Source organism: Pantherophis guttatus, chromosome 3, assembly GCF_059756535.1.
Source record: "Pantherophis guttatus breed Tessera chromosome 3, ASM5975653v1, whole genome shotgun sequence".
Classification (NCBI taxonomy): domain Eukaryota; kingdom Metazoa; phylum Chordata; class Lepidosauria; order Squamata; family Colubridae; genus Pantherophis; species Pantherophis guttatus.
In genome coordinates this window covers 59,347,598-59,635,955 of record NC_142065.1, presented here as the reverse complement: position 1 = coordinate 59,635,955, position 288,358 = coordinate 59,347,598, and the positions used below count along the sequence as shown (strand labels likewise).

The window sequence follows — 288,358 nt, the reverse complement described above, 5'->3', positions numbered from 1 at the left end:
TATTTGGAACACAACAGTTGCATTTTTTCTTTTTTTTTAAAAAAAAAAATCAGATTGTTTTCTGAAATTGGGCTTTTAACAACTCAGAAAGTGAATTTGAAACAACACTACACACAAACAGCCATTCTTCGTATCTTTAATAAGAGGACACTTCTGAGTTGCAAAACTCAATGCAGGGTTTAAAACAGGTAAATCAGGAGATAGTCCTTTATCCTAAGGCCATGATGGCGAACCTACGGCACATGTGCCACAGGTGGCACGTGGAACCATATCAGTGGGCTTGCGAGGTCAGCTCCGGCGCACATGTGTGCACCGGCCAGCTGATTTTCAGGCCTTCTGGGCCCACTGGAAGTCAGCAAACAGGCTGTTTCTGGCCTCCGGAGGGCCTCCAGGGGAGGTGGGGAAGGCTGTTTTCACCCTCCCCAGGCTCCTAGAAAGGCTCTGGAACCTGTGGAGGGCGAAAAATGGGCCTACCCGGCCCACCGTGCCATCACGTGCCAAAAGTGAGGGAAGCGTGGGGGGGTCACGCACGCATGCGTGGGGTGGGGTGGATAGAATTATGGGTGTGACCCGCACACGCACAACCCTCCAGCAGTCCCCTGCTTTTGGCACGCGATGGCAAAAAGGTTAGCCATCACTGTCCTAAGGGATATCCAATCCTGCTACTCCTCTGTAATTAACTGTATGGCATTTCTATCCAAATACAACAATTGTTTTCATATATGCTAATGTATAAATAGACAAAAAGTACAGATAGTCCTTGACTTCATTTAGTGACCGTTCAAAGTTAACAGTACTGAAAAAAGTGACTTGTAACTGTTTTTCACAGTCACAACCTTTGCAGCATTCCCATAATCATGTGATCAAAATTCAGATACATGACAACTGGTACTCTCTTCTTTTGGTAATGCCCTCCTTTCTAGAGATGCCTAACTGTCCATCTTACCTTAGTCAGATAGCATAATATCCACTTTTTCCATACAAAATATGGAAAATATGAAGTAGATCCCTCTAAAGTTACAGGAGAAAGGGATCTACTCAGGTTTTCATCCTCATAAACTATCAGCAGAACAGTATTTTAAAAAAACTAGCATTGGCTATTACTCTCTACCAATTTCAAAGCACTACCTCCACCATCTGGGCTCACTGATGTGCTCTAAGAAAGTAGAGAGCATCATTCTTCCGAATTGCTGGAATGACCAAGCCTTCACTCAAGTCCTACAAAAGATAAAGTTTCATCCCCTGGTTGGATTTAAGACTCAAACACCTATGCAAAGAAAATTTATTCTAGTGCCAGGCAGAAAAACATTTCCTGGATTTTCTCTTTCTACCAGTTTTTATTCAACTCACGGAAAGAAAATTTAGCTTTTAATTTTTTTCCCCCCAAAGAAGAGGATTTTGGAAAAAGTTTAATAGTGGGAAGTATGTTGTTCATGCATTTATTTTGATATAAACCCAGATGTGACAGTATTGTGTCTTTTACTCCACTTGGTTTCCCACAATTCCACTAAATGTCAAGCAAAAATATCACAAAGGAACTCCTGCCAATGAGCTTTTTCAGTAATGATGCTCCAGTTACTATGCAGGAAGAGTCCCCCATGGGAGAAATTGCTAATTTTCTTCTTTTCTTAGCGCGCCCACTATTTTGATGGATAATTTCAAACAAGTCTGATTTGCACGCAACTCTGAGTAGTAGCAAGTATGAGCTCTTTTTCTCTAAACCTGGCCAACCTTGCAACCTATACCAATTTTATTTAAGCAGGGAATGTTTAGACTGGAAGCCGTGTCAATCTATATAAAAAAATAATGTAATTCAAGTGCTATCTATTTTTTCCCCCATAGGTATCAAACTCATTCAGGAAGGCTTTTCTTCCCTTCCAAAAAAATCCAAATCAAACGAGATCCATAGTTCTAGATAGTCTCTTTTTATTTACAGCTCATTTGAAGTTTGGCAGCAATATTTAGAACAGTAACAGCATGATTTGTATTTCATATCAGAAACTCAAGTTTGCCTCTGAGTCCATTTTTTCTCTTTCTCTTTCTCTCTTTCTTTCTCTCTCTCTCTCTCTCTCTCTCTCTTTCTTTCTTTCATTCTTTCTTTCTCTCTCTCTCTCTCTCCCTCTCTCTCTCTTTAAAAAAACCTCAAACTGTATTTTCTGGGTATGTGAAATCAAATGACTGAAGTGGTCAAATAATACTTGCTAGTCTGCTGCCATCTAGCTGAGCTTTCTGTATATGAATGAGAAAAAAATAGAATGGCTCTGTGTTTATCCCTGAAATGTTTATTTGTTTAATCTTTGGTTGCATGCATATAGACCAAGGGTGGGTTCTATTTACCTTTACTATCGGTTTGCAATGGGATCGTGCGTGTGTGATCACTTCGCTTGCGCGTGTGCCTTGCTTCTGTGCATGCACCTTGCTTCTGCACATGCGCAGATCACCGATGATGACATCCGGGGTGGTGGGTGGGGCTTCCCACTGGTTTTACTACCGGTTCTTGCAAACCAGTCCGAACTGGGGGCAACCCATCACTGATATAGACACTGTGAGAATGGAATAAATATGCAAGCACATGGCACTCATATAGCAGTGTTTCTCAACCTTGGCAACTTGAAGATGTGTGGACGTCAATTTTCAGAATTCCCCAGCTAGAATTTCCAGGATCCCCTACCCATCCGCTGGCGAGGGAATTCTGGGAGTTGAAGTCCACGTATCTTCAGGATGTCAAGATTGAGAATAATAATTCAGTGACAACTTCTGAAAGAGCTCTGAGAAGCACAGGTTCTCAGAGCTCTTTCAGAAGTTGTCACTGAATTATTTGTGAGGTGTCAGAAAGAGGAAAAGATAAATATGTAGGATACAGATATGCTGATTGTTCTTACGCTGCTGATCTTCACTGGTCTTGAACTAGCTAAGCAGGGTAAGAAATGAATAGTACTATGCTATCCATCCAGCTATTGAAATACTTTGCATTGTTTGGGTATACATGAAAAGTATTTGAAAACCAATCTTCACCCTCACCTTTATTGTGGAGAATCTTCTTCCTCTTCCTCTTCCTCTTCCTCTTCCTCTTCCTCTTCCTCTTCCTCTTCCTCTTCCTCTTCTCCTCCTCCTCCTCCTCCTCCTCCTCCGCATCTCAATCAGCCTTCCATTTTAAAGTCCTAAATTAGATTCTCCTTTTCACTTGTGCTTGTTCTGCCCCAGCTACGGACCCCAAAGAACGCAGCACACACAAAGTCTGTACAAACCTTAGTTTACTAAATTAAATCAGATTTTTTTTTCAAACAAAGGTTGTTAATTAACTTTCTTAACAGCCTACAAGAATCCGAAGAATAAATAATCTTAATCTTACTACGGTTGACAGAAAGGCCAGAAGCAATTTGCAAGAACTAAGATCAAGGCACGAAGGAGAGTGAACGAAGTTGTTCCCTGCAAATTGCTTCAGTCGGCGTTCCTCCTTAAATAGGCTAAGGGAGTGGCCAATTAGCCCCAAGCCTTACTCTCGAGGTGACCTCCTTCTGAGGAGCCACTCCTGTCTTTTGGCACCTCTGCGTGCCCATGCATCGCAAAGAGGTTCCTCCTCTTCGTCCTCTTCACTTAAGGGAGCTTCTGGAGGTTCTGAAGGCCCTGGCTGAATCCCCGCCTCTGGAACCACATCTTCTCCAGCCTCATTGTCCGATTCGAGTGCCAGCTGCATAGGCTGCTGGTGCAGTACCACACCAGCCTCCTCGCTGTCCAAATCAGCCACCAGCCACACAGGTCGCGTATGGGCCACAACAGTGCTTTATTAGTATATACAAAATATACTTCAACCCCAAAGAGAATGAGTCTATTTGCTCTGGTTTTAAGGCAAGGGATGAACCAGCCTCCCTTGGGTTTGTGGGATAATCAACTTCAGCATCAATAAGTTTTTCCGAAAGTAAATGACATGTATGTAAATGTTCTACAATAAATTGTCTCCACCCATCTCTTGTATTCTTTGGAGGGGAGAGATTGGGGTAAACACAGAGCAGTGATGCTGCACAACACATTTCTGCTGATGAATGCAGCCAATAATAGCATAGTTTTATGTATCATTAATTCTTTTAGCATCCAAAACAATAAGTTTTTCTGAGTACACATAATGCAGTAATCACTCACAATTGCCAATAGAATTATCGGCATTCAGCTGTGTAAAACAATAGCTAGAATATGAGTTTTTAGCCTTTAAAAGGCAGCAAAAGGAAATAAATTCCCCCTCCTCTTTTAACACACACATTAAATGCAAAGCTGCATCAAAGCCTAATCTCATGTGTGGCCTCCAAACATTGGATAGTGTAGCAAGCCACAGTTCAAATCACTTTGATGCAAAATAGCAGAGCTTGTATATTTTTGAACTGCTGCCCCTTGTTTTCTACTAAAAAGGAATTCTTTGAGATTGACAAGCAATATAGTGTAGCTTTCTCCATTTTGGTGCCATCTAATGGTGGATTTCAACTCTCACCATGTCAATCAATATAAACTACACGTATCACTTTCATTGACTTCTATACCCTAGATGAACAGATACCTGGTACTAATCTCAAAATAGAGCAAAAGGCAAGTCAGCGTTGCTATCCAAGCTTTTCAGCTACAGTACTTCAGTTTAGATCAATATGACAATATGATGCCTCTTGCACTTGACCAAATCTGCATTCTGATTCAAAGATAATGGGCTTTGCTGCAGTAAGACTACTATAATGTGCATAAAGAGAGTGTCTTTGCCCCAGGAAAGATCTAGATTGAGCAAGTCCTTCATGATGTTCAACCCAAATTATTTATAGGGGAAAACAGCCTTGCTAACAATAGGGCCACCAATCAATGTGTCTTAAAGAGTTGTAGGGGTAGAAAATCTTCTCCAGGAGCCAATAGATTTCAGTGAATGAATAATAAATTTGATTTCTGAAACTAACACCGGAGACCATGTCTAGTTTAATGAAAAGATAGCAATGTTCCAATATCTCAGGGGCTGCCACAAGAAGAGGGAGTCAAGCTATTCTCCAAAGCACCTGAGGGCAGGACAAAAAGCAATGGGTAGAAGCTAATCAAGGAGAGAAGCAACCTGGAACTAAGGATAAATTTCTTGATAATTAATCAGTGGAATAACTTGTCTCCAGAATGCTCCAACACTGGAAGTTTTTCAGAAGAGATTGGATAACCATCTGCCTACCTGCCTGCCTGACCAAGGAGAAAGGTTTTCAAAGGTTTATCAGTAATTTGCTTACGTGAGAGGCCCTGATTAGGAACAGTAAATAAAACAGGAGGCTCTGGTTAGGAATAGTGCATAAAAATCCTCCCAAACTGGAATGGAAATTAGAATTTATGTTACTTCAATGGACCTGATGAAATATTCCAAAAGGAAATTGAATTTGTCTTTTTTGCTGAAAATTCCAGATCTGGCCATATTTTGCCCATGAAAGAAGCTTCTTCAGAGGCTATCAATTTCTTGTAATCACATGTAATTTTTAACATTTTAGCATAGTTTTTTTTTTTTTAATGGTAGGGCTCTCTAGGGCTAGTGCATTGCTGTAAACAGAATAACCTCAAGTTGAACTTATTTGCTGTCAGTTTCTAGTAGAAAGTTTATCTGTTAAATTTTTTCTCAGTGAAATTCACACATATCTATATAATGAGTTAGAATTTTATTCAGACCTTGGATACAGAAGGAAATTGAGTTTCTCCAAGTCTGAGTCTGTTCAGTGTTCAGAAAGATTGATGTTGCGTTAGTGTCTTCTTTGGCCCAATTGAGCCTTTTATACTGCCTGACTTTGAGATTAGCTAATAGTCTTTAAGATGAGATGCAGATAAACTAGTATCAGATCTGGTTTGGAAATGGACTATGGTTTATGATTTGTATCTCCCTCACATGTACTTAGATATCTGAAGACAGCCCAATCTTGTTTCATGTAAACACATATAATCTAAAACCATGAATGATATGTAAAGGGGTATATAAAACCAGGTTCTTTGCCTCCTAAAATATGGAGTTACATTTATAGATCAAGGACACCAGTTCTCAATCTGCTGTATTTCATTTGGGGTCTCTAGAAAACCAGGGCAGATCGTTTATAAAATAATCCGCAGGAATAACACCCAGTTGTACAAAATTGTGTAAGAGGGCCCACACCTTGACACTTAAATCTCCTGCTAGAATTACATAGTTTTAGGATGATTTGACTTTATCTTTAACACTGCCTTTTCTGTGAAGGTGTAGGTTCCCCTCGCACATATGCGCTAGTCATTCCCAACTCTAGGGGGCGGTGCTCATCTCCGTTTCAAAACCGAAGAGCCAGTGCTCTCCGAAGGCGTCTGCGTGGTCATGTGGCCGGCATGACTAAATGCCAAAGGCGCACAGAACACTGTTACCTTCCCACCAAAGGTGGTCCCTAGTTTTCTACTTGCATTTTTTACGTGCTTTCAAACTGCTAGGTTGGCAGAAGCTGGGACAAGTAACGGGAGCTCACCCCATTACGCGGCACTAGGGATTCGAACCACTGAACTGAGCCTTTCAATCGTCAAGTTCAGTGTCTTAGCTGCTAAGCGACCGCATCACCTACCTTTTCTAGATTCACCCAAATATTAGGAAAACAGTGAGGAGGCACATGGGGTGGCGGATATATTCAGTAGAAATATTTCAGAGGATTTATATAAAATTTTTATTCTAAATAATTGGGAAAGTTATCTACAAGAACTAATTCCAGTCCTTGCTAAACCCAACTCTGTCTTGGCAAGTGTAGTCAGTCCTCCTGATATCCATTCTATAACCTTGCAGGAATACACCAGGATCAAAATTAATCGTTTCCTTATTTGTAGTCCTGGAAGTGCTATGATGTCAAGATTAAAGAAGAACTTCACCAGTCTCCATCTGATACTTTGTTCTTCCAGCCAGCAATATTCCAAGTCAATAACTGGATTGAACCCTTGCACTTAATATTAGTGAGGGTGATTGGTAGTGTATTGGAATTGGAACATGAGTTTTTCAGTCATTCAGTAGAAGTGATATTACCCCAAATTTAAAACCTCCAAAATGCTACTGAATTCCTGGAAGCCTGCCATTCAGCCAAATCAGCCATCAATGGACACAAAGTGATAAACCAATTTTACATACCATTCAAAAAACTAATAAGGAAACAAAAAGACCAGAATACATCCTTTCTAGCAGCTTACCCCCAAATAAGCAAGGATTAACACCTCACAAACAATCAAGGAGAAAACAATACCCTAATCAAAGAACTACCAGAGAGAAAACCATACTCCACCAACACTAGGAGGAAAAGCTACTCTACACTGCATAACAGGAGGCAGATCTCACATTCACTATCACTGATGATGTTACCTAGTCAGGTAATGAAATGTCTGGAAGCAAACAACCAAGAGAACACCAGGTTTTCCACAAATAACAACACATACTGTAGCAGTGTTGAACCTTGTGCTTGTACAACTAACTGAGAGAAGATCCCCTCTATTGGTCAGAAGAAAAAAATTATTGAAGTGAAACCTTCTGAACTCATATAGTCTCCCTCTCTAACTTAGGACCATTGACTGTCTGGGTTCTCAATTATTTAAGGAGCCTACACAAATCAAGCAAAGACTTCTAACCAATGTACAATTTGATCTTGGTATACTTTATATTGCAAGGAAAGTCTTCTAATTTCACTATTTTTTCTATGCAGTGCAAATGAAGGATGGGAATATGGTAGAAGACAGAAAGCATGAATGTCCACCCAGCCATCTCCCATAAAGGTGAATGAGTAGAAAGAGAAATGCCTCAATTGGGCAAATAAAGTACAAAAAAAGAGGACCAGTGTTTTACAACAATTTGCAGTGGTGGATAATTCATACAAAAGGTGACCCCTTTGACAGAACAATGAATATTCTGGGATCAAACTTGTGTCAGAGATTCCTTGATATTCTATCATTTTTATAAGTCCAGATGCATTCTTGATCTGCCAAATTGCTTATCAGGTTCAGATGACTTTCTTATGCTGTTCTTTGTTGGACAGCATCTCGACTTCTTTCATGAACCGAAGACATAATTCCTCCTGCCATGGTAAAGCTACACATTGAACTGCCACAGGAAGCCCAACAGCACCTTCTACTGCCTGAAAGAGATAGTGAAATAAGCAAAAACATTCAGATAGCTCAGGTCCAAAGGTCCAAACATTTTTGAATGTTGCAAAGTGGTCTTGAGCAAGTATCCTTGAAATATGTTTCTTGTTTCAGGTAAGTTTTCAAAGGACTGCAACCTTTATTTCTCAGAGTCCTAATTGAGACTATTAATAAAACTATTTGCACCATGTGATTCTTTCTCTTGTATGCCTTCATACAACTGCTGTCTTGGAAGCCAATCATCCCAAAGATGTAAAATATAAGAGATAAAAGACTTAAGTGCCTTCACAGAAAAGTGAAAATTTACACTCACTCTTAACCTTAAGCAACCATCTTTAGTTTAATAACCAGGATAGGTAAACTGTTAACCAAATATTTGCTGCCCCCCGCCACCCCCTCAAATTCATTAGATCTATTTAAAACGGATGCAATTCATTTTTTGCCAAGATTTAATCCTGGCCTTGGGAGAAATATAGAAAAATATCCTTCCCTAAAACATAATGGTTATAATCCTGGATTCTTAGATTAAGCCTTTCTTTCCTTCCAATTCTCAACTTGCTTGATTTTTTTTCCCTCTCTTAAAAACAAGATAACAATTTTCAATCCATATATTCTATAGCTGAAAACAGATTTGCTCCAAAAAAAGTCTCTTTGTAGCTTTCCTCTGAATTTTTTCACAATAATTGTTCTTTATCTAGATCAGGGGTGTCAAACTTATGTTGTCACGGCAGCATCACATGATATATTGGGATTATTTTCTCCTTTGCAAAATCGCGTGTGGGCGTGGCCAGCGCATGACTCATCCGGTCTGCAGGCCGGGAGTTTGACAGCCCTGATCTAGATTGATGACATTTTTGCAACTCAGGATCAATACTGTATGCCAGGGGTGTCAAACTCGATTTCATTGAGGGTCGCGTCAGGGTTGTGTTTGACCTCGGAGGGCCGGGCTGGTGGTAGTCATGGTGGGCGTGGCTGGGGTGGGCCTGGCCATAGTAGGCATTTGACATAAGCTCAAGATGCATTGTTTTCTCTTCTTTCTTTCCACAATTCTTTACTATAACCATTTTCCTATCTCTTCTACCAAATATTACTGGCAAACATTTATTACTTATTCTTCATACTCCACTAAACTTTTTATTTCTAAATTTATACCCCATTGTTTAATAGTAAATTACTTTTCCAGGCAGAAAAGCTATTTATATTATTGTATTTTTATTATTCAACTAATAATAAAAATACAATAGCATAAATAATATGATAATGCAATATCTAACAGCAGAGGCCATATGCAGTTCCCCCATGAACTGTTTTGGCTGGCAGAGGCACTGCAGGCTGATTCTTTGATATTTCCAGGCCAGCCCCCAGGCCAGTTTTGATCCCCGGGGGCTGGGTCCAGCCCACGAGCCTTGAGTTTGACACCCCTGCTTTTTGCCAATATTTTTCAGCAATATTAAGTCAATGTCTGATAATATGCTCAAATTATTGTTTTTGCCAAACTCCAGTAAGAGAAGGTCTACTTCTACTTTAGAAGCAATATAGTTCATCTACTTGTGCAAGAAAAATATCTACAATCATCACAAATGTTTAGTGGTTGACAAGCGCTGGGAAAATCAGGAAATCCAGGCAGTTCGAATGAATATAAAAGCTTATTGCACGTTTAAGTTGTCTACAAGAATCTGAACTACTAACAGTCAAAGCAAATTGGTGGCAGATAAAAGTCAATGGAACTCAAGATGGGCTGGACTCTTGAGGGAATGAAGGGATTCAAGACTGATGGTGCGTTTGACCCACCCCCACTTTGGGGTAAGGCATCTTCTACAGTTGTACTATATGGTATTATATCTTTTCATGCCATAGTGTCCTCATGTATATTATTCTAGATAGTCATCTCCTTTTGGGAAGATTACTTATAAAAGAAGTACTAAATAAGATGATATTAGATCATACATATCCTTAATTTAAACTCTATTGTTAGCAGTTTTGGGTAGTAATACATTAATTCATTAGAATTTAGGAAAGGTTAGTTAACCTTATTTATCTATCCAATAGTAGCAGATTATTTTCAAAAACTAATATTAATTCTTTTGTGAAATCAAAAGATCTCAAATATTATTGATCCACAGACATTTCTGTAACAGCTCTCCTGAGTTCATACAAACCTTTTTCAGGGTCCTATCCCAGGAATCGCCATAGATTCCCTGGTGTTGTGCCATCTCTTTTTCATCTGCTTCTGTAACTGTGGTGACTGGTACAACTCCAGCAGGGAAGTTCAAAGCATTGTACAGCATGGTATTAGAGATAGCACCTAGCAAGGTAAACACACAGAATAAAGAGTTAGATGAAAATAGAAACCTTCTCCCCTCCCCTTGGAGCCCCCTTCTCAAACCCTACTACTGGCATAATTCAGTTATGTATGGTAGAATTGACCAACTTTCTAAAATTGGACTCTGTTCCATTTTTCTTGGTTTTGAAAGTGTACAGTGGACAATGTGGTCAGCTATACTAGTCATCTCATGGTTCCCATGGAACCAGATTTCAATCTCTCTGTGAGAATTATATGTAAGCTACCCTGTTTGCCCCAAAATAAGACATCCCAATAATAAGCCCAATCAAGCTTTTGAGCTCATGGCAATAAGGCCAAGTGCTTATTTCAGGGTTAAAAAAAATATAAGACAGGGTCTTATTTTTGGGGAAACACGGTAGTATATTCCCATATAAGAATTGGGAAAATTTCTAGATCATTCTGATCATTAATATTATTCTGCTAAGAGAATGGCAAAACCACTCTTTTTGGAAGCAACCCTAGTTAATCTACCTGTGCTTAATTATTGTTGGTTCCTGAAACTTGATATTTTTTAATGTGATGAAAAGGTATACATTATGCCACAGTAAGGCTTACCAAGTATTTTTGAAGGATATCCAAGAAAGAAGGCAGGACCCAGAACTGGACACAGGACAACATCAATCTTGTTTTTTCTCCAATGCTCAATAAACTTTTTCTGATAGACCTGAGCCGAAACAGCAATAGTTGTTAATATCCAACAAAATCTAGGCTTGATAAAGTATAGCTGAGTAGTTTAAAATGTGTTGAAAGCTAGCAAAGGTTATTGCCAGATAGGTAAAATACAATCAACATGATCTATCTTATCGGAAGGACAGAATAAGATTTGATTTTTAAATTTTATTATTACAACAAATGCTTTTACCATCAATTCATTATGGATCTCCCATAGGTCCTTCGCATTCCTGAAAGACAGAATATGTAACATGTAAGCCGAACCTTCTTAAAATATAACAGATTGCAATTCTGCTGAATAATCAAGATGATCATGTGTGTGCCTGAAACAAGTCTAATCTGGGGCCATATGGATCATCATTTTGAAGAAGCAGGATAAGAAGAATATTGATGCTTTTGAGCTCTGATGTTGGAGAAAACTCTTAAGGATACTGTGCACAGCCCAAAAAACCCAAACCAATGGATTATCAAACTAATCAATCTAGAGTTCTCATTAGAGGTACAAATAACCAGGCTCAGATTATCCTATTTCAGACATGTTATGAGAAACCTGGCAAAGGCTATAATGCTGGGAAAAGTGGAAGGAAAAAAAGAAGAGGATAACTAGATGAATGGACTCAGTTACAATGACAAAGAGCCTTGTAGTACAGTGGTCTAAAGCACCCTGTTATTAAGACCAGCTGCCTGCAATTACTGCAGGTTCGAATCTCATCAAGGCTCAAGGTTGACTCAGCCTTCCATCCTCTCTAAGGTAGGTAAATTGAGGACCCAGTTGTGGGGGCAATAAGCTGACTTTGTATAAATATACAAAAGGATGAAGGCTATTGCTTAGCACATTGTAAGCCGCCCTAAGTCTTCGGAGAAGGGCAGCATATAAATCAAATTAAAAAAAAAATCTGTGCAATGTTGGAACTGCTGAAAGACCAAGTTAGGGACAGATTGTTATGGAGAAAGTCTAGCTGCATGGTTACTAGGAATTGAAACTGACTTGATGGCACACAACCAATGAGATAATCACATATTTTATCAATTATGTCATAGTTGGTGGAACATCAAAATCTTATCTAATAAAATAGCTAAGTTGCCATTATCAAATGGCACATCACAATGCAAAAAGTACCTGATTTTTTTAAAAAAATTAATAATTGGGCACAGTGCATAAGTAATGAACTTAATCATAGGTAAAGGTAAAGGTTCCCCTTGCACACATGTGCTAGTCATTCCCGACTTTAAGGGGTGGTGCTCATCTCTGTTTCAAAGCTGAAGAGCCAGCGCTGTCTGAAGACGTCTCCGTGGTCATGTGGCCGGCATGACTAAATGCCAAAGGCACATGGAACACTGTTACCTCCCCACCAAAGGTGGTTCCTATTTTTCTACTTGCATTTTTTATGTGCTTTCAAACTGCTAGGTTGGCAGAAGCTGGGACAAATAACGGGAGCTCACCCCGTTACGTGGCACTAGGGATTCGAACCACTGAACTGCTGACCTTTCGATCGACAAGCTCAGCGTCTTAGCCACTGAGCCACCACGTCCCTCAAATTTAATCATATTAATCCTAAAAACCGCACTGCTGAACTGCTTTTTTTGTCTAGTGCAAACTCTAAAAATCAATCCCAGTAAGAGATTGAAGGGGCCAAATAGAAAGTTTTTATAGTGTATCAGCTAAAAGTCTCATTTTGGCACATGTGTAGGAATATAATTCTGCCATTACCTCACTCCGCACAATGCATTCAGCTGCCCAGCCATTCGGGGAAACTTGAAAGAAAACAGCATTGAGTGAAAATCCCAGATTCATTAGTACTACTGCATTTGGTTTAAAAATTATACAGAATTTCAAAAAACTGTATCTCTGTTCTGTAAGGTCAGGTGAAGATACACAATGTTATGTCTGTACAGTTGCAATTTCATCTCTAATTTAAAGAGACTATTATGTGCAAGTCCTGAGGAACAGGTAGTCCAACCAGACAGACCTGCTGGCTATCAGAGCACTAATCAAACTACTGGTAGGGATACAGGCAAACAAGAGGCAATATAACTGTAGGGTTTTTGCAACAATTCAGAAACAACCCAGGACCTCTTCAGCCTCACTATTTCTTCATTTGGGCAGATAAATTGATAATGGCATTTTTTCCCCTTAATACTGCAGCTCTGCAGGGAGTATGTATAGGCTATTTCCCATTCATGAGAATTTATGTCTCCCTTCTGGTGTCTTACTTCTGTGTCAAGCTGTAGCTCCCCGCATACATGCCCATCATCCTTGTATCCCAGTCCAACCGTCTCCCATTCACCTGCCCACCCCTTACTAGTATGTAAGGGGGCAATAAAAATATGCTTTCTTTTCCTTGAACAATTAATCAGTGGAACGACTTGCCTCCAGAAGTTGTGGGTGCTCCAACACTGGAGGTTTTTAAGAAGAGATTGGACAATGATTTGTTTGAAATGGTATAAGGCAGTGATGGCTAACCTTTTTGCCATCGTGTGCCAAAAGTGGGGAGAGTGAGGGGTGGTTGTATGCATGCGTGCCCACACCCATAATTCTATGTGCCCTGCCCCCCAATGCATGTGCATGCAACCACCCTGTCCTCCCCCACTTTTGGCATGTGATGGCACGGTGGGCCCAGTAGGCCCATTTTTTGCCCTCCCCAGGCTCCAGAGGCTTTCTAGGAGCCTGGGGAGGGCGAAAACAGCCTCTCCCCCCAGGAGGCCCTCCAGAGGCTGGAAACAGCCCATTTGCTGCCCGAAAATCAGCTGGCCAGCACGTGCATGCGTGCTGGAGCTCAGGTAGGGCAACGCTCGCATGCCCACCAATATGGCTTCACGTGCCACCTTGGCACGCGTGCCATAGGTTCACCATCACGGGTATAAGGGTTTTCTGCTTCAGCAGGGGGTAAGACTAGAAGTCCTCCAAAGTCCCTTCCAACCCTGTTATTCTGTACGGAGTGGAGATTTTCATCATTCTGGGACAGGATACTGCCTGCCTGATATTCTTTGCACTCTGTTTCTCAAATGAATAGGTTCTCTGCATGCTCTCATCATTTCGAGGCTTGAGATGGTATAGACAATCATAAGCAGCTTCAAAATGTTTTGAGATAAAGTGGAATGGAACTGATAATACAGAGATCCTGTGAAGGGTCTATAGCAGGGGAGTCAAACTGGCGGTCAACGGGCCAGATGCATTCCGCACAGGCCAAGCACACCCCAGCTCTGAAAATGGGGAAAACGTCACGAAATGTCACGTGACGGCAATGTGATGTGGCAAGTTTGACACCCATGGCCTATAGGGAAATGCCTAAAATAAAGAGTAAATGCTGATGTCCTGAAGTATACAGATCTTTTGCCAGAACTCTTCAATTAACTATACCTAACTCCTACTCCAGGGGATGTCAAACTCACATTGTCACAGCAGCATCACATGACGTATCTGGACTTTTTCCCCCTTTGCTAAACCGGGTGTGGGCATGGCCAGCGAGTGACACATCTGGCCCGCAAGTTAGGAGTAACACTAACAGACTTGGAAGGGACCTTGGAGATCATCTAGTCCAGTGATGGTGAACCTATGGCATGCATGCCACAGGTGGCACACGGAGCCATATCTGTGGGCACGCGAGTGTTGCCCTAGCTCAGTTCCAGCGCACATGCATGTGCCGGCCAGCTGATTTTCAGGCCTTCCAGGCCCACTGGAAGTTGGGAAATGGGCCGTTTCTGGCCCCCGGAGGGCCTCCGGAGGAGTGGGGAAGGCCGTTTTTGCCCTCCCCAGGCTCCTAGAAAGCCGCTGGAGCCTGGGGAGGGCGAAAAACGGGCCTACCTGGCCCACCGTGCCATTGTGTACCAAAAGCAGGGGGAGCGCGGGGGGGTCGTGCACGCATGCACATGGGCAGGGCACATAGAATTATGGGTGTGGGCACACGCACGTGCGACCCCCCCCATGCTCCCACGCTTTTGGCATTCGATGGCAAAAAGGTTAGCCATCATTGATCTAGTCCAACCCACTGCTCATGCAGGAGACCTGTACTAGGGATTTGAACCGCCGACCTTTCTGATCGACAAGCTCAGTGTCTTAGCCACTGAGCCACCTAGTCAAGCTAAGGTTTGATAACCCGGTTCTACTCTAGTCCAAAATTGCAGTTTGACTACGCAAACTATACTCCACCTTAATTGCTTGGGGAAACTTCAAGATCTTCCTTCCAGAAGATCTACTAGTTTGAGAGATGGCTATCCTCATACTATCTACTTTGCACCTGCTCTTTTAGTCATTTATCAATAAAATTCATTTTTATGTCTGCCCAACTCACGAACTTGGTTTCGAGCAGCTAATAGCATGTTAAAATAACAACTTTTTTAAAAAAATTCATTACCAAAGGATAAAAACCCAACAATGGTCACTGAGAATAAACCCAGACAAAACAATCTATCTTTCCTTTCCCTGATTTAGGATGATAAAAATTGGCAGACCTGCCATTTACATAGGCAACCAATTCAAATCATTTTAATTACCAAAAGGAACTTCATGAATGCCTTAGGGAAATGATCAGTGGAACATTTTCTTCAGAATATATTCAATTTAAAGTTTATGTTTCCCATGGTTAATGGTGTTCACTGGAGTACTGAGGCATTGCTTCATATTGCCCCTTTGGGGCACGTGATGTCACAATGAACACAGAAGGGGTGTGGGGTTTGCATTGTAATTTCTCAATTCCATCAGTCTGATCCCTTTGCCTTCCACCCCCCACCCCACCCCCCACCCAATGCTGCTGCTCACAATGCAAATATGTTTAAAGACACTTTTATTTCAGTTTTTATGACCCAAAATACAATAATTCTGTCACAAATTTGACCCCATACACAGCTAAAGATATCTAAGACTCACGCAGATCTTGACGAACTTGGCCATAACTTTCTTCACCAACTTTGGGATTTTAAGTATTTTCACCTGGTCTTTCAAAGCTGGATCCACTATATCTTTTTGACTGACAGGCAATAGAGAAGGAAAGCAAGATTGGAAATCCTCTCTCTTTGTATATAAATGTATTTACCACAATTATTTACTCTAACCAGAAGTGAAGTTGACCACTTTTACAGAGGAAATTGGACACTAAAGTTATCAAGGGCTATTCTAGAACAGAAAAGCAGATCAGCAATCTTTGCCCTTCTCCCCCAACATTTGCTTAAAACATATGGAGTTGGCACACTATGTGGAAATTGCAGTCTCATGCAAGTAGCGATATAAGGTAAAGATTCCCCCCGCACATATGTGCTAGTCATTCCCAACTCTAGAAGGCAGTGCTCATCTCCGTTTCAAAGCTGAAGAGCCAGCGCTGTCCAAAGACATCTCTGTGGTCATGTGGCTGGCATGACTAAATGCCAAAGGCGCACAGAACGCTGTTACCTCCCCACCAAAGATGGTCCCTATTTCTCTACTTGCATTTTTTACGTGCTTTCGAACTGCTAGGTTGGCAGAAGCTGGGACAAGTAATAGGAGCTCACCCCGTTACGCAGCACTAGGGATTCGAAACGCTGAACTACCGACCTTTTGATCGACAAGCTCAGCATCTTAGCTACTGAGCCAAAGTAGCGATGTACTTTCCCCTTAATAAGAAAAGGTTAATTCAATGATATAATAAAGCAAATGGTAATGATGATACTACTACCATCATCTTCTGGAAAACAATGACCTTACTTTAAATTGTGGTTGAATGAGAACACAGTGATATTGAGTAGTGCCCTTTGCTATTTGCTCTTTAAATGTTCTTTAGCATTGTCAACAAACTACTTACAACAAGGCCGAAAGACTTGAGCCTCCATCTGCAAAAATACCTTTCAGATAAATTTCATCGATAACATAATCCACAGAAGGTGGGTTGAAAGGAACTAGCTGCAAATAACAAAGGGGGTTTTCAGTTAAACCTCGAAAGTGCCAAGTAAATACAAGTCTAGATTAACCATTTTTCTGCATGCTATTTGTCCACTCAATATGGCTTTCTCTATACAAGCATACACACACAAAGGGCTCCTCCCTGTGGTTGTTAGTGCTATTCACCAGATCTTCAGCTGACAAGAAAGTGCCAGCTGGCTGATCTGTCTTCCTAGCCTGCCATTGGAAGGATGCCACCAAATGCTGATGTTCAATTAAGAGCAAATTAAGGAAACGGATTGGTGGTTTCTCTCTGTCAACAAGTCAACAGCTGGCGAAAAAGCATCCACCAGTTACTCTTCATAACCGACTTGGATTTGGACCAGAGAAAAGCAAAGTATTTTTGAAAAATAAACCAGAGGATGCAATCAAGTGTTAGAAGTGGCTCCAGGATTTCCCCAAACTTCTGGCAACTAATTGCAAGGCTGTGAGAAGAGGAGGAGGAGAAACTGAGACCACAATCAGCCTGGAAAATATCTCTTGGGTGAGGCGAGAGAATAGAAAATGACAACTGTGTTCTTACTAGAGCTACAGTCCCAGAGAGAGTATTCCCAAAACAGTCAGAACTGGAAAGGGTGGCAGATCATATCTCCCTTCCTTTCTCACCCCATTCAGTTGGGATGAGGAGAGATGGCTCTTTCCCCATCAGGTTTCTTAGCCCCTGAATCTTCTATCCTGAGAGCTGATTCTGCAGGTCTCAAGGGCTTGACGGGGAGGGCAGGAGCTATAGGGCACCTAAACCACCAGCATCTATCTGAAAATCAGCTGAGTGGCTGTAGAGGGAACATTACACAATGACATGCAGGATATCCCATGTTCCATGGGCAGCTATTTTTTTTCTTTATTTTTAAATATGGGCTTTTGATGTTTTAGATGCTTTTGAACATGGTTGTTCTGCTAATTCAGAAGGGCACCAAGCCTATGTTTAAAAGCAACCCGTTAAGAGCAGATAGGTGTGGATTTGCTTGCTCCTATGGGAAAGTTCCTTCCCCAATCACTTTGCAACTGCCCCCTTCCCACATGAACATTCAGCTGTAACATCAAGCTTTTCTAAAACAAGGTGCTCTTATGAAACAGCAACCCCTGGTCAACATCAGCCTGCACAACTTCACCATGAAAGCCTACCCAGGCCCACTGCTCAATTGCTATTCATAGTTAATCAGTAAGAGGCCAATTTTGGCCCAACCAAATGAATGGTCAGGAAAGCACACCATTCTGCACCACAGCTAAAATGTGTAGTTTCTTGGCTGCTTAAGGGGCCAGTTTAAGTTGAATATGACATTACTGTGCCTCAGGTGATAAAATGAAGACAGCATCATCAGGATACAGCAGAAAATGGTGGCCACTGGGTCATGTTTATGCTGTAGCCAGGTCAGGGGTGAAATGCTACCGGTTCAGGCTGGTTCGCCTGAACTGGTAGTAAAAAAAATGCTTTAAAAGTTTTTTTAAAAAGTTCCGATGATCGCGCATCGCTCAGCTGATCTTCGGAACTTTTTTTTTTTTTTACTTTTTAAAGCATTTTTAACTACTGATTCTCAAGAACTATTTGTTAAAAATGCTTTAAAAAGAAAAAAAAAAGCAGGAAATCCAAAAGTATGTGTTTGGTGCGGACTGTGCATGGGTGTGCGTGCAGCATGTGTCTGGGATGCACTGCGCATGTGCATGCATGGTGCACATCTGGCACGCACCTTGCATGCACAGGCAGTGAACCGATGGCGATCAGTGGAGAATTTCACCACTGAGCCAGGTGCATTTAACATCCCATGCCACATTGTCTTCCAGTTTATTCCCCTTCAATATTTTCTTTTTTCTCTATTTATCAAACATCACGAAGGAGCAAAAGACATATGCCTTTCACTTAGCCATGCCAAAAGCCATCCCTTCTTATAGAAGCCTTGGTAGTACAGTGGTTTAATGCACCCTGTTATTAACACAGCTGCCTGCAATTTCTGCTGGTTCGAATCTTACCAGGCTCAAGGTTGACTCAGCCTTCCATCCTTTCTAAGGTAGGTTAAATGAGGACCCAGTTTGTGGGGGCAATAAGCTGACTTTGTATAAATATACAAAAGTATGAAGGCTATTGCTTAACGCATTGTAAGCCGCCCTGAGTCTCCGGAGAAGGGCGGCATATAAATCAAATTAAAAAAAAAAAAAGCTCTCTGACTATTCTGTATCAGACTATTTTACATGCAAATAAATTGTACAGTAAACAGTAGCAGCAAAGATACACACTGTATGGCCAGCTTCTTCCAGAAGCTTCCTGGTTTTATGCACAGCCCTTCTCATGCACGATGGGAGCAAGAAATAGCCATCTGTGTCATAATACCCAATCCGTAAAGGTGTAGAGCTTGAATAAATCTAGAAGGAAAAAAAAAAACCTCTTGGTTACTAACATTAATGGATTAAGAGCTATAGCATGAACTCTGTGATGGCACTTTTGATGAACAAATTGTTGTGATTGTCACACTATTAGTGGAACTTGGCATGCAGAGGCTCACAGAGTTGCATGAGCTCTGGTTTGGGTGGGTGGGGGTACTTAGAAGAATGGACGAGACTTTTAAATATGTTTCAGCAAATTAACAGGAATTAACCATGGCGATAATTCTCAGGTGGCACTACATTCTTCTTAAATTAGGAAATTTATGTGAAGTAATTTTAATCTAATTAAATATAATGTAATTTTAATGTAATTTTAATATGTGATTTTTCTGGAAGGTGTTGACAGGGTGGTAAGCAAGTTGGCGCATATTGCTAGCTTTGATGACAGTGCTCAATTAGCTGTAGTTTGGACTGAAACTTTCTGAGGAAATTTGAAAAATCTCACAATCTGTGAGTTAACTTTTTTGTAATGTAGGTAAGTAGATGCAGTATTAAGAAATTGATCTAATGTCTTTTATTAGTTGCCAGCTTTTTACTGTGAAATGTTTAAAAAATCAAGCACATCTTTGACCAAATTAGTGACATTCCTAATGGAAGAAATGGGTCTGGTTGAAGAAGCTTTGAAAAGCACAACAAAGGAGGATATATTTTCTCAAACTGCTATTTATTAGCTATATTAATAATGTTTTTTCCAAGAGAAATTAAATAGACTCATCCTTCACTCACATGTATGTGTGTAGATATATAATCCCAAAATTGTTCTTTTTTATTTGTCAAGAATGTATTAGGTAATATATATAAGTATAAGCATGGATTGGATACATAAAATAGATACAAATAGAGGAAACATTAGGACAGGGATGGTAGGCACACTGGTGCGTGCGTGTGTGTGTGTGTGTGTGTGTGTGTGTGTGTGTGTGTCTCACCTGGCAGCAAGAACTTGCTGGCTGCCAGAAAGAAAAAAGCCCAGAATCGAGTGGATATGATTCTACTGAGCTAGGGCTACAGAAGAACCTTGGTTACATAGGAAAAACCTGGCTAGAGGAAACACACACACACACACACACACACACACACACACACACACACATGCATATATATAAAGGCATCTTTTTTATTTGGGGCATTCTTTGAAAGAAATCTCATATCTGTCAAAATCATCAACTATGGGTTCAGCAAAGGTCCTATATATATCCTTTTTTAAAAAAATTACCTCTTCATTGAATGGCATAGGTGGCACAGTGGGATCCAGCTGGAACATGTAATCACATAAGAGAGCCTTCATGCATAGAGCAAGACTATCCACATCCTTTGCCATTGGTCCAATTGTTGCTAAAACTTGAGAAGATGAATATGTGTATCAAGTAATAGCAGATTTGGATTTATTGATCAAAAGCAAAATACGTGCCAAATTAAGATCACAACATGGGTTTGTTTAAATTGCTCTACATTCATTCTTTCTGAAAAATCATGTTATATTTCCACATTTCTTGTTAATATTTATATTTCAATTACTATCTACCCAATATCCATTGTTCTTCAGCTCAGACAGTCACTTTTTACATTCATTCAAAACTGATCTCTCAACCTTTTCCCACTTTCCACAAAAAAGATATTTACTTAACATAAGATGAAAAGGCTCCTTTACTCCAGAAACACTGTAAAACAGAGAAAAATAAAATGCAGACAATACACGTCATAACATACATTCACACATAGCTTTTTGGAGGACATTATCAACTGAATCATCACTCAGTGAGAAATGTCAGTGGGTGTTCTTGTACAAGACACTTTTGCTTATATCTGTTTATATCAGTGTATGATCTTTGTTTAGAGCAATGTTTCTCAAACTTGGTAAATTTAAGATCTGTGGATTTCAACACTCAGAATTCCCAACCATATGTTAATATCCACACATCTTGAAGTCGCCAAGTTTCAGAAACACCATTTATAGAAATATAAATGGAAGGAGAAAGGAAGGAAGGATTCATTACATATTTGAATTACATGTTACAATGTTTATAGGTAGTTCTAGGGCAAAAACACTATTTTTCTGCAACTAAGTTTAGTGTTTGGTTTCCTTAGAATGAAAGCATTCGCTAGAGAAATGTTATCTCACATTTACACTGGATGTTCCTAGCACCCTAAGGCAGGAGTGAAATCCAAAATTTTTCTCTATCGGTTCTGTGGGCGTGGCTTGGTGGGTGTGGCAGGGGAAGGATATTGCAAAATCTCCATTCCCACTCCACTCCAGGGGAAGGATATTGCAAAATCTCTATTCCGACCCCACTCTGGGGCCAGCCAGAGGTGGTATTTGTCAGTTCTCCGAACTACTCAAAATTTCTGCTATCAGTTCTCCAGAACCTGTTAGAACCTGCTGGATTTCACCCCTGCCCTAAGGAGTGTTCCTTTCCTAGGGGAAAGTCTAAATCAGAGTACATGATATCATTACTAAAATTTGTGAACGTTGATCAAGCTATTTCATAATTTCTCCAAGATCATCAATATCTCCAACAGGTTTTTCAACATAAATTAAATGGCTGGTGTTTTTTTTAGAGATTTTGTAAACACAGCATTTCAACACCAGCAGATTATTCTGTTAGATGATTTTTGAGGTCTTTTCCAACTCTACAATTCTACATCTTATCAAAGTGTGATAATCAGCTGCATAGTCTATGATAGCTTTAGTACTTACCTCAATCTACCTGCAGTTGGCTTCAGCCCACAAAGACCACAGAAGCTGGAGGGTAGACGGATACTTCCCCCCAAATCTGATCCAAATCCTAAAATGGAACCTCCTCCAGCAATTAGAGCCCCTTCCCCTCCAGAGGAGCCCCCAGGAGTTCTCTTATGATCCAAAGGATTCACAGTCTGCCCAAAAGCTACATTGCTGCAGTCATAGCTGAAAGGTGATAGAAATACATCAGATTGTGGGAACACAATATTTAAAATATAGGAAATCTATCATCTTGTTTCTTCTGAAGATACAGTTTTTAACTCACCTACAAAAATTAAAAAGTATTCCTCTCAGTGGAACTTCTCTTACAGCATCGTGAGTCTCAGGTCCCTAATTCTGATATTCTAAACAATGTTTTACTCTAAAGTAGTCATATATCAAAAAGATTTAGCTGATTTTTCAGATTAACCAGATTATAATATATTTGAAGCAGAAAGCAAGAACCCTAAGCGTATCTGAGTAACTAAGGAGAGAGAAAAGCCCGAAACACCCCCTCCCCATTTCTACCAAAAGACAGCTCTTACCCATTTCTACCAAAAGACTCTCTCTTAAAAGGGAGCATTCCTTCAACATGTTCTGACAGCTGAACATGGCTAAATATAAAGGCTTCTGGGTTCTGGCTGCTTATTCTTTAAATAGATACATAGTAATGATGGGTACATCTCTTAGGATCACTGTGATTCTGGAAATTTTCTTGATCTACTAAGCAAAAGGTAGGAATACGACAGAAATTTTCAGCCTGGGTTTCTTTTTCTTCATCAAGTTTTGAAGAAAAAGAATACAGTACGTATGACAACCGGCCATAGACATTTGGTACTTGAGAGTTCCTTAAAAGCTTTTCTCCACTGGAGTGGGGTGCTTTTCTCCTGTATTCAAGATGAGAGGAGGACACCCTGCCTTGAGAAACACCTGTTCCTACAGGTTCTTGCTGTGCCTCCAAAATGAGTTCAACAGAGTTACCATCAACACCTGATTATATGGACCCCTTTTAGTTAAGACTTAGATCTAGGCCAGGGACTGAGACATCATCCATAAATGCAATCATTACCAATTATTCAAATATAGCAAGCCATGACTAATACAAGCCAAGAAAAATTGTGAACAAATAACAAACAGGTGTATGTTTTTACAATTGCACAATAAGGAGATAAAGTTTATCAATACACAGCAGTGATCAGTAAAAACTATTGGCATGAAAACTTACTTTAATAAAGATTGTGGCACATTGGTGAATACAAATGGATTTGCTCCCTGTTTCTTTAATACCTTGACCAACACACTGTCGTCTTCTTCCAAATCAAGAAAATGAGAAAAGCCACATGTTGTCAAATGGTCCTAAAGGTAAAGGAAATATTAAGGAAACAGGTAGATCAGCTATTTATCTTAACACCTAATAATAACACCTGTCTTTCCTCCTTTCCTCTCCTCCTTTTTCTCTTCTGCTAGGATTTTTAAAAATTTCCACTTTTTAAAAAACAACCACTTGAGGTTTCTGTTTCAGTAAATAAATAAAATATTCAAGGTAGTTTAAGCTTTCAACTAATTAAAGCTGAAGGTTTGGGCTTTCAACTATTTAAAAAGAGTGAAAAAATTGTACCACTTAACAATCAGCAATCAGATGTGGCAATACAATCTGGATGGAGGTTGCAAAAATAGGACTATCGGGCTTGTTTTTCCAGTAGGCCACGGTTTCCCATCCCTTATCAATATAAAAGGGCTATTCCATAAGCAAATACATATCCTAGAAAGGTTTCTAGTGGTCTTCCCTTAAAAGCTGCTTCTTGTCCACCATTTCTAGAAAACCAATGTATCACAGCAATGGAATCACCTTGTATGCAATGTGGTCTTTGATGCTGACAGGTACCCCATACAATAAACCTTTTTCCTTCTGGTTTTTCAGTTGCTGAAGAAATGCCTCACATTCTGGAATAAAATGGCGCACACAATTCACCTCCCTGGTGACCGCTAAAGCCTTTTTAGGAAAACAGTAGACAGACAAGTCAGGGAAAATAATTAGAAGTGGAACAATGTGTTTGCCTCTGTTAATTACTCCCTATTCCTGATCCATGATTCCCAGAAAAAAAAAATCTACCAAGTCTGCTGTTTCACTTTCAGTATCTTCTATTGCTTTACTAAGATCAGTCTTGCCCCCAAACTATTCTTATAGTAAAAGACAAACCACGCATTCCAATCAACATTATTGTAGGGTTTATTAAAAAATGACGCAAGTATTTCCTCTCCACCCTCACAGGAAGATAGAGAAGGAACAAATGCTATGACAACACGATCCCACTAGGTGGTGCAGACTGACCTCCAAACACATTTTAGAAAAAATATCATTTTACTGGTTTTTTTTTTCCCCTAAATTTTTTGGGTTGTTTATATTCTGTAGAAAAAATATTCAATAAGTAATTTTTTAAAAATATTACCTCCAAGACATAAACATATACATGCATGTATGCATACATACATACACACACACACACACATTCATTTTTTAACAGAAGGATTAATGTTCTGGCAAAACTATGCTTTATTAAGAAAATATTGTAAATTATCAAGAGATTAAAGAGGCTATACTTTGAGATATAATACTAAGATAACTTTTATTGTCACTTTTTTCTATGAACAGACGTGCATTTGGCATACATAAAAGAAAATTCTGATGCCCACTTTCAAAAGAAAATAAATATATAACTATACACATATGTGCACTGCACATGCATATAGATATGCAATATGTAATTATGGAAATTATGTACACAAAATAAAAGAAAAACTGGAGCAATATTTGACTAATTCTAGTACAATGTGGGAAAGGGACGCGGTGGCTCAGTGGCTAAGACGCTGAGTTTACCGATCGAAAGGTCGGCAGTTCAGCGGTTCAAATCCCTAGTGCCGCGTAACAGAGTGAGCTCCCATTACTTGTCCCAGATTCTGCCAACACAGCATTTCGAAAGCATGTAAAAATGCAAGTAGAAAAATAGGGACTACCTCAGCGTCTTAGCCACTGAGCCATCGTGTCCCATAACCCTAATCCTAACCCATGCCACCTTGAGTGATCTGCAATTAGGAAGTTTTATAAACTGAATAGGTAGTAAATTGCAAATGAATATGGGAGATTGATCTGTTATATCAACTTTCAGCTTTTCCTTCATTTTCATTATTTCAAATTATTTTGATTAAAAAATAAATAAAGACAGGATAGAAAGACTGAAGGGTAGCTAAATGCTGCTGGGCAGACTTTTCTTTTTCTTTATTTATCTCAGGAGCATCTTCAAATCGTAGACATACAATGCTCAACACTGAGCAGGTAAAATAAGTATAAAATAGGCCAGAAAGAAATAGCCCACATAAAAAGTATGTAAAATAAATAGCATTAAACCTAAATGACATTTGCCAGTATTGGGCAACATAGACAGTGTTTTCTCTCGCCAGCATGAGGTTCTTCCTCTGTCATGTTGAAGTGACGTTTTATGCACTGTAGCCAGTGGTGGGATTCAGCCAGTTCGCACCACTTCGGGAGAACCGGTTGTTAACTTTCTGAGCAGTTTGATGAACTGCTATAAAGGGCCTGGTGGCTCAGCAGACTGATAGCATTGTGATTAACACCAGCTGTCTGCAATTACTGTAAGTTCGAATCTCACCAAGGCTCAAGGTTGACTCAGCCTTCCATCCTTTCTAAGGTAGGTAAATTGAGGACCCAGTTTGTGGGGGCAATAAGCTGACTTTGTATAAATATACAAAAGTATGAAGGCTATTGCTTAACACATTGTAAGCATTGTAAGCCGCCCTGAGTCTCCGGAGAAGGGCGGCATATAAATCAAATTTTAAAAAAACCAAAAACTGCTTGTTGGAAGAAATAATTAGGGCATAGAACCGGTTATTAAATTATTTGAATCCTACCACTGACTGTAGCATATATGAAATGGGCATACTCAGGGGTGAAATTCAGCAGGTTCTGACAGGTTCTGGAGAACCGGTAGCGGAAATTTTGAGTAGTTCGGAGAACTGGTAAATACCACCTCTGGCTGGCCCCAGAATGGGGTGTGAAGGGAGATTTTGCAATATCCTTCCCCCAGGAGTGAGGAGTGAATGGGGATTTTGTAGTCTCCTTCCCCTGGACTGGGGTGGGAATGGGGATTTTGCAGTACCCTTCCCCTGGAGTGGGGTGGGAATGGGGATTTTGCAGTATCCTTCTTACCACGCCCACCAAGCCACACCCACAGAACCAGTAGTAAAAAAAAATTGAATTTTACCGCTGGGCATACTGATGTACTGTATGTAAACAATATTTCTGTATCTATTTTTTTTATTATTTATTTATTTTATTTTATTTTTTTAATTTGATTTATATGCCGCCCTTCTCCGGAGACTCAGGGCGGCTTCCAATGCGTTAAGCAATAGCCTTCATTCTTTTGTATATTTTATACAAAGTCAGCTTATTGCCCCCACAAACTGGGTCCTCATTTCACCTACCTTAGAAAGGATGGAAGGCTGAGTCAACCTTGAGCCTTGGAGAGATTCGAACCAGCAGAAATTGCAGGCAGCTGTGTTAATAACAGGGTGCACTAAACCCCTGTACTATCAAGGCTCTATGTTTTGTGTTTCCAAGTATGTTCACCTTTTCCATGTAGGTGTAGAGGACAACATCTGGAGACAAAGTGTCTTCTTTCAGCTTCTTAACCAGTTCTACCAGAGGTAGAGAAAGGATGTCATCACTTGGTAACCCAGGGTTCTGTAATGAGAGGGCACAGTATAACGCTTCCCATAGATTTGATAGAGCAAGTCTGAGAGGTGGCAGAGAGATTAATTGGCTGTTGTTGGCAAGCCAGCAGCCATAAAAATAACAGGTCAGATCAGGACACTGAAAAACTGAGGAAGCCACTTCACTTTGCAAAAGGATGAGAAGAAAAAAAAGCCCAAGACAGTCCAGTTGTCTTTTGGAAAAGTACATTTGGTACTTTGGGACAACAATGACCTGCATGATTGAGAATCTCTATAGACATCAGGGCTAATTACCTAATTTCACTGATATTGCATTAAAATTATTACAAGGTAGATGCTTATTTTACAGACATGCATTTTCCTGCTTTTATCCCTTTACAGTTACGGTACAGTTACATTGCATGTAATTTTTGTTCCAAGGTTTTCATGGGTCTTGTCTGACCTTTAAAGATCCAGGTTCTGCACCTCTGCTATAGAATGTAGTTGCTGCAAATCATCTGAGACTTTTTTGTGTTCTGCTTGACCCAAACTTTCATTTTGTGTCTACTAAGATGATAAACTGTAAGTTGTGACAGTAGAAAACCACAGATGGATCTCACCCTTAATGTGGATAGCAAAGGTGCCACTTAATTCAATAGCAATCCTTTTGGTTAAAGTTGTATTTAAAAGTAAAGTTTATCCCATGAAAATTTTCAGATGTCCTTCTCACCCTTGTGTAGTCATGAAATAGCCTTCAGTTTTACTTAAAAGAGAGATAGTGACCAAACCCAACCTTAATAACAAGAGCCAAACAACAGGGAAATAGCAGAAATCAGAATTTGGATGTAGTAAATATTCATCTGTAATTATTTACTAAAATTCTATCGTATCCATTAGCCCTATTATTCCAACTCCCTGTAAACTCGTGAAATCTGCAGGAAAAATTATCATATCTAAATACATTTAAATACACACGTACATAAACATTATATATAATAAGTAACTGTAATAAGTCCTTATACAAGTACAAGTAATACAAGTAATAAGTACTTATACTATACAAGAAATAGTTAGGAAACATGTACCTGGCTTTTAAATGTCTGCACTGATTTTTCCATCTCTATCAAGCCATGATCCCTTTGCCTTCTTGTTTCTTCTATTTGTTTTTTAATCTTTTTCTGGCCTAAACATTTCAGTACCAAATAAGCTGCAGTTGAACCACAGGTCAGAACCACGGCAGTATGAAGATAGATTTTATCCTGAGGCCAGGATTGCTCCAACCATTTTTGGAGTGTAGTTGAAGCTTCTTGCAGCATTCTGGAACCAAATCTATGGACAATTTTTGGAGACTCTGAAATGCAGAGGAAAGCTCATAAAAAGTCTATCTTGAGTCCATTACAACAAGATATACAGCCTTGGCTTCTTCAAGTCCTAGCATGTTATAAGAAATGTCCTGTTCATGTTCGATTACAATCTCCCCATCCTTGCAACATGCCAAAGTATTTCAGAAGGATGCAAAACATCTCTCCACTTTGTTGAGGAGATGCCTCTGGACAAAAGGTGTACTTTTATTGCATATGTGTAATTTTGAGTTTACCCTGGAGCTAACACAACCTCTGTGAATAACAATAATTAACAAAAATACCAAGAACAATATGGGTGAACTTTGGTCAGGAAAGCAGAGATGTTCAAAAGTAACCACAAAGAACTTAAAAGTCTTCAGATAGCATGACAGGATAAGAAGTATCAATGTGGATAAATGTAGAGAAAAGAGCTTCAAACTTTATTAGGACAGGGAAACACTAATAGCTGAAAGGAAACAACCAGAAATTTAATCTAAAACTGAAATATATCAACCAACTGCTTATTTGGGGGGGGGGGAGTCAAAAGAGAGACCCCAAAGATAACCTCATCTAACCCTGATATGAAAAGATGGTTACAGCTTTTTGGTAAACAACAATGTTTATGGAGACCATCAGATTTCTGAGATAACATTCTGTGACCACTGAGCAGACCTTGTTTGGCTGCTGGTATCATCCCTTCTAAGAAGATAAAAAATTCTCAAACATGTCATACTAAGGAAGTTGCTTACCTGGATGTTATCAGTCCCTTGCTTTCTGCCCCCTGTTTTCACTGAGTTTGTGAGCTCACCACTTCTTTTGCATTGATCACCTTAAAAGAGCAGAATAGATTGTATGGTTAGGGAGTAGTTAGGGATAAACATGCTCGGGAGTCTTAATTAGGTCAAGAGTTTTGTCACCGTATGTGATAAAAATCGTAAGATGAATTCAACTAAAATCTGAACTTCAAAAACTCACTTCAGATTTGAATTTCTAAATAAGCAATATTACTGAGAGGACACACCTATGCAGGTCAGCATGTTGAGCTTCCAATTCTACAACTTATCCTTTTACAGTATTGATTGGAATTATACATACAATTCTAAACACAGCCACACATAGACCTTCTCATTCTTTGTTAAATAATAACTAGCGTGGGATTTAACTTCTTCAAAAATTTGAATAAAAAAGTAGATAGGCAAGCATGTTTTTTGGGTTTTACTATATATCTAAAGGTCTATTTTGGGGAAGGAAATCCCTGTAATATTTTTTGCTCCTTCAGTTTCATAAATTCATGATATTGAAAAAAAAATAGCAGTTGATCAATAGGGGTTTGGATTACTATTGTTTTAGAAAAGTCAATAAATGAGCCTGGTTTAGCTCAACAGACAGAAGCACTGTAATTTAACACCACGTGTCTGCAATTACTGTAAATTCGAATCTCGCCAGGCTCAAGGTTGACTCAGCCTTCCATCCTTTCTAAGGTAGGTGAAATGAGGACCCAGATTGTGGGGGCAATAAGCTGACTTTGTATAAATATACAAAAAGTATGAAGGCTATTGCTTAACGCACTGTAAGCCGCCCTGAGTCTCTGGAGAAGGGCGGCATATAAATCAAATTTTAAAAAAATTACATGCTGAAGGCTTTTGCCTCCTTATTTCTAGCACATTCCTGTGCATGAAAAAACTAGTATTCCTAATGCTGGGGAAAGTAAGCATTTAGGCTTAATTATATTGAAGCTATGAATATCTTCATCCCGTTGCCAACCTTTTACTTCTTGCTTTTTGTTCAATATCAAAAGCATTGTTCTTCCATATCAGTGATTTCCATAATATGGTCAATAACTGTAAAAGTATAGGTGACCATCTATCCTAATGGTGTTTGATCCCTAAATAATATTTCATAAGAGATGTTCTACATTCCTCCACTGGGGAAAACCTGAATAGCAGTCAGAATAGTAAGTACAGCATAGTGACCATGTAATATAGAAGCACAACATAATTTTTAAATTTTCTCCAATGTTGTGTTCATGAGTTCAGTCCAGAAATCCAGTGGGTTATATGAAATATGTAGTTGTCTATGAATTTTTAATGAATCACAAACTGAGCCGTAACATTTGAAACAAAGGCACAGCTCTTATTTCTGGTCAATGCCTAGAATACCCTAAATCTACAAAAGATTTCCTGATGTAATTTCTGCAACAATAAATCATTTTTTTATTATTATCGGACTTATATGCCACCCTTTCTCCACAAGGACTCAGGACGGCTCACAGCAATAAACAATAAACAACAACAAGTCCAATTAAAATTCAACAATAAAAACTAAAATTCCCATTAAAACCCCATTCAGTCCAGGCCAGCTTGGCGAAACAGCCATGTTTTAAGGTCATGGCGGAAGGAGCGAAGGTCGGGGGCTACCTGGAGCTCCAAGGGGAGCTGATTCCAGAGGCTAGGTGCAGAGAAGGCTAACTCCCTAGGGGCCGTCAGCCGACATTGAGACATTAAGAGCCCTGGTATCGCAGCAGACTAAAGCACTGTTATTAACATCAGCTGCCTGCAATTACTGTAAGTTCGAATCTCACCAGTCTCAAGGTTGATTCAACCTTCCATCCTTTCTAAGGTAAGTAAAATGAGGACCCAGATTGTGGGGGCAATAAGCTGACTTTGTATAAAATATACAAAAGTATGAAGGCTATTGCTTAACGCATTGTAAGACACCCTGAGTCTTCGGAGAAGGGCGGCATATAAATCAAATTTTTAAAAAAATTGTTTGGCCGACGGGACCCCAAGTAGGCCCTCTCTATGTGAGTGCACGGGGCGATGGGGAGCAGTTGCTGGCCGCAGGTGATCCGTCAAATACCTCGGGCCTAAGCTATGGTGATACATTGGTGATACATTCACCAATACATTCATTGGTGATACATTCACCAAACCCGAAAATCCATTGACTATACCCAAAAATAACTGATATCTTCAGATGCTTGTCAATATGATCCAAATATACCACAATTCATGGTTCCATTAACCTATGTCCTTGTAAATATTGAGAATATGGCATTATTCAAATGCTGCAGTGTCAGCCCTACTAGATAGACCAGGCCAGGAAATCAACTCTACAGGGATACTAAAATTGCTTTTACTGAGTCCCAAAGGTGCTTTTTCAAGAGGCAACTGGACTTTCTGGTTTTTCTTTGAAGACATCCAAGAAGCTTCTTTAGCTCTCTTCAGCTTCAGCTTTCAGAGCTGAAGAAGTGTCTTGGATGAGAAGTGAAATGTCTTCAAAGAAAAGTCAGAAAGTCCAGTTGCCTCTTAAAAAAAGCACCTTTGGGACAACCGTGACTTGGATGACTGAGAATTTCCATAGATACTTTTATTGAGATTGGCTATAGTAACAGAATAAGGAACACAGTGGCTCAGTGGTTAAGGTGCTGAGCTTGTCGATCGAAAGGTCAGCAGTTCAGCAGTTCGAATCCCTAGTGAGCTCCCGTTACTTGTCCCAGCTTCTGCCAACCTAGCAGTTCGAAAGCACATAAAAAATGCAAGTAGAAAACTAGAGACCATCTTTGATGGGAAGGTAACAGCGTTCCGTGTGCCTTTGGCGTTTAGTCATGCCAGCCACATGACCACAGTGACATCTTTGGACAGCGCTGGCTCTTCGGCTTTGAAACGGAGATGAGCACCGCCCCTTAGAGTCGGGAACAACTAGCACATATGTGTGAGGGGAACCTTTACCTTTAGAGTAACAGAATCTTGCAAGTCTGATTGTACTGTGTTTCCTCCCCTTATTACTCCAGGGAACTGGAGAGTGTCTATTAGAGTCACTTCTGAATATAATCTCATTACTCCGAACTTAAACAATATTTCGTTCTTTTTGTCTAAGCAAGTGTTATTGCATGTTTTCATCAGGGTCATATTTACTATTCTTAACATGCAAACAAAAGATTCAATTTTGCACTATTCACCTTCTCCAAGAGATTTCTTCTCTCTTCTCCAGAAAGCCAGATTAGCGTAGTGGTTAAGGTATCAGGCTAGAAACTGGCAGACCATGAGTTCTAGCATTCATTAGGAACCCAAAGCCAGATGGGGGACCCTGGACCAGTCACTCTCTCTCAGCCTTAGGAACAAGACAATGCCAAACAACATATGGAATCTTGCCAAGAGAATTGCAGGGATTTGACTCCTGATGACTTCTTGTACCACACTGACTCAAAGACACCAAAACAACAACAACAACAACAACAACAACAACAACAACAATAATAATAATAATAATAATAATAATAATAATAATAATAATAATAATAATAATGTGGTCAGCAAAGAATACACACAAAGGGTCAGGAAACTTCTAAAAAGCAAACTGAATGGCGGTAACACCATCAAGGCTATAAATACTTGGGCCATACCCGTCATCAGATATACTGCTGGGATCGTGAACTGGACACAGGCAGAGCTGGACAGCCTGGATAGGAAAACAAGAAAACTGATGACCATACACTATGCACCCACATAGTGATGTTGACAGGCTATATTTGCCCAGAAAAGCAGGAGGCAGAGGACTTTTGCAAGTGAAGCAGACAGTTGAAGAAGAGAAGCATGCTCTGGCAGATTATGTGAAAGACAGTGTTGAACCAGCTTTGATGGAGGTCAACAAAAGGAAGCTGCTCAAAGTGCAGCAAACCAAGAATCAATATAGGAAAACAGTGATGCAAACTCGGGCTGACAGCTGGTGTAATAAAGCACTGCATGGACAGTTCCTTGAAAAGATCCAAGGAAAAGTAGATAAGGAAAAGACCTGGTTATGGCTGACCAACGGAACATTGAAGAAAGAGACAGAAGGCCTGATACTTGCAGCCCAAGAACAAGCCATCAGAACAAATGTAATCAAAGCCAGAATAGAAAAATCTGCTGATGACCCCAAATGCAGACTCTGCAAAGAAGCGAATGAAACCATTGACCACATACTGAGCTGTTGCAAGACAATAGCTCAGACTGACTACAAACAACGTCACAACACAGTCGCTCAGATGGTTCACTGGAACTTGTGTCATAACTACCATCTGCCTGTAGCAAAGAACTGGTGGGATCATAAGCCTGAAAAAGTGGTCGAAAATGAGCATGCAAAACTGCTGTGGGACTTCTGAATACAGACTGACAAAGTTTTAGAACACAATACCCCGGATATCACAATTGTGGAGAAGAAAAAAGTGTGGATCGTCAACATTGCCATATCTGGTGACAGCAGAATCGACGAGAAACAACTTGAAAAAGTCCCCAGATATCAGGATTTGAGAATAGAACTGCAGAGACTCTGGCATAAACCAGTGCAGGTGGTCCCAATGGTACTCGGCACACTGGGTGCTGTGCCTAAAGACCTAGGCAAACACTTAAAAACAATTGGCACTGACAAGATCACCATTGGTCAGCTGTAGAAGGCCACCTTACTTGGATCTGCTCGCATAATCTGCCGATACATCACACAGTCCTAAACGCTTGGGAAGTGTTCGACTAGTGATTTGTGATACGAAACCCAGCATGGTTATCTCGTTTGCTGTGTATACTGTCATTTTTGTTTTAATCATCATCATCATCATCATCATCATCATCATCATCATCATCATCATCATCATCATCATCATCTCACTCTTCTCCAAATTTGTTCCTTAAATTATCTAAGCCCACTTCAAGAATTTCCAGAATTCCTGGATAGACTTCATTTATAACACTTAAGAAACCTCTGTAATGCGGTTGTAAAAGACCTGCTTTCCCAAATATTTTGTTGTATCTGAGCAAGTGTAAACCCAGATTGTACCATGGTGATTCCTGCCAGATTAAATCTTCTCTGAACAAGAGCAACCTATTTACATATAGTTGAATGCCATAGTTTTCAAAGAAAATATTGGGGCTGTGGCCGTATGTATCTCTATAAAGTCCCAAAGCCTATCAAATTTCCTCTTATTGTCATGGACCCTCATCTTTGAACAGGGCCAAAAACCTTAAGAAATTTAGTGAACTCACCATGACCTAAATACATTCCTACAATAGCTTGGATACTTTGTAGGTTTGCTCTAAAAGATCACCCTTAAATGGGTCTTTCTTTTCAACAATCTTTGAGCGTCTGCAGAGATGATTTCTATGATGGGGTGAATAGTTATCCTTTCTTGCAATGAAGTAGCCTAGTGAAAGGTTCTATTTGTATTTCTATTTATTAGTTTCTCAAACATGTACAAGATAGCAGGTATAAATATAAACATGGATATGAACTAAAGAAATGAATACAAATAAATGGGGATAGTAGGACAGGGACGTTAGGCACGCCGGTGCGCTTATGCACGCCCCCTTTACGGACCTCTTAGAAATGGGGTGAGGTCCATGGTAGACAGTTTAAGGTTGAATCTGTGGGGGTTAGAGAATGTAACAACGGACTCAGATAGAACATTCCAGGCATTGACCATTCTGTTGCTGAAGTTGTATTTTCTGCAATTGAGTTTGGAGCAGTTTACCTTGAGTTTGTACAACTATGTACAACTCTTCTTTCTAATGGTTTGTGTGAAAGAAAATTAAGGAATTAGAGTATTAGTAAATGTTTTATCCTGGAGCTCTTACACATAGCTGGAGAATAAATTGTAGTAGCAAATATTTTTCTAGGAGGAAGCAGTTTCTTTATTGTACTAAACTTTTAAAGTTAGATGCAAGAAGAAAAGGGCTCAACCATTAGAGCATGGAGAACGCTTTGTAGTTACATAGTGCAAAGCTGACTCACTTATATTTGTCTTTGGGTTTTTCTCTGTAATCAGTCAAATACTTATATGCATTTCCTTTTTATTGTTCAATTATAAATACAGCCTATTTTCTTTGTATCAGGGCCTTGCCCATGGGATTTGACTAAATATGTCCATGTGAGCTTGACCTGGCTATGCAAATTCATAGTAAAATGTTTGGAGACTAAATTATTCTTACGTTTTGCTTGCAAAGGCAAAATGAACCTAATCTTGAGAACAGAGAGAAAACTTTTAAGCTGAGATTTTTCTTCAATTGTAACAGGGATCCATCACTGCAAGCCTGATTGCAGCAAGAAAACTCAAATCTTTCATGGCTGTTATCATAAGAGAGAAACCAAGAGAGAGTTTTAACTAATCAACCTGTTATTGATGCATCTGCTTCCTTACTGTATTACAATCATAATTGCTTTTAGTTCATTTCCTCATTAGAGGTAGTCCTCACTAGATCTCACTTACTGACCGCAATTGGGACCAGAAACTTTGTTATTAAAAAAAATCAAATCAAATCAAATCAAACCTTTATTGTCAATGCACAACATGTGTACCAGTGATGGGGTTCAAAATTTGTTACTACTGGTTCTGTGGGTGTGGCTTGGTGGGTGTGGCATGGCTTGGTGGGTGTGGCTTGGTGGGCATGGCAGGGGAAGGATACTGTAAAATCTCCATTCCCACTCCACTCCAAGGGAAGGTTACTGCAAAATCCCTATTTCCTCCTGATCAGCTGGGACTCAGGAAGCACAGAATAGATGGGGCGGGGCCAGTCAGAGGTGGTATTTACTGGTTCTCCGAACTACTCAAAATTTCCGCTATTGGTTCTCCAGAACTGATCAGAACCTGCTGAAACCCACCTCTGATTGTGTACAATGAGATTGAATGAGCCTCCCTTGATGCAGCCCCCCTGAAACACAGATTACATCTCAATAACTCAAAATAAAAGAAAAGGAAATCCCTAAACCCAAATAAGTAATAACTAACACACATTCCCATATACATACAGTATATGGTTATAAAGTGAAAACTCACTTGACTGACAACTTAGGACATCAGTTCTGGTTGCAGTCATTAAGCAAATGACCCATGGTCATTAAGCACAAGATAACTTGAACATGACTTGCAATTACCTGCTGGATTCCCATTGACTTTTTTTGAGGAAAGTGAAGGTTGCAAATGGTGATCATATGACTATGGGATGCTGCAACCATTGTAAATGTGTGCCAGTTGCCAATGACCCGAATTGCTGTCACTGAGCACAGAAACACTGCAATGGCTACAACTTTGAGTACCGGTCATAAATCTCTTTTTAAAATGCCATGGTATCTTTGAACAAAGGTTGAACAAGTAGTCAACATGCAGGCACTAGTTGTGGCCTTCAAAATTTTCCTGATCTTTCCTAGTTTGGTCTGTAAAACACTATTCTATTTCCCAATCTTTAAACTGACAACATAATAAAGTTTTTTTTTTTTTTACAAAATCCTACTTATCTTTTTAGGATCAGAAAGAGGTTTACATAAGCATAATTGGAAAAAAAATCTCTTCTAATATACCGGTAATTGAGATGTCAGGCACAAATTTGATTTAAGAAAACAGTAAGCAGGCAAGTTTCTTTAAAATTGCAAATTTATCCTAACTCTAAAACACCAATCTCAATCTCTTTATACTTCAACTGATTTAATATCAGCCCTAATGTTAACTGACCCGAACTGGGTTTGTTTATATCCCTAGATTTGGCTACAAATGGTCTAATTCAAGCTCTTGTTTTTGCCTTTCTGATAGCCTTTATGTACACCTATTTAATATGCCAGGTTTATTTTGTACTACTCAAGGTAAGGATACAGAATGCTCCTGTCATGTTTCCCACAAGAACAATGCTATGGGGTTATAAGATGCTGTGCAGAATGTAAAACCAGCTTTCAAACAAGTCAAAAGAATTGTGATCTTTGCTACAGGTTTGAAGAACAGTATTCCTTTAAGTCAAGGAAGGATCTGCCAAATACTTGACAATTTATAGCCCCATTTTTTTTTCAAAGGTTCAAACAAATGTTATTATCTTAGCTTGAGAATACAGGAGGGAGACTGATCCCTTAGTACTGAAAACTGTTGCTAAGAATCCTCAGCTCTAAGGGTATGTAGCTTACCTAAAAATAAAATTTAAAAAAATCACTGAAGATTTCCCCAACTTTGGCAACTTTAAAATGTTTGACTTCAACTCCCAAACTGACAAACACTGGTTTAGTGTATTAAGTGTGTTAAATTAATTTGTAATGTAAAATAATCACAAACAGTTCTTAGAATAAATTATCCAAAACTCTTACAGCCAGCTACATTCTAAGAAGGAGGCCAAAGGAACTTGCTGTCAGTTCCAATACTAAGGGAGGCAAAGAGGGGGTGGAAAGCAAAAATGATGCTTTAAATTTTTTCAAAAATAAGTTTCTTAGATTTTCTACTAACATGGTTCTTCTGCAAACAATACAAGTTTTTCTTGTAGTCCTATATTCTAACACATATTTCAACACCGAATCATGGAGACCATATCAAAAACAAAAACAATACCTTTTTACACTAGATCACTTCCCCATCATCATATTCTCCAAGTATCAACTCTTTCCTTCTCTGGAGCTGCAAGGTTACTTTTCAAGATATTCTGTATCTAAACTGCTTATTTTCCCACGGTCCTAAATCACTCAGTGCATTGTAGTGAATTACCAATTACCTGGCGCCGCTGACTGTGCAAAGTGGTGCTCAATGATCCAAAAATGGACATTGTGCACCTGCGGGAATACGAGGAGAAGAAGGAGGAGGAGAAGGAGAAGGAGAAGAAGATTGTAGCAATTACCACACCTCTTAAGTTCAAAACTCATAATGTCCACATTTGTCCTTTGTTCAGGTTCCTCAATGCCATTGGGAGCTTTCTACTGGATTCCAACAGGTTTCAGAAGGTTTCAAGATCATTTCACCTTCTAGTGTTCAATCCTTCATTCTGTAATCCTTCTAGTTCTACCCTTTAGGATATCTGATCTTTGTCAAAAATAGATTGCACGTAAGAGAATATTAACACAGTCTGCCAGTTCAACCAACTCAAGGACAGGGTTTCAACAATAGCAGCCTCTCCTGCAACCCCTCAGTTCAGACAAAGAAACATTTGATCCTGTGAGGACCAGGCTGTATTTCTCAACTTTGGCAACTTTGAGTTGTTGGCTGGGGATTTCTGGAAGTTGAAGTCCACCCATCTTAAAGTTGCCAGGTTTAAGGAACTCTGCTCTGATGCCTTCTTCCTACCAAGCACTGATTCTTTGGATTGCCTGTTGTGCAAGACAACCAAGCTACCCTCAGTTGAGTTATCATTATCAGGAAGGCAATAAAAAAATCACTGCAGACAGTAACAAGGCAGGCGTTCAGCCTAGGAAATCAACACAGTCCAGGAATTATATTAGAAGACATTTTGTGTCCAAGACTGAGGAAGGCAGCAGAATTAGTTGTTGAGACTACATATTTCAGGCTGGAAAAGGCATGTTTGGCCTTTAGAGCACTTTTTGTATCTTTTCTAAAAATGTTTCCTTTCAAATGCATTTATTCCCTGTGTAAAATGGTGATCATCTAGCTCTTCAATATAGAATAACAGAGTTGGAAGGGACCTTGGAGGTCTTCTAGTCCAACCCCCTGCTTAGATAGGAAACCCTACACCACTTCAGACAAATGGTAATCCAACATCTTCTAAAAAACTTCCAGTGTTGGAGCATTCACAACTTCTGGAGGCAAGTTGTTCCACTGATTAATTGTTCTAACTGTCAGGAAATTTCTCCTTAGTTCTTCTCTCCTTGATTAGTTTTCACCCATTGCTTCTTGTTCTACCCTCAGGTGCTTTGGAGAATAGCTTGACTCCCTCTTCTTTGCGGCAACCCCTGAGATATTGGAACACTGCTATCATGTCTCCCCTAGTCCTTCTTTTCATTAAACTAGACATACCCAATTCCTGCAACCGTTCTTCATATGTTTTAGCCTCCAGTCCCCTAATCATCTTTGTTGCTCTTCTCTGCACTCTTTCTAGAGTCTTAACATCTTTTTTACATCGTAGCGACCAAAACTGAATGCAGTTCTGTTTTGTTGCACATTATGTTTCCACCATTTATACCCATTGTAGAATTAGGAATCCTTTTTATGTAAAACCAGTGCAAAGTCAGTGAACAGCATCTAACAATAGCTGGAGGCTGCTGATAGATTTTAAAATCTTTACCTTACTCAATAATAAGTATATCAATCATTCAGATCATTTGTAAAAATAAAAATAAAAAAATCTTCTCGTCAGGATGCCAAGGGAAAAAAGGGCATGAAAATTAGACTTTTCTTCTCTCCAACTCTCTTTATATGGATTATCTCTACTTTTTACTTTAGTGGTTATTCAGCTAGTAATCTGGTCTTTAAGATGCTCTTTGTTGTGATTGTAGAATGATAGTAGGGAATACAAGCACAGCATAAGCAAAATTCTCTGACACTTTATATCTTGTCTTGGAATGTCTAATTTTCTGTATTTATTTAAAATAGCCGCCCATCTTACATCAAACTTTGGGTGGCTTCCAACCAACAGTTAAAACAGTATCATTGTACAATTAATATAGACATATAACTATTAAAACCACAAATAGTAAAAACTTGGCACCCTAATTTTTTATTTAAATTAATATTTTATTGTGTTTGGGTTTGCACAATAATTATTCATACATTTCAGATTTCTTTTCATAACTTTTCATCCCTTTAGGATGTTTGGCTGTCCACTTTTCCTACAGCACAGGACTAGTCTCTCGGCTGTAAGAAGCATTCAGAAAATACATTAGCATTGCTATGGAACCTGCATTATAAAAGCTAACCAATCCTACTAAGCTTCTAAGCCTAGACAAATCTGACCAGGTTTAGCACCTGTTGAGGTCAACCTAAAATCAACAAAAAGTAATATATATATATATATATATCTGTGTTAATTCCCAACTATTTCAATCCTTGCCTTCTCAAAACCTCTAAATGCTACCCCAACTTTCAAAATGTAGTTCAGTCCTGTGGTAGAAGCTCACATGATGACAGCACCCACACATAACACAAGGAGGAACAAAAACCACACATTTCAGCTACCTTTTGTAAACCTTAACACTAGCAAGAGTCTTAGATATATCTTTCTTTTTTGAGGTTACCTTTCAGTAGAAGAGTTCAGCTAAGAAGAACAGAATGCATTGCATTTGCTGGCTAACGTAACTGTTGGGTGGAACCAATCAATTTTAATAATTCAACCACACCCAGTTCTCTAAAAGGAGCCTATTGAACCAAGCTTGATAAGATTATAACTACCAGTTATTCTGCTATCAGTATCTTGCTACATATAACAACACAGGTGCGTGCATGTGGGGGTGGTGGGAGTGGTAATCTTTGCAATACTGTGAATAGATCAGGGGTGGGTTCTAAAATGTTTTACTACTGGTTCTGTGGGCGTGGCTTATTTTGTGGGCGTGGCTTGGGTAATGTGACTGGGTGGGCATGGCCAACTTTTTTTTTTTTTTACTTTTAAAAGCATTATTTCTACAACCTTAAGAGGTTGCAGAAAAAAATGCTTTTAGAAGCCTCTGACGATCAGACAAGTCATCTGGGATTGCCAGAGGCTTTTAAAGGAATTTTTTTTTCCTACAACCTCTTCGGCTGAAGAGGTTGCAGAAAAATGTTTTCAGAAGCCTCTGAAGATCCCAGCTGAGCCGCACGATCATCAGAGGCTTTTTTTTTTAACTTTTAAAAGCATTTTTTTCAGCCGAAGAGGTTATAGAAAAAATGCTTTTAAAAGTTAAAAAAAAAAGCCTCTGATGTGGTGGGCGGGGTAAGCAAGCAGCGACCGGGCTGAGGACTGGTTCGGGGGTGTGGCCAGCCAATGTTATTACTGGTTCTCCGAACTACTAAAATCTTTTACTACCAGTTCTTGTGAACTGGTGTGAACCGGGAGCAACCCACCACTGGAATAGAGTAGGAAAGCAAGGGAACCATGCTTTATCCAGCCTGGGCAGAACTCAAAAGAATACTCAAAGAGAAATGTAAGGCTTAATTGGAACATGAGCTTTAGGGTTGAAGATAGTTCATTGATTTCACAGACTAGCAGCTGCAAATTATAATTTTAACTGTTAGCCAGCAGAAAATATAGTTGCCTGGAAGCTAGGAAAATCTGATAGTCTTATCAAACCATTGGGGGGAGGAGAGGAGAGGAGGAGTCATGCCAGACACGGTATCCTAGTGTTTCTCAACCTTGACATCTTTAAGATGTGTGGACATTGACTCCCAGAATTTCTCCGCCAGCAAGCTCTGAGAGACACTGTTGAGGTTGAGAAATACTGGGGTAGCCAATCAGAACTGAGGCTTCTACTAGAAGGACATGAAATGCTGGACACTGTCTACAGAACCCTAAAGAGCTTAAGGCAAGTCAAGTTGGAGGCCAGCAGTTTTGAATCAACGTTGGGGTGTGCATTTACAATGGGCTAGAAATGGGAGGAAGACTAGGTCATCTGTTCTGCTCTCAAGAAACAGGGAGTTGCCCGTACTGACAATGAGCCAAGCAGAGTGTGTGAATCTGTGCTAAGGCTAAAGTTGGGTTAAACATTTATGGGAAAGTCTTTTATAGATACCTGATTTGAGCACTTATCAGTGCTGCAGGCACGGGCGCCAAACCCATTTGTTTGTACCAAAAATCTGTTAAGGACAAGCATAAGGTGGTTCTTTTATTGTCCCCTGTCCCCTTTTGATTGCAAAAAGTAGGGAAGGATAATTACACACTTACTTTTTTTATGCTCCTTTTCTCCGTTTCTCTTTAGCTTGCTCAGACCAGCCTTTCTCTTGTGTGCATTAAGAAATCAACCAGGATCCTTAATTACCACTATCTAGTTGGGAAATGTGGCATTATTTCACAACATCAGAAAAATATTGGAGGTGGAGAAAAATATTTCTAGGCGTTGGTTTTCCCAATGTTAAGGCAGTGCTGGTGAAGGAATGCTGAAATGAAAATGAATCAGCATACTCCACAAAAGCTGATTGTCTCTCCTTTCAAAGGAACTGTGTTTAATTTTGAGCTTCCAAATGGCAGGGAGAGAAACATTTAAGAGAAACAAATCGGGCGGGTGGGGGGCAGCGGGACACTTCACACCATTTAGGCTTTTTAGTTTCAAAACCCTCAGAAGTAGTTTGGCAGTGATCCACATTTGCAATGTGTTATTGAAAAAGAGAAAAATTACAAGTCAGTGACTGGTGGTTCCATCTCCTGCAACAATAAGAATCTCCATTCAAGTGAAAGAAAGAAAAGGAAAAAGGAAAAGGAAGGACAAACGTGTGCGTTGCACCCAGCTGACCCCTTACCGAAGGACAGTAGGAAACTGATGAAATCTTGGCTACTGAGGAGGATCTGCCAAGCCACAAAACCATCATTCCCTTTAGAAGAACAGAAACTCAGAAGCCAAGTGGAAGCAGGAGCTCTGCAGAATTCCAGCCTCTAAAATGAACAACTGCACTCAGCTCTCCAACACTACTGGATGTTATTGCTCTCAGAGACATGCAGAGCTGCATTCAAACTAGCCAAGAATCCTTGAGAGAGTGTGATAAATTAGGACACTGATATGCATGACATCTAATTCTGAAGACTTTCGTGTGTATCATTACCCGAATCTTTGGAAAGGATGACTAACGCTCCTTTCTTCCTTTCTGTTTCCCTCTGGGTTTGTTTGTTTGTTGCCATCTTTGTTCTTTAGTCTTTGCAGTTGTGTGGTTTTTTTTGTCTTTAGCGCCGTTTCATGTTTTTCCAATTGTTTTTTGTCTTTAAATGTTTTAACATTTGGGAGTCAGGCAGCATGTAAATGTAATAAATTAGTACTCATTATTATTATATGCTTTAACTAAGTTAACAAAATGTCCAATAAACTTCCTCATATTCATACATTTCATAGTGACTCGCTAAAGAGCAAAAAATATGGTCTGCGTATTCCATGATCATCATAAAGCCAAATTGCATTTCCCAAAATGTGTCTATTGTCACCTCTGATCCTCTTTCAATCACAATCCAGGGACACTTAAACGAACCCCCTATAATTTTTGCTTTCAGTCTTACTATCAGTATTAGAGAACAATAATGGCACTCTTCCGATTGTCAGGCATGTGTGTGTCTTTATACACACATTAAACAAGTTGTGGCATATACATTTATTAAATAAATTAAACAAGTTGAACAGCCATAAAGGATTAGAGTTAGCAAACTACTACTATATTTAAGCATATACAGAGTTACCCTTGCAATCTTACCTTTAAAAAAAACCCATTTTCACAGCATTTATGATTTGCTTTTCACCATATTTTTCTTGAATACTAATTCTAGTACTATTTGTTTCAATTCCATTCTTTGACACACCACTATTTTCCAAATGCTCCTTCAAGCATTTTTAATTCCACTTATTTTTCTGTAGTCCACTTCACCCACTTCCAAAGTAATATTTTAATTCCAGCTTGGTTTGAGAATCAATCTGCATTTCTCTATCTACCACTGTAATTTTAACCATGCCTCATTCTCTTTGACTTATATTTTTTGGAACTGTATTTTCTCTATATGCACATGAATCTATCTTTTATATTCATTTTAATATCATTATATTCTTTTTTCCATCCTTCTACAACCTTTTTTTTATTTCACCACTTCACCAAATATCCTTTTCCAAGCTTCCTTTAGTATACGTCCATAAATGTTTGTGACATCCTGTATTATAATTCTTTTTACCATGATTCAGGCAACTTCCAGATGATCTTTCCTTCTGTGTACTTTCCATTCATTCTTTTGGAAGATTAATCTATCTTGCAATGTTTTTTTTCATATAGAACTAACACATTCATTTCAATTTTGCAAATAATTTTTGGGATTCAAAGGACTGGGTGGTATCAGTTACCACAGTGACATCCTAGATCACTGGACTGATTTTAAATTGTCCCAGATTCATCTGTTCAGGTTTACCGAACAGGTTTTTATTGCACAATCAAATTATCTCAATCACAGAATTTTACAGTACAGAATTTGCTGACACCAGCATTTCCCATTTACAGCTTTCTCAAAAGTGCCAATAGTTGATGAAGGAGTGACAGAATAATTGTATCATACCTTTGAAGTGATAGCATAATTCAAAGGGGTCTGTCTGAAAGATCTTGTTGTCCATATGCTTTTATTTAGCCCTAATTACAAAACATTACCAAAAATTCTCTACTTTCTAAACCATATCTTCTAATCTCTCTATATCTTATCTTGCTGAACATTGGTGAAAATATAACTGAGCTAACCCTGCATAAATCAATATAAAGTTTATTTAGAAAGGTCAACGTTCCTTGCAGCCTTCTTTCTGACAGTCATATTTTTCTCTTTCCCCATCTCTCACGGGAAACTCTCTCCACTTCTTTCATGAACCGAAGACACAATTCTTCTTGCCATGGCAAGGCCACGCACTGTACTGCTACGGGGAGTCCCACAGCATCTTTCACAGCCTATAGGAGAAACACAAACAGTAAGACTTTACTCAAAGTATTCATCAGTCTTCTTGACTGCAAATCAGTCCTTGAATTCAATGTGACTTGAAATTTAGCAGAAAGTAAGCAGAAGTACCTTCTTTTGTCTAATGGGAGTCACTGATCCAACACCCATCCATAACCACTGCAGAAGTGGGTTTCAGCAGGTTCTGACCAGTTCTGGAGAACCAGTAGCAGAAATTTTGAGTAGTTCGGAGAACTGGTAGTAAAAATTCTGACTGGGCCTGTCCCCATCTATTCTCTGCCTCCCAAGTCCCAGCTGATCTGGAGGAAATGGGGATTTTGCAGTAACCTTCCCTTGGAGTGGGGTGGGAATGGAGATTTTACAGTATCCTTCCCCTGCCACGCCCACCATGCCACACCCATCAAGCCATGTCACACCCACCAAGCCATGCCCACAGAACTGGTAGTAAAAAAAAATTTGAAACCCACCACTAAACCATTGGCACCCACCACTGAACCATGAATGCATGCTTACAAGGGCTAGACTATTAGGGATTTTGAGGTGTACAACATAGGGCTGCCCATAAAATATAGATCCCAATGCTAAAGAATTCTTTAACCTAGATATTGCAGCAAGATCAAGACTATATAGCCAGCTACTAGTCACTCTTGGCTGACCATAAAAAAGGCAGAATTAGTATCTATAGTATCTACCACCAGAAACTCTTAGAAAGTAACAACAACAACAGCAACAACAACAAACTAGGCAATGGAAGTGGCTGACTGATTATTGCTGCCAAGAATGAATGGATCGATGGATTGATTCAGGGGTGAAATCCAGCAGGTTCTGACAGGTTCTGGAGAACCAGTAGCGGAAATTTTGAGCAGTTCAGAGAACCGGTAGCGGAAATTTTGAGTAGTTTGGAGAACCGGCAAATACCACCTCTGGCTGGCCCCAGAGTGGGGTGGGAATGGAGATTTTGCAATATCCTTCCCCTGCCATGCCCACCAAGTCACACCCACCAAGCCACACCACGTCCACCAAGCAGGGCCGGATTTAGATGAAAAGAGGCCCTAGGCTATTCCACTTATGAGGCCCTTTCACCTATAGTGAAAGTGTAATTTTAATTTTGCTAACAATTTGAATGTAGGCCCCTCTTGATCTTGAGGCCCCCTCTTGATCTTGAGGCCCTAGGCTGAAGCCTAGTTAGCCTATAGGAAAATCCGGCCCTGCCACCAAGCCACGCCCACAGAACCGGTAGTAAAAAAATTTGAATTTCACCACTGGATTGATTGATGCATCTTTGTTGCAATCATCAATCAGAAAAATAGAAGAAAAAAATGTGAATATGGAAACAATTATTCTTTTAAATAAAGTTTAGCAACCTTTACATAATTACATCATTTGAATCTGATAATAAAGTTGTACAGGCCTGAGCTAGAGGTATACCATAAAGGCATAACTTCTCCTCCAATGAGCATTTTCCATAGCAAAAAGGGCTCAAATGCAAATACAGTCTGACAATATTACTGCCAACAATATTGTCATGTCAATGAAGTCACCAGAATTCCCAGCCTATTCAAAGCTATATTTTTGGCAGATTCACATCTTATAGGATCATGCTAAGTTATAGCTCAAAGTCCCTTAAAGGAGATAAAAGTCCTTTATAACTCAGTAGGACCTATTTCAATTAAATAGACTCATGCTCAAATCAGAAAAAAATATTCTTAAAGTACAGTTTTCTTTAGTAATAACAGGGATCCAACTCAACCTCAATGCAGCCAATGAACGAAGTGGGTCTATGACAATTCACCACAATTCGCCAACCTGCCATGGCCAACTCGCCATGGCCAACTTGCTGTGGGACTACTCGCTGCAAGATAAGTGTTACACTAATATCAAAAAAAAGATAGAATAGAATCTTGAAAGAAAGGATGGAAAAGGAGATCGAGAATGAAGTGCATGACAAAAATTTAAATATTTTTATTTATTTTAAATAATTGAATTGCTAAATTGTCGCATGGCAAGTTGTCCCATGGCGAGTTGGCTGCAGGGAGTTGGTCATGGTGAGTCGGCCCATTCTGGAACGAAGCAACTTTGAATTTTTGTCAAGATACTGTTCCTCAAATTTCTCCAAAGGAAACCCGTCACCAAATTTCACCAGTTTCAGGGGAGCAGCCACGAAGGATCCATTCTGCTAAAGTTTTGTACCACAAAGGGAAGATTTCGGCAATACCTTGACTCCCATATATGGCAATTGCATTTCTTGCTGTTAACTAACCTCCTTCATTCTCGTATCCCAGAAGTCTCCATAGAGCCCTTTGTAATTCTTCAGTGCCTCTTCATCTGCTTGTGTAACTGTTGTGACTGGTACAACTCCAGCAGGAAAATTCAAGACATTATATAGATGGGTATAAGTAGTAGCCACTAGAAAAGATGCCATATACAAGTTATTTATTTCTCAACAGGATCAGGCCATTGTGTTGTGATTGTAACATATTAATAGCGTAACAGTACAATCCATTCTGCAGCCCACAGATGCTACTCAGTTCCATCCTCCACAAGCCATATGGGGTGGATGCCAACAGCGCCAACATAATATGCTGGCAGTGATGCATTTGCCCGAGGAGTGGGAGGCTTTGGCTTTTATGAGAAAACCAGCAAATAAAATATGTTGAATATGTGTTCAAGAGTTGCCAGCATCATTTGTAGCTTGTTCTGAACGAGGGAGGATGAAAACATAACGTTTTCAGAACCATTTTCTTTCTTATCAGAGTTGAGATCCACAACTGCTATATAACTACACGAATACAGTAACAAAGAGAGCTATGTTTCAGGGTAATAGCTTTCTGGTGAGCAAATTGGAGCAATTTACAAGTGTGGGAAAAGATCTGGTGCTTGCGGAGAAAATTTTTTTTTGAGGAATAAGGAAATGAGCCTGAAATGTCAGGGCTGCCAGATCAGTGGTGGGATTCTGCCGGTTCTAGGTGGTTCGGCCGAATCGTTTGTTAAATTGCTGGCTTGCCCCGCCCCTTGCCCCGCCCCTCCACACCACTATTTATTGCCAATAAATAGTGGTGGGCAAGGGGTCAGCGAGCCAGCAATTTAACAAACGGTTCGGTGTTTTTTTGTAATTTTATTGGCCTCACAGCTTCCGCGGGGCTTCAAGGGGCCGCCCTACAGCTGATCAGTGTTAAAAGAAAACAAATGAGTAGACCGATGCCTGCAAAAATAAATGGGTAGACCCACTGGTGGGATTCTACTTCGGTAGAACCGGTTGTTAAGTAGTTAAGCTGGTGGTTGCCAAAGTGGGCGGTATCATGCCTTGCGGGGGGTGGTAAGAGGCAAGGGGGGCGGCAGGGGGGCACTAGAGGCAAAAGGGGGTTACAGGGGGGGCTAAGTGGCAAGGAGGGTGGCCCACACCCTTTGGCCTGTGCCTCGCAGCAGTTACCTCCTTGCAAGCAAACAGCAAGAAAAAACAGCCCCTTTCAGCTTCAGCATAGGTTAATTAGCACAAGTTGATTAGATCGGCCTCCCGACTCTCAGCTGATTTGCTCTCAACTGTTTTGCACAGGGCTCTGTTGCTAACTGCAAAGAGTACTGGAGCAGTTTTTTTTTCCCCTAGCTATGCTGGAAAAACTAATTTGATTTGTAAGAAATTGGATTGCATGGAAATAATTGGAATATTCATGTTCATATTGATTAATATACAAAAAAGATAGTTATACAACTAATTGATTTATATTAAAATGTTGAATTTGTATTAAACAACTGTAATATTACATAATTAACCAATGTGAGGATGGATATAAAAATAGATGACAATGGGAAGGGGTATAATATAGAATAGAAGGGAAAAATTGAATTTGATTAAGATTAGAGATGAGGATGAAGGGTAATATTGGTTCTTTAAAAAAATAGATGAGGAATAAATATGGCAAAAAGGAAATATAGAAATTGTAAATTTAATTGAAATGACTAAACACTGTTTAAATTTGTGAACCGGCCAAGTACTCTGTTCAAAGAAAATACATTGTATGTTTGTATGTGTGTTTCTAATTATTGCTATTTTTTCATATTTGTTCTCTTTTATTCTTTAAAATTTAACAATTCATTCTTTATCTTAATATCTTTATATTTGTTTAGGGTTGGCTTTCTTTCCTTTCATCCTTTTTATTGTACAGCAATCTTTCTCCTCAAACCTACCACTTCTCTCTTTTCTTTCCTTCTTACTTTCTCTTCCCCCCCTCTTCTTCTCCTCCCTACTTCCTCTTCCTTTCTCCTTCTCCTCCTCTCTTCCTCCCTCTCTTACCCTCACTCCTATTCTAATTTCCCTTCCCTTCCTTCCTCCCTTCTCTTCCTTCCCTCTCTCTCCTTCCTTCTTCCCTCTCTATTGCTGTATCCTTTTGTGCATATGGACTACTCAGAGGGCTGAAAAAGTTATTTTTGACCAGTCCTCGCACTTTTGACCAGTCCTCGAACTTATGACTGTCCTCACATTTTACGTTTTGCGCCCTATCTTGTCACCGTGGTGAAGACAAGTAGTGGTGAAATGGTTGTTAAGAATACCGTAACGGGCATAAATGTGAGGATGGTCATAAGTGCGAGACCGGTCATAAGTGCGAGGACCAGTCAGAAATGACTTTTTTCAGCCCTCTGAGTAGTCCCTATGCACATACCCACACCCACCCAGTCACATGACCAGCTAACCACGCCCACCCAGTCACATGACCAGCTAGCCACGCCCACCCAGTCACATGACCACAAGCCACACTCCCAACTAAGCCATGCCCACAGAACCGGTTATTAAAAAAATTGAATCCCACCACTGTGCCAGATGCTTGACTTGCATTATTTTATCATATAACTCTAAGAACAGTTTCAAACTGTTTTGAATTTGATTTGACTGAAATTCGGTTTACTGGCATCTGGGGCCTCATCTGACAGTGCCCTCCTCCCAATCAATTCAGGAGCTGGAGTGATCAAAAGAATGATGTCAGAGTTCAAAAAGAAGGGGCAGTCCACCTTGCAGGGATGTTTTTTTTCATACCCCTAGTATCTAACCCTTCTTAGGACAGGCAAAAGAACAAGGTACATAGAGAAAGTGAAAATGGAAGTATGGTTTGATACCAAATAGTTTGCCAGCATATCCTAGATTAAAGGCTGGGCCCAAGGCAGGACAAAGCACGACATCCAGCTTCAACTTTCTCCATTCTGCAATGAATTCATCACGGTAAGCCTGGAAAGAAAGAAAATAAAACGGGTGGTGTATAAGAGCATAATGCTAGTAGCAGCAAAAAGTGATCAAGGTGTTCAATTTCAGCCTCCTTTATCCCATCTAGCTCCTATAGCTTCTAGGCCAATGTTTCTCAACCTTGGTAATTTGAAGATGAGTGGACTTCAACTCCCAGAATTCCCCAGCCAGCTATGCTATGCTGGCTGGGGAATTCTGGGAGTTGAAGTCCATTCATCTTCAAGTTGCCAAGGTTGAGAAACACTGTTCTAGGCACTAGATCAAGACTTCCATGGAAATGCCAGAAAAATGCATGTGATGCATCCGGCCCGTGGGTCGTAAGTTTGACACCCCTGATGTAGGTATTAAATAATAGGGGCAGCTACTCATAACTTGGGCACAAATAAATAGTTGCTGGATCAATCTCTTTTGTCAGACTTCGATGCTATCGCAAAATAAATGAATTTCCAAACTGCCAATCTTTAAGGAAATCTTCTCTTTATTCGAGTATAGCAACCGGATCATGACTCGTGCGGACAAGACTGACCTTTTGCCCCGCAATCCCTCCCTTTCCGATCCCCAATTCTCTGCTTCTCATTGGCTATCTTCCAAGTCATTCTCCTGACTTCTTGTCTCGTCATTTCACAGGAATGTCCCCCCCCCTTCATTTCCACGGAGACCGAGCTTCAAAGGGATTTAGCAGGCAAAAGTCCAGGGCTTATCTTCCTTTCTATGTCAGCGGTGAGACGCTGACATCTTTTTCCTTCCTACAATTGACTGGAAATGTCCACTCAGGAAAAAGAACCCCTGCAAAATAATACTTCTAATTCCAAACTTCACAGGCAGTTCAGAAGGGTTACCATGGTTGATGATCTTGAAATCTGTCAGGTGTTGATTGTCCCTAGGAGTACAGTCATTTCAATACCCATCTACCAACACAACTGAGGCAGTTTCCTCCTATGGCCAACAACTAATGGAAAGGAAATCAGATAACCCATTGGGTAGGGCAGGGGACTGCAACCTTAAATACTTAAACACTGGACCTGTTTCCCACAGAAAAGAAAACACCGGGAGCCACAAAACCCTTCCCATGTCTGACTATTTCCTGAGCGGCCACAAAACTAGCATATGTAGTTGAAGTAAACGTTCTGTTTTCTTTTGAAACTTTTCTTTTCTTGGATTTATCCATGGTTGACCTACCGGGGGTTGAAAAGCTCAATAAATTGTGTGCCAGCGGGTGTTGAATATTGGCAGTTGTGACGTACATTTTGAGTGACAGAGAGCTGTAGCAAAGAGGTGAAAGAGCCACATGCGGCTCCAGAGCTGCAGGTTGCTGACCCCTGGGTTAGTGCATTCTCTAGGTGATTTGCATCCCTCTTCTCAACAACTTCTCCCACAAGGGGAGATTGGGATCAGGGCAATAATTGTTCAGGGTGCCTGAATCCAAAGAATGTATCTTAAGGATGGGAACAAACCAGAGCTTCCTTCAAGATTGCAGACAATGTTCTCTCCCATAAAGATAGAGAAGCATTGGCTTCCCTGTAGGATTCTTGCAAGTTAGAGTAGAATGTTAAAAAAGAAAAGCACTGAAGTTTCTAGCTCTCAAAACTAAGGATAAAAATTTGTTGAGTGCTAAAGAAAGCTTCGGACTTAAGCATGTGCCACAAGCAGCAGTTAGAGACTTCAAGCACAGAGACACTGAAAGGTCCTTGAGACTATCTCTTTAATTTCTTTTCCCCGAGATTTACCTATCTCTGTTTTATCCAGCTAATACCTTACATCAGTTCGCTTTGGGATAAAATATCTTTTCTTCCCATCAAATCAGGCCTTACACTCTAACTTCTCAAAAAAACAAAATTAAATATGTAGTCTCTCAAGACTGTTTGCAGGATCATTTCAAGATTTCAAATGTGAACTCTAGTTTAATTAACAAAGGAAAAATGGCCCTAATTCCAAAATAGGCACAAGGTCATAGCGTAAATATTATGTTATCTCATAACTATTATCTGAGATAATAATAATCTCAGATAATAACTACCAGCAAATGCTGTGAATGTTTAACAAGCATCTTTTATCCAACTGCATGTTATCTGACACTCCCAGTATCAGAGGGTACTGCCAAATGCATTTTTAAAAGAGTTGGCGGTCATACCAACCCTTGATCTGAACAAATAAATCTCAGCAGCTCAACCAAACCTAAACTTTGTGCAGATTAATTTTGCGGTAATGCTAAAGAAGCCTACCCCACTCTTCTACCCCTTTCAGAAGCATATAGCATATCTATTGTCTAGGATCAGGGCCAACTTAAGAGCATAATGGGCCCAGGGCAAAGCAGTGTACTGGAGCCCCTATGACAACTACTCAGAGAAATAAAAATGTAAATGGTCGATAAAATTAAACATATTTGCATGTTAGTATTAACTTTAAAAATGCAGTAAAATGTAATAAATATATTGCTGTATTTATATGATACAAGGTGCATTAAAGAGGTAACATACACAGATTAGTATGGGGCCCCTCGGCTCGTGAGGCCCATGGGCAACTGCCCATCAGGCATTAAGGCAGCCCTGTTTTTCTCAGAGTTAATCTAGGATCTTGTCCTTAGAATTGAAATAAACCTGATCAGAGAAAGAGGACTCTTCACAGTCAAAGGAATGGATCCTGATCTCTTTGGGTATTCAAATATAGGTTTTGCCCTATCTGATGAATAATCAGAAAGCTTACTGATAAAAAGACAATGTATTTTTATGAAGTTCCCTTCCCCCACCCACCCACCCACCCACATGTGCAAATTTGGCAATTTTTCTGTTATAGATACCTGATGTACATCATATTGATAAAAAAAGTAGAAGGCTTGGTTAAGTCCTGAGCTTCAACTTGTCCTACTATATAGTACAATTGATGTCCCACAGGACATATGTGGCTACTGCCAATTAAATTGGATTCTGGAAGTCCTAATGCCATGATGGTGAACCTATGGCACGTGTGAGCATGTGAGCGTTGTCCCAGCTCAGCTCCAGCATGCATGTGTGCACCAGCCAGCTGATTTTTGGGCCTTCCGGGCCTACCGGAAGTCGGGAAATGGGCTGTTTCCAGCCTCCGGAGGGCCTCCAGGGGGGTGGAGAAGGCCGTTTTCGCCCTCTCCAGGCTCCTAGAAAGCCTCTGGACCTGGGGAGAGCGAAAAATGAGCCAACCAGGCCCACCATGCCATTGCATGCCAAAAGGGGGGACTGCGAGGAGGTTGCGCACGCATGCAGAGGGTTGGGTGGGGCACGGGGGGCATTGAATTATGGGTGTGGGCACGCGCGTGCACGACCCCCCCATGCTCCCCCTGCTTTTGGTATGGGACGGCAAAAAGGTTAGCCATCATTGTCCTAGTGCATAAGAAGAAATGCAGGACTTTGTGTCTCTGTCTTCTCATTTTTGTACATTAAGAATAAAACCCACCTATTCACTAATTCTATTTACTTTAGCCATGAAACTGTTGCTTTGCAAGCAAGCTCAGGAAAGACTGGAAAAGAAGTTGAGAAACTTCATATAGTGTTTCTCCATTTCACCATCCAAGCCAATCAGGTCATCATGTTTGACCACTTTAAAGCTATCTGGTGACATGTGTTACAGGAAATAACAACAGTCTCAACTGCATACTGATGTGCCATACAAAAACCATTAAGGAGTTTGCTTCAGCTATAACTCTAGAATCCATAATATACGGGGTAACCCTATAGGAAGATTGTGTAGTGTAAGGGGCTTTGCTAACTATTCTTTTCTATTCTTTCTGCACAGTATTGAAAAGTACAAAAATAAACCCAGGGCTGCATTCATTTAAAAAGAAACAGCTCTTTTGTTTGTTCTGGTTGGGAAATATTTACAGAATTAGAATCTTTGGCCAAGTGACTAGCTGACTCACCATCCGATCCACATTGTTCTTCCAGTGGTTTTTGACTGATCTAGAATTTGCAGAAATCATGAAAATCAACATTAGCATACTAAAAAAGATCAACAAAATAGTTATGCCATAGAATCATAAAACTGTGTAATTGGAAGAGACCATAAACAGAATAGAATAGAAGAATAGAATAGAATAGAATAGAATAGAATAGAATAGAATAGAATAGAATAGAATAGAATAGAATAGAATAGAATAGAATAGAATAGAATAGAATAGAATAGAATTTTTTATTGACCAAGTGTGATTGGACACACAAGGAATTTGTCTTGGTGCATATGCTCTCATTCATATAATCTCATTCAACTCTACAATATATAAAAAAAACCAACCAAATTATCTTGTCCAGCTTACTCAGACTGCTATTCTTCTTCTATTTCTTCTATTTAGGAATTATTTTCTTATATTGAAATGAAATCTAGATAGCTGTAATTTATACCTATCATTTCTGGTCCTAGTCTCCTTGGCAGTGACCATTTTCCCAACAATATATTTCTGTGTACCTGAGCAGTGAGATCCTATCTACCTCAGTCTCCTCTTCTTCAAATTAAGTTTCCCCATTGTCCTTGCATAGTAGATTATGTCTTGAAATCCCTGCATCTTTGCCACCCTCCTCTGAACTTGTGCACCAACCGTTCAACAAATTGTTGCTTTGTGAGTAAGCAGGTGATCAATTCTCACTGGAAGGGATTTTAATGGTTTGTCCCATCCCCTAATTCAGCAGCCCTCACCCTATTGGGCACCAGGGATTGGTTCCATGGAGAGTGGTTTTTCTGTGGACTGGAGGGGGTGTGGTTTCGTGTACTGCCTGCATCCCACTTCGTTTGTTTGTGTGGCCCAGTTTCTGGCATGCCGTGAACCAGTGCTGGTCCATGGACTGGAGGTTGGGGACCCCTGCCCTAAATCACACCACAATTAAATACAAAATTGACAGACCTATAGGTAACTAGCATTTTCATGGTCTTAATGCACAGAAGAAGTTGTATTCAGCTTACAATAACAAGTGGGACTGGAAATTCCATGTGATTGTTAAATGATTCACCGCTCGATTTTATGACCTTTTTTGCAATGGCCATTAAACAAATTATTTTGCAGTTGTTAAGCAAATCCAGCTTCCCTATTTGACTTTGCTTGTTGGAAGCCCCCTGGGATGGTCATAAGTGACCACGGGGTGCTGGAATCATTGTAAAATGCCTGCATTGTAAAGTGCCCAAATTTTGATCATGTGACCACAAGGATGTGGTTCTGTAATGCACAGAATGTAAACATGCCTATCTCAACAGTGTCTTGAAGTCTAAATAAATCTGAAGAAAATAAGGACAGCACAAGATCATTTTAACTGATTTTGGAATTGCTAGGAAAGATTGTTTGAAGGTTGCTGTCCCAACCCATTTGAAAGGCATTCATGATGCAGTCAGGATTTAACTCAGTGCTGAAATGTAAAATTCATTACTACCGGTTCTGTGGGAGTGTCGTGGTGGGGGGTAATGTGACTGAATGGGTGTGACCAACTTTTTTTTTTTTTTTTACTTTTAAAACCATTTTTCTACAACCTCTTCAGCCAAAGAGGTTGTAAAAAATGCTTTTAAAAGCCTCTGACGATCCTAGTTGAGTTGCCTGATCATCAGAGGCTTTTTTTTCTTTTAAAAACATTTTTTCTACAACCTCTCCGGCCAAAGAGGTTGTAGAAAAAATGTTTTTAAAAGCCTCTGATGATCCCAGAGGATCGTCAGAGGCTTTTTTTTTTACTTTTAAAAGCATTTTTTCGGCCAAAGAGGTTGTAGAAAAAATGCTTTTAAAAATTAAGAAAAAAAGCCTCTGATGATTGCGCGGCTCAGCTGGACATGGGGGGGGCAGGGATTTTTGCTCCAAACCACCCGCCACTATCGCTATTGGATCGGGCAATCTGGTCCGAACCGGGAGCATTTCACCCCTGATTTAACTGCATTTCATATCCTTGTTTGCTTCTCCACAATAAATATACAAATGACATTGAAACTCCTTCAGGCCACTGAAACAAGTTCTTGAACCCAGCCCCTAGGAATTCTGGAACATGTCTCTTTCAGTTTCAGCATGTCAGTTATTGTCATATGTAAATCCAAAGATTATTCCAAATCATTCAAATTAAAATATTTTCCTATGTCCAACTTCTGTGAAATGCAGTACGGTGGCCAATGTAATGCTGTCCTCTGCTGGAGAGAATGTAGCATGACTACTTTTCAAAGTTTAAATGTTTATATTAATAACCCAAAGATAACTTTTTTAGAGCAGGGGTGTCAAACTCGGTTTCATTGAGGGCCGCATCATGGTTGTGTTTGATCTTGGGGTGGGGGGGGCAGGGGTGTGTGTGGCCAGGATAGGCATGGCCATCTTGACGTCACTCAAGTCTGTGGTGCCTGTGGGGGCCCGAGCGCTCTGCCAGCGAAAACGGGCTCCCAAGCTCCATTTCTGGCTGCAATGGCCCCCTGCAACCCTCTGCTAGTGAAAATGGAGCTCATGAGGGCTGCCCACAGCCCTCACAAGCTCTGTTTTTTCTGTCAGAGGCACCGCAGGCTGGTCCTTTGCTGTTTCCAGGGCGGACCCGCAGGCCAGATCCAAGCACTCTGAGGGCCCCATCTGGCCCCTGAGTTTGACACCCCTGTCTTAGAGCAAGGCACCCTGTCCCAGATTTATTATGCTGTTCCTGCCCTATGCATGTCCCTGCTGTAAACCAGTTTAAGCAAATCTCAACTAAACTGATGCTTTGGCAGCAGTTTGGAAAATATTGAGTCTAGATCTGCTATACTGCTATTCTTTCTCAAGTTTTCATTTCAGGAAGGCATTACTTTCTTTTCTCTGGGAGAGTCCTAATGGACATACATATTCACACATACCCATCAGTGGTGGGTTGCCCCCAGTTCGCACTGGTTCTATAGAACCGGTAGTAAAACCGGCAGGAGGCTCCGCCCACCGACCCTGATGTCATCAAAACGCTTCTGCACATGTGCAGAAGCTTCTGCGTGAGCGAAGCGAGCACACGTGTGTGGCCCTGCTGCGAACCAGTAGTAAAGGTAAGTAGAACCCACCCCTGAAACCCATATATGTAAAACTGCAGTTATATGAAATATAGTATAGCTAAATGAAAAGGTATAAAATATGCACATATGCAGGGACAACAACCAGCTTTAAAAATAAAAATTTCCTTTCTTATATTACTTCTACTTTTCCTGAATAACTTCTACTATAAATACTGTTATAAAAGGTCTTTCCTACTAGCATAACAGTACCCTACTGCATAGGTTGGTATTGCATCCTGGAGAAACCTAAGCGTGTGGTTGTTAAGAGGTGAGACTGATTGATGGCACACAGTAAAATCCAAAGGCTGATATTGCGGGAACAACACCCATTTAAGGAAGAAAACACCATAAGAAGTTGATGAAGTTGGCTGAAATGGCAAAATTGACTATTTTGATTAAAGAAAAGAATACAAGTACTTTCATTTTCACATGGAGACCGCTTCTCAACTTTGTGCTTGAAGTGGAAAAGAATGAAACTTTGATCTTGGGTTTTACCGATTAGATTGATAGAGCTTGTTCATATTATTATGAAAAAACAAAAAGTTGTGATTTGATGTTAATGCCTTATTTTACTGCAACAGAGAGAGCTGGAAGTCAATGTTTCTTTTTCTCTTATCCTTCTCTTCCCCCTCTTCCTCCCCCCGCCTCGTTTTCTTATTTACTTTCATATTTTGTATCTTATTTTATCTTATAACCCAATATAAATGTTAAAGTAAAAAAAGGAGGGGGGAAGAAAACACCATAAAATTATCTTACCCTACTCCAAGGAGGGCACGCAGATGTCGGGAGATTCGTGGGAACTAAAATAAAAACACTGCATTAGAAAACCACATATAGCAAAAGGTTATTATACAGTATTAAACAAACCTACTGTCCTTTGAAGTTTACTAATTGTTTGGCAATTCTATGGCTCCTTCTCCTTATTCTGTATCTTCCTGGTCTATTCTCTGGTTGCTGGCTTGGAGGGAGGATACCAATCTATCTTAGTCAGTCATCTTTTCCCAAAAGGCCAGAAGCCATTGGTCTCAGATCAGTGTTTCTCAGCCTTGACAATTTGAAGATGGGTGGACTTCAACTCCCAGAATTCTCTAGCCAACAAGCTGGCTGGAGAATTCCGGGAGTTAAAGTCCAGCCATCTTCAAGTTGCCAAGGTTGAAAAAGACTGCTTAAAATCTTCCACTCATAACTGTGTTCTAGTCTTCCATGGAACCAATTAGCATGCCTTCTAACTGTCTAGAACAGGGGTCTGCTCAAACAGCCATTTGGACCCGTTTCCCACAGAAAAGAAAACACCATGAGCAGGGGTGGGTTCCACTTACCTTTTACTACCGGTTCACAACGGGAGCGCGAGCACGCTTGCTTCACTCACTCGCACTTCTGCACATGCACAGAAGCTTCTGTGCATGCGCAGATCACCCATGATGATGTCATGGCGGGTGACCGGAGCTTCTCGCTGGTTTTACTACCGGTTCTATAGAACCGGACCAAACCGGGAGCAACCCACCACTAACCGTGAGCCACAAAACCCTTCCCATGTCTGACTGTTTCTTGAGTGGCCACAAAACTAGCATATGTAGTTGAATTAAACGTTCTGTTTTCTTCTGAAACTTTTCTTTTCTTGGATTTACCCATGGTTGGCCTACTGGGGGTTGAAAGGCTCAATAAATCGCGTGCCGGCGGGTGTCGTGCATTGGCAATTGTGACACATATTTTTGTGAGCCGTAGCAGAGGTTGTGAGCCGTAGCAGAGGGGTGAAAGAGCCACATGCGGCTCCAGAGCCACAGGTTGCTGACCCCTGGTTTAGAAGATGGAGACAAACTAAGGTTACAATCAGATTGTCTGCTCCTGCTCTGATTCACTGCTGTGCTCATATTTAATGTGATGGAAAAAAAGAGGGATGGTTTTTGAGCAGCTAATGATGATGGAGGGACACTGGCAAGACACCCCATTGCTTAGGCCAGAGGAGGAACTAGGGAAACATCCCAGGAAATTAGAATGCAAGATAAGAGAGATGTTTCTGCCAATGGGTAGCCATCTGTTCCTCAGCTCCAGTGGAAATGCTGCCATTGGTTGTTAAAATGCTCCACCCCTATTGTACAAATTACTCATCCCTTTCATCTGATTTGCCCATATCTCGTGACATTAGGCAGTCACTTGAAACAGCTGTGCAAAAAGCGGTATGTCCTTTCTGGAAGAAGAGGTACAGGTAGTCCTTAAGCTATGACCGCAGTTGGGAACCAGAATTTATGGTTGTTAAGTGAGTCATGGCTGATTTTATGACCTTTTTTTTGCCATAGTTGTTAAGCCAATCATTGCAGTTAAAGGAACCATTGCAACTATTAAGTGAATCTTGCTTTCCCCGTTGACTTTGTTGGAAGCTGGCTGTTCTGACCTAGGCTTCCTGATACAGTAAAAGGACACAATGAGTCCCCAAAACCTTCTTTTTATTTCAACAGTTGTGAATTCTGCTCATTCAGAGCCTGTTCATTCACACAACCAAATAGTCTGCCACAGTTCTTCGGGATAAGGCTGATAAGCACCCACCTTTATCTCCCTTGACACGCTGCCAAGACCTAATTGGAAATTAGCTTTGCAAGGCCACACAGAGCACAGAGTCAAAACAGAGCTGCAGTATTGAAACCAGCCAACACAAACAACAGTTGCTTCCTGCAAAGGCCCATGTGCCTTTGCTCCTCCTTTATGTCTTATGGGAGGGGGCAATCATCTCCAAGCTCTACTCCCAAGTCGTCCCTTTTGTTTTTAACTGTTCTTGCCTTCTGTGCGCACTGTGCCTTCTGTGCGCACTGTGCGCACTGTGCCTTCTGTGCGCACTGGGAACAGGCTCCCCCTGTTCCTCTGCCTCACTGATGTCTGACTCTGGAGGCTCCGGAGGCAGCACATAACTCCCAGATGGCCCTGGCCCCATCTCTGCCTCTGACGCAGAGCCCTCGTCTGAGCCTTCCCCAGACTCCAGGATTGGCCCATGTTCCTCCCCAGCCTCCTACAGGCTGCCGGCGGACCACAACACTGGCTAGGAAAGTTGCAAATGGTGATCCCATGACTCTGGGATGCTGCAACTATCAAAAAATACATGCCAGTCACCAAATCTCTGAATTATGATAATTTGAAAGTAGGGATGCTGCGACAGTCATAGGTGCAAGGACCAGTCGTAAATCACTTTTTTCAGGCCTGTTATAACTTGGAATGGTCACTAAATGAGTGGTTCTAAGTCAAGGATTGCCTGTACATTCCCCCAGTAAAATCAGTGGGGTTTCAAAAAGTGTTAATTATAGGTGACGGATGCCTGTCATTTTTCACTGTTAGTTGAAGATTTTTCTCATAGTGGCGTGTCAGGCTGGAACTAATATGTTCTATAACTGAGGGATGGAATAGAGGAGGGTGAATTCAGGATGAGTTAGAACTGCAGAAATTTTTTTGCAGAAAACGATTAAGATTTATAGGCATCCTATTTTCTCTGAGCTCCATTCTGCTTTCTACCCCATCATTTCGTAGGGAATTGAATCATCAAAAAGCAACATGTGAAAACCTGAGCGTGGCTGCATCAGAGTCATTATTCTTAGATTACGATTTTCACCTGGGTTATTCCACTTTATAAAGAAGAGAGCTAGAGCTTGATTTCTGTTAACAAGATTGACTGAGGCGACCAAGCTCAAAATGGAAGTCATTTTGAGCTAGTCTGTGAAGGAGGCAATCCAATATACATGTTTCTATTGCAATTCAGCTTTGACTTCAAAACAGAAAAGAAACATTATTTTCTCTAAAGATCCAGCATCATTTCCCTGATTTAAATACAACAATAGCAAATCAATGGAAATGAGGAGAAAGATGCTCATAAAAGCATTACAAGCGAAAGAAGCAATCACATTTTCAGTTGCATATCAAGGGCTCTATTTCCAAGGACTTGAGCAGCCTTGCAGAATTATTCCCGGCAACGAGAAACATCTAAACCTTACGTAGTTTTGAAACACTGACCAGAATATTAAAACAGTGTCTTTTTTTTGTATCAGATCATAAAGAGTCTCATTTAACACTCTCATCTTCCTGACTTTCCTACAAGACAATCAATTTATTTTTCTCATGAATAAGCACCATGATGCTCAAAAGAACTAACCCTCAAATTAGAACCATTCTTCAGGGGTTGCTTCTTCCAGCTGTATTGATACTATAATTCCCAGAATTCCCAATCAACTTGAATTCTAATCCCAACTCAACAGGAAGATGAGAAAGGCTAGTATATACAGTAAGTTTCACTTCTTTGGCTTTCACTTCCTTTGGCTTGTCAGATACTTTACTTCTTCTTCATTTGTTAATCTTTTTTAATTGAAGTTTAGGAATCACCTTATTCTAGCAGAGAAGATATCAATACATAATCCTTTGGCTGCTTTATAGGCTTATCACATTTAGCCTAGTTAAGAGAACCTAAGCTTTACTTTCCTCGGTCTTGCTAGAAGTCTCTGGGAATTGAAGTCAAATGTATCTAAAGGACATCAATTTGGAAAAAGCTATTTCAGTGTTTGCATTCCCTTCAGGCTATTATTTCCTGTCCGCATCTATCTGATAGCCTTTGACATTTCCCTAGATTTTACAGGCTATACATCACAGCAACTGATCTATCAACAGCAGCACCAGGAATTTCTGAATTGCATTTCGAGGGATTAGCCTACAAACTTGGGTAATGAGGAGTGGAATCAATTTTTTACCGATCTACTTCAGTAGAACCTGGCTGGCATTGCTATAGTGTTTATCTTTAATCTAAATAGGATGATGCTGACCCAAAGTAATGGAAAAAAACCCCTGAAATGTCACTCAGGAGTTTTTAGACACAGAAAAATCCCAGTGACAAGTTAAAGCAGTTTGCCACTCATATGGAAGAACCAGAAAAAATCCTATAAATTCTTACTAGCCTATTGTATATTCCACCTCCATCGTTTTTGCTTATGGATAAAATGAGACTCATTCTGAAAATTAGTATTGTGTATTTGCGCAGACAGGGGTAAAAAAATGTGAGAACTCACCACAGGCATTAAAAGGAGCGCCAAGAGTCTCTTCAGCAGGTCCGGCATTCTGTAACAACGAATCTGGTTTGTCCAAGTGGAATCCACAAATTCACCATCACTGAAATAGTACAAAGGGAAAGAAAGAGAGAGCATAAGGAAGTAACAGACCCTTTTTCTTGTACAAGGACACAAATTAGAAGATGGGAAGTTGGGAGGAAAAGAACTATTCATCTATTAGTTCAGGATCCCACATAGGTAGAGTGTTGCACTCATGTCAGAAGCACCAAGATGCCTCTAGGTTGAAAAGATTAGCTGGTGACATAACTATTGTCTGGGGGATGCCCAGTTGGAGGCTCTTTTCATGTCCCTGGCAGGAGCTGAAGCAAAGGACGAGAGCTCACCCCACCCCGCAGCAGCACTTGGGTCTCAAATTCAAATCAGGGCTTGCTAACCTCCAACCCAATGTCCTAGCCATTATGGTCATCTCACAGGTAGATAGATAAGATTCTAGTTTAAGAGAAGTTGTGTTGAGTAACCTTTGCTGCCACCTGTCGCATGATTCTATGAAAAGTCAAATAGGAAAAGGGGAGAAACAAAAGATTCAGGCACTTTCTTTCCAGCAATCAGGTTACCAAATATTCATGCTATTGGAAATCATAAGCTTTATTTAGTCTGTTCCTTGATGGCAGGATTTATAAATTTATATGCTATTTGATTTATAGGAAGGAAACTGTTAGGATATGGTTTGAGCCTAACAAGTTGTCCAGGCAATATATGTGTTCTGTGACTTTAATATGAATATGTATTGTGTGACTTTAAAGTTTTCCTGCTGATTCATTGTAATGCTGAGTCATGCTGTAATTAGTTGTGAACGTATTTAAGAAAGGTACTGTAACATATTCAGTTGATGATAAGCTACTATTGTGTGGAGTGCTATCCATTGTGCTATCATCATTGGATGAATTTGCTACCATCATGGTTTGTGAACCAGAGTGAGTTTGTTATTCTAACCAAATACTGTTTGTGTGGTAAGAAGATTTTGTATCACTGGACTGATTTAACTGGCAAAGACTTGGATTGATTTAAAGACTATGAGATTGTTTTTTCACTATAAAGTAAACTTTTGATAAACCAGTTTGCACATCTCGTATTCATTGCTCTCAGCAACGTTTCTTTGTGCTCTACACTCTGCTAGTTGATAACACAACAACAATATCCTTAACAGAAACAATAATAAAAAGACTGATTCTTTCTATCAAATTTTAGTGTTTAATCACTCACATTTTTTTCAATAATGTAGAACTTAATCACTCACAATTTTTCCAATAATGTGGAACTTCCATCAGCATAGAGGCCTTTGGTAAAGAGTTCATCCACCAAAAAATCAATGCGAGGTGGTGTGAATGGTATCAGCTGAGAGAGGAAAGAAAAACAAAATCCATAGTTAACGGCACACAATAAACTTAAACAAAGAGTTACTCTGCTTTTAAAAGTTGAGCAAACATGAATCTGTTTATGGCTTGCAATTACTTCTTCCCCCAAATCTGCCAGAAGCCATGTGTTCAACCATAGAATGAATGAAGCCAATTACATATAGGAACACAGCACAGATGCACAGCCTAAGAGTCACATCCTAAAACTACCAGATTGAGCTGTAAAAATGTGGGTGATTAAGTGGGGAGCAAAAAAGCAAGAATTCTCTTTATATCTCCACTGGCATTTAATAGTCATTTGGACTTTTGCAACCCAAATATAGTGAGCCTCCAAAAGGTACAGTTGTCATTTTTAATATAACTGAAGAGAAAAATGATTGAATATAAAGAAACCATCACACTAGTCAAGTTTGTTTCTAAATGAATCTAAATACAAATGAAACCAAAACAAATTAGGCCACCTAAGTGTAGTACACAAAATTGTCTGCTACAACGTCCTACCTGTCAACAACTACTTCAGCTTCAACCGCAATAATACACAGGCAAACAATAGATACAAACTTAAGGTAAACCGCTCCGAACTCGATCGCAGAAAATACGACTTCAGCAACAGAGTGGTCAATGTCTGGAATGCACTACCTGGCTCTGTTGTTACATCCTCAAACCCCCAAAACTTTAACCTTAAACTATCTACCGTGGACCTCACCCCATTCCTAAGAGATCTGTAAGGGGGTGTGCATAAGTGCACCAGTGTGCCTACCATCCCTGCCCTATTGTCCCCATTTATTCGTACTCATTTCCTGTGTTCATGTCCATGTTTATACTTATACCTGTTTTCTCGTACATGTTTGACAAACTAAATAAATAAAATAAATAAAATGAGACAATTGCCTTCCATCAGTTTCTTTTGGAATGCCACTGGCAACATGCCATTCAAATGCCAAGGCTATTGCTGCCACTTTCTCCACCCAAAAAGATCTTTAATCCTAGTGTAAAGCTTACGGTATGCCCTGCCTCCTGTAGCAGTTTTTTGGTTTCCTGCACAGCTCGTCTCATGCTGGGAGAGGGCTGGAAATAACCATCTCCATCGTAGAATCCAATCCTAAGGGGGCAGGTATTCGAGTAAATCTGAAAAGACACAAGTCTTCATTTAGTCCAGTCACTACGACAAGAAGAAAGCTAGGTATGTTTTTAAAGGCCTAATAATGTTTCAAATCCAAGTATATAAGGAGCCTCTCTAAGATCTAACAAGCATTCAGAAAGTGCCAATCAGACTTTATAGATAGTCCTTGGATTACAATGGCAATTGGGACAGGAATGTCCATCGCTAAGCAATGTGGTCATAAAGCATGACATACATAGCTTAGTGATAGCAATCCCAGCAATCCCCATTGCCATTGTTAAGTAAGGATCATGTTGATCATTCAGTGAGAACCTCATGCAAATTTGACACGAGAGTAGGCAAGAATCCAGAGTAGGCGAGAATCTGCTTATGCAGAGAGTAGGCGAGAATCTGCTTATGCAGAGGAAACTGCAATCCAGGAAAGCAGGTGAGGCTATAGATAGGCAGTTTGGTGCTGTGGCATATGAGCAGATAGACACTATGGAGTGCAAGATCGGATGCTGCCCAGGGGCTCCTCGGGAGAAAAAGCATCAGAAGCAGGAGCAACTTGAAGCCTCCTGCTGGCTTCCCCATTGACTTTGCTTGTGGGAACCCAGTATGATCATGTGACCATGGGATGCTATAATCATTGTAATTATGAGCTGGTTGCCTAGTGCCTGAATCTTGATCATATGGTTGGTGAGGACTACCTGTGCATAGGCAGAGGCCTGTACCTGTACCTATACCTGTACATAGAAGTCAATTTTCTTTGTCTCCATGGAAGGAATGGGAGCAGGTGTCCCTGCAGTAGCCTGAAGTGGCCAATAGGTCTTAGCCAAATCCCATCCTTTGATCCAACATTGATGAAGCAACCACAAACATTGATAGCAATAGCATTTGGACTTATACTGGTATGACCCTTCACAGTGCTTTACAGCCCTCTCTAAGCAGTTTACAGAGTCAGCATATTGCCCCCAACAATCTGGGTCCTCATTTTACCGACCTCAGAAGGATGGAAAACTGAGTCAACCTTGAGCCTGGTGAGATTTGAACTGCCAAACTGCAGACAGCTGGCAGTCAGCAGAAGTACCCTGCAGTACTGCATTCTAACCACTGCGCCACCATGGTGCTCATGGCAAAATTGTAGGGAGAAGACTATTTTAAATTTGGAAAACTACAGATAACCCTGTCTTAGTTGTAGACTAGGAGAAAGACAAAGGCATAAAAAGAGCATATCATATAACAGCTACCAGGAAATATTTGTGTTATGATTAGTGGGATGTTGGGGGAAATCCTTAACATCCCTGCTACTTCTACAAGTAATATCAAAGCTAATTAAAAACGCATAGGAGAAGGAATTGTTAGTATGAGTACCAGTATGCCTCCATGGGGAGGGTATTCTATAAGTCCATCTTCACAACCAAATACTGTAGCTTAAATTCTTCTGGTGGGAAACTTAGAAGAGGACCTCAAATGATTGAAGTGGCTATGCAGTTAAAAATGGGAAAGGAGATCCTTGAACAAATCTGGCCAAAACCTACTAAGAATTATGACCACCACTATCTCCCACACACATATCCAGTTTGATTACCTTGTCATTAAAGGGAAGTGGGGGCACAGATGGATCCAGACAAAACATCTCATCACAGAGTAGGGCTTTCATGCACAAGACCAGACTATCCACATCTCTTGCCATTGGTCCTGTCACAGAGATGACTGGAACAAAGAGAGAAAGGTCTCTGGTCTTGATAAAGGAAGACAGAGCATAGCTTTGAAGTAAAGTAAAGCTAAATAGGTCCCCTGAGAACTGGCTTTCTAATAATTAGAGGATTTTGAAGTTATACAATAGTTTACTTAAGTAGCTTGATTTATCTAGCAGTTTTTGACAAGGAAAATACACTATTTTTTACTCCTTTAGTTTTCTTGTGTTGCCATCCCATCCAACTACACTTTAAAATTGCAAATTACTACATCCTTCTGAAATATATCTATAAATGTAAATGAACCTGAGATCTTATTGCACAACAATAAATAAATCCCAAATCAGTAGGGAAACAGACAAACCAACACAAAAAGACATTGCAGTGTGACTAAGCAGTGATGGGATAGTGGTCCCAGACAGTCCAAAGGCCACAGGATGAGGATTATGATACAGTAATGTCATCTAATGTCTTCCTTTTTCCCCTACTAAATCCTTTTAAAATGTATTTGTTTACCATGAAACAAATTAGAAGTGGCCAAAAAGTTTTTAATAGCTAGGCTCTTCAGGAAAGGACATGAAAGATTTTTGAGGAGAAGGAAGGAGAAAGCTTGAGTGCAATTTTGGATGGTTGATGGATTAGCAGACCTACATATATATTCATCAGGGAGCTTTGGCTTTTTCTCCATGAGCTGAGTAACAAATACTTTATCAACCATAGATTTGCTCACCTGAGTTCATTCCAGCTACAGGAGTGGTAACACCTTTGACACTACACAACAGCAAATGAGAAAAGCAAATTAACAATAGGCAAAGCCAAATGAAAAAGAGAGCCTGTTATGAAATGCATTGTTAAAGGATAATAATGATACTGGCAACTGTTGGAAAGAATGTTTTCAAGATTATTCTTTTCCCTTAAAAAAGTAATAAAATCATAGGCACCTTTCATTATCCCTACAACATTGTACTTTGGCCAGGTAAAACTGTCCCAGAGTACACCATCTGGTATATATATTTACTAAACCACACCTTGATTGTTTCATTATGCTGCTTGAATATATTTTGAATTCAAGCAACTTGACTTTCCTTTTTAGGAATTTGGACTAGAACTAACAACACTACCCAAACAGATTTAAGCTTTAAAAGAAAATGGACTTTAGACCTTCCCTATTTGTAATATTATCAGAGGCAGTCCTTTTTCTTTTAATCCAGGAATGGGATACTATTACAATTATCTTCTTCTCAATCCTGACCTAACCACCACCACCCCAAATCTTTTTTCAAATCCCCAGGAAATTGATATATCTCTATTCAGATAAAGTAGCACTCCATTCTGAATAGTTTTTATCCCAGAGCTATAATTGCACTCAACAATGAACTAAAGGGCCACCATCAATGAGCTGTTGGTCTGTTGTGTGGATGTTTGGGTGGTTTAGGGGTGGGGAATTTGTGGTGGGTGAGGGTGTTTGGGGATTGTTATGTGTGTTGGACCTGGTCTTCGGGTGTTAAGTGAATTTTGTTGTATGGGTATACTGTGTATACACGTACAATGACAATAAAGTTGTTGTTATTATTATTGTTGTTTTGTTGTTGTTGTTGTTGTTGTTGTTAGGATAGAATTACCTTCTAACCATTTTGCTTCCAGACAAAGAAAGGATGAGGACCATTTGTGATATAAGGTTTAAATTTTATATTGAGTCAGGGCTCAGAAGAGTTTACATTCAGTAAGAAAAAATGTATTTAAATTCATTAATGCTATGCAAGATAATATAAGGGTCATTGATTGGAATCCTTTCCTTAAGGAGACTTCCTGGGAGCCCTCAGTATCCCAAATAGAGCTAATGCATCCTGAGCCATTTTTCCTATCCCTACCATCAATAAAATGGCAAAAAAAATTGCCTGGCAAAAAAGATTGCCCACTCAAGAACTGAGAAATGAGAATGAAGAAGTAAAAGAGTTGGTGACATCATTATGTAGGAGACAGTTTATCCTTTTCTTGTGGGTTAAATGCCTACTATGCAAAGCAGCCAAAGAAACGCGCTCATTCTTCCCAGTAAGAAAATACCATGTATTGCATTAAAAAAAAAATAGGGAAACCTCACACTTCAGCTATCCCCAATCTGGGCCATTCCAAATAGCTGGGCTTTCAAAATTCCCAGCCAATATGACCATTCACTGCCATCCACACCGTCTGAATACTATATACCTTGGTAGTACAGGGGTTTAAGGCACCCTGTTATTAAGCTGGTTATTAAGTCCAGCTGCCTGCAATTACTGCAGGGTTTGAATCTCGCCAAGGCTCAAGGTTGACTCAGCCTTCCATCCTTTCTAAGGTAGGTAAATTGAGGACCCAGTTGTGGGGGCAATAAGCTGACTTTGTATAAAATATACAAAAGGATGAAGGCTATTGCTGAGCACATTGTAAGCCACCCTGAGTCTTCGGAGAAGGGACAAATACCCATCTGGGGAAAAATGTGAGGAAAAAATTCTTGACAAGAGTTGGAATGAAACAAAATGAAGAGTGAGGGAAGAAAATTAAATATCAAGACTAACTAAGCAAGAGTGAATGGCGAAATATACCATTGTACCTAAGCTCTTCTACATATGTTCTATGGTCAGTTTTGCCTTTTAACACATAAATATTGGAGAAGTAATATAAATGTTTGGGATACCTATTTTGGGAGAGTTGAGGGGCTATAAAACTGCAGTATTGTTTAATCTCAATTCCGATTTCTCTGAACTTCCTAGCCTGGCTATTCAACTTAGCAGTGGTGAATATCTCCTCAGGCTGAATCAATTCTCCTGGTGATTTCCTGCTCCAGCGTAAACAAGTCACTAACATTAACTGGTTTGGAATACATATTTGTTGAGTTTGTAATAGTTGGCTATATCCTGATCGAGGCAACATTTTCCCCCTGAAGTTTTTCAAGTGTTTAGAGCATAAAAAGGGACTCATTCTATTGCTGTTCTGTGAATGAGGGCAAAAAAGGGCCATGACTGGAATATGAATGAGCAGGATGAATGCTTGTGTAGATGAGATGATGGTACATGAAAGAATAAAAGAGAACATGAAGGAATAAATAAAAGGGATAGACAGAGACAGAAGGCTATGTTTTACTTTTGACTAGATTCATGACCAGTTTATCTGAAGAAACATGGCCTCATCCTTTCTTTTAGCAACTCTTAATTCCTAACAAATGCCTTCCTATCTAGTGAGGGTTATATTTATAATCTAGGCTGCTAGTTTCCTACTGGTTTCTGAAATGACAGTCACAACAGAGAACTTATTTTGAACATGTACTGCATACATGCATGCCATTCACCCTTGACTTGGTTGACAATACATCAGGGGTGGGTTCTACTTACCTTTACTACCGGTTTGCAATGGGAGTGCATGTGTGCGCTTCTGCGCATACGCAGATCGTCAATTATGACGTCCAAGCAGGTGGGCTCCTGCCGCTTTTACTACCGGTTCTAAAGAACCAGACAGAACTGGGAGCAACCCACCACTGCAATACATGATATATTATCAACTACTTGTGAAAGTTGTGAAGAGAGCCAGTTTGGTCTAGTGCAGTGATTCCCAACGTGGGGCTCAGGCCCCACAGAGGGGCAATTTGATTTTTAATGGGGGCAATTTGAACCTTGTTTAAACCAAGTTTATGCCCTTTTAGGCTTCCTCTGCATGAGTAGAGTTCACTATTTGAGTAAAGTAAGAATTATATGTCATGGGGGGGCGGGGGCGAGCATCCGGATTTTAGAGATGCTTAGGTGGGGCATGGCCAAAAAAAGGTTGGGAACCACTGGTCTAGCGGTTAAGGCACTAGGCTAGAAATCAGAAGACTGTGAGTTCTAGACACACCTTAGCCATGAAAGCTGCACTCTCTCTCAGCCTGACCCATCTCACAAGGTTGTTGTTGTGGGGAAAATAGGAGGAGAAATTATGTATGTACCTTTCCTTGAGTTATTTATAAAAATAAAAATCCAATAAATAAAAATAAAACTTACCTCACCCTATAGCCAGTTGGTTTGAATCCACAGATCCCACAAAAGCCGCATGGCACCCGAATACTTGCAGCCACATCTGTCCCAATGCCAAGCATGGATCCTCCTCCTCCAATAAGAGCTGCTTCTCCTCCACTGGAGCCTCCAGAACTTTTCTTGTGGTTGAAAGGGTTCAAGGTTTGTCCAAAAACTGTATTGCCACAGTCAATGCTGCATAGGAGGGGAAAGGACCCATAAGCAAATCGAAGGCATGCAGAAGGAATTGATTTTGCATATGGTGGAGCTAAGATAAGAAATCCATGTGGCTCCCACTCTTGTGGAAGGCACTGAAGACATAATCACTTTACTAGGCCTTAGGGTAGAATGGAACTAAACATCTGTAAGATTTGGTTTCGTCTGACCTGATTTCTATTTCTTTGAATGCATCTCCCTTTGTCCTTTGCTTCCCTTGTTCTAGCTTTTTATGGTATAAAGTGCCCAGGAATCAGGCTTTTGTTTTAAAAGACCTATGGATAAATCTCATACTCAACATCATACTAAATAAATAAATATAGTACTCAACATCAAATTGAGGAAAGCTTTTCTAACAGCTGAGCCATACATATCTGGAGTGAAACCCAGGGCTTTCTGATAATTAAGTGACCAATTTCATTGACTAAGAAAAATGTTGCCACTATAGTGGAAAACAGCCGTATGGATTGGGCTAGAGTCTAGATGCTATAAATGCTAATTTAAAGAAGCAGTCTAGTCTATATGGGATTTTGCTGTCATATCACTCATGAAAGGCAGCCTCCTCTTCATGTAGTCACCTCCCGGTTGGACTACTGTAATGCTCTCTACATGGGGCTCCCCTTGAAGAGCATTCGGAGGCTCCAACTGGTCCAGAATGCGGCCGCGCGGGTGGTTATGGGTGCAACTCGTTGCGCCCACGTGACACCCCTCCTGCGCGAGCTGCACTGGCTCCCAGTGGTCTTCCGGGTGCGATTCAAGGTGTTGGTTACCACCTTCAAAGCGCTCCATGGCATAGGACCCGGGTACCTTCGAGACCGACTTCTGCCACCAATAGCCTCCCACCGACCAGTCCACTCCCACAGAGAGGGTCTCCTCAGGGTGCCATCGGCCAAGTTATGTCGGCTGGCGACACCCAGGGGGAGGGCCTTCTCTGTGGGAGCCCCAGCCCTGTGGAATGAACTGCCCCCGGAAATACGTAAGATCTCCAACCTCCGGGTGTTTCGCTGCGCTCTGAAGACCCTGTTGTTCCGCCAGGCCGGGCTATTAACATAACGTTTTAAATTGGGGTATTTTTAAATTCCTGGGATTTTAATTGGAGCCTAATTATTTAATGATTTTAAATTTTAACTGTTGTTTTTGTTTTTGTGTTTTTAAATAGGCTGTACACCGCCCTGAGTCCTTCGGGAGAAGGGCGGTATAGAAATAGAAATAATAATAATAATAATAATGTACTTTCATGCTGAGTGCCATTTCTGAGAGCTGCTATTTAATACATGGTGAAGGGCACCAGATTGGAGACAAATGAATTAAAACATGATTTCTCCTTCTTCAGGAAGCCAAAAACTGTTTTAATGATATCCAATGGAATATAGCTAAAATTTAGCAATCTTTTTTTTTTTCTGGCAAAAAGGTTATGCTCTTCAGAAAAGGCTACTTTTTAGATTTGATTATAGGATATTATTTGAGATAGAAGAACCACCAAAATGATGAGCCTATTTTAACAGATTAGAGTCAGTTCCTGCTTTTAAGAACTATACCTCCCCCAAAATTCAGCAAATGCTTACTTTAAAATGGCTTGTGATGTGTTGGTCTTTACAAATGGAATGGCCCCTTGTTTCTTAAGAACTTTGACTATTACAGAGTCGTCATGCTCGGGAGAGTCCAGAAATTTCACTAAGCCAAGTGAATTTGGGTATCCCTTAAAAAAGAGAAATAAAAGCAAATGATGAGGTTTAGAATGAACAACGGGAGCAAAAAAAATGTGAAGAATAGCATATTCCAAATCAATAGGAAATGCTATCAAATGTCAGTTTGATAAAAGTCTATCATATCTGGGCTGGATGACCACTAGATGGAAACAGTAAGTTAGAATTTTATGTTCCTGATTGATGTGATCTCGTTATCTTCTAAACTTTGGACCCTAGACATACCGTGGTAGCTTTAGAATTCTTCTTTACTTACCTCTAAGCACAGCATGAACATACCCTAATAACTGTTTTTTCCCTCTGTCATATTCCCATGATACTATCTTTTGTTCAGATCCAAAACAGCTTTAAAACATCCTTAGCTGTTCAAGTTTTTTCTGCTTTCTTCCAATACTTTTTTTTTTTTTTTTGCTATGGATATTATCTGGCATGCTTTGTTGACTATTAAGAAGGTAACTTGGTCAGGAGTATGTAGTTCCCATGAGGCTTTTCATGAAAAAGCATTTAAAGGCCATCTTTTAGACATGGATTTAGTGCTATTTGAAAAGAGTGCTAGTCCTGTGTTCCACCGAAAATCAATTTAACTAGGAAAGGTAGCAGGTTCTGCCACCTTTGGCATTTATTTTCCTACTAGCAGGTGATACTTGGTGGGAAGGGAAATAAAGCCTGGAGAATCTACCTAGGAGATGCTCCCTCAGGGGTAATATCTCCCCATTAAAAACAATACCAGAAGTGGCTAAGAGTCCATTATTATGGAATCAATCTGAAATCTGAGAGATGGAAATCAGAATCTGGTGGATGGATTGCAAGCAAAATTGACAAGCTCACCATGGTATTATCCTTCCCAAGGACCATTAAAAGCAGAGCTGTATTCAAGTATTTCACTTGACATGAGCAGAACTATATCAGGCTGGCCTGTTAAATCTCTGGCTAAATATTCTGATTTTCAGCATGAAAATTTATAGTAGATTTTTAAAGTGTATTGGTCCAAATGTATGTTTTACAAGACTCCGGGATCAGGAATATTGATCAGACCAGTGTTTCTCAATCTTGACAACTTGAAGCTATGGGAATTTCAAATTCCAGAGTTTCACAGTCAGCCTTGCTGGCTGCAGTATCCTGGGAGTTGAAGCCTACCCATCTTCAAGTTGCCAAAGCTGAGAAATACAAACTTTCCTGATCATAGGACTTCTACAAGCACATGTAGTCTAAGGTGCTTACAGAGCCTCTGCCACTTTTTGTGCTGAATGCATCAAGATGGAGACAGTAGCGAGGTATGATGAGATGTTGAGGGGTGGGTTTAATTTGCTAATTTTCCCCAGCCCTATTTTGCCAATCTCATCTGAAGGCATAGAATTTAATCTCCTAAAGCTTCGCCCTCCCCTAACCAATTGTTGAAGAATAATTTCCAAAAGTACCTTGCAAGCAACATTTTCCTTGATGCTGACAGGGACCCCATAGAGTAACCCTTTCTCTCTCTTTTTAATTTCTCGGAGCTGTTCTTCACACTCTGGGAGGAAGTCTGTCACACAGTTGATCTCCCGGGTTACTGCTAAAGCCTTGGTGCAAAAAAGAAGAAAAGCAGAAGGAGGAGGTGAACAAAGAACCACTGTGAATTTTTTAGTTGTTCAGAAAAGGAATTCTATGGAAAATGTGCCTTTTTTTCTCCCTGGCTGTACTTTGGTACAAGGCATGCAAATTAAGTAAGGAATGGACAACATACAGTTGGCAAGCTGTACAATACATATAACTCGCCTTCATAATCCTGTCTTTTTTTGACAGACATCAAAAACTGAACTACATTATTTGGACTGTAAACATAGAAAATGGTGGCATGAAAATAATTGCATATATTTTATTTTATGTTTAATGCAACACCCCTGCTAAAAAGGCCCCTCGGAAGTCCTGCCTTAATACCTGTGTTTTTCCGAAAATAAGATTGGGTCTTGTTTTCTTTTGAGCCTCAAAATAAGCACTAGGTCTTATTTTCAGGGGGTATCTTAATTTTTTCCCCATGTATGGGAGGCCCACTTCTTCTGCTTGCTTGCAGTGGGGCAGGAGGCCGCGCACTGCACCAGTGCCACTGCTGCAAGGTGGAGGATGGAGCTGCTCCACGCGGCCCACACTGGCTTGGCTCAGGGCCCTCACAGCCAGGCCACCCATGCTGTGACACTTGCCTCAACTCACAGCAGCAGCTCCAGCAGCCCCGTCCAGCAGGACCCTGCATGGCTGCCAGCCCATTTCTGCTTGCTCATGGCCACGACGGAGCAGGAGGCCAAGCAATGCACTGGTGCCCTGGCCATGAGGCAAGGTGCGGGGTGGAACTGCCCCATACACCCCAGACCAGCTTACCTCAAGGGCCCCTCAGCCAAGTCATCCATGTCCCAATACCTGCCTCACCTTGTGGCTGCGACACCAGCACTTTGCTTGGCCTCCTGCTCCATTGTGGCCACGAGCAAGTAGAAGAAGTGGGCCGGCAGCCTGCAGCCATGTGCATCAGTGAGCCTGATGCACATGGCTGCTGGTGCTGCTGTTGCAAGGCAGGTGTCAGGGCATAGATGGCCTGGCTGCAAGGGCCCTGAGGTAGCTGCACAGGCTCTTAAGTAGGGCTTATTTAGTGGGTGGGGTAGAGCTTATGTTAGGCACACACGTAAAAATATGCTAGGGCTTGTTTTCAGGATAGGTCTTATTTTTGGGGGAAACAGGGTATATGTTTTGGAGCTTCCCACTCTATGACTTTCCCCCAATCAGATTTTTGCTGGTGCTTTCCTTCCTGGAAAGGAAGAAGGAAAGAGGTTCAGCAGGCCAAGAAAAGGATGCAAGATCCACCACTTGGTTGGTTTTTGGAGGGCAAGCAGAGGCATAGACAAAATAAGGCAGAGGAAAAAATCCGACACTGTTGAAAAAAAGAAAAGATGCCGCAACCAGAATATAACAATAGCTAAAGCAGTGTTTCTCAATTTCAGCAGCTTTTAAGATATGTGCACTTCAACTCCCAGAATTCCCCAGACAGCCATTTTTGTCTAACATAGACTAACCTGGCTCTCCTGCAAAGTTTAGTTTTGGGTGCTGCACATTTTTAATTTTTTCTTTCTGTTTCCATCTCAACTTTTTATATACCGTTTTTATCATAGATGTATCATTTTATATCCTATGTTTATAATGTCTTTGTGCACTGTCCAGAATAATCAATATGCTAGGTAATATAAATACAGTAAATAAATTCCCAACATCCAATACATTCAAGTGTCTTTCTGGTGCACTTATATCCGTATCTTCCACCTGCCAAGCAGACAACTGCATTCATTCAGTCCTTGATCATCTCTCTCTACATGTCTCAAAGTCACACTGTTCCAAAAATGGAATTCCCTTGTAACTTAGCTGTTGGGAGTTGTAATAAATCTTCCACAGCTGAAAATAACTCTATGGATCACATAAATCAAAGATTCAGGGAGCTAAGAAAAGGATGAAAGTTCCTCTTAACTCTTGAATTGCTGAATGAAATTTGCTTAATTGTGTGCAGGTTGCACAACTGGGGAGGGATTTGAAGCTGGATTGGGTTGAGCTTCATTTATAATGTCTAGGTATGAGTGTGGACAAACAAATGCATATGTAAACAGTATCATGTTCTCTTGACTGCTTCAGTTTCAGGGTCCCAATGCTTTTGAGAATTCTGTTTCCATGGAAAGTCATCTCTGGAGATTGATGCTATTTTGGTGATAGAAGGCTTTACAAAATATGCACAAAGGTTGAGGCTCAGGTATGGGTTTACAAAAGTCAAGAGCACCAGGCTTCCTGTTCCTCAACAGTTTTCTTGAGGAACTGATGATGCCATGTGTTTTTCTGCAAAGGGCAAAGTAACCCCTCTGTTTCCTAATCTGTTTCCAGATTAACTCCCAGCATAGATTGACTAAAAGACTTTGCTTGGCTAAACTCCTCACTTTCTCCTAGTGAGATAAAAGAAGAGATAATCTTCTGTCCATCATTTATGCCTTCTGGATCCATTAAAGCATCATTACAGCAATCAGCTGTCCTTTGTCAGATCTTTAGACTGATTGCTTCTAGCTATCACCCACTAGTTCAGATTACAGAATCAGGGAAAGGTACAGAGATAGAAGGGATTTAAAAATTTTAATTTATGTCCAAATCAGTAACAATATTTATGATGTGAGATGTCAATGGTTTGTATTATCCAAAGGATTTTGATGTTTGCAAGATAGGAAAGCAGGTTTTGTATAAACAATGCATCTCCATGTTGGAATTTAACATTCAAAGTCAACCTTACCTTTTCCATATAGGTGTATAGAACAGTTTCTGGAGACAAGGAACCATCTTTTAACTTTGCAGTTAGTTCCACAAGAGAAAGGGATAGGATTGGAGCAGCCTTTATTCCTGGGTTCTGCAGCAAGGGACAAACATACTGCTGACATATTATTGCAAAATGGATATATGTTAGACCAGTGATTCTTAAATTACATTCTGTGGATTATTGATGATGCATGGAGGTTCACCAACTGGCCCATTACCCATATTCCCTAGCCATAATCTCTACATTCCCCACCCATAACCCCCACAATCACTGCCATCAACTGGCCAGAGCTCCTCAATCTTCTGGATGCACTGCTAGTTAACTGGCCTGCAAAAATGGTTGAAAACTGGTTTGTTGAAGCATAAAAGTAACAAAGTAAATGCTAAAAATTTAAAAATGTACAAGAGTCAGCAGCATGGAGTATATTAAAAATGGAAGCAGTAAATAAATACTTAATTTTGATTTTTCCTACAAAAAATGCATTTTAAAAATCTTTTAAAATGGAGGAAATGGGAAGGCAAACAATAAGATAATGATTATCTTATTTGCTGAAAAATGTGAACTCTCACCCTCTTAAAAATAAAAATGGAGAAGGAGAATGTTTAATTGGATGGTCCACATATTTCCTAAATGTCTATTTTGTGATCCTCAATAGTAGAGAGTTGAAGAAACACTTTGTTCAATCATTTGTTTGTTTATTCAATCAATCTATTTTGAGACTAACTACAGCAACATTGGGCAGCTTAAAATTAAAAAAAATTAGCTTCAAACAAATAGATCAGGATATGCCACCATGGATTAATGTGTAAATTTGTACCATTTAGCTGAAAACCCCTATAGCCCTACCAAAGGAACACTATGTTGCTTTTATTTATTTAAGAACAGCTTTAAATCCAATTCTTCATGAGATACTATGGAGGAAATTAGCTACGACATCCATTGATCCACATCTTCTCTGGTTCATAATTCTAATACATCAAAACAGATAGAGGCTGTTGCGATGGTGATTTAACCATCTCCTTCCTTATCTTCAGATGAGTCAAACAGAGCTATATTCTTAAAAAGAGCCTTGGTGGTGCAGCAGACTAAAGTGCTGTTAAGTAGCACCAGCTGCCTTCAATTACTGCGAGTTCAATTCTCACCAGACTCAAGGTTGACTCAGCCTTCCACGAGGTAGGTAAAATGAGGACCCGGATTGTGGGGGCAATAAGCTGACTGTATAAAAAAGAACAGCGCTTAGGAGCAGCCAAAAGCCCTACTAAGCAGGTATATACAAAAGTATGAAGGCTATTGCTGAGTCTCCGGAGAAGGGCGGCATATAAATCGAACCAATCAATCAATCAATAAAAATTCTTGCCCCCTTATTGTTCAACTTCTATATAAATGATGTTGTTTATATAGGAATAAATAACTGTTTGATCTAGTGCATTTAACCTTTTTTTAAAAAAAAAATTAGATCCTTAATGGTGGGTTTTATGACAGGGGAAGATAAAAATCTTCATTTTGATATTCCAGTTTATGACTTTTTTACAAAACTTCAGTTAAGTTTTTTTCCCCTCTCCTTTCGTTCAATTATGTTCAATTCTCAGAGATTCTTATCGGCACGGTTTTGCAGAAGTGGTTTGCCAGTGCCTGCTTCTCAGACTGAGAGAAAGGGACTGGCCAAGGTCACCCAGCTGGCTTTGTGCCTAAGGTGGGAATAGAACTCATGGTTTCTAGTCTGATGCCTTAACTGCTACACCTATCTAGCTGTCCTCAATTAAGATTGTATTTCAATACATCAATGAATTACATACACACACTGTCATAAAGAAGAGTTTTTAAATGGCTTTGTTTCATAACTAATTATTCATCTTGACACAGCAAGCCAAAGATCCAGTTTTGCCTCCATTAAATATCTGATTTCAGCACTTTACCTCTCCTGCCAAAAGAAATGAGGTCAAGGGAAGGTAGGTTGGGAAATGTATTTATATATTACGTGCGATTGCTGTTCCCAGTCTGTTTAAAAGACAGCCCCAATCAGTTTGCCTTTTTCATTTCTCATACAGTGTATAGCTCCTCTACTCAACCATTTATTTTATTTTATGATAATACATACAATACTGTCAGTACTTTTGTCCCACTGTTATTATCAGCGTTAAGGCTTTGGACTGAATTCATGTTGAGTATAGACAGATGGGAAGGATGCTGGGAGCTAGGAACAGGGTCCCTGGGAAGGAGCCAAGATAAGAGATAATCTCACAAGTTGAAAGTTATTGTTCTTTCACCTAAAGAGGGCAGGTAAGCAAATGATCTGTTCACAAGAAAGTGTGTTTTCAACTTCTTATATTCAGTAGTTCCCCAATTGTAATGGTATGTTGGAATGACCTCGGGAGACAGAAGAAGGGATTTGTCCAAGTTTCTTGAATTGTAATGGCAATTTGTTCCAATGTGCAATGTGCTGTGCAATGAAAATGTGTTCCAACAATGGAGATTTTAAAGAAGAGATTGGATAATCATTTGTCTGACATGGTATAGAGTTTCCTGCTTGAGCAGGGGGTTGGACTAAAAAACCTCTAGGGCAGTGGTGAAATCCTGCCGGTTCTGTCTGGCTCGTGCGAGCCGGTAGTGCTGGCAGTGCGTGGTTTGGTGAACTGGTAGCAGCAGCAGCGCAAGGCTCCGCCCACCCACCCGGACATCACTACTTCCTGGTTTTAACCCTCTGTGCATGCGCAAAACCTTCTGTGCATGCGCAGAGGGTCAAAAATCAGATGTGACGATGGCATATGCGCACTTCCAAATCGGTAGGGAAGGTAAGTAGATTTCACCCCTGCTCTAAGGTCTCTGTTATTTTCAGACTTGCAAGATTGTTTTCAGCCTTATGAGGTAGTCCAAGCATGAAGCACACCTAGAAGTACCAGCTCCAAGTGTATTATAAGGTTATATTAACACAATCTTGCAAGCATACTTGCAAATGTAAAAGTATGTTCCTTCCCCCTTGCTTTACGATTCAAGAAACTATTGTCTAGTTTGCGACTCTTCCTTCCATCTCCCAAGGCTATTCTCACATACCATTACACCAACTGGGATTCATTGGCAATACATAGCATTGGAATCCACAATGCTGCACCAAACCTTATTTTCTGTAATCAATGAAGATGCATCCCCCATAATCTCATGTTTATTAAAATAAAAAACGTCTTGTCTCTCATTGTTAGTCTTTCATTTTATGTTAGTCTATCCATGCTGCTCGTAATCTTATCAAGTTCCTATTTCAGAGCCTCCAGTTAGGATTTTGCCCCCAACAACCAGCAGTAGCTCTGCACGATATAAATATCTTGATATAAAAGAATTCCTGTTTATACTGAAACATAATGAAGGGAGCAAGAGTTCTTTCCAAACAAGAGATAGTTCTTCTTGAGTTCTATATCGTATTGCAGAGTGAAGGCTGCACAAAGAGCATTGATAGTCCCAACTCAGCATGCTATTCTCCCTCCCTCCCTCTCTCCCTCTCTTTCTCTCACTCACACACACACACACACTTTTGTGCAAGAAGAAAGACAAGAGGTTTGCTCTTTGTATCTAGGCATACTGACCTCAGCATAATCCTGACATGTGTCAACAGTCACTAGGCGAATGTTAAGCTCAAATATCCACTGGTTTTATGGTGGATGATTTGTTACCATCCTGCTAAAAAAAGTGGGCAGAGACAGCTGCGTTAAGAAGGCAACTTAAATGCCAGAAGAGAAGGCAAAAGAAATCTTATGCCTTCTCCCATCTCCCTCAGGACACAAAGTATGTGTGAACATTAAGAGGCTCCTAATGTTAAATAGGAAACACAGAGCAATAGGAACCTTAGCCAAAAAGATATGGAAAATAAATTAACTATAGCACTGTACAAAATTTGCAGCAAACCATTACTTTCAAATATGAAAATAACTACCTTAAATATGAAATAGATCTTGGCAAGCAAGGTACCATATCATCACTATGTAGTATAAAATGCATGTTCGTATTTGCTTAAGCAAGACAGAAACCATAATGCAGAGATCATGAGCCAGTGAAATATTTTTGCATGTAAATCTGTCTCAGTCATTTTCTAAAATTAGGAAAAAGAAGGACATCTGTTTTTTTTAAAAAAAAAAAATCAAATGCCATAATACCTGCTGTTTAAACTGCTTTGCTGCCTTCTCCATTCGCTGAAACCCACGTTCTCGCTTGGTCTTGAATTCATCAAGTTTCTTCTGGACCCTTATCTGGTTCATCCATTTGAACATCAGAATGGCAGCAGCTGAGCCACAAAGCAAGCCTGAGACAAGGCGCCTGTCAACCTCAGTCTCTGGAAAGAGCTCCTTAACCTTCTCTAGAGCCATAGTGTGAGGTTTTTCTTTCTCACCGTTCAGAGTCAGAAAAAGCTGCTAAGACTGTGTTCCCTGGAGCTAATGGAAAAGACAGAAGAAGGAAGTGGGTGGTGATTCTTAAACCCACCCAGATGCTGTCAAGTCCAAGCAACTGACAGATAGAAGCGTGTCTAATAAGGAATGAAGAACTTCCAGAAAAATATCCCTGTAGAAGAATCTTTCAAGTGACAATTGTTGACTTAGCCATCACAACATTCCGATGTACTATACAACGTGTCACTTTAGCAATATAAGATGATCCACCTGTTCCATTCTATATTCCACCAAATGTTACTGCATCTATCTATCCAGAGAGAATAGAAAGGAAAAAAAAAAACCCCACCCAGATGCTATGAAATTTGGTTTTCTTTTGTGATCTGGTCTAGTGTTGTGGCCTGTACGCAGCCTGTGCAGCTAGTAGCTGATTCAGATAGTGAGGAGGCTGGTGTGGTGCTGGCACTCGAGTCTGACAATGAGGAGCCTGGAGAAGATGTGGTGCCAGAGGTGGGGATTCAGCCAGGGCCTTCAGAACCTCCAGAAGCTCACTTAAGAGAAGAGGATAAAAAGGAGGAGCGTCTTCTTGATGCATGGGCGCGTAAAAATGCCAAAAGGCAGAAGTGGCTCCTCAGGAGGAGGTCTCCTCGAGAGTAAGGCTTGGGGCTAATTGGCCACTCCCTTAGCCTATTTAAGGAGGAACGCCGACTGAAGCAATTTGCATGGAACAACTTAGTTCACATACCTTCGTGTCTTGTCTTGCTTATCTTATCAGCTTCCTGCAAATTGCTTCTGGGCATTCTGCAAACCATAATAAGCTTTCAGTTATTATTCTTTGAATTCTTAGCGGCTGTTAATGCAATTAATTAACAGCCATTGTTGTAAAAGACTGGCTTATTTAGTAAACTAAGGTTTGAACGGACTTTGTGTGTGCTGCATTCTTTGGGGTCTGTAGCTGGGACAGAACATCTAGGTATGTTTTCAAAGACTAGATATTGCTGATGACAAAGGAAAGACCTATGCAGCAGACCCAACAATAAAAAAATCCTACCATGAACTTTAGGCCTCTTTCATTTCTAAGATATAACTGTGATATTATTTCTGATTAATAGACTTGCTTCTCTGTGCTCAAATCTATAGTAACTATTCCACTGCATACACACTGTTATCTTCCAAGGGATGGCATGCCAATATTTCAAATCTGAATGTATAAAAAGAATCTTAAAAAATCCAAGGTCATATTGGCTGTTTGAGGGTCACACACACACACACACACACAATGTGAACATCTATGCAGTCCTCAGGATGATCGGGCAACTAGAATTTTTTTTAGTCCCATTGTTGCAAATGCTTATGTTCTTTCTTCAGTTTGCCTTTCTGGGCATCTAACTTGCCTCTGCAAGAACTTGGAAACAGCCAGTGTACTTGTGGCTGTTAATCTCAATCCACTTCATGCAAATCCAGTTTAAATTTTATTTTCGCGACCCCTCATTCCAATCACCAATTGTCATGTTTCCAGCTTTGTTTGATGATTTCACCCACCACTTGTTCTATCACTCGAAAAAGGAAACATTTATTTCTTTTAAATCTTAGACCTTCTTAGGTTCCTTAGACCTCCATGTATCAGGTTGCAATGCCGTTCTTTAAAAAAAAGAAAAGCATTATTACTTGCTAGAAATAATTCCAATTAAAGTTAGTAGGACATCCAAATAGGCATATGAAGGATTGTACCACCAGTTTCATACCAGCCTTGCTTTTTCCTTTCTTTTCTTTTTTTTAAAGAAAGGCAAATGAAGAATATGGCTGAGAAAGCTGGAATTAAGATCCAAATTTATTTCTTTTTAAGGAGAAATAAAAAAGATAGTTCTATCTTTCTTTTTGTTGCATACTGAGTCTACTTTGAGGCCATTACAGCAAAAGTGTGCACAAGGGAGAGTATTTAAAAAATCCTCCAAATGATAGTCACATCCATATCATCAAAGCCCCACTTCTTTTGTACATGTGTCATGCATAGGACATTCTGAGGGGGCACATGACTTTTTTGATCTGTCCTGCATGCCCCACATTACAGCAAATGTGCAGTCTCATGAAATGTCAGCAGTAATACATCAAATGTAAACCCTTCTGAATATGCATAGCTTTTTTCCACAAGAGATCCATAGTTTAGATTTACAGATCTGTAATACTGGGAACCGTTCCATTTACTGGATGTGGATTTTTTTTTTACTGGATTTTTTTCCCCTGAAGCTGTGCAAGGCTGCACATTTTTTAAGTAGATAGTTATCTGCGTTAAAAGAAGACCCCATAACTCACTTGCCGGATTACAATCTGTTAAATAAACCAGAACAAAATTCTTGGCTACAGAGCCAGCTTTCCTCAAGTCAAACTAGTTTAACAGGCTACATTTTTGCTGACCAATGAATATTCCTACATTTGTTCATCCTATAAATGCTAGCAAGGATACAATGAAAAAAATATTGAAGAAATGCCACAAAACAGATCTGGAAGGATTTGTATAAAGATTTAAGTAATTTTTCTGTGAGTAGACATTTCTTACTTTTTGTGTTTTGGCAAATGAATCCTAAAGTAAATGAAAATGCCTAAGAAGTCTTTGCTAATTTTATTAATACTAATTCTGTAGCATTTACATTTAAAAACAAAAAGATGCCAGTATTTTTACTTTTCTCTCCATGTGGTTTTAGAAAATGGGTGCCCTATTGGAAGACCTAAAAAATCAGGTTAAAGACAAATCATTATGAAGAAAATATGTTCTATGTGATTCCAAAGAGTTGACACTGACTCTTACTTCCTTAGGGTTTTTTTTTTTTTTTTGCTGTTTGTTATGGATTTATGATGATTTTCCCAGGAAGGGGGGGGGCGGAAAAACTCTATAAGAAGGCTCATTATTTCCTGTGGTTCTGCATTGTAGCGTGTGCTAGTGATTACACTGAAGATAAAATTTGTCCAGTACTTTTCGGTATTCAAAAGCCTGCCTCATGCATTTTTTCTTCTGATCTCACTTTTGAACATTTCAATTTTAAGGGTTTTTTTTTTCACAACAGAAGAGGAAGACTGGAGGAATATTCAGTATCTCTGATTCCAGAAATAAACAAAAGAATCTATTTAAGAAATGTGACATGGATAAATAAAGGTTGAAATTGCTGCTGTATCCCTTGGCAACCATATTTTGTGTTGTGGATTCATTAATTTTCCAGTGAGGAAGAATACCACCAGTTGCCTACATTCCTTTCTCCACCCTAGAACTGAGGTTACATTTCATAAGCTATTTTCCATCTTCCTACTCTTGTTGCTTTCAGTCTCCCACTCCTAAATTCTTTTCTCTCCATTAATTAAATGCCACACCCCATTTCACTTATTCTCAGACTTCAAATGAAATTTAATTCATTTCCATATCTGCAAGTTTGAGGGATACTGCAGGTTGCAAAATAGATAAAACTCTTTCCCATGTTAAAAGAGTTCCTTGACTACCCATGTCTTGGGAACTTTGAAAATGTACTGTGACTATCAACCAAAGGAGCATAAATATAGAACCCCCACCCAGGGGTGAAATCTAAAATTTGTTACTACTGGTTCTGTGGGCGTGGCTTGGTGGGGGGGTTAATGTGACTGGGTGGGCATGGCCAATTTTTTTTTTTTTTTACTTTTAAAACCATTTTTTCTACAACCTCTTCGGGGAAGAGGTTGTAAAAAAAATGCTTTTAAAAGGCTCTGACGATCCCAGCTGAGTTGCCTGATCGGCAGAGACTTTTTCTTTTAAATGCCTCTGCCGATCAGGCAACTCAGCTTGGATCGTCAGAGGCATTTAAAAGAAAAAAAGGGTTTTTTTTCTTTTAAAAGCTTTTGATGATTCCAGCTGAGCTGCGCGATCATCAGAGGCTTTTTTTTTTTACTTTTAAAAGCATTTTTTCGGCCGAAGACGTTGTAGAAAAAATGCTTTTAAAAGTAAAAAAAAAAAGGCCTCTGATGATTGTGCAGTTCAGCTGGGCATGGGGGGGGAGGGGGGCAGGGATTTTTGCTACTGGTTCTCTGAACCACCCGCCACCATCAGTACCCGATCGGGCAATCCGGTCCGAACCAGGAGCATTTCACCCCTACCCCCACCCACCCCAAAAAACCCTATAAAAATAATATGAAAAAGCAGAATTTTCAGAATGTCAAATAAAATCCTCCAATTGTCATGAAGAGTTAAAGATGTCTCTTGCAAACCTGTGATGCTTTTTGTTTATTCTGGATAAAATGCTGTTTAAAGATTGATATCCTGTTCCTGGAGAAAGCATTCCCCCTCTAAGGAGTTGTTATTATTATACCTACTGATTTTGGACATTTTTCAACATGGGCTAATCTTCTGTAGCAGTAAGAATACTTGACATTAAAAAAAATGAATGTATACATATTTGACTTTGTGCTTCACTTCATGTTCCATGCAAAACATTCCTTCAAAATGCTGTGAAACAGTGGCATGACTGCATTACTTAGCTGGGGGAGATGGAGCTCTGTGTTGGTTTTTTTAAAATCCTAAATTGAATTACTGTTATTAGCACTGGTTGCAATCCTTCTATAGATGCCATCTCTCCAATTTTGCCACCTCCTAAGCATGTTAAAAGTGCAATTCCCACAATTCTCAGGTTGTGATCCCAATATATCTGGAGGATGCCAGATTGGGCAAACTTGTACATAATACAAGGGCCAGAATGGGACAACTCACCATGGACAATGCTATGGGACAATTGAACAATTCAATTTAGTTATTTAAAATAATTAAAGCATTATTTTAATTTTTGCCATTCACATTTCATTTCACCCCTTCTCTGGCATCCTTTCTTTGATGATTCTATTCCACTCTTTCTTTGATATTAGTGTAACTCTTGTCCTGCAGCGAGTTGGCGTGTCAAGTTGTCCCATGGCGAGTGAGCTGTGATGAGTTGATCGCAAGAAGTTGGCTGTGGCAGGTTGTTGTAGACAAGGGCTACACATTCTAGTTTATTATAATTTTGTTTCTGAGTTACTGAGTAAAAGCCAGGATCTAAATACTAAAACTGCAAAGGTGGAGGAAAGATGATCTGATACTGTAAAGAAGACCTCTGCCTTATTTCTCTAGAACTACTTATAGGAAGCCCAACACACTAACTACCAATACCAATTTTGCTTATTTTCAATCTTTCATTCCAAAAATACCGTATAACACAGTTGGAAGAAACCTTGCAGGTCTTCTAGTCCAACCCCCTGCTCAAGCAGTAGATTCTATACCCGTGATGGCGAACCTATGGCACACATGCCACAGGTGGCACGCAGAGCCATATCTGTGGGCACGCGAATGTTGCCCTAGCTCAGCTCCAGCACGCATCGGCCAGCTGATTTTAGGCCTTATGGACCCAACGGAAGTTGGGAAACGGGCCGTTTCCGGCCTCTGGAGGGCCTTGGGGAGGAGGCTGTTTTCACCCTCCCCAGGCTCCAAGAAAGACTCTGGAGCCTGGGGAGGGTGAAAAACGGGCCTACCAGGCCCACTGGTAACCTTTTTGCCGTCACATGCCAAAAGCGGGGGGAATACGGGGGGTCGCGCGCGCATGCGCAAGGGGGTGGGGTGGGGGTGCATTGAATCATGGGTGTGGGCACGCGTGTGCATGACTCCCCCCAAGTTCCCACGCTTTTGGCACACGATGGCAAAAAGGTTAGCCATCACTGTTCTATACCATTCTGGGCAAATGGCTGTCCAGTCTCTTCTTAAAAACTTCCAATGATGGAGCATCCACAACTTCTGGAGGCAAGCCATTCCACTGATTAATTGGTCTCTGTCAGATGTAAATGCCTTATTCTCCAATGTGTAAATAATGTATATATGGAACATCAGAGGTTAACTTATTCTTTGGACTTTAATGTATTCATAACTTACCACTCCCATTCCTAGCTCCACCCCTTGTATATATAAGGAGCCACCCTCACCATTCTCGTCGCTTCTACCTTGAATATTCAGTGAATATAGAATGCCTATCATAATTAAAAAGAAATATATTTAAAGCTCTAACTCCTATTATCTTTATTGAGTCTGATCCTGAAAATATTGCAACAAGCTGGTAGCAGAGGATGGTTAATTGACTCAATAAGTAATTAAAAATGTCCAAGAAAGATAGGCCCAACACCAGGGCCTACAGCAAAGAAATAGAAACTGATCAAGAGATGATCAACGAATCCACCAATGCGATTTCGAGAGAATCCGAAGAATACACCACTGAAGAAGAAGAACTAATGAGTGAAAATAATGACCAGAAAGAAATCGAAATAGAAAATAACGAACTCAGGTCAGAGATATTAAAGATACTAAAAAGCCAAAAGAATGATGAAAGTCTCATCGCGGACCTCCAGGAGATGCTGAAGAACAGCGGAGCAGCGAGAGAGAAAAACGTCATTAAAGAAAAACCCAAAGATCAAAAAACCGTAAGTGAGATGACTACTGAGAAAATAGTTGTTAAAAAGAAAAGATGTGATCCCGCGCGAAATTTTGAATGGCAGCCATCTTGGTTTCAACGAACTTCAAAAGAGAATGGAGCAGAGCCAATCAAAACGCTCAGTTCAAAATTTCTGGCGCGAAAAACACTATCAGACGAAGAAAGTGAGAAAGAAGTCTCAAACTCTTCAGATGATCCAAAATCAGAAAGTGAAGACGATTTAACAAAATCTCAAGTAAAATCAGCAATGAAAACGCTTTTTGCTGCTTTTGGGCCAAGACTGAAAATTACCAAGACATCTACGAAGAAGCAAGAAATCAAACCGGCGACTCAAGACCTGCACGCTCCCATCCTGACTTCGAAAGCGACGACGCCCGAGCCCAGAGAGCCATGCCGATTTCGCCCTACACCACAGACAAAATCGAATACCAACGCACACAAAAAGAAGAAAAGAACCGTCGCCACCACCAGAACCCCAAAAACCGAGCCAGAGACCGACTCATCTGAGGAGGAGCGGATCGAGAGAGCTGAAAGGGAGAGAACCTTCCACGACGCCACCAAAGAAGAAATGAGCAACGCGCATGTGCGAAACTACGTAGACGACCCAGAAGGACTTGAACTGGCCAGAGAACCGCGCAGACTCATTGCAAGCATCCCAATGCCGTTCTGTAATTTCCTGCACTTGAGAGATCACGGACTGCCCCAGGTTGTAAGTAATGGACAGAATAATGTAGGTAACTTACCCAGTGACTTCCCAAAACTTAGAATTGATGGCATTAATTTACAAGAGTGGTATCAACAGCTTCAGGTTATTTTCATGAAAGAAAATTTACTATTCTTTATAACTAGCCCTCCAAGAAGACCTTGGACTTTAAAAATAGATTGTTTACATCATAGAGCATTTTTCATAATAATATCTAGCGTGTCTCCTGCAATGTATCATAGCATCAAACCAAACCTAACTGTATCAGAAATAATTCAATGCATGTTTAATCTATTTCACAGCGATAGCGTAGCTACAACCACAAGAATGTCTAAGGATTTCTTTTCCTCTAGAGTAAAACCAGGGGTTTCTATAAGTGAGCATTTGATAAATCTAAACAAAATAAGAGCTGAGATACAATTGAGGGGGGAAGTGATTTCAGATCAAACAATGAAAAGTGTTATTATCAATTCACTTGATCCATCATGGGATAGCTTTATGTCACACTTAGATACCATTAATTTGGGATATTTATCCATAGAAAGTCTATCTAACAAATTGATAGCAGAAGACAATTCAAGAAAAAATCGATCCAGTAACCAAACAGACCACAAACCTTTTAGGAAAGTAGTCTTTCAAGATAAACATAATGAGGCCTTTAGATGCTACAATTGTGGATCCAGGGAACATAGTAGAAGAGACTGCCCCAAAGTCTCAAGAGAGAGACATAGACCAGAATATAGGAGCAAATATAATTACAGACAATCTTCCACAGATAGACACAAATATAGAAGTCCACCAAATTACAAAGAAGGTAGAAGGGGTAGAGAAAATTCAAAAGAGAGGAAATCTGGGTCACTGAATGGGCTAAATAAACAAGACAGCACCAGAACACAGCAGGATGAGAATAACAATTGGCTTATTGATTCTGGTGCAACAAATCACACCACCAACAACAAAAGTATATTATCTTCATTTATAGAAGATAAGTTTGTGATAAAGGTAGCTAATCAAGAAAAGGTTCAAGTACTAGGCAAAGGAAATGTGACCTTGCCTGGTCTAGGGAAAATAGAGGGGGTATTATTAATCCCAGAAATACCTCACAACATACTAAGTGCCATAAAATTAAGCAGAGAATCTGATATCAATATAGTTTTCTCAAAGGGGAAAGCAACTATAGAAAAGAACAAAACAAATGTAGGTACTGTAATGATAAAAGGAGGTCTACCCTATCTGATAACTAAAGAAAGATGTTTACATAACATTGATTCAAATATGGAAGATTGTATTGAAGCAGATGATGAAAATGTCAGTAACAGTGACAATGATGAGTGTAGAATAACTCATGATCACAAAAATACATACAAGGAAAAGAAACCAAAAATAGGTAAACCAATTCATGATGAGTGTGCTCACATCTTACACAGGAAGTTAGGACATGCAAGCTTTCCTGTAGTACAAAAAATGACTGAACACGCAGAAGGTGTCAAAATAAAAAATTGTGAAAATTATTTGGAATGCTCAGTATGTAAGTCCACCAAACTAAAAACCAGTCCCAGACCAAAAAAATCTAACAGATCAACTAACAATATTTTTGATTTGGTACATATGGACTTAGTTGGTCCATTAAGTCCCTCAATTACCTATAGAAAACGTTACTTCCTAACAATAGTGGATGACTACAGCCGATATGGTTTTGTTTACACATTAAAGCACAAGGATGAAACATTTCAGAAATTTAAGGAATTCTACAAACGTATAGAAACACAACATAATATCAGAATAAAGCAAATTATGACAGATAGGGGATGTGAGTTCATGTCTAAAGAATTCTCCCAATGGTTAAAGGATAGAGGAATGTTACATTTCACGTCCAATCCTTTTTCTGCATTTCAAAATGGAGTTGCAGAGAGGAAAAATTCCACACTACAAACCATGATTAGGTGCACATTAGAGGATGCTGGTTTAGGCAAACAATTTTGGTCAGAGGCATTACATTATTCGAATTACACTCAAAATAGAACCTGGTCCAGTATTGTGAATAAGACACCATATGAGGTGATGTACAATAGAAAACCCAAATTATCACACATGCACATATTTGGAGTCACTGCAGACGTACACATACCTAAACAATTGAGGAGAAAGGGAGAAAACATATCCAGGAGATTAAGATTCATGGGATACGAAACTGGAACCAAAGGGTACAGATTTATTGATAGTAATAACAAATTTATAGTATCCAGAACAGCTGTGTTCCATGAACAGGCCAATTGGTCAAAATTGCACCTTAATGAAATATTTCCTAATAAATGTAAAGATACGATATCTTGCGAGGAAGGAACAACAGAAAATCAAAATATTAACAAAAGTAAGAACAAAACCAAAACTTGGACTAATAGTCAGCATAAAATAAAGACAGACACATTAACAAAAAAGGAAGCTAGATATTTGCATGATAACCATAGCAAGCCTGAAAGAACTATTAGAAACAATAGAAACCAAATACCAAATAAATACAAAGATTACATAATGCATATGAATGGAGAACAAATAACACCTAATACATATGAAGAAGTATTGAAACTTCCACATGAAGAAAGAGAAAAATGGGAACTAGCTATGGAAAAAGAGATGGAAAGTTTACAAGGATTAAATGTATTCACACCTGCGATCGCACCTAAGGATAAAACAATTATAGGTACCAGGTGGATTTATAAAATTAAGAACTTAGAAGGAGGCAATACCTTATACAAGGCTAGACTAGTTGCACAAGGCTATGCACAAAAATATCCAGAAGACTATACTGATACATATTCACCCACAGTGAGAACAGAGAGTGTCAAAACAGCCCTTGTAGTAGCATCTGCACTCAATCTGGACGTATTCCAATATGACATACAGACCGCATACTTACATGCAAAATTAGATAAGGAAATATATGTAAGAGCACCACACAGTCAATACACTAATAAGAACGAAATTTGGTTATTAAATAAGAGTCTGTACGGATTAAAGCAATCCGGCAAAAGATGGTACGATTGCTTGGTAAAAGTACTTAAGACCATGGATTTCAACGCCACCACTGCTGATAACTGTTTCTTTGTAAAAAAGAGTAATGATCATATTGAATTTGTATTAATTTACGTGGACGATATTTTATACATTGGAAAGCATAAAGAGAGCAGGGAAATCTTTGTAAATAAGTTAAATGAACACTTCTCACTGAAATCTCTGGGTAAAGTGAATAAATACCTTGGTGTGCAAATTAACAAAACTAAAAGGGGATTCAAACTTACACAGAAAGATAAAATCATCGAACTCCTAAACAAATGTAACTTAAATAATGCTAAAACCTGTGACACCCCTATGCAAACTGATTTTCTTAGAAACACTGATGAATCTTCCCCTGAGTTTAAAGACAACACATTTTACAGATCAGTTATAGGTTCACTCCTTTATATATCTAATTGGACTAGGCCAGATATTGCATTACCTCTCAATCTATTGTCAAGATATGTTAGTAAACCAACCTTGTATCATTGGGAAGCTGTCAAAAGAATTCTAAGATATCTGAAGGGTACATTAGATTTTTGTTTAATGTTGGAACCCAATAATGACAGAGAACCAAAAATTACTTGTTATGCTGATGCAGATTGGGCTGGTGATACATCATGCAGAAAGAGTACTTCTGGTTATGTTTTTCTATTGAATGATTGTCCAGTTTACTGGTATACTGGTAAACAAGAACTAGTAGCCACTTCTACTACAGAAGCGGAATATGTTTGTTTGTCCAAGGCTGCAAATAACCTTGTATGGTTCAATGATCTGATCACTGATGTTTGGAGGAAACCCACCTTACCATTTATTATGCATGAAGACAATAAAGCGGCCATTGAAATATCCAGATCCGATGCAATTGGACAAAGGTCCAGGCATATTGATATAAAGTTTAAGCATGTGAGACAACTGTCTCAAGACGGATTCATTAAAGCAATACATTGCGATACTTCTGAACAATTAGCTGACATATTAACAAAACCCTTACCTTCTAAACAACACAAATATTTAACTTCTAAATTATATGTATTATATTGTCCTGAATCAGAATGTAATTGGTGTTGTGTAACGAACCGGCATTTAGAGGGGGATTTGTCAGATGTAAATGCCTTATTCTCCAATGTGTAAATAATGTATATATGGAACATCAGAGGTTAACTTATTCTTTGGACTTTAATGTATTCATAACTTACCACTCCCATTCCTAGCTCCACCCCTTGTATATATAAGGAGCCACCCTCACCATTCTCGTCGCTTCTACCTTGAATATTCAGTGAATATAGAATGCCTATCATAATTAAAAAGAAATATATTTAAAGCTCTAACTCCTATTATCTTTATTGAGTCTGATCCTGAAAATATTGCAACAGTCTCATTACCAGAAAATTTCTCCTTAGTTCTAGGTTCAATCTCTCTTTGAAAATGTTCTATCCATTACTTCTTGTCCTGCCCTCAGGTGCTTTGGAGAATAGGTTGTTCCTCCTTCTCTGTAATAGCTCCTTAAATATTGAAATACTGCTATCATGTCATCCCTAGGTCTTCTCTTTATTAGACTACATTGTGGTCCAGCTATTTAAAACACTCCTTAGAAATAAGGATAGGTCAGAAGTACATTTATTTTGGAAAAATATACAAAGTGACTGATGAATCCATTCCAACCTTGGTTAATCTTTAAAAAGCCTTGTGCGCTTACAGCAGTACTGGTTTTTCTACAGAGACAGAGAGACATTTCTCTTCTTCAGAACTTTCTGGAAGGACCACATAATTATAAAACTTTACATGATCATATCAGCCTTATTCAGTTAATATACTGTATGTGGTATATAAAATTTGACATAAAAGTGAGCAGTCTGTCCCCTCAGAAATTCTGATAATTAGAGTGAACAGTCAGTTCTCCTGAGATACAACATAATTGTATTTAATGGGGAGCTTTCAAATTCATATCTCCGCATGAGGTGGAACCTAGCAGCTGGAGAATTCTACCTTGCATCATGTGAGATATCTGTGTTATCTGTAGCATTTTTTGCCTCAGTTTTCACATACAATGTACAATATAGAGAACTTGCCCATTTTGATCCACAATTTCAAATTAAAGACGAGGGTGCTTGTGTACCAATACTTCTCCCTGCCACAATCAAAACAATCTCTGTGCATAGAAACTTGGTCGAAGATAGTACAATTCTAGTCTACCCTTTGCTCAAACGTGAAAGTTTTTTTCCTGGTGATTTCAAAAGCCAAACAAATGGGCATCCAAACAATTATTAAAAATAGTATCATTTGGATACAGATTTGTCATCTAACTTGCTGCTTAGGAGAACTAAGCCCTACTGATAAATAGGCTTCCTTTGATATATGCTCCTTTTGAATTCTCCAGATGAATTATATTTTTAAAATAATAAAGTCGAGCTCATTTCCTGGTGACTTTGTGAATGCATGTAATTTTCTTGCAGTATTATGGAAATGATTTGTCATTGCCCTCTGCCAGAAAATAGCTCACTTATAATATCTCATCCAAATATTAACCAGGCTTTGCTCCACTTAGCTTCAAAGTCTAAATAAGGTCAACCAATTTCTGCCATGTGCTAAAGTAAGGTATACTTGACCATAGTTGACAAAGAATTTATAACATTTCCAGTTCTGATTGTGCCATGTTTAATTGTTTATTATTTTTCATTTTTTTGCATGAGGCTATCCAATCTGAAGAGAAACCATGAGCCTGGGCAACTTATTATGCTTTCAGTCTGTTCTTGCAGGTGAGGGTCTCCACTTCCTTCATGAACCGAAGGCACAGCTCCTCCTGCCAAGCCAAAGCGACACACTGGACAGCTACAGGGAGACCCACAGCATCCGTGACAGCCTGAAGATAGAGGGACGGTCAGAACAGGAAGAAGCAACTATATAATGAACTTTCAGAAAGACAGCTTGTTTCTTTCTGCTACCATACAGACCTCTTTCAGCCGTTTATCCCACGGGTCAGCATAATGACCTTCATATTGTTTCAGCTCCTCTTCATCAGCCTGGCTGGCAATTGTGACTGGCACAACCCCAGCAGGGAAGTTCAGGACATTGTATAAATTGGTATATGAAGTAGCAGCTATAAAGAACAGAACAAAAGTTAATCAATCAAAGTTCTACAGATCATCCAGGAAAGATTCTTGTGGCCATGGACAAGACCTCGTGGGGTCCCCTTTAACATTCTTATTCTCCAGTCATTGAAACAGAACCAGATGTTGCTAGGCGTTAGTCTGGATTTCTATTTTCCATTTGAAAACTAGATCTTTTTCCCTCCAGGCAGACTAGTCCACAGTGAAGTCACTACATTTTAGGTCAACAGTACTTTGGGAGAAGATTAAAGCAAGGGTTGTTGTATGATTCTCAATACTGAGAGAAAAAGTTAAAATCAAGGCTATTTTTAATAGTCTGGTAATTCTGGGAGAAACTTTGAGATTTCAGTTTTAATGTTTAAATGTATACGTGTAACTTGCAAAGCAATACAGAGTATAAAATGCCATAGAAACAATGACATAGTAATTAGCAACCTGAAATATTTCTAAAGATTAATTTGTTCAGAATTAATGACTAAATATTTTTCTGGACCTCTGCAAGTGCTTGGCACTTTTTTAAGATGTAAGAGGCAAGCTTTTCAGTGTTGTTTTCTGAAACCATAAATAAAACCATATTTAATAAATCATAAATCATAAATAAAAGCCAACAAAAGTAAATGGATATTATACCAAACAGTTTCCCAGGATAGCCTTCATTGAAAGCTGGTCCTAGGACTGGACAGAGGATGACGTCCAATTTCAGCTTCCTCCACTCAGTGATGAATTCTTCACGGTAAGCCTGTAGAGAACATTTTGGCAAGATGGACTAGACAAAACATTTCTTTCAATCTCCCCCAATCTCCCTTTAATTGCCAATGTAGTGGACAATTTTGAACCAAGCTTACTTTCATGAATGAAAGTAAATAAATATACATATCACAGGATAATGTTGCGGGATGCAATCTGGATCAGTCACAGGGACCAGAAGTTTAGTCTTCTGAGCTTTTGGACTCATGCTGGAGCCCATCCTCAGGAAACTTCTCTCTAGCACAATAGTCCAAAGCACAATAGCCCAAAGCACACTCTCTGTTACAGAGAAGTTCCCTGAGGATGGGCTCCAGCACAAATCCAAAAGCTCAGAAGACTAAACCTCTGGTCCCTGTGACCAACCCAAATTGGATCCTGCAAGCTTTCTTTAGACACAGCCCACTTATTTATTTATTTATTATTTATTTATTTGTCAACAAGTACAAGGAAACAAGTAACAATATAGACATAGACATGGACACACGAAAAATATTGGCACAAATAAAAGGATATAAATAGGCAAAACATAGCCATAAACACATAGAATGATTACATATAAATGGGGACAGTAGAACAGGGACGGTAGGCACGCTGGTGCGCTTATGCACGCCCCCTTAGGGACCTCTTAAGAAACATGAAACAGTAGACAGTTTAAGGTAAAAGGTATGGGGATTAGCGAGACTAACAACAGGATCAGGTAGAGTGTTCCAGACATTAACTACTCTATTGCAGATGTCATATTTCCAAATTCAAGATTAGAGCAAATTACATTGAGTTTGAATCTATTGATAGCCCTTGGGTTATTACGGTTGAAATTAAACTCATTTACAGGTAGGATGTTTTGATAAATAATCTTATGAACTAAGCATAGGTCAGAATGTAGACGGCGTAGTTCAAGGCTATCCAGACCTAAAATTTCAAGCCTGGTGGTATAGGGAATTTTATTTTGAGCAGAAGATTTGAGTACCCTTCTAGTAAAATATCTCTGGATCCTCTCTAATGTATTGATGTCTGAAATACAGTGAAAGGTTCCAGGCAGGTGAACAATATTCAAGTATAGGTCTTGCAAAGGTTTTATATGCCCTAGTTTGAAGTATAGTATTACCAGAGAGAAAACTTCGTAAAATAAGATTGACAACTCTTAATGCCTTTTTTGCAATGATGTTACAGTGAGCTCTGGGACTTTGATCTTTTGAAGTGAGTACTTCTAGGTCCTTGACAGAGTATGGGTCAACTTTTAGATCGTTTCCAGCCAGCAAATATTTGATGTTCTTATTTCTATTGTCAATGTGCAGGACTGAGCATATGTTTGCAGAGATTTGAAGTTGCCAATTGTTTGACCATTCAGATACATAATTTAGGTCATTTTGAAGGATAGTAGAGTTGTCTGTGGTGTTGAATAGTTTAACATCATTAGCAAAGAGAACACAGCTGCTTATAATTTTATCACAAAGGTCGTTGATATAAAGCAGAAAGAGTGTTGGACCTAGACTGGTGCCTTGGGGAACACCGCTGTTAACAGGTGCAGGATTTGATAGGGCGCTGCCTATTTTGACCACTTGTTGCCTGTTTGACAGGAACACAGTTATCCTATTATGCAAGGGTCCAGAAATGCCATAAGATTTTAGTTTCAGAGGTAGTTTTTCGTGCACTACTGAATCAAAGGCTTTACAGAAGTCTATGTAAATTGTGTCTATTGCTTTGCCCTGATCGAGTTGAGAGGTCCAGATGTTTTTGCAGTGTATGAGTTGCAGATTACATGACAAATTTTTCATGAAACCAAATTGTTTATCAGAGAGTAGGTTATTAACTGCTAAGTGGAGGGTGATGGATTGGTTTATGATGGATTCCATGACTTTACACATGACACAACAAAGGGAGATTGGTCTATAATTCTCAACAAGGCCGGGGTCACCTTTTTTGAAGATAGGTATGACTGTTGCTAAGAATCTGACTTGCTAGAATCTTTATTCTGAAAATAATAATGTTTGCCCCCAAGTCTATTAATTCCCCCAGGAAATGGAGCCAGGCTGTTTGTTTGAGAATCTTGGGGTGTTTGTATCTCACAAATGTTTTGTAGTTTTAATGAGGAGGCTTAACCTGTGTTTTGTTATTGCTTGATTGCTAATGTTTCATATTGTATGTTTCATCACCCAATTTTATTGGATAGATGGGTGGCCTTGTAAAATTGATAAATAAATATTGGAGTTACTTATTTTGGCAATGCATTTCAATTTCTGTTTACAAAAGCTACTATACTGCAAAAGCTTTAGATCTGTTTGGCATATTATGCCTACGTTAAAATCCATTTTGGTGCTGAGAAAATACTTCTAGCATCAAACATTACTAGTGGAACTAGTACTAGGACTAGAACTTAATGACAGCTTAATCATTATGTAAAGTATTATGGCTTATGGGCACAATACCAAGATCTCAAACTCACCGCCACTGCTGCATGATGCTTCCAAAGGTTTTTGGCTGACCTACAAACATTGAAATAATAAATTTCCATGAAGACCCCCAGTTAAAATGACAATTAAAATATATCTGCATAAGAGGAAATTTATGGTCTAGTGATTCTGTTTCCAACTGCAATCTAATTATGTATTTAGGGACATTTTGGTGAACTGAGACAGTCCTTAGATAATCCAAATCACTGACACTACCAATGCCACAAACCCTGTGCTTACTTTTGTAGTTTGGCCAAGTTGTATAAACTTAAACAGTATTGCAAAATCTAAAAGTATAACCAAGGCTTATTGTTTGCACTGTAAATTAACAGATAGTTAACGATTATCCAGATTTTCTGCTGTCCTTTCTGGTTATGCTAATGCATGGTTTCACCGCTGTTAACTACTTTGCAAAAGTGTGTTTGAATTATTGAAATGAAAGGTACCATTCCTTGTTGATATATTTCGTTTAATTTCCCATGAGAGTTTCTTTTCTCATAATATAGGAAGGAGGTTTATTTTAAAGTATAATAATCTTATGTAATGTAAATGCACTCAACTGTTAAACTTGTCATGTTGAAATTTGACCTGGTTTTAAATGATTGATACTGTTCGAGAATGTTACCGGAAAGGAAAGTATCAGAAGTCAAGCTATGAGTACTTCCACAGTAATTCAGAAGAGGTGCTTCAGAATGTATGAGAAAATAAGTGCTACACCTCTATAAAGCACTAATATCATTTTTCAGGTTTCCCTATGAGCCTGAGGCATGTTCCTATGCATTCTGAAAAGCCTCTTATTTTCAAAGCATAAATATGTTTAATTCATGGTGCTTGATATTGCTGCCTTGAAGTCAAGCTGCGGTTTATTGATTCTTTTTATTTAAGCTGTGACTGGAGGAGCACTTGGGATCATGGGATTACATCTCCTGCATTTCGGGGCTTCAAGGATGTATATTCTAGATGAGTTTTGCTGATGCCGCCATATGTTTTGGACCACAATGTCTAGAAATACAGTCAGCAAGATAGAAACAAAGGGGTCATTCTATAGAGAGTAAAGATAGAGAGTTTTATTGAAGATATGCCTACCAATAGAGTGTCTTATTGGAGATCTGCATACTAAGGCAATAGGGATGAAGCATTTTTAAAGCCAGAACATCCAGATAAGGGTCAGAAGTGGCGCACATAGACACCTGCCTGACTTTGCTAAATTTCTTCCTCTTTCTTAAAGCTCAGTGAATTAGAGAGAGATCCATTTGAGCTACTTCAAAACTTTATCTGGAAATTATGGACTTTAAAAATGCTTTATCCTGGCAATGGAGCCTGCATATCTCTATCAAAGTCATCTTCCTTACTCCATACAATTCTTATTTTTATTTGGAATTTTACCATTTGTAGCCCAACAGATCTGGAAGACACCAGGGTGGAGAATGGTACTGTCTGCAGTAGATGCTGAAAATAAGTTTAAGTTCTTATTCCTTACCCAACTCCACACAATGCATTGAGATCTCTGGCAATCCGGGGATACTAAGGGAGAAACACAAGTTTACTTATTTTTATTGTATGTAATCATGTAAGTTATTCCTTAAGGATGAATGAAACTAGCTAGCACATCTCCAACATAGACCCTCTGACATTTGGATACACTTCCATATCAGTAAATCTCTAACTTAACAAGTTAAGCTAAGCATGTTTCGCCTTTTTATGATTACCGGGTAAGATGTAAGCCAAATACTCACCACTGGTTTTAAAATGAGTGCCAAAATCCTTTTCAGTACAATGGGAATACTGTAGCAGTTAATCTGGGATTTCAAAACTGGATCAACAATGTCCCCTTTGCTGGCAGATGAAAGGAAAAGGAAGCCAAGTCTTTTTCATAGTAAACAGCAGTGCTCTCTAATAACCAATATTACTTAGACGGTAATATTGATTAAATTCATAGAAATAAAGTAGTAGTAATTGTGAGCCAGTAACTCACAACTAGTATACAAAATCAGTCACTTTCTCTGATTTTACACTATTCAATCTATGAATTTAGGTTCCCGAGAATTATATTCTTCAATTATATGCATTTAAATGAAAATATAGTAAAAGTTTAGACCATTTGTTCCTTAGATGTCAACTTGTACCCTACCTGCATATCTCCTTACTGATAGAAGTTCATCTGTTTTGAGGATGATTTTGTTTGCTTTATGTAATCACACTGGAATCTTAACTTACTTACTTACTTACTTACTTACTTACTTACTTACTTACTTACTTACTTATTTATTTATTTATTTATTTATTTATTTATTTATTTATTTATTTATTTAATTTGTATACCGCCCTACTCCCAAAGGACTTCATCCAGAGTGTCATAATATCTCTTGCAGCTGCTGTTGTTTATTATGGGAAAGATTGTCTTAAATTTAGGATTTTAGAACAATGTGAAACATCTTTTTGTGTTGCTTTATGTCTTTTTATCATCTGGTAGGTCTCTACAATAAAGCTTTAGAGTAGATAGTAAAAATACATATGGTTCTAATTTCTTAGAATTCTAATTACTAATTTCTAATAACTAATTTCTTAGTTTGGATGTTAAAATAGGTAAAATAAGCTTGGTGGTAAAGCACAAATTTTATCCGCAAAGTGCAGACAATATTGAAAAAAGTGCCAAGATATACAGTAGTAGCAAGATTGTGGAAAGATCTGTACCAGACACCTTAAAAGGCATATGTAAGTCAACGCTGAATGAAAGATTATCTACTTCAGTGTTTCCCAACCTTAGCAAACTTTAAGATTTGTGAACTTGTTGTCTAATTTTTAATAAAATTAAAAGATAGATAAATGTATTAATAGAGAAGTAAGAAATGTGGGGGAAATGTCATAATAAAGGAAATGATAATATTAAGATATGATAAATACTGGAGGAGTAAAAAGAAGACACAAAAGATGTATTCAGAAGATATACTGAATGATTGATTATGTATTGTTTGTTTGTTTGTTTGTTTATAAAATAAAAAAACTTTTTAAATAAAAAAAAAAGATTTGTGAACGTCAACTCCTAGAATTCCTGGGCCAGCATGCTGTCTGGGAAATTCTAGGATTTGAAGTCCACCCATCTTAAAGTTGATAAGATTGGGAAACACTGATCTAATGTATGATTAGGAAACTATAAGATCTTAAAAGCTTTAATTCCATATGTTACATCTTTTGAAGCACAATTTTTGTAATTCTATTGTCTTATTACAACATTGGAACTTTTTGCAGATTAAAAATATAATAAATAAAATTTCTGAAATTTATTCATTTCAGAATAAATTTCGATCTTAAAAACATGATTTTTATTAAACTATTACTTTTCATACAGATTTTTTTTTCACATTCAGACTAAGGGTTCTCAAAAAAACCTAGAATTTCTTATTACATTGAATTTTACATTGTTTTAGCATAGCAGTGCCCAGAATAGCCAGAGTTCAAGCCATGCTCATATTCCAAGATATCTACTTACAATTTATCCAGCAAATTTGCAGCTCCATCAGAAAAGATGCCTTTAGTGAAAAGCTCGTCCACTACATAGTTAATTCGAGGGGGGACAAAAGGAATGAGCTGCATAAAAAAGATAAATTATAATTGTTGGTTAGTTGTTTTAGAATAGAATAGAATAGAATAGAATAGAATAGAATAGAATAGAATAGAATAGAGTAGAGTAGAGTAGAGTAGAGTAGAGTAGAGTAGAGTAGAGTAGAGTAGAGTAGAGTAGAGTAGAGTAGAGTAGAATAGAATAGAATTCTTTATTGGCCAAGTGTAATTGGACACATAAGGAATTTGTCTTGGTGCATACTCTCTCGGTGTACATAAAAGAAAAGATACAAAAATCATTAGGTACAACACTTAATGATAGTCTTAGGGAAACAGTCAATATAAATCTTAAGGATACCGGCAACAAGGTGAAAGTCATACAGTCATAAGTGGGAGGAGATGGGTGATGGGAATGATGAGAAGATTAATAGTAATGCAGACTTAGTAACTAGTTTGACAGTGTTGAGGGAATTACTGCAGACAGAATGATATGAGTCCCGTATACAGATAATTTAACTATCCTCCAGAAGTTTTAAGAACTACCTAAAAATGAATCCTTCTTTATGAAGAGTTGATAAACAAATTTGATAAACAGAAACAGATCATTTATATGTTTTCTCCTTATTAAACTTGGTTGCATTAAAATGTGCTAATGTGCATCCATTAGCATCGTGATGCCTTCCAGACTAATTGTGAACTATGGTTTTCTAGTCAATATGGCTTTTAGTCATGGTCTACTAAATAGACTATGGGCCTATTCATGTTATGCTAACAGCATATATCCAAGATTTAAATATAGATTTGGAAGTAAAAAAAATTGAAGACTAGAAATTAATAAAGTATGTAGTGAGAATTAGTACTTTTATCAAGTCAACAATCCCAGTGTCAGTGTCTCAGCACTGACATAGAATGGGAGGAGAAGCCTGAACTTTTGCCTGCTAAATCCCTTTGAAGATTCGGTCTCCTCGGAGATGGGGAGGGGAGAGACATTCCTGTGATCTGACGAAAAAGGAATCAGGAGAGTGACTTGGAAGATAGCCAATGAGAAGCAGAAAATTGGGGATCAGAAAGGGAGGGATTGGGGGGCAAAGGTCAGTACCGACCGCGAAGAGTCAGGATCAGATTACTGTGCTCGAATAAAGAGAAAATTTCCTTAAAGATCAGCAGTTTGGAAGTTCATTTATTTTGAGATAGCATCGAAACCTGACACCCAGTGATATGCATTTTTGTTCATCATATAAAACAAACTTCCAATTTGGTTTATATTAGGGCCACAACCAGTGGTGGAATTCAAATAATTTAACAACCGGTTCTCTGCCCTAATGATTTCTTCCAACAATCAGTTTGCCAAACTGCTCAGAAAGTTAACAACCGGTTCTCCCAAAGTGGTGCGAACTGGCTGAATCCCACCACTGGCCACAACACATTTCTAAGTGGAAAGCTGTGCATACTCATTAAGACCCTAATATATACAATGTGGCAGAATTGTAGGTTTATGCCTTAACATACATAATAACATATATTAATTTTTCTGCTAGGTAGTGATACTGTACCGATAATATGTAGACTATATTACCATGTTTAAAGGTGATTTAATGGAATTTCTTAAAAACTTTGTGAACTACTAATAGAGCACACAAACATGAACAAATATACATGCTTATAAATATTGTCTAGTTTATTTGTTTGTAAACTTGCAAAAATGCATAACCAGGAAAATATTAGCAGACTGAATAGATTCGCTAATATAAATATGGCAATTAAATTTAATTAACTTAAGTTGATTGATTTCAGTGGTCTATTTTAAGCACAAATATACTGGTTCGAAAGCAATGTACTGTGAGCACAGGCGTTCAGGTTTCCCATTTTATAGAAAATTGTGAGTAATGTGGATCACAATGTTTTTCTGAGATATACATGAGGCACACATTTCAGAAATATTTTAAACTAGAACACAAGTGAAAAAAATTAATAAATGCATGTACTGTGTGTCCTGCAGCCTGAAGAAGATTTTTTGTTTCCTGAACAGCCCTTTTCATGCTTGGGGAGGGCTGGAAGTATCCATCATCTTCATAGTATCCAATCCGAAGAAGATTTGAACTGGTGTAAATCTGGAGAAAAGGAGAAAAAAAAAAAGATTTGAAATAGCAATCAAATTTCACCATCTCTAGGCTTGACCTGGCTGAATATGCTTGGATGAGAAGCGAAATATCTTCAAAGAAAAATCAGAAAGTCCAGTTGCCTCTTGAAAAAGCACCTTTGGGACAACCATGACCTGAATGACCAAGAATCTCCATAGACATTCATCTTTATTTAAGAATTCTTTAACTACATTTACTTTACATTTTTAAGTTATGTTTTAACAGAGGTTCCTAACACTGTTTTCATTTACACAAATGTCTTTTTGGACAGTAAGATCAAATATGGATGTTTGAAAGTTATATTTCTTATAAGATTACAAATTAATTTGTATATATCCCTACATCATAGTTTTGTTTTTTAAACTTAGCTTTTTAACTTTGCTAGTTTTTACTTTGCTTTTGTTTTTATACTTAGCTTTCAAAAAAATAAGAACAGTTGGTTCATCATTATTTAAATTTAAAACTTATGATTTATATAGATTGATCTGTGATCATTAAATGATCTTTTTTTAATATCTGAAAAAGTTAAATAAGATTGGTATCAAAACAGTGGTGGGTTCCAAAGTTTTTTACTACCGGTTCTGTGAGCATGGCTTGGTGGGTGTGGCATGGGAAGGATACTGTAAAATCTCCATTCCTTCCCCACACCAGGGGAAGGTTACTGTAAAATCCCCATTTCCTCCTGATTACCTGGGACTTGGGAGGCAGAGAATAGATGGGGGTGGGACGAGTCAGAGATGGTATTTACCGGTTCTCTGAACTACTCAAAATTTCCACTACCAGTTCACCAGAACTGGTCAGAACCTGCTGAAACCCACCTCTGTATCAAAAGTACTTACATCATGGCAGTTGCTGAAATAATTTGCCTCGGTGGAATAGTTAAAAGCTCTCGTTAACCAAAACAGAGAGGGATTTCATTACTTTTGAATGAAACCGGCAAGATGCTGACAAATTTAGACTTGTATATAATGACATGTTCATGTCCTGGTTTGAGCAAAGGAGAAAATGTTCATGCAATTGGCCAGCAAAGTGCAGGAGTGATGCAGGCACTTGGAGCAAGGCTTGGAGAGATGCTGGGTGGAAATATACACACCATGAAAGGAGCAGAACATTTGGGAGCAAATACTTCAGGGGTGGGCTTCAAAAATTTTAGCAAGGGGTTCTCTGCCCGGTTGCTGGGTGAGCGTGTCCATGGTGGGCGTGTCCTAGTGGGGCTCCTGCACCATGGTGGTGGTGGGGTTGTTTTTACCCTCCCCAGGCTCCTGAGGCTTTTTCGAGCCTCTGGGAGGGCGAAAACGGCCTCCCCAGGCTCCAGAGGCCTTCTGGAGGCTGGAAACAGGCCTGTTTCTGGCCTTCCCGAATTTCCAGTAGGTCCGTTTTTCACTGTCCCCAAATCTCCATGCGCACCCTGCACTTACCTGCATCCAAAATGAGCCGCATGGGGACTCCTGGGGGGGTGGGGCCATCCAGGAGTGGGATTTGGGGGTTCTCCAAACTGCACAGAATCTTAGCTAGAAGTTCTCCCGAACCCCTGAAAACCCGCAGCAGCCCACCCCTGAAATACTTTGATAGGGAGTCTTGTAAACTACAGCAGAAGTTGGAGCTGTGGAAGCATGTGAAAAGAGCTTGTATAAGGCTGAGGAGCAAGTATAATCCAAGTAGACTATCCATAATCCAATATCAAACAATGACTTACAACTGTGTGTCAAGGGTCAGGAACATATGAAGGCCAAAACAAAGCAGGAGACAAGAACATGATTTCACAATGCACAAGGGCAAATACAAAAGTTGTTCACAGCAATGGAAGGCAGTCCCTGTGTAATTTAAATCCTCTCCCCACTTAGCAGGTACAGGTGAGGTTTTTTTGCCGGATCAGTGATTGCTAATAATGAGAGACTGAGCTTGCCTGCAGAGTCTGCATCTTGCTGCTTACTCACCTACTCTGCTGGGTGCAGGACCCTCAAGCTGAGGGTCTCTCTTCTGCCTCACAGAACCTGGCTCTGAGGCCATGACATATATGCTCTTAACGGGAAACTATTTGCAAAAAGGGGATATCATTTATGATTGGCTGAAATGGCTTTATCCATGGTGTTCAATCTTTCTGGTGTTTTTTCTTGGTTGCCCGCATTCATTCATTCATTCACTTTTCACATTGATATTACCTCTTCTCTGAATGGCAAGGGTGGTACTGAAGGATCCAAGTGGAATAACTCATCACATAAGAGAGCTTTCATGCACAGAACCAGACTATCTACATCTCTTGCCATTGGACCAATTGTTGCTGTCACTATAAAGGAAACGGAATCTCCAATGAAATGAATTGCATGAAACACATCGGGTAAAGGGTTCTTGCTGGTGACCAGGCATCCATCAATAACAGGCTGGATGGATAATTAATTTGATTAGGCATAGTGTTATGTCTATGTTAAGTGTTAACTTAATGAAGTCAAAAGTGCAACTGATAGAAAGATATATTGGATTTCAAATTATTTATTTACTGTATTTCTATATTTTCTACAGAACTATATCCCACAGCAGTTTATAATTTTAGAAACAAATAATAAGAGGAATACATTAAAATAACATTCCATAAAATACAAGTGACCATCCAGATCAAAAACAATAAAGTGTTCTCTCAAATATCCTGATGCTAGTTGTTTGGAGCCAAAGTTTTGAACCTGGCTTGATAATTAATTGCCAGCCAATCAAGTTGCTCAACAGAAAGGAAAAAAAAAATCAGTAATCTTCCCAGTGCATTCTCATCAGCTTCAGCCTCCAGACCAAGTGCAAGATAGTTTCTCATAAAGCACATTAAAGAAATCTAACTGTAAGGTTACAAAGGCATGAGTAACATAGCTAATTTGTTCTTATTCAGAAAGAGATGTGCAGTAATTGATTATCAATTAAAGGTTCTCCTGGCCATAGAAGTCACTTGAATCTCCAGTAATAACTATTATGCTAAGAGTGCCTCCAAACTCCATCCCTGTTCTTTCTGTCCTCTTTAGAACAAAATTCCCAGATATCAGATACCTGGAAACAAGGTCAAATTTCAGTCTTAGTTTATTGGCCCTCATAAATTAATTAGAAGCAATGCTACTACATCTTTCTTTAATCTTTCAAAAAAATATAAGACAGGGTCTTATTTTCAGGGAAACACAGTATTGTTTGCTCACTTTATAGACACGGCAGATTAACTCCAATAAGGCTTTTCAAAGGTCTTTGAAAACTCACTTCTTTTACATGACTTTGAATTAAGTAATTCATTAATTTAATTTATTTACTTCAATTAATAATTTAATTAATATTTTGTTCACACAACACAGAGGTTGTAATATCATAACATTTTGTAAGAATGTCATATTATTATGTAGATATTTATCCATGCACCATTTTGGTAGATTTTTGAACTAGAAAGATCATGTATACATATTTAAATAAATCAATTTTTGGATAACTACTTATTACTTGAGAACAAATTGTGTGAGGGTTAAAGGCATGAGGCTAGAAACAAGGAAAGTTCTAATGCTGCCTTAGATACAGAGATCAGTTGAATGACTTTGGGGAACTTGCTCTCTCAGAAAAAAGCAAGCAAATTCTGAAAATAAGGTCCAGAAAACTGCATGGACTTGTCTAGGCAATTGGTAGGAGTCAAGGCTGACTTAAAAGCACCAAAACACAAATGCAACCCATCAGTGGTGGGTTTCAAATTTTTTTACTACCAGTTCTGTGGGCTTGGCTTGGTGGCGTGGCTTGGTGGGCGTGGCAGGGGAAGGATACTGTAAAATCTCCATTCCCTTCCCACTCCAGGGGAAGGTTACTACAAAATCCCCATTTCCTCTGGATCAGCTGGGACTTGGGAGGCAGAGAATAGATGGGGGCGGGGCCAGTCAGAATTTTTACTACCAGTTCTCCGAACTATTCAAAATTTCTGCTACCGGTTCTCCAGAACTGGTCAGAACCTGCTGAAACCCACCTCTGGAACCCACCCTTATTACTCACCTGACTTTATGCCTGCCACTGGAGTAGCAAGACCAAGAGTGCTGGAAAATATATAAACAAGACAAAATAATAAGGTGCTTGCTATCAACACTGAAATAATCTACTCATGCATTCAAAAAAAAAAAAAAGTCTGGAGAAAGGAGCTGAACTTCAGATAATAATTAAAACTAAAGTAATAAAAAAAATGACAAATGTGTTCATAATGAGAATTATAATAAAGGCACCCCCAACTACAGGATGTGTATTCATCAGAATATTTATGAACAAATAAAGCAATTTGTGAATGCATATTTTCATTTCTGCAGAAATAAAACATTTCCTAAGAATGCTTTTAAATATGTGATCCAATCAATATTAGCATTCAGACATTGGGATGCTTATCAGCCCAAAGAAGAATGCAGAACCGACCTTAACCGAGAGCCTGTTGGTTTGAGTCCACAAAGCCCACAGAAGCTGGAGGGCAGGCGAATGCTTCCAGCAATATCTGTCCCAAAGCCCAAGAGGGATCCACCTCCTGCAATCAGGGCCCCTTCTCCTCCAGAGGACCCACCAGGACTTTTCTTGTGATTCAAAGGGTTTCTTGTTTGACCAAAGATCAAGTTACTGCAATCATAGCTGACCGAAACAGAAAGTAGATTGGCAGTTAATTTTTTTATATCACATTGGGCTAAAGAAAGAGAGGTTGGTGAGTGAGGGAAAAACTATATAATAACCAATCAAATAACTTGCACATTAACACTGCAAAACCAGTGAGTGAGGACAGACACCAAAATATGATACAAATATTGGAATCTGGTGCCATTCAGATGTTTTGAATAGAATAGAATAGAATAGAATAGAATAGAATAGAATAGAATAGAATAGAATAGAATAGAATAGAATAGAATAGAATAGAATAGAATAACAGAGTTGGAAGGGACCTTGGAGGTCTTCTAGTCCAACCCCCTGCCCAGGCAGGAAATCCTACACTACTTCAGACAAATAGTTATCCAACATCTTAAAAACTTCCAGTGTTGGAGCATTCACAACTTCTGCAGGCAAGTTGTTCCACTTATTAATTGTTCTGTCAGGAAATTTCTCCTTAGTTCTAAGTTGCTTCTCTTCTTGATTAGTTTCCACCCATTGCTTCTAGTTCTATCCTCAGGTGCTTTGGAGAATAGTTTGACTCCCTCTTCTTTCTTGCAACCCCTGAGATATTGGAACACTGCTATCATGTCTCCCCTAGTCCTTCTTTTCATTAAATTAGACACACCCAGTTCCTGCAGCCATTCTTCATATCGTCCCCTAATCATCTTTGTTGCTCTTCTCTGCACTCTTTCTAGAGTCTCCACATCTTTTTTACATCGTGGAGACCAAAACTGAATGCAATATTCCAAGTGTGGCCTTACCAAGGCATTATAAAGTGGTATTAACACTTCACCTGATCTTGATTCTATCTCTCTGTTTATGCAACCCAGAACTGTGTTGGCTTTTCTGGCAGCTGCTGCACACTGCTGGCTCATATCTAAATGGTTGTCCACTAGGACTCAAGATCCCTGTCCCAGTTACTACTGTGAGAAAGATCTTGGAGATTGCAAGTCCCAGAATTCTCAGGAAAAACAGTGACTGGGGATTATGGAATTACAATCCCAGTTGTGGAAGAGAAAGCTAATATAGAATAGCAAACAATCCCAACTGTCTTGGTGAAAACAGAAGAAATAGCTTAGCTCAACAATATCTGTAGTTATGGGCATTCAAGTACTCCAGAGGCTTTTTCAAGAATGGCATAACAAAGAGAACCATGACACATTGTTCCCAATACTTAATACTTCTGACCATTGTAGACAATATCCAGGCCTGATCCATGCTTAAATTAAGGTGATAGAATATTGAGATAGCAAAATTTCATGCTGTAAGTAGGGGTCTTGTTATGTTGAATGCTCCCTCAAAATAATAGTAGCATCACAATACAACATTGCCAACTTGCAGCCTCCTTGTTTCTGGTGCAGTAATGAATATTTTTCTTATTCGTTTTAAACCTTATGCAAAAGAACCTTTCATGCTTCTTTAATCTTTCTTCCATAAACCCACCACCCTAGATTCCCAGGTTATTATCAATCAAGAAATTTCTAAAATAGAGGAAAAAATACTTTATCATGCTCTGAGGAATATTAGTTTTCACAAATGGAATTGCTCCTTGTTTCTTCAAAACTTTTACTATCACGCTGTCATCAGCCTCTACTTTGCCAAGATATTGCACCAAGCCACAGGTAGAGATGTGTCCCTTTGGGAGACAAAACACAACTTGCTTGATATAAAGTTATGTCAGAGTATGTATAGTATATATAACAAATGTACTGATACGTTATACAGAACAAGTCCTCATGACTTGATAAGGACTTGTCCAGGAACAGGCTTTATTGATCAAATACCCCCAAAACCACAAGCAGCTATTTCCTCCTAATGCAAAGACAGTTAAGCTGAAGAGAAAGAACTATACAAAAGCACCATACATGGAAAGGTCTCTTCTAAAGTCCTTTGCAAAGGTGTCAGTTTTCATCTAATAATTAGATTCCAATACCATGTGACATCTCCACTGTATACAGAGTGCTATGCTATGCTGTGAAGAGAGCTATGCTTTTATGAAATGACAAATGACTTGTCACTAGTCATACATAAAAATAGCCTACTGTGCTTTAGGACCTGTATGCCTATCAGAACCCAGAGACATCTGTCAAGGTCCATGACCAGCTGCTATTCCTTGCTTAGATACATATGTTGGTATATATGTGCATGTGGATATTTTAAAAAGTAACCCATATATACATAAGAGCACAAACAGCATGCTAACTGTTATTGGAGCACACATCCAGTGGCCCCTCTTTGTGTAAGGGTTCAGGCTGGTGAGGTTGGAAGGGTGGAAGAATTATGGAGTTTAAATCCTAGAAAATTTATATCTTTATGTTTGATATAAATCAAACATTAAGTCAGTGGTGGGATTCAGCCAGTTCGCACCACTTCGGGAGAACCGGTTGTTAACTTTCTGAATAGTTTGGCAAACTGGTTGTTGGAAGAAATCATTAGGGCAGAGAACCAGTTGTTAAATTACTTGAATCCCACCACTGCATTAAGTGTGTGAGACTTCATTCTTATCTGCAAAGGAAATAAATCTAATGAAATGGCTGAACTTCGTTTAATTGATATTAAAGCTTTTGTCTTTATTTAATTGTCATTAAAGCTTTTACCATAATATGTTTGTTTTTAAAGTGCTACAAAACGTTTTGTTGTTTTTCTGTAAAAGGATAACATGGTTGCTGTCTTGGAATAGTTGCATAGAAATGAAACAGGAAATGCAATCTCAGCCTTCAACATTTCTTTAACCTCTGTAGCACCTGGATTGAAACTAGAATGCCCTATATTTTAGCTAAAAATGAGGAAATATTTTAAGCAACATCCCCTTCTTGATACTTCTGACACTTTTTCAGCAGCAAGTATTTCAAAAGATAAAGGATGATGCACCTTATATCCAATGTGTTCCTTAATGCTGACAGGAATTCCATAGAGCAAGCCTTTTTCTTTTTGCTTCTTCAGGTCCTGGAGCTGTTCCTCACATCCGTGAAGAAAATCTGTTACACAGTTCACCTCCTGGGTTACTTCAAGAGCCTGGTCCAGAGGGGGAAGCATGATTTATTAAATAAACCAAAGTAAGCTGGAGTCAAACTTTGTACTCGAGAAAATCCATGTGTTAATCCAGAGGGCAGATGGATGTGTTTGTGTTGTTTGTAGGAGGGAGGAAGCATAAGTTAAAAACAGTGATAGCTGCTATGAATTACATGTAACAAGATGCTATTGTAGCATCTCAATTTAGTTTTTATTTTATTTATTTATTTATTTAATTTGTATACCGCCCTTCTCCCAGAAGGGACTCAGGGCGGTGAACAGCCAAAATTAAAAAACATACAAATGCAAAAGTTAAGATAATTAAAAGAATTAAATCATTGGCTACCCAAATTTAAAACCCCAATTCCATAAAATTTAAAGTCCCAATTAAAGACCATTTAGGCTAGGCCGGCTTGATGAAATAAAAACGTCTTCAGGGCTTTACGGAAGGTCCGGAGGTCCGGGATCAATCGTATTCCAGGAGGCAGCTCATTCCACAGGGCGGGTGCCCCCACAGAGAAGGCTCGCCCCCTGGGGGCCGCCAGCCGACATTGCCTGACCGACGGCACCCCGAGGAGGCCCTCTCTGTGAGAGCGTATTGGCCGGTGGGAGGTTATCGGTAGCAGCAGGCGGTCTCGCAAATACCCTGGCCCTAAGCCATGGAGCGCTTTAAAGATGAGAACCAACACCTTAAAGCGCACCCTGAAGACCACCGGGAGCCAATGCAGCTCGCGCAGGAGAGGTGTTACGTGGGAGCGCCACGTCGCTCCCATAATCACCCGCGCGGCCGCATTCTGCACCAGCTGGAGCCTCCGGGTGCTCCTCAGGGGGAGCCCCATGTAGAGAGCGTTACAGTAGTCCAGGCGTGACGTAACCAAGGCATGAGTGACTGTGCACAAGGAGTCCCGATCCAGAAAGAGACGCAACTGGCGTATCAGGCAAACCTGATAAAAAGCCCCCCTGGCCACGGCCGTCATATGCTCTTCTAAAGACAGCCGTGTGTCCAGGAGGACGCCCAAGTTGCGAGCCCCCTCTGTGGGGGTCAGTGACTCACCCCCAATAGCCAGCGATGGCACCAGCTGGCTATACCGGGATGCCGGCATCCACAGCCACTCGGTCTTGGAAGGGTTGAGCCGAAGCCTGTTCCTCCCCATCCAGACCCGCACGGCCTCCAGACACTGGGACATCACTTCGAGGGCATCATTGGGGTGGTCTGGGGTGGAAATGTACAGCTGAGTGTCATTAGCGTACAGATGGCATCGCACCCCAAAACCACGGATGATCTCACCCAGCGGCTTCACATAAATGTTGAACAGGAGCGGCGAGAGGACCGACCCTTGCGGCACCCCGCAAGCAAGGCGCCTCGAGGTCGACCTCTGCCCCCCTGCCAACACAGACTGCGACCGGTCAGAGAGATAGGAGGAGAACCACCGCAACACGGTGCCTCCCACCCCCAGTCCCTCCAGCCGGCGCAGCATGATACCATGGTCGATGGTATCAAAAGCCGCTGAGAGGTCTAACAGGACCAGAACAGAGGAACAACCCCTGTCCCGAGTCCTCCAGAGATCATCCACCAATGCGACCAATGCCGTCTCCGTGCTGTACCCAGGCCTGAAGCCGGACTGGCACGGATCTAGATAGACGGTTTCATCCAGGAACTGTGGGAGCTGTCGCGCAACCACACTCTCCACAACCTTCGCAACAAAGCGAAGGTTGGAGACCGGACGATAGTTTGCCAAAACAGCCGGGTCCAGAGAAGGCTTCTTGAGGAGGGGCCTCACCACCGCCTCTTTCAAGTTAAAAATTGACTGGGAAATGGCCTTGAAAGAGAGGAAGAAGAGCCGCTACAAAGATAATGATCAAGAAAATACCATAGCTTGAGAATATGTTTCAGAAAAAACACCCCACTCACCCCTAATTCACATCAAGGTAAAGTGAAGGAAGAGGAAGCACATGCAGACTCGCAAGTTTTTGCTGTTACAGTCAAAGTAGTTCTGACCCATATGGCATTGGTTTAGAAGTCTGCCCTAACTTGTTTAACAGTTGAACAACTATGAAATTGGAATGGATTATTGTCTCTCTTGGATCCACCAAAATAAACTAGGTAGCACCTGCTTAGATCTATATCTTGTTACCATTCTGCTAGGCATATATTAATGTAGGCAAACCATTTTCTTGTGGCTGATAGAACTCATTGATTGTTTGATAGATTGGTTTTCTAGGGACCTCAGTGAATATAGCCAATGACAATTGCATAATATTTTGGTGCTTTGGAGAAAGATAAAGGGCTGACAAAAGGTGATCTGATTCCCCTTAAAACCCACTAATGGCAAAAACCAATTGAGAAGGGGAACGCTGGCTTTAAAAAGTGAACCATGTTTCTTAAATTTGTCTTAAATCCTTGATTTCAGCCTCCAAATTCTCTCCAAGCCTCAAATGCAGGATATTCTGGGGGCTGCAAAAAGGTTCTGGGAAGATTGTCCATTTGTGTGCTAACAACATATCTACCTGTTTCCCTGAAAATAAGACATCCTCTGATAATAAGCCCAATCGGGCTTTTGAGCGCATGCGCTAAAATAAGCCTCCCCTCCGAAAATAAGCCCTCCCTGAAAATATTTAAACACAGAGCTGGAAATCAGGTAAGACGGTAAGAGGAGCCCCATCTTGTTCCACGTGCCCCAAAATAATGAGACCTCCCCAAAAATAAGGCCAAGCACTTATTTCGGGGTTAAAAAAATGTAAGACAGGGTCTTTTTGGGGAAACACAGGATAACAATGTTCTGTAATGAGTAGTGAAAACTATTCTCCTGAATAGTTATTTTAAAAAGTGAGATTGCACAGATGGAAAGATTTGGCCACAAGGGAAGAATGGTTGATGAAAATAATGAAATTTTCTGAGGTGGCCAAACTGACTTCTTTGAGGAGAGAATGTTTTTCTTGTTAACTGGAAACCCTGTATGGACTTTATACATAAAACAGAAAAATATGAATGTATGATTTATGGTTTTGCTAATGATACAGACGTCAGCTTTGGAAGCCATATTAGGCCAGAAGCTTCCATGCTGCCACCTTCTCATGTGTGGGAAAATAGGAGGGGGGATTTAGTAGAAGGGTTGTCTTTAGACATAATAGCATTCTTCCTGTCGGTCAAGGTCAGGGCGATCCTGCATCTGGAGAAGGACTGGTCGGAGTGCTGAGTCGAGATGGGACGGACGTTGATTGGAGCATGTGATCGACTGAGGAGTGAGGGGATGGTTTTGGGGGTTTTGATTTACTGAGGGAAAACCTGGACCTCTCAGATTCGGGTTTTCCCAGATGTGCCAGTTAACTTATTCTAGTAAATAGAACTTTGAAAAATGCTTGTGTCAGAGTTTTTACTTGGAGTTGGGTTTTTTCTGGAATGCTGACAACAGAATATATAACGAAGAGTCCTGTTGAGCTCCTTAGTGCTAAATTTATAATTGTACTTAAAACTGTTGTAAGGAATATTAGAAACTACTTTTTTTGTATTTTTTTTCTTTTCTAGTCTTCTTTTACTTTTTGCTTGCATTTTTAGTTTTCTTTCTAGTTCTGTCTTTTTCTTTTCTTCTTCTAACTTTATATTGGTTTGTATTAGATTTTATCCTCCATTTAAAAACTTTTAATCTACATATCTCTATATAGATATATCTGTAAACCTGAAAATTTTCCAATAGCCCCTGTTGCACTTACCTTTTTTATATAGGTATACAGGACACTCTCTGAAGAAAGTTTTTCCTCCCTGAGTTTTTCTGCCAGTTCTGTTAGTGTCAGAGAAAGGATGAATTCAGATTGGATTCCAGGATTCTGCAAGTAGAAACAGCTATGTCATAAAGGAAAAGCAGGGGAACATCCCTAAATTTATGTCACAAGCCAGGACAAAAGATATACTGCTGTAGTTCTTCATGACAAATCAAGAACAAAACTCAAAGAAGAGAATGAGAATCTACAGATTATATACAATACAATTGAATGCAGTTCAGAAGAGAATCCTTGGGATGTCAGGTAAAAACTTTATTCCTTAATCCACTTTTCATCCTTAACCTCCACTTTTCTCCAGGTCTCAGTCACATTGCAAAGTTTCATGTATTTTAACAAGAACATAATTTTAAAATGTGAGCTATCTTGGCTAGTTTTAGGTACTCTGCTTTTTGGATTTGGGTTCAAAGTCCAAGGAAATATAATCTGTGCTTTGCACCACGTTGTTGCTTATCATGAGGTATGCCTGTTAAAGCATTGGCTTTAGGAGCTACAATGATTCAACAGAAAGCCATTTTATAAATTCTGGTATTCATGTGCTTTTACTACAAGCACAATTGCTCTTGTTCGTATAATCCAGTAAACAGCAAACTCAATAGCTTCCTTATCCTGGCTGATACAAAATCCTTGACAGGGGCAATATAGGGATTGTTATTCCTTTGTAAGAATATAGATATAAATATGAAACCTTGGTTGAGAGTCATATTCTGAGCTCACCAATGAGCAAAATGATTGAAGCCTAGAAAACATTTACTAGCTTCCTAGAAACCATTGAATTGTTTCTTAGATTCATATGCCATCTTTCTTCTAGGAACTCAAGGTAGGTAACACCCTGCTTCAAATTTTCCTCACAATAAGAATTTCATGAAATGGGCTGCATTAAGACAAAATGTCTGGCCCAGAGTCACCCAGTGTTCTTCCATTGCTGATTTAGCTCTGGATCTCCCTGATCCTAGCCCACTTTATCATGCTGGTTCTCCTCCTAGGCTGGTCTCCAGAAAAGATATAGAACTTTCCACCAACTGATGTCCAAGTGATAACATAAAAATCTGATCAGATATAGATGACTGCATTCTTTGAAACAGAGAGAGGGGGGAAGGAGAGAGAGAGAGAGAGTGTGTGTACTGGTACTGGTTCCTCTTTGTCTGAAATGATGATCTGAACAGCCCATATGTCCCATATGCTATGACACAAAGAATCACATATAATTACTGTACTTTGTAATTATTATGGATGCAAAAATTAAAAGTAGCGTCCATGCTGTATTCTAGCTACTTCAAAGCAAATGAAGAAGAGTGCACAATAAATACATCAGGGTTTGCCCATAGAAAAAGTAGTGTGTGTGTGTGTGTGTGTGTGTATACATACATACATACATACATACATACATACATACATACATACATACATATATATATATATATATATATATATATATATATATATATATAATTTAAGATGCATAAAAGGTTTCATTGATCCTCACTTCCCATAAAAGTACAGAAAGTATGACATGACAAAATTTAAGAAAAGATGCAACGTATCATAGATACTGACCCACAATTTGTAAAACAAGAAGGTCCATAAATTAGCAACGCTGACCAAAGTTTCATCATTCAGACTTGAGAGCAATTCAAAGGTCTTTATAGAAGCAGCAAAGTTTACATTCAGAAGAGCCCTCCATAACACACAAACACTACCCTTCCCTTCCTAAGAAGAACACACCTTCTGTTTAAGCTTCCAAGCCACTTTTTCCATTTGTTCCAGGCTGCCATTTCGCCATTGTCGGGCTTCGTTCATTTTCCTCTGAATCTCTCTACGTATCACCCATTTCCATAACACAACCACTGTGACTGAGCCACAGGCAATAGCAAGCACAATAGGTGGGTTGATTCCATCTTTGAGCAGAATGTCTCGTAGCTTCTCCTGCACCATGGTAAATCTTTCTCTGTGCCTTTGTAAGTGTGGTCTCGTTGATACTGACAAGAGGTTGTATTGTTAAAGCATTGGCTATTAAACTATCTCAAGTTACTGGAGACCTCATAGTTGTACCTTGGACTCCTCCCAAGGGGAATTTAAAGGATGATTTATCTAAATTGTTAGATAATCTTAATGAAGGCTTCAACTGATATCTTCAGAACAGCCTATTGGGCTCCCAAACTTAGCAGCTATAGCAAAAGTCTTTTTTTCTTATTTTAGTAGAAAACTTAGCAGCAGCTGCAGTTAATGTAGTTATGATCTGTATGTTATGTGTGGCACATTTGTGCAATGTGAATCCACTTTTCCATTTCTGTTCTGGGAGTTGTGAGCTGAGGTAATCAGCTACTTGGATTATCCTGAGTTTGGTGGTTGCCAACAGCAAAATGAAAATGTTGCTCTGCCTTTACTGGAAAGCCCAAAGACTGGTGGTGCCCTAGCATTTCAAAGGTTCCTATAAAATAGAGAGTCAGTAATCAAACTGAGAAGACTAATCAAAGAGGTTGTTACATACTCACACTCTTGTTTCTCCTGTATGGAGAAATAGTCATTTCAGCCTTTTCTTTATTATCTTTTGCTCACCACTACATGGTTTTGGAACTACAGTGTAACAGTTTAGATTTTAATAATTGCTGTCAAGACTTCAACAAGACTCCTGGGGCTGTTTCATCCCCTTTAATTTGAAATGGTCTTTACTAATTTCATTTATTTTTATGATGCAACTCTACTGAGATTGTATTTGGTCTGGAGACTTATTCTCTCTCTCTCTCTCTCTCTCTCTCTCTCTCTCTCTCTCTCTCTCTCTCTCTCTCTCTCTCTCTCTCTCTCTCTATATATATATATATATATATATATATATATATATATATATATATATATATATATATATACACACACACACACACACACACATACACACTCCTAATTGAGATTTTAATTACAATAGTAAAATTTGATACAAACTAAAAGGAAGAAAGAAGAATGGAAAGTGCAAAAGGGAAGAAAAAAGAAAAAAGAGAGAAAATATGTAAAGAGGTGACTTTCAATCTTCATCACAAATATAATTTTTGTAGCTTTTTATCCCCTTAGTTTACAACCAATGATCTCATCCTATACCCAATCAATTATCTATATACAAATCCATAAAGCTTTATGTTTTCAGTCCTAATGTCAACAGAAAGTCCATTAAGGTTGTCCAAAAATAACAGCATATCTTATTTTAACCTTGATCAAATAAACCAACTTTATACCCCTTCCTTTTACTTCTAACAGTCTTAAATTTAAAACAATCCAAATGCCATAGAAATTGATTTTTAAAAATTTCTTATTTGTTCTTTCTGTTAAGATTATTCAAAGCTTTAACAAGCTTCTTTTGTAAACTCCATACAAAAGAAGTTATCCAATAGAGGAGATAGAATTTGAAGCTTGACAATACAGAATGTCAAATCACCATTCACAAATAGCAATAGCACTTAGACTTATACACCACTTCACAGTGCTTTTCAGCCCCACTCTAAGTGGTTTACAGAGTCAGCATATTGCCCCCAACAATCTGGGTCCTCATTTTACTGATCTCGGAAGGATGGAAGGCTGAGTCAACCTTGAAGGATGGAAGGCTGTGTCAACCCTGAACCTGGTAAGATTCGATCTGCCAAATTGCAGGCAGCCAGTGATCAGCAGAAGTAGCCTGCAGTACTACACTCTAACCACTGCACCACCACAGCTCAAATCTTAATCAAAGCTTTATTACAATCAAAGACTAGCATAAAATCACCTAAAAATGGTTTATATAAGAAATAAAAGTCCTTATACAGGTAGTCCTTGACTTACAACCACAATTGAGACTGAAACTTCTGTCGCTAAGATGTGGCTGGTAAGTGAATTGTGCCTGATACTCCCATATTTTGCTATTGTCATTAAACAAACCACATGATGGTTAAGCAAGTATGGCTTTCCTTATCGAGTTTGCTTGTCAGAAACCCCCTGAGGTGGTCATAAAGGGTGATCAGGTAACCCTGGGACACTGCAACCATTGTAAATTTTCTTTCTTTCACTGTGAGTTATTGAGATATATTTGTGTTGGGGGGGTGCACTAAAGGAGGCTCAGCCAATCTCATTGTACACTTGTTGTGCATTGACAATAAAGGTTTGAATTTGTATTACATACTGATTTCAAAGCCCCTGAGTTTTGATCACTTGACTTCAGGAATGCTGCTACAATTGTAGGTGCAAGACCATTTGTAAATCACTTTTTTCACTGCCATCATAATTTTTAATGGTCATTAAATGAATGGGTATAAATTGAGAACCACAAGTCTGTATCAGAAATTGTGGTCACATATATAGCAACAGTATGTACATTTTAAATTCTATATGGGCTAGGCCAGTGGTGAAATCCAATTTTTTTTTTACTACCGGTTCTGTGGGCGTGGCTTGGTGGGCGTGGCAGGGGAAGGATACTACAAAATCTCCATTCCTACCCCACTCTGGGGCCAGCCAGAAGTGGCATTTGCCAGTTTTTCTGAACTACTCAAAATTTCCACTACCAGTTCTCCGAACTACTCAAAATATCCGCTACCGGTTCTCTAGAACCTGTCAGAACCTGCTGGATTTCACCCCTGGGCTAGGCATAGTTCTCTTTTGTGATTTTAACAATGTCTAGGGCGGGAACATTGTGCCATTATCTGCCTTTCCAGTTTGTCATTGCTTAAAAGCTTAACATGAGATTCCTAACAGTTGTTCGTGTTGAGAATGATTACTGACAGCTGTAGCCTGTGCCAAAGTGAAACAATTGTTACAGCTTGCATTCTTGCAACTGCAAATTAATCTTCTCCGATGTGCCATGTGAAGATGTCACCCAGATTTGTTTCTTTTTCAGTTCAGCATTATCTTGGGTTCCTCGCTTTGTATTTGGTAATGATTGCCAATTCAGCCTTAGATTTTAGGTATCAAAAGCACCCTACGAAATTCTCCTGCATGTTTGTGTATTGGTTGGCTATACTCTCAGGAACCATTGGGCAATGATTCAAGGTGATAATAGTTCTGTTGCCCTTGACAGAGATTGTCAACCTTTAATCAGGCAAATGTAAATGCAGGTTGCTAAGAAGCTATTTTGGGCCTTAAAAGTAATTTCAGAGGGCGATGCCAGCCATGAACACCAGTTCAAAAATCCACTTAGGATTGTTTAGCTTGATCACTAGTTTGCCCTTGTTCTCCATTCAAATCTATATTTCAGCACTAAGGTAATAAAAACACTGTAGCTTTTGGCTTAACCAGCTTGCTTCAAAGGACTATATCAGATCTTTACATGCCATGTCCAGTTCTTCTACTTAGGTGCTAAATTGCTAATTATATCATTCTTTTTATAATTGCTTTATAACTGAATAACAGAATAATAGAATGGCTTGGAATGGGTTGGAATGGTTTACGACCGGGGTATCTACAAGACCGCCTTCTGCCACCAGTAGCCTCTCACCGACCAGTACGCTCCCATAGAGAGGGGCTCCTCAGGGTGCCGTCGGCCAAACAGTGTTGACTGGCGGCCCCCAGGGGGAGAACCTTCTCTGTGGGGGCACCCGCCATCTGGAACGAGTTCCCCCCGGAATACGGAGGATCCTGGATCTGTGCGCTTTCCGCCGTGCCATTAAAACATTTCTATTCCAGCAGGCCGGCCTGGCCTAACCTCTCTTTTAAATTGTTTTTAAAAAAATTTAAATTTTTAAATTTTAAATCTGTCTTATGAATTTGGGGTGTTTTAAATTCGTTTTCCGGGCCAATTATTTAATTTTATTTTAAATGGTTTTTTAACATTTGTATTATATGTATTTTATTTGGCTGTTCACCGTCCTGAGTCCTTTGGGAGTAGGGTGGTATACAAATTCAATAAAATAAAATAAATAATAAAATAAATTGGTCTTCTAATCTAACCCCCTGCTCAGGCTGGAGACCCTATACCAGGGGTGTCAAACTCACATCGTCACAGTGGCGTCATGTGACGTTATCAGGACTTTTTTCCCTTCATTAAACTGGACAGGGGCAGGGCCAGTCCCCTGCCCTATACCAATCTGGACAAATAGCTGCTCAATTCTTCAAAACCTCTAGTGCTGAAGCACCCACAACTTCTGGCAGGAAGCCATTCCACTGGTTTATTGTTCTCATTGTTAGGAATTTTTTTCTTAGTTCTAGATTGCTTCTCGATTAGTTTCCAGCCATTGCTTCTTGTCCTGCCTTCAGGTGCTTTAGAGAATAGGTTGACTCCCTCTTCTTTAGTACAACCCCTTAGAATAACTGTGATATAGTATTATATCTAACGCTCCCGAGAAGTTGGAAATTCAGATAAAGACTTCTTAGTGTATTATGCAATGGCACACTATCAATTGAGAAGGATCAATGAAAAAACGTGACTTTTTTCAGTAGTACTACAAATTCTTTTGGCATCCAATATTGGCAAAAGTACCATGCATTGCAACATTGTTTGTCCAGTGATTTCTGGCATCATGGGGAAATGTCAAGGCCTGCATGGATGGATGGATGAAAGGAGGGGAGGATAGATATTATTTGGATCACTTGACTTGGAAATAATGCATATAGTGTGGATTTGGGTGTTCCAATGGATCACAAACACAAGGACTGGATTCAACTGCATCCCATTACTGGGTGATCACTACCTCTCAACTCAATCTACCTCAAAAGAGTTGTTATAAGAAAACAACAGAAATGCTGTATATATATATATATACTGTATATATACTGTTTTGTGTTTCGAGAGAAAGAAAGGCTATATAATCTAATAAATAGGGATTATTTATTCACATTGCAATTTGTCTTTATAGGCCTCCAATATGTTGAATGAAGGGAAACTGAAAATTGGGCAGAAACATGTCAGATAGGAGCTGAAGAAGAGATAAGGGCTTACTATAGAGATGTAAAACTGGGAGGAAACTTCGTTGTATAAATATTGAACATATCCTTTCTCTATACAGTATGGAAATAAATAGAGGATCTAGAGAATTAAAGCTAAGCAAAAATAAAGGGATAGATCAGAGATATTTGTAATTGTGATAAAAAACATGCCATTGGTTCACAAAACGTTGTAATTCCAAAAAAGAATGTTGTATTAGCGGCAAACGTATCAAACTGAGCAAATACATTTAGTTGAATTGTAATGAGCTTTAGGAACCTAAAAAACTGGTCCTGGAAAAAGAATGCATGGACTTCAGCCTGTCTTAATTGATGCCAAGAGTTATTCATTTTCAAATTTAAAACCACTTGAAACCACTTGAAGATTAATATATTGCTAAGTTGCTGAATAACTGACAAACATACTCTCACCTCTGCCCAGGGATGATTAGGGAAATTTTACTTTTATTAATACGTTGCATTGGAATAATATCACACCCAAGTACACAATCAGATGTCTGACTTTTCTGTCCATTCATGTGCATAATTGCCAGGGAAAATCAATTCTTCAAATGTTTCCTATCTGCTCCATCCACAGACACTCTGATTCCAAAAGCATGTTAAAAACCTCAACTTCATTATTTTAGACCTGGTAATTTTTTATATCTATTGGGCTGGAATGGCACTGAATATTTTAATGGAAAGTATTTAAATGTGGGCAGCTCAGCCCTATAATTATTGTTCCCCTTACAATTTCTCAAAAAATTCATCCATAGTGACCTCCCCTAGTTGTATAAACTAAATCAGTCTCCAGAGACAATGGTTAGTATGGGAGAATTCCATTTTGCTTCCTATGATATCATATCATTGTTTCCTTGATTTTTCTCTGCTTAGCTTCTCCACTTCTTTCATGAACCGGAGACAGAGCTCTTCTTGCCACGGCAAAGCCACACATTGGACAGCCACAGGGAGCCCCACAGACTCTTTCACTGCCTACAAGGACAGAATAAAGAAAGCAGCTTTTTTACAGCAAGTGTCAAATACAGATAGTCCTCGAGGTACGAATGGTCATTTAATGGCCATTTGAAGTTACAACAGACCTCCTGAAAGCTCCTTACAACCCCCTTTCGAACTTGCGGATGCTGCAGCAACCCGACAGTCCTTAGCCCTTACGACTGACAGAAAGGACACTACAGGATTCCCCCATCTCTCTCACTCTCTCTCTCTCCCTCCCCCCCCCCCCCATCCTGTTCCACTGGGACCATGAAGGCCTTGGGACTACTCCCCACACGCCTGTCATCCATCACACCCTTACCTTTCAAAGAGCTCTGAGCCTCATGCTGGGGAAAGAGGACAGGCCACATGGCTGCCCTTCAGAAGGAATTGCCATTTTCAGCTTGCTCACAATTCCTTGTAGTCACACAAAGATGGTGTCTCAGGCAGGGTTGGAGAGGCCAGGGCAGGTCTCTAAGGCTCTTCCCTATATCTAAAGCACACTATGCTCCACTTAATAACTTGCCTTTTTGTTTAATAGCTGCATCAGGGAGATCAGGGTGTGGGGGTTAAATGAGGCCATCTCGCTTCATGGCCATCATGACCTGCGACCATAATGGACAGGCTCCACTATGGTCGTATCTCAAGGATTACCCGTTAATGCTGCTGGGCACTGTCATGAAGCAATTCCAAGTACCTTTGCAAAGAGTTTGTCCCCCAAATCATTGTAGTGTCCTTTGAAACTCTTTAGCTCCTCTTCGTCCTCCTTTGTCACTGTTGTAACTGGTACTACTCCAGCAGGGAAGTCCAAGTAGTTATATAATATAGTATTACTAATGACCTCTGTATAGATAAAAAACAGAAGGGAAATTAAATGGCTATCAGCTCTCTTGAGCAACTTGCAGTGATTAATAGCACAAGGAAGACAGTACTTCATAATTCTAATCACATATATCTCCTCCCCAATCTACATATGAGAACATGATTTGGAAAAACTGAAGCCGATCTCAAGCAACTAAAAACAGACACAGAAAGTTTCATGTTCTCAAAAGAATGAATGTGTACTAGTTTGTGAAGGCTGACTGAAGGAAAACTGCCACCCATCATCCTTTAAATTGGCTCTTAACTGATGGAAAAGCAAGATAGAACATTATGATTCCACAAGGAATGATTTGGTCATCCCCAGATGAAGGTTTTTGTCTAAGTGTACAGAGAACTAGGCAGACATTTTAAAAAATAGCTATATATTTGCCTCTTATGAATTGTTAATGAGGTAAGATGTTTAACATCAACATGAAACATGCCAATGTGAACTCTTTTGCTTATAAGCCAGGTTGGAACTATGCATGCAATGTGGCAAGATCCATAACAAGAGTATATTAGGGTTGTGCAGTGCTTCAGATTCAAAAGTGCAAGCTCTTTAAAGCAGCCACCTCTTTTCTTAGGGACAGTGCAGCCATAGAAAAAGTGTATTTGGTTCAAAGAGTTGCAAACAAGCACCATAGTTGAACCACCCTGCATTATCCCATGAACTTTTTGCCCAACCTCAAAGCACATCACAGCCCTAGGATTTACTCACATCTGGTTGAATAGGAGTAGGACACTACATGGGGTCTAAAGAATACCAACGTGCTTTTTAAAACTTGGTTTTCCAAGTTTTTTAAAAATTACCTGTTAGTTTTCCAGGGAACCCACTCTTAAAAGCAGGACCTATAGCAGGACAAAGCAGCACATCCAGTTCCAGCCTTTTCCATTCTTCAGTGAATTCTCTGCAATATTCCTAATGATAAGAGATCAATTTACATATCAGGGCTACCTTTATTTTTCAATGTATAAACCTGGCATCCAAAAAATACAGCCGGCATATGGTAGGAGCAAGAAGACAGATAGCTCAGCAAAGGTGGGCTTCTGACTTGCTATTCTTTGAGCAACTATTTTATGAATGAACAATATGAATCCAGTCTCCTGGGAATTAGGCATGGATGTATTTTTCTTCTTTCAGCTCTTGAATGAGACTGTTTTAAAATGTAATCCTTAGATTTGAACTGTTAATTGAGGACCTTAGAAGCAAAAATCCTACCTCATCCCAAACTGCCCTTCTGAAAATAACCAGAGTCTGGTCTTTTTCTCCTCATCCCCACAGTAAAAGACTCAGAATAACAGAATTGGAAGGGACCTTGGAGGTCTTCTAGTCCAACCCCTTGCTTAGGCAGGAAACCCTACACCACTTCAGACAAATGGCTGTCCAATATATTCTTAAAATCTTCCAATGTTGGAGTATTCACAACTTCTGGAGGCAGGTTGTTCCACTGATTGTTTTAACTGTCAGGAAATTTCTTCTTACTTCTAGGTTGCTTCTCTCCTTGATCAGTTTCCACCCATTGCTTCTTGTCCTGCCCTCAGGTGCTTTGGAGAATAGCTTGACTCCCTCTTCTTTGTGGCAGCTCCTGAGATATTGGAACACTGCTATCATCTCACCCCTAGTCCTTCTTTTCATTAAACTAGATACACCCAGTTCCTGCAGCCATTCTTCATATGTTTTAGCCTCCAGTCCCCTAATCATCTTTGTTGCTCCTCTGCACTCTTGGTGCAGAGGAGGCCACATTTTTCACATCGTGGCCACCAAAACTGGATGCAGTATTCCAAGTGCAGCCTTACCAAGGCATTATAAAGTGGTATTAACACTTCATGCGATCTTGATTCTATCTTTGTTTATGCAGCCTAGAACTGTGTTGGCTTTTTTGGCAGCTGCTGCACACTGCTGGCTCATATTTAAATGGCTGTCCATTGGACTCCAAGATCCCTCTCACAGTTACTACTATTGAGCGAGATACCACATATACTGTACCTGTGCATTTTGTTTTTCTTGCCTAAATGTAGAACCTTACTTTTTTCACCATTGAATTTCATTTTGTTAGATAGCGCCCAATGTTCAAGTCTGTCACGATCCTTCTGTATCTTAAGCCTATCTTCTGGAGTGTTGGCTACTACTGCTAGCTTGGTGTTATCTGAAAATCTGATGAGTTCCCAACTATCCCCTTGTCCAAATCATTGATGAAGATGTTGAGGAGTACTAGGCCTAAAACAGAGCCTTGCGTCCTCCACTGCATGCTTCCCTCCATGTAGATGCAGTTCCATTGAGGACTACACGTTGAGTGTGGTTGGTCAGCCAGTTACGAATCCATCTGGTGGTGATGCTGTCTAACCCACATTTTTCTACTTTATCTAGCAGTAGGTTATCGTCTATCAAATGCATTACTGAAGTCCAAGTAAATTATATCGACTGTATTCCTCTGGTCCACTAATTTTGTCACTTTGTCAAAGAATGCAATAAGATTAGTCTGGCATGATCTGTTTTTGACAAACCCAGGTTGGCTTTTGGTTATTACTTTGTTTGCTTCTAGGTGTTTATGCAGTTTGGAAAGATAAAAAAAAAATTACCTCAATTTCCGAGTGACATTTCCAGAGTTCTTTTACAGACCTAAAAAGTCAAAGAAAATATATGAACTGCAGATGCATGGAATTGGCTGCCTATGTTCATTGTCTGTAACAGCTTACCCCAACCTGGTGCTATACAGCTATGCTGACTTAATTCCTCTGGGCAGAATGGAATTGAAAGTCTAACTGGGCACAAGACTAGAGAAACATTTTGTATATTAATGGTAGTATAGTTATCACATTAACTTTGGCAAAATAAACCAATGGTTGCTGAGATCATTAATATGTAGATCAAGAAATATTTGTAAAAAGCATCAGTAGAAAGAAAATTTATTTTTTTTAAAAAAAATCTTCCTATACTTTGTGTGTGTGTGTGTGTGTGTGTGTGTGATTTTTTATTATTATTAGCCCAAATCATTTCTTCCTGTAATTTGGAATAAGAAGGGGAATGACTGGAAAAAGTCATACTAAGAATGGATTAAGTAGCATTCCCAACCCACAATGCTCTCCTCCAGCCTATATTTAGCCTATAAAGTCAAAAGAAATGGTATTTGAAAGCGACAACATACAAAAAAATGTATGAAAGTACAAAAAGTACAAAAAATATTTTAGGAAATGTCAAAGGAACATGCATCTGATCAAAACAGGTGCTGACTAAAACTGTTGGCTTTAACAGTATATTACGAGTGGTAAAATTAATGGAATTGGATAATGGCAAAAAAGACTATGTCTAGCTTTGTTTCTACATGGATGCATGTAGATGCATGTGGATGTGGATGCATCTGGTGGTGAAAGGAAAGTCCGATGCTGTAAAGATTTTTTCTCCATAGGAACCTGGAATGTAAGATCCGTGAATCAAGGCAAGCTAGACGTGATCAACAAGAGATGACAAGACTGAACATCAATATCTAAGGAATCAGCGAACTAAAATGGACAGGAATGGGTGAATTTAATTCAGATGACCATCGGGTATATTACTGTGGGCAAGAATCTCTCAGAAGAAATGGAGTAGCTTTCATCTTCTATCTATCTATCTATCTATCTATCTATCTATCTATCTATCTATCTATCTATCTATCTATCTATCTATCTATCTATCTATAAAAGGATGTATGTATGTATGTATGTATGTATGTATATACGATCCAGGATAATTCTGGAATGGCTAGAGCAATTTTAACCAAACTTGCTACACAGATGACTTACTCTCTGGAAAAAAATACTGGTGGGGTAAGACAACCCTAAACTTCTCTCTCTCTCTCTCTCTCTCTCTCTCTCTCTCTGTGTGTGTGTGTGTGTGTGTGTGTGTGTGTGTGTGTGTGTGTGTTCCAGTGTAACTCTGACACGCCTTGAGCAATTTTAACCAAACTTGGTACGCAGATGATCTACTTGCTGGAAAAAAATTTGAAAAATTTTTGAAAAAAAATTGAGACTTGCGTTTTCAATCACGATCAATAAGTCACAGGGAAAGTCTATTAAGTACTGTGAAGTGGATTTGAGATCATCATGTTTTTCCCACAAATAACTTTATGTTGCTTGCTCAAGGGTGGGTTCACTACAGAATTTATTTATTCTTGATCCTGGAACTGAAATTAAAAATGTTGTTTATAATCAAGTTTTATCTTAACTTAATATTATACTTAATTTGAATAATATTTTACTTTATAATTTGTAATCTGTGCTTATACTTTTAAAACCCTGTAAATAAAATTGCTTTGATTTGACACTAAAGATATAATTCATTCCTTTTCCTGTCTAATACAAGATTGGGATAAATACCCGTGCAACGCTAGGTAATCAGCTAGTAGTCAATAAGGAAAAGCAATACTGGGATACAGTCCTCAAAATGACAGAATGATCTCAGTTGGAATCCAAGGCAAACCATTCAATATCACAGTAGTCCAGGACTATTGGAATGCTAAAGTGCAGGTCGATTGGAATGCTAAAGCAGGAAGCCAAAAGATAACCAGAATAACAGGCAAGTTTGGCCTTGGAGTACAAAACGAAGCAGGGAACAGGCTGATAGAATTTTGTCAAGAGAATACGATGGTCATAGCAAACACTCTTTTCCAACAACCCAAGAGACGACTCTAGACATGGACATCACCAGACAGTCAATACAGAAATCAGATTGACTATGTATTTGCAGCCAAAGATGGAGCTCTATATGAAAGTCAATAAAAACAAGACCAGGAGCTGACTGTGGCTCAGTTCATAAGCATCTCGTTGCAAAATTTAGGCTTACCGTATTTTCCGGCGTATAAGACGACTTTTTAACACATGAAAATCTTCTCAAAAGTCGGGGGTCGTCTTATATGCCGGGTGTCGTTCTCCTGTAACCAGGCAGACCAGCCCGAAAGGCTCTGATGAGCCTTAAATGGCTCTGGCGATCCAAGCTCTGACGATCTGCTAATCAGGCAACTCAGCCGGAATCACCAGAGCGATGGAGAAGGAAAAAAGATTTCCCCCTCCCGCTTGCTTACCTTAGCTGCTTGCCTTGCTTCGCTTGCCTGAGTCCATTCCATCAACAAGCCACTCCCTGCCTGCAATCAAGCAGGCAGGGAGTTGTGGACTTCAACTCCCAGAATTCCTCAGCCAGCAAAACAAAGCTGGCTGAGGAATCCTGGGAGTTGAAGTTTACAAGTCTTAAAGTTGCCAAGGTTGGAGACCCCTGTTCTATTGGGTAAGTTTTTTTCCCCTTTGGGATCTTTAAAAAAAATAGTTAATTGGGGTTTTATTTAGTTGTTCTTTTTTAGACCTAGCCATTTAAAGTTTAGGAAGTTTTAAATTTAGCTTTCATATAAAAATAAAAATAAAATAAAATAAAATAATATTTGTGCAGCTTTCTGAGATTTAGTGTGTTTTTGTAGTGTTTCACTCTAACTACACAAACACACAAAATCTCACAAAGCTGTATGTGGAATTTTGTGTGTGTAAAGTGTGAAAGTTGGGTTTTTGGGCTTTTTGTGGCTGTGTGAGGTTCCTGCTTGTTGCAGGGGCCATTTTGGGTCTAGCACAGCTGCTTTTACATTGTGGGTGAGCCAGTTGTGTTGTGTTGTGTTGTGTGTGTGTAAAATGTGAAAGTTGTTTTTGGGCTTTTTGTGGCTGTGTGAGGTTCCTGCTTGTTTCAGGAGCCATTTTGGGTCTAGCACAGCTACTTTTACAATGTGGGTGAGCCAGTTGCTGTTTTTTAATTTTTATCTGGTGTGCGTTGGAAGAGGGGTAGTCTTATATGGCGAGTATAGCGCAAACCCTATATTTTAACAGGAAAATTCGGGGGTCGTCTTATACGCTGGAAAATACGGTAAATTGAAGAAAGTAGAGAAAAGTAGGGAATAACTATATACAGGTCCAGACAAGATAACTCCTTCTTGCTTAAAAGTACGTGCTGACCAATTGGCCCCCATCTTCACCCAAATCTTCAATAAATCGCTATAGATTGTGCTATGTTCCTTCTTGCTTCAAATGCTCTACTATCATCCCAGTGCCAAAGAAGCCCACCATCAAGGAACTGAATGACTACAAACTAGTTGCTCTAACATCTGTAGTTATGAAAATCTTTGAAAGGCTAGTGCTGTCCCACTTGAAAACCATCACGGATCCGCTGTTAGATCCCTGCAATTTGCATACCGGGCAAATAGATCAACAGATGATGCTGTTAATATGTCTCTGCACTACATCCTACAACATCTTGAATCTCCAAAGACCTACGCAAGGTTCCTCATTGTAGACTTTAGTTCAGCATTCAACACCATCATTCCAGACATTCTTCTAACTAAGCTAAACCAGCTAGCGGTACCTGAACACACTTGTAAGTGGATCATAAGCTTCCTAACAGACAGGAAGCAGCAGGTGAAGCTAAGCATATCACTTCAGATACCTGTACAATTAGCACAGGGGTCCCCCAAGGCTGTGTGCTCTCTCCAGTTCTCTCTATATACCAATGACTACATCTCAAACAATCCATCTGTTAAACTACTGAAGTTTATAGATGACATAACAGTGATCGATCTCATTCGAGACAATGATGAATCTGCATACAGATGGGAGGTTGAACAACTAACCTCATGGTGCGACTGGAACAATCTGGAACTGAACACACTCAAAACCGTAGAAATGGTGGTAGACTTTCGGAGAAACCCTTCCATACTACCACCTCTTACAATACTAGACAACACAGTATCAACAGTAGACACCTTCAAATTTCTAAGTTCTACCATATCTCAAGACCAAAAATGGACACCTAACATCAAAAATGTCATCAAAAAGCACAACAAAGAATGTTCTTTCTGCGCCAACTCAGAAAGCTCAAACTGCCCAAAGAGCTGCTGATACAGTTTATAAAGGAATTATTGAGTCTGTCATCTGCACCTCTATAACTGTCTGGTTTGGTTCTGCAACCCAACAAGACAGACACAGACTTCAGAGGATAATTAGAACTGCAGAAAAAACAATTACTACCAACCTGCCTTCCACTGAGGACCTGTACACTGCACAAGTCAAAAAGAGGGCTGTAAAAATATTTACAGATCCCTCACATCCTGGACATAAACTGTTTCAACTCCTACCCTCAAAACGACGCTATAGAGCGCTGCACACCAGAACAACTAGACACAAGAACAATTTTTTTCCGAACGCCATCACTCTGCTAAACAAATAATTCCCTCAACACTGTCAAACTATTTACTAAGTCTACACTACTATTAATCTTGTCATCATTCCTATCGCCCATCTCCTCCTACTTATGACTGTATGACTATAATCTTGTTGCTGGTATCCTTACGATTTATATTGACTATTTCCTAATATGATTTGATTGCTTATTTGTACCCTATGACTATCATTACGTGTTGTACCTTACAATTCTTGACGAATGTATCTTTTCTTTTATGTACACTGAGAGTATATGCACCAAGACAAATTCCTTGTATGTCCAATCACACTTGGCCAATAAAGAATTCTATTCCATTCCATTCTGCTGGAAGAGACTGCTGCGAGTCCCTTGGACTTCAAGGTGATCAAACTGATCAGTCCTAGAGGAGATCAACCCTGATTGGTCTTTAGAAGGCCAGATCCTGAAGATGAAACTCAAATACTTTGGCCACCTAATGAGAAGGAAGGACTCACTGGAGAACAGCCTAATGCTGTGAAAGATTGAGGGCAAAAGAAGAAGGGGACGACAGGGAACGAGGTGACTGGATGGAGTCACGGAAACAGTAGGTATGAGCTTAAATGGACTCCAGAGGATGGGTAGAGGACAGGAAGGCCTGAAGGAACGTTGTCCATGGAGTCGTGATGGGTCGGACACAATTTCACCACCAGCAACAACAATTTTATTTCTAATTGTGTGGGTTTTTGTGTGTGTGTGTGTGTGTGTGTGTGTGTATAATTCTTTACAGAAATTTAATAAAGCACAATTAAAAAACAGTATATTGTGGAGTCTTTATAATTTTAAGAACATTTCTAGTATTCACTATATCAGAGCACAATTAAAATGAATACACAGAAACCTACTGAATGTTCCAAGTCAGGGGTGAAATACTACTGGTTCACACTGGTTCAGGTGAACCGGGAGCAGCAGCAGGGCGTGGTTTGCAGAACCGGTAGCGGCGGCAGCACAAGGCTCTGCCCACCAACCTGGACATCGTTGCTTCCTGGTTGTAACGAGGAAGTAACCTGTTTTTTACCCTCTGCGCATGCGCAGAAGGCTTTGCGCAGATGCAGAGGGTTCAAAATCGCACATGACACACATGCGCGGAGTGAGCTCACATGCACGGAGTGCGCACTTCCTAACCTTTAGGGAAGGTAAGAAGATTTCACCCCTGTTCCAAGTGCTAAAAAGAGATTCAAAATAATGTTAAATTATTCTGTGACACCCCATAGCTGTTACAAGATTTAAGAAATAAAATGTAGTTTTAATTTTGGGATAGATGGGAGCAATCCATTGTAGCTAGTTCTGCAGATACATAGTCTCTAACATTGGTACTCTACCGTTATACCATAGTTCTTTGGGATCACATGCAAAACGCAACTCATAGGTCCTTGTTTTATACTAAACTACTGCTGGAAAACCTTACTTCAGATGCAATCATTTTTGCTTGGTTAAAAGCATATTCATCACTAATTCCATCCAAACAGGAACTATAAAATCAGGAAGCAAAAAATCAACTCGCATACTACAAAGGCAATATGAAGAGATGAAGGCCTTAATCTCCCACCAAAAATATTTACCTTTCTTGCAGGTTGCTCATATTTCTTGACTGACGAATAGCCTAAGGAAAAATAAATGAAAAATGCCCAATAGGGGTTGATGTAAAAATAAGTGGTAAAGACTCTTTAATGTTATACTTCACCAAAAACTTAGAATGAAACATAACTAGCCCAAGAAGCCCAAATTTACTTCTTTAGCCTTTCCTGGCTGGAGAACAATAGTCTCAACAAGGGGTGAAATGCTACCGGTTCGAGCCGGTTTGCCCGAACCATTAGCAAAAAATGCTACCGGTTCACCAGAACCAGTAGTGAAAAAATCCTTTAAAAAGTAAAAATAAGGTTCCGACGATCGCGGGCACAGCTGATTCTCACAGCTGATTGACGGAACTTTTTAAAAATTGTTTTTAGTAAAAAAATGCTTTAAAAAGTAAAAAAAAAAAGTTGGCCACGCAGGACATCACATGACACCCCCCCCCACCATGCCACACCCACAGAACCAGTAGGGAAAATTTTTGAATTTCACTACTGGTCCCAACCCATTTGGAAGGTTGAAGTTAAAGGTGGCACAGTTGTTTCAGTACAGCCTGATATACCCTACATCACTTTAATATATAGCCATTATATTAATTATGAGAATGCCAAAGCTAGAATATTTACAGTTGGTGTAGAATGGTGGTTAAAATCACACACTAGGACTATGGAGACCCATAGATCCAGTCCCTCATGGCCCATGAAAACTGAGAGACAAACTGCAGTGACTGGGAGATCAAACAGGTTCCTGATGTGACTACTCTGTCATCCAAATGTGGAGCAGGGAACTAGTGGGTCAGCTATACTGAATTTAATTCATACTAATAGGGATGAAATGTTTGAGGGAGTGAAAGGTATATGAAGTTTGTGCGAGAGTGCCATGTCACATTAGAGCACACAATAACACAGGTACAGATAACTGAACATAGATTGGGAAACCCTGTTCCAGAGATATTACTTACTATTGGTCTTACAATCCAGGATAGGCCTCTTCGAATCCAATAAGGTAATTTTATCATCAGTACGTTAATTCTTAGATTCGGATCTACAGGTTCGCCTTCACTGAAAGGCAACCAGGAAAATCCAAGCCCATAAATAAAATGCTAAAATAATTTTCAAAATGGAAGTTATCTTCCAATTTCAGGCATCAGCTAGCACTACTGGCATCCAGAAATGTCTTTTTGCCATGTTCTGATTAATAATTCTGATTAATCTGTAAAAACCAAGAGAAAAATCCTACTACATCAGATGTATAGGTAGTCCTTGAGTCAAAACTGTTTAAGGACAGTCTGGAATTACAGATGGTTTTGAAAAGGGTGCTTTATGGCCAATAAAGCCATCACAAAATGTTGCACTATCACCCCGCAGTCACATGATTGCAATCTGAGTGCTTGGTAGAAGCAGGATTTATGTAGAATCTTACTTCTTTCCATTGTATAAGCTATCCATTTATTCTAACCTTCATCCTAAAATTTTTTTAACCAATTACTGATATATAGAAGGACCTCTTCTCTCATTACCTCTAAATTTCCACAAAGGTTTTGAATGAAGCACTTTTATCAAGAGCTGTTTGGGAAGTTCAACCGTAATATCCTAGTGTTCTGTCAGATCCTAGTATAAATATAAGCTATAGCAGCTCAGTACATCTAACACACTAACCCAAAATCAAATATGCTACTATATATTATGGGTTAAAATGATATGCAAATCCATCCAATCTCTATTGATTTTGTTTGTCAGAAGTGATCACATGGCCCCGGGACACTGCAATTGTGATAAACACATGCCAGTTGTCAAGCGTCCAAATTTTGATCACGTGACTACAGGGATGCTGCAACGGTTGTAAGTGTGAAAAATGGTCAGTGGTCACTTTTTTCAGTGCCATTGTAACTTCAAACAACCATTAAACAACTGGTTGTAAGTTGAGGACCACCTGAATGTATCTAATAAATAAATAAAAATGTTGCCCAAAACTTCCACCTAATGCGCTCCTCTCTCTATCCATCCATTCAGATTTGTCTTACACAGGCAGCAATATTCCATTTGAAATTTCATTGCCTGATTTAAGCCTCTCACCTATATTGATGTGTTGCCCCGATACATAAATATCATACAAGAATTCAAAGTAATGTATCTTGTTCTAGCTTTTAATTTTTAACCTGACAACAATCCTGGAATATTGGGACTAGAGGCACTAAATATTGAAATCCTTTCCTGCCTCTATTACTGCAGAAAGCTTTTTTATATAGTCTTACATCCCTTCACATACACATATACAGGCGGTCATCATTTACCAATTGCCTTGTGTAGCAAATGTTAGAAGTTGCAAGAGTGAAAGGAAACCCCCCACTTTTCGACCACTCTTCGCAGTTATGATCATTGCAGGGACATACGGTCTTATGATCATCATTCACTGTTGTACAACTGGCTTCCAACAAGATAAAGTAGGAGTAAAATTGCAAGTCAAAGTCTCCTGATGTCTCCCTTAATGATTGCTGTGTGACAAATGTGAAGAGACATAAGATCATCATGGTAATTTGATTTTCCAATTTAGCAATGGTGGCGCTTAGTGATGGAGTTGCCAGTTATAATTTTGGTCACTAAGTGAGGACTATCTGTAGTATCTTAGATCTATAATAAAAATAAAGCTTCCAGCAGAATTAGATTCAAACAGCTGAAGTTCACTAGTCCCAAATGTTTCATTCATAGCAGCTTTCAGCATCACAGAAATTAAAGCCCTGTCTCTCCACCTATCGAAAATAATTGGAAACAGAAGGAAATAAAAGGGGGGGGGGGTTGAATCACATTCACAAAATAAGCCTTCTATTCTTCTTATTTCCTCACATATACACTTCAGAGTATAGAAAATGCAATACTTACAAAGACTGCAGTAAAGTGGCACCACCGTCACCAAAAAACGATGCAGGAACTAAGTGGGTCATAAAATGGACTATGTGAGGCGGCTTAAAGGGGACCAACTAAAAAGAAATGGAAGAATATTTACAATAAAAGGTGTTTTTTTAAAAAAAAAAATTGGGGGAAATATCTACGGTCAGAAACATGACTGAGGGAAAAAAAAAACCAATTCTCTAAACCAATCTTTTTTCAAACTTGGCTATTTTAAGATGTGTAAAATTCCCCAGCATGCTAACAACGGGAGTTGAAGTCTATACATCTTAATGTTGCCAAGTTCGCAAACGTTGCTCTAAATGATAAAAATGCATTCATTTGCATATGATTCAATCTTACACTTGGGGAAAGGTTTGCACAACTCTACTAAAAGTCAATACAAATGGCAGACCTGTGTAACTACCGTATTTTCCGGCGTATAAGACGACTAGGCGTATAAGACGACCCCCGAATTTTCCTGTTAAAATATAGGGTTTGGGCTATACTCGCCGTATAAGACTACCCCTCTTCCAACGCACACCAAATAAAAATTAAAAAACATCAACTGGCTCACCCACAATGTAAAAGCAGCTGTGCTAGACCCAAAATGGCCCCTGCAACAAGCAGGAACCTCACAAAAAGCACAAAAACCCAACTGTCACACTTTACACACACAAAATTCCACATACAGCTTTGTGAGATTTTGTGTGTTTGTGTAGTTAGAGTGAAACACTACAAAAACACACTAAATCTCAGAAAGCTGCACAAATATTATTTTATTTTATTTTTATTTTTATATGAAAGCTAAATTTAAAACTTCCTAAACTTTAAATGGCTAGGTCTAAAAAAGAACAACTAAAAAAAATCCCAATTAACTATTTTTTTAAAGATCCCAAAGGGGAAAAAAACTTACCCAATAGAACAGGGTCTCCAACCTTGGCAATTTTAAGACTTGTAGACTTCAACTCCCAGAATTCCTCAGCCAGCTTTGTTTTGCTGGCTGAGGAATTCTGGGAGTTGAAGTCCACAACTCCCTGCCTGCTTGATTGCAGGCAGGGAGTGGCTTGCTGATGGAATGGATTCAGGCAAGCGAAGCAAGGAAAGCATTGCGACTAGCAGCTAAGGTAAGCAAGCTGGAGGGGGAAAACTTTTTTCCTTCTCCATGGCTCTGGCGATCCCAGCTGAGTTGCCTGATTAGCAGATCGTCAGAGCTTGGATCGCCAGAGCCATATGAAAGGAGAAAAGTTTCTTCCTTCTCCATGTCTCTCGCGATCCCAGCTGAGTTGCCTGATTAGCAGATCGTCAGAGCTTGGATTGCCAGAGCCATTTAAGGCTCGTCAGAGCCTTTCGGGCTGGTCTGCCTGGTTACAGGAGAACGACACCCGGCATATAAGACGACCCCCGACTTTTGAGAAGATTTTCATGTGTTAAAAAGTCGTTTTATACGCCGGAAAATACGGTAACTACCACTTGGAAACAACCTGAGGGCCATCCTATATATAAAGGCTCTCCTGCATTAAGCAAATCCAATCAATTTTTTAAAACTCTGTATGGCGGACAACAAAACTAGCATAATAAATAATTAATCAGCAAATTACAGAGATGAAGGCAAAGTGAACCAGAATACAGTATTGAAATACTCAATATCAAAATTAGCCAAGCTGTTTTTGCATGAAACTCCACCCTTTATTGGTAACAGGTAGTGCAGCGGAGTTAGTACGAAGGGAGGGAAAGCCCAAATAACACTTATGTGAAGTTTTGCTCTTTCTCTGCCGTTGCACCCTCCACAAAAATCTCTTACGCTTACTGATGTTGCCTTCTGAAACAGACATCCCTTTGGTCCAACACATATCTCCCTCTCCCCTAATAAGTATACATACCACATGGCCATTTATTTCCAGAAGCTCCTTGGTTTCCAGCACAGCCCGGGTCATGGAAGGGCTTGGCATACTATAGGAATCAGTCACGTGATATCCTATTCTGAGGGGTGCAGAGCTGGTATAAACCTAGAACAAGAGAAAATTTCAAAATAATTAATCATAGTAGATGCCTTAAAAGCAGGACACCACATTCAATAAATCAGCACTACATTAGCTACAGAAACATCCATTTCTCAATCACTCAAGTTCTTTATCTTCTGGTATAAATATCAGCTTAACTCCAGAGGCAAGCAGGCAAGGGTGCTTAAGCCAATAAAGTTCCTTAGGCAACAGTTCTGAAGAACAGGATCAAATCATGAAATGTTTTCCCAGGACATCAACGCCTGAGCACACTAACACAGGTTCAAAAGGGGAAAAAAACAAGATAGTCCTTTAAATATCCTTTTCCTGTGGGCAAACATACAATGCGTTTTCCCAGGTGAGACATGACACATTTCAGTATTATTTTTTTGAAGCTGAGAGACAAAAGGGACAGACCAAATTGAATTTTGAGATACAGATAATCCTCGATTTATAATAATTGAGCTTGGAATTATGGTCTTAAGTCATGTTGTCATTAAGTGAGTCAACATGTGACTGCGCCCAATTTTACAATTTTTCTTTTGCAGTTGTTGTAAAGCAAATACGGTGGTGGTTAAGAGACTCCATTTTCTGCATAAAAGACATAAAAGGGTATTGTATAAGATCAATGTGCTAATATACATATATATATTATATCTAGTGGATTATTACTGTATTTGTCTGTTCCCACACCCGAAGAGATTTCATTCCACTTATAAACGTGAAAAACAATTCCTTTATGATACATCATCATAAGTTGGCCTTGTATGGGCTATCTACTCAGAAGTACATGAGTACTCCCATGCAGGGTTATTTTTATTTTTTTGAATATTTTTTATTTTATTTTATAACATAAAAATTCCATTTTCAGTTAAACAGTGTGTTGTCTGGGTGCAAATAGTCTTAGGAAATAATAATCAAAGTGTTTACAACAATGTTCATTATATTGGTATTAGTTCCTCAATAATAATAATAATAATAATAATAATAATAATAATAATAATAATAATAGCTTATCCATTTTAACAAACCTCCCTTGTATCATTAGTCCTTTTCTTATATTTCCATGTTTCTAACTTCTGTTTTTTATTAGCTAACCATTAATAAAATAAGTCCTATGTAAAAAAGTATTGTTTCTATGTTTTCCTTAATTGTAAGCGTTAGTCTATCCTTTTCTGTACATTTTAGTATTTTTTTTTTCACATTTTCATCTGTAGGGATCTCTTCACTTTTCCATTGTTGCGCAAATATAATTCTAACTGCAGTTAGTGCATGTAAAATCAAATATGTATTCCCCTTGTTATACTTATCCGGTAAAACCCAACAAAAATATTTCTGGTTTTAAATCTATATGTTGCTTTATCATTTTTTCCAACCATGTATGTATGTTTGGGGTTATTTTTCTGGGATGATGCCATTATTATAGGAGCCCTGGAAAAGCCACAGCATCTTTAAGGGAGTAGTAATGATTGTGGCAAGGGCACCCCTGTTTTCTCCAATTATTCAAATTCAAATCTTCTGATTTGAAGATCTCTGCATGGTTAGTAGGATCACTGATCTTACTTGCTCGTTGAAAGGAAGAGGTGGCACCATGGGATCCAGATGGAACATTTTCTTGCACAAGAGAGCCTTCAGGCAAAGGGCAAGGCTCTCAACATCCCTTGCCATTGGTCCCAAACCAACATAAGCTGGAAGAAACAAGTAAACAGAAAGCATTTAAGAGTAGCTTTTTAGGACACGGGAAATTCTGAGAGGAAGGTTTCAACCACTGAAGCTCACCAAAAAGCAATTAATTCCTCAAGAGTCAATTCATTCCCTACTTTTCAGAAAGAATGACTTGTAATCCTTTGTAAATCACCCAGAGTCACAATTTGCAAGTTGGGCAGCCATATAAATCAATTAAAAAATACCCTATTCTAGGAAACAGCTAGCAACATTCTCAAATCCTTTTCTGGTAAGTTCTTGTTACAATACCCCATTGCTAATTTCGAAAACGTTTTCTTTTAAAAGACAAAGTGACAATAAAACATTCACGGAACAGAGAATGGTTTTTACTGGCATTAAGTCATTAAGCTGAGTTCATACTTTTTTGAAAAGCTGCCAGCTGCCCACATTTTCAAAATCTACTTTGTATTGTAATTTACTTTGTAAATTGATGAAACTGTTTTTGGGAGAACAAGAATGTCAGAGGATAACTTATTCACTTGAAGCAAATTCCCATTTATCTAATCAAATAATAGTAACTTACCTCCTTTCTGACCGGCGACACATGGAACAATTCCTTTTTTGCTATAGAGACATAAAAAGAGTAGTTTTAGCAAAGCTGTCAAGATTCCCAATTTTCAACATCAATTCCTCTTTCTTTACATTCTAAAGGGGAACTCATTTCAGCACTTAACACAGATGACATGTTGAGAACATTTCTGGTTTACCTAGTTGAACAGGGTTAGTTTATACGCACTAAAATAGCTAAGATATTAGACTAGCAATAGCAATAGCACTTATATACTGCCCCACTGATTAAAACATAACTGATAAACCTTGGAAGTTCACAACTTTTTGATTAGGGTAAAGGTAAAGGTTCCCTTCGCACATATGTGCTAGTTGTTCCCGACTCTAGGGGGCGGTGCTCATCTCGTTTCAAAGCTGAAGAGCCAGCGCTGTCCGAAGATGTCTCTGTGGTCATGTGGCCGTTATGACTAAATGCCAAAGGCCCACGGAACACTATTACTTTCCCACCAAAGCTGGTCCCTATTGTTCTACTTACACTTTTTACGTGCTTTCAAACTGCTAGATGGGAGGGTAACTGCTAGGTTGGCAGGCAGGAACTACTAGGTTGATTAGGGTACAGCAGGGTAAACCTGGACAGTCTATTTCATATGTTAAACAGAATTCACTTGAAGTGGACATAAGACTGTAGATGTAAAAAGCAATTCTACAAAGTTTGAATGAAAGAAGATTTAACCTAGTCAATTATCTCTTGATTAATTTTCACTATTTGAATTAATTATTAATTCCACCTTTCTTGGCAACTCTGATAATAGTTATAGTAGACCAGGAAGCAATATAAAGTTATAATAGATCAGGAATAGATCAGGAATCTGAGAGAAATAATCCACAATATTTTAAACACTGTAGTTTAAAGACTAGGGTTTGTATACAACCTAATTCTGTTGCTAGTGGGTTTTAAACCACAAATTCCGCAAAAGGCACTTGGGATACGAATGCTGCCTGCTATATCTGTGCCAATGCCCAGAATGGATCCTCCACTTTTAATAAGAGCTCCTTCTCCTCCTGATGATCCACCAGGGCTCTTTGTGGGATCCAGAGGATGCACTGTTGATCCAAAGATCGGATTGCTGCAGTCATAACTGAAAAGACAAAGAATATTGTCAGCAATTGGTTTCGGAATAGTTCCAAATATTTTCCTAATAGTTCTTCCATTTAGGGATCTAAGAATATGATTCAATTAGCCTTTTTACAAAATGATACTGTATCTCTTGATTAATCTTAACCCAAAACAACGGTATTTACACTATGACTCTTTATAAGGATTTCTTTTTCTTTTCAAGTAGTCACCACAATGTAGAAAAGCCTAAAAAAAATCTATCTAAGGCTGAAGCAGGGTGGACAAAAAGCTAGGAATTTTGTCTAAAAGAATTGAAATTTTTAAGGTAATAAAAGAATGTTACCTGAACCAGGAAAACAAGTTGAGCCTCACTACATGGAAATGCTCCTCTCCCCTGCCTCCAAGTGCCATCAACAGGTACCAGACTTGTAAGTCAACAAGGCAAAAGTAGCTGCCAATTTGTTAATCAACAAAGCAAGGACTTTGGGGGACAAAAGGGGCCCTGAAACCCTCCCACTCTTTGTCTTTGGATCCAAGACTTGGTGGCTTCCATCCCTCCAGCTAGTGCCTGGCAGTCTAGTTGAGGAGGACATGTGTAGGTGGTGTAGGTGTGTAGGCATGCATGTGTATAAGAGAGAAAGAGCTTGTTACCAAAACTTTTTTTACTCTTATTTTAAATTCACTGGGTCTCCCTGTATTCCAAAGAACGTGATGTGCTTCAATGTTCAGGTGAAGGTGATTTGAGAGTAGCTACTGATCAGGATTGTGCGAGTGAGTGACCGTAAGTGAAACCCAGGAGTGCATGTAGCAGCATACTTGGTCAGCAGCAGGAGGAAGAAGATGGCAAAGCTCAGCTAGGGGGTCAGGAGCCCAAAAGGGAGGGGGAAGACAGGGAAGGTGGGAAAGAGGTGAAACTCTCCTGTGACTGTAAATGCAGGTGAGCTGCCAAACACCTGAACTTTGATCACAAGACCAAAGAGCACTGCAACAGAGGTAACTTCAAATGATTTACTTGGTCATAAATCCCTTCCTTCAGTGCCGCTGTAAATTCCAAAGATCACTGAATGGATAGTCTTAAATCAAAGATTACCTGTATATAAAAATCAAAACATAGACAATGGCAAAAAAATTTACATGATTTACCTCAGCAGAGATTGGGGAATATTTGTTTTTACAAATGGAATCGCTCCTTGATGTTTCAACACCTGCACTACAACAGCGTCTTCTGCTGCTGGCTGGAAAAGACGCTTTGCAAAGCCCAAAGTACTATCATCGCCCTGTGATGAGGAAAAAGATATAAAGATGAAAAGGAAATTCAGGTTCCCTGTAGAAACATCAGACATTGTTCAGTAATGCTGGGTTTAAGATGTTAAAAAGCAGCAATAAATTGTTAATGTATTTATTAGTTTCCCTGTGGAACATTAAGATTATTATCCTACAGAAGGTCCAAGGATGAATTCTTGATAGAAAATTTCTCCCTGAAATCCTGAACAGCATAAGAACTGCCCAAAGTAAACTACATTAATTAACAGTATAACTGAATGTATACATCACGCTAGGCCAGTTTGGTTTTAATTAATTAACAGATTAACAGAGTTAGAAGGGTCATCTAGTCCAACCCCCCCGCTCAAGCAGGAGACCCTATACCAGTGATGGCTAACCTTTTTGCCACTGCGTGCCAGGAGAGGGAGTGCGGGGGGAGGTTCACGCGCATGTGTGCCCACACCCATAATTCTATGCAACCTGCCCTGCGCATGTGAGCACAACCCCCTCCCCCCCCCACTCCTGGCACGCAATGGCCTGGCACGCCCATTTTTCTTTCTTACTTGGCTCCAGATCCTCTCTATGCATCTGGGAAGGGCGAAAACAGCCTTTCTACGAGTCTCTGAAGGCTGGGGACAGCAAAAAACATCACTTCCTGTCCCACCTGGAGTTGGGAAATGGCCCCTTTCAGGCCTCCGGAGGGCCTCTGAGGGAGTGGGAAAGGCTGTTTTCATCCTCCACAGAGGCATAGAGAGGTTCTGGAGCAGGTAAGAAAGAAAAATGGGCCTTCCCCATCCCCCAGGCCCTCTGGAGGCAGGAAACAGCCTGTTTCCCTACTTCTGGTAGGCCCAGAAGGCCCGAAAATCAGCTGGCCGCCAGAACTGAGCTGACGTGCCCATTTGTGGCACGCGTGCCATAGGTTCTTCATCACGGCCCCACACCATTTCTGTCAAATGGCAGTCCAATCGTTTCTTGAAAGTCTCAAGTGATGAAGCTCCCACAACTTCCAAAGACAAGGGGTTCCATTGGTTGATTGTTCTCACTGTCAGAAAATTCCTCCTCATTTCTAGGTTGAATCTCTCCTTGGTCAGTTTCCATCAATTATTCTTTGTCTGGCCTTCAGGTTAGTAAGTTATACGATGCAAGACACTGTGGTTTTTAAACCACGGCTTCTGATTTAAATTATATTTCAAAAAACCACAAGCCTTTAGGGATGGCAGATAAACAGGTGGGAAGAAAACATGGGGCTTGGTTCTTATGTATGACATTGGCTGCAAGGTTGCTATACAAAGATGGAAAGAGGAGCACATATCCACATTTCAAGATTAGTCTTTGAAATTAATGGAACTAGCTAGATGGTGAAGTTAACTGCTTTAATTAGAAAAAAACAACTTGACTAACTTTCTTGCAGCTTGGAGACCACTGTTAGATTTCTTACAAGACAAGGACAAAAATCAGATTTTGACTGAGTTTTGAGCACAAGATTTGATATGACTAGAAAAATACTGAAACTTAATTTTATTCAAATTTGTCCGTTTATGATAAGTTAGACAAAAATTAAGTGAAGACTATATTATGACTATTGTATTTTTTGTATGTTGAGTATTAGTTTTATAATGCTTTTTAAGCATTGGTATTATTCATTAGAGAGAGGTTATTGTATAATTACTTCTTTACTGGAAAAAGTCAGAGGTCACTTATGTTACCTAATTGCAAAATCATTCAAGGTATCACTCACAAATTAAACACTATCTTAAAGCCATACAGGAAACCAACAATTGGAATTAAAAAAACAACTTGTGCATTACAGTTTATAGGCTCACCTATCACCCTGCTCCAGGCCCTCTTAGAAAGGGTTTAAGCTGCTCAGAGTTATCTTAGAGGGGAGATGGGCAACATAAAAATGTAACAAATAAATAAATAAAATAAAGATTTTATAAAAGAGAGCAGGGCTCAGCATTAAGTGACTTGAGCTATTAGATACAGGCAGATGAAAAAATGATCTCATATTAACTAACATGTACACCAGGGGTATCAAACTGGCGGCCCGCGACCTGGATGCGTTATGCGCAGGCCATGCCCATCACAGCTCCGCGAAGGGAAAAAAATGTCGTGATACATCACGTGATGGCAATGTGAAGTGGCGAGTTTGACACCAGTGATGTATAGGCACCTGCTAGAAGCAATTCAAATCCAAAGCCAAGATGCTCCTTATTATATAATGGAGTTGCACATCCACCTGTTCTTTGGCCACACGAAAGCTCTGCATACCCACCCAAGGCCCACCCCAGCTATACCTTGCAGTTAATGGAATCCTTTATGCTGACGGGAACTCCATAGAGCAAGCCTTTTTTCCCTTCACTGTTCATACGCGGAAGCTGGGATCCATTCTCTGCTATGTAATTGACTATGCAGTTAACATCTGCAGTCACTTTCAAGGCCTAGAAAAAGCAGGGAAAGACAGCATCTTTATTTCTCCTGTGAAACAAAGCCTACCTTTACAAGAGGAGAAAAAAATAGAAACTTGAAGGCAAGTCTATCTGCTCTACTAAACTACCCCATGTCTAAAAACAATTGGTTCCTCTACCTCTTTATTTTCTCTTGTGAATTGTGTTACCCTTTTCTTTTTCTCAAAACGGTAACCAATTCTCTTCTACATGGGCCTTATTGTTCAATGCCAATGATTTTCATATCTAAAGACTGGTGTGCCTCAGTGTAGAAGCTAAGTAGGTTCTGAATATTCCTGGGTAAAAATTTTCACCCAGCAGTCCTAGAGGGTTAAAAAAAAAAGACTATAATTCTTGCTTCACACTTCCCTCTTATGGTCAAGTGGCTGAGGAAAAACTAACTGAATGAGTCTTTGAATCAGGGTCAGCTCTTAATGCTTCACAATCACATTTAATAGCTGCTTTTAGTAACAATATGGAATCTTACTACTGTTTTCTTCCAGGATATTTTTTCAACTTGCCAAACTAGCTTACGGCCCTAAGTTTTCCTATTTGTCTCCCATCCAAATATTAAAACTAGGTTTCACTCTGCTGAAGGACAGGTAGATAGATATTGCTACTTTGGATCTATTTCTGGTATAGGCCAGTTTCTTCTTCCTTACTAGAAATTCCACTTCTATGTATTTATTATCAAATTATTTATTTCTTGAAAAGATTATCTGATGTTGGCTTTTTTTTGGGAAACAAACGATATACACCTACCTTGGAGTATTAACCACTGAACTCAATGAGTGGGGTTTTTTTCTGAATAATTAGCCAGAGAATCTGTTTATGAAATTTATTGCTACACTGACACAATGCTTTCTATGCAAGAGAGATAAAATTTGCTAACATTATTGGGACTCTTATAAAAGCAAAAGAAAGAAGATGCCATAGAAATATGTGACCCACAAGAAAAATGCAGATCCCTAAAACAATTTTCAAATCTACTTTTTAAAAAATGTTTATGGATCCTCAGGAAAATCATAATAAACCTATCCTACACCTATTTCTCATTTTTGTTAGCTTAGGGAATGATGCCTCACCTTATCCACATAGGTGTAGAAAACAGTCTCAGGTGTGAGTGAACCATCCCCAAGTTTCTGACAGAGTTCATGCAAACTCAGTGATAAAATAGGTTCTGGTTGGTGATTTGGATTCTGAAAGAGAAAAAATCCCCAAGTATAATAAAACAATGCTTCTTTTAGATACATATATAATCTATCTACAAACATTTAGAACTTTTGCAATATAAATATGCAAGCGTACACTGTTGAATGGGTTAACACAAGTCACTTCACAAGGGTTGCTTTCGAATTTCTTCATTTTAATTATGAAAATGAAACAACCTTTTACTCAAGATAAATCCTTGAGGGTATGATGAAATATACAAGCATGGCATGTTTCTAATTATGCATCCTGTGACTAAGATTCTGATCAGATAAACTACAAAATAGAATTGTTTTATTAGACAAGCCCACATACATTATTTACCATTTTGGTATATTTATTTTAATCTCGTTTTAAGCAGTTACCCACCCACCCACCCAATCATCAGTTTGAGACAGGTGCCCATATAAATCGAACAAAAAAAATAAAAATATACTTGACAAACATGTGCATATCAAAACCTTCCAATTTCTCCACCTCACCTGCCTTTAATATACTGATCTCCAGCAAGTCAGAATAGTCAAACTGAATTCACAGAGAAACAACTTTAAACCTCCAGAATCCAGATACTCGACTTCTCTTTCAGTTATTCGCTGCCTTCCAGCAGTCTTGCTAAACATAGCATCAAATCGCAGAGTGGCACACAAGCCTGCTGAGGCTCAACCTATTTGCCCCACCGAACCTTCCTGTGAGAACCAGAAACCTGGATTTGGTCGAATCTCATTGACCTATTCAAGTCTGCACCGTTTGCACCAACCAGGATAACCATCTATTTCCAGATGAACGATTTCCCTTAAGTGTGGAATGAAAAAACGTAACTAAGGAGCTTCGTTCCTTTAGAAAAGACTACAAGCTTTAGAAGAAAGGGAAATCTCCCCATTTCGAAACTCTTACGACCCCCCCCCCGCCCCCTTGCTTCTCCCTACGGCTGTGAACGTGCGGATGGTCTGCTCATTGCACAGTCCTCGGAGTGGCAGAGCTAATGGTGGGAGTGAGAGGGGGGCGGCTTCTCCCCTGACCTGCTCTTGGAAGCGCTGTGCGGCTCTTCCCATTTGCTGCAAGGCGCCCTCCCGCCGGCTCCTCGCCTTCGCTATCGTGTCCTGGACCTGCCGCTTCCTCCGCCATTTCAGCAGCAGGAGGGTCGCTATCCAGCAACCCAGGAAAGCAGAAACCAGCGCAGTTGCGTTCATCCCCATAGCCCAGCAGGCAGTCCGTGGCGCAGCCGTCGCTCTTGTACTCCGACTCCTCCCACTCGGCTGTGGGCAAAGATGCGAAGCGGACTCCGCCCCCTGCAAAAGATGCCAAGGCTTCTTCGGGATTCAACCCCAAGCGTCGCGTGTGCCGGAAACTTTCTCATTTTGTCCCTTTTCCCTCGGAAATTAGCATGTTAGTCACGCCTGTTCTTATGGTGGTGAAGGGAGTTAGCACTCACTCCTCTCCTGGAGGAATGAAAAAATTGGGGAAGTATTGGAAAGGCAGAATATTGTGTTTCCCTGGATGAGAAAAGGAGAAACATGTTTTTAAAGACAAAGCAGCTTCCTGCAACTCTCTGCACCTCCCCCCCCCACCTTCAGCTCCAGGATGTTGGGATTCGGACGCGGCCTTTGGGACATGATAGGATTAGCCCCTCTACCCATCTAGCAAAGGAACTCACCACATGGTACCTGGCAGTGGTGGGTTCCAAATTTTTTTACTACCGGTTCTGTGGGCGTGGCTTATTTGGTGGGCGTGGCTTGGTGGTCATGTGACTGGGTGTGGATTGGTGGTCATGTGACTGGGTGGTGTAAGGTCCCAAAATATACTTGAGTCCACAGAATGCCAAAGAGAGAGACTCAAGAGGAGGTTTGCAAAAAAACCAGATTTTATTTATGGCCAAAAACAAAATACTGGGTGGGACTATATCCAGAACATACAGATACAATGCATGCGAGGAGATAGCCACACCTTGGGGTGTCACTGCGTTATTTTATTTACCAGCTGAGCTCATTATTTCTGGACTGTCAGACTCTCCGTAGCTTTGCCAACTTCTTATCAGTAAGCTACGTGTTTCCGTATCCACCCACATTCCTTCACTTGCTTCTCACACTCTTTCCTTTGTTCTCTTTCCAGCAAGGTCCGGCTGACATAGCCGGCAAGAATTACTTTCAAAAATGTAACAATTAACTTTTCTTAGTTAGTGAGGTGTTTTATTTTCTTTATAACAAATAAATGAGTTTTATTAGAAACCTTCCTTCGCATTTCTTTTCGGAATATTGCAAACAAGGATAAGCCTCGATTCATCTCCTCCTCTAAACCAGGGTAATTAGTCCCAGAGCCAAACATGGGATTAATAAATGCCCTGACATTCTGGTAGCAGAGGATGGTTTGATTTATGGCTTTTTTCCTTGTTTTGTTATTTCTGATAAGAGCGCATAGGCAATTAGTTTTTAGCTACTGAGGTACGCTAATTATATTGCTGAGATGCCGAAACAGAAGTAAAACAAATACAAAATGTATTTTGCTGAGAAGGTGGCAGAAAGGAGGTTTCCAGTTTTCCAGCCCCTTACTACAGCCTGGAACAAGAAAAAGCCGTGGGAACAGAAATGGAGACAGATAAGACAGAAGCTGTTTTTGAAGATGATGATTTACGACTGAGGTCAGTAACATTTTCTTCTGATCTTCCAAGCTCTGAAAAAGTCTTCCCAGAACCTTCTGAATTTGTAACGCTCGATGCAAGACCAAAGCACACTGCTGAGCAAAATTCCTCCCACGCAGAGAGAGAAACAATTCATTATTCTCCTCGAAGCTCTAAGCTCACCCTGGATGAGCTGACTATGAAAGCCTTTCGTGACCGTATAAAACTCTATGAACAGCAGCTATCCCAGGCAAAAATGGCTATATCTATGCTTGAGCAAGATAAGGGAGATAACTTAAATTTTTCAAAAAGCGCCATATTGTCTTCTTGCTCAGAGCCAAAGACACTCCCCCTGGTGGATCCTGTGTCAGGCCAATTAAGGCAAAGAGCACTGCATACGTCACATGAAAGTCTCCCTGATCAAGTTACACATGTCTTACATAACCACTCCTACTCAAAAGCATACAATGCCCCGTATGCAAAGCTGCCCGAAGCTAAAGGTGCAGCGCCATCTGCTGGCAAAAGTAATTTACTACAGGAAGCTGAAATGCCACAAGTGTTTCCACAGGCCCAAACTCAAACACCCCCTGGCGGTGTTGGTGTCCTTTTAGATGGAACACAGCAAAGGCAAATGACTGCATCTCCAGCAGGTCATGCCAATATTGCAGCTCAAGCACAAATGGCAACTGGAATACAGCAGATTCCAGTGCATCAGCCACAGCAGCTACAAATGCCTGCATATGTGCCCCAGCCACAAGTGCAAATAGGGCCACCTCCTGGCCCACCTCCAATGGCACAACCAAGACCATTTTTAGGTCCACAACAGGCACAGCAAATACCACAGGCATTCCTGCCAGCACAGCCAGCATATCAAATGCAGGCTCCTTACCAGGCATTTTCTGTCTCTTCACTAACTGGTGAGTCAAAACTAAAAATGTCTGAACTCCACGGTTCGAGATTGAAACCTGGTGAACAAATTGGAGGACATTTGACCAAACTGAAAGGTCTGAGAACAGAATTGAGAGAAAGAGGCCATAACATTGAAGATATTCAAATGATCAGCATCATTATTAACTCTTTGAATTATGAATGGAAAGATGCTGTTACAAAAATTAACCAAGTCCCAATTGCTCAATGCACAGTGGACAATGTCTGTAGACTTTTAATTGAAGAAGAGGCATTCATGTTGGCCACGCCACATTTGAGAGGACCACCCGCATCAAGAGCTCCAGCTAGACGCCCCTTCCGAGGAAGGACCTACGCTCCAAGGATGCCAAGATGCAACACCTGCAATCGTGTGGGACATGCCACCCGGGATTGTCCCCAACGAGTTCCAGCTCCTGTCACGTACCAGCCCAGAGGAACAGACTCCAGAGGCAGAGGCAGAGACGGAAGACAAGGTCGTCGTGGTCCCTGGCGTGATCCACAAACTCCACTCGCCACATTGGCTTTAACCAATGATCCACAACCTCAACCAGAGTACGACAGACGACTCCTGTGGACTTTGGACAGTGGTGCAGCATTGCACGTTACCTACAGAAAGGAACTTTTCACAGAGATGCACGAGCCTGAACCAGAACTACGTGAACTTTATTCTTTTTCAAATCATCCTTGTCAGGTCAAAGGAAAAGGAACTGTTTATGTTGAAGAGCTCGATGCATTCATTCCTGATGTTTATTACATACCAACAGCAACCAGTAATTTGCTTAGTCAGTGTCACTTGTCTAGAATGTTAAAGTTCCAAGTTCATCACCTTGAAAAAGCAAGTTACATAGTTAAAGATGGAGATATTGTTGCTGAAACCATATTAATTGGTGGTGTTTATTACTTAAAGCCAAAGCCTAAACCACAAACACAGGCAAGTATGCAAACTCCAAAAAGGGAAGGCACAGGCCCAGAGAGAGATGCTCCAGAGAGAGATCCTGTTGCTATTCCTAAGGCTCCTAAAGCCAACAAAAAGAGAGTTGGTAAACAGGTTGCTCAGAGCAAGTCTGAGGTTCCGCATAAAAATGTTAATGTTGAAAATTCACTAACAGGTAAACCTTTGCATTCCAGGTGTATCCACAAATGGCATAGAAGATTGGGGCATGCCAGTTTCCGTGTTCTTAGGAAGATGCCGGAGTTCGCAAAAGGTTTGGATCTAAAGGGGTGTAAGGTGTTTTTGGATTGTGCTGTATGCAAGAAGGCCAAATCCAAAGCAGCAGCCATTCCCAAACGCGCTACACGCCTGTCAACACGCATTTTTGATTTGGTTCACATTGACATAGTTGGTCCATTCCCGCCATCATTTGGTGGTAGAAAATATTTTCTAACAATTGTTGATAATTACTCTAGATATGGATATGTATATCCTATGAAAGAAAAATCAGAGACCTTTCAGATCTTTAAAGACTTTGCAACCCTTGTTTCTACCCAACACCAAGTTCGCATCACCAGAATCCAAAGTGATCGTGGTGCCGAGTTCATGTCTCAGCGTTTCCAGGACTGGATGCGTAAGAATGGAATTATTCATCAGACGTCGGCGCCTTACACACCGGCTCATAATGGAGTCGTAGAACGAAGACAAGGGGTACTGCAAACCATGATGCGTTGTCTCCTAGAAGACGCCAACCTTGGTAAGATATACTGGGGTGAAGCTATCAAGTATGCAAATTACATTGTAAATCGTACTTGGAGCAGTGTAACAAATCAGACTCCTTTCTTCATGTTGTATGGCTACAAGCCCGATCTTAAAAACATCCATATTTTTGGTTCATACGCTATGGTGAACATTTCCTTAGCTCAAAGAAGAAAAGGAAGTCCAGTAGCAAAGAGACTGAGATTTATGGGTATTGATGATAATTCAAAGTGGAGCAAATTTATTGACTCTAAACATGCAATTGTGATTTCCCAATCTGCTAATTTTGAAGAAGATATTGACTGGTCCAGGATTCATTCCAATGATCCTGGAGTTTATTTTCCCAGAGATGATACTGCTGATGCTACGCAGATTGATGATCAAGATTCCATTGATTCTTCTCAACCCAATGTTCCGTCTTCGCAAGCCGCGGATGCTGACGCTAGCGACGAAAGTGAGGACGAGGACGAAGCAGAAGAAGACTGGACAGTTGTTCCGAGACGTTCCAAGAGGGCCACAAAAGGAATCCCTCCACAACGATATTCTTGGCAACTGACAAAAGCACCCTTGCCTTTGATTTGCAATGTTACACTTCCACCTGATAATTTCACACAAATCAAGCAGCTCCCTGATTCGGAGCAAGACAAATGGTATGAGGCAATGCAGGCTGAAATGGACAGTCTAAAGAAACTTAAAGTATTTACACCTGCAAAACCTCCAGCAAACAAAAAGATCATTGGCACTCGATGGGTCTACAGAATCAAAAAGAAACCAAATGGTGAGTCACTGTACAAAGCCAGACTTGTAGCTCAGGGTTTCGCTCAACGTTATCCTGAGGACTACACAAATACCTACTCACCGACAGTCAGAACTGAGAGTATAAAAATTGCTTTAGCAACTGCAACTATCCTTGGTTTAGAAGTTTTCCAGTTTGATGTTGACACGGCTTATCTACATGCAGACCTAGATGAAGAGATCTACGTGAAAAGTCCTCCAGGATTCCGACAGCAAGAAGGGGATACCTGGTTCCTAAACAAAAGTCTCTATGGTCTGAAACAATCTGGTTTAATGTGGTACTTATGTCTTACTGACAAACTAAATTCAATGGGCTTTATTAAGTCCGAAACTGATGACAAAAAGATCTAACAATGCATATGAGATAGTTCTTGTTTATGTTGATGATATTGTTTATATTGGTCCAAATAAGCAAATGAGTGAAATTTTTGCCAAAGCTTTGCAGAGATACTTCACATTGAAATCATTAGGTCACATTAGCACTTATTTAGGTGTTCAGATTGAAAAAACACAGAAGGGGTTTAGTCTTTCACAAGAAGATAAAATTGAACAAATTTTGCATCATTGCAACATGAAAGATGCTAACACAACAAAGACACTCATGCAAACAGATTTTCATAACTTGACACAAGAAGAAAGTCCTGAGTTCGAGGATCAAACACTTTATCGTTCAGTCATTGGGTCACTATTGTACATTAGTAGTTGGACCAGACCCGACATTGCACTTAGTGTTAATCTCTTATCACGACACGTAGGTAAGGCAAAACAGTTTCATTGGACATGTATTAAGAAATTATTGAGATACCTAAAATACACTAAACACTTGAAATTATTGTTAGAACCAACACATACTAATTATGCAGAATTATGTTGTTATGCAGATTCTGATTGGGCAAGTGATAAGAAATCACGTAAAAGTACTTCAGGTTATATGATGTTCTTAAATGGATGTCCTGTTTATTGGCAAGTACGTAAACAGAATTTTGTTTCTTGTTCATCGACTGAAGCTGAATATGCTTGTGTTTCAGATGCATGTAATTCCCTAACTTGGTTTGATGCTTTAGTCACAGATATCTGGACACACCCGATCCGACCGATCACCGTGATGGAAGACAATGAATCGGTGGTTTATATTTCTGAATCTCATTTTACAGGTTCTAGGTCCAGACACATTGACATTCGTTACCAAAACATAAAGCATTTAGTGAAAAAAGGTTTTGTCAAAATGCAATATGTATCAACACATGATCAAATCGCTGATATGCTCAACAAACCACTTCCAGCAGCTCAACACGAGTATCTGCGTGAGAAGATGTGCCTTATTTGATGATGTACTGATATTCGCTCAACTGGCAAAAGAAGGGGAATGTCACTGCGTTATTTTATTTACCAGCTGAGCTCATTATTTCTGGACTGTCAGACTCTCCGTAGCTTTGCCAACTTCTTATCAGTAAGCTACGTGTTTCCGTATCCACCCACATTCCTTCACTTGCTTCTCACACTCTTTCCTTTGTTCTCTTTCCAGCAAGGTCCGGCTGACATAGCCGGCAAGAATTACTTTCAAAAATGTAACAATTAACTTTTCTTAGTTAGTGAGGTGTTTTATTTTCTTTATAACAAATAAATGAGTTTTATTAGAAACCTTCCTTCGCGTTTCTTTTCGGAATATTGCAAACAAGGATAAGCCTCGATTCATCTCCTCCTCTAAACCAGGGTAATTAGTCCCAGAGCCAAACATGGGATTAATAAATGCCCTGACATGGGGAAGGTATGGCGTCCTTTTATACCCTCAGAGACGTCAGCTTAGTACCCAATTCTGGCCTCCTAATTTAGGTTTGTGTATTCCTTGTTGCCCTGCAAGGGAATAGAAACTTCCCAATTAGTCTTATCTCGTCTTTGAGCGTTCCTTTGTTTTCTCAATTGGCCATTTGGCCCCCTGGTTCTGCAAGGAACGAGTTTATACAGATCAAAGCAGGGGTGAAATCTAAATTTTTTTGCTACCGGTTCTGTGGGCGTCACTTAATTAGTGGGCGGGGCTTGGTGGTAAGGTGACTGGGAGGGCGTGGCTTGTTAGTCAGGTGGGCGTGGCCAAGTCAATGTCACTTCTTTGCCCTTTTTTAACCTACAAAACACAATACAACACAACTGGCTCACCCACAATATAAAAGCAGCTGTGCTAGACCCAAAATAGCCCCTGCAACAAGCAGGAACCTCACACAGCCACAAAAAGCCCAAAAAAACAACTTTCACCCTTTACACACACAAAATTCCACATACAGCTTTGTGAGATTTTGTGTGTTTGTGTAGTTAGAATGAAACACTACAGAAACACGCTTAGTCTCAGAAAGCTACACAAATATTATTTTATTTTAATTTATTTTTATTTTTATATAAAAGCAGCTAAATTTAAAACTTCCTAAACTTTAAATGGCTAGGTCTAAAAAAAGAACAACTAAAAAACAACCCAATTAACTATTTTTTTTAAAGCTCCCAAACGGGGAAAAAACTTACTCAATAGAACAGGGGTCTCCAACCTTGGCAACTTTAAGACTTGTAGACTTCAACTTCCAAAATTCCTCAGCCAGGTTTGCTTTGCTGGCTGAGGAATTCTGGGAGTTGAAGTCCACAACTCCTTGCCTGCTTGATTGCAGGCAGGGAGATTCAGTTGCTTGCTGATGCAATGGATTGCAGGGATTACAGCAAGGCGTTGCGACCAGCAGCTAAGGTAAGCAAGCTGAGGGGGGGAGGGGGAGGGATTTTTGCTACCGATTAGCAGGCAACTCATCTGGGGTCGTCAGAGCTTGGCTCGTCAGAGCCATTTAAACAAAAAAAAGGCTCTGATGATCATGCGGCTCAGCTGGACATGAGGGATGGGGGCAGGGACTTTTGCTAGCGGTTCTCTGAACTGCCCGCCACCATCGCTACCTACTCGCCCAAGCCGGTCCGAACTGGGAGCATTTCACCCCTGGGTTGACCCCATTCATCCTCTCCTATCCCCTTCTCTCCCTCAGGCTTGCCCCACAGAGGCCTCTCCTATTGTCAGAGCTGACTCCATTTGAGTATTTGCCAGAATGTTGCTCCTAATAAATGACTGGATTTCTTTTGAAACTTGGCTCGAGGCTCATGAATTAATTAGGGCATCTTTCGGAAACTTCTCACCTATTTTATCCCCTTCTCTCCCTCACGCTGGTCCCATTGATCCTCTCCAAACTCCCAGTTCGCAGGCCGGATGAGTCACGCGCTAACCACGCCCAAGTAGCAGTTGGAACAGAGATATTTTCAGGTGGGGAGGGGGAGTAGAACATCTAACTCCTTAGAATCAGAGCGTGTTAATAATAATATAAGACATACTAATGCTCCGATGATCGTTTCGAAAAATCCTTTTTAAGTGAGCACCTAGAAGCCAAGAGGAACATACCTACCAAATTTCAAGTTTGTAGGTTTTACAGTTCTAGAGATTTCGTGATAGTATGCAAGTGTTTTTAGATAGATATAGATAGATAGATAGAGGATCTAGATAATTAAAGCTAAGCAAAAAAAAGGGATAGATCACAGATATTTGTAATTGTGATAAAAAAACATGCCATTGTTTCACAAAAAGTTGTAATTCCAAAAAAGAATGTTGTATTAGCAGCAAATGTATCAAACTGAGCAAATACATTTAGCTGAATTGTAGTGAGCTTTAGGAATCTAAAAAACTGGTCCTGGAAAAAGAATACATGGAGTTCACCTTGTCTTAATTGATGCCAAGAGTTATTCATTTTCAAACTTAAATCCACTTGAAACCACTTGAAAATTAATATATTGGAATAATATCACACCCAAGAACACAATCAGATGTCTGACTTTTCTGTCCATTCATGTGCATAATTGCCAGGGAAAATCAATTCTTCAAATGTTTCCTATCTGCTCCATCCACAGACACTCTGATTCCAAAAGCATGTTAAAAACCTCAAGTTCATTATTTTAGACCTGGTAATTTTTTATATCTATTGGGCTCGAATGGCGCTGAATATTTTAATGGAAAGTATTTAAAGGTGGGCAGCTCAACCCTATACTTATTGATCCCCTTACATTTTCTCAACAAATTCATCCATGGTGACCTTCCCTAGTTGTATAAACTAAATCAGTCCCCAGAGTCCATGGTTAGTATGGGAGAATTCCATTCTGCTTCCTGTGACATCATATAATTGTTTCCTTGATTTTTCTCTGCTTAGCTTCTCCACTTCTTTCATGAACCGGAGACAGAGCTCTTCTTGCCATGGCAAAGCCACACATTGGACAGCCACAGGGAGCCCCACAGACTCTTTCACTGCCTACAAGGACAGAATAAAGAAAGCAGCTTTTTTACAGCAAGTGTCAAATACAGATAGTCCTCGAGGTACGAATGGTCATTTGAAGTTACAACAGACCTCCTGAAAGCTCCTTACAACCCCCTTTCGAACTTGCGGATGCTGCAGCAACCCGACAGTCCTTAGCCCTTACGACTGACAGAAAGGACACTACAGGATTCCCCCATCTCTCACTCTCTCTCTCTCCCTCCCTCCCTCCCCCATCCTGTTCCACTGGGACCATGAAGGCCTTGGGACTACTCCCCACATGCCTGTCATCCATCACACCCTTACCTTTCCTTACTGGGATGCCCTGCGCACGGTCACTCATGCCCTCGACATGTCCCATCTAGACTACTGTAATGCTCTCTACATGGGGCTCCCCTTGAAGAGCACTCAGAGGCTCCAACTGGTCCAGAATGCGGCCGCGTGGGTGGTTATGGGGGCGACTCGGCGGACCCACGTAACACCCCTCCTGCACGAGCTGCACTGGCTCCCGATGGTCTTCCAAGTGCGATTCAAGGTGTTGGTTACCACCTTTAAAGCGCTACATGGCTTAGGACCGGGATATTTACGAGACTGCCTTCTGCCATCAACAGCCTCCCACCGGCCAATACGCTCCCACAGAGGGGCTCCTCAGGGTGCCATCGGCCAAACAATGTCGACTGGCGACACCCAGGGGAAGAGTCTTCTCTGTAGGGGCACCAGCCCTCTGGAATGAGCTGCTCCTAGAAGTCCGTCTTAGCCCCGACCTGCGTACCTTCCGCCGTGCCCTGAAGACCCTTTTGTTGCAGCAAGCCGGGCTGGCCTAATATGATTTTATAATGGGTGTATGTGTGTTTTAATTTGTGGGCCAAATTTTTATATATTCGATTTTAATTGGTTTTAAATTTTGTAAATCTATGTGTTTTAATATGGCTGTATACCACCCTGAGTCCTCCGGGAGAAAGGTGGTATAGAAATCTAATGAACTTAACTTAAACTTTCAAAGAGCTCTGAGCCTCATGCTGGGGAAAGAGGACAGGCCACATGGCTGCCCTTCAGAAGGAATTGCCATTTTCAGCTTGCTCACAATTCCTTGTAGTCACACAAAGATGGTGTGTCAGGCAGGGTTGGAGAAGGCCAGGGCAGGTCTCTATGGCTCTTCCCTATATCTAAAGCATACCATGTTCCACTTAATAAATTGCCTTTTTGTTTAATAACTGCATCAGGGAGATCAGGGTGTGGGGGTTAAATGAGGCCATCTCGCTTCATGGCCATCATGACATGCAACCACAATGGACAGGCTCCACTATGGTCGTATCTCAAGGATTACCCTTAAATGCTGCTGGGCACTGTCATGAAGCAATTCCAAGTACCTTTGCAAAGAGTTTGTCCCCCAAATCATTGTAGTGTCCTTTGAAACTCTTTAGCTCCTCTTCGTCCTCCTTTGTCACTGTTGTAACTGGTACTACTCCAGCAGGGAAGTCCAAGTAGTTATATAATATGGTATTACTAATGACCTCTGTATAGATAAAAAACAGAAGGGAAATTAAATGGCTACTCAGCTCTCTTGAGCAACTTGCAGTGATTAATAGCACAAGGAAGACAGTACTTCATAATTCTAATCACATATATCTCCTCCCCAATCTACATATGAGAACATGATTTGGAAAAACTGAAGCCGATCTCAAGCAACTAAAAACAGACACAGAAAGTTTCATGTTTACAGCTTTATGTGTTGTCTTTAACTTTCCTCTCTTTAAAAAGACACTCAAAACAGTTATATTCTGGAGGCTATATGGATGCTGATGATCATCTGATTACTTTAGAGACTATATTGTTAAATTAGATTCCCAAAGTCTGCAGTCTATTTAAGAAGAATTTTAGAAATACTGTCTGCACTATCACAAAAATTGTAGTTATGCATTCTCAAAAGAATGAATGTGTACTAGTTTGTGAAGGCTGACTGAAGGAAAACTGCCACCCATCATCCTTTAAATTGGCTCTTAACTGATGGAAAAGCAAGATAGAACATTATGATTCCACAAGGAATGATTTGGTCATCCCCAGATGAAGGTTTTTGTCTAAGTGTACAGAGAACTAGGCAGACATTTTAAAAAATAGCTATATATTTGCCTTTTATGAATTGTTAATGAGGTAAGATGTTTAGCATCAACATGAAACATGCCAATGTGAACTCTTTTGCTTATAACCCAGGCTGGAACTATGCATGCAATATGGCAAGATCCATAACAAGAGTATATTAGGGTTGTGCAGTGCTTCAGATTCAAACCGCAAGCTCTTTAAAGCAGCCACCTCTTTTCTTAGGGACAGTGCAGCCATAGAAAAGGTGTGTTTGGTTCAAAGAGTTGCAAACAAGCACCATATCTGAACCACCCTGCATTATCCCATGAACTTTTTCCCCAACCTGAAAGCACATCACAGCCCTAGGATTTACTCACATCTGGTTGAATAGGAGTAGGACACTACATGGGGTCTAAAGAATACCAACGTGCTTTTTAAAACTTGGTTTTCCAAGTTTTTTAAAAATTACCTATTAGTTTTCCAGGGAACCCACTCTTAAAAGCAGGACCTATAGCAGGACAAAGCAGCACATCCAGTTCCAGCCTTTTCCATTCTTCAGTGAATTCTCTACAATATTCCTAATGATAAGAGATCAATATACATATCAGGGCTATCTTTATTTTTCAATGTATAAACCTGGCATCCAAAAAATACAGCGGGCATATGGTAGGAGCAAGAAGACAGATAGCTCAGCAAAGGTGGGCTTCTGACTTGCTATTCTTTGAGCAACTATTTTATGAATGAACAATATGAATCCAGTCTCCTGGGAATTAGGTATGAATGTATTTTTCTTCTTTCAGCTCTTGAATCAGACTGTTTTAAAATGTAATCCTTAGATTTGAACTGTTAAATAGGACCTTAGAAGCAAAAATCCTACCTAATCCCAAACTGCCCTTCTGAAAATAACCAGAGTCTGGTCTTTTTCTCCTCATCCCTACAGTAAAAGACTCAGAATAACAGAATTGGAAGGGACCTTGGAGGTCTTCTAGTCCAACCCCTTGCTTAGGCAGGAAACCCTACACCACTTCAGACAAATGGTTATCCAATATCTTCTTAGAAACTTCCAGTGTTGGAGTATTCACAACTTCTGGAGGCAGGTTAATTGTTTTAACTGTCAGGAAATTTCTCCTTACTTCTAGATTGCTTCTCTCCTTGATTAGTTTCCACCCGTTGCTTCTTGTCCTGCCCTCAGATGCTTTGGAGAATAGCTTGACTCCCTCTTCTTTGTGGCAGCTCCTGAGATATTGGAACACTGCTATCATCTCACCCCTAGTCCTTCTTTTCATTAAACTAGATACACCCAGTTCCTGCAGCCATTCTTCATATGTTTTAGCTTCCAGTCCCCTAATCATCTTTGTTGCTCTCCTCTGCACTCTTTCTAGTCTCCACATCGTTTTCACATCGTGGCCACCAAAACTGGATGCAGTATTCCAAGTGCAGCCTTACCAAGGCATTATAAAGTGGTATTAACACTTCATGCGATCTTGATTCTATCTTTGTTTATGCAGCCTAGAATTGTGTTGGCTTTTTTGGCAGCTGCTGCACACTGCTGGCTCATATTTAAATGGCTGTCTATTGGGCTCCAAGATCCCTCTCATAGTTACTACTATTGAGCGAGATACCACATATACTGTACCTGTGCATTTTGTTTTTCTTGCCTAAATGCAGAACCTTACTTTTTTCACTATTGAATTTCATTTTTTTAGATAGCGCCCAATGTTCAAGTCTGTCAAGATCCTTCTGTATCTTAAGCCTATCTTCTGGAGTGTTGGCTACTACTGCTAGCTTGGTGTTATCTGAAAATCTGATGAGTTCCCAACTATCCCCTTGTCCAAATCATTGATGAAGATGTTGAGGAGTACTAGGCCTAAAACAGAGCCTTGGGTCCTCTACTGCATGCTTCCCTCCATGTAGATGCAGTTCCATTGAGGACTACACGTTGAGTGTGGTTGGTCAGTCAGTTACGAATCCATCTGGTGGTGATGCTGTCTAACCCACATTTTTCTATTTTATCTAGCAGTAGGTTATGGTCTACTTTATCAAATGCATTACTGAAGTCCAAGTAAACTATATCGACAGTATTCCTCTGGTCCACTAATTTTGTCACTTTGTCAAAGAATGCAATAAGATTAGTCTGGCATGATCTCTTTTTGACAAACCCATGTTGGCTTGTGATTATTACTTTGTTTGCTTCTAGGTGTTTATGCAGTTTGGAAAGATTAAAACAAAATTACCTCAATTTCCGAGTGACATTTCCAGAGTTCTTTTACAGACCTAAAAAGTCAAAGAAAATATATGAACTGCAGATGCATGGAATTGGCTGCCTATGTTCATAGTCTGTAAAAGCTTACCCCAACCTGGTGCTATACAGCTATGCTGACTTAATTCCTCTGGGCAGAATGGAATTGAAAGTCTAACTGGGCACAAGACTAGAGAAACATTTTGTATATTAATGGTAGTATAGTTATCACATTAACTTTGGCAAAATAAACCAATGGTTGCTAAGATCATTAATATGCAGATCAAGAAATATTTGTAAAAAGCATCAGTAGAAAGAAAATGTATTTTTTTTAAAAAAAATCTTCCTATACTCTGTGTGTGTGTGTGTGTGTGTGTGTGTGTGTGTGTGTGTGTGTGTGATTTTTTATTATTATTAGCCCAAATCATTTCCTCCTGTAATATGAAATAAGAAGGGGAATGACTGGAAAAAGTCATACTAAGAATGGATTAAGTAGCATTCCCAACCAACAATGCTCTCCTCCAGCCCATATTTAGCCTGTAAAGTCAAAAGAAATGGTATTTGAAAGTGATATACAGAATATACAGAAAAATATACGAAAGTACAAAAAGTACAAAAATTATTTTAGGAAATGTCAAAGGAAAATGCATCTGATCCAAAACAGGTGCTGACTAAAACTGTTGGCTTCAACAGTATATTACAGGTGGTAAAATTAATGGAATTGGATGATGGCAAAACTAACTAGTTTGAGTAAAGAAAAGACTTTGTCTAGCTTTGCTTCTACATGGAAATGACTTTTGGACTTTTGCTTCAGAGTGAAAGAAATGCTATATTGATATTGGGATTTGACAATTAGAATTGTTTATGGAAATTATATAATGCATTACTGAATTTCAGATCAAAAGATTAATGAATTTTATATTTGTAACTGTATTGAAGAAAGTTATTCTATTTTTAGTTTCTTTCTCTTCCTTTTTTCTTTATCCATTGTACTTTGCCCCTCCCTATTTTATTTCACAAAATTTGATCCACAGGAGAAGAAAATGGCAACCAACTCCAGTATCTTTGCCATGAAAACCCCATGGACAGTACCAAAAGGCAAAAAGATATGACGCCAGAAGATGAGCCCCTCATGTCGCAAGGTGTCCAATATGCTACTGGGGAAGAGCAGAGGGCTAGTACTAGTAGCGCCAGAAAGAGTGAAGCGACTGGGCCAAAGCCGAAAGGACATTCAGCTGTGGATGCATCTGGTGGTGAAAGGAAAGTCCGATGCTGTAAAGATTTTTTCTCCATAGGAATCTAGAATGTAAGATCCATGAATCAAGGCAAGCTAGACGTGATCAACAAGAGATGACAAGACTGAACATCAATATCTAAGGAATCAGTGAACTAAAATGGACAGGAATGGGTGAATTTAATTCAGATGACCATCGGGTATATTACTGTGGGCAAGAATCTCTCAGAAGAAATGGAGTAGCTTTCATCTTCTATCTATCTACCTACCTACCTACCTACCTACCTAAAAGGATGTATGTATGTATGTATGTATGTATGTATGTATGTATGTATGTATGAATGAATGAATGAATGAATGAATGAATGAATGAATGAATGAATGTATATACGATCCAGAATAACTCTGGAATGGCTAGAGCAATTTTAACCAAACTTGCTACACAGATGACTTACTCTCTGGAAAAAAATATTGTGGGTGTAACACACCCCTAACACCTCTGTGTATGTGTGTCTTTGTGTATGTGTTCCATCATAACTCTGACACGCCCTGAGCAATTTTAACCAAACTTGGTACACAGATGATCTACTCGCTGGAAACAAATTTGAAAAATTTTTGAAAAACAATTGAGACTTGCATTTTCAATCACGATCAATAAGTCACAGGGCCAGAGGAGTTGCGTGTATCATAAGGTACTTAAAAAGCAAAATCAACAAGAGACAGAAATTCAAGAAAAGCAGAAGGAGATGGAAACAATGAAGAAACAACAAGTTAAAGAGGTCTCCACAGATGAGCCGCTTTTGGATTCTCTTTCAGAGGTCTCAGCTGGATTATTTAATATAAGAGAGGCGGTTCCGGATCCTATTGCAATGATTTGTCAAACCACAAACCAGCATGGAAGTCAATTAGTTGATATACAATTTACAGAACCAGAAAGATCTCAGCCACAAAAGCAAACCCAACAGGATCAAGTTATACACCAGCAAAACCAAATAGTTGATATACAATCTACAGAAAGGAATTTAGGATGGAGATCCAACCCACAAAAAGTCAAGAAAAGAAGAAGTAGGTCTCACAAACATAAAAACTTTTAAACTAAACAACAGTAATGCCAGTTACTTATGAGAGGACTGAATATATGAAAAGATAATTGGCAAAGTATTGGTTTATTTTATCCTGAGGAAAGGGCAGATCTCTGCAGTGCTGAATTATTTTGGGATGTGAAAAAGGCCTTAAATTGAATGGTTGGAAACATCTTGTTTGATTTTTGGATTTCCGGATAAATATATTACGTGTATGTTGAGTTATATGGCAAGAGATTTACTGGATTGGGGCACGCAGAAGATCTGGTTGTTACCCTATTACGATGGTTGGAATTAATAATCTGGATAAAAGATACCTCCATAAACATTATACGGAATATAATTATAAAGTCACTCGGGTGGTTGTTGGGGGCTCTTTTTGTTTCTTTCTTCCAATATGAAGATATTTGTTACTGATGGGGGCAGATGGTAATTGAAGATTCTGAAAATACTGTTGGAATGAGGATGCGATGTTACCCTAACATGGGTGATGGAATTTATCATCCAGTTGAAGGATATTACAGAAGATGTTATATGGATTACAAGCAAAAAGTTTTTTTTTTCTTTTAGGATTTTATTTACATAAGGGAATATTTTTCTAGGGGAGTGGGCAGAAGAATAAAGATATTAAGAATAATTATGGTAATTTTGTAGGAAAGTGGGTGGAGATAGGATAGGTTACGGATTGTTTAGTTTAAAGAAAAGGGATATTATGTTTAGATCCGAATGTATGTAATGAAGGGGGGGAAGGAAATTAGTTGAATTGAATAAGTGTTAAATTAGGATTTATTGAATAGTTTTAGAGCGGAAGTATGCTTTGAAATGTTATATCGTATGGGGGGTAGTAAAAGGGTAGATCACGAGCGGAAATTGTTAAATTGGGAGATATAGTAATATCATTATGTTAAATTAGGAGTTACTAGATATTGTTATAATAGAATGTCACTTTGAAATGCATATTACAGCATAGTATAAGGGGGGTATGATAATTTTATTAGAAAGAAAGGGTCAGTATATGGAGATGGAGTAAGTGGATAGCAAAGTATGATATAATCTGTTATGAATTTGGGTTTTATTATGAAGAAGTCAAAGGGGAAGGGGGGTGAGAGGGGTTAGGGAGGAGGGGGGGAAAAGGGGGAAAAATTTGTATTTGAAAAACTTTTTCAATTAAAAAAAAAAAAAGTCACAGGGCCAGTCTATTAATACTGTGGAGTGGATTTGAGATCATCATGTTTCTCCCACAAATAACTTTATGTTGCTTGCTTAAGGGTGGGTTCACCACAGAATTTATTTATTCTTGATCCTGGAGGTGAAACTAAAAATGTTGTTTATAATCAAGTTTTGTCTTAACTTAATATTATACTTAATTTGAATAATATTTTACTTTATAATTTGTAATCTGTGCTTATACTTTTAAAACCCTGTAAATAAAATTGCTTTGATTTGACACTAAAGATATAATTCATTCCTTTTCCTGTCTAATACAAGATTGAGATAAATAAATACCCATGCAACGCTAGGTAATCAGCTAGTAGTCAATAAGGAAAAGCAATACTGGGATACAATCCTCAAAATGACAGAATGATCTCAGTTCGAATCCAAGGCAAACCATTCAATATCACAGTAGTCCAGGTCTATGCCCAACCACTGTTGCTGAAGTGGATGAAATTGACCGGTTCTATGAAGCCCTGTAGCACCTTATAGAATTAACACCAAAAAATGATGTCCCTGTAATCATGGGGGATTGGAATGCTAAAGCAGGAAGCCAAAAGATAACCAGAATAACAGGCAAGTTTGGCCTTGGAGGACAAAACGAAGCAGGGAACAGGCTGATAGAATTTTGCAGCCAAAGATGGAGAAGCTCTATACAAAAGTCAGTAAAAACAAGACCAGGAGCTGACTGTGGCTCAGTACATAAGTTTCTCGTTGCAAAATTTAGGCTTAAATTGAAGAAAGTAGGGAATAACTATATACAGGCCCAGACAAGATAACTCCTTCTTGCTTAAAAGTATGTGTTGACCAATTGGCCCCCATGTTCACCCGAATCTTCAATAAATCACTATAGATGTACTATGTTCCTTCTTGCTTCAAATGCTCTACTATCATCCCAGTGCCAAAGAAGTCCACCATCAAGAAACTGAATGACTACAGACCAATTGCTCTAACATCTGTAGTTATGAAAATCTTTGAAAGGCTAGTGCTGTCCCACTTGAAAACCAAAGACCTATACAAGGGTCCTCTTTGTAGACTTTAGTTCAGCATTCAACACCATCATTCCAGACATTCTTCTAACTAAGCTAAACCAGCTAGCTAAACCAGCTAGCGGTACTTGTAAGTGGATCATAAGCTTCCTAACAGACAGGAAGCAGCAGGTGAAGCTAAGCATATCACTTCAGATACCTGTACAATTAGCACAGGGGTCCCCCAAGGCTGTGTGCTCTCTCCAGTTCTCTCTATATACCAATGACTACATCTCAAACAATCCATCTGTTAAACTACTGAAGTTTATAGATGACATAACAGTGATCGATCTCATTCGAGACAATGATGAATCTGCATACAGATGGGAGGTTGAACAACTAACCTCATGGTGCGACTGGAACAATCTGGAACTGAACACACTCAAAACCGTAGAAATGGTGGTAGACTTTAGGAGAAACCCTCCCATACTACCACCTCTTACAATACTAGACAACACAGTATCAACAGTAGACACCTTCAAATTTCTAAGTTCTACCATATCTCAAGACCAAAAATGGACACCTAACATCAAAAATGTCATCAAAAAGCACAACAAAGAATGTTCTTTCTGCGCCAACTCAGAAAGCTCAAACTGCCCAAGGAGCTGCTGATACAGTTTATAAAGGAATTATTGAGTCTGTCATCTGCACCTCTATAACTGTCTGGTTTGGTTCTGCAACCCAACAAGACAGACACAGACTTCAGAGGATAATTAGAACTGCAGAAAAAACAATTACTACCAACCTGCCTTCCATTGAGGACCTGTACACTGCACAAGTCAAAAAGAGGGCTGTAAAAATATTTACAGATCCCTCACATCCTGGACATAAACTGTTTCAACTCCTACCCTCAAAACGACGCTATAGAGCATTGCACACCAGAACAACTAGACACAAGAACAGTTTTTTTCCGAACGCCATCACTCTGCTAAACAAATAATTCCCTCAACACTGTCAAACTATTTACTAAGTTTACAATACTATTAATCTTGTCATCATTCCTATCACCCATCTCCTCCTACTTATGACTGTATGACTGTAATCTTGTTGCTGGTATCTTACGATTTATATTGACTGCTTCCTAATATGATTTGATTGCTTATTTGTACCCTATGACTATCATTAAGTGTTGTACCTTATGATTCTTGACGAATGTATCTTTTCTTTTATCTACACTGAGAGTATATGCACCAAGACAAATTCCTTGTATGTCCAATCACACTTGGCCAATAAAGAATTCTATTCTATTCCATTCCATTCCATTCCATTCCATTCCATTCCATTCTGCTGGAAGAGACTGCTGAGAGTCCCTTGGACTGCAAACTGATCAGTCCTAGAGGAGATCAACCCTGATTGGTCTTTAGAAGGCCAGATCCTGAAGATGAAACTCAAATACTTTGGCCACCTAATGAGAAGGAAGGCTTCAGTGGAGAAAAGCCTAATGCTGGGAAAGATTGAGGGCAAAAGAAGAAGGGGACGACAGGGAACGAGGTAGCTGGATGGAGTCATGGAAACAGTAGGTATGAGCTTAAATGGACTCCAGAGGATGGTAGAGGACAGGAAGGCCTGGAGGAACGTTGTCCATGGGGTCGTGATGGGTCAGACACGACTTCACCACCAGCAACAACAATTTTATTTCTAATTGTGTGTTTTTGTGTGTGTATAATTCTTTACAGAAATTTAATAAACCACAATTAAAAAACAGTATATTGTGGAGTCTTTATAATTTTAAGAACATGTTTCTAGTGTTCACTATAGCAGAGCACAATTAAAATGAATACACAGAAACCTACTGAATGTTCCAAGTCAGGTAAAATACTACCGGTTCACACTGGTTCAGGTGAACCAGTAGCAGCGGCAGGGCGTGGTTTGGAGAACCGTTAATGGTGGCAGTAGCGGTGGCAGTAGCGGCGGGGGCACGAGGCTCCGCCCACCAACCCAGAGGTCGTTGCTTCCTGGTTTTAACGAGGAAGTAACCTGTTTTTTACCCTCTGTGCATGCGCAGAAGCCTTTGCGCAGATGCAGAGGGTTCAAAATCGCACATGACACACATGCACGGAGTGAGCTCACATGCACGGAGTGCGCACTTCCTAACCTTTAGGGAAGGTAAGTAGATTTCACCCCTGTTCCAAGTGCTAAAAAGAGATTCAAAATAAAGTTAAATTATTCTGTGACACCCCATAGCTATTACAAGATTTAAGAAATAAAATGTAGTTTTAATTTTGGGATAGATGGGAGCAATCCATTGTAGCTAGTTCTGCAGATATATAGTCTCTAACATTGGTACTCTACCGTTATACCATAGTTCTTTGGGATCACATGCAAAACGCAACTCATGGGTCCTTGTTTTATACTAAACTACTGCTGGAAAACCTTACTTCAGATGCAATCATTTTTGCTTGGTTAAAAGCATATTCATCACTAATTCCATCCAAACAGGAACTATAAAATCAGGAAGCAAAAAATCAACCCGCCTACTACAAAGGCAATATTAAGAGATGAAGGCCTTAATCTCCCACCAAAAATATTTACCTTTCTTGCAGGTTGCTCATATTTCTTGACTGACGAATAGCCTAAAGAAAAATAAATGAAAAATGCCCAATAGGGGTTGATGTAAAAATAAGTGGTAAACACTCTTCAATATTATACTTCACCAAAAACTTAGAATGAAACACAACTAGCCCAAGAAGCCCAAATTTACTTCTTTAGCCTTTCCTGGCTGGAGAACAATAGTCTCAGCAAGGGATGAAATGCTACCATTATCAAAAATGTTACCAGTTCGCCCGAACTGGTAATATAAAAATCCTTTAAAGAGTAAAAAAAACGTTCTAACGATCAGCTGTGACAATCAGCTGTGCTGCCCGATCCTCAGAACCTTTTCTTTACTTTTTTAAACCAGTGGTAATTTTTTTTTTAAGTTTAAAAAAGTAAAAATAAGGTTCAGACGATCGTGGCCACAGCTGATTGTCACAGCTGATCGACAGAACATTTTAAAAACTGTTTTTAGTAAAAAAAAAATGCTTAAAAAAGTTTTTTAAAAAGTTGGCCACGCATGACATCACATGACCCCCCCAGCAAGCCACACCCACAGAACTGGTAGGAAAAAGTTTTGAATTTCACCACTGGTCCCAACCCATTTGGAAGGTTGAAGTTAAAGTTGGCTCAGTTGTTTCAGTACAGCCTGATATACCCTACATCACTTTAATATATAGCCATTATATTACTTATGAGAATGCCAAAGCTAGAATATTTACAGTTGGTGTAGAATGGTGGTTAAAATCACAGACTAGAACTACAGAGACCCATGGATCCAGTCCATCATTGCCCATGAAAACTGGGAGACAAACTGCAGTGACTTGGAGATCAAACAGGTTCCTTTTTTTATTATTATTAGGTTTTATTTCTTTAAAAAAGTACAAACAGAAGATTTATCGACAAACAGATCACAGTGAGAACATTACACAATACATAACATTCAATTTAAATAAACAGATATAAAAGATAGAAGTCTAATCTAGCATTGTCCTCTTTTTATTCTATTATCTAACCAGGCATACCATAGGTCCCAGCATTGGAAATATGCAGAGTCTTTTTGATCTCTTAAAATTTTAGTTAGCCTATCGGCTTCTGCACATTCCATGATTTTCCCTATAATCATATCTTCAGATGGTAGATCTTTACCCTTCCAGTTTTGGGCTAGGCATATTCTAACCGCTGTTGTGATATAAACGATCAGATACCATTTGTTAGTGCCTATTTTATCTGGCCTGATGTTTAATAAGTAAAATTCAGGTTTCAATTGTAGTTTGTAACCAGTAATTTCCAACAGCCATCTCTGAATAAGTGTCCAAAATTCAGTTACTCTGGGGCAAGAACACCATACATGGAAATAGGTACCTAGCTCCCCACACTTCCAACAATTTGGGGAGAGTCCAGGAAACATTTTGGATAGTCGGGCAGGAGGCAGGTGCCACCTGTATACCATCTTGTACAGGTTTACCTTATAAGTAGTTGCCATTAAAAATTTTAATTGTCTAGACCAAATTTTTTCCCATTTCGCCAAATCGATTGAGTGGCCAAAATTCCTCCCCCAGGCAATAATCAAGTCTTTAACGATCTCGTCACCTATCCAACGGGTTATTAAAAAATTGTACATCTTAGCTAACATTTTTTCCTCCTTCCCTAATATAATCTTATCTAACTCCTGCAGGGTCCTCTCAATACCTCCTTGCTCCTCATCTTTTTTTTATATATTTAGGGTTAATTTGAGCATAAGCCCACCAATCCACTTCCATTCCCTGCAGAGCTAGTTCGGTTCTGGTTTTTAAACAGCCTTGATTATCAAGCAGCTCACAATAGGGTAGATGTTTTTCTTTATTATATAACGGGTATATGTCATGGCTTCTAGAGGGACCAGCCAGGAGGGGATCAAGGGATAAAATTTGTCTTTAATTTTCCCCGATGTTACGATTAAAGTATTCCTCAAATAGTGACTTGCAAAACACGTGCCCTCTCTTGCCAAAGGAAATAATGCCAACCCTGTTGCAAGCCCAAACCTTCCAGAGCCAACAGCCGTCTCCTTCTCAACAAGATCCAGTCCCTCAGCCAAATTAAATTTGCGCCTGGTAATAATACTCCCATTTAGGCAAACCGAATCCCCCTCTACCCTTCACCTCTTGGAGCATTTTAAATTTAATTCTAGGTTTTTTATTCTGCTAAATATATTTGAGAACACATTGGTTTAATCGTTTAAAAAAAATATTGTCCAATCTGGCTGGGGCTGTGTAAAATAAGTAAATCCATTTTGGGAGAATATAAGATTTTATGACCGCAATCCTACCTAACAGAGAGACCTGCAGCTTCTTCCATTTCTCTAAGTCTTGTTCTGTTTGTTGGAGAAGTTTCAAATAAGTATCCTCCTTAATTGTCGAACACTTAGCAGATAGTAAAATGCCTAAATACCTTATTTTTTTTATGATTTGAAATCCCAAGTTCAATTCTATTTCCTTCCCCTGATTTATTGTCAAATTTTTAATCAAGACGTTGGTTTTTTCCTTATTTACTTTTAGGCCCGCCACAGCTCCATATCTTTCTAATTTGTAAGTTAACTTTGGGCCCAATATAAAAAGGTCGTCCAGTACAAACACAAGGTCATCAGCATACATCAAACAGGTTCCTGATGTGACTAGCAGACAACCCTGTCATTCAAAACGTGGAGCAGGGAACTAGTGGGTCAGCTATACTGAATTTAATTCTTACTAATAGGGATGAAATGTTTGAGGGAGTGGAAGTTATAGGAATTTTTTGCGAGAGTGCCATGTCACATTAGAACACACAATAACACAGGTACAGATAACCGAACATAGATTGGGAAACCCTGTTCCAGGTAAATAAAGATAGTAAGAAATATTACTTACTATTGGTCTTACAATCCAGGATAGGCCTCTTCGAATCCAGTAAGGTAATTTTATCATCTGTATGTTAATTCTTAGATTCGGATCTATAGGTTCGCCTTCACTGAAAGGCAACCAGAAAAATCCAAGCCCATAAATAAAATGCTAAAATAATTTTCAAAATGGAAGTTATCTTCCAATTTCAGGCATTAGCTAGCACTACTGGCATCCAGAAACGTCTGTTTGCCATGTTCTGATTAATAATTCTGATTAATCTGTAAAAAAATCCTACTACATCAGATGTATAGGTAGTCTTGAGACTAAACAGACTGTTTAAGGACAGTCTGGAATTACAGATGGTTTTGAAAAGGGTGCTTTATGGCCAATAAAGCTCTTCCAGCCATCACAAAATGTTGCACTATCATCCCGCAGTCACATGATTGCAATCTGAGTGCTTGGTAGAAGCAGGATTTATGTAGAATCTTACTTCTTTCCATTGTATAAACTATCCATTTATTCTAACCTTCATCCTAAAAATTTTTTAACCAACTACTGATATATAGGAGGACCTCTTCTCTCATTACCTCTAAATTTCCACAAGGGTTTTGAATGAAGCACTTTTATCAAGAGCTGTTTGGGAAGTTCAGTCATAATATCCTAGTGTTCTGTCAGATCCTAGTATAAATGTAAGCTATAGCAGCTCAGTACATCTAACACACTAACCCAAAATCAAATATGCTACTATATATTATGGGTTAAAATGATATGCAAATCCATCCAATCTCTATTGACTTTGTTTGTCAGAAGTGATCACATGGTCCCGGGACACTGCAATTCTGATAAACACATGCCAGTTGTCAAGCGTCCAAATTTTGATCACGTGACTACAGGGATGCTGCAACGGTTGTAAGTGTGAAAAATGGTCAGTGGTCACTTTTTTCAGTGCCGTTGTAACTTCAAACAACCATTAAGCAACTGGTTGTAAGTTGAGGACCACCTGAATGTATCTAATAAATAAATAAAAATGTTGCCCAGACTTCCACCTAATGCGCTCCTCTCTCTATCCATCCATTCAGATTTGTCTTACACTGGCAGCAATATTCCATTTGAAATTTCATTGCCTGATTTAAGCCTCTCAGCTATATTGATGTGTTGCCCCGATACATAAATATCATACAAGAATTTAAAGTAATGTATCTTGTTCTAGCTTTTAATTTTTAACCTTACAACAATCCTGGAATATTGGGACTACAGGCACTAAATATTGAGATTTAAGTTTAAGGGAAGTTTTGAAGCTGAATGTTCTCTATTTAAACATTGTAGAATTCTATCCTGTCTGTATTACTGCAGAAAGCTTTTTTATATAGTCTTACATCCCTTCACATACACACATGCAGGCGGTCATCATTTACCAATTGCCTTGTGTAGCAAATGTTTGAAGTTGTACGAGTGAAAGAACCCCCCCCCCCAACTTTTCGACCACTCTTCACAGTTACAATCATTGCAGGGACATACGGTCTTATGATCATAATTCACTGTTGTACAACTGGCTTCCAACAAGATAAAGCAGGAGTAAAACTGCAAGTCAAAGTCTCCTGATGTCTCCCTTAATGATTGCTGTGTGACAAATGTGAAGAGACATAAGCTCATCATGGTAATGTGATTTTTCCATTTAGCAATGCTGGTGCTTAGTGATGGAGTTGACAGTTATAATTTTGGTCACTAAGTGAGGACTACCTGTAGTATCTTAGATCTATAATAAAAATAAAGCTTCCAGCAGAATTAGAGATGTTGTTTGAAGCAAGGGGAAAAAAAGATTCAAACAGCTGAAGTTCACTAGTCCCAAATGTTTCATTCATAGCAACTTTCAGCATCACAGAAATTAAAGCCCTGTCTCTCCACCTATCGAAAATAATTGGAAACAGAAGGAAATAAAAGGGGGGGAAATAAAATCACATTCACAAAATAAGCCTTCTATTCTTCTTATTTCCTCACATATACACTTCAGAGTATAGAAAATGCAATACTTACAAAGGCTGCAGTAAAGTGGCACCACAATCACCAAAAAACGATGCAGGAAATAAGTGGTTCATAAAATGGACTATGTGAGGTGGCTTAAAGGGGACCAACTAAAAAGAAATGGAAGAATATTTACAATAAAAGGTTTTTTTTTTAAAAAAATGGGGGAAATATCTACAGTCAGAAACATGACTGAGAGAAAAAAAACCCAATTCTCTAAACCAATCTTTTTTCAAACTTGGCTATTTTAAGATGTGTAAAATTCCCCAGCATGCTAACAACGGGAGTTGAAGTCTATGCATCTTAAAATTGCCAAGTTCAAAAACGTTGCTCTAAATGATAAAAATGCATTCATTTGCATATGATTCAATCTTTCACTTGGGGAAAGGTTTGCACAACTCTACTAAAAGTCAATACAAATGGCAGACCTGTGTAACTAACTACCACTTGGAAACAATCTGAGGGCCATTCCGTATATAAAGGCTCTCCTGCATTAAGCAAATCCAATCAATTTTTTAAAACTCTGTATGGCGGACAACGAAACTAGCATAATATATAATCAGCAAATTAGAGATGAAGGCAAAGTGAACCAGAATACAGTATTGAAATACTCAAAAGCAAAATTAGCCAAGCTGCTTTTTGCATGAAACTCCACCCTTTATTGGTAACAGGTAGTGCAGTGGAGTTAGTACAAAGGAAGGGAAAGCCCAAATAACACTTATGTGAAGTTTTGCTCTTTCTCTGCTGTTACACCCTCCACAAAAATCTCTTACATTTACTGATGTTGCCTTCTGAAACAGACATCCCTTTGGTCCAACACATATCTCCCTCTCCCCTAATAAGTATACATACCACATGGCCATTTATTTCCAGAAGCTCCTTGGTTTCCAGCACAGCCCGTGTCATGGAAGGGCTTGGCATACAATAGGAATTAGTCACATGATATCCTATTCTGAGGGGTGCAGAGCTGGTATAAACCTAGAGCAACAGAAGAACAGGAGAAAATTTCAAAATAATTAATCATAGTAGATGCCTTAAAAGCAGGACACCACACTCAATAAATCAGCACTACATTAGCTACAGAAACATCTATTTCTCAGTTTCTTTATCTGCTGGTATAAATATCCACCCACTGGCTTAACTCCAGAGGCAAGCAGGCAAGGGTGCTTAAGCCAATAAAGTTCCTCAGTCAACAGTTCTGAAGAACAGGACCAAATCATGAAATGTTTTCCCAGGACATCAATGCCTGAGCACACTAGCACAGGTTCAAAAGGGGAAAAAAACAAGATAGTCCTTTAAATATCCTTTTCCTGTGGGCAAACATACAATGTGTTTTCCCAGGTGAGACATGACACGGTTCAGTATTATTTTTCTGAAGGTGAGAGACAAAAGGGACAGACCGAATAGAATTTTGAGATACATATAATCCTCGATTTATGATAATTGAGCCTGGAATTATGGTCTTAAGTCATGTTGTCATTAAGTGAGTCATCATGTGTGACTGCGCCCAATTTTAGTTGGTTGATACCTATGATATCTTGGAAGATACTTGGTTGATATCTATGATGCTGGCAGCAACCCGTATCAACCATTAGCACCAGTCAATGGTATTTGTGATGCATTTTTGAATGTTCGGTGACTGGGTCAGTTGCCAGGCACCCAAAATGTAAACACATGAGCATGGGAGGGGGAGGGAGGCTGCCACGGAGTCAAAAGTACTATTTGGAGGTCCATTGTAATTTTGAATGGTCTCTTAAGCAACAGATTGTAAATCAAGGACTAGCTGTACACTTAGCCTATAAGTGTAGCCTACTTGATGACTCTTTTTACCTGGTTTCCTTCCCGAGTGTTACTAATGCTTATTTATTTTAAAATAATTACTTCTCTCAATGAAATGCAAAAAGGAGAGTGGCTCTTCAGTGTTTATGTATTTCTGCCATCTGTCACAGGTAAAATGGCATAATGTTCATTTTCCGGAGATGTAAAAACAACCTATGCCATTAGTAGATTCCCAAAGGCAAAGTGGAGATATTTTTTTGATTATACCCTTTTCTCATCATGCTGTTCGGGGAACTCTCTGGTCAGCTCTTTAATTCATATGTGGGGTTATTTTTTTTTAATATATTTTTTTTATTCTAAAACATAAAAATTCAATTTTCAGTTAAACGGTGTGTTGTCTGGGTGCAAATAGTCTTAGGAAATAATAATCAAAGTGTTTACAACAATGTTCATTACATTGGTATTAGTTCCTCAATAATAATAATAATAATAATAATAATAATAATAATAATAATAATAATAATAATAATAATAATAATAGCTTATCCATTTTAACAACCCCCCCTTGTATTATTAGTCCTTTTCTTATATTTCCATGTTTCTAACTTCTGTTTTTATTAGCTAACCATTAATAAAATAAGTCCCATGTCAAAAAGTATTCAGTTTCTTTGTTTTTCTTAATTGTAAGCGTTAGTCTATCCTTTTCTGCACATTCTAGTATTTTTTTTTTCACATTTTCATCTGTAGGGATCTCTTCACTTTTCCATTGTAGCGCAAATATAATTCTAACTGCAGTTAGTGCATGTAAAATCAAATATGTATTCCCCTTGTTATACATATACATACGCTGTGCCCTCAAAACCATGTTGTTCCGCCAGGCTGGGCTATCAATATAATGATTTTAATTGGTTTTAAATTGGGTTTTTAAATTCAGGGTTTTATAAATTAGGCCTACTATTTAATAATTTTAATCAATTTTAAATACTGTTTGTCTTTGTGTTCTTAATTAGGCTGTACACCGCCTTGAGTCCTTCGGGAGAAGGGTGGTATAGAAATAAAATTAATTAATAAATAAATAATAAAACCCAACAAAAATATTTCTGGTTTTAAATCTATATGTTGCTTTATCATTTTTTCCAACCATTTTTTCCATATGTATTTTTGGGGTTATTTTTCTGGGATGATGCCTTTACAATAGGAGCCCTGGAAAAGCCACAGCATCTTTAAGGGAGTGGTAATTGTTGAGGCAAGGGCACCCGTGTTTTCTCCAAATATTCAAATTCAAATCTTCTGATTTGAAGATGTCTGCATGGTTAGTAGGATCACTGATCTTACTTGCTCGTTGAAAGGAAGAGGTGGCACCATGGGATCCAGATGGAACATTTTCTTGCACAAGAGAGCCTTCAGGCAAAGGGCAAGGCTGTCAACATCCCTTGCCATTGGTCCCAAACCAGCATAAGCTGGAAGAAACAAGTAAAGAGAAAGCATTGAAGAGTAGCTTTTTAGGACTCGCGAAATTCTGAGAGGAAGGTTTCAACCACTGAAGCTCACCAAAAAGCGATTAACTCCTCAAGAGTCAATTCATTCCCTACTTTTCAGAATGAATGACCTCTCTTCCCCATTTGCACTCTTTATAACACTATAGAAGAGCAACTTTTCAGTACAATAGGATCAAAAAAAGGTTAAAGAGTACTGTAAATAAAAAGACATTTGTTTACTCTTCTCTATTTTCAATAGAGACTGTCATAAAATCAAATCTTGTCATGTAGTGGACTTGACTTATGACTGGAATGACTTATGACCAAATGTTCGTCTCAATTATGGTCACAAGTTAAGGACTACCTGTAATCCATTGTAAGTCACCCAGAGTCACAATTTGCAAGTTGGACAGCCATATAAATCAATTAAATCAATTAAAAATACCCTATTCTAGGAAACAGCTAGCAACATTCTCAAATCCTTTTCTGATAAATTTTTGTTACAATACCACATTGCTAATTTCAAAAACGTTTTTTTAAAAGACAAAGTGACAATAAAACATTCACGGAACAGAGAATGGTTTTTACTGGCATTAAGTCATTATTAAGCTGAGTTCATACTTTTTTGAAAAGCTGCCAGCTGCCCACATTTTCAAAATCTACTTTGTATTGTAATTTACTTTGTAAATTGATGAAACTGTTTTTGGGAGAACAAGAATGTCAAAGGATAACTTATTCACTTGAAGCAAATTCCCATTTATCTAATCAAATAATAATAACTTACCTCCTTTCTGACCGGCGACACATGGAACAATTCCTTTTTTGCTATAGAGACATAAAAAGAGTAGTTTTAGCAAAGCTGTCAAGATTCCCAATTTTCAATATCAATTCCTCTTTCTTTACATTCTAAAGGGGAACTCATTTCAGCACTTAACACAGATGACATGTTGAGAATATTTCTGGTTTACCTAGTTGAACAGGGTTAGTTTATACGCACTAAAATAGCTAAGAGCCTTGGTAGCACAGTGGACTAATGCACTATTATTAACATCTGCTGCTTGCAATTACTGCAAGTTCAAATCCCACCAGGCTCAAGGTTGACTCAGCCTTCCATCCTTTCAAAGGTAGGTAAAATGAGGACCCAGATTGTGGGGGCAAAGAACTGACTTTGTATAAATACAATACTTATACATACTTATGTATAAGTATGAAGGCTATTGTTTAACGCATCGTAAGCCGCTCTGAGTCTCCGGAGAAGGGCAGCATATAAATTAAAGCAAAAAAAAAAAAAAAAAAAGATTCCAGCCAAGCCTATTAAGACTAGCAATAGCAATAGCACTTATATATTGCCCCACTAATTAGAACATAACTGATAAACCTTGGAAGTTCACAACTTTTTGATTAGGGTAAAGGTAAAGGTTCCCTTCGCACATATGTGCTAGTTGTTCCCAACTCTAGGGGGTGGTGCTCATCTCCGTTTCAAAGCTGAAGAGCCAGTGCTGTGCGAAGACATCTCCGTGGTCATGTGGCCGGCATGACTAAATGCCAAAGGCCCACGGAACTCTGTTACCTTCCCACCAAAATTGGTCCCTATTTTTCTACTTGCATTTTTTACGTGCTTTTGAACTCCTAGGTTGGCAGGGTAAGTGCTAGGTTGGCAGGCAGGAACTGCTAGGTTGATTAGGATACAGCAGGATAAAACAGGACAGTCTATTTCATATGTTAAACAGAATTCACTTGAAGTGGACATAAGATTGTAGATGTAAAAAGCAATTCTACAAAGGTTGAATGAAACAAGATTTAACCTAGTCAATTATCTGATTGATTAATTTTCACTATTTGAATTAATTATTAATTCCTCCTTTCTTGGCAACTCTGATATAGTTATAGTAGACCAGGAAGCAATATAAAGTTATAATAGATCAGGAATAGATCAGGAATCTGAGAGAAATAATCCACAATATTTTAAACTCTGTAGTTTAAAGACTAGGGTTTGTATACAACCTAATTCTGTTGCTAGTGGGTTTTAAGCCACAAATTCCACAAAAGGCACTTGGGATACGAATACTGCCTCCTAGATCTGTGCCAATGCCCAGAATGGATCCTCCACTTTTAATAAGAGCTCCTTCTCCTCCTGATGATCCACCAGGGCTCTTTGTGGGATCCAGAGGATGCACTGTTGATCCAAAGATCGGATTGCTGCAGTCAAAGCTGAAAAGACAAAGAATATTGTCAGCAATTGGTTTTGGAATAGTTCCAAATATTTTCCTAATAGGTCTTCCATTTAGGGATCTAAGAATATGATTCAATTAGCCTTTTTACAAAATTATATTGTATCTCTTGATTAATCTTAACCTGAAACAATGGTATTTACACTATGTCTCTTTATAAGGATTTTTTTGTCTTTTCAAGTACTCATCACAATGTAGAAAGGCCTAAAAAAATCTTGCAGACAGAAACTGGCAACCTTTTCGGATATTAGAACTGGGCCCCAAATTACACTTCTGTAGTATCTTAAAGATGGTCTTTTTTTTTTTTTGCAAGAATGCCTAATTACAAGATTTCAACAGTTTCACATTTCATAACATTCTGGCCAGATTTGGAATAAGTAAGAACAGTGAGCAGTAGTAAATGCATTTCTCTCTCACAATCATTAAAAAACCCCAAATTTCTTGAATTCTGAAGAGGAAATGTTGATTATCATAATCAATTATTAACTCCCAAGCAGCATTGTAAAAACTTGGTCAAGTTCAACTCTTCTACTTCTTAAAAAATATATGCTTCCTTAAGCTTTAACAATGATCACTTACTCAGTGTATGGTAGAGATAAGGGGTACTGTTATCTGGCTGAAAATACTAGTCCTTTGGTCAATTTGAATCACCCACTTCAGTATCATACAGTACAGTCTAATCGGTTGATGACAAACAAATTTGTGCAGAGCCAGTAATATTATTTGCTTTGTCCTCCTTTTATCATCACCATTTCAATGCAAGACTGCAAACATGCAATCAGTTTTTAAAAACTGCACTGGGTGGATTGCAGTGCCTTGAACAATTGGAGGTAGCTTACCCATTAGACTTAGCCTCTTTGTGAGAAGCAAGGAAAGCTGTTGGGAATGTTGAGCATAAAAGTAAAGAATGCGGGGGAGGAAGGAGTTATAAAAAACAGGAGGGAAAGGAGAGGGGGAGACAGCAGAAATGGGAATTTTTGAAGCAACCAGGAGCAGAAAGTTGGGAATTGAGATGGGTGCGCAAACGTGATAAAAGCCAAGAGATTAAGGAGAAAACACAGAGAGATGGGATGGGCCTTCTACTAGGAATTTGAAGAAGCAAGTGGAGGCATTAGAAAGACGTTAGTAAGGAAGGCATGGATCAGAAGAAGAAAATGGCAAGAAAGTTAAAGAGAACAAGCAGTTTTTTCATTGGTCCAGCATGAGCTGAAAGAATTAACAGAACCTTCAAAGAAAGTTTCAGTCCCTGCGGTAAAGGGTGAAAAAAGAAAATTTAATCTCAAGACACACACCCCTTTAGTCAATTTCTAGGGCTGTCCCCCTGCTTTGGAAAACACATGGGTCTTGACTGACAATATGGGAGGGGGAAGGAATATTGAAATTCCCCCTCAAAGTGAGAGAAATTACTACCGTATTTTCCGGCGTATAAGACGACTGGGCATATAAGATGACCCCCAACTTTTCCTGTTAAAATATAGGGTTTGGGCTATACTCGCCATATAAGACTGCCCCTCTTCCAATGCACACCAAATAAAAATTAAAAAACATCAACTGGCTCACTTACAATGTAAAAGCAGCTGTGCTAGACCCAAAATGGCCCCTGTAACAAGCAGGAACCTCACACAGCCACAAAAAGCCCCCCCAAAAAACTTTCACACTCTAAACACACACAACACAACACAACTGGCTCACCCACAATGTAAAAGCAGCTGTGCTAGACCCAAAATGGCCCCTGCAACAAGCAGGAACCTCACATAGCCACAAAAAGTCCAAAAAACCAACTTTCACACTTTACACACACAAAATTCCACATACAGGTTTGTGAGATTTTGTGTTTGTGTAGTTGGAGTGAAACACTACAGAAACACACTAAATCTCAGAAAGCTGCACAAATATTGTTTTATTTTATTTTATTTTTATTTTTATATGAAAGCTAAATTTAAAACTTCCTAAACTTTAAATGGCTAGGTCTAAAAAAGAACAACTAAAAAAAACCCAATTGACTATTTTTTTTAAAGCTCCCAAAGGGGAAAAAAACTTACCCAATAGAACAGGGGTCTCCAACCTTGGCAACTTTAAGACTTGTAGACTTCAACTCCCAGAATTCCTCAGCCAGCTTTGCTGGCTGAGGAATTCTGGGAGTTGAAGTCCACAACTAACTCCTTGCTTGATTGCAGGCAGGGAGTTGCTTGCTTGCCTGAATAGATTCAGGCAAGCAAAGCAAGGCAAGCGTTGCGACTAGCAGCTGAGGTAAGCAAGCTGGAGGGGGAAAACTTTTTCCATTTTACATGGCTCTGGCCATCCCAGCTGAGTTGCAGGGAACTCAGCTGGGATCGTCAGAGCTTGGATCCTCAGAGTAAAAGGGAAAAAACTTTTTTCCTTTTACATGGTTTCTGGCGATTCCAGCTGAGTTGCAGGGAACTCAGCTGGGATCGTCAGAGCTGGGATCGCCAGAGCCATTTAAGGCTCGTCAGAGCCTTTCGGGCTGGTCTGCCTGGTTACAGGAGACACCCAGCATATAAGACGACCCCCGACTTTTGAGAAGATTTTCATGTGTTAAAAAGTCGTCTTATACGCCGGAAAATACGGTATTTTGTTTTAATGATCCTAAGCAAACTGTTGGATACCGGAGCTGAAATTTCTCTTATTAAACGGTTTTCTTTAGGTAAACAAATCTCCATTACAGCCCTGTCTGTCTCACAGATCTGTGACTGGCAGGTTTCAAGCCCATCACAACCAATGTGGAATGCATGTTAGTGCACAGGCCCCCTGGAAGCCCCCAGAAACAATACCCATTTCCAAAGGCTGCTGAAACAGAGATCACAAAGATTACCAGCAACTTAAGCTGATTTAATAGTCCCCTCTGGCCAATTTTAAAAACAGATGGAGAATTTACAGGCTAGATATTTATTCATCCCAACCCCATTTTGTGGCATTTGCTGTTTAACTCGATGCCTAGGAATATGTGAGAGGAATATGTGAGATGAGGCTGAAGCTATCATATCTAACGCTGAAGCAGGGTGGACAAAAAGCCATGATGTCTAAAAGAAATGAAATTGTTAAGGTAATAAAAGAATGTTACCTGAACCAGTAAAACAAGTTGAGCCTCACTACATGGAAATGCTCCTCTCCCCTGCCTCGAAGTGCCATCAACAGGTACCAGACTTGTAAGTCAACAAGGCAAAAGTAGCTGCCAATTTGTTAATCAACAAAGCAAGGACTTTTGGGGACAAAAGGGGCCCTGAAACCCTCCCACTCTTTGTCTTTGGATCCAAGACTTGGTGGCTTCCATCCCTCCAGCTAGTGCCTGGCAGTCTAGTTGAGGAGGACATGTGTAGGTGGTGTAGGTGTGTAGGCGTGCATGTGTATGAGAGAGAAAGAGCTTGTTACCAAAAAATTTTTTACTCTTATTTTAAATTCACTGGGTCTCCCTGTATTCCAAAGAACCTGATGTGCTTCAATGTTCAGGTGAAGATGATTTGAGAGTAGCTACTGATCAGGATTGTGCGAGTGAGTGACCGTAAGTGAAACCCAGGAGTGCATGTAGCAGCATACTTGGTCAGCAGCAGGAGGAAGAAGATGGCAAAGCTCAACTAGGGGGTCAAGAGCCCAAAAGGGAGGGGGAAGACAGGGAAGGTGGGAAAGAGTTGAAACTCTCCTGTGACTGTAAATGCAGGTGAGCTGCCAAACACCTGAACTTTGATCACAAGACCAAAGAGCACTGCAACAGCTGTAATTTCAAATGATTTACTTGGTTATAAATCCCTTCCTTCAGTGCCGCTGTAAGTTCCAATGATTGCTGAATGGATAGTCTTAAATCACCTGTATATAAAAATCAAAACATAGACAATGGCAAAAATAAATACATGATTTACCTGAACAGAGATTGGGGAATATTTGTTTTTACAAATGGAATCGCTCCTTGATGTTTCAACACCTGCACTACAACAGCGTCTTCTGCTGCTGGCTGGAAAAGACGCTTTGCAAAGCCCAAAGTACTATCATAGCCCTGTGATGAGGAAAAAGATATAAAGATGAAAAGGAAATTCAGGTTCCCCGTAGAAACATCAGACATCGTTCAGTGATGCTGGGTTTAAGATGTTAAAAAGCAGCAATAAATTGGTAATGTATTTATTCCTTTCCCTGTGGAACATTAAGATTATTATCCTACAGAAGGTCCAAGGATAAATTCTTGATAGAAAATTTCTCCCTGAAATCCTGAACAGCATAAGAACTGCCCAAAGTAAATTAGATTAATTAACAGTATAACTGAATGTATACATCACGCTAGGCCAGTTTGGTTTTAATTAATTAATTAACAGATTAACAGAGTTAGAAGGGTCATCTAGTCCAACCCCCCGCTCAAGCAAGAGACTCTATACCATTTCTGACAAATGGCAGTCCAATCGTTTCTTGAAAGTCTCAAGTGATGAAGCTCCCACAACTTCCAAAGACAAGCTGTTCCTTTGGTTGATTGTTCTCACTGTCAGAAAGTTCCTCCTTATTTCTAGGTTGAATCTCTCCTTGGTCAGTTTCCATCCATTATTCCTTGTCTGGCCTTCAGGTTAGTAAGTTATACAATGCAAGACACTGTGGTTTTAAGCCAAGGCTTCAGATTTAAATTATATTTCAAAAAACCACAAGCCTTTAGGGATGGCAGATAAACAGGTGGGAAGAAAACATGGGGCTTGGTTCTTATGTATGACATTGGCTGCAAGGTTGCTATACAAAGATGGAAAGAGGAGCACATACCCACATTTCAAGATTAGTCTTTAAAATTAATGGAACTAGCTAGATGATGAAGTTAACTGCTTTAATTAGAAAAAAACAATTTGACTAACTTTCTTGCAACTTGGAGACCACTGTTAGATTTCTTACAAGACAAGGACAAAAATCAGATTTTGACTGAGTTTTGAGAACAAGATTTGATTTGACTAGAAAAATACTGAAACTTAATTTTATTCAAATTTGTCCGTTTATGATAAGTTAGACAAAAATTAAGTGAAGACTATATTATGACTATTGTATTTTTTGTATGTTGAGTATTAGTTTTATAATGCTTTTTAAGCATTGGTATTATTCATTAGAGAGAAGCTATTGTATAATTACTTCTTTACTGGAAAACGTCAGAGGTCACTTATGTTACCTAATTGCAAAATCATTCAAGGTATCACTCACAAATTAAACACTATCTTAAAGCCATACAGGAAACCAACAATTGGAATTAAAAAAACAACTTGTGCTTTACAGTTTGTAGGCTCACGTATCACCCTGCTCCAGGCCCTCTTAGAAAGGGTTTAAGCTGCTCAGAGTTATCTTAGAGGGGAGATGGGCAACATAAAAATGTAACAAATAAATAAATAAAATAAAGATTTTATAAAAGAGAGCAGGGCTCAGCATTAAGTGACTTGAGCTATTAGATACAGGCAGATGAAAAAATGATCTCATATTAACTAACATGTACACCAGGGGTATCAACCTGGCGGCCCGCGGCCTGGATGCGTTATGCGCAGGCCATGCCCATCACAGCTCCGCGAAGGGAAAAAAATGTCGTGATACATCACGTGATGGCAATGTGAAGTGGCGAGTTTGACACCAGTGATGTATAGGCACCTGCTAGAAGCAATTCAAATCCAAAGCCAAGATGCTCCTTATTATATAATGGAGTACAAGTTGCACATCCACCTGTTCTTTGGCCACACGAAAGCTCTGCATACCCACCCAAGGCCCACCCCAGCTATACCTTGCAGTTAATGGAATCCTTTATGCTGACGGGAACTCCATGGAGCAAGCCCTTTTTCCCTTCGCTGTTCATACGCGGAAGCTGGGATCCGTTCTCTGCTATGTAATCGACTATGCAGTTGACATCTGCAGTCACTTTCAAGGCCTAGAAAAAGCAGGGAAAGACAGCATCTTTATTTCTCCTGTGAAACAAAGCCTACCTTTACAAGAGGAGAAAAAAATAGAAATTTGAGGGCTCTACTAAACTACCTCATGTCTAAAGACAATTGGTTCCTCTACCTCTTTATTTTCTCCTCTGAGTTATGTGACCCTTTTCTTTTTTCTCAAAACGGTAACCAATTCTCTTCTACATGGGCCTTATTGTTCAATGCCAATGATTCTCATATCTAAAGACTGGTGTGCCTCAGTGTAGAAGCTAAGTAGGTTCTGAATATTCCTGGGTAAAAATTTTCACCCAGCAGGTATATATCAGTCCTAGAGGGGTTAAAAAAAAAAAAAGACTATGATTCTTGCTTCACACTTCCCTCTTATGGTCAAATGGCTGAGGAAAAACTAACTGAATGAGTCTTTGAATCAGGGTCAGCTCTTAGTGCTTCACAATCACATTTAATAGCTGGTTTTGTAACAATATGGAATCTTACTACTGTTTTCTTCCAGGATATTTTTTCAACTTGCCAAATTAGCTTACAGCCCTAAGTTTTCCTGTTTGTCTCCCATCCAAATACTAAAAGTAGGTTTCACTTTGCTGAAGACAGGTAGATATTGCTACTTTGGATCTATTTCTGGTATAGGCCAATTTCTTCTTCCTTACTAGAAGTTTCACTTCTATGTATTTATTATCAAATTATTTCTTTCTTGAAAAGATTATCTGATGTTGGCTTTTTTGGGGAAACAAACTATATACGCCTATCTTGGAGTATTAACCACTGAACTCAATGAGTGGGGTTTTTTTCTGAATAATTAGCCAGAGAATCTGTTTATGAAGTTTATTGCTACATTGACAAAATGCTTTCTATGCAAGAGAGATAAAATTTGCTAACATTATTGAGACCCTTATAACAGCAACAGCAAAGAAGATGCCATAGAAATATGTGACCCACAAGAAAAATGCAGATCCCTGAAACAATTTTCAAATCTACTTTTAAAAAAATGTTTATGGATCCTCAGGAAAATCATAATAAACCTACCCTACACCTATTTCTCATTTTTGTTAGTTTAGGGAATGATGCCTCACCTTATCCACATAGGTGTAGAAAACAGTCTCAGGTGTGAGTGAACCATCCCCAAGTTTCTGACAGAGTTCATGCAAACTCAGTGATAAAATAGATTCTGGTTGGTGATTTGGATTCTGAAAGAGAAAAAATCCCCAAGTATAATAAAACAATGCTTCTTTTAGATACATATATAATCTATCTACAAACATTTAGAATTTTTGCAATATAGTTGAAGGTGAGTCCAGCATAAATTAACCAGTCCTGTAATTGATGCTCTGATCCATATTAAAAACAGTGCTAAGCAGATTCAATCTTATACATTTAAAATCTGTGTTTCAGAAAAAATATTAATGTGATTCTTGGTCAGCCACATTTTTGGAAGTGATTAAACACAAGATAATTAGGAAAGTATTAACACATTACCATCAGTTTATCTATGTTACTAAAACTCTTGTTGTTATGATCTTTAACTGGGTGAAATGATGCACCACGGGGCAACAATTTTTGAAACAAGGTTACCTTCATGCCTGTTATCATTTTAGATAATTTGGGAGTCCCAAGGAACCAGAGACATGCTTTGATGGCTCCATTATGGTTGATCTTTTTACTCTCTCCATGCAGTTCACACAAGTCACATTTTTATATAGTGTTTTTCATGTTTACTATGACTTTCATATTTTTATAATGATTGGCTTTTATATTTGTTTTATTCATTTACTCATTTAGCCAGACTTGCTTCTTGTGAGATGGGCAGCCATGGAAGCATGATTAATATATTCATTAGGAGTAAATTTTACTTAATTCAATGAGATATACTTCGGGAAGATACATGTTATTTCAACTTTTGACTGGGAGCTGCCCAGAGGTTTTTAGAAGATGGATGACTATATAAATGTTTAAATAAATAAATATGCAAGCGTACACTGTTGAATGGGTTAATATAAGTCACTTCACAAGGGTTGCTTTTGGATTTCTTCATTTTAATTATGAAAGTGAAAACAACCTTTTACTCAAGATAAATCCTTGAGGGTATGATGAAATACACAAGCATGGGCATGTTTCTAATTATGCATCATGTGACTAAGATTCTGATCAGATAAACTACAAAATAGAACTGTTTTATTAGACAAGCCCACATACATTATTTATCATTTTGGTATATTTATTTTAATTTCGTTTTAAGCACTGTTACCCACCCACCCAGTCATCGGTTTGAGACAGGTGCCCATATAAATTGAACAAAAAAATAAAAATATACTTGACAAACATGTGCGTATCAAAACCTTCCAATTTCTCCACCTCACCTGCCTTTAATATACTGATCTCCAGCAAGTCAGAATAGTCAAATTGAATTCACAGAGAGACAACTTTAAACCTCCAGAATCCAGATACTCGACTTCTCTTTCAGTTATTCGCTGCCTTCCAGCAGTCTTGCTAAACATAGCATAAAATCGCAGAGTGGCCACAGTGACTCTGCGCTTGGGGCTCAACCTATTTGCCTTACCGAACCTTCCTGTGAGAACCAGAAACCTGGATTTGGTCGAATCTCATTGACCTATTCAAGTCTGCACCGGCTGTACCAACCAGGATAACCATCTATTTCCAGATGAACGATTTCCCTTAAGTGTGGAATGAAAAAACGAAACTAAGGAGCTTCGTTCCTTTAAAAAAGACTACAAGCTTTAGAAGAAAGGGAAATCTCCCCATTTCGAAGCTCTTACGACCCCCCCGCCCCCCTTGCTTCTCCCTAAGGCTGTGAACGTGGGGATGGTCTGCTCATTGCACAGACCTCGGAGTGGCAGAGCTAATGGTGGGAGTGAGGGGGGGGGCGGCTTCTCCCCTGACCTGCTCTTGGAAGCGCTGTGCGGCTCTTCCCATTTGCTGCAAGGCGCCCTCCCGCCGGCTCCTCGCCTTCGCTATCGTGTCCTGGACCTGCCGCTTCCTCCGCCATTTCAGCAGCAGGAGGGTCGCTATCCAGCAACCCAGGAAAGCAGAAACCAGCGCAGTTGCGTTCATCCTCATCCCCGAGTGGGCAGTCCGTGGCGCAGCCGTCGCTCTTGTACTCCGACTCTTCCCACTCGGCTCTGGAGTGGGAAGAGTCGGAGATGCGAACCGGACTCTGCCCCCTGCAAAAGATGCCAAGGCATCTCCGGAGATGAATATTCGTTCGGGATTCAACCCCAAGCGTCGCGTGTGCCGGAAACTTTCTCATTTTGTCTCGATGCCTTTTCCCTCGGAAATCAGCATGTTAGTCAGGCCTGTTCTTATAGTGAAAAACATGGTTATACAACACAGGTAGGCCTCGACATACGATGACAACTTTCTGTTCCTAAGTGAGACATTTGTTAAGTGAATTTTGCCCCATTTTACGACCTTTCTTGCCACCGTTGTTAAGTGAATCACTACCATTGTTAAGTTAGTAACCCAGTTAAATGAATCTTGGCTTCCCCATTGCCTTGGCTTGTCAGGAGGTCACAAAAGGAAATCACGTTGCCCACCCACTCCCAGGACACTGCAACTGTCATAAATATGAATCAGTTGCCAACCATCCAAATTTTAATCAAAGGACCATAGGGATGCTGCAATGGTTGTGTGAAAGTCTTAAATCACTTTTTTCAGTGCCGTTGTAACTTTGGTCACTAAATGAACTGTTGTAAGTCAAGGTCTATTTGTACAGCTGTTTCAGAAAGTTTTGCTAGAATAGAATAGAATAGAATAGAATAGAATAGAATAGAATAGAATAGAATAGAATTTTATTGGCCAAGTGTGATTGGACACACAAGGAATTTGTCTTTGGTGCATACGCTCTCGGTGTACATAAAAGAAAAGATACGTTCATCAAGAATCATAAGGTACAACACTTAATGATAGTCATAGGGTACAAATAAGCAATCAGGAAACAATATCAATATAAATCGTAAGGATACAAGCAACAAAATTACAGTCATAGAGTCAAAAGTGGAAGGAGTTGGGTGGTGGGAACGATGAGAAGATTAATAGTAGTGTAGACTTAGTGAATAGTTTGAGAGTGTTGGAATTATTTGTTTAGCAGAGTAATGGTGTTCGGGGGAAAACTGTTCTTGTGTCTAGTTGTTCTGGTGTGCAGTGTTCTATAACGTCGTTTTGAGGGTAGGAGTTGAAACAGTTTATGTCCAGGAAGTGAGGGTAAATATTTTTACAGCCCTCTTTTTGACTCATGCAGTATACAGGTTCTCAGTGGAAGACAGGTTGGTAGCAATTGTTTTTTCTGCAGTTCTAATTATCCTCTGAAGTCTGTGTCTGTCTTGTTGTGTTGCAGAACCAAACCAGACAGTTATAGAGGTGCAGATGACAGACTCAATCATTCCTCTGTAGAACTGTATTAGCAGTTCCTTGGGCAGTTTGAGCTTTCTGAGTTGGCGCAGAAAGAACATTCTTTGTTGTGCTTTTTTGATGACCTTTTTGATGTTAGCTGACCATTTTAGAACTTGCGATATGGTAGAACCTAGAAATTTGAAGGTCTCTACTGTTGATACTGTGTTGTCTAGTATTGTGAGAGGTGGAAGTATGGAAGGGTTTGTCCTAAAGTCTACCACCATTTCTACAGTTTTGAGTGGGTTCAATTCCAGATTGTTCCAGTCGTACCACGAGGTTAGTTGTTCAACCTCCCATCTGTATGTGGATTCATCATTGTCTCGAATGAAACCAATTACTGTTATGTCATCTGCGAACTTCAGTAGTTTAACTAATGGATCGTTAAAGATGCAGTCATTGTATACAGAGGGAAGTGGGGAGAGCACACAGCCTTGAGGGGACCCTGTGCTAATTGTACAGGTATCTGATGCGATTCTGCTTAGCTTCACCTGCTGCTTCCTGTTTGTTAGGAAGCTTATGATCCACTTACAAGTGTGTTCAGGTACCTGTAGCTGGTTTAGTTTAGTTAGAAGTGTGTCTGGAATGATGGTATTGAATGCTAAACTAAAATCTACAAAGAGGACCCTTGCGTAGGTCTTTGGAGATTCAAGATGTTGTAGGATGTAGTCCAGAGACATATTAACAGCATCATCTGTTGATCTATTTGCTCGCTATGCAAATTGCAAGGGGTCTAACAAGGGATCTGTAATGGTTTTCAAGTGGGACAGTACTAGCTTTTCAAAGGTTTTCATGACTACAGATCTTAGAGCAACTGGTCTGTAGTCATTCAGTTCCTTGATGGTGGGCTTCTTCGGCACTGGGATGATAGTAGAGCACTTGAAGCAATAAGGAACATAGCACATCTCTAGTGATTTATTGAAGATTCAGGTGAAGATGGGGGCCAATTGGTCAGCACAGACTTTTAAGCAAGAAGGAATTATCTTGTCTGGGCCTGGAGCTTTTCCTGGCTTTTGTCTGTGAAATAGGTTTTGCACTTCCTTTTCTGTGATCACTAGGGGTTGTGAACCCAATGGAATGGGGTCAGTTGTAGGAGGCTTGGCTGTTGTTGGTGTGTCTGAGATGGGGGTTGTGGAGATAGGTGACTGTAGTTTCCTTTCAAACCTGCAGTGAAACACGTTCAGATCATCTGCCAGTGGCTGATTTCCTTCAGCCTGGGAAGGAGGTTTGCCATAGCTGGTGACATTTTAAAGAGTTTTCCACATGTATGCTGGTTCATTTGTTGAGAACTGATTCTTTAGCTTCTCAGAGTAATTTCTTTTTGCTGTTCTGATCTCTCGTTAATACATTTCTGGCCTGATTGTACAGCATTTTATCACCTTTTATGTAGGCTTCCTCTTTGGAACATGGTAGCTGCTTAAGTTTAACCGTGAACCAAGGTTTGTTGTTACTGTATATTCTCAAGTTCCTGGTGGGTACACATAGTTCATCTAAGTCTGTGAGTTCATCTAAGTCTGCAGTTCATCTAAGCCTGTACTTTCAAAAACATTCCAATCAGTGCAGTCAAGGCAGGCCTATAGCTTTAACTTTGCCTGCTCCGTCCAGGTCTTCACTGATTTAATTGTTGAGTTTGTGGTTTTAAGTCTTTGCCTGTAAGCAGGTACAAGGTGAATCATGCAATGATCATAGTGTCCCACAGCTGCTCATGATAAGGACCGATTAGTATCTTTTAGTGTTGTGTAGCAATGGTCTAAAGTATTCTTGCCTCTAGTGGGACAATTGACATGCTGAAAGTATTTTGGTAGCTCTTTCTTTAAGTTTGCCTTGTTTAGATCTCCCAAAATAATGGCCAGTGAATCGGGGTATTTGGCTTCAGCCTCCATAATTTGGTCAGCTAGAGTTTGTAATGCCTTGTTTACAGAGGCTTGTGGTGGGACATAAACAGCAATTAGAAGAAATGAGAAAAGTTCACAAGAAAATTCATGATGTAGTCATATATTTCCTAACATGCTTGTCCTCACTCCCAACAACACTAGAACATTCTGAAAAGATAAAAATTCTGGGATTTCCATTTATAACTTTTTCAGGTCTTTATTATTTTTTTTAAAAAATGCTATGCTTATTAATGTTGAATGTAAGGCTGAAAAAATAAAAACCAGAAGGCAGCAGAATAGTGATGGTATCTTAACAACTTTATTATGGGTTATCTGATAACTATAGGAATTTGCCCCCAATTTAATTGTCCAACTCTAGAGTGCATTGCACTTTTAACATCCGATGGTAGATCAAGCAGCCATTTCTGAAGTTCTTTCAGTTCAATTATGAAGAAATCTTCTTTCCTGAAGTAGCCTAATCTTACCAGTTTCCTAAATTGACAAACATGGCTGGCAAGCTAGAAAGAGAGAAAGTGCATTGGTATTTAACTGTAGAATTAAAGCTGCATAGCATAGAGTAGACAGACTTTCATAAAAGTCTTAGAAAAAAGGCTGGCTCTTCATAACTTTTAAATGAGCTCTAAAAACATTAGGGTGGAGAGACTGTTCCAGCAAATAACTTATACAGGTAAGAAAGCAATTGGAAAATAGTACATATAAAAACAACAGGGCAGTGCAGGTCTTCCAATTCAAAAGCATAAAGATATATTTGGGAGCACTGAGGAATGTGAATGTAGCACCAGTCTTCTACTCTTTAAGGCTTAAAGTTTAAGCCAAATACAGCATTCCCAGGTTCATTTGGCTGACTTCCACAGCTGTCATGCAATCCCATTTTTTAGCCTTACACAACCCTAATAATTAGTAATACAGCAGGGCACCTTCAAGACACTTTATGAGGATTTATTCACCAAGGAGCAAAATTCCTTAATAAATCATGATCACCCACTGTAGGTTAAACCGGCATTAACCTATAATTATTTACTAGTTTATCTTCTTGAACCCAATGGGAGTTTAGGATTGATTTTGATACTCAATATATGTAAAATAATATAATAAAGTGCTTTAACAGAGGCTATGTTTTTACCAAGAACTTCCTGAATGAGAAGCAAAACATTTTCAAATAATAATAATAATAAAAAAAGGGAAATCCAGTTGGCCTCTTGAAAAGCACTTTTGGGACGACCATGACCTGGATGATTGAGCATCTCCATAGACATTTAACAGCTGAAAGCTTATCAAAGAGATACAACATAAAATTAAGGAGAAATTTCCTGTTGATGAGAACAATCGGTGGAACAGCTTGCCTCCAGAAGTTGTACGTGCTTCATCACTAGAACTTTTAACGAGATTGGACAATCATTTGTTCAGAATGGTATAGATCTCCTGCGTAAGCAGAGGATTGGACCAGAAGACCTCCAAAGTTCCTTCCAATTCTGTTATTCTGAAATTCTGATACATATGGCAGAAATGTCTCTACTATAACCATTCCCATCCTGGCAACCTCCAAAGGCACTGGGGTTCACAACTCCCAAATTCAAAGATAGGATACGATGATATAAAGTTTTCTGAAACTTGAAGCCCTCATACATCTGGATACTGCTCAGCTGGATATTCTCTAGTGTATACAGTATAACCCAACACTGTGATGCAAGTACACAATTATTTACAGTCAGGTCCAGAAATATTGGGACATCGACACAATTCTAACATCTTTGGCTCTATACACCACCACAATGGAGTTGGAATGAAACAAACACAATGTGTGTTAACTGCAGACTGCCAGCTTTAATTTGAGGGTATGTACATCCAACTCAGGTGAACGGTGTAGGACTTACAGCAGTTTGCATATGTGCCTCCCACTTGTTAAGGGACCAAAGGTAATGGGACAATTGGCTTCTCAGCTGTTCCATGGCCAGGTGTGTGATATTCCCTCATTACCCCAATTACAATGTGCAGATAAAAGGCCCAGAGTTCATTTCAAGTGTGCTATTTGCATTTGGAATCTGTTGCTGTCAACTCTCAAGATGAGATCGAAAGAGCTGTCACTATCAGTGAAGCAAGCCATCATTAGGCTGAAGAAACAAAACAAACCCATCAGAGAGATAGCAAGTACATTAGGCGTGGCCAAAACAACTGTTTGGAACATTCTCAAAAAGAAGGAACGCACCGGTGAGCTCAGCAACACCAAAAGACCCGGGAGACCACGGAAAACAACTGTGGTGGATGACCGAAGAATTCTTTCCCCGGTGAAGAAAACACCCTTCACAACAGTTGGCCAGATCAAGAACACTCTCCAGGAGGTAGGTGTATGTGTGTCAAAGTCAACAATCAAGAGAAGACTTCACCAGAGTGAATACAGAGGATTCACCACAAGATGTAAACCATTGGTGAGCCTCAAAAACAGGAAGGCCAGATTAGAGTTTGCCAAACAACATCTAACAAAGCCTTCACAGTTCTGGAACAAGATCCTATGGACAGATGAGACCAAGATCAACTTGTACCAGAGTGATGGGAAGAGAAGAGGATGGAGAAGGAAAGGAACTGCTCATGATCCTAAGCATACCACCTCATCAGTGAAGCATGGTGGTGGTAGTGTCATGGCGTGGGCATGTATGGCTTCCAATGGAACTGGTTCTCTTGTATTTATTGATGATGTGACTGCTGACAAAAGCAGCAGGATGAATTCTGAAGTGTTTCGGGCAATATTATCTGCTCACATTCAGCCAAATGCTGCAGAACTCATTGGACGGCGCTTCACAGTGCAGATGAACACTGACCCAAAGCATACTGCAAAAGCAACCAAAGAGTTTTTGAAGGGACAGAAGTGGAATGTTATGCAATGGCCAAGTCAATCACCTGACCTGAATCCCATTGAGCATGCATTTCACTTGCTGAAGACAAAACTGAAGGGAAAATGTCCCAAGAACAAGCAGGAACTGAAGACAGTTGCAGTAGAGGCCTGGCAGAGCATCACCAGGGATGAAACCCAGCGTCTGGTAATGTCTATGCGTTCCAGATTTCAGGCTGTGATTGACTGCAAAGGATTTGCAACCAAGTATTAAGAAGGGAAAGTTTGATTTATGATTATTATTCTGTCCCATTACCTTTGGTCCCTTAACAAGTGGGAGGCACATAGGCAAACTGCTGTACATCCTACACCGTTCACCTGAGTTGGATGTACATACTCTCAAATTAAAGCTGACAGTCTGCAGTTAAAGCACATTGTGTTTGTTTCATTCCAACTCCATTGTGGTGGTGTACAGAGCCAAAGATGTTAGAATTGTGTCGATGTCCCAATATTTCTGGACCTGACTGTATATAATTATATGTATGTAAATGCAACTTATTAGTAGCATGTAAATGGAATTTCTACCTGGTAAGACTGCCCATGAAGAGAAGTACTTCCTTGCAAAGAACAGGCATTGAATGACATGTAAAGGGCCCAGGCATGTAAACTACACACACACACAAAAATGTCTGTGGCTTTTTGTAAATTCCATTACGTCTTTTGAAGAGATGTTTAATAATATATGGGAAATCCCTTTCTTCCTTTTACACTGTTCTTTCTTCAATCTAATTTATTCTGTGCAATTTGCAAAAATACATGGGTCCAAAGTTAGCCGTGAGGTGAGGCAGGATAAGTTCTCCAAGTCTACAATTTGAATAGAAAGAAAACGTGTTCTGGAACAATCTCCGAAAATGGCTCAAGTCCTCTACTCTCACATTGATGCTGTACTGGATGTTTAGTAACTCCACAGCTCTCTCAACCACATACTCATTTTGGAGCTCAGACAGAGAGCATGTGGAATACACCACCTCTCCTCCTGGCTTAGCAGCAAGCACGCCAGCTCTGGAAAAAAGCAGGAAAGAAATTAATTTGGGGAATGCCTCTCAACTGTATTGAGCCACTTATTCAACAGAGTGAAGCATACGCTATATGCCAGTGCAAGAATGCACAAGAAATTCTTACTCTACACTATATTTTGGGCCCTAGATATACACAGAATCAATTCTCCTTTCTCTGCCTTGTTAATTTGTCATTAATTTACTGAGTTCCTAGAAATAATGCTTATTGGCACCGATAGACCCAGACATCTCCCATGGAATCCTATCTGTCACACTTGCCTTTTTTGTTTTGTTACTAGGCACACCAGTATTCTGCGAATGGGAAACCCCTGCATACTTATGCCAGGCCGACCTCATTTTTTCAAAACTCAAATCTAGCCTCCAGCCAAAGAGAATGAAATCCTAGCCAGCAGTATTGTTTTCGCCCAGCCATCAAATAATGAAAAAGCATAATTGAGTATTATGGAATTTTCAAAGTATTTAGTTCAAGAGTGGAAGACTCCTGGGTATAAGAATATTAACGTAGTTGAAATTGCAGTTTCATAAAGGGTAATATTTTAGTTGTTTGGTCATTCCATCACTTCAAGCTCTTTGTCACCCAATACATAATAAATCACCAGGATTGTCTACTGCTTTTGATTTTTTGAAGCTTCGGGTCTTCTTCAATGACCTTGCCTTACATTATACATCTCAAATATTTAACCTATAGCTTAATTATTAGTTAGACTTTATTAGACTTCTAATTGGTAGTCTGGCTTTACTTTATCTAGTATTGATTCTTCTTGCCAATGAAGAGGATAACTTTCTCCAGCACCACAATTCAAAAGCATAGATTTTCTTTGTTCTGCATTTATGACAGTCTAGCTTTCACAGCTATCTTATGATTGGGAAGAGAAGCCTTGATACGATGTACCATGGTTGGCAGTAAAGTGTCTCTATAAATATATATCTAGATTTGCCATATTTCTCCTAAGTAGCAGACATCTTTTTTTCCTTTTGGTTAACCATCTCTGTGCAGTTTTGACCCTAAGAAAATAATGTGTGTTACTACTTCTTTCCTATTGGCAATGGGTTGACACTAGCAATTGACACAATTTTAGAATGTTGGTTTAAAAAAAAACAAAACACTAAGCATCAGACTGGTTTTTTTACTTCCATCTTTCATCTTCAACACATGATTTAGTCTTCCTCACTTCTAGCCATGAATGTAATATCATAAGCATATTTGGGGTTATTTATATGTATTCCAATAGTTTTAACTTCAATTTCTGTTCTATTCTGGGGGCAATTCATTGGTTTATGAAAGTGAATTCTCTGAACTGTTTGATATATCTTGGAATTGGAACACCACAAATTGATCCCTATTGGTAGACTTTACTTCTGGACATTGCAAGACCATCTTTGGAATTGCATGGCCCAGGGCAAGAGAGGAACAAAACATTTTTGAGCTGTCTAGAACATACTTTTCTTGAATCATTGGTAGACAACACATTATAATCACTCACGTGAGCAGTTGCAGCTGGAGCATTGGCAACATCTGACGTTCCCCTTTTCTTGCATATGTGAAGATATTGTTCTCTTCTTCCAAGACTGATTTTCGATCATTTGTGCATGGCACGTCAACAAGTACCTAAAAGGAACCAAACAAATATTATCTCTGGTAAATATTTTCACAATTTCCTTACATTAAAGTCAACTTTACATTATACTTTTAATTCTATTTCCGTGTACAATGGAAAGTCAAGCAAAGTTTTGAAGCTTTAGACATTGAAAAGATAGGTTGTCAAGTTGGAATGGTTGGAAACTAATCAAAGAGAGAAGCAGCCTGGAATTTATTTATTTATTTATTAGTCACATTTTTATGCCGCCCAACTCCCGAGGGACTCGAGAGAAGCTTCCTAATAGTGGGGACAATTAACCAGTGGAACAGCTTGCCTCCAGAAATCATGGGCACTCCATCAGTGAAGGTTTTTAAGAAGAGACTAGACAAGTCACTTGTCTGAAATGGTATAGGATCTCCTGCTTGAGCAGGGCTGGACTAGAAGATGCCCATGGTATGGTATGGTATGGTATGGTATGGTATGGGTATGGGTATGGGTATGGGTATGGGTATGGTATGGTATGGTACTGTATTCTTATTTTCTATTCTATTCTATTCTATTCTATTCTATTCTATTCTATTCTATTCTATTCTATTCTATTCTATTCTATTCTATTCTATGATCTGCCGTGTATTTTAATCTGGGGATTTGGGGTTTTAAATTGGATTGTACCATTTTAATTCTATTTATTGTTGGATTGCTTATTTTGTGAGCCGCCCCGAATCCTTTGGGAGAAGGGCGGCATATAAATATGACAATATTCTATTCTATTCTATTCTATTCTATTCTATTCTATTCTATTCTATTCTATTCTATTCTAATTATTGTTTTGGAAAAAGTATGATAGGAATATTGACCATCTCTTGCAATTCTACTTACAGCAATAACTATTCTTAGATCCAGTGTATGTAAACAAATGCTCAAAACTCATTATGGTGCTATGGGTGCTGTGCTAGACCAAGGCTGGGAAACCAAGGTTCACATTTCTAGCTTGCTATAAAGTTTCCTGAATAAACTTGAAACAACCACCCATGGTTCATGGATTGCTACGGTCTATGGCCCCTTGGAAACCAGCCATGCAAGCTGTGGGTGAGTTTGTGAAGCTTCATTCACACAGGCGGCGGGCACACACATGAAACCATCCCCTCCCTCCCGCCGAGGCCAGTCCGCAGAGCCAGAAAGGTTGGAGACCGCGGCTTTAAATGACAAAACTAAGCAAGCAAGTTCTATTCTGACAGAGCACTGCTTGAGCTCACCCAGTGTTCTGCCGTGTAGGGCTTTAAAGATAATGTCCAGCATTTGAATTCAGTCCAGAAGCTGACTGATAACCAATACCGTAAACTTAAAATAGGTATTATTTATTATTATTATTTATTTATTTATTTATGAGATTTATATGCCGCCCTATCTCCAGCCGGACTCAGGGCGGCTTCGAACTGGAGGGATTGCTTCTGCTACTGCATTTGAGGCAGTTTGTTTCACAGGGAACTAAATCAAGACTTGAGTTACAGGTAGTACTCTACATACAACAGTTCATTTAGTGACCGTTCAAAGTTACAACGGCACTGAAAAAAGTGACTTATGATAGTTTTTGACCCTTATGGCGGTTACAGTATCCCCATGGTCCCACGATCCAAATTCGGATGCTTGGCAACTGACTCACATTTATGACAGTTGCAGTGTCCCAGGGTCATGGGATATGCTTTTGCAACCTTCTGACAAGCAGTGTCAATGGAGAAGCCAGATTCAGTTAACAATTAATTTAACAAATGCAGTGATTCACTTAACAAATGTGGCAGGAAAAGTTGTAAAATGGGGCAAAACTCACTTAACAAATTTCTCACTTTAGCAACATAAATTTTGGGCTCAATTGTGGCCGTAAGCAATAGCAATAGCACTTAGACTTATATACCGCTTCACAGTGCTTTACAGCCCTCTCTAAGCGGTTTACAGAGTCAGCATATTGCCTCCAATAATTTGGGTCCTCATTTTACCCACCTTGGAAGGATAAAAGGCTGAGTCAACCTTGAGCCTAGTGAGATTTGAACTGCCGAATTGCAGGCAGCCAGCAGAAGTACTGCACTCTAACCACTGTGCCATCATGGCTCCTGTACTGATTGCAGAGCATAAATAATCAAAGATAGATGATTAAGGATTTTATTACAGCATACTGAAGTGGATATTGTTAATTTTAAGATTAAAACCCCCCAAAATCTGCTCTATCAGTCTTGGCTATAAACTCCCTGTACTGCCGCTATAGGGAGAATTCTAGGGATGATCTAGTAAAGGGGGAAGACTGGAAAGAAATGAAAAAAAAAATCTAAGAATGAAAAAAAAAATGAAGAAATGAAATGAAAAAAAAAATACCTAAATGATTTTATTTGGCAAATGAAACCCCAGATTCTGATTTATTAAGAAATAAAGGTGTTTCAATTTCCAATAGCAAGAGTTAGAATAATACTTACCTTATCATAAGTACTTGTTTCTGTGTGACACCAGTTTCTTCCATCCCATGAAGTAACCCGCACTCTATTTTGGATCTCTTTGGGAAGATAGCTGCGAAGGACATTACGTAGCCGGACCGTGCGAGACATAGAGAGATCATTGGCTGTCAGCTCACCTATTTCAAGAAGAAATAGGTAAGAGCCCTGGTAGCGCAGCAGACTAAAGCACTGTTATTAACATCAAGCTGTCTGCAATTACTGTAAGTTCGAATCTCACCAGGCTCAAGGTTGACTCAGCCTTCCATCCTTTCTAAGGTAGGTAAAATGAGGACCCAGATTGTGAGGGCAATAAACTGACTTTGTATAAAAATATACAAAAGTATGAAGGCTATTGCTTAACGCATTGTAAGCCGCCCTGAGTCTTCGGAGAAGGGCGGCATATAAATCAAATTTAAAAAAAAGAAAAAAAAAGTAGTAGGGATGAAATCTGGGACTTTTCCCATGCAAAACATGTTTTCTACACCTGAGCTATGTGGCCCTTCTCCAAAGAGAAGACATATGAGTATCTTCTCCTCCAAAATCTTTCACTGGAATGACAGCCTACAAGTGACCAAAAAAAAAAAAAAACCCGAAGGCTGTAGCACTCCATATATAAAAGTGAAAGTCAATTTTGTGTATTGTTATTGGGGAGGCTATGACTTTTCAATTGATATGCACAAAACGTGTAATATTCCCAACTCTATATTTTGAATGAAAAGTATATATTCACAAGGATATAACCCTTACTGGTTGGGGAATTCTGGGAGCGGAAGTCCACATTATCTTAAATTTGCCAAGTTTGAAAGGTGCAGATTTATTCTACCTAAAATTTCAAAAGAACAGTTTCACCAACTCATCTGTCTATACCACAAATGAATTATCTAAACTTGGAAAAGCAACAAGTAAAACATGATAGTAAATCATGCTACTTACGACAATTCCCAGTCTGTAAAAGTGCCAGTGTCTTCCCACCTGGAGCTGCACAAAGGTCAAGGACTATGTTTCCAGGCTGTACATCGAGAGCCAAAACAGGTAAAATTGAGGCAGCATCCAGGAGATAGTAACCAAGAATTCCTATGATGTCTGGTCTACAGGTCAAAGAAAAATATTAGGCAAAATATACAACAATTATTGCAAATGCATACTTATTATCCCCAAATAGTTGAATATTGTTGTTGTAACTTGATTTATGTTTATACACATTACTGCTTCTGAAGATTTGTAAAATATATGCTAGGTTTTATTTACAAAAGTCCCAGGTAAATGTTAGAGCTGCTGTTGCTGAGATAAATGGACCAGAATATCAGGAAGATTTCAAAGTAATTTACCTTTTTAGAAGCAACCCAGTATGTTAAGAATTTAAGGTATATATTGTATCTTGAAAAACAGTTTTATGCCACCTTTTTGTGTTTCGTATTTAACTTTTTTCTGCTTGGTTTTATACAAAAAAGTATAAGAATACAAGAATACAAAAGAATCCAAATATTAATAGATCACCTTCCATCATATCTAATTACTACCTATTGGTTGGGGCAGAGGAGAAATGTTTTTACCACAGGTGTCTTGCCCTAGTTTTAGAGACTGAATATGGATCTCAACTATTGCTAATATAGTACTTTGGAAGATTTAGTTTATCAGAAGTTTTGATGTTACAGATTATAAGTATAATGTGTTGTATTTTGAACATTTTATCAACTGTTTTGATCAGGCTTTGGAAAATGACACATACGTGCTAAAATAAATATATGATCTATAATAGTGCATTTTTGATGGTGCAGCCAGGGACAAATATATTTAAAAAGCATGTTCTTTTGTCTTCTGAAAGATCAACACTTTATTTATTTTATTAAATTAAAAAAACATTATGAAGCAAAATAACAAGTTTAGGAAGAACAGAAAATGGCTATTTCAGGAAAGCATTCTAAAAATTCATACCTAGCTTGACGAAAACGACTGATGTCTCCTTTAGGGAATGTGTAACATTTGATGTTAGGACTGACAGAAGGAAAATGCTGTGGTTGAGTCTTTGAAAGTTCTATCTGAAGAGATGAAGTTGGCACACTGTCTTCTTCAATGGAAGAATCTAATTCCTCGGTGACTTTCTGAGATTCTTGGATGAAATCTACTGCACTCAGGTCTTCCAGACTCTGAATGACTTGTTCTACATCAGAGAAATTGTTCACTAGGGCCCCATATTTTTGCATTGACAGGAGACTGATGCGAACTGAGGGCCAGAGGCCGCCAAACTGGTCTCCATAATTCATGTCAAAGACCTGGAGAGCCACTCTGCTACTAGTTGCCGGAGGAGCAGTGGCTGCCTATACAACAATTAAAAAAAAATAATGCAATGTAAACATTTTATAGTTGTCACTGATAATGACGAAGCATAATTTTCAAACTGGGATTGCCTACTGAGTTCTCCCTCATGCACATAGAGTAGACATAATATTTCAACATGCAATGCCCCACATGATTGATAAATGTGAATGAAAACTGTAATCATGAAGCTAAGCCACACCAATGGTGAAATGTAAAATTTGTTACTACTGGTTTTGTGGGCGTGGCTTGGGGGGTAATGTGACTGGGTGGGCATGGCCAACTTTTTTTTTTCTTTTAAAAGCACTTTTTCTACAACCTCTTCGGCCGAAGAGGTTGTAAAAAAGTGCTTTTAAAAGCCTCTGACGATCCAGCTGAGTTGCCTGATCGGCAGAGGCTTTTTTTTCTTTAAAAAAAAAACATTTTTTCTACAACCTCTTCAGCTGGGATCGTCAGAGGCTTTTAAAAGAAAAAAAACTGTAGAAAAAATGCTTTTAAAAGCCTCTGACAATCCCAGCTGAGCCACGCGATCATCAGAGGCTTTTTTTTTTACTTTTAAAAGCATTTTTTTGGCCGAAGTTGTAGAAAAAATGCTTTTAAAAGTAAAAATAAAAGCCTCATGATCACGAGGCTCAGCTGGGCATGGGGGGAGGGGCGCCGGGGTTTTTGCTACCGGTTCTCTGAACCACCCACCATCGCTACCAGATCGGGAGCATTTCACCCCTGGCCCACACCATTGTTTTCTACTTACTTTGAACTAAGAAAATCCCAGATTATAAATTCCACGCATGCCCTCTTTATATGCAAGGAACTCTAGAAGAGGTTTTCTTCAGCAAGAAAGTCTGTACAGGTAATTCTCAACTTACAACAGTTTGTTTAGTGCAGGGGTCTGCAACCCGTGGCTCTGGAGCCACATGTGGTTCTTTCATCCCTCTGCTGCAGCTCCCTGTCGTTCAAAATATGTGTCACAACCGCCAATGTGTGACATCTGCTAGCACGTGATTTCTTGAGCTTTTTGACCCATCTTTTTTTTGGGGGGGGGGGGAGCTCAAAATATTTGTGTTGCATGCAGAAATAAAACTCTGTAGCAGTTCATTGATTTCATAAATGCAACACACAATAGTTTTTTTTTATACATAGCATAAAGGTAAAAAACGATATATGAAGTGTTATCTTCCATTTTAGCTGTCAAAAGGGTTTTGTAGCTCCCGGTGTTTTTTCTGTGGGAAATGGGTCCAAATGGCTCTTTGAGTGTTTAAGGTTGCTGACCCCTGGTTTAGTGATGTTCAAGTTACAACGGCACTGAAAAAAGTAACTTATGACCGTTTTTCACACTTATGATCACTGCAGCATCCCCATGGTTATGTGATCAAAATTCAGAGACTTGGCAACTGACTCATATTATGATGGTTGCAGTGTCCTGGGATCATGTGACCACCTTTTGCAAGACAAGCAAAGTCAATGGGGAAACCAGATTCATTTAACAACTGTGGCAAGAAAGGTCATAAAATGGGGTAAAATTCACTTAACAAATGATTCACTTAGCAACAGAAATTTTGGGCTCAATTGTAAACGTAAATCGAGGACTATCTGTATTCAAGAGTCAAGTTCAGTCAGCTGAGTTAAACTATGTGTTAAATGATTATGCTTCAAATGCAATTATTATTGTTGAATTTATTTATCACATTGCATTCCACATGTCTAAATGAAAAAAGGGGGAAATCCTATTACCCCAAGATATGCATCTCCTTTAATAAAGAACACTAATAAAAGAAGCCAAATTTAGATTGCTGATAAAAGACTATAATCTGTCTTTAAACACTACACATCACCATCTATTTAAATAAAACGATATAGGCTCGATAATAAAATTCTTTGGGACTTCCAAAAAAAATCATGCATAGGACTGGGCTTCAGGAGGTACGTTTGTTCAGATAGAATAATCAGCGTAATCCAACGCAAAACTACTCAGTCCTCCTACGGTAATTTCAATGTAAGACCACCCCTTTCATTTGGAAAAGCAGGAGTTTCCCTTTAAATCACCAGGAGGACATGGCCTAGTATCTTAAGAAAAAGGGAAAGCCAGAGGCTAGCCTATCGTATTTTTTCTACCTTGGCCACTTTTAAGATGTGTGGACTTCAACTCCCACCATTCCCTAGCTAGCCATGCAGGAGAATGCTGTGAATTGAAATTCACCGATCTTAAAAGTGGCCAAGTTTGAGAAGCACTTGTCTAATACGACCAGGGAAGGTGGGTTAATTCTAATAAAGAGAGGAAAGAAAGGAAGGGAAGAGTCTAAGACAGAGGTCCTCAAACTTGGCAGGTTTAAGACTTGTGGACTCCAACTCCCAGAATTCTCCAGCCAGCTATGCTGGCTGGAGAATTCTGGGAGTTGAAGTCCACAAGTCTTAAACCTGCCAAGTTTGAGGACCTCTGGTCTAAGAGAAGACGGGGGAGGGAGTGGAAATCAGGTCGAGATGGTTCCGTGGGGTTTACGAAAGGCTTGCGCTCTAGCTAAAAGGGCTGGCCTGTTGATGAGACAAGCGAACACGCGTGTGCGCGGGTGGCGCCCCGCTATCGCTCCTTATCACCCACCCATTTCTTCTTGTAATGACGATGCCGGCAGGGTCCCAAGGCAAAAAACGAAGGCGGGGCTTTCCGCAGATACCGCAGGAATAACCGCTTCCCGTTCGCCCGGTGTGCAACCGCCATGGTTGACGGCGGTATCTAGAGAGCCGACGGAGGGACGGTCTAGCAACAACTCCTCCTCTTCCTCCTCCAAGAGCCACACCGTTTTAAGCTCCCCTGGCTAGCGTCGACGCGCAAAATCGTTCCGTCGCACGTAGGGATAACATAACCGGAAACCGAGCAGCTTGAACATTTGGAATGACAGGCGTCGAGTGGGGTTTTTTTTTTTTTTTTTTTAATGTTATGTTATTGGCAGCATCTCGGCGGAGAAGGCCAGAAAATTACACATCCGCTTCCCACGTAGCTCCGTTTGGGGCAAGGAGTGAACGTTTTATTCGGGTCGGTGAATGGCTGCTTAGAACTCGTCGGCGAGATAAAAAGACAAAATGGGCTTTTCCAGAACCCTTTCCAAATGTCAGGCTCTTAGCAATTGTGTATTAAAAAGTTATTAAGTGGACAAATTAGTTTCAATTGGCCAGAAGACCATCTGTATTTACCTGAAAATTACAATGTCGAGCGTGGTTTCAGTGGGTCGGTTTAACGTGTTTTCTGCCCCTTTTATCTATCTCTACTTTTGATCATTTATGCTTTTGCAAACTCTTGCAATTTCTGCACATTGACAAAGGTGATATTGTACATGGCAGAGACCAATCAAATAACAGGAAACATTTCCCCCCCCTTCTTAACGTTTTCCTGCAAGTGCCGGGTCTGCTTCTCCCTCCTGGATTGATTTTGAAGAGGAATTGACTGGCCCGCTTGTCTCTAGAAACTGACATCAAGGAGACTATATGCAAGTAATTTTGTTTTCTTATTAGGACTTCTTCCCATTGGAGGTTGATATTGCCTTATTTGACAACATGCTCGCATCCCCTCCCCACCACTTGTGAACATCAGTAACAGGAATTTCAGATATTAATAGGGTGCTCAATTTAACAAATATTTCCCTGCCTCTTTAGTCTTTGGGACAGACTTCCAACGACCAAAATGATTGTAAAAGCTTTCCCTTCTCTAAGGCATCTTGACCTCATCATGTTAGTTTTCCAGCAGCAGTTTCCACTTATTTTCTGGAGTCTTAAAATCTTAAAAATTCAGGAAATCTATTTAGCACTCTCTTGCTATCCACACATACATATGCAGTTAAAATTCTCAGTGACTTAAAATCTGAGTATGCCATACTTTTTCTGAGTGCTGTTTTAAACAAGGATATGTACTTATCACAACTGTTTTATTTTTTACAGTAAATGTTTAATGTGGAAATATACAGAAACTGTTAACACTGCAAATCATCCACAGAATACAGAAATACTATGATGCAGTAACAAAAAAAGGATCACTCTGTCACAGAAGCAGGTCACATCTGTGAAGTTTTCATCGGTCATGAAGAAGTCGACATGATTGAATAAACATTTATTTCAGTTTAGAGAAGAGTTTGTGAGCTACCTGTAAACCAAGAAATTAACAAATGAAAACAAGAATTTAAGCAAAAAGTATATTGTTCTACTTCTTGCATAATATATTCTTACAGTTTACTTACAGAAGTTTACTTTATTTACAAACTGCTGATCCATAACTTTTCTAAACCATAAGGGACAACAAAGTTTGAGAATTATAACTTCATTTGATACACATTATTATTATTTTACACAACCTTGCATAAAAGTCATGCTAAAAGCAACTTACACAATGGTCTCTAGCTTCCAGAAATTCAAAGAGCTCCTCTGTACACTCTTCCTGTGTTTGCGATCTGGAGGATACTCGAGAATTACACTGCTCTAAACGTTCCAGAGCTTTTGCACATTCTTCTATTTTTGCACAGTCTTCCCTGACAATTGTTAAAGGATCCTGGAAAAAAAAGCATCACATACATAATTAATGCTCTACTAAAGACACTACCAAATGAGAGTGTCAAACTTACTCTTAAAGCTGGCATACCGAAGTCTATAATTATCCAGACAGTTGATAATCATAAGAAACTTAAAAACTCTAGATTATAAATTGTAGCCATTTGGGGAAGTATCATTCTTCCTCAGACTGTAACATCCAGGACATTTTGATTTTTTTTTTTAAAGGTAGAATTTCCCTACCAGAGCTAGCCATGTTTGACAACTACTTTTCTGTCTTGTACTCAAGATATTGGTGGTATCTTGCTGAAACCCATACTAGCAGTTTAAAGTCAACCTTAGTAGTTTCATTAAAGTAATGCTCTTTCCTAAGCAGCCAATAAGCCAGTTTTATCACTGACTTTTGTCATTGGAATTATGAGATGAATCCTAGATAGAATCAGCTTAAAACTTACTGGGCACTTTAGCTGGTGCTGTCCCATTCCTAGTGGGCACTGTCCTTGAAGGCCATTCTATTCTGGTGCAATGGGAACTTAGAATAACTTTATTGTCACTTTGAATGTACACTAATTGGCATACATTAAAATGAAATTTCGTTGCATACAGCTATCAAGGGTCACCAACTCCAATATACATTACATAAACATGACAAAATAAATAAAGTATGGCTCTTTTGAAATAAGTTCTTCCCATATATCTGTTGGTCTCTGAGCTGTTCCCTTTGTTTATAGAGAGAAATCAGCAGTTGGGGTGGAGGCTCAATGATAAAGCAGAACAGAGCAGGCCAGTTTCACGACATAGTCTCCCTACTACATCTGTCAGCAAAGGCAACTAATATTAGTAATAAGGAAGAACAAAGTATGTGTTGTGGGTGTTCTGCTACCTCTCAAACAGAAGAACAGTTTAACTGAGCCAGGAAGCATTTTAAACCTTGGAAGCAAAGTCCATATTAAAGTTTGCCCATCTTTGCTCTTACTATAGGAATCCTAACATTCAGAAGAAATCACATATTAAAACAAGATTGGGATATTCTAAATACAATAGTTCAGAATATTTTATTAAACAAAAATCAGGCACAAAGACGGAATACTAAGACATTCACCACATAAACACTAAATGGACATGGAATTTATCAGAACTGATCTGCCCAATTTCTATATTATCTTTTTGTTCCTGAATTATTGTTTTTAGTAAAAAGAACATATCCAACTGAGCAAACAAGTACATCAGATAGAAACAGTTTGTTTCTATCACAAATTGTTAGGCACTTGTGATCAAGAAAAATAATTGATTTGTTGAAATATAATCTACTTGTGAACCCAAATAATCCTTCCCACCTTTATATATATATTTACTATTTTTCATCCAGACAGAATACTATAAGTAGTAAGATTCTTCTAAAAAATTATTTGATTTGAAATGCTATGGATTACTTCTCTTGCTCAGTTATCCATAAAGTTACGTACCACAAGTTCTTCTTCCTCCTCTTCCTCCTCCTGTACAGGTAAAAAAGAATCGTAATAGAGTCATTAATATTCTCATATCTACATAATATGAAGTAATTGAATTACAAAAAATCAAAGGGATTTCAATTACAGGTAACGCTTGACTTACAGCCATATATTTAGTGATTGTTTAAGGACACAATGGCATTGAAAAAAGTGACTTATGACCATTTTTCACACTTAACCATTGCAGCATCCCTATGGTCATGTTCAAAATTCAGACACTTGGTAACTGGCATATATTTATGATAGTCACAGTGTCCCAGGATCATATGATCACCTTTTGCAACCTTCTGACAAGCAAATTCAATGGGGGAAGCCAGATTCATTTAATCATATTACTAACTGCAATGATTCACTGAACAACTGTAGCATGTAAGGTCATAAAATGGGTAAGGTAAGGGATAAAACTCATTTAACTGTCTTGCTTAACAACAGAAATTTTGGGGTTACTTGTGGTCATAAAGTGAGGATCACCCGTACTTAATTTTTTTTTTATGTAGCCCCTTTCATATGGCATTCTTTCAATGTTTATTATTTAATTTTGTAGACTAATAAAGCACAGAAATGTATATAGAATAAAAGAAAAGGAAAAACACAAAAATAATTTAAGAAAGAAAATGGGAGTGAAGACCTGGAAATTATGTTACAAATAGAACTCCAAAAACTTTCAGCATTGATGAAAAGACTTCATCAAAAATATGAGAAAACAGCAGATATCAACAATTCACTGCTAAAAAAGGAGTTGTAGAATTTTCCTTCCAATGTTTTATAATTCTTTCTGCCACTTCCCAGGACTGAAAAATCCACATGGAATTATATTTAAAGCAAGATTTTTAAAAAAAAAAAATTTAAGCCAATCAGTCCTGGACTGGAATAGTAAGATTACTGTACTAGCTATGGAAGATTACCTTTCAGCCCATCATAAATAAATATGAATAACATTAGAACTCTTTGCAAAAAGAGGGATGATCATAAAAGAGTGTCATATGCAATGAGGTTTTTTTTAACTTATATTTTTACAAGAAAGATAAGAAAAGAAAAATAGACAATGAATTTATAAAACTGATAAAAGCTTAATACATGGATAACAAAGAACAGAAGGGGCTATTATAATCAAAAACAGAAGCCCCCGAGACATTCAAACGATATGCACAGACGTATTATTTAAAGTATTTATATAATGGCCAATATTTTACCCCTTAAAAAGAGTAAGGAAGCGCAGCCCACCATATATAACTACATATATAATTATTTTTCAACCAACAAAAGCATTGTGATAGGAGTTGTAGACTTCCAAATCTGCAAGGCAACCAGATGACGAAATCTGCAGCAGTAAAAAAAATTCTGTCGCTAACCACGGTCAGTTTTTCGAAATTCACACAAAGGATATTACAGAGTATATAAATTGGTCAGTGATTATTATTTTCCCCGCGGGTCTGGCACTCGGGCTATATTATAGATAATACAATATATAATGTATGTAATATATATAATATTATATATTACACAAGTGCCTTCATACACATCTAAACTAAGGTCCGTTATGTTCAAGTGTAACTCGCCACGGGTAAATAGATACACGGCTCTAATATTAGCTACTGAATGGCCTCGGATCAAGGAAACCAGCAGGCCCAAAACTGGGGGGAAAAAATGCGGAGGCTGGAGAGCGAAGAACATGCAATGTTAAATTGTGAGAATAACCCCATTCCCCTTATCTCACCTCAGGGTCGTCGCGGCGGCCCTCAATTGCCTTTTCGTCCTCCCTACCCATTTCAGCAAGTCTTCCTCAACCCCGGTTTAGCTACAGCAGAAGGACGTGCGAGGGTCACCCGCATGTCAGCGGAAATCCCGCCTATCCTCAGCAACCTTCCGACGGGGAAGTTTTTCGTGCCTGCCGACCTTCTTAAGATGGCTCCTAATTTTCTCCCATCCATCGCGTTCCCGTCGCAGCGTGCGAGTTCCCCCACATGGCACTGGGGGGCGCTCGACCTAGTCAGCATGGCAAGCATCACACGTCCGCCTAACAATGAGTGACCTCCCAAGATGGCGTCATTCCGACGGTGTGTGGTTTCTGTGTTTGTTTTTTAAACACAGTAGACCCGCCGCCCGAAGAATATGGAGATCAAATCTGGGGAAGAAGTCGGCGGGGAGAATCCCCTCCGCCTGTTTGAGCTAAGTGGGGCGGTAGTCGGCTCCATCATGGGACAAGTTGAAAAAGAAGTTTGGGGTAAGAAATAGGAGGGGCTCAGCCGTATCTCTCTCCTCGTTGTGACCCACAGCCAAACAGATCTCTGCTATGAAATGGAGAATCTCTTGCCCAGTTGAAGGGGATCGGTAACGGTGTTGAGATGCTTTGAGATGCCCTTAAAAAGTTTCTTCAGCATGCACAATAATAGGCAATATACAGAGATGCTCTAACCACAATCGGGCAGGAAAATCCTGTAGAAATTCATGCTTTAGTGATTTTTCTAAGTCTGCAATCCTTCAAATATAGTACCTATAAAGGAGTAAATCCTGCTGAATAAGATGGGGAAGAATTCCAGAGTAAATTAGCAGGCATACAGTGACAATATAAATTTGTCATTTGTCAGTTGTCATTACTGGCACATTGTCCCATAGGGTGGAAATCCATACCCATTGAATTAGGTAGAATTTGGTTAGACTGGAAATCTAAAGCCATATTTAGGCAGGAGTTATAGTGTAGTGAAATATTTTCAGATTCGGAGCTCGTAGCATCCCGAGATAAAATGCATTGGATAAATCTTTCCCTTAAATCCTTTTCCTTGTTAAAAACAATATAAGAAGGAATGGAAACAATTAGAGGCTTATTTAAAAGAAATATACTGTTGTCTAAATGATACAGAGTAATAGAGAATAATGGAAGTAAAGATAAAATTATAATTTACTAGAATAATAGTTATATTGTAAGTTTTACATTCACATGATAGAAGAAAAGGTCCCTGAAACTTTCTAAAATGAATATGGTTTGGTGGTTGCTACAGTGTGTGTGTGTGTGTGTGTGTGTGTGTGTGTGTGTGTGTGTGTGTTTTTGTGTGTAAAGAGTAGGAGCAGAGTACCTGCTCTCTGGAGTTTCAGTCCTGGACTATAAGCAGCATCTAAATATCCTTGTACCAATTCATTTAAACCACTTTCTATCACTAAAATACATTTTTATATTGGTTTCTCCCTACCAAAGAACTTCCAGGTCCTATACTCCAGGGTATATTGCCTCTGCTGAACATATATTATCTGGAAAGAATTGAAGAGACTGCTGTGAAAAAAGGTCAGTTACAATGATTTTATATGGGGAGGAAGGTAACAAGGAAGGCCAAATGGTAACTAATAAGTGTTCACCCTGGGAAATATAGTCTCCACTTTCATGCATGGCAGAACTATTTTATTGATTAGCAGACATTTGTACTTATTATTTATCTATTTCCCCAACATATCCAAAATTGGATAAATATGTTTCTGGTTCTTAATAAGATGGAAATGTATATCAGCCAGACACCAACTAGACCAGGGTAAGATGCTCACTTTTTGTAAAAGTTTCAGTATGTGCAAAAACATTTCATCAGAATCTTTGAGCACAAACAATACTTTAAGAAGTATTGGTATAATGGTATAATGAATAGTTGCTTTCCTATAATCAGAACCATATTCAAATATTTGGCTGCAAGGCCTCCATTGGCTTATATTTACCCTAAGTGTTTACTCTGAGCTCATTTCATATGTTACAGATATATTTTATTAATATTTAGATATGATTGTTGGAAACTGTTCTAGCTTGCTTTCACCAATCATTGCAGAGGATATTAGGTTTTTCTATGGGGGTGAAGAATCTGGAATGTGTAGATATTTCAGAATTCAGTTCTGAATTTCTCTGGCTAGACAATGTGTGTATGCCTTCAGAATATTATTGACTTCTGTGATTGCCTGGACAAGTTCATGCAGTTTTCATGACAAGATTATCAGAAATTGTTTGATGCTGCTTTCTTCCTAGGGCTGAAGGAAAGCCTGCGAGCTTTGTGCCTAAAACAGGGCTTGAACTCTCAGCCTCATGATTTCTAGGCTAGTGCTGCTTTAAGTGAATTATTAAACTAAAACATATGAAAGACATCAGTTTGCCTATCTTTTTCTTAACTGTTTTCTGTGGGATAATAAAAATAGGAGTTCAACATAACTGAACAGTAGCCAGTTAGAGAAGCATATGATACTACAATATTAAATATCAAATGATATAATAAAATAAGCAATATATGCAAATTTACAGCTTAAATGTTGAAGCAATATTTTAACACATTTTGTGACTTCCTGCTTTGAGACAGATGCTTTTAACATCTATGGATTTTTAAAAGATATTTGTGTGTGTGCCCATGTGCATGCAGAAATAATGTTACATTACAATTTTATGCATGTCTGGTTTGTTAAGTAAAACCCTTTGAGATCAATGGGATTTACTCTCAGATAAGTATATATAGGTGCAATCTTCGTTTGTTTCAAAACACTATCAATAGCTGCACGATTGTTTCTGTAAAACTAATGATGGTTATTAACTGAATAGTTACTTTAAACATGCTATATATTTCTATAGGACTCTCAACTGAACCAATATGGTGCAAGTTATGGTTTGACATCATGAAAACAAGACCTTCTAGATTAGAGGTGGGTTAAAGATATAAACTGCAAAATTGATATAGCAAATGGGATTATGCTCTTACCTTCCTGGTTAACTTCATAGAATCTCTTGAACAGGGATCTTCCATAGTTGCTTTTGTTAAAATTTGCACTTCAGTCCTTCTGTGCTTTTCAGATATTGCTATGCTTTAATTTCCTCTTCTGTATATTGTCACAGAAATAGTAATTTCCAAGTATTTGTTTATTGTTCAATGGCTGTCCCACTAATCAGACAATAGCAGAAAAAGGAGTATTTTGTTATGCAATTGTGAAACAATAAGCATTCAATCAAATGTGGTGCCTAATCAGCAAACAGGCTGAGTAAAGGACAGAGTTACCAAAACTCTCATACTAAAGAATATGCAAATATAACTGCATCAAGGTTTCTATGGTGAAATCAGGCTATCTTCAGAAGTAACATTTTTACTATTGACCTTTAGGTTTCAAGGCTCCCCATAACTGTCATGAACTCAGTTTTTTTATTTAGAGTTAACCTAATGCCATTTTTAAATTCTCTAACAGCATACTGTATATACTGATATCATCCAGAGCCTTAGATTCACTCCTGAGACCTCAGATAGCAGCAGATAAATTAATCAAGTTTCTTCCTCAAAGATAGAAACTCTGCAGTGGAATGCAGCTGATCTTTGAAAGTTAGGAGCTAAGAAAAAATAGTAAAAAAACCCCAAGAGCTTGTTCTAAAATAATCACCATAATTTCAACAAGGAATCAATTATGTCGGTGACAGATAAAATCTTTTTGGACATGAAATTTTAACACTAGTTAGGGGCAAAAAAAGGAACAAGAGCCAAATCATTATGTCTGAACTAAATTCTAAGCTAAGAGTATATATATATATATGCTATCTTTGAGAGTGGGTTTTCCTCCCATCTTTTCCAATCCTATTCACTATTGGATTTAAAAACCTTTTTCTTACACATCCTGGTAGACTCTCCCTCTGTCAGATATTCTGAGTCACATTCCCAAATATGATAGATGCCTTCCCAATTCTGCATTTGTCTAAAGATGACTTTGAAACTTCCTTCCACCTAGACTTTTCACATAGGGTCTCTTTTCCCAGTTAACTGCTCTGGCCCCAACATTCCACAGGGTTTCCTTCAGTTGGTTATTATTTTCCAGGGGCGATGACATCATATCTATGCTGTTTTTATTTATTCATACCTACATACATATAATCTATAAGGCAGGGGTGTCAAACTGGTGGCCTGTGGGCCAAATGCGTCACGCACAGGCCACGCACATCCCAGCTCAGCGAAGGGAAAAACTCGCAAAACACCATGTGGCGGCAGCATGACGCCGCAAGTTTGACAGCCGTGCTATAAGGCCTCCCATCTATTTGTTCTCCAGGGATGATGATATGACATCTACTTTATTCATTCATGCTGTTAGAGAATTTATACCAGGGGTGTCAAACTGGTGGCCCGCAGGTTGGATGCGTCACGTGTAGGCCACGCCCGCCCCAGCTCCGCGAATGGGAAAAACACTGAAATGTCACGTGATGGCAACTTGACACCGCGAGTTTGACATTCATGATTTATACAATGTATAAGACTGTCCATCTCCTAAAGGTGATTCTGAATGGTGCGCAAAGATTGAAAACAATCACTACCATTTAACAACCCCCGAGGCAAAAATCACAACCCAACAGGGCAGAGCGCACCTAACTATATGGCTCAAACATTAAAGTTAGGTCTTTAATACTCTATGTAATAAGGGGGAAAGGGTTAAACCAATCCCTTCTCTGAGGTTCTTCAGTTCTGAGGTATCCCATGCCTATGGGCAAGCAGCAACTGAAAAATTAGGTCCCTTTGCTGTCACTGCCTCTTTTCTATAAATCCATTTCTTTCTACCACACCCACTCTCTAGGGAACCAGGAGAGGATTATAAGGCAAATGCAGGGCCCATCCTGGATCTGGCTAAATACTGAAAGGGAAAGCCAACAAAAACTATTGCTCAGCCAAGCTGAGGTGGGTGATAGAAGGCAACTGATCAATTCCAGGATTTAAGCAAAATTTGATTTTATGAGAGCCAGTTTGGTGTAAGGGTTCAGGTGCCTAAAAACCAGGAGACCGTATGTTCTAGGCCTGCTTCAGGCATGAAAGCCAACTGGGCCAGTCACCATCTCTCAGCCCAACCCATCTCACAGTTGTTGTTGAGAAAATAGGCAGGAGTAGTAGGCAGGTTCACTCCCTGGAGTTATACAGGTAGTCCTCGACGTACGACCACAATTAAGCCCAAGATTTATGTTGCTAAGTGAGAAAATTGTTAAGTGAGTTGTGCCCCATTTTACGACTTCCCTTGCCGCATTTGTTAAGTGAATCACTGCAGTTGTTAAATTAGTAAAACACAATCGTTAAGTGAATCTGGCTTCCCTACTGACTTTTGCTTGTCAGGAGGTCACAAAAGGGGATCATAGGCCCTCGGGATACTGCAACCGTCATACATATAAACCAGTTGCCAAGCATCCGAATGTAAATCAAATGACCATGGGGATGCTGCCACGGTCGTAAATCTGAAAAATGGTCAGAAGTCAATTTTTTTCAGTAACTTCAAACGGTCACTAAAGGAACTGTTGTAAGTCGAGTACTATTTGTCTGTGTGTGTGTGTGTGTGTCTGTGTGTGTGTATGTAAAAGAAGAAGCAGACATAAGATTTTAAAATTTTAAAAGAATTAAAATTTTATTTTACTAAGCTTTCGTCAGCCATCTGCTGACATCGTCAGAGTATCATCAGAGTATCCAGCAACGGCTGGAAGGGCCTATTACCCGCGCAAGGGCTAAATTGATTAATGGCATATAAAGGCAGAGATCTCTGTAATGGTAATTTAATACTCTGACGATGTCAGCAGATGGCTGACGAAAGCTTAGTAAAATAAAATTTTAATTCTTTTAAAATTTTAAAATCTTAAAGTTCCGGAGTTCGCAGTATGTCTGCTTCTTCTTTTACTAATATACCTGGAACTCGTATTTTTAGAATAGTTTGAGATATATATATATATATATATATATACGCAAATAAATAAATAAACAAACAGAAAGGAAAAGAATACAAATATTATAACAATAAATTTCAGTCTTGCCTGATCCTCATCGAAGACTCAGCCAACTCCCTCACAAAAGGCACCAAATTCTTCCCGCCCCAAATTTGACAGTTCCTCCTCCTTTTCCTCTATTGGCTGTCACAGGTCAGGTGACTTGGCTTATAGACCATTGCTCTGCCCTGCAAATGCCTTATGAAAAACGAACAGGCCAAAACCATTCCAATTTTCTTGTGCACTCTTACAAAGTTACAACAGACTGCTAGGCAAAATAATCTGAACCAATTTAAATAAAAATTGTACTTTCTGAACAGGTATCATTCAGTTACCACCACCACCCCATAAGGTTTTATCAACATCTGCAAGATTATCTACAGCCAGCTGCCCCTTCAGAACTTAATCTGCAGCAGTTAAAATCAATTTTTAAAAAATAAAAATGAGCCAAACAATATTCAGTAAAATCAGCATGGAATTCTGGGTTCTTCATAGCATTTTAAATTCACCAAATAAGAAACTGGGCACACCTCTCCTGCAAGGACATTTCAAAAGGATGGGATCACCAACCTTGCTAGCCAGCTTATCAGTATATAGTAGTGGACTCCTGAGCACAGGGTCTACTGCTGATTTAGTCAATTTATGTAATCCTAAGTAAACCTTTAAATTTTAAAATTTTCAATTTTAAAAATTAATCAATTGTTCAGGTATGAACCCAGAACTACATCTCTGATATAAATTTGAAGTACTTTTTTTAGAGTATACCTAAATATCATCACCTTGCATTTATTTCCATATGATTGCAGAATATCAAGTGTTGGAGGAAGAAGTTCCTTGAAACTTTCTTCTCAAATGTGCTGCGTGGGATCTTGGACGTGTCATCTCATCAACGTTTGAGTGATCCTTGTTTTTTGCCCCTGCTGTATACTTCACGGCACATATCTGAACTTACTATTTACAACATGCTTGAGGGTATTTCAGAGCTGATGGCTGAACACAATCGGTGTGTCCTTGAAAACTTGGCTGTCTCACTTAGAACTCTGACCTTCCGTCACCTCCTTTCCTCCAATCTGTCTACTAGACATCAGTTGAGTTTATTCCTTCATCGCCTAATTCATCATGGGGCAGTGAACTACCTATCTATGTACTCATGGCCTGATCCTGACCCAGCACTTCTAGCTCTCATACTGAAAATGAGTGCTGGGATTTGGAATCCTGGTAGGACATTAATGAATGCAGAATTTTGCCATCTGTGTAGAGAGAAATTGACTGTACAGAGCCAAAAGCTGGATCAGGAATGTAGGTCTCCTATGGGTTCAGACCAACTGTTTCCTACAGCAGCATCTGGCCAATTTAGCGATAATGAGCTGAGGAATATGAAAATCTTGCCCAGTGTGCCTCAAGAATTTTCTTTGGGATTTGAAGATGCTGGAGAGCTATTCAGAACCAGCAATAAAAGCTTTAGTGAACCACCAGATTGCCAATTGGGTAACAGTTCCTACAAAACTCATAGGCCGCACAATACTGTCTCAAAAGATTTTAATGCTGAAGTGGCATCTGTTAGCTTTTCCCCAGCAAATCCATCTCAAGGCAACCTTGCTTTGGGAAAATCTCCGAAGAGGCGCAAAGCTGTAATAACAAAGAAGCACAGCACTCATCAAAAAACTAGCACTATCACCACGGAGATGGAAGACCTGTATGACTTCGTCTTCACAATTGCAAAGGAAGAGGAGGAGATGGCATTCTATCACAAAATAAGGAATGTTGACAAGGAAGAACATTGTGATAATGAACCCTCTCTCCCATCAGAGGCTTCTAGTGTGACTGATACAGTTTCCTCAGGGGGAACTCGAACTATTGGGTTCACTTCTCTAAAGGCAATTAGCCATTTTCGAAGCGTTTCCACATTGGAAATATTCTCTGTCCCACTGACCAAAAATACATGCCAGATGCTTGGTAACCTGTTGAGCTCTTGGGTAGCTTTAGAAAAACTTATTCTTACTTTGAATGGTAAGTGATAGGCCAAATCTTTGCCTGCAAATGTTAATCCCTTGTGTAGAATCTTCACATACAGAAGTGGATAAACGACAGGCCCTTGGACTCATTACAGGTTTGTTGCTATCCATTCTGTTCAGTCAGAAGGATGTAATTTTTAATATTTGACATCTGGATGGCCACAGCTTCTTTACATGTGTTTTGCAATATTCAAATATATTATGAAAAACATTTGTTTTTAGAAAAACGCTGCATGAGAAAATAGGAATACTCCTACTGAAAACCAAAAGCTTTCTTAAGTGGGTTTTTTTTTTCATAGTGGCAGATTAGATGCCTCTGAGATACTTGATGGCAGGTTGGTGAAGATAAGGGTAGTCCTCAACTTATGGCCCCAATTGAGCCAAAAATTGCTGTTGCTAAGCGAGACAGTATCCTTATTTCTTCTGCAGAAAAAAACCCCAATTCTATTTCTGAGCTCTTAAGATGTAATATAGACTAGAGCAAGTTTGATAGCCTATTCTGCCAATGTTTAAAAGAGATTGTACACTTATTTGAAACCAAGTAGTAATTTTGCTATGCACGCATATTTTCAATTTCTCTTTTTTCCTTTTAAAATTGTGCTTCAGGCTTAGGCTCTGGTATCTTCAGCATCCTTTCTGGGCTCCGAATTCTTTCTCAACACAACGATTACTGCCTCCGTGTGGTACGCGTCAGTGATATGTTTGCTCATGTCCCATGTATGAATCTTGTCCGTTCTCTTTTGAGTGCTGTACCATTGCTTCGGGTGCTTCTGGTCAGCTTTGATCTCAAAACTGCAGCCGAGTGGAATAGATTGGAAGAAGACATGGGCTCATCATCCTTAGTAGAAAAAATTCCAGGTACAACATAGATCTTCAGCTTCACTTAATCTACATCAGGTTTTGTTTTACATGTGAGAATAATTAAGTCATAATTATTAGCTGCTAAATTTCAAAGAATTCTTTGATTCTGGTTTGCCATCTTGCTAAAAGTGTTTCTTTGATAAAATGGGTGGAGCCAAAGCTCATCAGTAGAGCATATTTTTATGTGCATATTTCAAATTCAGTCTCAAACTGAATATATATATACCTGTTTGTATATGTCTGTATGTGTATATATTCACCAAGGTTACCCCGAGTTCAGAAATGATTGATCATAAATTAGCAAGCTTTTAATTCATTTTGCCAAGTAAGATTATTACGTAACAAAAACATTTTTATTCATTCTGGTGAGAAATTGAAGTTTTTCAATTTTTAAGAAATGCACAGAGGTTTCTTGTTATAGATAATGCCTGTTCTTTAGGAAAAATATTTATGAATTCAGTGTATATGGAAAGTTGGAGTGAGCCTCCCCTTGCCCCTGACACTGTTCAGGCCATATGGTACATATTTCATGCTTAATGTAAGACTAGAAGTGAGCTGCTATGACTGTTTCCTTTTCTGACACAGATCCCTTAACTGATTTCTTCCTGATCAATTAAACAATGATTTGCTATGAATTGGCACGTTATAGACTGAGGAATTCTTCCAAACCGGTATCACAAACTAAACTGATATCAGTTTGTAATTTTTATCCAAACCATGTTTGCCAGCTTCAGCCTGTGAGTAGTTTTCTTTTACTATATTGACTTTTCCCACCTAGAGACTTACCTGGAGCAGCTTGAGATCAGGTTTCCCAGAGAACCTCTTCAAACAAGCCTTCTGGTTCCTGTACTGAAAGCCTCAGGGTCTCTTCAGAGTCTTTCTCTAGACAGCGTTGCAATTTCCTGTCCTCAAGAGGTTTGGCTGCTCCTGCAAGCCCTCAAAGGTATGGTGGAAGTTATTTGCTTGCAGTAAGATAAAAAACAACAGTACTGAACACATTTAACAGGAATATTAACATCTTAAGTACAGCAGTGTAAAAACCATGGCCAGAATTACGTTGTAAAATATACCATATTTTTCGTAGTATAAAATGCACCTTTTCCCCCCCTAAGAGGCTGAAAATTTGGGGGCATCTTATACTCCGAATGTAGCTTTTTCGAAGCTTTTTTTCAGCCCTAATGAGGCACTAGCGAGCGATCTTCCCAGCTTTGCCTGCTCTCTCAACTCTCCGCTGTGCTTTAATGAGTGAAGTGATCTCCATGCTTTGCTCCAACTCTCAGCTGTGCCTTAGAAGCTGTTTTTTTATCCCCAAGCAGGGGATAAAAATCCAGCAAACGTGCTGAAGCTGACCAGACTAAGGACGCTAGCCAGATGAATACCTGGTAGGCAGATTTTTTTTTTCCTATTTTCCTCCCCAAAAACTAAGCTGTGTCTTATACTCCGGTGCATCTTATACTACGAAAAATACTGTACTTCAAAAAGATGTTGGAACCATCTGCTTGTTACACATAACCAAAGAGGAAAGTTTTAATCAGTGAAAAGTTTCAAGACATGTCATAAGTTCTTATTTATCTTGGTAGAATATAACCCAAACCTGAAGAAACTAAGTTTTCATGATGTCAACCTTTCTGAACATTCAAAAGAAGTCCTCCTTATTCTACAGAGCCCAACTCTTCAAGGTATAATTACATTATTTTTTCCTATTGTAATTCTATAACTGCTGTTGCACATAATGGTGTTTTTGGAGACTTATCAATGTATGGGATAGCCTAAGTCATAAATTTGGCTAAGGTACTGAATTTGTTCATTTTAGAGAAGATCCCCCCCCAACTATTATGGGTGGGATAAAAATGAGCAGGAATGAATGAAGGCCTAATATCGCTCCCCCCTGTTCTGTCTGCATAAATGGAAACTGCTATTTCACCACAGCTGACATCCTTATGGAAGGAAAAAAAATGGGTGTGTGACAAACAGCCGCCTCCCAGCCTCCTTTGTTCCTCGTGACAAACCCAGCTTCCCTGTATCAATCATATGCTACTGGCATACAGAGTTAAGCCTACAAGTTGTTTTTGTTGGGACAAGTACAGTCATTATCTAATATATCTTTCCAACTTTTGTCCATTGTACATTCAATTAGACTGACTTCACCTAATGAATTAAAGGATGAAGGAACATCTACATTAATTTTAGGTTTTGGTTTTCCCTTAGAGATCAGTTTTTCATTTTGTCGACTGTTTGAAAACTGTACAGCTGAGCTTCTGACTGAAATGATTACAGCCATGAAGAAAAACTCATCATTAACAAACCTCAAGCTCCCTGGAAATAGACTGGGTATGTAGTGGGAAATGTAGCAACTTTCTTGGAGGGCTTTCTTCCCTTTGTGGAGAATGAGCTAAGGCTCTGGCTGCTCTCAGATTTAGTTTTGATTGTTGACAAGATAAATTCCTGCCTGTGATGATTCAGACGAGAACCTAGTGATAATTGTATGTATTTGCCTTTTCAAGAATCTAGCCTATTGTCCCAAGGTGCTTTCTTTCAAAAGGCAACTGGACTTTCTTGTTTTGCTAGAAGATGTTTCACTTTTCATCCAAGAAGCTTCTTCAGTTCTGACTGAATGGTGGAAGCCCATTCCTTGCAGTCATCTGGTCAGTAGCACTCTTTCTGAGCGTCACTGAGGCCCCTTGGAGGTTTATCTGTGCCCTCAGGGTCACATGAATGCTGTAGTCTGCAATTTTTTTCTGGAAATTCATTCATACTTCATCATTCGAAGGGTGTTCATCCCAAATTGCATAAATAAATGTCTATGGAGGTTCTCAGTTGTCCAGGTGGACGACTGGATGACTGATAATCTCCATAGACAAATCTAGCCTATTCTGTACTTCCTACTACTGGCTAAATTGTTCAGTGTACATAGATTCCAACATTTTTTATTTATTTTATTGCTACTTTTGCAATACAATTAGAGCCACTAAGTTTAGAAAGAGATGCACATATCTAGCATTACAACTTTTGTGCTTGTAGAAAAATGAGGTAAGGACTGTTTTGCTGTAAATTATTCTGTTTTAAAAGAACAAAATGCTCTGGTAATCCTGTAAAAGCAATAAGCAAGTAGCTAAGTGGGGAGAAGTTTTATCTTTGATGTGGTCGGTGTCTGTTTTGCTGGAGATTTTGTTTTAAATATGATGAAAGGGATTATGGCTGGATATTACATACTGATTTGTGACTTGCAACTATGTAATATTCAAAAGATAGAATAGGTCCGTGATGGTGAATGTATGGCACACGTGCCAGAGGTGGCACGCAGAGCCCCCTCTGTGGGCACGCGTGCCGTCTCCAGCTGCTGCTCTGATTTCCAGCACACACATGCACACTGGCCAGCTAGTCTTCGAGTTTTCGGGGCTTCGGCACACGCATTCCAGTTTGGGGACTCAGTGCCGAAAAGGTTCGCCATCTCTGGAATAGGTGGTTCTTTCATGATGATTTTGTAGCCTAACAGATGTGAAACACACACAAAAAAGAGAAAATGGAATAGAGAATAAGTATAAGAACCGTTATGTGTCAATTACGGTTGTACAAAGACCAACTAATCCAGTGTTTCTCAACCTTCCTTAATTAAGATGTGTGGATTTCCAAGTCCCAGAATTCAAATCCCAGAATTCCCCAGCTAGTATGGTTGGGCCCATTTTTAAACCTCCTGACCGATGTCAATTTAAAGGAAATTCTGTGGCACACTTTATTAAAATATTGCTAAACCACCTGTCATGCCATGGGTCATTAGGAAGTGCATTTCATTATGTATAATTTGAAATGCAATAATGTACCAATAAAATTAAGTTTTGTACATATTGGCCAAAAGTAGCTGAGAAGTTCCATCATTAAATATCAAATATTAAATATAAATGTTTTCAGCATGTACCTAAATTGAAATAAAGCAACTTTATTTCAATTTAGCCACATGCTAAAAACATATATAATTTACCTTAGCATTTGACATTTATTACCTTTTTCCCTTAGGGAAAAACTTTGTTTACAAAATGCAATTTATAAATAAACTTCCTGTTTGACACTAAATGAATGGTATTGATTACTATTATAGTGGGAAATAAAAGGAGCTGCTCATTTTCTTTTTTAGTACAATTATTGAAGCTATTTAATTCCTATTGAAGGACAATTGGTCCCTAAAAGTTCAGCCAATTACTAAAGGTTTTTTTAAAATGATTTCTTAATGCGTTTTCTTCTTGGAAATGTTTGTTAATTTACTCTGTGCCTTTGGGTTGAGAAAAAAACTTATAAATGGAAAGTAAATGGAGGAGAATTCTTTCCAGGCAGTCATTTTTCTACCACTTTTCATATTCTTCCCCATTGGAGGATGTTTACTAAATCTTCATTAATGGATCTGTGTGTATAAACAGTATAGTTTATATATAGTATAGTATGGAATGTACAAAATATTTCATCAGAGAACATTCTAATCTGGAAACATCCAAGAAGACACTTGTCTGAAGGTTAATTTTTTTGGCATATTCCTATTATTTAGACTTTGCTTTATCACATCCCCTGGTGCTTTGCTTTAAATTGCATTTCCCTCTATTAGGGAATCATAGATTGATTGCACTGGCTGACATTTTTGCTGGAGATTCATCCTCTTCTATCACTCATCTGGATGTAAGGTATGTATGTAAACAGAAGTAACCTCATGCAGTCCTATGTCAAAAAAGATAGCAATGAAATTAGTCTGAGAAACAATGCTTTTTCATTCATTCTCCTCCCCCCCCCCCTTCAATAGCTTTTTGCATTCAATAAATAGTGTCTGTTTGCAAGAAGAAATCACTGTAATTTCAATCTGTGGAGATTATTACAGTCATACCTCAGCACTTGACTGCTTCAGAACTCGTTGAATTCAATATTCGACCCACTTTGAAGCAGAAATTTTGTTCCAGCATTCGTCTTTCTCCCAGTAGTCAACATGCAAGGAAGAACTTGCTGATGTCGGCTGCCTCATGACTCTATTTCTTCCGGCTGAAATAGCAGGTCATGTGGTAAGGCACGTGGTTTTTTTGGTACCCGTCAGTTAGTATTCAGCACATCTTCCGGAATGGAATACCGATGAGGACCAAGGTACCACTGTATTCCGACCTGTTTCCTTCCCAGTTGTTGGTCTACCATTCCCAGAAAATTCTGAATTATAAATCTAATTAATCTAGAAGATGGATTAGTGAACGCTACCTTACATGTTGTAGTTTACTACAGAACTTTGTCAGAAGAGATGGTAATTGGGAATATATAAATATATATATATTTATTTATATATAATATATATAGTCTGATAAAGGATCCTTTAATAGGATGGTTACAGTTCACACACTACACAAATGGAGAATAACTGAGCAAAGTGTAAGGTCATCTGAGCCTCTCTTCCCCACAAAAAACTTAGGAATGATTTGTTGCTGCATACATCTCATCCAATTTCACTTTACCAGAGGTGCTCTTCATGCACAGGCTCCTGAATAATGCTCCTGAACCTCCAATTGCGATGCTGGGAAAGGACTGCCAGGCAAAAGGCACCACCTTGCTGCCTTGGCTTAGGGCTACTTAGCATCATCACTGTGGACTAAGCAGGAACTCTTGTCAATCCTGCTCAGTCTGTGCTGTAGTGACACTCAAATGACTCTTGCTGCTGCTAAGCCAAGGCAACGAGCTTATGCAGGATGCCTCTTGAGTCATGAGCCTAGAATTTTATGTTAAGTAAAATTATTGTTTATATGCATTTTTTAATGATGTGCAGATGATTCCCTTACAGGGAACACAGGTTTTGCCATATGAACATACGGTCATGAATATGTGCCAGTGTCAAGAAAATTCAAATTCTGCTTTGATATATAACTATAGATGGTAATCCTTCATATTTTTATTCAGAAAAAAAATCTGTTCGCTCGCTAACTGCTATGATTATTTCATGTTCTAAGTCATAAATTGCAATGAGGTAGCAGTAATATTGTGTTGTTAATTTCAATTCTAGCTCCAACTGTATTAAGCCTGATGGGCTTCTCGAATTTACCAAAAAGCTGGAAAGTTACACAGCTGAACACAGAGAATGTATCAAACTTACTAAACTGTGCCTCTATCAGAATTGGCTGGACCAAGATGCTGTCACTGCCCAAGAAGCCCTTTCAAGACTGAAAGCTATATGCAATGTAGTTAGTGATGCATGGGACTCATCACAGGCCTTTGCTGACTACATCAGTGTGATGTGAGAAGCACTTTAATGGAGAGTGTCTTCTAATAAATCTGCTTAACATTTTTTATCGGGGTTTTATTGGGATATTTAAGTACAGTTCTAAATAGGACTTCCTGTATTGTTTTGTTTGTGTTCAGATTTCTCTGATCTCTGTGTATAGCATGAAGGATATAGTAAATGTTAGCGGATAGGTCTCATTTCCAAAATAAATTTTATAAAGTCCATTAAGTATGAGGTTAGCAATTATGTTGAATCAAGATTTAATAATAGAAAACATATTAGCTTAAAATTGAAACCTATCTTGTGGTCTCTAGATGAAAATATCTAGATCAGATTGTAGTATTCTACCAAATGCACCAGTTTATGTCGTTCAGATACCTTCTGTATTTTAGCAAGAATTTAAATTATACTTCTGCTTTCTGAAGTATGTTTATTTATGTTTATTTAGTATGTTTATTTATGTTTATTTAGGCCTTATTGTTAAAATAAAAAGTATTACAGCTATAATCGTATTATTATTTGAATTAACTGCATATTATTGGCAACCTGAATATCCATTGTTTTTAAATACTCATGTCCTAGAAAATACCATTTCAAGCATCTGCTCGTAAAGATTTAATTTTTCATATAATCACAGTAATTCAGAAGGCCCATTCTAACATAAATACAATCCTTTGGGATTCTTTTCTTGGTCATTAGTCTTCCCATACAAAGATTTCACATTTATCTTTCTCAATATATGAAAATAGTTAAATAAAGCAAATGCTTTCCCATCTTTGTAAAATAAAGACCTTAGTCTACCAGAAATTATATAGTAAGAGCAAAAACAATTTTATATACACATGTACACTATTTTGTTACTTCCATCTCATATACATACTGACTTATGAAATACATTTATTGCTTCTTGTGATATACTGTATATACCCAATTGGAACAATATTTCTCTTTATTTTACTTATTAATTTGTTGTAAAAACACATGACAATTTTTGATTTTATAATTGAAGATGATCCTGACCTAAAAATTGTTCATGTAGTAGGTTTAAAACTGGATGATGCAATATTAGTCCACTCCACCAAATACATTTTAAAAATGATGTCACAAATCACGATGATATGTGGTAGTGATTCTGCTTTGAGCTTTTTCTCTGAAAGTGATATTTGTTAACGGTTTGGGGTTAAATAGTCCATCTGACATATGTAGACTTCACGATGCCAAGACATTCTAGAGGCGAAAGATTACACCAACTTTAGTATCTCTGCTACTAGAATATTCTGTACACATTTAATGGATTGACAGTAAAAGCTCAAACATACTTTTTCAGAAAAAGAATATTTATGATGGTTGCTTGTAACCAAATATTTTAGCAAAGTATTTGTGAAGATAAGTCTATAATATTTATACAGATTGAGACAAGAAAACATCCAATCCTAATGTTGCTGATATAGAGGTATCAAAAAGAATTCATCTTTTAAAGAGCTTATTGATCCAATGGTTATGGTATCCCTCGTTGTTCTTCATGTGATTGATGATAGAAGGTGAAAGATACTGCAGCATCCCAGGCAGTCTTGAGGACAGTGTCCTTGAGGCCACGTTTTTCAGCACAGTGATGCCACTGAGAAAAATCAGAAGTGCAGTCTGATCCTTCTGGAGGAGGTCTGACTTGATGGCCGTTCACACAGCGACGACATTTGATCCTGCAATAAAAAGTGCATTTGTATTCACCCCAGTTACAAGCCATGATTTCATGCTATTGTATTTGAGCTACAGGACTTGGTGTTTGGCAGATTTCCCATGCTAGGAACAATATAAATTAGGATTATTTGATTTAAATGGCTTCTCGTAGCAATGACTTCAGGTGGTGTGAATATAAAATAATCCTCTTTCAAAAGCCAACCATGGGAAAAATGTATCTATGGCACCAGCAAATATTCTCAATTAGTGAAAATCCACCAATTAGAAGTATGTAAAATATTATGTACAATAGTAGACCATCAAACACTGTTTTAAAATGGTTCAGAATACATTAAAATTGGTACACGAGTATTGTCCCAACCAACCCATTCACTTTCACATTCATGCTTAAAAGTTCCCAGGCCTAGTCTATCTGAGCTGTACATTACAAAATTTAAGATTAAAAAAAAATCAAATATTGGTTTCTACAAATGTGGACTTCTATATGCTAACTGCAACACTGGCTGGCTGTCAAAAACCTCTATCACTAATGTTCAGATTCAGTCTCAACATCTGCATACAGTTTACCTTAGTCTTGTTTGTTTTTTAAACAATACTAACATTTCCATCTATGTCCCCTAATCTCTGACTACACAATTTAGCTACCGGTATCTAAGGCCTTCTGAGACCTACTTGTCATGGGTATCACTTGTAGTGGTCTCGTTGAGTGTGAATAGCTCTTTCAGTTCCCCCAGAGAGAAGTGTCTTTCCACATCTTGTTCTTCATCTACTACACAGCTGCTAAGTGCCTTCTTGTGTGTCTGCCGCTGGAAGATCTTTTCTTCAATGGTCCCTGTCTACAAAATAAATATATATCTGGTGACAAGTTGTTGTGCGACCTGTTTGACTCTTAAAATCACTACACATTGCTTAACATGATTTTAACAATCTAGTTAGCTTCAGCAGAAGCTATCAGTCAAAGTTGACATTAGCAATTCTCTTTTTTTTCTCCAAATATAAATACATCAAAACCTTAGTCAATTCATAAGAGATAGGATGTTCTGCAAATGCTTTATTTAAATTTTGCTTTTGTCTGCCTAAAGATTAAATCTTTAGCATGTGAAGAAAAATACTTTCTAAGTACAGTCCTGCTTCTTACCCAAAAGTAGGCTGCTAGCACTATGTCAGATCAAGATGGTGTTGTTTTAGATGCATATTGTAGCCCACATGATTGGAGCACACACACAAAGAATTCTGAAAGTTGCAATCACAACCCTCATTTGAGTAAGGCTGATATAACTGTAGCTAGATAAGGTCTTGGCAAAAGACAAGGTACATCCCTTAATATAAAACATTTGAAAGATCAGACTCCTAGAAAAAGGTCATGTTTAATAAACTGAAGGGTAAGTTTTCACTCTCCTTTCTCAAGCTACCAGTCTGAAACACTAATAATTTCCTTCTGGTTCTATTTGGCAAGATTCAAGAATACTTATATAATTCACCTATGTTACCTTATTTTGGACATGTTCATGGTATGGCATAAGAAACTCTAGCCCAATAGCAACTTAGATGTTACAGTGAGTTGGGCAGTATATAAATGTGTTTAATAATAATAAATAAATAAGACACCTGCTACAAACTCGTTTCTTCCCTGCAAAAAACGCAAGGCTTCATTTCGTGTGCTCCAAGATACTAATGTCAACAGTGAGTTACATAGGTCAATCTTACTGAAAGTAATCGATAGATATAGCACGTTTTCTTTTGGCCATCTCTCCACACTCGGGCCATAGCTTGTTCATCATTGGCTGGATTCCAATCAGGATCAAACATCACAAGCCTGTTTGCTCCAATCAGGTTTAAGCCACATCCCCCAGCTTTGCTACTCAGCATGAAAATGAATTCAGGACTCTGTGAAACCAGAAAAAAAATAAATTATCAAGCATAGGTGATAGTTAAATACATTATCTGTAGTGTAGACCAACAAATCTCAAAAAGTTACAAAATAGTATTGCTCCATGGGTGTATGCCTCTGCAATGGTCCAAGCATGAAATTACCAATACATGAGTGATCAAAGCTTTCTGATTCAAGAACAGGTGCAGGCCTCCCTGCCAGCAACAATCTCGTCTGATTCTTAGAGTCCAACCTTAACAGAATTTCTGGTACTGCAATTAGGGCTGTAATAATTGAAGCACACTCTTTTATACAGGGGTTATGACTTTCTGCAAAGCACATTAAAATAAACTTATTAACATGTTACCGCTTTGTAGCTACCTCCCTATGTTAAACTGAAGAACATCACTTTCAGTTAAAACTGACATTATATAAAGACAGGGGCTTTTGTACTAAAAATCTCCATGAACCGGATATTAGAAACTTCACTTACAGAAAGATTGTTGAAACGCTCCACTATCTTTGCTCTCTTTTTAATGGACATGGTACCATCCAGACGGACATACAAATACCTGATACAAAAACAAGACATGAATCTTCATATAAATATCTTATTGAAATAAAAATGACTTTATTAGGAAAAGGATTCTCCCTTCCTTCTCTCTCCCTCCCTCCCTCCCTCTCTCTTCAGGATAATTTTTTTGAACTCCCTCTCATTTCACTCCCAATATATACATTAGCTTCAGTCATTATACCTCCTACTTCTGCAGAGTTTCTCAAAAAGATCAAGGGTCTGTGTGTAATTGGACACCAGGACTACTTTATCATCACTCGTGCTTCTAGTAACTGCCAGAATGTAGTCCAGAACCAGCATCTTTCCTGGAAGGAAAGAAAATGAGTGTACGCATATTTTCCATAGGGCTGAGAAATCACCTGCTCGTGCAGACAGAGTACAGATTGATCTTGCAGTTATGCTTACCTGAAAGCTGAGGTTCTAGAGCCTTAACACTGTAGCCAGATGGAAACAACTGCAAAGCTCCCGCAAACCCTTCTTCCTCTTCTACACACTTTTCGTAGATCAAGGCAGGGTCTGCAGAAGAATTCAGGAGTCACTGCATAGAACTGCCAAGCACTCCATTCAATGAGGTAGAATTGTTTTATGTTAGCGTTAAAACAATGGGGAACCTCCATGCCATACTATTCCTTCTCTTAACAGATACGGTCAGAGTAACAAGACACAATGAATAGTTTAACATACAGTACTAAATAAAAAATGTACAAAAGTGGTTTGCCTCTCTTTGAGAGAAGTTGAGTAATTTTTTTTACTTATCTAGATTCAGTGCTGTGATCAATTCCACACTGGCTAACAGTCCAAGGATTACTATTTATAAATCTATAACAGCCTTCCTCTAATGACCTCTAATGCTTTGATTTCTGCGGTAACTCCAAACTATCCAGACCTCATTTAAAAAAAGAAGCATATTTGACTCAGATTTTTAATGGACAAGCAGATTATGCAATTTATGAAGGCTGCTGAAGTAATGATGACATCAGACACTGATTATCCATAATGCAGATTAATTTCAAAATACAAATTTAGGCTCTGTGAAATAGCATCTAAGAATATAGGTTACTAGAGCTGCAGAGGAGCAGGTTCCTCACTATAGCTATTTTTAATCCAGTAACATCATTTTCATTGCCTTCTACTATATATGTTTAATTTTGGACCCAAAATAATTATTTCAAGGATAAACAGATTTCAATAACAAAGAATATACCTATATAGCTCAGAATTAACTTCCATAAATGTGTAGATTTGGTTTACTCTAAAACATTAACAATTTCCCAATTGAAATTGTGATTCAATTTGTCTATTTGTTGAGAAATTAAAGGATTTCCATCATGTCTTCTGACAGCCAGAAGACTTCCAAGGTACTTTCCAGCTGTTATTCTGTTCTATTCAAATGATGGTTACATTCTGCCTGTGTGTCTTATATAGTAGCTGTTACAGTTCACACATGCTGTATGTTGTAAATGACTCTTGTTTTTTTCTTCTTTGGTAACTGGGTGTTTAAGTTTGCTTAAGATGTTTTGTTGGTCTGCAGGAAAACAAACAACCTCGGAAAATATCAAGAGCCCAATAAACTGGTTTCAAGAGTATAGTGTATTTTTCGGAGTATAAGATGCACCAGAGTATAAGACACACCTACCTTTTTTGGTGAGGAAAAGAAGAAAAAGAAATCTCCTTCTGCCTCTGAGCAATTTTGCCTTGTTGCAGCAAATAGCAAACAGCCTGCTTCACTTTCATTTTCGTTTTCAGCATAGCTTGATTAGCACAAGGAAAAAAAAAATCTGCTCCAGCAATTTACCTCTTTGCAGCAAGCAGCAGAGCCCTGCACAAAACAGCTGAGAGCAAATCAGCTGAGAGTCGGGAGGCCAATCCAATCAACTTGTGCTAATTAGGCTGTGCTGAAGCTGAAAGGAGCTGTTTTTTCTTGCTGTTTGCTTGCAAGGAGGTAACTGCTGCGAGGCAGAGGCCAAAGGGTGTGGGCCAGTGGGTGGGTGGGGCTACATTCGGTGTATAAGATGCACCTAAATTTTTACCCCTTTTAGGGGGGAAAAAGGTGCGTCTTATACTCGGAAAAATATGGTAATTTGTTTCCATGGAAATTTAAGTACCCAAAGTCATGTACATAAGAGCAAAATCAGAGGGCCAGAATTGTGATCCTTGGAAATTTTAGAGACAAGAAGTATAGTTTGGAACAACTGCTGTGCAAAAAAAAAAAAAAAAAAAGAATGTGCCTTAGGACTCAAGACTATTAATTTTTACCTTCTTGCTCACTATGTAAGTACAAATTCCTCAGATTCATATTCCAAAGCCTTCAAGGACAGATTGTTTTCTTGTTACTAATTTTGTCATATTCCAGGAATATGGGCCTGAGATGGGAATAGGAGGTTGCATAAATATACATAGACGTGATTGTCAGAGTTACTCACGATTACAAAGCTTCTTCAGAGATGTGATTGAAGAGAGAGACGAAACATTCATCTTCCCCTCTTTCAGATCTTCTGCAGGCTTTGCTTGCATCAGAAAGTATTTGTATAACTCTGCTTGAAGGGGAGTCAGCCTGACGCAGAAGAGAAAAATAAATATTAGATCATTTTAAAGATAAGTCACGTCATATCTACAATAATATGGTTTAGTTTCAAGGGAAATATGATGCATGATTAATACAGCTCTGAATCTATCAGACTTTTTTTTTTTTACTATTCAAATTTAAATACTAAAAGTATTTGCTAGTATTTGCTACCCAAATACTAGAAACTCAGTAGGGGAAAGAGAGGAACTTAGCTTTCAACTGACTTTGGTAGGAAATCAGGTAATTTCATAAGCCTTCAAGAATCCTATTTGCTCAGTTCTAGAACCTTAATGAAATGAATTCTACTTTTAACAAATATTCTCAGAATTGCAGCCATTTCGAATGCATCGCAAGGAGTCTCATACAATGCCTTTTTTTCTGGGCACAGAATACAGTTCTAAAGAAAAAACTAGGTTGCAACATTTGACTATTTTTATTTTCTATGAATATGGAAGAGAATTCTATGTGTATAGAAACTCCATAGGCACCTTCAACACTTTCAAACAAATGCTGGTGGTATAAATGGTATTTTGCGGCATATCACATTCCTACAGAGGAATTATTGAGTCTGTCATCTGCCCCTCTATAACTGTCTGGTTTGGTTCTGCAACCCAACAAGACAGAAACAGACTTCGGAGGATAACTAGAACTGCAGAAAAAACAATTGCTACCAACCTGCCTTCCATTGAGGACCTGTATACTGCACAAGTCAAAAAGAGGACTGTGAAAATATTTACAGACCCCTCGCATCCTGGACATAAACTGTTTCAACTCCTACTCTCAAAACAATGCTATAGAGCACTGCACACCAGAACAACTAGACACAAGAACAATTTTTTCCTGAACGCCATCACTCTGCTAAACAAATAATTCCCTCAACATTGTCAAACTATTTACTAAGTCTACACTACTATTAATCTTCCTATCACCCATCTCCTCCCACTTATGACTGTATGACTATAACCTTGTTGCTGGTATCCTTAAGATTTATATTGACCGTTTCCCAATGACTATCATTAAGTGTTGCACCTTAGGATTCTTGACAAATGTATCTTTTCTTTAAAGTACACCGAGAGCATATGCACCAAGACAAATTCCTTGTGTGTCAAATCACACTTGGCCAATAAAGAATTCAATTCAATTCAATTCTATTCTATTTAACTGGCTTTCTGAATTAATCTTATAAAAAGTTAATATGAGACAGAAAGCCTTGTGGGTACAAGAGTACTTTAGCAAGCAAGCACTGGGCACCCTAAATTGAATTTATACTTCAAGAAAACACAATGAAATCAGTGATTTAGTTAGCCAAATGGTAGGCTCTTTGGTTTTAGCAGAGCTGCTCTAAGCATGAACAAGTCCAGCTCAAACCCACTATATCTCATTTGTTTCACTGTTCATAGTTACCACCCCTACCATCATTCATGACTATGTGAGTAAATGTAGAGGATTCTAAATCTCTAAACAGAAAGACCAGCCTATCACATTTATATATAGTGTTATCTAAAGCCCTATATGGCATAAGGCCTAGCTACCTGAAAGGCTGGCTATCCCGTTTGCCCCAGTGGATTTGCTTACTTTGAGTCCCATCAATTAAACAATGTGTTTCTCTCATTGCATTTGCCCTTTGTAACAGCTTCTTCCCAAGGATCCTTATAGCTTCCACCTTGCCCACCTAAAGCCAGATTATTTTATGATAATATGTGCATAGACATTTCTGTATTATTGCAAATATATGTATACATGGCCAGTAGGATGGATATATTGTTGACAAAAAATAACAACTGGGGTTGCTGTCGAGGAACACAGATAGACACTTGGTTCAAACCTACACAATTCATTCACTGCATAAAGCAGACCGGAAAGAAAAGTGGGGATTAAAGGCAAGTGTTGTTGTTTTTAATTCGTTAATGCTGATCATTTTGGGCAAAGTGCCAATCTGATTTGAAAATCAGAGGAATATTAATTATTGTTCTCTAAGCAGGCAGAATGGATATGGGATGAACATTTCATGTCTAAAATAGAAGAGTTTTTTAAACTGATTTAACTGCTTAACCACTGGGAAAGGCATACTGCTTACACCCACCCTCTTGCAGAGTTTTTTCCAGATCACTTTGCTTCATATGGGGAAAAAAATGTCCACTAGATTTCAGTTCTAACAATTCTAAATATAATATTCATGGTAGCTTCAATTATGCTAGTTCTGTAGAAATTATTGAAAGATTAACCAGACCAAAACAGCAAACGTGACTGTTTGCCAAAGTAGCATTAAATGTAGCATATAATACCAACAATAAAGTTTTTAATAACTGTACTATGGTTGGGCTATACATTCAGTTTAAATTCAAAAGCCTCTGTGCACTGATGAATCCCTCTTTTCTTTTTTTTTCATTAAACAAGAAATTTGTTCCTTATTATACATCTTGCCCTTTAATTTTATACCTGCAACACACCACCTGCTCAATTTTCACTGGCAAGTATTTGGAGAGAATATCTGAAGTTCTTCTTATGAGACATCTAGAAAGGAAAGACAAAGAATTTAATATTGTTAACACCATGGCCTAATCTCCTGACCAGATTTTACCAATATTTCTTCCTAATGCTAGTAGGGAGATCTTCATCCAGAATACTTAGCAAATATTTTCAGAATTCCTTTTGCGGTAAATACATGGAATAAATGCTTTTCTTGATTGAATCTTGCTAACTGACCGCCATCAAATCAACTTTCTTATTGATTTGACCAAATATACAAAAGAAAGTAAGGAAGGCAACAGAATAAAAGCAGTACAGGTATTCCTCGAATTACAACCTGTTGTGTAAGAACCATTCAAAGTTACAGTGACCTCAGAAAGAGTGCTTTTAGAGCCTGTAAAGCACACCTGGCCATTATAAAACATTGTGCTGTCCCCAGCATTTTGGATGGTTAGCAACTGCCTCGCATTTACAAGTTGCCTAGCACCCAAGAATCGGCTCTACTCCTGCAGCCCCACAAAGGATTCCCCTCCATACACAGAGAAGAAGTAAATCCTTTGGCAGGCTGCAGAAATGGAGTTGAAATCTTTGAGATTTCAACTGTTTCTGTAGCCAAAATATTTTCCCTCTATGCATGGATAGGAGCTTAATTTCTCTGATGAGCTGCAGGAACATTCGAGAGTAACAGACTGCCGTGTGGAACTGAATCTTCCCAACTGGCAGCCCTTTTGCTTTGTCCACTTTAATAGCCACAACCGGTTGTGCCAGGATTAGAACTGTGGTTAAGCAAAGCAGCTACATGGACAACTTGGTTAATGACTGCTTTGCTTAATGAATGAAACTCTGGTCCCAATTGTGGTCCTAAGTCAAGGACTACCTGTAGTGCCATGATATGATTACAGGAAAAAAAGTAGGACTATCAGTTCTGACTTGCAAAAATAGGACCTCTAGATGGCAGAAGAATGATACAGAAAGCTCTAATTCTGTGCTGTCATCTACTGGTTGCCTGTATGTTTGCAACCCAGAACTGGTACTTATAGTTATGAGATGAAATTATATAATGGTGATTTAAAGAGAATAGTTGAATGAGCTGAAGACATTCTAGGACACGGGTGTCAAACTCGATCACGCCACGTGACGTATCGTGATGTATTGCGACATTTTTTTTCCTTTGCAGAGCCGGAGTGGGCGTGGCCTGCATGTGACACATCTGGCCGCCAGTTTGTTTGGCCTGTTCTAGGATAATAAGCATCTCGTAGAGAATCAGGATAAGAAGAGAAAAAAAGAAAGAAATTATCCTAATAGAGATAAAAGGACGCTCAACTTCACCTGTTAACAACACTAATCAGCTCTTTCAGTCTCTCTTCTCCTTTTTGCCTTCCAGCCTCATTTGCATCTGCATCCCTGCCTTTTAAAATGGGGATTTCAAAGTGCTTTTTGAACTCCTGGGCTGTCCCTGTACAAAAATAGATACATTTTGGAATTAAGTGTCTGCTGTCCTAAAAACACCCTTATTCCTCCCCAATTTTCTACTATGAAAAAAAAAATTAAACCCGGGATTTTTCAGTTGAAAAGAACAGACAGAACCTTCACTACCTAATGCTTCTGACATCAAAACCATTGTTGACACCCTCTTCATAATTATTGAGCTCTAATATATCTTACAGAATACATTTTAGAGTGTAATGTACTTTACTGAATGTGTTATTCAGGGACAGGGAAGCAATAATAAGCAATCTCAACCTAGAGCAGCTAATTAACCCACAAACCTTCAAATAAGCCTCTTCCATTATCAATTTATACAGAGCTTTGCTTTGACCTCTCTGTGCTTTTATAACTGAAAAAGGATTATGATAACCAAAGCATAATCAGCCATTTTTATGCAGGACCTAGCAAAGTAAGATTATGCATTACATCCATGCAAACCCCCGTGGTGCAGTGGTTAAATTGCAGTAGTGTAGGCAAACTCTGCCAACAGCCTGAAGTTTGATCCTAATAAGGCTCAAGGTTGACTCAGCCTTCCATCCTTCTGAGGTTGGTAAAAGGACCCAGATTGTTGTAAGCACTAGAGCACTAGAGAGTGCTGTAAATCATTATGGGGAGGTATATAAACCTAAATGCTATTGATATCGTCCTACACAAAGAAAGTTGTTCGCCGCCCTGAGTCCTTCGGGAGAATGGCAGCATATAAACACATGTAATAAAATAAATAAATAATAAATAATAAGTGTTCCACACAGGACTAATCAGAAAATGATGTCTCCATGGCTTATCCTGCAATGAATGACTGTGTGAGAGGAGGCTGGGGGGAATTGTTCCTCCTTCTTGTACACAGAAAATATATGATGCAATGGAGGTTCCCCCCCAATAAATGAGATTTTCCCAAGCTCTCAGCTATCTGCCATTCACCCCAACATATAAATATGTTACTGATATATATATATATGGTAAATAAAATTTATATATAGGTTTGCTGTCTGTCATTCTTTCCCTATCGCTATTTAATTTAAACTGGGATTGCCAAATTAGGGTATTTAACTAATATGATTGTTTTACTAAGAAGTCCCCACCTAAAATGCCTGAGTTGACAAAATGTACTAGACTGAAATATTCAAGGAGATCATTTTGAATGGGAGTGCCAGAGATGAGAACCCGGCGTGGCGTATTCAAGCTGTTGAGAGCCTGGTATGTTTGGTTATCTGAGTTTTTCAGCCGGTGCCCCTGGAAAAAAAAATTGAAGAGAAAAAAGATCACCATGCATGGACAGAATAAAAAATAAGTGTTTTTAAAAGGCCAGTTAATGCAAGAAAATTATCTCAGTTCAATGATGCAAAAAGATAGGAAATATATTAGATGCACAAATGCTCATAGTTCAAGGCAACAAGCAGTATCATTTGTAATGTATGAGATTAAAATAAAGCTACATTTAATAGATTTATTGGTTATTGATTACTCTGCTGCTAGAGTTAATTAACCAAATCTCTCATTTAAAAGATGCTGTTCAAATCCATGGAGTAATAATTTTCACTGATCCTATCCACCTTAGCAACAGAATCATCAGTTTAAGTCATACCATTAGTTTAAATGAGTCCATTAGTCCTGAATATATTTAATAGTCATATTTTGTTTCTTTCAAAATTATAAGATTGGATTTATCCTATATTTAATCAAGGAAGAAAGTCAGCAATGTGATAATTACTTCATGTCACATTTCATTTTTAAAACCCATCACAAACAGTTAACTTTTCCTTGACTGGAATTGGGGAATCATGTTCTGAAGTCTACTTTAGAAGGAAGAAAAGAAATAACCCCATATAATAGTACTGCCAACAGCACTGATATTTTCTTCAAACAGGATTTAATTCTCCACACAATGGGCCACCTGCCTGGACCTGTTTTTTCTTTCTGTTCCTTCAGTAAAAAGGTTCCAGCCAAGCCTATTGAATTCACCTGGTTAAGCAGAGCCTACTGTTTTGTCTCCTGCTAATGAAAAATGGGCAGAAGCACAAATGAATTGAACAAGGCCATGCTTTGGGAGACAAAGCCAGCAAAAGAGACAGAAAAGCTATGGAAGATTGTACCAATGAAGGTTGCCAATGGGCCAAATTTCATTATAGTGGAACAAAACACAGGATGATCGTATCGGTCTTCCATTGGGATAGTTATTTTGTAAAGCTTTGATTTGATGATCAGTTTGGATTTTGCTTAGAAACCCAAGCTCCTATGAATACAAAATTGTGCCTGTATCCATAATATCTATTTCTTTGTGTAATTCTCTCATGGGGGGTGGGGGCAAGCTAGAATAGATCATTAAATTATTTTTGGGGTGACAGCCTTTTCTGCCCTTGTATTTTATATTTTTGCTGCCTGCACATCAATCTGGGGCGTTATCTGCCACAGCTTGCCAACCTACTAGTCACCTTAGTTATTTAAGTTATACACAGAATTAAGAAATAGCTGACTAGTAGGAACAGAAATTGGAATTAAAACTGCTGGAAGAAACACCAACAATTTCAAAGGTGCTGATGATACTACTCTGACAGCTGGAAATGGGAAAGACTTAAGGAAAGTTATGGTAAATATGGAAAAGAAAAAACCCAATATTAAAAAAATCCTGACACCATCACATCCTAAACCTATGTCAATAGGGAGTGTGAATCTAATGAAAATAAGTCGAGAAGAAGTAGTAAACAAATGTTACCTTCCTATATTTAAATGTTCTCAGGGATGATGATTGCAGTCAAAAAATAAAGGAACTGCTGTTTGGGAGAAAGACTATGATGGATCAAGGCAAAACTGTCAGGGTTCTATCAGTTGTAAACATGTAGCTAAGAAAATTGAATTCTCAGAAAAAAATGAAGTATGCCTTAGAATTGGGATGATGGAGAAAAAGCATTTATAGTAACTTGCAAGTTATTATACTATACCATTCCTTCACTGCTGATATTTAGGGGTTTTTTTTTAAAAAAATGGCTGTTCCAAAGAACTCATTACCTCATCACATATGACCAACCCAACACTCCCTTTCTTGAGAGCTTCTGCGTGGAGACGGAAAGTTTCATAGGAAATTATCAGGATGGGGGATGGGATTCTACGGCCTCGCTGGTTCACGAATCCAACTATCAGGAAAAAAATAAAAATGGCAAAAGAATAAAGATAAAAAATTTGGATCCGAAAAATACTCTGTAGCATTCAATTATTCAAAGTAACTTAACAGTCTATTGCTAAGTCAGGACAGAGCTCTGGCCTATCAACCTATCCTTAATTTACCACATACTATTATATCTCTGCCTCTTCATACGTTGGTTTAAAATCAGATTTTGCCGTTCTCAGAATAAACCCATGAATATCAACATACTTAAGTCTCATTTATTTCAATGGGATTTCTGTTAAGCAATTTGAAGAGTGCACCAGCTAATATGCTTTTTCTATAGTCTATGCTTTCTTAATTCATAACTACAAAAGTTACTAATTAGACCATTTAACAACCACAGCAATCATTCTCAGCACAGTCTGCTAAAAGAAATCCCTATCATTATATGGTTTAGTTTAGTCTAAAACTTATCGGCAGTTTAGTTAAAGCGCTCCCTTTGCTTTGCAACAGCTGCATATTGTGTAGCATTTATACCTAGCTTATTATCTATGTCCTCTTTAGAGCCTCCATCAATAGCCAGTGGATGGATTCTTCCTCCAAGCCATTTGCCCACTTCATTGTACCAGTTTTTCACCAGGCTGGAAGGCGCAACCACAATTGCCTTGTCAATTTCAGGCTTGCAGTCCGGACTTTGGCGCAAAAGTGTCCAAATCAAAGTGATACATTGCAAGGTCTTCCCTAGACCCATCTCATCTGCCATGATGCAGCCATGACTTCCAGGGATCCGACGGCTCGTAACACATTCCCATAGGAACTTCACTCCCTGTATGAAAGTGCCTGAGTTCAATTTAAATAGGTATGCAGAATATTTAAAATCATATTGAGTTATCTAACTGAATTGTAGAGCCCAACATCTAACCATTTACAGGAACAATGAACAATCCCACATGGTGGAAATCACATACTTAGCCAGGAGATTATCATTAGTGGAATTCAAAAATTCAAAAAATATCTCAAACATTCAAGAAGCAGCACCTGTGTAAACAGTGGCCAATTATGCCTATAATGTATGGACTACAACATCAGTGAATTGTTTTATTTTATCCCAAGCAGAAATAAATCAAGATGACAAACTAAAGAAAAACAATCATAGCTACACTTCATCTTGCAGTAGTTTGCAGAACTGCCATGCCATTATTTTCTGCAGGATAGACTAGTACGGATAGGACCTAAACTTATGACCACATTATCGAGACTGGAACTTCCATTGCTAACCAAGGCAATTGTTAAGTCAGCTGAACCCAATTTTATGACCTTTTTTTGCCACAGTCGTTAAGTGATCTGGCTCTACTCATTGCTTGTCAGAAGCCCCCTGGGAAGGCTGCAAATGATGATCTCATGACTCTGTGATGCTGCAACCATCGTGCATACCTGTCGGTTGCCAAGGGTCCAAATTTTTATCACATGAGCATAGAAACAATGCAAGGATTGTAAGTGTGAGGACTGATTGTAAGTCATTTTTTTCAACACCATTGTAACTTTGAATAGTCGTAGTTGAGGTCTACCCATATATACTAGATTAGGCACTGTAAATAGGTAAAGGATCCCTTTCCTCAAAAATAGGATTTTATCATCATTACAGCAGTGACAATTACCGCAATCAAGCTCCAAGTTTGAGTCTGGTTGACAGAGGAACTCAAAATGCTTTAGTCATAATGCAAAATGTTGGCTCCCTCCCCTGTGAAAGCTTGAAAGCAGGAAGACATAGGAAACTATGGAACAATTCCTACCCACCTCAGAGTTTTATGTTTGATAGATATTATATAGATATCAATAATTGCATAAACTCAGTAATTATGTTTATTCATACAGTTTTTGAAAATATGCCTGTTTTCAATGAAATTAAAACAAGACATAATAATATAAGCAGGGTACTGCTGATGTATTTCTTAAAATGTGTCTCTATATTTGTATATCAGTATACATTGTATCATAGTTAAATAAAAAAATTAAAAGTAAAAAATGAAAATCTTTTGAATTTTTTTTTAATAGATATTGCCATACTTCTCAGAATAAGGGCTTCCCCAGGACAAGCAGAACAGTTGGAACTTATTTATGTAGCATGAGGCCAGGCATTCCTCGGATTTGTGGTTTAACAGGAATTAGTGTCTTTAATGGCTGATTATACTGTTATAGTTAGCTTCCCACTGTACTCACCTCTCTCTGATGAGGTCGTAAAACCCGGCTAAGACAAGGATCTACCACCACATGAACAGGCGTTTTATCCCTTCAAGAAGCAAACAGAGCACAGATCTAAGGAAATATAAACCTTAAAAGAGATATTCTGGGAAATATCTTCAGGGGATATGGGGATGACTGCTGCCAATGTTTTAGACTTGTATAACACAGTTTTATTCCGCTCTGCAGAATTCACTGGGAGCAATCCAGTTCAAAGCTAATAGAAAACTTAAAAGAAGCTTAGCATATACCCAGCAGCTGTTTTAAACCATTTCATTACCAGAGTACACATAATTCAGAAATCAAAGACAGAACATCTTGTGCATCACAATTGGTAAATAATGATTACTAATGAAGTATTTGATCAATTTCATCGGCAGGTTTACAATATATATTGCTTCTCTGAATCCATAATCTAATTTTGAATTTGTCTTATTTATTTGTTACATTTATTTGGCAGTTATATCTCACCATGGGGCTATACTAAGCAGCTTACAAAAATAAAAACAGAGAAATGAAAAGAAATATAAGCCAGACGGTAATAAAGTAACGGAACAATAGAATAAACAATGAAATGGAAAACAATAATACAACCATATGAAAATAAAAGATGGAGAGGTGGAGTTTGTTATGAATCTAGTAGTTACCTCCAGTAATACTCCTCTACTGGGTGCCCAGGCCAACCAGCCAAATCAAGTCTCCGGGCTGTTATGGAAGGATAGGAGGGTGGAGACAGTTCTCACTTTGAAGGGTAGGATATTCCAAAGGGCAGGCATTATGGCAGAGCAGGATCTTCTTCGGGATCCCAACAGGCAAGAGTTCTTTGACTAATGAGATCCCAAGTAGGCCGTCCCTACCAGCACGAATTGGGTGGACTTCTCCTAGCAAGACAAGTTGGTTCATCAGGTAGCCCTGACCTATGCCATTAAGGGCTTTAAAGGTCATAACCAACACCTTCAACTGCACCCGGAAGAATACTGGTAGCCAGTGCAGTTCACAGAGCAGAGATATAATATGGGCCATTCTAGGAGCCCCTAAAAGTGGTCTTGCTACTACACTTTGAATCAGCTGAAGCTTCCAATGGATTTCAGGTGTAGCCCCACGTAGAGCATATTGCAATAGTCCAAACAAGAGATGACCAGGGCTTGAGCGCAGGGAGTCATGATCCACGAAGGGTCGCAGCTGGTACACAAACCAAAGCTGTACAAAGGCTCTCCTAGTCCTGCCCGCAACCTGCTCTAGTAGGAGTTGTAAGTCCAGTCTTAAGTTGTGAACTGAGTAGTGCAGCCTCATTTTACAAGAAATAAGTAAGCCTAATACTTATGTTATACATGACTATTTATACTAAGCTTACAGATCAGTTTAGGTTTTAAATTTAACTCAAGTCCTAAATGAAAACCAACTTAAAGTGACTGAAAAATACTATCCCTGGAATAAGTCAAGCATGAAAACTTACTTGTCTACTTTCAGTTGATCATGAGCACTCAAAGGTGGTGGTTCATATAGAACCAGAGCCCCCTCTTCAAAAGGGTCATGAAGAGCATGCCTAACTCCTGCACGTTTGATGCCCAATGCTCTCAATCCCAGGGGGCCTGAAAGATCATTCAAAGAAAGCAGTTAATCTAACCATTTCATTTTCAATATATGGAATCAAAACTGAGATTTCAACAACATGTTGACTTCATTTTCAATGAAATTGAGCTCTACATGAGAAATATCACGCCTGCTTTCTGGAACAAGGTCCTCCCTGAAATCTAAGTGGCTCCAAACTTGATGGTGTTCTGGAATACCTAAAATGCCCAATTGTTTCTCCAGGCCTTAGGCTAGGACGGCTCGGGGAGCGGGGGGGGGGGGGTTGTTGGATGTGGTTGGCATGTGTTTTATATATATTTTGGTACTGTGGAGTCAGACTGTCTATCTAGTCAAGTGAGGTCCATTGCATTTAATCTTCTTTTTATACAGAGTTGGTGTGACACTGGTTGGTTTTAGATGACACTAAAACGGAAAAAGACTAAACAGGATACTATAACATTTTCATTAGGCTACTGACATTTTCATGTGGCCATGTAAGTAGAGAACAGCAGTCATGAAAATTCAAAAATTCCATTCATCTCATGGATGTCTACCTACAGCCACTTCAGTTGAGAGAGTTTAACCATTTCCTTTAACCTACCAAAGAGTACATAATACTCTTTCTTCCTTCTTCTTTTCCCCACATCAACAATCCTGTGAGGTGAATGGAGCTCAGAGAGAATGACCTGCCCAAAGCCACCCAGACAGGTTTCATGCTTAAAGTGGACAAAGCTAGAACTCAGTTTCCTGGTTTCTAGCCTGGTGCCCTAATTTTGGAGGGTGGGGGGTGGGGGTGGGGACAATTTGACATCAATCATTTTTTTGCTTTCATTATTCCTATGTATGAGGTGTATTAATAATCTACCAGTAACACTAATGCTTTATGACAATAGCTTTCAGTTTTTTTCTTTTGTGTTATGAACACAACAAAATACACATTTTGGATCAGAGCAAGATTTATAAATGAATTACTATGTATTTAAGATCCCAGGGGAGTATGGCAATCTAGTTCAAGTGAAACAGAAATTTGTCCACATCAGTGATTTTTCTAGACCTTTTTTAAAAAAATAATATTTAAAGAGATTAGAGAGGTAAGATTTTTGATGCTTAAAAAAAGAAAAAACATTACCTGTATAATTTGGAATAGGAACCTTGAAAGGTTTTGATAAAATGCTGCGGATAAAGGCTTCCTAGAATTTAAAGTGATAATCGTTAAAATATCATTTAAGTTCATCAATAAGTAATCTTAGAGAAGATTGCACTGACACCACTAGATTTGTGTTGAGGTAAATACATTTAAGATTGAAGAGGTGTGTTATTAATTATAGTGTGAAGTTTGAACAGATCTGCTATATGTGATTTATGTCTCATTCCAAGATTTTAAAAGTCCAAATCTTTTTTCATTAATATATAAAATATTCTAAGGTACAAAATTAAAGAGCAATTTAGATCTCCCATCATACAAGAGATATGTGAATTCACCCTATGATGCAGTCTCTCTTTTACCAGAGTCATCAATAAAAGAGATATGATCCAATAAGAGTAAAAGAATTGTGCCAAATCTTAAGAAAGCATAAATGTCACTTACATGTTTACTACCATCAAGGCAGTGAATTCGATTAGTTAACTGAGTCAAAGGTTTTCTAAAAGAAGATACATAACATTCCTGGATATCAGTCTTGGTATTACGTTTCTGCCTCTTTGGAGTCTAGAATAGATCAGACAAATTGCATCAAGATTTGGCTGCTTGCAATGAAGTATAGCTTGAGAATCTACCTATGAACTCTTATTTTTTAGCAATACATAAAGCATGCCAATAAACAACTACAATACCAAATGATTATCGCTACTATTACTTATTGGAACTTCATAAGCACTGTAAAGAAAGCCATAAAGATCTAGTTGTAAAACTTCTTTGTTCATAGACCAGCCCATATCAGAATTTATATCTGATTGCTCCATAGTCAGATCTGTGTAAATCTGACATATCACTCATCCATAGAGTAGATCTAATTTCACAGGAAGGACTATTAATATCTAAAGAGTTCAAGAAAGGAAAGGATAAGATAACTGATTAAAGAGTCAAATCTAGTCAGTGCCTCCCTGGAAACTTCACACTGTCCTCTTTTAATGTGCTGACAGAAGAGAAACAGCATTTAAATGAATTAATTAAGAAAGGATACTTACTGCTTCAGGATACCAGTCCTCATCCTCTCCAGAGCCATCACCTCCAGGTTTTCTTTTGGCCAGCTGACTGGGAGCTAAACTTCTCCTCTACAAACAGAAACAATTAAGCCTGTTTATTCTGTAGAATCATTGAGCATAATTCAGAACATTTGAATACATATATGAAGTAGTTGGGCTATACCACAGAATGAAAGCACATTTATTTTTATCATCATCTAACAATACCAGTCTAACAATGGGCAGCAGATGGCAGCCACGGCCTATAGGGCCTCTGCGCATTGTGCATCAATTGCACAATTCTGAATTAGAGGCCTAGTTCACAATCACTTGTCTTAGACACTTCTAGTTGGACTTTTGCACTGCACTGTACATGGGATCGCCTTTGAACACTACCCAGAAACTTCAACTGTCCAAAGCACAATACAGATAATTATGGGCACACCTCACTATGCCCATCTATCATAACTGTTTTGTGAGCTGTATAGGCTCCCAACAGGCTCCTGGGTGCAATTCAAGGTGCTGCTAATCATCTGTAAAGCCCTACATGGCAGAGGAACAGGTTACTTGTGGGACTGTCTCTCCCAGTCATCTCTGCCACCCAGAAGGTGGCACAGAGTGGATAAGCACCAGCTTTTCCTCTTTCAAACAATGCCACCTAATGGGACCCAAGGAAGCATGCCTTCTCAGTAGTTGCATCTATCCTTTGGAGCAAACTCCCCCTCCTGTTCAGATGCCAACACCCTTCCACAGAGCCCTAAAGTCGTGGTTCTTCTATGCACCAGGTGTAGAGCAGGGGTAAAATCCAGCAGGTTCTGACAGGTTCTGGAGAACCGGTGGCGGAAATTTTGAGCAGTTCAGAGAACTGGCAAATACCACCTCTGGCTGGCCCCTGAGTGGGGTGTGAATGGAGATTTTGCAATATCCTTCCCCCAGGAGTGGGGAGGGAATGGAGATTTTGCAGTATCCTTTCCCTGGAGTGGGATGGGAATGGAGATTTTGCAGTATCCTTCCCCTGTCACACCCACCAAGCCACACCCACAGAACCGGTAGTAAAAAAATTGGATTTCACTACTGGTGTAGAGGATAGAGGATCTGTAATGTACCTACATGTGTTTTCTTTGTTTTTGCTTTTGTGGTGGTGGTGGTGAATTGGTAGTGGTTCATTATTATTATTTTTCTTTTGTACACTGCCCGAAGTCACAAATTCTGACGGTTTAAGAAAGTTTTAATAAATAAATAATAAAAATATTGGGAGCTCCATTCCCTGGGAAACCCCGCTTACCATGTTCTCCCTGCAGAGCTATGTCCCATCTAGGCAGAGTTTTAGGGGCAGGGAAAGAAGACGCGTGGCACCGGCGGCATTTAGACTCGCAGGAAAGGAAATTCGCGCAGGGAAGGCGAGAAGGGAAACGACCCACCGTCGCCCCGGGAGAGAGAGAGAAACGCTCCAGAGGAATCAAGAAGCTTTTCCGAACAGCTCTGGAAGGAGCAGGAACTGCTGGCAGCAGCTCCTTAAGCTACAATGGAGAGGTGGAGACGTCCGACCGCGGCAATTAAAAGCGGAGCGTCTGGCGACAGTTCTCCGGCAAAGAGGAAAAAGAGGAGTCGGACGGTAGACCACGAAGGCGATCCCGCAAAGTCTCCCAGCAACCAGGCTCGAGAAGCGAGACAGCTACCCGAACCGCCGGCTCCTCTTTTTTTTTTTTTTTTCTCCCTCCCTGGTTGGATTTGCCGCGCAAAGGGGTCCGGGCCTTTGCCCCGCCCCCTCAGCTGAACCTAGGCACGGCCGATCGCACGCCGATCAGACAGCTTGCATCGATTAGCTCGAGGTTCCTACCAAGCGGAGAGGATGGACTCTTTCAAACCCTTAGCTTAGAAAGGGAAGGAAGGTGATCGAGGGAGCCAGTTTACCAGCAACGTCAGAGCCAGCGTGAAGGGCGTGGCTTCCGCGCTACAGTTTTAGATCCAGTGTTTTGCAAACTTGGTAACTTTGTAGATGCCATATGGTAAATAAATATAAAGTAAATAAAAATAAATCCCAGCATTCCAGCTGGGGAATACTGAGGATTGAACATGTTAAAGTTGCCAAGTTAGTAAACATTGGTTTAAAGATGATTCGGGATTGAAAGGCTTTTTCCGCCCACAAGGTTTATTGGGTTTTTATTTTTAAACATATATCAGCATCAATACATGGAATAGTGTGGCCTCTGGGTATGGTTCATGTCAATACAAATAACAGTCATTTGTTACATTAATCAAATTTATATAATCCTAATATTAACGTACTTGATTATTTTAAACTAGTTATTCAATATTTCAATGTTCCATTCTAATGTCAATTATCTTCTTGAACATACATAGCAGGAGTGAAATCCAGCAGGTTCTGACAGGTTCTGGAGAACCGATAGCGGAAATTTTGAGCAGTTCGGAGAACCAGCAAATACCACCTCTGGCTGGCCCCAGATTGGGGTGGGAATGGAGATTTTGCAATATCCTTCCTCCATGAGTGAGGAGGGAATGGGGATTTTGCAGTATCCTTCCCCTGGAGTGGGGTGGAAATGGAGATTTTGCAGTATCATTTCCTTGCCATCCCACCAAGCCACACCACGTCTACTAAGCCACACCCACAGAACCGGTAGTAAAAAAAAATTGAATTTCACCACTGATACAGAGTAATATCATCTTTCAACCTCTCATCATTCCATCTAATTATTACTTATTTTCAATTTATATAGAAATTATAACTACTAACATTCCCCCTAATTCTTATTTCTGCCTCTATTCTGGCTTCTAGTCAGATCATTTTACTAATCCTAATGTTAAGACACATATTTATGTTAAAACATAGTCCTTTATATAAAGGTGTATATTCTTAATGTCTACCTCTATTTCTAGTTTTTAAACAGGCCATCATTATATTGGAAAAAAGGAGGAAAAAAATAGCTCTGTTCTATGCATCATCCCTTGCCTGTTTTAATACTTAAATTCTTATTCGTTTTTTGCCTTTCCTCCCATACTCCTCTCTTGGATCTTTGTCTCTGTCAATATCTGTATCTTCAATATTTCATCTAAATATTTCTCCCATCTCTATCCTCCTAAGATGCCAAATCTCCAGAGTATCCACCCATACTCCTATCTCCCTTTCAAAAACATCTTCCAGATTATCCAATTCAGATTCCATTTTTATATCTCTCAAAAAGTTTTTTCATCCTCTTGTTTTATTTGGTGATTTGTCTGTTCTATCTTTTCCTCCATTCTTTCTGCCTCCCACTCTCTTTCCTGGACTCTTTGATCTTCATTCATTGCCAATTGTATCATATTTTCTACTTTGTCACTTATGCCTTGAATTAAGTCTTTTATCTCTCTCTGGTTCTTTGTCATGGTATCCCTAATGCTTTGAAACATCCGCGCCATTTCTCTTGAAATCTCACTCATTTCCCCATGAAAAGGCATCTTGTCTTAGTTTAATAAGTCCACATTTAGTCAGGGCCACAATATATTCAGTTCCAGTTTTGCTCATCAGAGAGTTCATTAATCATAGCTGTTTACATCTCAGGGTTATTAATTCCATTTAAATAGTCTAGACAGTTTCCGCACAACAAAAGTCACTTTACTTAAAAGTCTTCCTTATCACAATAGTAATTAATTATAGGGCAGTTAGTATCACCACAATCCTTCAAAAAGATGTTGCTTATTTCTTCTGTCAAAATTTTCCTAGATTTGTAGGGGTGTAGTATATTCCATTCAACAGTAGATGGGGGATTGAAAGGCTTGAGAGCCTCCTCAGTTAGGAACTCATGGGCTGATCATCTTGGACATGTCATCTTCTGTAAGGTTATTGTGAGACTAATGCAATAAAAATCATATTGGAATTGGGATGGGAAGATAAGAATTTGTTCATAGTCCTGCTACACCGGCTACACCGGTTTGGTGCAGTGGCTAAGGCATGGGCTAGAAACTGGGAGACTGAGCTCTAGTCCTAGAGTAGGCTGGAAGGCACTGGGTCACCTTTGGCCAGTCCATTGCCCTAGCCTAGGAAGCAGGCAGTGGCAAACTATTTCTGAAATCCTGCAGAGAAAACTGCAGGGACTGCAGGCAATCACCGGGAGACAAAAACTGATTTGAAGCACTGGACACCAGATGCCCTTGAGATATTTAGTATCTTTTTTCTTTTTTTTTTGAGTGGGAAACTCAAAAGCAAAATGTAAAAAACTGTAATAGAAAAAAGTGGTGGCAATTTGCAGTCTGTTTTCCTTTTAGGGGTGAGCTGACAGGATCCTAAAAGAAGGAAACCCTCAAGCTCTCAACACATTGAAAATGCTTCACTAGTGAAATCCATGTTTTAGAATAGAAAAGAATAGAATTCTTTATTGGCCAAGTGTGATTGGACACACAAGGAATTTGTCTTGGTGCATAACGCTCTCAGAGTACATAAAAGAAAAGATACATTCGTCAAGAATCATAAGGTACAACACTTAATGATAGTCATAGGGAAACAGTCAATATAAATCTTATGGATACCAGCATCAAGGTTACAGTCATACAGTCATAAGTGGGAGGAGATGGGTGATAGAAAGATTAATAGTAATGCAGACTTAGTAAATAGTTTGACAGTGTTGAGGGAATTATTTGTTTAGCAGAGTGATGGCGTTCGGGAAAAAGCTGTTTTTATGTCTAGTTGTTCTGGTGTGCAGTGCTCTATAGCATCGTTTTGAGAGTAGGAGTTGAAGTATAATTTTCCATAACCAAATGTTATGGAAAATTATATTAGGTGTTTGAAGGGGAAAATGAAGTAAAATAATATAAATACAAATACTTGGGAAACAATTTACACCAAATAATAAAGATATGACTAAAGATTTATCTCTCATTTCTTTGGCAGAAATAAGTATGGCTTCTACAAAATAAAAGTATTTTCCGTAATTGCCTCCTCTCCCGCACCCTTCAAATCAGTGTTGACTCCTGGCAACTGCTTGCAGTTTTCTTGGCAAGATTTCAGAAGCAGAATTTGCCATTGCCTGCTTCTAGGGCTGAGAGAAAATGACTGACCCTTAGCACTAGCTGGCTTTGTGCCTAAGGTGGGACTAGAACTCCTAGTTTCTAGCCTGGTGTCTTAATCATTACAGTACATCAAATGGCTCTTTACATAGTCCCTCCAAAGAGCTAAAAAGCTTCTGATCAAAGCCTATTTTTTTAAATTGAACACAGCACATGGAAGATAACAGGAGCGTAAATCAGTATTTCAACAATCTTCATCTAAGCATTAGTTATAGTCTTCCTACAAATCTTTTCTCTCAACCTGAGAAGACTAGTTGCCCTCCAGATACTAATACACCAAACACTGATAAGGATTAATACCTTCTTTTTCATTTAGATAGTCCTGCCTCATAATGAATGTAGAAAAATCCACTTCAAGAGGATAAAGAGTTAAAGGAAAATCTTCTGATCTCTCTGTAGGAAGAAATATCTCTCTGGGTTCAGTTCCAAGTGGGAAAAAAGACACTGGAAACATGGAGACTGCTTGGAAAGATGGTTTTATGGTGGACAGGATCACATGGCTTGAGTTCCTGAACAGAAAAGGGGTGAGATACAGGAGTCCCCGGGTTTTATGCTCTCTCTGGCTTTGAACTTCCTGGGGCCCCGAAAGAGTATCCTGATTGGTTGTCAGACTCCCAGGCGGTGGGGGTCTTAGCTAGCCTTGCTGGCTGATGTAATCTTCCCAGTGCCATGTGGTGAGTTTCTGTCCTAGATAGGTCCTATTGTGTTGCAGATGATGGTCCATTGACAAAGATTGAGTTTCGGTCTCTGGCTCACTGACAAAAGGGGGGAGGCAGGAAGGTGGGAGCTGCTTTGTCTTTAAAACACGCTTCTCTATTTCTCATCCAGGGAAACATAATATTCTGCCTTTTTAATATTTCCTAAAATATTTCATTCTTCTAGGAAAGGGGTGAGTGCTAACTTCCTACATCTCTATGCAGGTAATAGGTGGAGGAAGAAAGGAAACAAAACACAAAGGAGCTAATCAGAAGGGTGGGTTTCTTTTCTTAGGTGGGTATTTATAAGAGGAGGGGACTCTATCCTGTCTTTCTCTTTTGGGGTGTGTTTTTCTCCTCAGAGGCTGACTGAAAATCAGGTAAGGGCAAAGCAAGAGCAACTGGCCTGGAATCTAATAAATTGGAACAAAATATTAGCTATACTACATTATATAATGCAAAATAACTTCTATTCAATTTACTGGATTGAGATCAGAGCTACTGTATGTAAATTTGTTCTGGTTTGTATGGAGAGAGCAACTGACAGGGATTAGACTTTTCAGAAAACCATTGTTTATTTGTTCTCTCCTGTTTTTCTTCCTGACTTTCTTTTATATTTCTAACTTTATTATATCTCATAAAGTTTTAGAATTCTTAATCAGCGATGCTCATTGGAGGAAGAGGGATCTATTGTCTTCTTTGTCAGCCATTTATAAGCCAACTCATCTTACATTTTTCTTATTACCCTCAGACAGTGATCAAAATAGTTTTCAATCCTCATTCCTTAACACTTTTTCCAGAATTTGTTTTTCTCAGGAGTTTATGAAACTCCTGTCCATAAACAATAAAGTAATGAAATACAATAGTTGCATATGTATATATTTATTTTACAAGTTCATTATGAATTTTTAGATTCTTACTTGCAGATTTTATTTTAGTATTGATTTCTGAGAACCATTGCTCAAAAAAATAATGATAAATGACTCCTTCAAAGTCAAAAGCATATTTTGTTCTCCTTCCAGCATGTTTGCAAAATCTATTTAATTAAAGTAAATCCAGACTTAAAACATGACTGAGCATTGCATTTCACAGACACACCTGAATTCTAATGTTGACTGCCACTCGGGAATGCTTCATTAATTCTGTGTAATTATATCTAATAATGTCCATTGGAGTCTCTGTTTACACAGTCGAAGTCTCACAGCTGCCATTTTGAGGAAGAATTACATTTTTTATTTTATTTAATGTTAGGCTGGTGGTTTTTTGTGCCTTACTGGCAACTCTTTATACTCCTAGGCAGAATAATAATGCACACATTTGCAAGTAATAAAGCAGGCTATTTATCAACTGATCTGGAGACAGTGGGCTGGATCCAGACTGACTGCTTCATCAGTGGAAGAAATAATTATATTTGCAGGAACAATCTACACTCCAGAATAGAGTGTTCTGGAAGAGAGAGGTTTTTCACTGATTTCCCCTTGCAGTCCTCCATATTGCCTCTATAACACTGGGGAATCTCTAAGTGTTCTAAAATAGATTTTGGGAAGCTACTGGAATAAATCAAATATCAGCCCTTTCTACAATTAATCAAATCTTTATTGTGGTCATGGACCAGCCTAAGGAGGGTGGTGTACAGTCAATTAAAAAACATAAAAGGTATATCAGAATCTAAAATAATTTTTAAAAGCTAAAATATATATTATTTTATAATAAAATATAAAAACAAGTCTGAAAAGAATCTAAAAGGTAGGAGCATTAGATGGATGCAGGGGAGCATAAAAGTTAGTATATCTACCAAATTACAAAGCACTCTAGTATGATGAATTAGATGCTCATTTAGGTCTAGTTTGTTGCATAGGTCATCATCTGATGGATTTTAAGCACTGCTGCGCAGAACGTAGCAACATTATATAATTCTATACCTTCTTGCTGCTTTCAGATATCTTCCACTACAATTGCAGTTGCTAAATCTGGATCCAGTATGATCTAATTATTGAAATTTGCTTTGTAAATATCAAGACCATTCCCAGGGTTCATAACAGCTATTAAAGAGAAAGTCATACTTTAGTTCATGGGGAGGATTTATTATTTCAAAGAAAGGAGGCTGTATAGCAACCCTTTGTAAGGCAGATAGACAAGCAAATCCAATGGATGAATAATAATAATAGCCAGAAGCAGCCAAAAAACCCAGAAAAATTTATCCGCTAGTAGAACTCAAAACAGTTTTTAAGCCCTTTAAGATGAAACCTGCTCTGAGTGTTCAGATAGAGAAATTTTGTAGAACAGGAGACAGAATAGTGGCTCCCTAATGGGCAGGGAAAAAAATCCATCTATGCTCTATGAGAAGTCAAAAAGAAAAATCATAGTAATTGATGACTCACTACTATGAGAACTTAAACATACACTGACTGTACTCAGTTGCTTCTGAAGTGTACATTCTGCCAAGAGCTCAGCTCCAAGGGCAGAAGAACTTCCCAGAGTTATCAAAGTCCATTGACAATGATCCTTTCCCTCTGAGATATATGAATCCACTACAGCTGTCTCACTACATATTTTGAAAATCACAGGATGTCAAGACTTGGGATTTGGGTTCTATTTTCATCCAACCTTCCCATCCCTGAAAGACAATTGAAATGAGGAACAACAATATGATAAGACTCAGTACATAAATAACGTTGATGGAAGAGATTTGGTTTCCGGGTTCATGATCTACAGTATGTATTAAGATGATGAACTGCTGCCAAGATGGGTTGCATACCACAATGACTGGTAAAATGTGTTTGGTCAATCCTTGGTTGAAGGAAGTCATTTGTTCAAAAGAAAGAGTAGTTTATAAGGGAAAGTTTCATTGTTGTGTGGAAAATGCTCATTCTGCTTAGAAAAGTAATTGAATAACCTTGGCATTGGTGCAGAGAGCATCTAAATGGAGGACTAAATAAAAGCAACTATGTTGTTGGTCCTATCACTGTCTTCTCAACCAAAGAGACAATATGGATGGAATTCTTCCAAAAACAAACTGCAGAACTTTCAAAGAAGGGCAAAGCTGAAGTGATGAGAGATTTTAATTACTCCAATATATACTGGGAGAAAAACTCTGCCAATCATATTATTTCCAGGAAGTCCCTGATTCTTTTAAAAATTTTGTGCTGAAGTCTTTGTTTTAAAGAGTGGAAGAAGACACAAGGGGATTCAGCTATCCTTGACTTGGTATTAATCAATAGAAAAGACTTAAGTACTGTATAAGTACCGTGGTAAGATGATTGTAAGAAAATGATAAAATAATGCTAGAATTCCTGATTTTAAGGGAAATCAAAATTAAACTTAGTCAAGCATGTACATTGTACTTCAAAATAGCATATTTTAATAATGTCTGAAAGTAGGACACTGTGGCAGGAAAAACTACTTTGAACAAATTGGTGGGAGTTTCTAGAGATGACGAGTATTAAAAGCACAATTGCAAGCAATTCCAGTGAGAGACGGAGGGAAAAAACAGAAGACAGCCAAAGAAACAAATGTAGCTTCCCAAAAAAGTTTAGTGAAGATCTGAAAAGAAATATAAGAAAAAGAAAGAAAGGCAGATCACAGTGAAAAAATATGGGCAGGTAACCTAGAACTGTAGAGATGGTGTCAGGATAACTAAATCTCAGAATAAACTGAGAGCCTTGGTGGTGCAGCAGACTAAAGCACTGTTAAGATAACACCAGCTGCCTGCAATTATTGCAAGTTCAAATCTCACCAGGCTCAAGGTTGACTCAGCCTTCCATCCTTTCTAAGGTAGGTAAAATGAGGACCCGGTTTGTGGGGGCAATAAGCTGACTTTGTATAAAAAAGAACACCGCTTGGGGAGGCCGAAAGCCCTACTAAGCAGATATATACAAAGTATGAAGGCTATTGCTTAACACATTGTATGCCGCCCTGAGTCTCTGGAAAAGGCATATAAATCGATCCAATAAATAAATAAATAAATAAATAAATAAATAAATAAATAAATAAATAAATAAATAAATAAATAAATAAATAAACAAATAAACTGAAGCCAGCAAAATATTCTAAGAATAAATACAGAGGGAGGAGGTATATAGAATTTTTTTTAAAATCAATATATCAGCCAGTCAACAAAAAAAGGCAGGTAACAAAGAAGATCCAGAACTGTACACATCCTGTTTCGTTTCAGTCTTTTTTTTTTAAAAGAGTATGTTCCTTCAATTAATTAAGTGCAGAATAAAGGGGCGGGTTTGATGCTTGAGCTTGATAGAAATTTGATAAGTGACTCCCTCTTTCCTTGAATTTAAATCTCTAGGACCAGATGAATTGTATCCTAAGTACTGAAGGAACTTCTGTGGCTGAATGGTCAAATCCTTATATATTATTTTTGAAAATTCTAATAACCCTAGAAGACAGAAATAATATTCCAAATTATTTTTAGAATAGTGAAATTTAACAGACTAGAGTGCAGTTACTCACTTAGCAAACAAAAATCACACTCAAATGTAATAGTACTTGAAAAAACATTGGAATTTCAAGCTTCTCACCTAGGCTCAAGCTGTTAATATGTCACACTTCAAAGTAGGCCAGACTGGGAAACCAATGTCATGCAGGTCAGTGATACTTTTATTATAATTTTGCAAGTCTGAAAGCACTTCCCCGCTCCTTGCTTTATCTTCATGTGAACTAGGCAGGGGTTTGTCTGAGACATTGACTCACATTATTTTCTTGGCATGAACTCAGACCTCTTTTATCTGACCATTGCTCTTCCCCCTGTCCTTCAAGGCCATTCCCTCTGTCCTCTTCAAAAACCATTTATTCAGCTCCAGAAATTGTTCAGCTAGATTTGAAGCTTGATTGCAGACAAGAATTAAGACCTAAAACAAAATGTGATTTGCATACTGCAGTGTAAAAAAAGAAAAGGATCTCTGCTCCAGAATGTAAACTCCATGCTTTTCCCTTCTAGTTTTCCAAGTTAATGGATTCTTGGCTAATCTCTTGCAGCCTTTGGGAGTCAGCTGAGAAATATATAATGAAACTTCCCAAACAAAATTTTCATCCTACTCATTTATTTCCACTGTTCTCTAGATTGATATATATTTCTGGAGATTGGGGACTTTGTGTACCTGTGTTTTTTAAATTAAATTAAAAGGAGTAGCTCTGCTCTTCCTGTAAGAGAAAACAAAAAACAGCCAAAATGGAGCAGAACTTTCCTTGTTTAAAAATCCCATCTGAAAACAGAATCTTTTTAGATTTTCTTTGAACTCTTTTATGCCTGAACTTTTGGAAGAGAGATTTTGCCTCTTCCACAATAGTTTATGTAACAGTTCTTTCTAAGTGGGCAGCAGTTGATTTTTGCCTGATTTATAGCCCTTCTGATTATTGATATCTGAATATGAGTCAGCAGTGGGGTGTGCCTGCAAAAAAGACAATTGCAATTTTAGACAGCATCAATACAAATATAATTTCTAATTCTAGGGAAGAAATGGTTTTATTATATTTTGATCAGGACTTACCTTGAGTATTACGTACAGTTCTGAACACAATCCTTTAAGAAGGATTCAGAGAAATTAGAACTGGTTAAAGCTATGCCCCATGAAAAGATATTGTAGATGGCTCCTGTTTCGTCTTGAGAAGAGAGAACTGAATGATAGCACTGTTCAAATACTTGAAAGGATGTCACATTAGAAAGTCCTCTCTTGTCACAGATTGCAGGATGTGGAATAATGGATTTAATTTTCAGGAAAGCAGAATCAGACTGAATGTTAGAAACAGGTTCCTCACAGTAAGTGCAGTTTGACAGAAGAATCAATTACCCTGAAAATTGGTGGACTTTCTTTCAATGAGCTGAAGTGGAGGTTGTTCTGCCCCAGCTTCGGATTTCCAGAGAATGTGACACACACCAAGCTTCGCAAACATTGTTTAATTCCAAACAAACCTCTTTCAAGAATGCAGGCTTCCCATGCAAAGGGTCCTTATCAAAGTTATTAAGAACAAAGTCCGACAAAGGTTGGCAACCAGCCCAGAAAACCAGATATGAGAAGTCGCTCGCTCTCCAAGATGCTCTGTAGTAATGAGACGTTGTTTCTAGCAAGAAAGCACTAGCTGCATGTGACTTAAATAGGCTAAGGGAGTGGCCAATTATCCTCAAGCCCTACTCTCAAATAGACCTCCTCCTCCTGAGTAGCCACTCCTGCCTTTTGGCAGCCTTGCCCAAGGCTGTGCCTAAGCATTGAGGAGAGACTCCTCCACTTTGCTCTCTCTACTGGAAGGAGCTTCTGGAGGTTCTGAAGGCCCTGGCTGAGTCTCTGCCTCTGGCATCACATCCTCTTCGGCCTCCTCACTGTCCGACGTGAGCGCCGGCTGCGCAGGCTGCTGGTGCGACGCCACACCAGCCTCCTCATCGTCGGGATCAGCCACAATCCGCGCAGGCTGCTGGCGGGCCACAACAAGTGTACCGAGCCATCACTCTGGAATGCTTTGGTTTGGATTTCTGCACTGAGCAGTGGGTTGGACTTCATGGCCTATTCTAAAATCCAACCGTAAAATTCAACATATGTTAGTGAAATATTTAAAATGCTTTATTGTATCCTAGGAGCTGTGGTGGGGCAGTGGTTAGAATGCAGTATTGCAGGCTAAGTCTGCCCCTCCTGACTGATTCAAGCTTGACTCAGCCTTCCATCCTTCTGAGGTTGGTAAAATGAGGACCCAGATTGTTGGGGAGAATATGCTGACTCTGTGAACCACTTAGAGAGGATTGTAAAGTGCTATGTAGTATATAAGCCTAAGTGCTACTGCTATTACTACTGCTATCCTATGATACACACATCCCCTCCTTTATTCCTCTTTTATAGGCCAGATCCTGTAAAAGGATCTGGCCTATAACAACCATTTCAAAAGTAAAATGGTTGTTTGCACACTAGTCTTAGCAACTGCCTGGATATATCCCTGTATTTTCTTGGCAAGATTTCAGAAGTGGTTTGTCATTGCCTACTTCCCAGTACTGAGAAAGAATAACTGGTGCAAGGTCACCCAGCTGGCTTTGTGCCAAAGATACAACTAGAACTCATGGTCTCCCAGTTTCTAGCCTGATGCCTACATGAGGTTCAAGAACTACAGTAATTTCCTCTTATATTTTTTCAGAGAAACTCAAGGGTGAAATATATTGGATTTGGCCTAATTTCATGTCTATCACTGCTTTGAGATTATTCTGAGAAATGATGAGCTTGATAGCCCATTCAGGGTTTGAACCAGTTACTTTGTAGATGTAACAAAAACTTTGTTAAAATTTTATTACTTCCATCACTGAGATCTTCAATTCCATCTACTCTGTTCTTGCTGAAAATGTAACTATTGGGGTGTGGATGTGTGGATGGAATGACACTATCACTTATAAAGCACAATATATTTATCTTAACCACAGAACATGAGCGAGGGATGCTTATAAAAACTCTGTCATCCACATACTTGAATCAAATATAGATGATAATGTACTGTAGTGTAGTTTTTAGATATTCTCATTTCATGAAAAAAGTATTTTGAAGCAAGCCTGAGATATTAAATCCAATAAACTTGAAAATGTTTGTTAATATTGCTCGCTCTTCTTTTTTTATGAAAATCAAACAATAAAGTTGCATATATTTTAACAAATATATTTAGATGAGCATAGATTTTTTTTCCAGCTGGAGGCTACTGTCATTTACTGCGGTTGTCAAACAAAACAAAACAAAAACAAAACAAAAAACCCACTCAGAAGCACAGTTACAAGATCCCTGCCTGTTTCTTTAATTTCTTATATCTCCAAGCAAAAACCAAGATATTGTTCTCTGTCAGTTAAATGGATCTCAGCTCACTGCTTAACAACAGGATTTTGCCATTTCATATTTTTTGCTCTTATGTAACAGAAAATCCCATTAACTCAGTATGTTCTTTCAAATAAGTTCATCATCTCATCTTCTTTCTTTAATGAGGCTGGAATAAAAGCTTCCTGGATAAGCTGGAGGATTGCTTGAGGAAGAGTAAGTTGCCTGTTCTGAATCCAAACTCAATATCCTTGACAACAATGCCTTTCTCCCGATTCACAGCACACAACAGAAGCATGGAATAGGGATCCAGTGCCAAATTCCATTATCTAAGGCTGGACTTCTGTCTGTGACCTTGAAGCAGACAAAGCCTGAGACAAAGTCTCCTGTCAGTCAGTCAGGAGTGCTGATTTGTCACCACCTTATCAGGTACTTATCAGGAGCTGAGGGCCCAGCAGCACAAGGAAACAACAACCAACAATTTAACAGCACCCTAATTAACAACTAAAAGATATACACAATCAGGCACCATACATATAGAACAGCCCAGTGCACATATTCTGGAGAGAGAGAAGTTCCCTGATTATGTTTTCCAGCACGAGCCCAAAAAGGCATTTCCTTAGGGGCCAAAGGATTGCCTCTACATATGTTACTTCAAACTAAGAAGGTAGACAGACTAAAAAACCAATGCCATATAGGTGCTTTTTTCAAAAGGTAACTGGAATTTCTTGATTTTGCTTGAAGATGTTTTGCTTCTCATCCAAGAAGCTTCTTCAGTTCTGAATGAATGGTGGAGAATGGAAACCTCTCTTTCTAACTATTGCCTTAGTAGCCATTCTTCCTCCTGTCCTTCAAGGCCATTCCCTATAGCCTCTACAGTTACACTTGAACATGTGAATCAATGGACATGTGAACTTTGCTACTTACTGTCTTCATGTGAATTTAATTCTTAGTCTTGCCTCTATAATTTTCTTGACTAGTGACTGGAAGAATATTTTCTTCCTAGAAAGGTGACACATTTTCTTTTCCTTCATTGCTGATAAAGTCTGTTGGCACTCATGTCTTTTCTTTTCACAGCAGGAACCCATAATGCAAGAAGTTGGAGCACTGTTTAATTCAGTCTTCCTGCATCGTGATCTGCAGATTAGCCCTTTAATAAAAGAAAGCTGGGCACCTGCTCCTCCACAGGAGCTACTTAGCTGCCTCTGTAATTTCTCTTACAGTAATTTCTGAAATATAAAGAACTGAATGGAAACACACACACACACGTTTATTTTCTTTTCAGTTGCTGAAAATGTAAGTATTTGAGAAGCTTCATATTTCTCTCCATGACAGACAAAATTTTGGCAATAAACACAGAATTGGTGGATTTAGTAAACTAAAATATTCAATAACCTTAACAGAACCATGGTACTGCAGGGCTGTAAGTTTCCTTGTAGATCCTGTGTATTGGGCTTCATACCTGCTTTTCAGAACAAGCAAGTAGGAAAGAAACATGTTAGACAAATATTGGGGAAACCAGTCACAAAAGATAGTCAGGTCATAGAGTTTATACCTTCCCCTAAGGAAGGCACGAATATGCCCCAATATCTTTTTAAATGCAGTATATTCTTCTTTTGTTTCTCCCTCAGTCTACTGATAAGGCAGCTGAAAGTCACTTTTTTACTGATTCATTGTTAAAAGTAGAATGTGCCCTCTTCATACAACACAATTTTTGTTACGGGTATAATCTAGCATGCCTCATTGCCAATGTGGTTGCTGACAGAGGTGGGAGTGGAATCTGCCCAGTTGCTGTTGGGAACATTAGGCTGCCAAGGTAACATTCCCTCCAAATTTCTGGGCATTGTCATTTATGGTCCTTTTGATTTGAATTGCAGGAGAATTGGGCATCTTGCTTCTTGAGAGAATGTTGGATCTGTTCTGTGAAGAAGGATAATTTAAGCTAATAAAGAGAGTTGATGGTATTGTCAATTGAGTGCGCTACATGTTTTTTTGCTGTTTTCTCTATCAACAAAGAGTTTCATGTGGCCATAACTCTTATATTCTTATGGAGGAACAAGAGCCATTCTGTGTACTCCATTCCATACTCTTGTCACCTACAAGGTTATTTCTAGGGACTGTCACTGCTACTTATGAGGACACAAGTAGACTCGCTGCCAGCCCTGTCATTCCCATGTGGCATTAGTCAAGGATAAAACTTGTTTGTTACCCGTTTCTCCTTCCACTTTCACCCCATTTTCTTCCTCTGAACCCACAAACCATTTTTGATCATGTGACCATGGAGATGCTGCAGTGATAGTAAGTGTGAAAAAAACATTGTACTTTTTTCAGTGCTGTTGTAACTTTAAACAGCCACTAAATCAATGGTTGCAAGTTGAGGACTACTGGAAAGCATTTTAACCCAGACATTTAATTATGGCTATAGATCAATACTCAAACTGGTACGTTATCATATTTGTTAAAAGTAAATGAATCCATACAAAGCATATGAGGACTACAGTGGACATGAAACCTAGAATATTCTCATTTTTGATGAAAAGGGCTTTTGAGGTTTTTCATAGGACAGCAACTGAAAGGGAAGAAAAAAGAGATTTTGATCTCCTTCATGTTTTAAAGCAAAGATGAATTTCAGGATTTTAACAGCCACTGAAAAAGTACTGGGTAGCAGAATTACCTAGTTACTCTTTTGATCCATTTTTTCAGTCCAACAGAAAACTTACTTTGACAAATCAATGCATGTCCAGTAATTTTGAAAGGTTAACTTAGTAGAGGCTGACTTAGTCAAGGATATTAATGGATAATGTTTGTGAGTCACTGGTGTGTCTGCAATCTGAGCTCAGTGTGCCCCAATAAAGCATAATTGCTAAGGGTAAGTTATTTCCAGACTCAGTTAAATCATAGTTATATACTCAGTTTATCTATAGAGGTGCTCGCTAAAAGGAAACTACTCTGCTTCTTCTGTTTCTTTATAGCATCCCAGTCTCTGTACATATAACTTTATTATAACTTTAGTTCTTCATCATTTACTGACAGTTTGATTAAGTACAGGTAGTCCTTGATTTACAACAGTTCATTTGACATTACAACGGCACTGAAAAAAGTGACTTATGACCATTTTTCACAATTATGACCATTGCAGCATCCCCATGGTCATGTCATTTACATTCAGATGCTTGACAACTGGTTCATATTTATGACCGTTGTTGTGTCCCAAGATCACATGATCACTTTTTGCGACCTTCTGACAAGCAAAGTCAATGGGGAAACCAGATTCACTTAACAACTGTATTATTAATTTAACAACTACAGTGATTCACTTAACAAATGTGGCAAGAAAAGTCGTAAAATGGGGCAAAACTCACGTAACAAATTTTTCACTTAGCAACGTACATTTTGGGGTGAAGTGGTTTCAAGTCAAAGACTACCTGTATGAAACTATAAAATATGGTCCTGAGACTGTGAACAAGAGAGCAGAGGGCAATAACTGCATTTGACAATGTGCACAAGTCAAAGTTTACTGTACTATGCCATTATCCCAGGTTTAAGTATACTTTATTACTAATCTTGTATAGAAATGGTTCCTGAGAACCACAAAAAGTTATTAATCTGGGTAGTGACAATAAATGCAAAAGTGCTATGAATTACTGTGCTATGGATTCAGTTTACAAGAGGACTCTCAAGGTTTTCTACAATCATAAACAATCCTTTTAATATATCTAATATAATAGAGAGGAAAGGCCATTAAAAGAAAAAGAAGTCTTAATTACATAAACATCAAGTCAAGTTTGTCAGGATAAAATATCATGACACCAGAAAATCAATTACAGAACTTGGTTAAATTCCACTGGGAAACCACAAAAACAGGTAACATTCCGATATTTTATCTTGCCATTACACATTTTATTGATAATAAATGAGGATCTCAAATTGAACCAGAAGAAAATCAATACAAATGAACAGGATTAATGTAATAGGATCCAAGAACAAACACAGATAAATGTTTTAGCATTTTCCTTTTGCAATAACTCCCAGTATTTGGACACTGGGCAGTCTTAATATACAGCATATACAGAAACGTAATTTGGAAGTGATCATAGCAGATGTAATAATGGCCAAATCTTCCTTCTACAGAAAGACATACAACTAGATTACAGCCAAAGCTGCAGAATAGAATTTGTTGATATCTATGGGATAACCAAGCAACAAATAAAATAGAATAGAGCCCTCACAACATATGAGAGCAAAATATGTCATGTTTTTATCTCGGGACCAAGAGGAAAAAAACTATAGTAATCTCTTTATCATGCAACACAATTTAAATATCAAGATGATTTAAAAAATAGATATAGGGGACACTGAGTGTCTAGGAGAGTAGCATCCCTTTGATTCCAATAATCCCCCCCTCCCAATGAGTGGGTGGTATGCATGGAGAGGAGAGAATCCTCTGCCTGAGGAATAGATTTGGAGGTGGTGGGGAAGGAAAGGGGGTTCAGGGGCTGTGGCTACTAGGATAGCCATGGGTTCGATCCAAATCATTAAGAGCCTGACCTACAATGGCAGTCCACACTTTGGATCTGGTTTTCCTGTTGGGGCAGTAGAAAAGAAGGAAATTTGTGTAACTCTGGGTTTCTATTGTAAAAATGGCTTGCAAATGAAAGAAAGAATATGTTAAACAGGGTTTTACAAATGAAATGCCTTATTTTATAGGCAGTTAATTTTGATGAATGCTTATTAATTCAATCCATACATGTTTGGCATCGTTCTGCCCTTTTTTAGGACCATGGCTGGTTGCAGATTGTCTCCATCCATCTTGATGTCTATATCTCACTGCACACACATACATACAGAAATACATTTGTGAGCGATTAGTGGGTTATCTTTCAAGTAAACACAACATTGCTTCCACAGATCCTGTCTAGGATCCATGAAAATATATGCAATGTTAAATTAGTCTTTGAAGTATTGCAAGCCTATTTGTTGCTTTTGTTAAGCCTATTTGTTGCTTTTGTTGCAAATGACTAACACATTAACTCTGCTAGGATCATGCAAAGAGCCATCTGCTACTGGAAGAATCAGTTCTTTGGCTCTTCCTATTGTCAAAAGAAAGAGGGAAAAAGAGAAAATAAGCATTAAGGACCTCTAAGGAAGCAATTCTTTTCAAATTGATCCTCCAAATTTTACATAGTCCAGGACAGCTTTTGTATTCTATAAATGGTTATTATTAACTTATGGAGATGTCAGAGTATGAGGAACTTGATTGAAGATTTTTTTTTCTTTTTTCATCTCCTGATATGCTCTGCTTATTATAAGTTTTCTTCATGATTAGACCAAATAACTTGTTTAATTATTTAATCTGCGGGTGAAACTGATTAACAGATTAACAGAGTTGGAAGGGAGTTTATAGGTCATCTAGTCCAACCCACCGCTCAAGCAGAAGAAACTGTTGCTTCCTAGGATATCTAAATTGTTCATCCAGCATGATAAAAAACAGAAGGCCATGATTTCACTTGGCTGATGTACCATACCATTTCCTCTGAGAACAGAGTTGAAAACGATTCACTGGAGGGAAACAATATCATTTCCCTCTTTCAATCATTCATTTGACTACAATTGCTATTCAATATCAAAACCATTCATTTCCCTGCTCATATTTTCCCCTCTGAACTTCCAATGACAAAGACAGAAAGTTCTACAGCACGATGAAGATCTGAACACTCAGTCAATAGCTGTTAAAAACTGCACATTGATTCAGAAGTAAGAGCCATTGTTCAGCTTGTTGGTCTGCAGGATTCTGGCATAGCACAAGTTCCAGCATAAGTAAAGCCCACATTCGGATCCAAGTATGCATCTTTTAGATAACGGAAAAATGGATGCTGGGAAATATTAAACATCATCCAGTCACTGTAGTTCTTGCAGCCTCAACCCATCTATCACCTGAACGGCATAACCAGAAATCCTAGAATGGTATGCAGTGCCTTAAAATCTGGAATGTTATGCCTATATTATCCATTAGGCCAGTGTTTCTCAACCTTGGCAATTTAAAGATGTGTGGACTTCAATTCCTAGAATTTCCCAGGTAACGCATTAAAATGTATACATCCTGAAATTAAAATATATTGAGAGAGAGAGGGAGGGAGGGAGAGGGACCAGTGGTGAAATCTAAAATTTGTTACTACCGGTTCTGTGGGCGTGGCTTGGTGGGGGGCTGTAATGTGACTGGGTGGGCGTGGCCAATTTTTTTTTTTACTTTTAAAAGCATTTTTTCTACAACCTCTTCGGTGAAGAGGTTGTAAAAAAATGCTTTCAAAAGGCTCTGACAATCCCAGCTGAGTTGCCTGATCGGCAGAGGCTTTTTTTTTACTTTTAAAAGCATTTTTTCGGCCGAAGAGGTTGTAGAAATAATACTTTTAAAAGTAAAAAAAAAAAAAAAGGCTCTGATGATTGTATGGCTCAGCTGGGCATGGGGGGTGGGGGCAGGGATTTTTGCTACCGGTTCTTTTGCTGCCTCCATCGCTACTGGATCGGGCGATCCGGTCCGAACCAGGAGCATTTCAACCCTGAGAGAGACCCAGATAATAGTTTTAAAACCCTAAACCTCCAGATTACTACTGCAGTGATTGTATGCAAAATAAATGTGCCAAGAACATACAAGGGCCTTAATGGAGCCCTGCTGGATACAAGCCTCAGAATTCCTCCAAAAATACTGGCAAATTGTCATTTTTAATGTGGTTATAAGAAAGAAATTATTAAACATACAGGAGAGGAATAGATGTGTTGACTGTATTTAATCAATACATAATCAAAGCTAATGTAAATCAATTTGTCTTTCTTTCCTTGAATATTTTTGAGAAGTGACCTTCTCCCCAACCCCAGTATATTATTTCAGACCAAATTTAGTTCATAATTAAAAGTGGGTAGCACACTAGATTGCAGGGGCAATCTATTGCATTTAATAGGCATTATGCTCAGATTTTAGACCAGGGACACTTGATGTAGGAAATGATAATGTGAGAGTATTTGAAATGGCACTGAATAGAGGAGTATATCAATATATTGCATATACTACCTGCTTGGGATAATGGAGAAACCAGAGATTGGTTCTGGAGAAAATTGAGCAATCTTGTGAAGCAATATGATGCAGCAGGAAATAATTTTTGCTAGAGGGTATGAATGGCTGGCTAGAAGAAACTAAGAGAGAACAGAAAAAGTGACTGGGCAATTCAGAGGTGGAAGAATGAATGAGAACTGTGCCTGATTAGTGAGTATCTATTTAGAAAAAAGGTCTGTTCAAATATGTTTATACATTATTCATATGCACATGTGGCAAAGGAATGGATGTAAATTTAAAAGCACACTTGATTTTATTTTTATGAAAAGTTGAGATAACTGAAATAAAGCACACACAGGGTAGAGAGAGGTAAAGGTACTACCCATTTTTGGGTAGTATCAAGAGTGGGTCTAGAAAAAAAAGAAGGACATGAACAAAAGTGTGGGTTAGGGGAATAAAAGAAACGAAAGCAGAAAAATTGTAGGAAGAAGAGAGACTATGAGTTAAGTATGAAAAATAGTAGAAGATGGAGATAGAACAGTATAACTGCCATACTGTTGTGGCCTCTTGGCCGCAGCCCCTCCAGCATCCAAATCAGATGAGGAGGCGGAGTGGGAGTCAGGGCCAGCATCAAGGCAATCTGAGAGCTCCGAGGAGGAAGAAGGAATGGAGCTGTCAGAGACAGAGGCGGACCCTGGGCTGTCCATCACTCCCAGATGGAGAGTCTCCCAGATGGAGAGTCCTGAGGTGGCTGATGAGGAAGAGGAGGAACAGCTGGGTCCTGTGCCTGATGCGCAGATGCACAGAAGGCAGAGAGGAGGAGAGCGGAGGGAAGCTATGGGCCGATCCTCAGGATGGAATAATCACAACTGCTAGCTAAGCCCCACCCTAGTTCTGGGGATAAAAGGTGGAGTTGGAGACGAATAGGTGTGGCAGGCAACTATTCGTCTTCCTGTCAGTCAGCCACTGAATTTCTGAATCCTGTCTGGAACTGTATTGGAATTCTTTCTTGGAATCTGTGGCGCTGAGAGTCGGGTGCGCCTTCGGAGCGTGTGTATGTGTATGTCTCCACTGCTGGAAAAAGAGCGAGCACATCTTCCAAGACTTCCGTTACAAGTGTGGTGAGAGAGAGAGAGACTCCTGGTGTGTTGGCATCATTTCAGGGGGAAAGGGAGCCAACTTCGCTTTCCACAAGCACTTAGAGACTTCGTTAGCCTGCTGTGCGAGAGAGAGAGAGAGAGAGAGAGAGAGAGAGAGAGAGAGAGAGAGAGAGAGAGAGACTCTTTGCCTGGGTTGCTGGCGCTCCTAATAAAGGGAACATTTGGTTAAAAACAGCATGCTCGTCGTGTTTGGGCAGCCGGGTCAGAACACATACTGCTAACAGTGTGATTGGCAAGTAAACATAAAGAAAGGAGATGTGCAAGCTGCTTGAAATAGCGGTATGTATGTATCAATATTACAGTTGATGGCAAAAAATAAAAGGACAAGCTGTACTGATCTTTGTCTGAAGGCCCCCAATCTGGGCTATCATCACTAGAGTTCTCCTGCTCCTGTTTTCCCCAATCCACATGCATCTTTCAGCCAGGATGTAGAGAACAATTGAAGATGAGTGTGTGTGGGGGGGGGGACAGGAAGAGAGGGAGAAAGAGAGAGAAGGGAGAGAGAGAGAGTATGTAATGCTTAATCAGCTGTATTTAATATAGATTTTGTACATTAACAGAGACTCTCTGTGTTCCTTTGAGCATTTTATTTCTGCACCAGATCCCTGAACTTCTGCATTTTATTGTGCAATTGTATCAACTAAAAAGTTCCTTCCCATCCAGCCCTGTGATCAAGCCTCAACCATTCTTACCTAAGTGGGTTAGATAGCTTGTAAAAGGTGTGACTGCACATATGCTTCAATAAGGTGGTTGAAAGAGAAAAAGGATGTGTAAACTCTAAACAGAGGTGTTTGCAATCATTGATCCAAAGGCACCTGCTGAGTTTCCTTGGCTGAGGATGGACTTCATTCCAAATACCTTATCTGCTACACCATACTGGCTGGTGCTCTACATAATAAATACTCCTTAGATTCAAGCTTGAGATTCCATTTGAGTCTAGTGTGCATTTGAGATCTTCCTATACTTGTGCCCCTTCCTCAATTTAGAAACCTTCAGCTGGTCATTCACACCTTAGTCACCTCACAACTGGATGGTTTTAACATATACACTTGATCTTAGACAAAAGGCCAAAAGCAATACCCACTCTAAATAGAGCTGCCTTTGAAAACGGTCCAGAAGTTACACTTGGTTCAAAATGCAGTGGGGGTGGGGGTGGTAATGAGCCTTTTATTTTTGTTTATGTGTCATCACAGCTTTGTGAGTGCATTGGTTACAAATCAAATTCCAGATGCAATTTAAGGTGCTAATTTTAAGGTTCTCACCTAAAAAGAAATTTTGAGGTTAGTACTGTGGGTATGTCAGAGCATTCATGTTTTTGTGTTACGTAGTCTTTTAAATTTGTTAGCCTCCCCCCCCCGCCCCGAGACTTTTTGGAATGGAGCCATCTCAAAATCTAATAAATATATAGAACATTATGATGACATAGCCATATAGCCCTACAGTGTATCATATGTTGGCTTGCACCATGCAGCAAGGCTACTTCCTCTCCATTATTTCCTCTCTGGAACTAAAAATTAATCTTCCCTAATGATAATAACAGAATGACAGAACTGGAAGGGACATTGGAGATCTTCTAGTCCAACCCTCTGCTAAGGCAGGAAACCCTATACCATTTCAGATAAATGGTTGTCTGATCTCTTCTTAAAAACTTCCAGTGTTGGAAAATTCATAGCTTCTGAAAACAAGTTGTTCCACTGATTAATTAATCTAACTGTCAGGAAATTTCTCCTTAGTTCTAGGTTGCTTCTCTCCTTGATTAGTTTTCATTCATTGTTTCTTGTCCTGCCCCCAGATGCTTTGGAGAATAGTTTGACTCCTTCTTCTTTGTGGCAGCAGCCCAATAGATATTGGAACACTGCTATCATGTCACCCCAGTCCTTCTTTTCATTAAGCTATACATACCCAATTCCAGCAACCGTTCTTTATATGTTTTAGCCTCCAGTCCCCTAATCATCTTTGTTGCTCTTCTCTGCACTCTTTCTAGAGTCTCAACATCTATTTAACATTGTGGCAACCAAAACTGGATGCAATATTCCAAGGGTAGTCTTACCAAGGCATTATAAAGTAGTTTTAACACTTCATGTGATCTTAATTCTGTCCCTCTGTTAATGCAGCCTAGGACTGCATTGACTTTTTTGGCAGCTGCAGCACACTGCTGGCTCATATTTACGTGATTGTCCACTAGGACTCCAACATCCCTCTCACAATTATTACTACTGAGCCTATACTATACCTGTGCATTAGGTTTTTCTTGCCTAAAATGTAGAACCTTACTTTTTTCATCACTGAATTTCATTTTGTCTAACCCACATTTTTCTACCTTATCAAGTATTAGGTTGTGGTGTACTTTATCAAATTCCTTCCTGAAGTCCAAGTAAGCTATAGGCACAGCATTTCTCTAGTTCACTAATTTTGTCACTTTGTTAAAGAATGCAATAAGATTTGTCTGGCATGATCTGTTTTTGACAAACCCATGTTGGCTTTTGGTTATGACTTTGTCTCTAGGTGTTCGCAGATTCGTTGTTTGGTTATCTTTTCCAGAATCATCCCAGGTATTGATGTAAGGCTAATAGGTCTGTAGTTTACTGAATCAATTTTACCTAACTCCTCCTTTTTAAAAAAAAAAAAAGATGGAAACTACATCAGCTCTTTTCCAGAATACAAGAAGCGGGGGATTGCATCGCACTGCATTTGAGAGTCCTGATAATTTGCTTCTTCACAGTTCTTACGATTAATCAGAGCTCCCTCCTGGAAGCCTGATTGTTATTCTTCAAACTTCTTTAGAAAAAAAAAAGATTCTCAGAAATTAAATGTATAAACAACATTTTCCCCATAGTAAGAATTCAATCTAATTCTTAAGGGTGCTTCACAGGCAATCAGAAGAAATGGACAATAGATTTTTCAAAATAACCAGCTCCAAATGATAGAGTAAATACCAAAGGCATTAAGATTATTGAAGAAATTGGATGAAACCTTTGGAAAGTGGTATTGCATCAATCTTCTGTTTTTCCCCTTAGTCCCAATTTACAGTGTTTCAAATTGTACTATTTGTACACAGCTAATACATGGAAGCTGATATTAAAAAAAAATTACATGTGGCTTAATTTTCTCAGTCCAAATATTTAAGAGGATTCTTAAAAATACTGTATTTCCAGTTCGTATATCTTGTCTTCCCAATAGTTAATACGACCTACAAATGGGTCTGTTGTCCAGGATCCCACCCTCCATTCTGAAATCAATGCTGATCTTTTTTTTTATTGTGCAACTCAGTCTTCAGTTTCCAAATAAACCTGCAAATAATTTGAACTCAAATGAAATGAGCTGCCTTCATCATAAGCCATAGTGGATTTATTTTAGATTTCAAGTATCACACCTTTACCTATATTTATAACATTACTCCATTGGTTATGAAATAGTCATAATCTCACTACATGCTTTAAAATGCAATGTTTTCTCACATATATCTAACATCCGCTTCTTGAACCTAGTTGTGAATCCTCTCCTCTACTGTCATCGCAAAACAACAGTGAGAGCTCCTACCATCCTTATCATTACATTATAGCAAAAGAGATGAGTGGTAATTTTCTTAATAAAATACTAACAATTTCTGCAGGCATGTTCCATTCCCACTTAGTGCAGAGAAAGTAAGACTGGTTCAAATATGTAAATGTGGAGAGAAGATAACACAATGAAATGTATATCTCCTCCCCCACCCCCAGTCAATTCTTCTCTGCCTAAGCTAGCACATTAGGAAGAAAGTTCTATTAGTACTTCTCACTGCCATTCTGTTGTGGGTTTTTTCCTCATTACAATTGCTTCCTCAAGTGGATTGGCCTGATTTCATGGAGAATCCTCATGCCAATAACTCTGAGGGATGCACAATGGAGGCAATCTTTAAGCAAATTGTCTGGGATAATTTCATTATACCATTTAGTCACTGGGTAGCACAGGACAGTCATATCTCACTGGAATCTGAAGTTTCCTGTTACTGTTCTACATTTTGGAGCAAATAAAATTCTTGCCTAGCTTTCTGACTGATGTCTCCTTTATACTTTTTGTCACGGTGATCCATGTGGCATGCAGCTTATAAATGTTTTTGTTTTGACTTGGATTTGTCCCAATGAAAGCTTTCAGAGGCTGGGAGGGTCTCTGAGTTGAACTTAGCCAAAGGTATCCAATATTTGACACAGCACAGCCAAATAAGTATCTGATTGACACTACCTAAAGCAATGGATTGTTTACAACAATTGTCAACGGGAAAACACAGTCCCATCTTTGACTAAACTTTGAATCCCCCCATACACCTCTTTTTCCTGCCTTTCACATGGTTTAATTGACATATTGCCTTACATTTCTCAGACTTGGTTGGTCTGTAATTGTTGGCTGTTGAGATAATCACCAATTCCTGCCCTTGGAATCTCCCACAAGGTATGTGCATGAGACAGGGAGAGCAAGAGCACAGCATTAAATAAAACTAACAATACAGTATATGTGACCCATTGGTCAAGGAATTTCGGCTGGCAAGGTCGAGGAGAAGAGCCTTTTCTGCTGTGGCTCTTGCCCTTTGGACATTGTGCCCTCCCAAAGTGAGATCTGCACTGACCCTTTTGGCCTTCTGAAGGACCTGAAAAATTGGCTCCCCCCCCCATGTGCATTTTGCTCCATTCCTCCTCATCTTTGTCAACTTTAAACTAATGTAATGCTATTGTTTATTCTTTTAAAGTTTTTATTGGTTTTTAATGATTGTAAGTTACCTAAAGTCACTTCTAGGGTTGAATAAGTGGAATAAATAAATAAATAAATAAAATTATGTTTATACCACGTCCCTATCAGGGCACAGCCCAACTGTATCAAAATTAACAAGTAAAGATTAGCCATAATTAAAATCCCATCAAAACTGTTATGTCCTGACAGTCGGCGCATGCGTAATTGCAGCCGCCAGCAGACGGCGCTAACTTGGCGGGAAAGTTTGAGGGCGCTGATTGGGTTAGACTCTGACAGCTCGCATATTTAAGAGCTGTCAGCTTATGAGGGTTTTGCTCACTCACACCGTTCATGCAGTTAGCTGTTCACGTTACTCTGTTGTTAAAGTAACAATTAAAGGACATTGTTAATGTTAACTATTCTGCCTCGATTTCTGCCTGCCCATGTCAGTATAAAGCACTGGCGACGAGGATGGGATCGTGAGGCAGCAAATCGAGCATCGAAGCTTCAACTGTCAGTGAACTGAGGGTCTATTCAAAGCGCTGAGGAGGTGCCTCAGGCTGCTGTCCGAATACCATGGCTACCCTAACGATGTTTGCACCCTTCAACCAGACGCAAGAGACATGGGACTCTTTCTTAGACAGGTTTGAATGTTTCCTAGCAGCTAATGATTATAAGGATATACCGGGCAAAAGGAAGCAAACTGTTTTCCTCAGTGTCTGTGGGCATGAGATGTTTGAGACTGCACGAGCGCTTTTAGACCCACTGAGGGTCCAAGACGTGCCATGGGACACATTGATGGCCAAATTAAAAGGGCACTATGCCCCCTTACCTTCCTGTGTCGCCCGGCGCTATGCTTTCCGCCATAGATATCAGGCTGAGGGAGAGACAATTACCCAATACAGGGCAAAAACAAAACCAAACCAAACCCATATAAAAGCAATATATACTCTAATAGATTTAAAGTCACAAAAAATGATAATGCACCATTATAAAATGAGCCATTTGATTTTCCTAAAAAGTGTTACCACAAAACAATCATATCATCTAACTTTAACTGCCATTTTCAACATTCTCTACAATTTAAGGTACCCGTTATAGCTGTTATAGCTCTTATTCCATGAAAAGAGTATAAATTAACATTTGAAATATTAGTAGCAAAATCTTGTTTTTCTTCATGAGCATAAATTATTTTTGTTATGTTCAAACAAACAGAAGATTACTTTTGGAGGCTTAAAAGGAACTGTGTTCTTTAACTTTGCATTTTTCTCTTTGCATGAAAAACAATTCATGCCTCTACTATAGCTATCCTAACCACCAATGGACTATTAAGATGGATGTCAGCTATGTTTCAAAGTAATGTTGTGTTGTATATTACTACCTGGGGAAAGATTGGCTTTTGAAACTTTCATTATGCCATTAGGAACCTACTTCCATCAGTATAAAAAGCCTTGAAAGGAAACTAGGTTCCATCATCCCTGGAAGCCACTGAAAAAGCTGTTTGCTTGATGAAATATCCAGGTATGGGATGCTCTCCTAGTCAATTATCAGCTATTTGCAGGTTTTTTTATCACACTATGTACCCTTTTATCATGTAATGATCCATATCATTGGCTTTTATGTAATGACCTTAATTTGAACAGACACAAATAGAAGTAAGACCGAAGATCTATGCCAAACAGATTCATATATATGGTCTACCACACCCAGAGTCATGTATTTAAACTGTAGATGGTGTTCTTAATACCTGTTGAACTCATCTGATGTAAATCAGACATGCCCTTCTTTGTGACAGATGAAGGTGGCCCACAGATAAAACGTATGAATCACAGATTTCCATTGCTGTGTGCAGTGCTTCCATATATCTTTAGAATGTTTTAGTGTTGCCTTGTTTTCTGACTGAACCACTTCATGCCTGACCTACTTCTTAAAACAAAAACAAAAACAATCAGGTTTTTCAGAGACGTATTTCAAAGGTCACTAAGTGATCCTTTGGAACACAACCAGGCCACATTAAGATAATCAGAGCTCATTGCACCAAGCAAGCAACTCTTGTGTTCACACATGGAGTATCTTCACTCTTCTCAATCTAAAAAGCTCTAAATTCTCCATGTCATCTGAAGGAGAAAATTATGGTTATCAACCAGCAACAAATGTGAATAGTATAATCCATTTTTGGAAGCAAGTTTAATATTGGAGTTTGTTCCAATGCTTCCAGTTGTGCCATGTGATCTCCCCTATCAAGATCCAGATTTAGTCACAGTTTGAAAAGAAATGAAAGGACTAAATTCACAAGTAAAAGGTTTTATTAACTCAGCTGAACTCAGGATTAAAGCAGCTTAATTACATGCAGATTTATTTCCTTCATTAAATGTCTCTCCCTCTATTTGTGGAAAAGAGGAGCAATAATACACTATGGAATATTGTGATATGTTATATATTTTCTACTTGTTAGCCTCCATCTGAAATTCCATTGCAAAATATGGAAGACAATGTGGAATGGAAAGGAATTATGTCTGCCACTTTACTCCTCCCCCCAACTGATGGATTGATAGATTGAATCATTCATCTTTCATCCTGTTTTTATACTAGTGGCTCCATAAATATTCAAAGATATTTACAGCAATCCTAATTGTCTCCCACAAAGTCACCTTTCTTACTTGTGAAGGGCCGCTGTAGTATAATCGCATCATTTGCATTTAGCCACTACCTCCAACAAGAAGTGGAAAGACATCTGTTCGAAGTATAAGGAAATTCACCTCTGGAGAACACGTGGCAGTTTCGTCTTTTAAAATCTCATTTTAAAGAACACTTTAACAGAAGCAAAGGCAAATATCTTGCAGGTTTGCAGGAGAGGCAAAAGCACTGAAGGTTTCCAGTGGTAACAGAAAAATACATTGTACAGTATTTTAAAGGGGAAAAAATGTAAAATGGGAAGAAAGGTTTATGGGCATGTATGGGTGGGTTTTCAAGATAAGGAATGACCTTTTCAAACTGGGAGTCAACTATACCTCTGATTGAAGCCTCTCCCACACCAGCACCTCTTTATCTGTTCTCAAATGTAGCCTCCCCGCCAGGGTTGGGTTCTACTTACCTTTACTACCGTTTCGCAATGGGGCCGTGCACACGCGCTCGCTTCGTTCACATATGCGTGCATTCTTCTGCACAAATGCAGAAGCTTCTGCACATGTGCAGAAGCGTTTTGATGACATCAGGGTCAGTGGGCAGAGCCTCCCGCCGGTTTTACTACCGGTTCTATAAAACTGGTGCGAACCGGGGGCAACCCACCACTGTTTCCCCCCTCCCAACTACATGTACTTACTAATTGAAGATATATGCTTTTAATTCCAGCATAACAAAATCAGGATTTAAAAAAAAATGCTTTAAAACAATTCCATCAGCCTCAAGATCCTCTCAGTTCTAGACTCAAATGTCAGATAAAAGAAGGGAAGTTGAATCATATTATTTATTAGCAACCCGATGAGACATAGATTTCTAGATTAGGCAGCACAAAAAGCATTTACCGGTAAGTCTAGTTTGCTGGTTGTACACATTCATTTTAAACTTAACTTATTAAATGGTCTAAGAGGAAGGGAATGATCTGTATTGCAAAAGGGAAAGTCATCTGTTATCCTTCTCAGCATTATATGATTGTTAATAGTAATTGTAATAATCTATGGTTACAGACAATTAACCAGCATACTGTTTGGGAAGTATCTAATATGTCTTTAAAACCATTATTTATACTGCAGTGATAATTTCCTTTTTAAGTGGCTTTTAATGCCAACAGCACTTATAAGTCTCCTACTCTGTACCTTAATCATTAATGGGTTACAGAAGCCAGAAGAGAGCAAATGGTACCTTTGGCTTGAAGTGTCATCCATTAACAATGCAATCAATTAATGAATTTTATTCTCGTGAAGAATAGGTATTAATCAAACCCTGCGGTAGAGAGGTATAATCTTCACATCATAATCAGAGTGGATAAAAGGGATATAAAGAGAGCCATCTTTAATTCAAGTCAAATCCGTGCCAGGGGAACGCAAGAGTTTTGCCCCCAGATTGATCCTTGGCACTTGCCCAGTTTCCTGGCCCATCTACAGAATTTTTCTTTTTCTTTCTAGAGTAATGTAATTCAGTAAAAGAGAGAGATGTTCCCAATTTCTAACATAATTTATGTTCAAATAGTCCAGGATGAATATTTTACATCCCCCCTTTCCCTTTTACTAACAGGACAAAGTCAGTCACTAAAAATTAAATAGAGGGGATAAGAATTTCATTTAAAAATCTCTCTTCCTTGAACAAGTCCAGAAGTATTTCACGAGAAGAGTACTCCACTCCTCTGCTCACAACAGAATACCTTATGCCACCAAGCTCAAAATTTTGGGCTTGGACAACTTAAAATTAAGCCGACTACAGTCTGACCTAAGCGTAGTACACAAAATTGTCTGCTACAACATCCTACCTGTCAATGACTACTTCAGCTTCAACCACAATAATACATGGGCAAACAATAGATACAAACTCAAGGTAAACTGCTCCAAACTCAATTGCAGAAAATATGACTTCAGCAACAGAGTGGTCAATGCCTGGAATGCACTACCTGACTTGGTTATTACATCCTCAAACCCCCAAAACTTTAACCTTAAACTGTCTGTTAGATATCAAGTACAGTTCAAATGAGCCAATCAGGAATTAGTCCTGAGAGCGGGAAACTAGAAGGCACGTCAGTGGTTGCAGCCGGGGACAGCCCCTTCCTATATAAAGGGTTGCCCGGGGTTTGAATTGCCATTGCTGTTTCTGGAGTTAAATAAAAGAGTTACAGTTACATTGTTTCGAGTCTTCCTTCAATCGCCCACGATTTAACATTGGCGACGAAGGTGGGATCTGAAGGAACAGGACTGCACATCAATCTCCAAGCAATCATCAACCACCCATCCGATCCACCGAAACACCGGTCAGATCATCGGCTATCATGATGTCTGCAATCACACCGCCCGCTCCATTCAACCCAACCGGGGAAGATTGGGAAGCTTACATGGAGCGATTCTATATGTTCATGGAGGCGAACGATCTGCTGAGCTTATCAGAGCAGAGGAAGAGGGCCCTTTTCCTCACCCATTGCGGCCCGGCAGTTTTTAAAATGGCAAAAGCGCTTGCCGCCCCAGCTGATCTGAAGACCATGACCTGGACAACGTTGCAAGAAATACTCAAGGCACACTACGCACCGCAAGCATCATCCCTGGTAAGAAGGCATGAGTTTTATCGGAGGGACCAAAGAGAGGGAGAGACAATCAGTGCGTTCGTGGCGACCTTGCGGGAAATAGCTGCTGCATGCGATTTCCTGAATCTAGAAGAGGCCATGAGGGACCGTCTAGTACTGGGACTGAGGGACCTCACGTTACAGAGTAGGTTGCTGGCCCGGCCTCAAATTACATTCAAGGAGGCCTTGGAAGAAGCATCCGCAACCGAAGCTTCCCAGAAAACGGCGGCGGCTATGAAGAAAATGAAAAGCGGGCCGCCCGTAAAGGAGGAGGCGGCCGTGCACTATGAAAGAGTGGAATCGGGTTCGGAGGAAGAGGACGAGGAGGATGAAGTCCATCACCTCCGAGCCAATCGCAAGGAGAGACAACAGGGGAAGAGAGAGGCCTGGTGCTCGGAATGCGAAGGGAACCACCCGAGAGCCGAATGCAGATTTCGGGACGCTATCTGCCAAAGATGCGAAAAGAAAGGGCACATAGCGAGGGTCTGCAGGGCATCCCAGCCAGCCTCAAGGAAGACCAGACCCCCCCGATCGCCAACAAACAACAGAAAATTCCAGACAAGTGGGAAGAGACAACCGTTTGGGCGAGGACAAAGAAACGATGACCATCGGGCGGATCGAGGCGAGACCCATCAAACCATCGTGATCGGCCATGCCAGCGCGGGAAGGGCAAATAAGATGGCGGCAACAGTCTTGATCGAGGGGAGACCCTGCAGAATGGAGGTGGACTCGGGATCCAGCCTATCGATGGTATCCTGGAGAACAATCAAGAAGCTCCTGCCACACATCACAGCCCGCGACCTCAAACGACAGCGCCTCACCCTCATCGACTACCAAGGGAACCGAATTCCTGTGGTAGGCATTGGCAAGTTCAACGTAGCCTACAAGACATTCAAAGCCACGCTACCCCTCACGATTGTGGACAGAGACCGGCCCAGCCTGCTGGGCATGGAGTGGTTCGAGCCATTGGGGCTAGCCATCACCGGCGTCGATCACATCGGAAACGACACCTGGGAGGAGGACCTGATGAGGGAGTTCGCAGAGGTCTTTAACAACGAACTAGGCAAGTACAAAGGGTCCCCAATCTCATTCAATTTAGACCCCCAGGTAGCCCCAATCCGAATCAAACCCCGGAGAGTCCCTTTTGCGCTACGGCCAAAAATAGACGAACAATTAGATAAACTGGTCGCGCAGGGAGTGTTAGAGCCAATAGACCACGCGAGATGGGAAACCCCCATCGTGACACCGATTAAACCGGATGGGTCAGTACGCTTGTGCGGAGACTATAAAAGTACATTAAATAAGGCGCTCCAACAAAGCGCATACCCTGTACCAGTAGTCCAACACCTCTTGCATTCCTTGGGGAGGGGAAGAATCTTCGCAAAATTGGATTTAGCACAAGCATACCAGCAGCTGCCCGTAGATGAAGCCACCGCGGAAGCACAAACCATCGTTACACACAGGGGCGCATTCAAATGTAAGAGACTGCAATTTGGGGTGAGTGTAGCGCCCGGGCTTTTCCAAAGCCTGATGGAACGACTCCTACAGGGAATCGAGGGAGTCGTCCCATATTTCGACGATGTATTAATATCAGCAAGGGACACGACTCAATTGAAGCAGCGACTGAGGGAGGTGCTGACAAGGTTCCAGAAAGTGGGACTCAAAGTTAAAAGGGACAAGTGCCAACTAGCAGAGACTCAGGTCGAGTTCCTGGGATACTTGATAGATGAGTCGGGAATTAGACCCACCCCCGGGAAGCTGAGAGCGATCAAGGAAGCACCCCCCCAAAAAAATAAAACCGAACTGAAGGCATTTTTGGGGTTGCTTAACTTTTATAATATCTTCCTACCGCAGAAAGCTACCACTGCTGAACCACTCCACCGGCTACTGGACAGGAAGGCAGAATGGAAATGGGGGGAGCGAGAGAGGAAAGCGTTCGAAGACATAAAGAACCTTTTAACGTCAGACAGAGTTTTAGTGCAATACAGCGGGACATTACCCATAAGACTAACTTGCGATGCATCCCCCTTCGGCATCGGAGCTGTATTGAGCCACAAGATGCCTAACGGAACAGAGGCCCCCATTGCATTTTTCTCCCGGACTTTGTCAAAACCCGAACGGAACTATAGCCAATTGAACAAAGAGGCGTTAGCCGCAGTAGCCGGAATAAAAAGGTTCCATGAGTATCTCTACGGTCGGAGTTTTGAACTAATAACCGACCACAAGCCATTGTTAGGCATCATAGCAGGGGACAAACCAACACCCCCCGTTTTGTCGCCCAGAATGCTAAGATGGGTGGAGTTTCTGGCGGCCTACAACTACACACTGCTCCACCACCCGGGAAAATCAATCGACCATGCAGACGCCCTCAGCAGGTGCCCACTTCCAGAAACGGGGGAGGATCCAGCGCCAGCGATGACCACGCTGCTAATCGAGACGATGGAGGAAGCCCGAATTTCTGCAGCCGACATCGCGAGGGCCACCGCAAAGGACAAAATACTGGTGCGAATTTTAAATTGGATCTGGAAGGGGTGGCCGGAGGAAAAAGACATAAGCACAGAGTTCCTGCCATACAAACGGAGGCAAAATGAACTGTCAGGACTAAGGGGGTGCGTGTTGTGGGGGGATAGAGTCATTGTTCCAAACACACTAAGACAACAGACACTCAGATTACTGCACGACGGGCACCCGGGGATTGTGAGGATGAAAGCCCTGGCCAGAAGCTACGTGTGGTGGCCTGGGATGGACAAGGAAATCGAGACGTGGGTGTCCTCCTGCGCAAACTGCCAAGAGTCGAGGGCGGCACCAAACTCAGCCCCCGTCCACGACTGGGAAAACCCGGGAACACCATGGGCCAGATTGCACATCGACTTCGCAGGGCCGTGCAAAGGGAATACGTTCCTAGTCATCGTGGACGCATATTCAAAGTGGCTCGAAGTAGTGCTCATGTCGACGACCACAGCAGACGCAGTGATTAAAGTATTGAGACACCTATTCGCCACACATGGGATTCCCGACCTCATAGTCTCCGACAACGGGCCGCCGTTCACATCAAACACCTTCGAGATGTTCCTCGCTGACCAAGGAATAAGGCACGCCTTATCGGCCCCCAAAAAACCTTCGACGAACGGTTTGGTGGAACGGATGGTGAGATCTACAAAGGAGACGCTTATGAGATTAGGCCCAGGGGACATTCAGGCCAAATTAGATAAACTATTAGCCATCCAGCACATTACACCAAGCGCCACGACCCACCGAAGCCCAGCAGAATTATTAATGGGCTGTAAGCTGAGATCCCCTCTGGACAGACTGCACCCGCAGTACAGCACAGAGAAGCCAACCAACTCCACGAGCAGAATCCGAGAGTTCCAGCCAGGGGACAGAGTCTACGCAAAAAACCTGAGCGGAAACCCACTCTGGGTACCAGCAACAATAACCCAGGTGACGGGGCCCCTGTCCTACCGGGTCCAGACAACAGACGGCCAGCACTGGAAAAGGCACATCGACCAGCTCAGGGGAAGATTAACGAGAGTCGAGAGGGAAACCCAGCACAACAACCAGGGGGAAGGAAAAGACACGCAAGTGGTACCAGAGCAGGCCAATACACAAACGCCAGTTCTGGACACACCTAACACCAGCCCGGAAGAAGATAACAGCGAGCACGTACCTGAGTCCACGGAGGAGGCGACAGGCGCCGAAAGGAGCCGGCGGGGACAGCCAAGTAAAGTGGGAGAAGGAGGCGAATCCACACCGGAGACCGAGTTCGAGAGAGTTCCAGAGCCCACACAGAGGGAGCAGCGGACCTCAACCTCTCAACCCGAAGGCACCAGAACGACTGAACTGCGCAGGTCCAGTCGAACCTCCAAGCGACCCGCCTACTTACGCGACTACGTAGCATAGAGACCCCGGACGGGCGGACACTGAACTAGGGGGAAGGAGTGTTAGATATCAAGTACAGTTCAAATGAGCCAATCAGGAATTAGTCCTGAGAGTGGGAAACTAGAAGGCACGTCAGTGGTTGCAGCCGGGGACAGCCCCTTCCTATATAAAGGGTTGCCCGGGGTTTGAATTGCCATTGCTGTTTCTGGAGTTAAATAAAAGAGTTACAGTTACATTGTTTCGAGTCTTCCTTCAATTGCCCACGATTTAACACTGTCTACTGTGGACCTCACTGTCTACTGTGCCTACCATCCCTGTCCTACTGTCCCCATTTATTCGTACTCATTTCTTGTGTTCATGTCCATGTTTATACTTATACCTGTTTTCTCGTACATGTTTGACAAACTGTTCTGGCCCAGCTACGGACCCCAAAGAACGCAGCACACACAAAGTCTGTACAAACCTTAGTTTACTAAAATAAAATCAGTTTTTTTTTCAAACAAAGGCTGTTAATTAACTTTCTTAACAGCCTGGAAGAATCCAAAGAATAAATAATCTTAATCTTACTATGATTGGCAGAAAGCCCAGAAGCAATTTGCAGAGAACTAAGATCAAGACATGAAGGAGAGTGAATGGTTGTTCCCTGCAAATTGCTTCAGTCGACGTTCCTCCTTAAATAGGCTAAGGGAGTGGCCAATAAGCCCCAAGCATACTCTCAAGGAGACCTCCTCCTGAGGAGCCACTCCTGCCTTTTGGCAGCTCTGCACACCTGTGCATCAAGAAGAGGCTCCTCCTCTTCGTCCTCTTCACTTAAGGGAGCTTCTGGAGGCCCTGGCTGAATCCCCGCCTCTGGCACCACATCTTCTCCAGCCTCATTGTCCGACTCGAGTGCCAGCTGCACAGGCTGCTGGCACAGCACCACACCAGCCTCCTCGCTGTCCGAATCAGCCACCAGCCGCACAGGCCGCGTATGGGCCACAACACAAACTAAATAAAATAAAAATAAATAAATATGCAAGAAAGCTTTTCTCTTTCACCTTCACCTTCTAATTTATTTATTTATTTATTTATTATTTATTTATTTATTATTCCAATTTATATACCGCCCTTCTCCCGAAGGACTCAGGGCGGTGTACAGCCAAAAGTAAAAGCACACAAATATAAAATTTAAAAATGATTTAAAAGCTTATTTACTAAATCATAAGCAGTGGTCAAGTGGTCAAGCAACATTATTTGACCTATCATTGGTCTACATTACTCTTATAACCAGGCCTTCTCTCAGAGCAGATAACAGATGGTTGCTCATAATCCCCTCTGGCTATCAAGCTAGCAGAACCCCAAGACACAGCATAACTTGCTAAAGAAAAGCAAGTCATCTCTCCTGGCCATGTGGTGTTATAACCTGAGAGGTTCACCTGAAAATGTCTACTCTGACATGGCATTGACAGTCTCAGTCCAATCTACTTTACAGGATTGTTATGAGGGTAAAAAAGAGGGAAACTCCTGTATCATATAATCTACCTTGAGCTCTTTGTGGAAAAGGTGGGAATAGAAATGTGATAATGATGATGACGATGATAAATGTTCTGCACAAAATCGTAGCTATTTCACAGGGGAAAAAAGCTGTTTGTACCCTGCAGGGAGACAAAGCTAGAGACTTTTGGCAACTCGATAAGTGACTGAGAATCTGTATCCCCTTTTGTCAACTTCCTGCAAGCAATGGCAAAACTGGTTCAAACAATTCTATTACCTGTACAGGGCATAGACAGTGTTTCTCAACCTTGGTAGCTTGAGGATGGGTGGACTTCAACTCCCAGAATCCCCCAGCCAGCAGCGCTGGCTGGGGGATTCTGGGAGTTGAAGTCCACTCATCTTCAAGCTTCCAAGGTTGAGAAACACTGGCATAGAGGGTTTTTGATGCCCTCTTCTCTTGTAGCCTGTCTTCTGTGCATCTAAAAAGCACAGAGTTCATACAAAATACAGCACCGTAACCTTCATTTTGTTGCTTGTTCAAAAAGAAGCCCTATTTCTCTATACCTGCTGGTCAGCTAAATATCTAAGAAGTTATGACATGGTATTTAAATCCTGATTGAAGCTTCTTTCAGCTTCAAGGCTGTTCCTTGTTGGAAGCTGAAAGCTGTCTAGCAGCAGCGCTTTGAAGGAGGTTTTCTGTGGCTTCCTTGATGGGGCCTAAATTCAGGAGATAAATGTTTCACTCAGGAGATTGACAGATTTCTTATCAGCCTTTGGCCATGCACTTTCCATTTTCCCCAGTTATGTTCAATCAAAATGCATTCAGTCTACGATTAGGGAGTTTCAGTGAAATAGCTGTCCTCCCTTTTTTTATATACTAAAGAATAAATGTAACAAAACCTGACAGGAATATAAAGGTAAAAGTGGCTTGAGCACTGAAAGGCCACAGTTAATTTTTTATTATTATTATTTTAGAAAAAAGTGTGTTTCTGAAGTGATTAGAGCCCTATATCTATATATTCATTTGTGCCTGCAGCACTTCAAAAATAATGGATGAAGACTTTTTTGTCATACTTAATCCATATTTTCCAAGATTCCATGGTTGCTGGGAAAAAAATGCTGTCCACATCTATTGTTCTTGTACTTTCTATCTACAGCTATTCATTGTCTTTTCATCATATTATAGCTTAGCCTAATTGTGTACACTAAAAAAAAAAGCCTACAATTATTGGACAAGCTTGAGATCCTTGCTGTGATTAACAGCTTTTCCATCACCACTCTTCCTCAGCCTAAAATAGCTAATTCTTCAATTCAGACTTAAGAAATTCCTCTGCTTTTCATGGACATTTGCAATGCTGGACAAGTAGAAAGACTATAGACTGTAATGCCTTGTACCTCGTTTGCCTTGCTTGCCACTGATGTAAAGCTAAACTTCGATACAAATTAAAAAAAATATGTCAACTGTATATGGAAAATTAGGACTTTTAGTTCTAAAAGCAGAAATGGATTCCTAGATGGTGTTTAACATAATCACTATATCAGTTTTTTCCATTTTCACACACACACATACAATGGGCATCTCTATTATTTCATATATATTAATTAAAGTTTTATGCTTCAAATTTGTTTAGGTAAGAGTTGGTTTTTGTTAGAGTTTTATTTCAAGAACTTACAACATAAAAGCAAGTCAGAAGGTGGGCAATTTGGACCCTATAACATGGGGCAGAGACAGTTTAATCCTTTGCTTCATATTATTCCCCCCAATGAAATCACTTTGGAAAATAGACATTAACTACCAAAGGAAGCCTATACTGAAACATTTTATTCCAAGGTGCATATTTAAGGGAAATAATCTTCAAGCAGATGATGTTTTCATTGCCTGCATCATGGAAATTAAGAAGTACTATATATCCATGTATCTGTAATCTATGACGTTATATTGTTCCTTCATGTGCAGCATAACAACATACATGTCATGCAACCACTGTAGCATATTCCCATCATTTAACATGCTACTCATAGGAAAGGCTGTCTACATTCCCTCTTTCAGTTTTCACTGAAGGCTTTATCATCATGGAATTTCTCAGTCCCTCTCCAATTAATCACCTCCTTACCTTGAAAGGAGAGTTTTGGATGTTATTTACTTTCTCCCAGTTCTTAAACTTTTTTGTAGTTCCTTCTTCATCCTTGATCACCTTTTAAGACTGTGCATGTTTTGAAAATGATACAGAAAAAGTACCCCGCTATTTGGTGCAAGTCTGAAAAGAGGAGGGGGGTGAGGAAGAGGGGAAGGGGGAGGAGGAGGAGGGGGAAGAGGAGGAGAAGTGGAGGAGAAGAGGAGGAGGAGACAGAGAGGAAGAGGAGGAGGAGGAAGAAGAGGGGGAGGGGGAAGATGAGGAGGAGGAAGAGAAAGATGAGGAGTGGGAAGAGGAGGAGGAGGGGAGGGGAAGAGGAGGGGAAGGAGAAGGAGGGGAAAGAGGAAGAGGAGGAGGAGGAGGAGGAAGAAGAGGGGAAGGAGGAAGTGGAGGAGGGGAAGGAGGGGGAAGAGGAGGAGGAAAGAGGAGGAGGAGGAGCTACAAATCCAGCCCTTAACCCAAACCCATAATGTATTCTAGCATTTACGTTAGCAATAATTTTCCTCCAGGCCTGGGAAGAGGCACTCCTTTCATTATGAAAGATTTGGTTTTCATAGTTGCCTCATGGATGTTTTTTTCATATACAAACAGACAAACCAAATGGTGAAGAGTGATGCTGAGTGACTTGGCATGTTCCACACTTCCAAGGGCATGGGAGGAGAAGGGGGGGAGGAATAAACATTGTTAATACCATCATCACAACCACCTGCTCAAAGACCGAAGCCTTTCATACATGCGACACAAGAGATGGGGGGGGGGAAGGGTTGGCACTCCCATCATGCAGTCGTAGCCACCATTTTGACCCTCCTCTTTCAGATACCCCTGGATACCTGCCTGCAAATCACAAAGTTAGTGCAAAGAAAATAAAAGTCTAAGCTCAGTTGTCCCTGTGGACAAGAATAAAAGCTTGAAGGTTATTAAAACAGAGACTTTTGAGACTTGGGGGCTGCCGGCTTCAGATTTGATTTTCTACTTTAATACATTACATGAGACTCGAGAAGTTCTTTCCAGCTGAAGAACTCTGTCAGACAGAGCAGCAGTGGGTAACCTACTTGGGTATTTCCTCTGGCATGCTGCCATTCCACATCATGTCTCCGGGACTATTTATAGAGCCTCCTTCCACATTAATGTGAAAGAAGCTGTTCACAGAGCCAGCTATTGCCAAGTTAAGTGCATTCCAAATTCTAGTCAATAGGCAAAAAGCTGAAGGCAAGAAGATTGTGGTGGGAGATCAGGAAAGGGGACTTACCTCTGCCCGAAGTACATAACACCACTAGCACATTCCAGCTTTATTGTCTAGAAAACTTACACCATGAGAGAGAGAGAATATTTTAAAATGCTCTCAGACTTCCAAATAAATAAATAAATAGAAAGAACAATCAGTGCTGGGGTATGATTCATCACATTTCTGTTCTATCAGTCATCGGGTCACCAGCTGGTTTGCAAAACCACACATTTAAAATCAGCTGGAGCAATTGAGAGACATCTTTGAAATGCCTGCTCACAGAAGTGCATTTTCAAGGTTTTCTCAAAGGGCACTAATGTTGTTAGTCCTTTTAATTCAATAAAGGGGGTATGTTAAAAACTTTAGAGGCAGTTACAGGAGCTGGTTCCTAGCTTCTCTATGCTAAAACACAATTCCACACACTCTTGCCTGATCTTCCTCTTCTAAATAAACATTTTATATTTCAAACACTATAACATGACATAGTTAAAACTCCTGTATAATAAATTCTGATTACACAAGCACAGTAATTTCAGATATAAAGTGGAACGTGGCAGTCTTTACACTAACAGAGCTAAAAATTAATTTAAGTGGTGTACAAGGCAAGAGACTCAGTAAACATCATCTAGTACTTAGAGGAAATGTCACTTTTAAATCAGTAGATGATAAATGTTGCATCTGCTCGTATTTGGTCACACAATGCAAAACCTCCATTATGGTCAATGAATCCAGAAGACAAATTCATCCTAGGATTCTACTTCATAATCTGCCTAAATAATAATAAACCTCTTAACTCTAAATCTCTAAACAATCTTGCTTTTGGTGGCCTGCCATTTTGAGTTCCCAAAATATACACAAACAGAACAGTCATCATAGCAGTAAATATTGCTTCATTCCTAATTACAGGTATTTGAATGGCGTGATAATTGGTTATTCCTTTATCAAATTGGCCTCACATACTTGGTGTTGTTGAACTGATCTACACCAAGAATGGAGAAGAATTAGCTTCAATCCCTATATGGATTATGATGATAGTGTTTGTAGATTGTTTAATTAAACATACTGAAGAAATAAGATAGGCCTTTCTAAAACCCATTAGTCTGTGCCGTGGTGGCATAGTGTTTAGAATGCAGCATTGCAGGCTAATTTTGCCAACTGCCAGGAGTTCGATCCTAACCAGCTCAAGGTTGACTCAGCCTTCCATCTTTCCGAGGTCAGTAAAAATGAAGAGCGGGTGCAATATGCTCTTTAAACCACTTAGAGAGGGATGTAAAGCACTATGAAGCAGTGTATAAGTTCTATTGCTATTTCAGAAATGTTGATAGAGTAAAGCTGATTTGTCCTTATAAACAAACAACATCTGCTAGCTTGCCCACAACTGAAAGATCAGCATTCTAAAGTACCTAGTGATAAGACAGCTGTGAAGTTAGGCAGCAATAAAATCTCACTGAAACAATAAACTGACCTCAGATGGACCCCAGATTCCCCCAGTGATTCTCCAAGAATGAGGCTGTTGTTTGCACAGGCCATGCATATAGAAAAGGCTGCCAGTTCTTTCTGGTTGGGCTCTTGTCCTTTCCACACAAATAGGTACAGTAGCTCCAGTGGGGAGTGGGGTGGGGGGAGTGCATAGCTTTCATGTGCATCTGGGTGATCAGATGCAAAAGAAATTAGTCTTTTCCCCCCCTTCTGTTGTATATGCACCATGAATTGCTACTTTAAAAACAGACTAGATTTAATTTAATTTAATTTAATTAATTCAATTTATATGCCGCCCCTCTCCGAAGACTCAGGACGGCTAGATGACCAAGACTTTGATCCAGATTATTGCCATATTCTTAAAATGAATGAAATTACAGATATTTCTATGCTTCTGAGGTCAGCTAATTTTTTTTAGGAACATTAAATTAACAAACATAGTTTATGCTCTCAATCCAGCAGAATTTTACTGTCTTTTGATACAAATATATTGCTGTAACCATAATTCTTACAGTTGGGTAAAGGGACTACAGACATTTTTTAAAAGAAAAGGCTCCATGTTAAAAGACAGGTCCTTACCTTAAAAATGTAGTACTTCATAGTATTACTGTAGAGTAAGCAATAGCAATAGCACTTAGATTTATATACTGCTTCATAGTGCTTTACAGCCCTAAGCGGTTTACAGAGTCAACATATTGCCCCCACAATCTGGGTCCTCACTTTACCAGGATGGAAGGCTGAGTCAACCTTGAACCAGTGAGGATCGAACTCTGTCAGTGGGCAGAATTAGCCTGCAATACTGCATTCTAACCACTGTGCCACCACAGCTCAGTATGGGTGTGGAGCCTTCTTAGGACTGCTCAGACAAAACATGGTATGCAAAAACTTGGTATGCAAAAAAAGATCATTGTTAAAAAGCCAAAAGAGAAAATGACGGCCCTTTAAAAAATTAATATGGAGTTCTTCTGAAATATAGCCCACTATATGCCTGAGATATTGATTCTTAAATCTGATTCCCATGTTTCTTTGGGAGACGTTGATCCCATTCCAACAACTTCTAAGAACAAATATTTTGGATATTACAATTTTAGACGACTAAGGAGGGTTCTAACAGTTTTCAAAGGCTGCAATCCTATCTTTCAATGGCTGCAATTCTATCTTCTACAATTTTTTTTTTACAAAAGTCTCATTACATTAATTAGTAGCCAAGTAAAGTACATACTGGTGCATACCAATTTTTGCTTTAATGTGCCTTCTGAAATTATTTGACTATTTATAAAATAATCCTTTAGTCCAGGGGTCCCCAATCCCTGGTGCATGGATTGGCACTGGTCATTGGCATGCTAGCAACCCGGCCGTGCAAATAAGTGAAGGCCCATCAACGACATGCAGGCAGCATGCAAAACCACACCCCCTCCAGTCAGTGGATAAAGCTTTTTCCCTGGTGCCCAAAAGGTTGGAGGTGGTTGCTTTAGTCCAAACTGATTTAACTGCCTCCACATATTACTAGGTGCACCTACAAGGTTTTGGAAGATACAGCCATAATCCATAATTGGCATTAATGGGGAGGGAGATGGAATTAAGCCAATATAGAAAATGTTAAGCACTTTTTATGGAAGACAATCTGGATTTACACAAAACATTGCTATACTTTTAGGATTCAAAATACAGGGATAAACTAAGAACAATTTATTCTTACATTGCCACTATAGAACGGACAAGAACATACTTAGTATGTTCATAAAGGGGGCAGCTTAAAAGAATACGATTCTGATTCACATAGCTGTGATTTCAGCTCCTCACAATCAGTAGCCAAACCTCCCAGTTCCGTTATGGTTCATTTATAATATAGTACATTACTCAAACCTCCTGGTAGATCCCCTGCACAGTAAGGGCATTTTGACAATTTTTTTCTCAACCAAGAAAAAAGGGAGAATCCAGAAGTATAAAATGATGCCAATATAATGGATTCATTGGCCTGCTCAGGAAATATCACAAGGATAACTCTAGAGAGAAGAGATGCTAGGAATGCATTGATTTACATAACACTAAAGCTTTTGTTACAACAGAATGTCACAGTCTTCCTGCCCAGATTTATGCTGTGGTTGCAATTTTGATGGACGGCATACTATCAAATATCAGAAGGATAATTTTGTGAGGAAATAAGGACTGCAAGAGACTCATTTGGGTCAACATTTCATTTTTAGTAACCAAATCCTAGTCCACAGTATTCAGTAGGACTTAACTTCAGTAATGAATAAATAGAATTGGAACTATGATTTTGGATATATGCCAAATAGCAGTAGAAATCTCTGTGTTATATAGAATGATGGGTGGTAAATATCTGGATACTAAAGAGAGGAGCTAATAAATGTTTTGATGTTGAACAAAATTGGAGTTCCATTTGTTACTTCATCTTACACTACATTTCTTCCACCTGTTATTTTCTTAGCTTGGTAAAATAATCATTGTGTTTTCCAACATATACTCAGTCAGTATCAGACTCTTCTGAGCATCTTGTGATATGTAGCATCAAAAATAGCATTTAAGAATAACCATACAAATAAATATGAAGAATAAGAGAGCTCACAAGACATTGGTAATATAAACTTATTCTTTGAAATGAATTCTTCAGCAAGGCTATATGCTATCCTTTGGATCACTGCAAGTAAGAAATCCAATTTGCTTTAGGCCACTGAGCTGCAGGATTTATTTTATTTTCCATCTCACTGAAGTTGAACTGTGGCATCAAAATGGAATGTCTCACAGCCAAGTTCTAACCTGTTTCAGTGTGTTCTTATTAAGGGATATTAAAAAAAAAAAAAAGAGCCCAACAGCTGCAAATAGGGAAATGGTAATATGTGCATTTTTATAGTGGATAGCTCATGAATTAATTAACAATTTGTCATATATTTAATGTATGTGATAGATTAGCCCAACATTTCCAGACAGTCTATCCCCCCTAGCTAGTCTGATGTGAGCTGTAATACAAAACATCTGGAAGACACAAGGCAGAGAAAAATAGGTATAGGAGTTGCTAAAACCTAAAATTGTACAGAATTGCTAGCATAAAGCATATGAATTTGTAGTGTAATTAACTGCATGAAATAGGAGAGCAAGTAGCCTTTCTATCATAACACCCCATTAGGACTGAATCGGGTGGGTTCTACTTACCTTTACTACCGGTTTGCAACGGGGCCGCGCGCATGCGCAGAAGCTTCTGTGCATTCGCAGAAGCATTTTGGTAATGTCGGGGTTGGTGGGCGGGGCCTCCCGCTGGTTTTACTACCAGTTCTATAGAACCAGTGCGAACCGGGGGCAACCCACCGCTGGACTCAGGGGTGGGTTCTAATTTTTTTTACTACTGGTTCTGTGGGCGTGGCTTATTTTGTGGGTGTGGCTTGGAGGTCATGTGACTAGGTGGGCGTGGCTAGCTTGTCAGAGTCATTTCTGGAAGGTCCTCGCACTTACGATCCGACTCATTTGTTTGCTTTTAACACTGATCAGCTGTAGGACGGTCCTTTGAAGCCCTGCGGCAAGAGTTTAAACAGTTTTTTTCCCTCTAGTCATCAGCTGGGACTCAGGAGGCAACAATAGATTGGGGATGGGACCAAATAAAAGGTAAGAATAACGTGGGGGGGTGGGGGGGGTGGGAGGGCGGGGGGGAGAACCGGTTCGGTGACGTCATATCATCACCGCTACCGGCTCGGCCGAACCGGACCGAACCGGGAGGAACCCACCACTGACTGGACTGGATATGTATGTCATACTCATGCATTGTCATTGCACTACAGGATGAAAGATAGGTGTGTCCAACCTCTTCCTCAATGGCATGAACACAATTACAAACATTCAGAGATATGAATCAGGCAATATGTGGGATGCCAAGATGGAGGTTAATGTCACCATGTCCCGTGCATTTTAAAAATGAAGAATTGTATGCCATTCTCCTGATGAGAACTGCAACTATGAGTGCTGTGTGCTCCTGACTTTTTTTTTTTCTGGGTACAGAATTTTGAAAAGTAGGCTCCTATATCCCCTAAATCCTCAGAATCAATATGTCCATAAACCACTAAAGCAACATCATAAGTGAGGAAACAGAAAGAACTTTCCAAATGTAGTCAATGTGCTTCACTTAAATGGAATGACAACCTCTGTTGTTATGTCAAAGGTGCTTTTTCCAAAAGGTAACTGTACTTTCTTGGGGTTTTTCCCCCCC

The 288,358-nt window shown here is 39.3% G+C and overlaps 9 protein-coding genes, 1 long non-coding RNA gene and 1 pseudogene across 14 annotated transcripts; 2 read left to right on the top strand and 9 right to left on the bottom strand.

The window, feature by feature from the left end:
• Positions 1-3,765: 3,765 nt before the first annotated feature.
• LOC117664175 (vitamin D3 hydroxylase-associated protein-like) lies at positions 3,766-41,918 on the bottom strand. 3 transcript variants are annotated; one of them, XM_034415004.3, is made up of 17 exons: positions 40,182-40,263; positions 28,970-29,049; positions 27,963-28,228; positions 26,795-26,908; positions 23,999-24,142; positions 23,375-23,505; positions 22,129-22,335; positions 21,054-21,091; positions 20,647-20,771; positions 19,287-19,412; positions 16,918-17,015; positions 16,011-16,110; positions 12,855-12,898; positions 11,334-11,373; positions 11,027-11,135; positions 10,287-10,432; positions 3,766-8,120 (listed from the first exon to the last, which is right to left on the bottom strand). In XM_034415004.3, the coding sequence occupies exons 3-17, from the start codon at positions 28,191-28,193 to the stop codon at positions 7,986-7,988; spliced, it is 1,788 nt and encodes a 595-aa protein (XP_034270895.2). In that variant the 5' UTR covers positions 28,194-28,228; positions 28,970-29,049; positions 40,182-40,263; the 3' UTR covers positions 3,766-7,985. The 3 variants fall into 3 exon arrangements, with proteins under 3 accessions (XP_034270895.2, XP_034270896.2, XP_034270897.2); XM_034415005.3 differs by lacking the exon at positions 40,182-40,263 and adding an exon at positions 41,801-41,918 and having other exon boundaries at positions 5,644-8,120; XM_034415006.3 differs by lacking the exon at positions 40,182-40,263 and adding an exon at positions 37,712-37,967 and having other exon boundaries at positions 5,644-8,120.
• Positions 32,719-33,708, top strand: LOC148114609 (uncharacterized; annotated as a pseudogene).
• Positions 41,919-43,194: 1,276 nt separating the features above from the next.
• LOC117664338 (vitamin D3 hydroxylase-associated protein-like) lies at positions 43,195-81,238 on the bottom strand. The gene is made up of 15 exons (XM_060689901.2): positions 80,399-81,238; positions 76,233-76,346; positions 73,366-73,506; positions 71,807-71,940; positions 70,014-70,220; positions 66,737-66,777; positions 65,898-66,022; positions 64,207-64,332; positions 63,087-63,184; positions 61,790-61,889; positions 57,510-57,553; positions 53,659-53,698; positions 49,646-49,754; positions 46,797-46,942; positions 43,195-44,529 (listed from the first exon to the last, which is right to left on the bottom strand). Exons 1-15 carry the CDS (start codon positions 80,606-80,608, stop codon positions 44,395-44,397), a joined length of 1,770 nt encoding a protein of 589 aa, XP_060545884.2. The 5' UTR covers positions 80,609-81,238; the 3' UTR covers positions 43,195-44,394.
• A 12,253-nt stretch (positions 81,239-93,491) lies between these two features.
• On the bottom strand, positions 93,492-116,456 carry LOC117664174 (vitamin D3 hydroxylase-associated protein). Its single transcript, XM_034415003.3, has 15 exons — positions 116,000-116,456; positions 114,209-114,322; positions 110,357-110,500; positions 108,988-109,121; positions 107,267-107,473; positions 106,859-106,899; positions 105,022-105,146; positions 102,704-102,829; positions 100,648-100,745; positions 98,894-98,993; positions 98,638-98,681; positions 97,151-97,190; positions 94,591-94,699; positions 93,805-93,950; positions 93,492-93,713 (listed from the first exon to the last, which is right to left on the bottom strand). The coding sequence occupies exons 1-15, from the start codon at positions 116,207-116,209 to the stop codon at positions 93,585-93,587; spliced, it is 1,767 nt and encodes a 588-aa protein (XP_034270894.1). The 5' UTR covers positions 116,210-116,456; the 3' UTR covers positions 93,492-93,584.
• A 5,142-nt stretch (positions 116,457-121,598) lies between these two features.
• LOC148114608 (fatty-acid amide hydrolase 1-like) lies at positions 121,599-146,414 on the bottom strand. Its single transcript, XM_087889701.1, has 15 exons — positions 145,998-146,414; positions 144,855-144,968; positions 143,620-143,763; positions 141,203-141,336; positions 139,875-140,081; positions 138,959-138,999; positions 138,274-138,398; positions 136,591-136,716; positions 134,702-134,799; positions 132,784-132,883; positions 131,813-131,853; positions 125,585-125,624; positions 123,815-123,923; positions 122,841-122,986; positions 121,599-122,143 (listed from the first exon to the last, which is right to left on the bottom strand). The coding sequence occupies exons 1-15, from the start codon at positions 146,172-146,174 to the stop codon at positions 122,015-122,017; spliced, it is 1,731 nt and encodes a 576-aa protein (XP_087745827.1). The 5' UTR covers positions 146,175-146,414; the 3' UTR covers positions 121,599-122,014.
• Positions 146,415-154,605: 8,191 nt separating this feature from the next.
• LOC148114607 (fatty-acid amide hydrolase 1-like) lies at positions 154,606-186,195 on the bottom strand. Its single transcript, XM_087889702.1, has 15 exons — positions 185,899-186,195; positions 184,074-184,187; positions 182,841-182,984; positions 180,973-181,106; positions 176,871-177,077; positions 175,651-175,691; positions 174,724-174,848; positions 172,462-172,587; positions 171,622-171,719; positions 169,615-169,714; positions 166,730-166,770; positions 159,637-159,676; positions 157,872-157,980; positions 156,694-156,839; positions 154,606-155,320 (listed from the first exon to the last, which is right to left on the bottom strand). Exons 1-15 carry the CDS (start codon positions 186,073-186,075, stop codon positions 155,126-155,128), a joined length of 1,797 nt encoding a protein of 598 aa, XP_087745828.1. The 5' UTR covers positions 186,076-186,195; the 3' UTR covers positions 154,606-155,125.
• A 3,383-nt stretch (positions 186,196-189,578) lies between these two features.
• On the bottom strand, positions 189,579-202,372 carry NSUN4 (NOP2/Sun RNA methyltransferase 4). 3 transcript variants are annotated; one of them, XR_015733092.1, is made up of 7 exons: positions 202,181-202,372; positions 199,204-199,586; positions 198,202-198,356; positions 197,251-197,405; positions 194,690-194,814; positions 192,712-193,188; positions 189,579-189,796 (listed from the first exon to the last, which is right to left on the bottom strand). XR_015733092.1 is itself a non-coding variant. In XM_034415001.3 (6 exons), the coding sequence occupies exons 1-6, from the start codon at positions 202,295-202,297 to the stop codon at positions 192,912-192,914; spliced, it is 1,212 nt and encodes a 403-aa protein (XP_034270892.2). In that variant the 5' UTR covers positions 202,298-202,369; the 3' UTR covers positions 189,579-192,911. The 3 variants fall into 3 exon arrangements, 2 of the variants coding, with proteins under 2 accessions (XP_034270892.2, XP_087745826.1); XM_034415001.3 differs by having other exon boundaries at positions 189,579-193,188; positions 202,181-202,369; XM_087889700.1 differs by lacking the exon at positions 192,712-193,188 and having other exon boundaries at positions 202,181-202,360.
• A 1,124-nt stretch (positions 202,373-203,496) lies between these two features.
• On the bottom strand, positions 203,497-207,525 carry UQCRH (ubiquinol-cytochrome c reductase hinge protein). The gene is made up of 4 exons (XM_034415002.3): positions 207,343-207,525; positions 205,581-205,610; positions 203,954-204,115; positions 203,497-203,713 (listed from the first exon to the last, which is right to left on the bottom strand). Exons 1-4 carry the CDS (start codon positions 207,391-207,393, stop codon positions 203,681-203,683), a joined length of 276 nt encoding a protein of 91 aa, XP_034270893.1. The 5' UTR covers positions 207,394-207,525; the 3' UTR covers positions 203,497-203,680.
• A 62-nt stretch (positions 207,526-207,587) lies between these two features.
• LRRC41 (leucine rich repeat containing 41) lies at positions 207,588-222,969 on the top strand. Its single transcript, XM_034414999.3, has 10 exons — positions 207,588-207,849; positions 208,819-208,905; positions 210,217-210,287; positions 214,158-215,361; positions 215,973-216,224; positions 217,006-217,170; positions 217,808-217,906; positions 218,436-218,558; positions 220,822-220,897; positions 222,247-222,969. Exons 1-10 carry the CDS (start codon positions 207,738-207,740, stop codon positions 222,479-222,481), a joined length of 2,424 nt encoding a protein of 807 aa, XP_034270890.2. The 5' UTR covers positions 207,588-207,737; the 3' UTR covers positions 222,482-222,969.
• Positions 222,970-223,067: 98 nt separating this feature from the next.
• RAD54L (RAD54 like) lies at positions 223,068-244,163 on the bottom strand. The gene is made up of 18 exons (XM_034415000.3): positions 243,516-244,163; positions 242,234-242,320; positions 241,635-241,754; positions 241,176-241,236; positions 239,931-240,066; positions 238,454-238,523; positions 236,771-237,059; positions 236,137-236,261; positions 234,213-234,363; positions 232,972-233,098; positions 231,613-231,687; positions 229,031-229,161; positions 227,013-227,123; positions 226,789-226,912; positions 226,527-226,605; positions 225,871-226,050; positions 224,836-224,999; positions 223,068-224,165 (listed from the first exon to the last, which is right to left on the bottom strand). The coding sequence occupies exons 1-18, from the start codon at positions 243,516-243,518 to the stop codon at positions 223,964-223,966; spliced, it is 2,235 nt and encodes a 744-aa protein (XP_034270891.1). The 5' UTR covers positions 243,519-244,163; the 3' UTR covers positions 223,068-223,963.
• A 34,118-nt stretch (positions 244,164-278,281) lies between these two features.
• Positions 278,282-281,608, bottom strand: LOC148114606 (uncharacterized). The gene is made up of 2 exons (XR_015733091.1): positions 281,415-281,608; positions 278,282-278,814 (listed from the first exon to the last, which is right to left on the bottom strand). It is a non-coding gene; the product is annotated as an uncharacterized LOC148114606 (long non-coding RNA).
• Between the last annotated feature and the right edge of the window lie 6,750 nt (positions 281,609-288,358).

Excerpts from the sequence above, each read along its gene's own strand:
- LOC117664175 (XM_034415005.3), bottom strand. The coding sequence starts at position 28,193 with ATGCTGCAAGAAGCTTCAACTACACTCCAAAAATGGTTGGAGCAATCC. Across the intron at positions 19,413-20,646 it reads CTATGCCATTCAATGAAGAG|ATTTATTCAAGCTCTACACC; the intron begins GTAATTTTTTTA and ends TTTTCCTTCTAG. Across the intron at positions 10,433-11,026 it reads ATATCCTTCAAAAATACTTG|GTGCTATCTCTAATACCATG; the intron begins GTAAGCCTTACT and ends TTACCTTGCTAG.
- NSUN4 (XM_034415001.3), bottom strand. The coding sequence starts at position 202,297 with ATGGCGGTTGCACACCGGGCGAACGGGAAGCGGTTATTCCTGCGGTAT. Across the intron at positions 198,357-199,203 it reads AGTCGTTTTCGTCAAGCTAG|ACCAGACATCATAGGAATTC; the intron begins GTATGAATTTTT and ends TTTGACCTGTAG. Across the intron at positions 197,406-198,201 it reads TTTACAGACTGGGAATTGTC|GTGAGCTGACAGCCAATGAT; the intron begins GTAAGTAGCATG and ends TTCTTGAAATAG.
- LOC117664174 (XM_034415003.3), bottom strand. The coding sequence starts at position 116,209 with ATGGTGCAGGAGAAGCTACGAGACATTCTGCTCAAAGATGGAATCAAC. Across the intron at positions 114,323-115,999 it reads CTTGGAAGCTTAAACAGAAG|AATCCTGGAATCCAATCTGA; the intron begins GTGTGTTCTTCT and ends TTCTACTTGCAG. Across the intron at positions 107,474-108,987 it reads ATTCCTCAGAGCATGATAAA|CTATGATTGCAGTAACTTGA; the intron begins GTATTTTTTCCT and ends TGTTTCGGTCAG.
- LRRC41 (XM_034414999.3), top strand. The coding sequence starts at position 207,738 with ATGGAGATCAAATCTGGGGAAGAAGTCGGCGGGGAGAATCCCCTCCGC. Across the intron at positions 207,850-208,818 it reads AGTTGAAAAAGAAGTTTGGG|AACTTCCAGGTCCTATACTC; the intron begins GTAAGAAATAGG and ends TCCCTACCAAAG. Across the intron at positions 215,362-215,972 it reads ACTTATTCTTACTTTGAATG|GCTTAGGCTCTGGTATCTTC; the intron begins GTAAGTGATAGG and ends ATTGTGCTTCAG.
- LOC117664338 (XM_060689901.2), bottom strand. The coding sequence starts at position 80,608 with ATGGCTCTAGAGAAGGTTAAGGAGCTCTTTCCAGAGACTGAGGTTGAC. Across the intron at positions 76,347-80,398 it reads CAAAGCAGTTTAAACAGCAG|AACCCAGGAATAAAGGCTGC; the intron begins GTATTATGGCAT and ends CCCTTGCTGCAG. Across the intron at positions 44,530-46,796 it reads GGGATACGAGAATGAAGGAG|GCTGTGAAAGATGCTGTGGG; the intron begins GTTAGTTAACAG and ends TTTCTCCTATAG.
- RAD54L (XM_034415000.3), bottom strand. Across the intron at positions 237,060-238,453 it reads TACGACCTCATCAGAGAGAG|GGAGTGAAGTTCCTATGGGA; the intron begins GTGAGTACAGTG and ends ACTTTCATACAG. Across the intron at positions 226,051-226,526 it reads AGCGTTTCAACAATCTTTCT|AGTCCTGAATTCATTTTCAT; the intron begins GTAAGTGAAGTT and ends CTGGTTTCACAG.
- UQCRH (XM_034415002.3), bottom strand. The coding sequence starts at position 207,393 with ATGGGTAGGGAGGACGAAAAGGCAATTGAGGGCCGCCGCGACGACCCT. Across the intron at positions 205,611-207,342 it reads GCCGCCGCGACGACCCTGAG|GAGGAGGAAGAGGAGGAAGA; the intron begins GTGAGATAAGGG and ends TTACCTGTACAG. Across the intron at positions 204,116-205,580 it reads AGGAGGAAGAAGAACTTGTG|GATCCTTTAACAATTGTCAG; the intron begins GTACGTAACTTT and ends TTTTTTTTCCAG.
- LOC148114608 (XM_087889701.1), bottom strand. The coding sequence starts at position 146,174 with ATGGGGATGAACGCAACTGCGCTGGTTTCTGCTTTCCTGGGTTGCTGG. Across the intron at positions 138,399-138,958 it reads TGTCGCCGGTCAGAAAGGAG|CTTATGTTGGTTTGGGACCA; the intron begins GTAAGTTACTAT and ends TGTTTCTTCCAG. Across the intron at positions 136,717-138,273 it reads CTCTTCCTTTCAACGAGCAA|GTTTATACCAGCTCTGCACC; the intron begins GTAAGATCAGTG and ends CTCTTGTTCTAG.
- LOC148114607 (XM_087889702.1), bottom strand. The coding sequence starts at position 186,075 with ATGAGGATGAACGCAACTGCGCTGGTTTCTGCTTTCCTGGGTTGCTGG. Across the intron at positions 171,720-172,461 it reads TGGAAATAAATGGCCATGTG|TTGGTCCCCTTTAAGCCACC; the intron begins GTATGTATACTT and ends ATTTCTTTTTAG. Across the intron at positions 155,321-156,693 it reads GGGACAAACTCTTTGCAAAG|GCAGTGAAAGAGTCTGTGGG; the intron begins GTACTTGGAATT and ends CTGTCCTTGTAG.